The sequence below is a fragment of the Tasmannia lanceolata genome, unplaced genomic scaffold (genome assembly GCF_043159265.1).
Source record: "Tasmannia lanceolata isolate RefF3 unplaced genomic scaffold, GAP_Taslan_0.1 ptg000012l, whole genome shotgun sequence".
Lineage (NCBI taxonomy): Eukaryota > Viridiplantae > Streptophyta > Magnoliopsida > Canellales > Winteraceae > Tasmannia > Tasmannia lanceolata.
This window is the reverse complement of record NW_027518689.1, coordinates 58,545-346,265: the sequence shown is the minus strand read 5'-3', so window position 1 is coordinate 346,265 and position 287,721 is coordinate 58,545. Positions and strand designations below refer to the sequence as shown.

Sequence of the window (287,721 nt, the reverse complement as noted above, 5' to 3'; positions counted from 1 at the left end):
GGAATCTTCCGGGAGCTTGTTGAAGGTTTTAAGACATCACGAGAGGAATCCTGCTTATGGCTGCTATGAATATAACAACGAATTCAACCTGTTCCAGAACGACCTTTTAGGACAGTGGGGTTCGATGTTTTTGAATTGGAAGACACAAGAAAGTGGATCAAGACTGAAAGCATATGGGATCAAATATTGTTCTTGGGTTGTAATAGCTCATTGTCTCTCTCAGCTTTCCCCAGTGCAAGGGAAACTGCATCTACTTCACAGACAGCTATGAGGATAGACCAGAATGGAGTTATGATAATGGCGTCTTCAACTTGGAGGATAAGATTTTAACACCTATAAACTCTTCGCATTGGGTTACGGAGCCCATTTGGGTCGCTCCATACTTAAGTTAGTGAATTCCATTTAATTCCATATTTTAGTAAGTGATTCCATATTTTAGTGAATTCCATATTTTAGTAAATTGCATGGAATATTTGTTAGAGAAACTTGGGAGCAAACTTGAGAGGTGGGAGTGATTTGTCTAATTAACTTGGTTTTGCACAGTTCCGTTGTTGCCATTCTCTGTTTCTAACTTTGTAGAATCCGATGGATGAGATTTTATTTTTTAATTTTTGTGATTTAATCTACGAGGGTGATGAATACAATTGGTTTGGTTTGGTTTTTGATCGCTGGGGAGTATTTAAGGAGTCTCTAAATCTCCTTTGTAAATTTACATATAGGGATTTCCTAGTGAATTTTGCAGCTGACTTCTGCATGAGAGAACACAGGGTCACTTTTCAGCAGATCCATCTGAGGTTGCTGTTCCTCATGCATAAGTCTTTTTCGAAATTCCATAGCAAAATCCCTTGAATTTCGCGGCTGACTTTTGCATGAGAGAACAGCCACAGCCCATAGGCTCAGTTACTGCAGTCATATAAACTACTTATTTGTTCTAATCTTCTATCATAATTATTTACTTATTGCCTTGATTGTTTATCATAATTATATTACTTATAATTAGATTATAAGGGAAATTTTTTCTTAGTGAGTATCTAAAGTGGCTCTAAATCTACTCTTGCATATTTTCATATATTACTGTAGTTATTACCTATTTGCTCTGATAGTTTATCATAATTATAGGGAGATGATATTTTCACTCCCCCCGCACTACCCATGCGCCCCCCTTATTACTTATTTGCTCTGATTATACCTTTATTGTAATTATCTGTCTTTTTTTCTCAGCTTCCAATCCGATCAATAGCAAGAAGATACGCATGAACAGTGAAATGGGTAAGCAGTCTTAGATTGTCAATGCTAATCATTGATCATATCCCTTTTCAAAATCGCATCGGTTGGACTTTCAAGACCAACTTCCACCTTATGATGCCCCCTGATAAAGAGCGTATTGAACCTCGTAACTTCTATAGTATCACTAAAAATAAGCTTTATGATATTCAATTTCCAGAATTTCATAGAAAATGGTGTTGTGGGTCTTCCGAGGGATGGGTGGTCACTGTAGATTGTGGGCACTACTCACTCACTCTCTTTTACACTTTTCTAAGGGAAGTGACATAAATTTAATACGGGGCATAATTTTAGCCTTCACTTTGATTCCCATCTAGATGACAACATCTCATCACAACATCTACGGTGGATATTGAAGGGGCCCACAATTTCAGTTCATCCAAATAGTTAGTCCTCACTATACTTCTTTCGAAGCAATCTGCTATCAATCCAATAATCACATCTACGGAGGAGATTGAAGGAGGCCACCGATTCAGTTGTTCTATCTAGATAAACCAAATATTTTAATTAAACGAAGGGATTGTAGGTTTGTTTTACATTCTATTCCGCACTCATTAAGATTCTAATTTTACGTACACATGTAAATTCCTTTTCCTCCTAAACTATCTCACCTATTACTTACTATAAATATGCCTCACTCACCTCTCCTCTCTATGCTTTGAAGAAATCCCGAGGGCATATGGTTTCTTTATTTCGTAAGATCACTTCTTCTTAATCTCTTTGCTTTTTTCTTTAGAACATTAGTTCTCATCTTTCTATTACCTTGTTTCTAGCATTATATCTCTAGTTCGATGTTTTGTCTGTTTGTCTTATTAAAGTTAGGGGATGATGCTTTGATTTTGTTTTTAATAGCTTGGGAGTGATATTTGTTTTTTTCCCTTCTGATTTTAAGCTGTTGAAGAAGTGGTTTATAGGATTTTTTTTTTTTTCAGAGAATCATCTTTGGTTTTTCATCTGGTTTGTTATTGTCTCTTTCCAGCTTTTTAGATGCAACGGATTGATGGGATTTTTTTTTTTTTTTTTTTTTTGTGATTTAAGTTAGGAGGTGATGAATGCAGTTTGTTTAAATTTGGCTTTTGATTCCTGGGGACTATAAGGGAAGAATTCTTAGAGAGTATCTAAAGAGACTTTAAATTTCTACTTGCAGATTTTCATATATTAATCTAGTTATGACCTAATTGCTCTGATTGTTTATCATAATTATATTACTTATTTGCTCTGATTGTACATTTATCGTAATTCTCTTGTCTTCTTTTCTTAGCTTCCAATCCGATTAGGAAGAAGATACACATGAACAGTGACATAGGTAAGTGGTCCGAACTTCTAAATGAACTCTTAGGGATGGTTTTGGATCGTTTACCTCTCTTCATCGATCAAATCCGGTTTGGTGTTGTGTGCTCATCCTGGTATCAGGTCACCGAAGAAAATCGCCATTGGTTGGACTTTCAAGACCAACTTCCACTTATGATGCTCCTTGATAAAGACCGTACTGAAACTCGTAAATTCTATAGTATCACTGAAAATAAGATTTATGATATTCAATTTCTGGAATTTCATGGAAAATGGTGTTGTGGGTCTTCCAAGGGATGGGTGGTCACGGTAGATGATAGTTCTAAGTTCTAACATCTATCTCTTAAATCCCTTCAGTAGGGCCAAATTCAGCTTCTGTCGCTTGATAAATTTCCTGATGACCAAAATAGTACCGATCCTGAAGAAACAAGGAACTACATGTACATCATCAAGACTCTTTTATTAGCAAATTCTATTTCAATACTCTACTATTGTTATCATCGTCACTAATTAGCTGAAATTGTCCTGACAGGTATACGGACAAGACTCTTTTATCTGCAAATCCCATTTCAACACCAGACTATGTCTTCGTTACCATTGTCACTAATTTAGAGAATCATTGGGGTCCTTATGAAGATGTCATATATTACAAGGACAAATTCTATGCAATCACTAATCACAATGCTGTTGTAACTTTTGACTTAGCTTCCAATGATTTTCCTAAGTTTACGGTAATTACACGTCCATTTAGAGAAAGAGCGTGTAAGAGGTATCTAGTGGAATCTTCCGGGAGGTTGTTGAAGGTTTTAAGACATCAAGAGTGGGATCCCGCTTTTGGCTACGATGAAGATGGAAACTGATTTCAACCTGTTCCATAACGGCCTGTTTGGACAGTGGGGTTCGATGTTTTTGAATTGGAAGAAGACACAAGAAAGTGGATCAAGACTGAAAGCATAGGTGATCAAATATTGTTCTTGGGATATAGTAGCTCATTCTCTCCCTCAGCTCTTGACTTTTCCCAGTGCAAGTGCAAGGGAAACTGCATCTACTTCACTGACGACTATGAGGATGCACCAGAATGGAATTATGATAATGGCGTCTTCAACTTGGAGGATAAGAGTTTGACACCTATAAACTTTTCGGATTGGGTTACGGAGCCCATTTGGGTCGCTCCATATTTTAGTAAGTGAATTCCATATTTTAGTAAATTGCATGAAATATTTGTTAGAGAAAGGTGGGAGCAAACTTGAGAGGTGGGAGTGAGAGAAATACCTTCCAATTATTCATTATTCACTATTCACCATTCACACACTTGATAACCTGGAATCTGATTCCTATTCCTAATCATGTGAGACTGTGGTAGAGCTGAAGACTAATTCCGAAGTTGTGATATATATGATTCCTCTGTTTTGGTAAATCTGATAGTATCGTGCTACCTTTGAATTGTTAGAGGAATTAGGTCAAGCAAGAAGTTGCTTGAAGCATTACACCCAAAGTTTGGAATACCAAGTTTGTTGCCTCCAGCCCCTATATATAGAGATACACTAGGGTTAATGACTGATGAATGGACTCTAGCCCATGTAGGCCTACTACACCGGTCCATTATCTTATTGGGCTTATATTAGAACATACATGGGTTATATTATATACCCAACATGAATGTCCTCAACCAAACTTGAAGCAGAATACAAATAGTCTGACTAAGAATATTATGAATTGACTGCAACAACTAAAGATGCTCTTGTTATCTTTGATTGATTGTAAATACATAATTGATGACTGAATTCTATCCCATTGAGACTAATTGAATTGAGTTTCTTCTTTGAATCCTTATTATATCATCTCTAGGGAAGCAGTTTAATAACATAATTCATTTTGAGGTGAAATTGAGTAATGTCTCCTTGAAAATCTATTTTCTTAGAATCCTTTAGCATTAGTTTTATGTTAAAGAACTACTGACCTTTAAGGGTTCAACACTAAAGCTACACTTATACTATAGTGCTGAAACCGTACCATTCTCCACCATTGCTGGGCTAAACACTCATTAAGGCAAGAGATCAGAGCGCCTGTGATTTTTCCATGCTATGAACATGACCTTAATTTTGAGTCCAATAATCAGTTTTGGACTCAAAATTGATTCTCAAAATCCAAAACACCCATGCACTATGCACTGAGCTTAACATTGTTTTAGAACGACCACTATTTGTTAAGCACACCACCATGTCGCAAAAATGAATGGACTATTTTTGTGGGCACCAAGGTTAGATGTCCATTTAACATTCTACTATCAGTTTATTGGCTCCTGTGAAAAAATTTGCTGGATCCAAACACCCAAAATACTCCTAACTCACTAGGAAATGACCAATATATCCTATCTTATGAAAAATGATCATGATCATGAAAATTACAATAATCTTCAAGAAAATTACCAAAATAGCCTTGCATCTTATGAAATTACCCAAATACTCCTATCTCATCAAACAATAATAAAAATAGGGAAATGATTTTAACACTCCAATGTTTTTATATGTAGCGAAAGTAGCATGTCGTTTTGCTTTTAATTGGCATTGTTAGATCATTATGGGAACTCTACATATAAAAAACATTGTAGTGTTAAAATCATTTACCTAAAAATATCCATCTGATGAGAAATTATCAAAGTGTACTCCATTTCATAAAAATACTACTATATTCTGTAATGAAAAATGACTTAAGTACCCTAAATTGTAGAAAATGATGGAAAACACCCAAATTGCATGGAAAATTACCAAAGTACCCCTACCTAATAGAGCACGACTTAAGTACCCTATCTTATAGAAAATGACCAAAATAGTCTTAACGAATAGAAAATGACCATAGTACCTCTATGTCATAGAAAATTATGGGTATTTTGGTCATTTTGAACTAGAAAGAGGGCATTTTGGTCATTTTATGTGATGAGGGTATTTTGTTTATTTTCATGATCTAGGGTTGGATTGGTAATTTTCTTGAGATGGGAGTGAAATTTTGAATGTGATTGAGATGGTAGTATTTTGGTCATATTCTATGAAATATGGGTGCTCTAGTCATTTTTCATACAAGGGCACTGTGGTCACTTCTCTTAGTTGGGGCTATTTTGATAATTTTTATTAGATAGTGTTATTTCAGTCTTTTTAACAAGATAAGGGTACTTGGGTTTTTTTCATGAGACAATGATATTTTGATCATTTTTACTACATGTTTGTATTTGGGGAGTGATAAATCGACTCCCATATATCTTAAATCTACCCCCCATGTGTCTATAGCTCTCTAACCCAGAGGAGAGAGAATGACACATAGGGAGTCGATTTAAGATATTTGGGAGTCGATTTATCACTGCCCTTGTATTTTTGTCATTCTTATTTGGATATAGGTATTTTAATTATTTTTTAATGAGATAGGGGCACTTTGATCATTTTTCATGAGATACGAAGTATTTTTATAATTTTCCATGAGAAGTATTTTATCATTTTCACAAGATCGGAGTATTTTTATCATTCTTAATTGGATATAGGAATAACTTGACCTAATTTTCGAACAAATTGTTCCAAAATACCAATCTTTTGAATACTCAATCAAGTTGATTGGTTCTGAAAATTCAAAACAAATAGAGCCTACGTCTCTCTCTGTTTAATTATTTTTCTCTCACTCTTAGGCCCTTATTCATTGTAATAAAAAATAAAAGAGTGAGAGTATCTTGGTTTCATATATTCAAATTGAAGGACTTGGATTTTGAGAACCAATTGTGAGTTCCCAAACTGATTTGAGTCTTAGACACACAATCAGTTCTCAAAATCCAAAACGAACAGGGCCTAAGTGTATCTTTGTTTCAATATCTTTCCCTCTCAATCTCATTCTCAGGCCTTTCTTTATTGTAATCAAAGCAAAAGAGTGAGAGTATCTTGGTTGTCATTTGTACAAAAGCCTTAGGCAACCCTGCATCAGCATACATACAGTAAGCAAGCAATAAGGTTATCTTTCATTTAGTAGTTAATTCTGGTTAGATATTGTCAATGATCGACTCAAGCTAGAAGTTTGTCTCACACTTCCTACATCATCTCTTATTTTCTGCATCATTGGGTAGTTATTATTTTTTGTAAAAATAAATTCTCTGCCCCTGGAGCAACTTCCTAACTCTGTCCCTATGGGTATTACATTTTATGTAAAAAATGGGTATTTATTTGACTTCTATTTCAACTGTTTGATGTAGGCTGGAATTTGCACTCCAATGCAACAACCAAACTAAAAACTGTTAAATGAAGTGAAGATTGCCTTTTAAAGTAGGAAAAGCGCCTTACTAATAGTAGTCAGGCGCCTTATGTTTAGGTTTCAGCCTAGCTTCAAAAGTACTATCTTAATAAGGGCGGCATAGGAGCTAGCGTGCTACGGCTTCTTTTGAAGCCCCCTCTCACGCCTTTCTGAGTATAGTATGCTTCAAAACCTTTACGTGAGAGGGCTGTGAACAAGATAAGGGTACTTGGGTTTCATATATTCAAATTGAAGGATTTGGATTTTGAGAACCAATTGTGAGTTCCCAAACTGATTTCAGTCTTACACACACAATCACTTCTCAAAATCCAAAACGAACAGGGCCCAAGTGTATCTTTGTTTCAATATCTTTCCCTCTCAATCTCATTCTCAGACCTTTCTTTATTGTAATCAAAGCAAAAGAGTGAGAGTACCTTGGTTGTCATTTGTACAAAAGCCTAAGGCAACCCTGCATCAGCATACATACAGTAAGCAAGCGATAAGGTTATCTTTCATTTAGTAGTTAATTCTGGTTAGATATTGTCAATGATCGACTCAAGCTAGAAGTTTGTCTCACACTTTCTGCATCATCTCTTATTTTCTGCATCATTGGGTAGTTATTATTTTTTGTAAAAATAAATTCTCTGCCCCTGGAGCAACTTCCTAACTCTGTCCCTATGGGTATTACATTTTATGTAAAAAATGGGTATTTATTTGAATTCTATTTCAACTGTTTGATGTAGGCTGGAATTTGCGCTCCAATGCAACAACCAAACTAAAAACTGTTAAATGAAGTGAAGATTGCCTTTTAAAGTAGGAATTTGAGTTGGGATTTGCTAAAGTCTATGGCAAAAGGCTTTTCATGGCTAGTCTGTCGCATTTCAGACTAGCCACCTCATGAATGAAGACAAAAGCTGTTGTCTTCATTCAAGAGGTACATGGTTGGTCTGACATGAGGCAGACCAGCCGCGAAATGCCTTTTGGGTTGGATGCTTGCAATTACCATTTGAGCCCTTCTTTCATGTTTCAAAAAAGTACCATAAGGCCCATCCATAAGTTGATCCAAACCGTTCATTTGTTTGACCACAATGTAAACTGATTTGGATCTTCCTATGAAATGGGTAATACGGTACTTTCTGAACAATAGTCGAGCACGGCAATGTGTAGTATAAAATTTCAATTTGACGATTAGTTTAATTCGCTATTCCCCCAAAACTCAGTAAAACCCTTTTTCTCGGAAAGCCATTTCATACCTAACTTTTGCAAGAGAGATCAACCACATGGGCTTACTTTTTAACAAATTTTGTCTTATTCATTTAATTCAATTGTGGTGAGCCGTGAAATGGCTTCCAACGAAATTGCCTAGCAAATCCCATGTTTTCTGGTTACTAATACTCTTTGTTAAGTAGTCTAAACGAGGGATTCTTGGTTGCTTTTTTTATTTTCTTCCGGACTCATAAAGATTCTAATTTGATCAACACATGTAAAGTCCTTTCCTACCTAAACTAAACTATCTCACCTATATTACTTATTATAAATATATGCTTTACTATATTCTACCTTTTAAAACGACTCTACCTCTTCTCTCTCCTTTGAAGTTCTCATTCCTAAGAGCATAGGTTTTCTTTCTTTCGTAAGATCTCTTATTCTTCGTCTCTCTACTTTTTTTTTTGAGTTCTTTACTTTCTATTACTCTGTTATTTATCATAATTATATTACTTATAATTAGATGATATGTAAATTAGATTATGAGTGAAGAATTTTCTAGAGAGTATCTAAAGAGGCTGTAAATCTCCTCTTGCATATTTTCATATATTGCTGAAGTTACTACCTATCAAGGTTTAAATTTCGGTTTCGGTACTTGAAATTTCGACCCGAAATTTCGGTCGAAATTTCGTACAAAACACGAAATGAATATTTTATTTAATATTGAATTTCGGCCGCCGAAATTTCAGTAAAATATTAAATTATTATTAAAAAAACAGTTTTTTTGGGTCAAATTTCGGAAAAACCAAAATTTTGACCGAAATTCCGAAATTTCAGCCGAAATAAATGAGCGTTTCGGTTTTGGTCAATTTCAGTGTCGATCAATTTTGGATTTCGGTCGAAATTTTAAACCATGCTACCTATTTGGTCTGATTGTTTATCATATTTATATTACTTATTTGACCTATTTGCTCTGATTGTTTATCATACTTATATTACTTATTTGTTATGATTGTACATTTATGGTAATTCTTTGTCTTCTTTTCTTAGTTTCCAATCCGATCAATAGCAAGAAGATACACATGAACAGTGACATGGGTAAATGGTCCGAACTTCTAAATGAGCTCTTACTGATGGTCTTGGATCGCCTACCTCTCTTCATCGATCATATCCGGTGTGGTGCTGTGTGCTCATCATGGTATCAGGTCACCAAGAAAAATCGTCACCGGTTGGACTTCCAAGACCAACTTCCACTTATGATGCTCCCTGATAAAGAGCGTACTGAAACCCGTAACTTCTATAGTATAACTAAAAATAAGCTTTATGATATTCAATTTCCAGAATTTCATGGAAAATCGTGTCGTGGGTCTTCTAAGGGATGGGTGGTCACAGTAGATGAGAGCTCTGACATACATCTATTAAATCCCTTCACAAGTACCCAAATTCAACTTCCCTCGCTTGATAAATTTCCCGATAACCAAAATAGTACTGATCCTGAAGTACTAAGAAACTACAGGTATATCGTCAAGACTTTTATATTGGAAAATTCTATATCGACACTTGACTACGTTATTGTTATTGTCACCGTTGTCACTAATTAGCTGAAATTGTCCTTACAGGTATATGGTGAAGATTCTTTTATCTGCAAATCCGATTTCAACGCCAGATTATGTTGTTGTTACCATTGTCACTAATTTGATGAAATTGTCCTTTTATAAACCGGGGGACGAAAAATGGACTACTTTAGAGAATCAATGGGGTCCTTATGAAGATGTTATATATTACAAGGACAAATTCTATGCAATCACTAATTACAGTGCTATTGTAACTTGTGACTTTGCTTCCAATGATTTTCCCAAGTTTACGATAATTACACCTCCAGGATTTACATTTACACGTTCATGTCCTCCTGTAATTACAGTTTCATCTCAAGAGGGAGTATTTGCTGATAAAAGGTATCTAGTGGAATCTTCTGGGAGGTTGTTGAAGGTTTTAAGACATCAAGAGTGGGATCCTGCTTTTGGCTACAATGAAGATGGAAACCGATTTCAACCTGTTCCAGAACGACCTGTTTGGACAGTGGGGTTCGATGTTTTTGAATTGGAAGAAGACTCAAGAAAGTGGATCAAGACTGAAAGCATAGGTGATCAAATATTGTTCTTGGGATATAGTAGCTCATTCTCTCTCTCAGCTCTTGACTTTCCCCAGTGCAAGGGAAACTGCATCTACTTCACAGACGACTATGATGATGGACCAGAATGGAATTATGATAATGGCGTCTTCAACTTGGAGGATAGGAGTTTAACACCTATAAACTCTTCGCATTGGGTTACGGAGCCCATTTGGGTTGCTCCATATTGTAGTAAGTGAATTCCATTAGTAAATTGCATGGACTATTTGTTAGAGAGGTGGGAGTGAGAGAAATACCTAGTATCTATCCTAAATCGTGCAAACTTGAAAGGCTGGAGATGAATTACGAAGATTTGGTATACATGATTCCACTTTTTTTGGTAAACCTGTTAATATCCTTCTACCTTTGAATGTCCTCAACCAAACTCAATTGACCGTCATAACTAATGATGCTTCTTATTATCTATGATTGATTGTAAATAAGTAATTGCTGACTGAATTCTAAGCAAGTCCCAATGAGAGTAATTGAATTGAGTTGCTGCTTTGAATCCTTTTTATATCATCTCCAGGGCAGCAGTTTAATAACAGAATTCATTTTGAGGAGAAATTGAGTTATGTCTCCTTGAGATTCTATTTTCTTTGAATCCTTTAGCATTAGTTTTGTGTTAAGATCTTTAAGGGTTTAACAAGCTGGGAACACTAAAGCTACACTTGTATTATAGTGCTGAAACCATGCCATTCTCCACCATTGCTGGACTAAATTCTCATTAAGGCCAGAGATCAGAGGGCCCACGATTATTCCATGGTATGAACATGACCTTAATTTTGAGTCCAATAATCAGTTTTGTACTCAAATTGATTCTCAAAATCCAAAACACCCATGGTATGCAATGCACTGAGGTTAACATTGTTTTGGAACGACCACGTTTTTTTAAATGGCAAATTTACCCCCAACCCATTTAATCAGTTTTAGGGCGTGTTCGGTAACTCTCTGAATAATGCATTCTTCCTTTTTATTAGGAGCGTAGAATGAAAATTTCCTAAAATCTTGTTGTGCATCGCAACCCAGAAAGGCCCGTTTCTGAGTTTTCTCAGCTTTAGGTGGCTAAAAAATTGGATTTTACGCCTTATATCCATTTCTGCCTGATTATTTTTGGCTAAAATGTAGTGGTTTTTTTATTTCCCTTCCAATATTTTTGGAAAAAAAAAACTAGGAAATAAGCAACAATATTATCTCTTCCAATATTCTCGTCAAAAAACCTTTAAAAAAATCATTTTAGGAATTAAATAAATTGAAAATCCCTCTAAAATAAATTAAATAGGATCGGTTTGAGTTATCTTTTCTTCATAGATAAATAAAGTAAAAAAATTTAGGAATATTTTTCGTTTCTAACTTTTCTAAGAAATTCCTATCTTGATTGGATCGCAAGAAAATATCTCTAATGGAAAATTATTTCTATGGAATTTTTTTTTTCATTGAGGAATTATGTCTGATTAATTTAGAGGGATATCACTGCACAAAAGATATTCTCCACAATCCCACAATTGGGATGTTGATCAATCAAGGCTAAATATCGAGCAAACACTTTTGAAGCGAAAAACACCCTTAATGATTCTTTGCAAAATCAAAACAACACAAAGGGTCTACAACATGAAGATCAACCCACGAAGGAAGAAAACACTCGCCTCGATCGACAAATCTCAAACAGTTGGAGGTCTCGGTGTTCTTGATCACGGCCACCGGTTGCAATATGGTAGGGTTTTAGTTTTGTTTATGGGAATAAGAACTAGGGTTTGGCTTCTAATCTTAGGAGAAGAAAGAAGAATGTCAAAGGGAAAGTCAATATTGGAAGATATAATATTGTTGCTTATTTCCTAGTTTTTTTGCCGAAAATATTGGAAGGGAAATCATAAAACGCTAAAACGGATTAAATAGGTTGCGGGGTAAATTTGCCATTTTAAAATTTTTAACGGAGAAAAATGAAGTTCGTGATGGCACAAATGTACAAATAAAATAAGATATTACCCGAAACAAAACAAGAAAGAACCAAGACTTAGAGGTGCGTAAACGCTTCTTGAAGATAGTTGAAGTCTCTCCCACGTGCAAAACGGAAGACAACTATGACATCACTATCTCCAGGATTCAACCAAGCCCAGATTCCCTGTACATCCAAGAGAGTTGCACTTCTCTACAATGGATCGTGTATCCACCTCTGATCGATCAAACAAGTGAAACATGTGTTTGTTCAAAATGATTTTTCTCTTTGAAAATCAACTCTATGAAAAATGATTGTATTTTTCATACTCTCTTCTTTCTTATTTTCACAAACAAGAAAAGCTGTACTATTTCTCTCTTAATAGAAGCTATCTAAGAGACTTTTCTGGAATCACCCTTAATGAGAGCACTCAAGGCATTCAACTCGAATGAGAAAACCAAAGAGTCACCATTAATGGAATACAAAGAGTCATAGAAAAAAGCTAACTCTTTTGTCCTTTTGTGAATGACTCTTGGAGTACCAAGGAATATGAAAAGTCACAAATTTAATTTTCAAAATACAATTTGAAATACACTTTTAACAAAATTAATTTTCCAAAATTATAATTTGAAACACTTTTCTAACAAACCCCCACTTGTTTCAAATTTAGTTTTGATCGGCACAGTCATGTACATCAACAATGGTGTCTTTTGGACTTGAACCACTACCTAGTGAATATGTTTCTTGATTCATCTAGGATCTTAGTGGACAAAGCCTTGAACTAAGAACCGTGTTAACAAATCAGAAATATATCACATACACTTCTATTTCGGAGATGAAGTACTAAAGCCCGACACATTACGGCCATGTGTCTAGAATCCAACATTCTGAGTGCTCTAAGGATTAAAGCCTTTAAATCCTATAGGAAGCGGCCAAACTTCCACACCCAGATCGGTGACTCCATCAAGGGTTAACTTGCAAACTCCGCCATACAGCTATTGATATTCATTAAAAGAACTATATTCTCAACCTCTCACATGCAAGTTTCATTCGGTGAATCTATCAAGAGTTGTCCTGTCAACCCTAACCAAACCATTGGTCTATAGATTCATTAAGAGAATTGAATTCTCAACCTCCATCTCATACACGATCATGCACATACTCATACACATAACAGGGAGGGAAATAAGAAATCTTATCTTATTAATGTGTACCAATAGTTGTAACATTATTTTGTTCTTCCCATTGAAAACCCAAGAGAATATCAACTGGGTTGGGTGTCCACAATGTACAACTTACATATCAATAGGCTTTAAACACATCCCCTTCGATGTATTAGACACAAGGTCTCTACCCAAACCTTTTGACGAAGGATCCGCCAAATTTAATCTTGATTTAACATACTGAATGGCTATAATTCCATCAGTCGGGGTCATTCTCACGTGATTGTGCTTTAGACGAACTTATCTAGATTTGCCATTATAGCACTCGCTACTTAACCGAAACAAAGCAACCTTATTATCACAATACACTGTCAAAGGTGGCAATGCCTTACTCCAAATTGGTATATCAACCAATATGCTTCTTAGCTAATCAGCTTCCTCTCCAGCAGAGGACAATGCAATGAATTCTAATTCCATAGTGGAGTGAGTAATACATGCCTGCCTCGTTGATTTTCAAGAAATCGCAGTTCCTCCCAAGGAGAATATCTAGGCAGTCACAGATACAGTATCCTCTTTATCAGAATTCCATATAACATCACTATAGCCTTCAATAACTGCTGGGAAGCTACCATAATGCAGTCCATAACGCAAAGTACCCTTCAAGTACCTCAATAACCGTATAAGAGCATTCCAGTGATCTCTCCCTGGATTACTTGTACACTTGTCTGTGGACCCTGATCCGAGAGAGAGGTGAGGGAACGAGTCCCTAACATCCTAAGGATCATCCACGTGTGTGGAGAGCTCTGCCAAGGAACTCTCGAAACGGATGCCACCCTCATAGCATAGCACGAGTGGCGATATAAAAAGAAAGAGATATGCCTTGATCCAGAGCCAACGCTCGAAACCAAGATATACCTAAAAATAACTCAGAGTCGCCATCTATGAATAAGCCATGGAACCCCAAAATCAAATCCTCTGTGCAATGGATAACCAGAGATATATATGGGTTCGTGCCTGATTACGAATGGAGAAGGTCTTAAGAGCACCCCCAATTCGTCCGAGTGCAAGCACTTGGTCTCTTATGCCATTTATTATTAACCTCGAAGAGTTTCGGGCGAAAATCATATGAAATGGGAATAATCCTCAGGAGTCGTCTACCTAAGCATGCATTTCCTGAGGATGAAGTAATAAACATGCACAAAATAAAATGAGAGGAGTGTCATCTAAGCATAGCTAGATTATGAGTGACATGCCTAATGGGTGTCTAAGTTTTGGTGGACATACACATGCAAGCTACAGCTAAAGGTATATGATCAGTACAAGAAAGTAAGAAAACACATCAAAACACACAATAACAACACAACAAATCCTAAGACTCTAAACGATTAGCCCGAGTCCTTGGATGGTCTAATGTTCATCCGAAGAAGCCTACGTATCCCCGCCTCCACGAGAATCAAGGCAACGTAGTTCTTCACGCCTATTCTAAGTTATGATGCCTAAGACACCTAGCCCTCTATCCTAGACTCGATCTAAAAGACCGGACCAATTATTAAAGTTTATTGTACGATTATTTAAATTCTAGTGAATTGTGAATTTTAGGACATCCTATATGCCCTAACTAAATGCAGATTAGCCCTAAGCTAATGCAGGTGGTTCCTACAACCTATGTGTAACTAGGCTGTATTTCCTAAGGAAAACAAAGGGTGGAGCGTATCCTACTCTAGTCATCACTCGGCGATGTGAATCGCCGACTGACCAAACGGAGGCGCTCCTATAACTCTAGGACAGACCCCTAACTCTAAAACAAGCACACAAAAAAACAAACAATCAAACACTTATCAAAAGAAACTCCTAACTCTAAAACTCTCTATCTAGGAGAAAATCCTAACTCTAGAGGAAGATCTTTTGAAAACAAGGTTTTAAAGGTTGCTTATTCAAAAAAAGATTTAAAATGCTATTTACAAAAGTTTGGCTGGACTTGGGATATAAATCCCAAGCTGCACTACGTACCCCGTGGAAGAGGATCAAGCCAACGTAGTTTGAAATGAACTTCCTAACTACGCTCACGAAAACTTAACTTCTCTAAATGATTTAAGGGTTTTAATATTTTTCAAATGTTTTTGATATTTTTAAAGCTTTCAAATGTTTTTGAGTTTCAAATTTCTAATGTTTTTGGATTTTAAAATATTCCAATGCTTTTGGATCTTTAGATGTCTTTACTCTTAAAGAAAACACGCAAGTACAACCACAAACTAGGGCAAAGCCCTAAAGCTAAAGGGGAAATCCCGAACAAGCAACTAGCGTCTCAAAGAGACGATCCACAACAAATAACTGGTGTCCCAAGAACAATGAAAATGATTTAAGACCCCTAGCAGGTAAAAACATCTTAAAGGATAAAGTCTTATCTAATAGACGAACCAGAAGGCTACGGGGCAAACTCCTAACAATAGGATAAACAACTCTAAATGGGAAGCCAATGAGTCCAAGACTCTCTATTGCTCTATAAGGAAGGGCAAATGAGTCAAAGACTTGCTCTAGAAAGGAGGGCTCTAGCATGAGGCTAGGTAAACCTTCTAAAGGAGAAACTCTCTAAATGAGACAAGACTTGTCTCCAAAAAAAGGAATTCTATAGTATGCCTCCTACGAGAAAACTCCCTACCAAACTAAGGTAACCCCCCTAAGGGTAGGTCCTAAACGAGGCTTGTCTCCAAAAGAGAACTACCTCAATGAGACAGAATGTGTCTCCAGCCGGGGGCTCTAGATAACTCTTTCATTGCCCTTGCAATGATAAGGGTTATAAAACTTAAGGATGTCTAAAAGGACTAAGTCCTCTACTAGAGGGGGGTTCTACTTAAGGCTAGGTAAGCCTCCTATGGGTGCTCTTCTAATGAGACCAAGGTGATCTCCAAAAGGGGAGACTATCTAATGATACACAACGCGCCTCTTAAAAGAGAGGCCCCGGCTAGCGCCGCCATAGCTCTTGCAATGAAGAAGAGCTACAAATGAACAACCTCCTAGGCCAATAATTCTAAAAGATAAAAAGAATAACCTCTAAAGAAAGAGAAACCCCTATAGAATCCCTAGACAAGAAGGAAAACGGTCGCAAACGATTCCATTTCTACAATAGGGAGATTCATTTGCTAAAGAAAGAACAGATCCTAAAAAGGAACAGACAAAGCATGTAAATATATATATATATATATATATATATATATATATATATATATATATATATAATTTCAAAAGGTATCAGCATTTGTAACACTATAATGATTATTCCCAACCCAACTTGCCCTTTTATCCTAAGCGAGCTTATGAGAATACCCCACTTCTCGGATCAGTACAACTTTTAAAACGGTTTGCTCTCCCCCCATGCTATTCCTTAAGCTCCTAATCAAATGCAAAAATCAGCCTCCAGGTCCCTTCCTCTAGCTATAAATCTATAACTAGTAAACTTACAATCAAATAGCAGCTCCGGCATTCACTTTCTGGGTTAAGCCCATGATAGGGTGATAGATATAGGCTGCTGGCCTAGGGAAAGAGGCTCAACTACTTTTGCTGATTTCCAATTGCAGAGTTTGAAACGCCTCACCCAAAATATAATCTTTCAAACATGACTTCCCTAGTTAAGCAGCAGCATGATGTCTGCTTTGAGAAGTCATCACTGCAGAGCATCCACCAACAGAAGTTAGAAATTTTCCAGATTCCATCCCACGCCAATTTCTAACACTTAAAAATGCTATCCATAGAGTTCACACACTCTTACGCACACACGCTCATGCCGCTACCTTGTAATCAATTGCACACAGACACAAACATAATTCATAACCCATGAAATCCATTTACAAAATTCAAATCTAAATCTGAGCTAAAAAGAAATATGAGCGGAATACCGAGCTAACGAGGGCTGATTCATGGACTGCACTGTGGAAGAACTGGGCCAGATTCAGGGGCTGAATTTAAGTGCTAAACAGGGCAGCGACACGGACAGAACCTATGCTAAAACAGGGGCAGGATTGGGTGCAAACCTGGGGCAGCAACATGAACAGCATCTATGCTAAAACAGGGGCAGGATTGGGTGCAAACCTGGGGCAGCAACATGGACAGAATCTATGCTAAACAGGGCTAAACATATGGACAGAATTTGTGCAGAAAATGAGCTAAACCTGTGCCGAAAACAAGGGGTATATCCATGGGCTGAAATGCTATCAGGGAGCAAGATGCAACTGAAGTACTAAACAGCATGTACCAAGTGCAGAACAGCAACTGTTGTGCTAGTGCCTTCGATTAGATACAAGACATGGATCTCACAATTCAAAATCTCAAAATCTTTTATCAGAAAAAAGAATTACAAATCTCAAATTCTTAGAGACATTCTTTGCACTACTGTATCCAAGGTGAATGGTTTAAATAGGAAGGATGTTGAATATAATACCAACATCATGACTGCTGTTCTATTTGGGTACAAATTCCCACCCAAAGTTTCCACACCTGAAATATGCTCTTGGTCCAAGCCCGATCTTGAAGAATTTAAGATCAATTCTGACGCCTCCCTGGACAATAATGGTGATGGAGTTGGGAATAAAGGTAGAAATGATGGTGGCACTAATGTGGGTTTTGAGATGGAAATGGTGAAGTTTATGCCTATTTTTATTGATCGGACTTAAGAAAACTGTTTGGATTTTCCAAGAATAAACTGAGATATCCTTCAGATATACAACCCTTTCAAAAGCTCACAGGACTATGAAATTAAATGACCATGCACTTAATACCTATGACATGGAGCTAATTAATCAATTAATAAAATTAGAAGATTCTTATGCCCACGACATCAAGCCAAGTATTCATCTAATTTACATTTTTATTTAACACACATAGCTACATAATTATTATTCTATCAAAATACCTAGAAGAGAAATACCATTATCTACAAAGCATCATCACAATTCCCATAAATCAGACAATAGAGGGGAACAACTTACCCTTCTCATTATAAATGATAACAATTATCCCGAGATAATATCACAACAATAACCAAGAGCACTAAGAAGCACAATTTAACACAAAATAGAAACCAGGACCCGAAGAATTTGGGCATTTGAAATTTAGAAATTAGATTGCCGAAAAGAAACCAATTCAAAGGAGTATCAACCAGAGTTGGTTTTTTTTTTATATGATGAAAGGATTTAAATCATAGCATGCCTGACGATGAATTAACAAATCATATTCTCATGATTTCAGATAGGATCTAGGATATACACATCATGAATTGGAGCATTACAAGTAAGATTTTAGAAATCCTCAAGTCATTCATCTAGATCTATATTAAATCCATCATCTCATTCGCACAAACATTCTAAATGATATGAAGAAAATCCTTTGATCTTTCCAAAAACAAAAAATCATCACCAAACCAAACAGTTGCATCTACATATACTTCACCTTAAACATGTAATGGAAGAGTAGATATAAACAGTGAATGAAAATTATTACCCAAAAATTGTTGAAGGAATTCACCTGGATGTAGAGCAATTGCCGGAATCCGATAGGCTTTGCCGGAGAAGATGGAGAATGAGAAACCCTAACTTTTCTTCCTTTTGATTTTCTACTCTTCCAAATCAGATATTACTAGCGGCTAAATCTCACTATTCGAGCGCAAATGATGATCGGAACTCCAATGACATGATTGAATTTTAATGGAAATTTGACAGATCTTTGAAGTGAATGGCCAGATCTATGGGGGAGATTACCCGATCTAAAGATTAGAGGTAACAAATGATCGGCCGGAGCTCATCCGGAGAAGAAAATTAGAAATTACCTGCAACTTTCTCTTAAGCTTCAAGATGAGAAATCCTCAGATCTGAGATCTATAATACGATCGGAGCACGGCCGGAGGATGACCGGAGAAAGGATTGCCGGAGAAGATGAAAAGAACATATCAATAGAATGAGATCTATGTAAAATTGGGAGAAGACCACAACAGAAATAGGGTCGGAATCTAGTCGGAAATGGTCGAATTCTGATCAGAAAAGATGAAATAAAAGGAAAAAGAAAAAAAAAGTTTGAGATCTGGGTTTTCTCTCCTCTCCCTCTCAAATTTTCAGCGAAAGTGACGATCTCCTCCTGCTTGACACTTTCTTCTAATTTTAAGCCTCAATATGAGATTTGGACCTCAGATCTGAGATTTGGAAGGGAGCCGAGAGAGATCTAAGAAATTACAAAGAGATGGCATTATAGAATTGATGATGAAGATAGGGGATGGATCTTGATTGAAATCAGGCAAAGCTTACCAGATCTCCGACAAATCTACCGGAAATAGAGAATCAGAGAAGAAATAGAGAGAAGAACTAGGGTTTCTAACTTGGATCTAAGGCTTTGAGGATAGAAATAAGGATTAGATGATGGAGAAAGAGGAGATAATGAAACTGATTTAATGGGGAACACCGACTGGCCGGAGCTTCGATCAAGCCGCCGGAGAAGAAAAACACTCTCTCCAACTCTCTCTCTCTCTCTCTCTCCCTCTCTCTCTCTCTTTCTCTTTTTTCGACGAGAATGAACAATCCCTCCTCCTTTTGATTTTCTTTTTTATATATCAAAATAAAAACTGATATCCGCACCCTCACTTGATGAGGCGCGCGGAAAAGGATGAGGCGCGCCCGCCAGATTTGTCCTATTAGGTCCGGGCGCGCCCATCGCAGGATAATTCGCCCCCCTTCTCAACTGGATATTCCCTGCTGCGGATAAATCACCCCCTTTCAGGTTCGCACTACACTCCTTACATCGCTCGTCTTATTTGGCAAATCGGGTCGGATTTTGATGAAATTTGGCGGGGGCCCTGGTGAGACCCTAACCTAACTTGCGATGCAATTTGGGATCTTAGCTTGGTGATTAGATGGGATTTCACACAAACACAGCGAACTTGGGTCCGGTCAAAATAGGGTGTCTACATTGTCTAACAGTTCGTGGGTTTTAGAGACCTTTTAGCAAATATTTTTTAAAAGTAGTATTCATCCAATCTTCTTATACTAAGACCAAATAAAGATAGGGAAAATCTCTACAAGTACATAGCAATATAAACTTACATTCAATTGTAAGAGAAGCATAAATGTAGGGATACTTTGTGGTATATAAGATATTTCTTCCATTAGTAAGAGAAGTATGAACTTACTTTTGGGACCGAGGTTTAACGTTTGATATTGAAAACTTGTCAATGTCACTGAAAACTAACTCTCCTATTAGAAAAAGTAGTGTTCCACCGAATACGTTGACAGGAATAAGAACCAAGACTGCTAGGATTGTCATTGGCACAAAATCGTCAAACTGTCACATGAAATGAATAATCTTTAGATCAATAAACAATAATTATAATTGAAAGAATATTGACATGAACAACTAGACATTAACTTTAACAAACAAAGCTAACTCTGAACTATAAAAATTTTAAAAACCCATTTGTTCAAAACAACAAAAACCCACAACCAAATTTAAAAAAAGAAAAAAACAAAGATGAAGAGGATAAAATTTTACAATACCCAAGAATATAAATTCGGAGATAGACAGCAGAGTCTAGGCCAGCATGATCAATAAGCTCGCTCTCACTCATCCTCAAAGCCTCAGGTATCCAATTTAGAAAAGTAAGGTAAGTCCAAAAATTGAGATTTACAAACCTGCCAACAAAATTCTCAGACCTTGGGGGACGTGTTCGGGACCCAATAATGTACCATTTTGGGAAGTAGATCCTGTCATTAATAGGTTGAATTCTCAACACAGCAAATGCCAACAAAAAGGCAAATGCACATGCAATGTTTACGAAGGCAGAAACTCCAATATCTCCAAGAGTAGCCATTAAAATTCCAGAAGAAACTAAAGGGGTTTTTGTTTCTTAGGTAGGATGATCACCTGCTGTAGACACCCCATTTTGACCGAACCCTAATAGCGTCGTTAGGATAGAAACCTTATCAAACTGGTGTTTTAGAGTTCCCAATTGGTTCCTAGAATAGGTTAGGGTCTCATTTAGGTCCCCATAAAATTTTATCTGAATCAGTCGTGATTTGCCTGGGAAACTAGCGAAGTTTGTAGTGTAGTGTAGGATTAAGGGTGACGATTTAGCCAGAAAAGGGGGAGCGCTTGAACCTGGAAAGCCAGTTCAAATTTACTGCGGTGGGCTATCCAGGAAGATATATGTGTGTGCAGATTAATGTGCAGCATAATTGAGGGGTGCATTATTCGGAAGCAGGGCAGTTTGGTAAATAGGGGATTCTTTTCTTCATTTTCAAGTCACAATTATGCCTAATCATGAGCAAATGATGTTTAAGGCTAGGGTTAGTTGGGGAAAAGAATATTAGGAAGCTTCCAGGAGGTTTAAAGGGTTTTGATCTCAGCCATTTATTAATAAAGGCAATTTAAAGGGTTGGGATCAAAAGGGTAGGAAGATATTTTGGCAAAGATTTTTCCCCCCTGTTTTCTAATTGGGCACCCCTACCAGTATAAAAAGTTTTAAAAATGCATAAGGTGGGTTGTCCAAGATAACTAATGGGGGTCAAAAATTAATCAAAATTCCTATAAATAGAAGTGATAAGCCTCATTTTAGAAAAAAATTAGGGTTTTCTTTGCAAATACTAGAGTGAGAAATCTTATAAGAGAAAATAGATCTAGAAACCCTAACCCTCTTCATCTTCTCCGGCGAGATCTCGCCGTAATTTGGCCAAACTCCGGCCGTCCAACCTCCTTCATATCCTTTTCACCCCTATGGTCTTCAAAGCTTTAGATCTTCACCCTAGATTTCTTCATCCTTCAACACAAGTTGCTAAAATAGGTTGGTTGCTACATTATTTTAGATTTCTATATATTGTTGATCATGTAAAATTGCTCACATATGCTGTTGATCGAAAAAATTAACTTTTTCGAGCTTCTATGTTGTGAATCAGCAAAAACTTTCAACATAAGAGTTGTAAATCATCTTGAGTAGATAAATTTCGGTATATAATTCGTTAAAAGTTGTAGGAAGAATTGAGCAAGTTACATTGATTTTAAACTTTCAGCTCAAAAAGGGGTTAAAATGAAGATTTTTATGATTTCTGCTCTTATCCAATAGGAATTAGTAAAATCTTTGAACATAAAAGTTGTTAAACATGATGTTTAGAACTATTTTTATGTTCATGATATTTTCCGATTTGAAGTGTGAGAAGAGCCATAGTCAAAACAAGTTTCAGTTTCTTGAAATCAGATCGGAACTGTCCATTATTCGGCCATCTCTGGCCGGATTTAGCCGGAGTGATGAACTAAGAAAGTGTTCTAAGATCTATTCTATAAAACGTTGATGTTGAGTACTTTGCTTGAATCTGATAGTTTAATAGTTAAAATTGTGATTCAAACTTTCAGCTTTCTTGAAAACTGAGATTCAAAAATCAGATCGGAAATGTCAATTTTCCGGCTATCTCTGGCTAGATTTAGCTGGAGTGATGAACTAAGAAAGTGTTCTACGATCTATTATCTAAACCTTTTCTGTTGAGTACTTTTCTTGAATGTGATAGTTTAATTGTTAAAAGGGTGATTCAAACGTTCAGCTTTCTTGGAAACTGAGATTCTGAAATTAGATCGGAAATGTCAATTTTCCGGCTATCTCTGGCCGGATTTAGCCAGAGTGATGAACTAGAAAAGTGTTATTTTATCTATTCTCTAAACCTTTTATGTTGAGTACTTTTCTTGAATCTGATATATTAATGTTAAAATTGTGATTCAAACTTTCAGCTTTCCTGAAAAACTGAGATTCTGAAATCAGATCAGAAATGTCAATTTTCTGGCCATCTCTGGCCAGATTTGACCGGAGTGGTGAACTAGAAAAATGTTCTTTCATCTATTTTCTAAAACTTTTATGTTGAGTACTTTTCTTGAATGTGGCATTTGAAATCAGCACAGAGATGTCCATTTTCCGATCATCTCTGGCAAGATTTGGCTGGGGCAATGAACTAGAGACATGTTATTTAATGAGTGCTCTAAAACTTTTTTGGTTTCAGTGTTTGATGCAATTGAGGTTTAGTGTGTGAAAAAATCAAATCAAAATCTCAATTTCTGTTGTATTGTTTTTAATGGCAATCAGACCCGAGATGATCATTTGCAGGCTACTTCCGACCAGAACCAGCCGGAGATGTAAACTAAGAAAATGTCATGCAAGTCTAGATCTACAACTTTGATGTCTATGGGTTTTGATGAATTTGATGTTTGAGTGGTCAAATTTTCCATTAAAAATCACATTTTTCACATCTAATGTCATTATTATGTTTTTTCATGCAAGTCACGGATAATTTGAGCTTTAGGCTATACAAATGACTTTTTTTTTTTGGATGTTGTGAACTTAGTAACATGTCATAAATCATATATTAGACAATTTTCATAATTTACTTTGTACTTTTTGGCATATTTTGTGAAAATCTCATGTTGTTTGAAATTTTAGCCTTGCTACTCTTCTCAAATGATTTAACCTGTTGCATGAGTAGATTTGTGGGATAGTCTTTTAAGTGCTTTTAGATATAATTTTTCCTTCATTGCAAAGGCAATGAAGGCGTTAGCTCAAGCCCATCTTTAGGGGACTTGCTCAGTCCAAGTAGACTTACTTAGTCTTGTAAGGGTTAGTGAGTTACATTAGGAGACATGATTTGTCTCATTAAGGCGATTCACCCTTAGAGACAAGCCTTGTTGTTTAGAGCCTACCCCTTAGGGAGTCTGTTTTAGTTTGATAGAGAGTTTACTCTAGGAGGCATGCCTTGCCTCATTTGTAGAACCCCTATGTGGAGACAAACTTTGTCTCATTTAGAGAGTTTTCCCTTTAGGAGGCTTACCTGGCCTGGTATTAGAGCAACCCCTTCTTCTAGTGAGTCCTTGACTCATTTTTGCCCTCACATTTTGGTAGCATTATTAGAGAGTCATTGACTCATTTGCACCCATTCTTTAGTGTGGTTAGCTAGGAATTTCTCCGTTAGAGTTGTTGTCATTCTTCTTTATTAGAGACCAGCACAGTCTTATTAGAGCTTTCCTTACTTGGGATTTTTAGATCATTTTCTCTATTCTTGGGACACTTGTTTTCTTGTTGTGGATCGTCTCTTTGAGGCGCTAGTGGCTTTTTCGGGATTTTTTCTTTAAATTTAGGGCTTTGCCCTAGTTTGTGGTTGTGTTAATAGTGAAAACTTTTTTTAAGATCCAAAAGCATTGTAATCGTTTTAAAATCCAAAAACATTGAAAAAGCTTTAAAATACAAAAACATTAGAAATTTAAAATATCAAAAGCATTTGAAAGCATAAAAAACCTTAAAAATCTAAAGTGTTGAGTTTTAATAGCGTATTAGGAGAGTTCTTTTCAAACTACGTTGATTTGATCCTCTTCTACGATGTATGTAGTGCAGCTTGGGATCTTTGTCCGAAGTCCAGCCAAACTTTGTAAATAAAAACTTTTCAACCCCTTTGAAAATCTTTTAAAAACCTTGTTTTCAAAAAGATCTTCCTCTAGAGTTAGGACTTTGTCCTAGGTAGAGAGTTTTTTTTTTAGAGTCAGGGGTTTGTCCTTGATGTATTGTTTGTTTGTTGTGTGCTTGTTTTAGAGTTAGGGGTTTGTCCAGAGTTATAGGAACGCCTCCGTCCAGTCAATTGGCGATTTACATCGCCGACTGATGACTATGTCTAGGATGCGTTATTAATCCTATTGTTTTACTTAGAACACACAGCCTAGTTACACATAGGTTGTAGGAACCACCTGCATTAGCTTAGGGCTAACCTACATTTAGTTAGGGCATATAGGATGTCTTAAAAATTCACAATCTACTAAAATTTAAATAATCGCATAAGAAGCTTTAATAACTAGTTCGGTCTTTTAGGTCGAGTCTAAGATAGAGGTCTAGATGTCTTAGGCATCATAGCTTAGAATAGGTGCGAAGAACTACGTTGTCTTGATTCTTGGGGAGGCGGGGATATGTAGGCTTCTTTGGATGAACATCAGACCATCCAAGGACTCGGGCTAAATCGTTTAGAGTCTTAGGATTTGTTGTGTTGTCATTGTTGTGTATTTTGTTGTGTTTTCTTACTTTCATGCGCGTACCTTATACCTTTAGCGGTAGCATGCATGTGTTTGTCCACCAGAACTTAGACATCAGTTAGGCATGTCACTCATAACCTAGCTGTGCTTAGGTGACACATCCTTTATTTTATTTTTTGTGTGCTTATTATTTCATCCCCGGACATGCATGATTAGGTAGACGTCCACTCGGGGATATTTGTTCCCATTTCACATGATTTGCCCAAAATTCTTTGGAGTTAATGAAAATTACATAAGAGACCAAGTGCTTGCACTCGGACAAATTGGGGGTGCTCTTCGAACCTTCTCCATTCGTAACCAGGCACGAGCCCATATATATTTCTGGTTATCCATTGCACAGAGAATTTGTTTTTGGGGTTCCATGGCCTATCCATGGATGGCGACTCTGAGTTATTGGGGTTCCATGGCCTATCCAGGAGGATTGATCCTTCCCTCAAAGCGGATCAAGAGGCCGATCTTCCCTCCAAGAAGATCAATCACGTTACGAACCGATTCGGGTTTGTAACAATTTTGCAGTTTTAGAAACCCTTAAATCTGTTTTAGAAACCATAAAAATAAAAAATCAGATTTTTGATGTTAGGGTTTTAGTTTTAGAAACCCTAAAATCAGATTTCTGATTTTGGAGATTTCAGATTTTTCCAGAGGTATTGCTTACACCCATACTCTTTCAAAAAATTCGAAACCCTACAAAATCTGAAACCAAAACCCAAAAAATGAAACCCTCAAAATATGTACATAAGAAGAAGGGAAGTGTTGAAAAGAGAAGAAGAAGAAGATATCTCGATCAAATCGACCAAATCAGAGAGAGATAGAGAGATAGAGCAAGAAAGAGGGAGATAGAGAACCAAACGAGAGAGAAAGATAACCAGACGAGAGAGAGAGAGAGAGAGAGACAGAGAGACAGTGAGAGAGAGAGAGTGAGTGAGAGACAGAGTCTTACCGGAGAGGAAGGCCGGAGGCGACGAGGTGCAGCGGTGGTGATAAGCTACAATTAGCTAAATTTGGTTTTTCTACAAAAATCAAGAAACTTGCAGAAAACAGAGACAGAGAAATGAGGGAAGAAGAAGAAGAAAAAGAGGCAGGAATTGAAAATTTTGATATCTTGTCTACCTTCTTCTAGCTGTCCCAATCAGTTGGTTATGCTGACAGATATATTACTGACAGCATATTCCCTTTTCTGTTACAACTAGTGTGGAACCCGTGCGATGCACGGGACGGTGAACAAAAAGTAAAAGATATGTACATGAACAAAAAAACATTGGTCAACTATACCAATGAACCATCTCAAGTCTCTCTTCAAAGTAGATGCCTGGCATAATGCAGAAGGTGCCCCATGTTAGAAATCACGTGGCACAGAAAATTACCGGGTTCTTTGTAATATTCTGACATAACTCGCATCACCAACTATTCTTAAAATCACATTAAAAAAACTATTTTTAAAAGTAGCTTATAAAAGAATCCAGAAGAGGATTCTTTTGCACTTGTAATACATATTTTGTATTTGTGCAATACAGTAACCATAATAATAAAAAATATTTCCTGGTTACTGTCAGAGATAAAAGCATCACGTAAAACATCCGTTGAAATAGACAAATTTTCACACATCCAACAATACCAAAAACCACACGTTCTGTAATTTTTCCAACCTAGCTTCTCATGACTCTAAGAGATAAACAAACTTTCCCTATAAAATAGCTTTCCTACCCTATCTCTAAACCATATAAATTCTCTATATAAAGATGGCAAATAAGACTTCTAGAAGATTTACAGAAACACAATTGTCTAACTACTTTCACTTGTATTCCAAATGGATACGGTTCTTTGAAATACCAGCTTGACGTGCATCTTATGACATCCATTAGATTAAGGGTCAAACGCTAACTAAGAGTTCTATCATGGTTATAACTCTGTTTTTTAAAAGGTGCTTGTATTTAGGGTTGAATACTATTTTGTAAAATATATAAAAAAAAGCCCATCATATGATACAAAAAACGGGGTATAGAAGGGTTGCCATCCATAGAATAATCCTAGCCATCCAATTATAATTTATAGTTCAATGGGACCGTGAGCTATATTTTCTTAAACGATGCTAATAACCGAATGGTGAACATGAAGTCATCAACTGATGAGGATGCCTTTTGGGGCATGACATCCATCCTCAATGAGGCCACTGTATCAGAGCTCTATATTTGTGAGTGATGGATCAAACTTATATGGTTTACTGGCCAAAACATTGTGGTATAATAAATGAGAATGTCTAACAAAAATAAAATGAATTAATGACTCGGTTAAAGTTTCTTCATGAACAATTTAATTTATAAAAAATTATATAAATCAATCAAATAACATGCAGATTTTCTAAACCTAAAATTACGAAAGCATTTTTACAGTATAATAAATAAAAGGAGCATATCATCATTTGCAGAAAATTAATCAGGCAGAGATTTTCTGAATTGAACGAAGAAACCAAACTAACATAACAAACCAATAGTGACTCTAAAATTGTTACAAAAAAAAGATTGAAAATAACATAAATGGCATAAAAATAAGAAAATAAATAAAAAGAACAACATATGCCATACTACAAACAGATATTGCCTAGTCTGGTAGACTCTCTTCTTCTCCTCTTGTTCAAAGTAAGCTAATTTTCTCTAGCTGACACTTGGAAAGGAGTCCCAATTTAGTTAGTTTTTTAGAGATAAAGATTGGAAAGGAGTCCTAATTTAGTTAGTTTTTTAGAGATAAAGATGGGAAAAGAGTCCTTGTTCCAATAGTCTATCAGAGATATATATAGAGAGAGTGAGAATACCGTTACAATACGACTTGAGTACGATAGAAAAAACGGGGGTATAGAAGGGTTGCCACGTGGTGCAACCACGTTGTCCAGGATTCCGGGACTTGGAAAGGAGTCACAATTTAGTTAGTTTTTTAGAGATAAAGATTGGAAATGAATGCTAATTTAGTTAGTTTTTTAGAGATAAAGATGGAAAAAGAGTCGTTGGTCCAATAGTCTATTACTAGCATTCCACGCCCATGTTATGCATGGGTCTAAAATTGTGAACCCATCCCATCAAAACATGAGGTGAAAACTGGTGGCCCACACCCTAATACATAGGGTTGCATAAGATGATGTGTCCCACTGTATATGTTAGAGCTAGAGATGGGGGGCAAGCATGTTAAGTCTTCAAAGCATACCACATCAAGGCAATGCTGTAAAAGAGATTGCAAGCCTCCTCATCCTTGGATAATCCTTTCCCAACCTTTAATAGAAGACCAGAAAGGATTATATTATAGGAATAAATAAATATACGATAAAGCCCATTTTAAAGTCTTTCGTATACAAAGAGTACCTTGGCCAACTCCGCTTTACCTATATGTCAAAAAATAGCACAGAACAGTGACTGAAAAAGAGCGTGGTGTAAATTAATGAACAATACCTTTAAAAGGGCATTAAAATTAGGGATTTGCTAGCATCCATAGGAACTCTTTTCAGCAGCCATGAAGGCATCTAAACCGTATAGTGGGCAGATCCCATTTTATACGGTTTAGATGGGATATACCCACTATTTGGCCTAGTAATGTGGGTGCTTAAGAGGGAAGAAGAAGAAAAATAGAAATCAAGAACACAACAAGAGAAGAAGAAGAAAATGGGAGCAATGCTCAACCCAATTGATATTCCATCAATTACATAAGTTTATCAACATAAAAAATCCCCTCTCAAGATAGTTTCTAACTCTTTAAATAAAACCAAAGTTGAAGAAAAATCCCCTCTCAAGATAGTCTTTGACATTGAAAGTTGGATGAGTATTGATATTTGGAGGGAGCTCAATCTTGTATGCGTTGTCGTTGATTTTCTTGAGAATTTGACATGGACCAATCTTCTTCTCCTTGAGCTTGTTATAGGATCCGGCTGAAAATCGTTCCTTCTTCAAATAAACCCACACAAGATCACCTTCATTGAAGATTTTGGTTTGGCGATCTTGCTTGTACTTCTCGGTATTTTCTTCAAGATTCTTCTTCACTTCTTCATGAATCTTTGTCATGGTAGTAGTAAAATCTTCCGCCTTCTTGTTGGACAACGATGGATCGGGAATGGGTGCAAGATCAAGATAGTGTTTTGGAGTTTTTTCATAAATCACTTCAAATGGGCTCTCACCGGTAGAACGATTCACAACATAATTATAAGAAAACTCTGCTTGAGGGAGCACCATATCTCATTGCTTAGGCCTCTTTACCGCCAAACTCCTAAGCAAGTTTATCAAAGTTCGATTCACTACCTCGGTTTGTCCATCGGTTTGAGGGTGATAGGCGCTACTATAGAGCAAAAGAGTACCAATTCTTTTCCATAAGTATCTCCAAAAATGACTAAGGAATTTAGTATCCCTATCCAAAACAATGGACTTCAGAACACCATGATGCTTAACTACCTCATTGAAATAAATATTAGCAACATAAGAAGCATCCATAGTCTTCTTGTAAGGAATGAAATGGACTATTTTAGATAAGCGATCAACAACTACGAAGATGGAATCATTACCTCTTTGAGTTCTCGGCAAGCCAACTACAAAATCCATACTAACATCTTCTCATAGAGTATTAGGAAGTGGAAGTGGAGTGTAGGTACCAGAGTTTTGAGTTTGTCCCTTGCATGTTTGGCATATTCGGCACCTCTTCACATAACGCATCACATCTCGGTAAATGGTCGGCCAAAAATACTTTTCTTTCACTAGCAAAATAGTTTTGTCTCTTCTAAAATGTCCTCCCAAACCTCCTGAATGTAGTTCTTTTATAACATACTCTCTAAGGGAGTATTTTGGAATACATAAGCGACTCCCCTTAAAGAGAAAATCATCTTGAAAAAGATAATCTTCATGCTTCCTTCTTTGCAAAGCTTCCAAATTTCACCAAAGTCTTCATCATTTGCATACATGTCTCTAATGGTATCAAACCCTTCAAGTTGCACACTCACGGAATTAAGAAGAGTCACTCTTCTACTAAGAGCATCTGCCGCTTGATTGCACTTTCCGCTCTTATGCTTTAACACAAAAGTATATTCTTGTAAGAAAGAAACCCAATTTGCATGTCTTCGATTTAGGCTTCCTTGATTGTTGATGTGCTTGAGAGCTTCATGATCAGAATTCAAAACAAACTCCCTTTGAACAAGATACGATTGCTAATGCCGAAGTGCTTGAACAATAACATAAAATTCCACATCATAGGTAGAGTACTTCTTCTTTGCTTCATTGAGTTTTTCACTAAAGAAGGCAATGGGATGACCTTCTTGGCTAAGTACTTCGTCAATGCCCACATGAGAGGCATCACAATCAACCTCCAACATCTTCTCAAAGTCCGGCAAAGCAAGCACAGGAGCACTAGACAACTTGCCCTTTATAAGTTGAAAACTCTTTTCGGCCTCCATAGTCCACGTGAACCCATCTTTCTTCATGCAATCCGTCAAGGGGGCTGATATAGTGCTGAAATTTCTTATGAATCGACGATAAAATGAGGCCAATCCCCGAAAACTCCTCACTTCTTGGAAGCTCTTTGGAGTAGACCATTCTTGGACAACTTTGATCTTCTCATCATCCACTCTAATCTCTGTTGAAGTCAAAACAAAGCCTAGGAAAGCTAGGCTAGTTGTCATGAAAGAACACTTTTTGAGGTTTACAAAGAGTTTTTCACCTCTCAAAGTGGTTAGAATAACCTTCAAATGTTCTACATGCTCACTTTTATCATGACTATAAATAAGAATGTCATCAAAATAAACAACAACAAACTTTCCAATGAAAGGGCGAAGGACTTGATTCATTACCCGCATGAAGGTACTTGGAGCATTGGAGAGACCAAATGGCATAACAAGCCACTCATATAAGCCTTCACATGTTTTGAAAGCGGTTTTCCATTCATCACCCGACTTGATTCGAATTTGATGGTAGCCGCTTCTAAGATCAATCTTGGAAAATATCTTTGCAGCGGCAAGCATGTCAAACATATCATCAATTCTTAGAATGGGAAACCGGTATTTGATAGTGATCCGGTTTATGGCACGACTATCCACAAACATACGCCATGTTCCATCTTTCTTTGGAGTAAGTAATGCCGGCACCGCACAAGGGCTCATGCTTTCTTTGATGTAATATTTCTTCAACAACTTCATGACTTGCTTATTCAACTCTCCATGCTCTTTAGGACTCATACGGTAGTGAGCCTTGTTGGGAAGATTAGAACCGGAAATCAAATCAATTTGATGTTGAATGTCTCTTAAAGGAGGGAGTCCATTGGGCAACTCATCGGATGTGACATCCTTAAATTCCTCCAAGAGAGGTTCTAACTCACTAGGCACATTAAAGGACATTCCCAAATCTTTCGCCACTAGCATGTAAATGACACCACTACTCTCACTTTCTCTTACAAACATTGATGAAGTGAGAAAATTACTACCCTCCTATTGTAAAGATTTGGGTGTCTTTTCCTCCTTACTAGGCAAAAGAACAATCTCCACTTTTCCCATTTGAAAGGTATATGTATTTTTACGACCATCATGGGTAACATTTCTATCATATTGACATGGCCTTCCTAAGAGTATGTGACACACATCCATAGGGACAACATCACACCAAACTTGATCATGGTAATTCTTACCCATAGAAAATGAAACTAAACATCGTTTAGTAACTTTTACCTCATTACCCTTCTTAAACCATGCAATCTGATAGGACTTTGGATGTGGTTCAGTTTTGAGCTTGAGCTTGAGCTTGTTCACCATGTCATGAGATACGATGTTCTCACAACTCCCACCATCGATCACAATGGTGCAAACCTTGTCATGACATTTGCATCGAGTCTTGAAAATATTGGAACGGAGCCAATCATCGTCGGATTCAACCTTTGGTGTAGCAAGTGTTCTTTGGATCACCAAGCTTTCTCCTTCGGGTTCGATTTCTTCATGTTATATGTCATCTTCCTCATCATATATGGGCTGATTTGAATCATCAACAAAATTATTATCATTTTCTTCATCACCGAAGGCCACTACTTGCCTCTTTGGACAATCTTTGAAACGATGGCCAACTTGATCACACTTGAAACAAGCATTTGAATTGTTGGGGCGATTGGGCTGATTTCCAACTTGATGTGTAGGGGCTGATTTTATAGAATTTTTGTTGAAATATTCGGACCTTGGCTTTGTACCTCCACCATGTGAAGATTCACCTTTAGAAGAAGGATATAGACTACGAACATCCACATACTATTTAGCACCACGACGAGAAAGCTTAGCCTCCACCTTCAAGGCTAGTTGATAAGCATCATTGACGCTCAATGATTGGTGCATTTTCACCTCATCACGAATGGAAAACTTCAAACCATCAACATACCTTGCCACAAGTTGATCTTCACCCTCTTGAATATCATTACGAGCCATGAGTTTATAGAATTCTTCAGTGTAGTCCAACACACTCTTGGATTATTGGCGTAGGTTGTTGAATTGAGAAAAGATAATTTGGGAAAAATCCAACGGAAGAAATTTCTCCTTAAGCCTTGACTTCATTTTCTCCCAAGAAGAGATCTTATGCTTTCCTTTGCGAATTCTCATCTCTTGAACCTTATCCCACCATGTTGAAGCGTAGCCACGAAGCCTTATAGCCACAAGCTTCACACGTTGGCTTTCGGATGTTTCCTTGTAATCAAAGAACTTCTCAATGGCACTAAGCCATTCAAGAAACTCTTTGGGTTGTAGACGACCATGGAACTCCGGCAATTCAATCTTGACGGTGTCGAAATCACGATAGAACCTTCCCAACCTAGCCTCTTCACGAGTATTGGCGAAGGGATTCACATCGGATTCATCACTAGAACTCCACGGCTTGATCTACCACGCTCACTATGAGCCTCTTGGCGTTCAAGTCGCATGGTAAGTTGCTCAACATGTCTTCGAAGTGCTTGAAGTTCATAATCTCTTTCATCTCTCAAATCTTCCATCATTTGGTTACCACGTCTTCCTCTACATCTTCGTGCCGCCATGAAAATCAAATTGAAGATAGCCCAAGAGAGTAACATTGGCTCTGATACCAGATAATGTGGGTGCTTAAGAGGAAATAAGAAGAAAATAGAAATCAAGAATACAACAAGAGAAGAAGAAGAAAATGGGAGCAATGCTCAACCCAATTGATATTCCATCAATTACATAAGTTTATCAACATCAAAAATCCCCTCTCAAGATAGTTTCTAACTCTTTAAATAAAAGAAAACCAAAGCAAATTCGTTCAAGCTCCTCCACTAGCTAGCTTAGGGACTAACATAACATTAATTGCATAGGAACTCACTAACTATGACTGTTTTGGGAACCCACAGACACAGTCCACAAAAACTGTCATAACTTCTACCCTATTGTCCAATTTTCAAGCACAAATACTCGTTGAAAAGATCTCAAAGAGACCTACAACTTTGTACTCTACCACTTTTCATAATTCTAGCATTTAGAGACCCAAAAAAGAGATTAAAAAACGGGCCAGCAACATTACTGCAGAATAGCACCTTGGAACTCTACCAAAAACACCTAAGCTTGACATGGCTGCCATGTTGGCACTACATCACCTAGGAACTCTTTTCAGCAGCCACTATTTGGCCGGGCCCACCACTTTACACCCATGAAGGCATTTGGCGGATGGCTTGTTGCATGCGACAGCAGCCACATACGAACTCTTTTCAGCAGATTTTTTCTTCATTCACTACGTGGTTGCTTTCATTATGTAACAGGCCATAGGCGAAAAGTCTTCTGTGATGGACCCCTTAAAATTATAGTATGTAGAAAGTTGAAAAACAAAAGATGCTATAAAACTATAAACAATAGATGCAGAGAAGCATACCAGCACTCTGAGAGAGAGAGAGAGAGAGTAGCATTAAACTGTTGAGGGGTTCTGTATTTATTACAAAACGTCAAGGAGAGAGAGAGAGTAAAAAGTAGGATGTGGGGAGTGATTCTGGCAGAACGAATTGAGAAAGGCTGAAAATCGTGGGAGGTTAGGGGTGTTTATCGCAAAACGGGGAGAGAGAGAGAGAGAGAGAGAGAGAGAGAGAGAGAGAGGAAGGGGGTATTTTAAATCGTGGGGAAGTGGGGAGTGTTTATGGCAAAACTGAATTAGGGTAAGAAGATTTCCAAAAAAAAGAAATAGAATAAATTTTATTGGCAAAACCAAATTAGGAGGAGGAAAAATTGAATTTTATCGAAATTTTTTGCTTAGAAAGGAAATTTCAAGGGGCAAAGCCAAATTTCAAGGGGAGAGAATTTCTCACCCCGATTTCGTGAGACTTTTTCTTATTTCAACTCAAAAAAAAAAAAAAGCAACCCACACTACGTGGAGTCGTGGAGATGTGGAGGGAGAGAATCGGTAAAACAAACTCAAAATTAGTTGGCGCTAAGTCTGTGTTTTTTCCTCTCAAACCAAATTTTAAGGAGGAAAACCGAATTAGTAGGATATGTTGGTTAATCTGAAACTGATTTAACAGGTAAATCTAAAATTATAAGTACGTTTTAAATTTCAAATGTAAAACCGGATTTTGGGGGACGTGGGCTACGGAATTTATTAATGAAAATTCAGTTTTGTACGGGTGCAAACCAAAACTAATCGTGGCAAATGATTTTGAAGGGGAAAAACTTATCCCGGAAAAAAGACGAATGACAACAGAAAGTTAGTTGCTTAGTATATATTACTAGCATTACTGAACCATGCTATGCATGGATTCAAAATCGTGGGTCTACATAGTTAATGCTTGAGGTGCAAAATGATGGCCCCGCCCTATGCATTGGTTTGTGGAGATGATAGGTCCCACTCGTTAAAAAATGAGCTGTGTACTGATGGGCCCCCATAAAAATTAGGTGAAAACTGTAGAGCTCAACGACTAACCTATGCTATGCACGATCGAAAGACGGTACACCCCACAACCATCAAGATGGCTTGGGTTTTAGGTGGGACTCACCCTATCATGAGGTGTGAAACGATGGCACGGTTGCAGACCTGGGACTGCCATCTGACTTTATAAACCATCACGATGACATGGTTATTAAAAAAAATTTCATTATTGTTTTTATTGTTATTTAATAATTAATTTTAAATAACTATTTGTTGGTGGTAATATTAAACTTCTAGCTATTTTGTACCACTACCTAATGAATTTTGACTTATTGGGGAATTTCTTTCCGCAGCCAAAACGACCAGGGAGTAAGATTTGTATGGAGATATCAACAATGATTTCAACCTATCTATTCCACACTTTGGAATCGACCGGCAACATAAACCAGACTTTGTCAATTAGAATTTCAACCAAAATTAAGTAAGAGCCCGTTTGAATACCCCTGATTTGGATTTGGAGGTGAATTTGGATTTTTAAATCCAGATTCGGCGTTTGGGCCTTTATGACATCTGGATTTGGATTTGAGTGAAATCCACAAGATTTACAAATTCCTCATGTTAGTGTAATTTTTTAGATTTATAAATCCTTTATGTGAGAGGTTATTTATAAATCTAAATCTGACCTGTAAAGGGTTAAAATGACCAAAATATACCAAAAAAGTGTTAAATGACTTAAGTACCCACATGACATTAAAAACTGATCAAAATACATCGTATTAAGTAAAATGACTAGAAAAACCCCGAGTCAGGAAAAATGACTGAAATATCACTATACTAGGAAAAAATGACAAAATACCCCCGAGTAGTGCAAAATTACTAAAATACCCTAATGACATAAAAATGATCAAAATAACCTCATATAGGGTAAAATGACTAGAATACCCCAATATCATGAAAAATTACTAAAATACCGCTAAATCAAGTAAAAATGACCCATGGCTCATAAAAATGACTAAAATGACTAAAAATATCATCATGAGATAAAAATGATAAAAATACGCCATAGGTAAAATGACTAGAAATACCCCTATACCAGGTAAAAATCACAAAATACTCCCGAGTCATGCAAAATGACTAAAATACCTTATGACGTAAAATGGTCAAAATAACTTCATATAGGGTTAAATGACTAAAATACCCCAAGATCATAGAAAATTATCGAAATACCCCTATATCAAGTAAAAATGACCTACTGCTCGTCAAAAATGACTAAAAATACCTTCGTGAGATAAAAATGATAAAAATATGCCATATTAGGTAAAATGACTAGAATACCCCCGGGTAATGCAAAATGACTGGAATACACCTATACCGGGTTGAAAATGACCAAATACCCTGAGTCATGGAAAATGACTAAAACACCCTTATGACATAAAAAATGATCAAAATACCCCCATATAGGGTAAAATGACTAGAATACCCCTGGATCATGGAAAATGGCTGAAATGCCCCTATATCAAGTATTTTAGGGCTTTTTGGTTTTGTTAGATTTCAAATTCAAATCCAAAGAGCATCCAAATAAAAAATAATAATTTAGATTTGAAATCCAAATCTATACGTGGTCATCCAAACGGCATTATTTATAAATTTGTGAATTTTAAAATTCTTGATTTCAAATCCATGGATTTTGGAAATCCAAATTCACCTCCAAATCCAAATCCAAGGGGTATCCAAACAGGCCCTAAGTTATTTTAGAGGATAAAGACGAAAAGTGATAGTTACCTTCATGGAGAGCAAACCAAAGAATCAATAGAGTAGTTGTTGGTTTTGCTATTCGCCGTTCTCCTTTGGGCTTATGCTCTTGTGGGATTACCTAGGACTGGTAGAAGAGTAGAGACTAAGAACGGGAGTAGAAGACCCAAACCTAATGATTCTATATTATTCTCTCTCTCATTCTTCAAAAACCACCCTTTCTAGTAACCGTAGCCATATTCCCATTTTATCCATAACTTCCCACAATACCTCTCTCTCAAACTGATTTTTAGAAAGCATGAACACGATAAAAATTGAAAGTGAGCGGTAAACTAAAATTAGGTAGTGGGAAATTAGTGGCCAATTTTTTCGGGAGAAAAAGTTGGGGCATATCTCCATTTGCGTGCGTGATCTGATGCCCTATGAATTCAGTGAGAGCTAAAAGTTAGTGGCAAAATTTAGGATTTTAAAAGTTAAACGCATATCTTTGTATGTGATTTCAGGGTGCCCTAGAAATTCGGATTTGTAGTTTTATCTTTACCAAAATTATCGGTGGCAAAACCGATTTTCAATGGGAAAACCTTTTCTGATAAAAATATTTCCGGGAAAAAAGACGAATGACGCAGGAAAAAAACATTCTTAGTATATATTATAGATAGATAGATAGAGAGAGAGTGATAATACCGGTAAAAATTTACTTCATTTTCAGGAATTGACAAACAAAAAGGGTGCACATGTAGTCATTTCTAAGAATAGACATTGTATATACTAGTAAAAGTGCACGTGCAAAGCACGTGTGGCTAAGGTATTTTAACAACACAATTTAGAATTTATCATTCAATTAATTAAAGGGGAGTGATAAATCGACCCCCATATATCTTAAATCGACTCCCCATGTCTTTCTCTCGCCTCTGGGTTAGAGAGAGAGAGAGACCCATGAGGGGTCGGTTTAAGATATTTGGGAGTCAATTTATCACTGCCTGTAATGAAATTGTCATTCAAATACTAATCAACCCAAAAGAATTTGAATGGAGAACATCTAATTCTGACCATTAAGTCAGAAATCTCTTTCTAACAAACTTGGGTAACTACAACATCGTTTTTCATGGAAAACATCCCAACTTAAAAAACAACCTAGAAAAGATCATAGCATCATCCAAATTCCAACCAACCAATCCAGACGAAATATAAAGCTATGTTGAAGAACGTAACAACACACCATCTTAATTGATTTCTTTCTGTCTTGCGTGAATAAAAATCTTAAACCGACTTCGATCTACCTGGAATCCAATGCTCATTGTGGCCTTTCTTTCTCAAGCATATAATGCTTGAGGAACCTCAAAAGGCTGCCCGTAGTGGTTGACAGAAGCAAATACTATAACAGTAGAACCCGCAATTTCAACCACTCAGATCATGGTGATATCATGTGATTAACACAAACATATGATTCCTTACAAGTCTCTTAGAAACGTCTCATTTCATTAAAAATAAAATTCTGCATAGCCCTTTATTTTACACAACATCCTCTCTCCCCCCTGTAACAAGATTTCTATGTTGAAGCTTGACTATCAATAAAACCGAGTTTCTAAAGTCTCATCATTGCACCGATATAAATAATGACAGATCTGTATCCCAAAGCAAGTAGCAGCTCCAGCCCCACAAGAATCATCAACATCTTGCACGAGGCTGCCAAAAAGGGAAAAGGGAAAGTATTATTGGAACCGAAAGTACCGTGAGGAAATATGCCAGACTAACATTTAGATGGTTACCTGTATGCACTGCTAGTGTAATATTCAGTTATAAACCCAATAACCAGCCCATAAACCAATGGCAACACTGAAAAACAGCTCCCTAACAAATCCAACTCATAGATTAGATGTAACAATAGACATCAATGCCCCACATTTGCAAAAACAGAATTAACTATAAGTTATACCAGTTCTTCACATCCTCCTCTACTCCAAAATTGAAAATTTTGAAGGCCGATGGGAGGCCAATCCAACTAACAACTGCAGTCCCAAGAGTCATCAGAATAATGGAGATGACAAGCTACTTCTTCAACCCAGCATGATGAAAAAATGAAAAAAAAGACAGAAAAAACGAAAACCACTAAAATCAATATTGAAGAGGAAATGTAAATACATAAACTATACAATTCCTCGTCATAAAAAAAACAGCAATCATACAACCCAGCATGATTTATGATAATATCCATCTAAATTAATCATATTCATACCATTTCCATCAGAAATGTTTTTTCTTGTAATCGAAACAAGCCCTCATAATCCCTTGATAAGTACATTTTTCTCTAAGGTGAAGATCAGATGATAACTGTGTGATGAAATTAAAAAAGAAGAGAACTTATTGAACTTCAAAGTAGCAATGAACTCACAAATCGAATCAGTCCTTGTATAATGCTGCAACTCACTGGATTTATGTACTATGACTGTATAACAAAAACTCAGGGTCAGTGCGAAATACAAAATTGGAGGCATCACTTACAAACAATTCATGAAACACCCAAACTACAACTAATGCAAAGAAGAGGCAAAATAAAAGACTTGAAAAAAGTCCTAAAACTTGTACCTACAGTCTTAAATCTCTTACCAATCACCGTAAACCCTTTCCTAACAAATTCACCACCCTAATCCCTCCTACTCAATCGGCCATCATATCGAGTCCCTTCATGATAGTTCCATAACCCCATCTCAACAGTTATACCTCCAAGATCCCACCAATCCCTCCACAGTCACAATAGCCCCTACTATCCATCCCAACAATCTACTAAATCAATTCTCAAACCATTAAGACACACGCCCCTTATTCCTTTGAACCATCACTTGTCAATAATTAAACTTTTAACCATTTCCTTTAATCCTTGAACCCTGCTGATGTGATTAAGATCAACAATCCTAAGTCAATTTTCCTAACCAATCCTACATCAAAATGTTTTTGTTGTTTCAGTTTCTAGCTGTAGTTTAAAAAGTCCAAATGCTTACAAAATAGTTTATTAGTTGTGTTTAAGAATATCATGTGCAGCCATCATATACATCCCGTTTTTCATATTTTAATAGATTTTGTAGATAAAGTTCGCACATTTTAAGTAAAAAATGTCCCTATCCACCGGATGTAGGCATTAACAGATAACAAAAATAGGAAAAAAACCCTGAAGCATTTTCTCCACACATACCAAAAATTTCAGAATACACTAATTGAAATAGAAGAAATACTTAAAGGTAAGAATTCACTTCAACTGATTCCCTCTTAATCAAGGTCAAAATGATGTGACTTTGGACTAATTCTGAGCTCCTCACTTCCCAAAGCTATCCTTCAATTAGAGCCTTTGGCCTCCACTTTTATTGTTCCAACTTCCAACAAGTCAGTTTGTAAACAGGATTGCTTAGAAACTATACTGATCACCTTTGAAACAGGTTACTTCTATATGCATCTCACCGCAGCTATGAAGCCTCCCAATGAACCTAATTGTATGGATCACCATTTTTCGATCAATCAAACAGTTAATATCTTGTAAGTGTCGAAGCTCACTGCTCCTTCTTGCTGCCAGCACCCAAAAACTGGTTGCCTATTTTTTTTTAAAAAGACAATTAGTAAAAGTTATATAAGCACTTAGTTCACCGAAGACAATAAAAATCTGATAACTTCTATACTTACGAAATTTTATAACTTCCATAAAAAATTGTTACATTTTAGGTGGAGATATATACAATATGAAAGGCATGTGTTGTTTTTTACGATAAAAAATAAAGCCTGTTCTCACTATTTTATCACCAACCATGGCATCAACACATATTTCACGACACATAAGATGTCGTTTTAAGAGGAAAAAGAAATAAAGAGAAACAAATTTAAATTTGTGATTATGAATATCAATTATACCATCAACTTTAGGTCCACATTCTTGTTCCCATTCAATAACTGCCCATTGTGCCTCCAAGTCCAAACCCGGTCTTAATTCGTGATAACTGCAAAATTCAAGCAATGATAAAAATAAAAAGGAAGGAACATAGCTTTGGGATGCTGAGCTTTGGGGAAATTAAGGCCTTCTAATAACTCACAATGCAGCCAGGTACATTCAGCCCATGGATATTTCCAACACCTGGCATATTGCTGAGAAAGCACGTGCAATGTTCTTAATGGAGATTTAAGGAGAGATAGAGACTTATTTAAAAAGAGAGATTTACATTTTAGGAAAGAAATTCGGGAGAGAGAATTACATTTATGAAAGAAGATACAAATGAGAGAGGAGACATTTCTAGTGAAAGTCCACAGGTAGTTAAGAGGATTCCCGTGGAGAATCCTTATCCTGCCTACAATAGCAACACAACATGAATATTGAAAGTTATAAGCACATCATGAATCAATCTAGGATACACCCAAAATCAATCAAAGTTATGCATAATGCATGAATGAAACAAACGAAAAAGTGAAATATAATAAGATTAATGATAAGAAAAATCAATTCAACTCACGCAATTCTTTGGGATGTTGGGCTTTGGGGAAACTGAGGCCTTCCAACAACTTACGATACAGGCGACGTCGATGACCTCCTCTGTATGTAGAAAATATTATAAACTGGAAACAAATTCAGGGCAAAAAACATATCTGGATACTAAAAATAAGAGAGAAGCAAAATGAACTTAAGGAACAGAAAAAAATCAAAGTATGGGAGAATCACTAAATCCCAGGAGCAATAGAGGAAGCCAAAACCCCTGATGCTGACGATGATGACATCATCTCTATGCGGAAAAGATTCTAAGCAGACAATAAATTGAAGGAAAAAATGCCCAGAAAGAGAGACACTTTAATCGCAAAAAAATAAAATAAAATACATGGATACCTAGTAATAATCGTCATAGTAGCTTTTTCAAAATCCAAATGCCAATTGAAAAAGGATCTTCTGATCAATCCAGAGACCATTTCGATTCCATTAGTAATGGGGATTCGTAATATCACACATTGATCAATCGTAAAAGAAAGATTGATTCTTTGGGATCCTTCCTTTCGAGCTACAGACCTGGGCAGAGAGCAATAAGAGGCAGACCAAACCCATCCATGAGTGCAAGCTGTAGAAATTGGCCACAATCCCTTTCTTTCCATGGAATTTTATCCACACTTCAAAAACCCCATATGCAAGTGCCATTCCTTGCAGAGACAGATGCACAGATTTCTTGAAACTCCTCGACCCTGGTACACATCTATGTACTAAAATAGCTGCCACAGAAAATTAGAATTATCAGCAGAGCAACAAAGAGAAGAGGGTCTTTCTTTTCAGCTCAAAATTACCCCTTTTTTCACTCCCTACAGAACAAAAAATGAGAAAAGGGGACATGGTTTTTTCTCCTTTTATCGTTTGCAGAGGTTGTAAGTATTCACATCAAATTTTAACAGAATTTAAAAATGGGTTGTGGGTTTGTATCTACCTTCTCCACTGACAAGTATGTAACCGTTTACCATAAAAAGAGGATGCAAGACCTGTACATAGGGAAGAAGATTTATGGATGCTGTTGGATCCTTCTGACGTGAAGTACATCAGCTCCTCTGAAGTCATTGATACACTGCTGTTGGGTGTCCCTAGTGATGAAAAGGGGCGCACTTATCATTTCCCAATAAATACTAAAATACATCTCAGCCATGAAATTGTCTACCTAAGAAGAAAAACACAAATGCATACACTGCTGTTGAGTGGCCCTAGTGATGAAAAGGGGCGCATTTATCATTTCCCAATAAATATTAAAATACATCTCAGCCATGAAATTGTCTACCTAAGAAAACAAAAATACAAATGCCTACTGATCTTCAGCAAAGACACCACAAAAAACAAGTGTATTTTTTTTCAAAATTCAGATAAAGAACTCGGGAAGCTAACAAGTGCCCAAGCTCTTGGAATATGTACCTCTTTTGATCCTATCAGTAACCAAGGGAAATCAAATTTCCAATAAAATTGCTAATATAATCCAAAGGACAAATAAAATCTTAAGCTATGAATATCAAAACATCAAAATACTAACTGTACATCAAAATACATCCCATACCCAAATTTATGATCCTTCAATGATGCAGCATAGAAGTGAAAAGGAAGGAAGAAAGAAACCAAAAGGTCAAGTTTTCAAATCAACAAAGTAAAGTGATTTACAGGTACCTCAATTCTACAACTAATGCATTTCAAACACATTATAGCATATGATACACAACAAAGCAGACTATAACCACCATTTTCATTTTTTTCAGGCAAGACACAGAGAGCTTCATTAAGGTAAACACATGCACAAAATGATAAAATTCCATTATCGCATAACCAACATGACATACATTAAATACAAATGAGGGAGAACAAAAAGCTTAACAACAATGCACAAACAAGAAGAATATTTAACAGGAAATTTTTTTTTAACATGAATGCACATACAAGAAGAATACACCTTATTTTACCAAAGAAACATTGTACTAACGATTTAGGGCCTAATCAAGATAATTAACAAGTGCCAGTTTCTCCTAATCACCAAACACAACAACAGATACAGAACCACGCCCAGTCTGTATTAAATGTTCCTCAAGAAAAAATTACACGAAGATTGAATTAATAAAAAGAGACAAAAAAGAGGAGAGAAGAACCAAATTGAATCCAAATCTAGGAGGGATGCTACGTCAAAGCTCTGAAGGCTATGCTTTTAGAAGACTAAAAAAGCTAGAAATACCAATCATTCAAATAAACAAAGAAAAATTGAGAAAAGCAGACAATACAGAGGATAACTTTTCAATTAAAATGAAAACAGTTGAGTGACCTAAACAACCATTGCAAACAAAGGGTAAAATTGCAATTCAACCTCCAATTGAAAAGGAAAACTGAGTCGTTAGCTATCAACCAGATAGTGGAGAAGGAAAAAGCTAGTTTTGAGACAAAAATCTCTCACCTTGCTACTACAATCATTCCAGAGATAAGCGCAATTACCCAAACCCACAGCCAACACATTATACGACTGCCGAAGACCAATAAACAAGATTCAGATAAAAATAATCTTGCAACGCAAGAGCATTCTTGTAGCAACACCCAGACATGAAAAATCGAAGTAGCTGAACAAAATAAAATAAAAAAGATAAAATTCCAATCGAAATTATAGCCTGTTAAAAAACCCAAAAAAAAAAAAAAAAAAACTTACCTTGTAAGGGATTTCATGGAACCTTCCTGAATATGATTCTACTGGAGTGGTGCTGGACAAGGAAGGCGAACTCATCCCATCATATCCTGGCCAAAACCCAGAAGATTTATTGGCGAAACAACCCCAGAATCAGGCACGAAAAGCAGAGTCCTCTGATCTGCTAGGAGATGGTTCTGGAGGAGGGTGAAGGATAAGAAGTTGTTTCCAGAGAAAGCTTACTTCTGGACATCATAGGAGACAGATTGAGTAGGGAATACGAAGGTCTTCAAGAACCCATTTGATTCTCCATTGAAGAGATTGGAGAATCACCCATCCAGAGATTGAACCACAGAAGCTCACCTGCATTGATTCACAGAAACAATCAAAACCTAGTAAACGAATCAAGAAACCGCTCATGCATCATCAAATCACAGATACATTATCTAGATCGTAAATAATAAATAGAGGAGAACGGAGAAAATGGCAAAAATTTCTTGCATTTCTGTCCATCTGTTTATGCAAACAAGAGCCATAAGCAAGAGATAGTTCAGACGACAGGTGTTGGCCTTTGGACGACAGGTGTTGGCCTTAGGACGACAGGTGGAGAAGAGCAGCTATCATAGGTGGAGAGAGAGAGAGGTGATGAAAGTCTCGAAGGGAGGGGAAAAATAGTAGCGTGCAGAGAAGAAGGGCATGCATTCGAAGCGGATGCGGTGACTTGTTGGCGTTTCCAGAAGGGTAATTGTGTGGAGGAAAAGACCAATATAGATTCAGTAACGGACGTATAGGATTAAGCCTTACAAAATATCCTAGGAATCAAAAGTTAAAGGGACAGACACATAGGGGGACAGAGGAGGAATTCTGATAGAAGTTGGTTGACGAAAATACAGGGTTTAGGCTTTTAGAATAGTAAGGATTTTTAGCGATTTGCTAGGGACCGTTGCAGAAAGACAATTCCCGGCTAGCTATTGCTTGAGAGAGCAACCACACATGCTCACTTTTCAGTAGCGATTTGCCTTTCTCCATGGTCCCTAGCAATTCCCATATTTTATGGGATTTGCTAGGGACCATCGCAGAACGGCTGTTGCATAAGTGTGCAGCCACATCAGATGAAATAAATGAGTAAGACAAAATCTGTTGAAAAGTGAGCCTATGTGGCTGAACTCTCTATGCAACAGCTATTCGACGAAATGCCTTCTGCAATGGCCCCTAGCAAATCCCTATTTTTATATATAAATACACAAGGGGCTGATATTTGAACTACGCAATTTAATTAGATTTTCACGCTACTACAATACTCAAGTTGCTATCAGGATTCAATCAGAAAAGTGTAAAGCAAAGTACTAAAATATGAGAGAGAGAGATTACCCAACACCTTCATGTCCGAGAACTCTCGGAAAAAGTGGCTGTGGATCACTAGAGAGGATCAAGTCAGACATTATGAGGTTGCTTAGCCTTAAAACCAAAGTATGTCATATAGGCTTTTATCCACAACCTTCAACTTTTCAATGAATTAAGAAACAAGAAAGGGCTAATTACCACCATATGTATGAAAATATTTAGAAAATGTATTGTAGTTAAGTCATTTGTGTGACTAAGAAAGCAAACAAATTTTACGTTTTCTCGAATATGAGAAGGCTCTCAAACTCAACAGGCATTGAAAATACAGTAATTACTTGGTCCGACCCATTTTTATTAAAAAAATAAGGATGGGTTTTAAATGTAGGAGGAAAAACATGCTCAATGATCCAAAACATTCATTTGTAGGTACACACCATGGATAGGTCATTTCTCCAAAATCTCCCACATTGGACGATCCCCCGCATTCAAATAATCACCAAAATAAACTGGAGGTTTTGAAAGTATATAGGGAATTGCACAAAACACTTAAATTTTGGGTCTAGTATTGTTTGATGCAAGAGATTTTTGGGATATAGCCAATCCATTGTAGGGCTGAATGGTTCGAACACCATATAATTCCTTGTTGAAATTAGGAAAAAAATAAATGAAAATATGTAAGGCTAAGAAGACCAAGTTATGTACATAAATCAGGGGCGATGGCACTTGAAAGGGAAGAGGGACAATTGCCCCCCTTAATTTTTTGGGAAAAAAAAATATACCTTTATTTTTTACTATCTTTTTATACTTACCTCCTTTTTAAAAAAATATGCCCCCCTTTCCAATCATCCCTCATATAGAAAATAAGTTTAAAATTTTAATTTTACCATATTTATATCCCTTCCTTCTCAAAAATATCTCTTTCCCTTCCCAAGTAAATCCATCTCCATCCCAAAATCAATTAAAATAAATACCACCAAAATTACTATAATTTTTGCCCCCCTAGTGCAAAATTTCTGGCATCGCCCCTGCATACAATGGGGTATGATTTCTGACAGAGGAGGTCAGTGTGGCATAGGCTTGCATAGAGCATCTTTCCTCGAATCTCCGGTGACCATTAGTTTAATTGGCCATTCCCCAAAACTCAGTAAAATCCTTTTTTACCCCTAACCCAATTTTAGACTCATTAAAACCCTAACCCAATTTCCCTAAAATACACAAAAGATACCAAATAAAAAACATAAAATCCTAGAAGTCCCTCGTAAGTTCTCTTCTTCTTCATTTTTTTTTTTTGAGCTCTTTTATGTCTGTTACTCTGTAGCATTGTATCTCTATATGGATGATTTGTATAATTAACATTGATTTTACACAGTTCTGTTCTTGCTATTCTCTATTTCTAGCTTTGTTGATGCTGATGGATTAGATTTTATTTTTCACTTTTTGTGATTTAAGCTATGAGGGTGATGAATACAGTTGGTTTGATGTGGTTTTTTTTTATCGCTGGGGGGAGTATTTAAGGAGTCTCTAAATCTCCTCTGATATTTACATAAATAGGGATTTGCTAGGGAGTTTCGCGGCTGACTTTTGCATGTGAGAAACGTGCAAAAGTACAAAAAAATTTGGGTGTCTTTTCCTCCTTACTAGGCAAAAGAACCATCTCCACTTTTCCCATTTGAAAGGTATATGTATTTTTACGACCATCATGGGTAACATTTCTATCATATTGACATGGCCTTCCTAAGAGTATGTGACACACATCCATAGGGACAACATCACACCAAACTTGATCATGGTAATTCTTACCCATAGAAAATGAAACTAAACATCGTTTAGTAACTTTTACCTCATTACCCTTCTTAAACCATGCAATCCGATAGGACTTTGGATGTGGTTCGGTTTTGAGCTTGAGCTTGTTCACCATGTCATGAGATACGATGTTCTCACAACTCCCACCATCGATCACAATGGTGCAAAATTTGTCATGAGATTTGCATCGAGTCTTGAAAATATTGGAACAGAGCCAATCATCGTCGGATTCAACCTTTGGTGTAGCAAGTGTTCTTTGGATCACCAAGCTTTCTCCTTCGGGTTCGCTTTCTTCATGTTGTATGTCATCTTCCTCATCATATATGGGCTGATTTGAATCATCAACAAAATTATTATCAATTTCTTCATCACCAAAGGCCACTACTTGCCTCTTTGGACAATCTTTGAAACGATGGCCAACTTGATCACACTTGAAACAAGCATTTGAATTGTTTGGGTGATTGGGCTGATTTCCAACTTGATGTGTAGGGGCTGATTTTATAGAATTTTTGTTGAAATATTCAGACCTTGACTTTGTACCTCCACCATGTGAAGATTCACCTTTAGAAGAAGGATATAGACTACGAACATCCACATACTATTTAGCACCACGACGATAAAGCTTAGCCTCCACCTTCAAGGCTAGTTGATAAGCATCATTGACGTTCAATGATCGGTGCATTTCCACCTCATCACGAATGAAAAACTTCAAACCATCAACATACATTGCCACAAGTTGATCTTCACCCTCTTGAATATCATTACGGGCCATGAGTTTGTAGAATTCTTCGGTGTAGTCCAACACACTCTTGGATTCTTGGCATAGGTTGTTGAATTGAGAAAATATAATTTGGGAAAAATCCAACGGAAGAAATTTCTCCTTAAGCCTTGACTTCATTTTCTCCCAAGAAGAGATCTTACGCTTTCCTTCACGGATTCTCATCTCTTGAACCTTATCCCACCATGTTGAAGCGTAGCCACGAAGCCTTGTAGCCACAAGCTTCACACGTTGACTTTCGGATGTTTCCTTGTAATCAAAGAACTTCTCAATGGCACTAAGCCATTCAAGAAACTCTTCGGGTTGTAGACGACCATGGAACTCCGGCAATTCAATCTTGACGGTGTCGAAATCACGATAGAACCTTTCCAACCTAGCCTCTTCACGAGTATTGGCGAAGGGATTCACATCGGATTCATCACTAGAACTCCACGGCTTGATCTACCACGCTCACTATGAGTCTCTTGGCGTTCAAGTCGCATGGTAAGTTGCTCAACTTGTCTTCGAAGCGCTTGAAGTTCATCATCTCTTTCATCTTTCAAATCTTCCATCATTTGGTTACCACGTCTTCCTCTACCTCTTCGTGCCGCCATGAAAATCAAATTGAAGGTAGCCCAAGAGAGTAACGTTGGCTCTGATACCAGATAATGCGGGTGCTTGAGAGGAAAGAAGAAGAAAAATAGAAATCAAGAACACAACAAGAGAAGAAGAAGAAAATGGGAGCAATGCTCAACCCAATTGATATTCCATCAATTACATAAGTTTATCAACATCAAAAATCCCCTCTCAAGATCGTTTCTAACTCTTTAAATAAAAGAAAACCAAAGCAAATTCGTTCAAGCTCCTCGACTAGCTAGCTTAGGGACTAACATAACATTAATTGCATAGGAACTCACTAACTTTGACTATTTTGGGAACCCACAGACACAGTCCACAAAACTACCACAACTTCTACCCTATTGTCTAATTTTCAAGCACAAATACTCGTTGGAAATATCTCAAAGAGACCTACAACTTTGTAGTCTACCATTTTCCATAATTCTAGCATTTAGAGATCCAATAAAGAGATTCAAAAATGGGCCAGCAATATTACTGCAGGATAGCACCTTGGAACTCCACCAAAAATACCTAGGCTTGACATGGCTGTCATGTTGGCACTACATCACCTAGGAACTCTTTTCAGTAGCCACTATTTGGCCGGGCCCACCACTTTACACCCATGAAGGCATTTGGCGGATGGCTTGTTGCATGCGACAGCAGCCACATACAAACTCTTTTCAGCAGATTTTTTTCTTCATTCACTACGTGGTTGCTTTCATTATGTAACAGGCCATAGGCGAAAAGTCTTCTGTGATGGACCACTTAAAATTATAGTATGTATAAAGTTGAAAAACAAAAGATGCTATAAAACTATAAACAATAGATGCAGAGAAGCATACCAGCATTCTGAGAGAGAGAGAGAGAGAGTAAAAAGTAGGATGTGGGGAGTGATTCTGGCAGAACGAATTGAGAAAGAGGTTGAAAATCGTGGGACGTTAGGGGTGTTTATCGCAAATCGGAGAGAGAGAGAGAGAGAGAGAGAGAGAGAGGAGGGGGGTATTTTAAATCGTGGGGAAGTGGGGAGTGTTTATGGCAAAACTGAATTAGGGTAAGAAGATTTCCAAAAAAAAAGAAATAGAATAAATTTTATTTGCAAAACCAAATTAGGAGGAGGAAAAATTGAATTTTATCGTAATTTTTTGCTTAGAAAGGAAATTTCAAGGGGCAAAGCTAAATTTCAAGGGGAGAGAATTTCTCACCCCAAATTTCGTGATACTTTTTCTTATTTCAACTCAAAAAAAAAAAAAAAAGCAACCCACACTACGTGGAGTCGTGGAGACGTGGAGGGAGAGAATCGGTAAAACAAACTCAAAATTAGTTGGCGCTAAGTCTGTGTTTTTTCCTCTCAAACCAAATTTTAAGGAGGAAAACCGAATTAGTAGGATATCTTGGTTAATCTGAAACTGATTTAACAGGTAAATCCAAAATTATAAGTACGTCTTAAATTTCAAATGTAAAACTGGATTTTGGGGGACGTGGGCTACGGAATTTATTGATGAAAATTCAGTTTTGTACGGGTGCAAACCAAAACTAATCGTCGCAAACGATTTTGAAGGGGAAAAACTTATCCCGGAAAAAAGACGAATGACAACAGAAAGTTAGTTGCTTAGTATATATTACTAGCATTATTGAACCATGCTATGCATGGATTCAAAATGGTGGGTCTACATAGTTAATGCTTGAGGTGCAAAATGATGGCCCCCGCCCTATGCATTAGTTTGTGGAGATGATAGGACCCACTCGTTAAAAAATGAGCTGTGTACTGATGGGCCCCCATAAAAATTAGGTGAAAACTGTAGAGCTCAACGGCTCACCTATGCTATACACGATTGAAAGATGGTACACCCCACAACCATCAAGATGGCTTGGGTTTTAGGTGGGACTCACCCTATCATGAGGTGTGAAACGATGGCACGGTTACAGACCTTGGACTACCATCTGACTTTATAAACCATCAAGATGACATGGTTATTAAAAAAAATTTCATTATTGTTTTTATTGTTATTTAATAATTAATTTTAAATAACTATTTTTTTGTGGTAATATTAAACTTCTAGCTATTTTGTACCACTACCCAATGAATTTTGACTTATTGGGGAATTTCTTTCCGCATCCAAAATGACCAGGGAGTAAGATTTGTATGGAGATATCAACAATGATTTCAACCTATCTATTCCACACTTTGGAATCGACCGGCAAGATAAACCAGACTTTGTCAATTAGAATTTCAACCAAAATTAAGTAAGGGCCCGTTTGAATACCCCTTGGATTTGGATTTGGAGGTGAATTTGGATTTTTAAATCCAGATTCGGCGTTTGGCAAGCCTTTATGACATCTGGATTTGGATTTGAGTGAAATCCACAAGATTTACAAATTCCTCATGTTAGTGTAATTTTTTAGATTTATAAATCCTTTATGTGAGAGGTTATTTATAAATCTAAATCTGACCTGTAAGGGGTTAAAATGACCAAAATATACCAAAAAAGTGTTAAATGACTTATGTACCCACATGACATTAAAAACTGATCAAAATACATCGTATTAGGTAAAATGACTAGAAAACCCTCGAATCAGGAAAAATGACCGAAATACTCCTATACTAGGAAAAAATGACAAAATACCCCCGAGTAGTGCAAAATTACTAAAATACCCTTATGACATAAAAATTATCAAAATAACCTCATACAGGGTAAAATGACTAGAATACCCCAATATCATGGAAAATTACTAAAATACCGCTAGATCAAGTAAAAATGACCCATGGCTCATAAAAATGACTAAAAATACCATCATGAGATAAAAATGATAAAAATACGTCATATTAGGTAAAATGACTAGAAATACCCCTATACCAGGTAAAAATCACAAAATACTCCCGAGTCATTCAAAATGACTAAAATACCTTATGACGTAAAATGATCAAAATAACTCCATATAGGGTAAAATGACTAAAATACCCCAAGATCATAGAAAATTATCGAAATACCCCTATATCAAGTAAAAATGACCTACTGCTCGTGAACAATGACTAAAAATACCTTCGTAAGATAAAAATGATAAAAATATGTCATATTAGGTAAAATGACTAGAATACCCCCGGGTCATGCAAAATGACTGGAATACACCTATACCGGGTTGAAAATGACCAAATACCCTGAGTCATGGAAAATGACTAAAACACCCTTATGACATAAAAAATGATCAAAATACTCCCATATAGGGTAAAATGACTAGAATACCCCTGGATCATGGAAAATGGCTGAAATGCCCCTATATCAAGTATTTTAGGGCTTTTTGGTTTTGTTAGATTTCAAATTCAAATCCAAAGAGCATCCAAATAAAAAATAATAATTTAGATTTGAAATCCAAATCTATACGTGGTCATCCAAACGGCATTATTTATAAATTTGTGAATTTTAAAATTCTTGATTTCAAATCCATGGATTTTGGAAATCCAAATTCACCTCCAAATCCAAATCCAAATCCAAGGGGTATCCAAACAGGCCCTAAGTTATTTTAGAAGATAAAGACGAAAAGTGATAGTTACCTTCATGGAGAGCAAACCAAAGAATCAATAGAGTAGTTGTTGGTTTTGCTATTCGCCGTTCTCCTTTGGGCTTATGCTCTTGTGGGATTACCTAGGACTGGTAGAAGAGTAGAGACTAAGAACGGGAGTAGAAGACCCAAACCTAATGATTCTATATTATTCTCTCTCTCATTCTTCAAAAACCACCCTTTCTAGTAACCGTAGCCATATTCCCATTTTATCCATAACTTCCCACAATACCTCTCTCTCAAACTGATTTTTAGAAAGCATTAACACGATAAAAATTGAAAGTGAGCGGTAAACTAAAATTAGGTAGTGGCAAAATTAGTGGCCAATTTTTTCGGGAGAAAAAGTTAAGGCATATCTCCATTTGCGTGCGTGATCATGCCCTATGAATTCAGTGAGAGCTAAAAGTTAGTGGCAAAATTTAGGATTTTAAAAGTTAAACGCATATCTTTGTATGTGATTTTAGGGTGCCCTAGAAATTCGGATTTGTAGTTTTATCTTTACCAAAATTATCGGTGGCAAAACCGATTTTCAATGGGAAAACCTTTTCTGATAAAAATATTTCCGGGAAAAAAGACGAATGACACTGGAAAAAAACATTCGTAGTATATATTATAGATAGATGGATAGAGAGAGAGAGAGTGATAATACCGGTAAAAATTTACTTCATTTTCCGGAATTGACAAACAAAAAGGGTGCACATGTAGTCATTTCTAAGAATAGACATTGTATATATTTTTAGCGATTTGCTAGGGACCATCGCAGAAAGACAATTCCCGGCTGGCTATTGCTTGAGAAAGCAGCCACACATGCTCACTTTTCAATAGCGATTTGCCTTTCTCCATGGTCCCTAGCAATTCCCATATTTTATGGGATTTGCTAGGGACCATCGCAGAACAACTGTTGCATAAGTGTGCAGCCACATCAGATGAAATAAATGAGTAAGACAAAATCTGTTAAAAAGTGAGCCTATGTGGCTGAACTCTCTGTGCAACAGCTATTCGACGAAATGCCTTCTGCTATGGTCCCTAGCAAATCCCACTATATATAAATACACAAGGGGTTGATATTTGAACTACGCAATTTAATTAGATTTTGACGATACTACAATACTCAAGTTGCTATCAGGATTCAATCAGAAAAGTGTAAGGCAAAGTACTAAAATATGAGAGAGAGAGAGAGAGAGAGAGAGAGAGAGAGATCGATCACCCAACACCTTCATGTCCGAGAACTCTCGGAAAAAGTGGGTGTGGATCACAAGAGAGGATCAAGTCAGACATTATGAGGTTGCTTAGCATTAAAACCAAAGTATGCCATATAGGCTTTTATCCACAACCTTCAACTTTTCAATGAATTAAGAAACAAGAAAGGGCTAATTACCACCATATGTATGAAAATATTTAGAAAATGTATTGTAGTTAAGTCATTTGCGTGACTAAGAAAGCAAACAAATTTTACGTTTTCTCGAATATGAGAAGGCTCTCAAACTCAACAGGCATTGAAAATACAGTAATTACTTGGTCCGACCCATTTTTATTAAAAAAATAAGGATAGGTTTTAAATGTCGGAGGAAAAACATGCTCAATGATCCAAAACATTCATTTGTAGGTACACGCCATGGATAGGCCATTTCTCCAAAATCTCCCACATTGGACGATCCCCCGCATTCAAATAATCACCAAAATAAACTGGAGGTTTTGAAAGTATATAGGGAATTGCACAAAACACTTAAATTTTGGGTCTAGTATTGTTTGATGCAAGAGATTTTTAGGATATAGCCAATCCATTGTATGGCTGAATGGTTCGAACAACATATAATTCCTTGTTGAAATTAGGAAAAAAATAAATGAAAATAAGTAAGGCTAAGAAGACCAAGTTATGTACATACAATCAGGGGCGATGGCACTTGAAAAGGAAGAGGGACAATTGCCCCCCTTAATTTTTTGGGAAAAAAAATATACCTTTATTTTTTAATATCTTTTTTTATACTTACCTCCTTTTTAAAAAAATATGCCCCCCTTTCCAATCATCCCTCAGATAGAAAATAAGTTTAAAATTTTAATTTTACCATTTTTATATCCCTTCCTTCTGAAAAATATCTCTTTCCCTTCCCAAGTAAATCCTTCTCCATCCCAAAACCAATTAAAATAAATACCACCAAAATTACTATAATTTTTGCCCCCCTAGTGCAAAATTTCTGGCATCGCCCCTGCATACAATGGGGTATGATTTCTGACAGAGGAGGTCAGTGTGGCATAGGCTTGCACAGAGCATCTTTCCTCGAATCTTCGGTGACCATTAGTTTAATTGGCCATTCCCCAAAACTCAGTAAAATCCTTTTTTACCCCTAACCCAATTTTAGACTCATTAAAACCCTAATCCAATTTCCCTAAAATACACAAAAGATACAAATTAAAAAACATAAAATCCTAGAAGTCCCTCGTAAGTTCTCTTCTTCTTCATTTTTTTTTTTTTTTTTTTGAGCTCTTTTATGTCTGTTACTCTGTAGCATTGTATCTCTATATGGATGATTTGTATAATTAACATTGATTTTGCACAGTTCTGTTCTTGCTATTCTCTATTTCTAGCTTTGTTGATGCTGATGGATTAGATTTTATTTTTCACTTTTTGTGATTTAAAGCTATGAGGGTGATGAATACAGTTGGTTTGATTTGGTTTTTTATCGCTGGGGGCAGTATTTAAGGAGTCTCTAAATCTCCTCTGATATTTACATAAATAGGGATTTGCTAGGGAGTTTCGCGGCTGACTTTTGCAATGTGAGAAACGTGCAAGAGTACAAAAAAAAAAAATCGTTTTGTGGGAGGGGTGTCCTGACAAAAAATAAAACGTGGGATTAAAATTTGTTTTCCTGGATTTGCTAGGAAATTTAGCTAAAAGCCATTTCATGCCTAACTTTTGCAAGAGAAAACCACATGGGCTTACTTTTTTAACAAATTTTGTTTTATTCATTTAATTCAGCTGAGGTGGCTTTTCTCAGGGCGGAGCCAGGAATTTGTTTCCAGGGGGGGGGGGGGGGCGCAGAAAATGGTTGTTATACCATGTCGAGCTCACCATTTTATCCTCTATGTTTTGATAGGTGAGCAGACAATTTACATCTCATATTTTGATGTGGTGGGGCTTTGCAACTCACTTTTGATGGTTGAGGCCTAATATTTTACACCCATGCATAGCATGGCCTAAGAATGTTAGGGATTTAACCGAGATTTTATACGTTGTGTGATTGTGAAGTCTACTATTTTTCAATAAATACCATGCGGCCCACTTCATTGGATTGTTAAATTTTGAAGAGAAGATTTTCTGTTATACTTGGATTTCGAAATTTGGATTGATATAGAAGTTGAAAGGTAAAGAGAATGAAAATGAAGAGAAGATGAAGAGAAGCGACAACTAGCGGCTTTTGATAGCAAATAGCAATTGTAGAACAAAAATGACATTGACAATTATTCCGATGGAAGGAAAATGATGAGGCGGATATCAAATATTGGGGGTGATTTCACTTTGAAGAAGAGGAAGGGGTGTGCAAATATCACATTGGGGATACACCATTTTTTTTTGCATAAGATGAGTTGGGCAGCATCAAAAGATAAACCTTCTTCAACTTTTGATCTTCTTGTTGTTTCTGCGTGAGTGGAGGAAGCAAAAACAAAATGGCAGAGAATAGGGAAAGAGGGATACGTTGGAGGAAGGGAAGATGAGGAAAAAAAAGAAGAGGAGCAAGATCTAGGCTAAGAGGATCAATGTTGGTCTGGACGGACGGCCAACCGGCCGTCCGCCTGAGAACAGAAGTGCTTGTGGAGAGGTCAAGCCAAGGTCGTTGGCTCTGATACCATGTTAAATTTAGAGAAGATTTCACTAAACTTGAATGATTTACAATAGAGCTCAAGGTGTGCTTATATTGAGCACATACATGATAAACATAGAAAGAGATCAAGCAGACTATGGAAAGACATAATGATGGAATATTCTAATCTAATCTGCTTACTAATTAAATCTAGCTGCCTATTCTAGTGGGTTGCCTCATTAACCAGCTTGCCTAATCTCCCACAAGAAGATCTAACGGTGAGATCTACACCTAATCCAACGGTGAATCTCACATATTCTAACAGGCCATGGCTGAGTTGGTGATGGCTGCCGTCACCAAATTTTTTTGTTTTGTTTATGGCATTAAATGCCTCTTTGAGGTGGCACCCTAGATTCTCTCATATGACTCTCCCCATTATCTTCTCACCTTTTCCACGATGAAAGACAATCGTGGAGGAAAGAGAGCTCAACGACAGTAACATTTTGGAAACCGTACAGAGAAACAAAAAAAGAAAAAGACTAGGGAGTATGCAACAAAGAGGAGGAAATATCCCCAAGCGTGGCGATGGTGTGGTGCGCCGTTTTGACGGAGAATGAAGACGGGCAGGCGGACGGCCGGACGGCTAGATCGGCCGTCCGCCGGAGAACTTCTCGTTACAAGAGAAGTGGTCAGGCCAAATGAGGACCGTGACGCTCTGATACCATGTTAAATTTGGAGAAGATTTCACTAAACTTGAATGATTTACAAATAGAGCTCAAGGTGTGCTTATATTGAGCACATACATGATAAACATAGAAAGAGATCAAGCAGACTATAGAAAGAGATAATGATGGAATATTCTAATCTAATCTACTTACTAATTAAATCTAGCTGCCTATTCTAGTGTGTTGCCTCATTAACCAACTTGCCTAATCTCCCACAAGAAGATCTAACGGTGAGATCTACACCTAATCCAACGGTGGATCTCACATATTCTAACAGATCAATACCATTCATTTGTTGGGCAAATAATATTTTTGCTACTTGCTTGCTCTTTTGTTCTTTGGCCAGAGGTAATATTAAGTTTTTTTTTTTCAAAGAAACCGCCTTATTATGAGTCTTCAAGTCCAAGGAAATGAATCTCCCTGTTGGTTGTCCTATATAATGTAGTTTTTAAGATGGGCTTTAAGTGTCCTTTCTTCTTTTAAATGACCTTATAGTTGATCCAAGTTTCCAATCTTGACGAAGCATGAGTAAATTTTAAAATGACTTTTAAGCTAACCAAGTTTCCAATTTTGTCTTTCAGCTAAAATTTCGGTTTTGGTGAGGCCCAAAATTACCCCGAAACCGAAATTTAAAACCTTGGTGGACACATTCTCCAGAAAACACATCTCAAACTCAGGTTTAATGGATCTTGGATGGCCCTTAATAGTGATATTTACATTCCCGTCAGTGGATCCACATATGTCTGGTTCACAATTCGTTCAGATCCTTATCATTCGGATCATATTCAGAGTATTCTTTGGATCCTAGTTTCAGTGTCTTGGTCACGATCCATTTCTAATCGGACCGTCCATTTGAGTGCCCGAGGTCTTGCACTCCCTGTACACAGTTAGAATTTTGGCAAAAAGTTAAAATGTTTTGTCTATTATTAGTATGTTTTTATATGTGCTTTATTCATACAGATTATATTATTATCTGTGGCAAATCTAAAGTTCTAAATAAGTAAGATAATACATGTAAACAAATGGATTAATCTAAACTCCATGTATACAAGCATATAGCCTATAGGGAAGGTATTACGTTAATGAAGAATTTATTAGAGTTTAAGAATAGGGGAAGAGCGAGAAGAGAAGAAAGAACAGAGAAAGAGTCGATTGAAAACTTCATCGTTTCCCATGGAAACTAATTTTGATTAGGAATTTTATATATTGAAAAAATATCCTTGGAGAAATGGTAGATGCAAGGGCCCTCGTTATGGTGCAACTGAATTCGGTTTCTCAACTGACTTTAAAATCTATGTGGATCTATTCAAGGGCCCTTCTCATACCCTTGCATCTATCATTCCTTCCTTCTCACAAATACTGTCATTTACAATATGAATAATATTTTTGTACATTAGCATCCTCAAGGAATTTGTGGTTATGTCTAGGTCCAATCTGGCACGATTTTGAACCTTAGTATATGTAATCAAATTAGGACCAACTGATCCAACTGCTGTGCCCAATCCTGATCAATTAAGCTCTGGCCCTTTGGGTTCATGACACTGTCTAGGTCCATCGACACCCCTAAATCTCACTTAGATTTTAGATTAACTTTTCCAAGACTTACTGACCACAATGATTGGGTTGAAGCACTAGTGATTGTCTTGCTTGACTTTATCTTGCTAGTCTCGAATTCTGTCTTCCACTTCTTCTTTAGCGATGTAAGATCCTTCTGCCTAGGCGACCTCAGGGGTTCGCTTTCATTACGCTTTCATTACATCGATGTAGATTACCTCGAGAAATAGCAATAGAACTTTTCCAGACAATTGTAATTCCTTGTCTAATTGGACAACATATTGCTCCCAACATATATAAGTCCCTTTTAAGAGAAATAGCAAAATAGAATATATGAGTCCCTTTTAAGAGATATTTCATATGGTATTCTCTAAACTATGTGGCCCCAACTACTGGGGACCACAATGTCCCAGGTCTACTCCCCGTTAAACTGTTGAGTTCTATTTTCTAACACTATGCAAAATATAGTGACAAGGCTTTTCTTGGTTGGTAAGTTTGGATTCAACCTCAAACCCAAGAACAAATGCGTGACAAATGGATTGGTCAATTAAATGAATAAGACAACATTTGCTGAAAAGTCAGGCTGTGTAGTTGTTCTCTCATGCAAAATCAGATGCGAAATGCCTTTCCAAAAAACTCCCTAGCAAATCCCTGTTACCGGATGTTTTTTCTGTTGTAGAGTGTTGTGTATGTATTTTTCAGAAAGTACTGTGAGGCCCACTTTTTTATGATGATCCAAACCGTTCATCTGATGGGTCACTGCGTAAATAGGCCGTACATCTCCATATGATGATCCTAACACTCCAATCTTAAAACGAACAGCACATTATAGAAACCTCCACAGATTTGAGAGTTAGAATCATCCAATGGAGATGATTTGCAGCCATTTAAATTGTGGCCCATCAAATGAACGGTTTGGATCATCCTAGGAAGTGGGCCATATTATATAAAAATACTGCATTTCACAAGAGCACATCATGTAAAATCTCTATATAACCAATTCTAAGTAAAATTATATTTACTGATATTTACATATTGACGATGTTTATTATTAACAACTAGTGTATTACTGAGAATTTACCATGACATAGCTAATAAATTAAATTAGTGCGACATGAAAATTTATTTTATAGATCGTACAATATAACATGTCGCCAATAAATTATGGGAAATGATAACCCCCCGCGGTAACGTTATTAGTTAGGTTTTAAAGGCAAAAGAAAAACGTTAAAGAGGTGAATTTATCCTAAAGCTGTGAACCACCCTCACAGAAACCGTTAAAGGGGGGATTTTATCCGTTTAGGGAGGTGGGGGGAATATCAGCGCCCAAACGAACTTTTTTTTGTAACTATGGATAGAAAAATGAAGAAATGGACCATTGTAGTTGTTGTTTAAGCAAGCAAACGACTAAGTACCTTTGTTAAGTTGTTTGTTAGTTTTTTTTTTCCCAATTTTGCACTGAAAAAGTGATAATTCCACCCCCTCTCCTAGCATATTTCACCCCAGTGTAATTGTTCTTTACTGGAAATGACTTCATTTTGGGACGAACAAAATATGGGGGAATGCAATCTTTTCATGGAAAAATACAAACAAAAGGTGTTGGAAATGATAGTAAAGGGGGTTGAAATATTTTATCCAATTTAAAATTAAAAAAATAAAGAAATAAAAATAATGGGCCATCCGAGAGACGCGTTAGGTTAAAAAAATGAACGGAATAAGGGGCAGAACTAACAATGCAGGATTAAAGAGGAAACAAAAGCTGGAATCTGTTTCTTGTCCCAAGTGGTGGTATTCTGATTATGCCTTAGTTGGAATTAAATTTTTTATTGTAATTTTTTTAATTAAAATTTTTTTTTTTTATTTCCTACATTCTGTTTACCGGGAAATCGGAATATGATACCAATTTTGATTCCTGATACCGATGGCAATCCAAACGCTGCCTAATCATAAACTACAATGTATATAACTTTTCTTAAATTAAGATCACCAGCATGTGTGTTCAACTTGTCAAATTAGATGGGGAACACGTTTTATTTATTTATTTATATGAGTTTCTTCAACATGGTTCATTGACTTGGGCTCTTGTCCAAAAAAAAAAACTATGTTTTTTATTTTGAATAAGATGTCTAATTGCATGATAGATTGTCTTGGATAAGATTTTGTTGAGAAAATCCGCCGGGCAATCCGATCCGATCGTGCACAAATATAACGGAAAAGTAAAATAAACAAACAAGCCACAAGATGAACACCAAGATTTTATGTGGTTCGGCAAAGCCTACTCCACAGGCGAAAAACACGTTCTTCCACTTTGAGAAAAAACAATATACAAGGATTACAATGGATTAATCTCAAACCCAAAAACCCGCAACACTTTCCTTGCTTCTCAAACCTAAGATCGTACCCAAGAAAAAACCCGAGAGAAAACCCTGAGAGAAACCCAAGAGAATACCCCAAGAAGGAAACCCAAATAGAAAACCCTCTATTTTTCTTCTTCTCACTTTGTCTCTCTCTCTCTCTCTTCACTTCTCTTTTTCTTTTTCTCTCTTTCCCTCTTGATTTTTCCACACTCCAAAAAAGAAAGCCACTTCCTCTTTTTAGTTGTTTCCAAGAAACCCAAAGAGGGTTTCTATCTTTGCCTCTTGCCTTCTCACCCAAGCCACCTATGGTGGGTGGGAAATAAGGCAACTTTCCAACAATCTCCACCTTGGCTTATTTCCCAGCCACCTGAAGATTTTTCGTTGATGTCTCCACCGGTTCTCTATTACCGCAAACCACCTTTGGCCTTCTAAAGTACTAGCTACACACCCTCGAATCACCTTGGTTCTGACTCCTCCTGATTCGATCAATACGGCCAATGCACATGTGTAGCTGCCAATTGTAGACACCCCATTTTGACCGAACCCTAATAAGCGTCGATAGGATGAAAACCCTATCAAACTAGTGTTTTAGTGTCCCAAATTTGTTCCCAAGCTAGGTTAGGGTCACACTAGAGTCCCCATAAAATTTCATCAAAATCCGTCGTGGTCTGCCTATCAAACGGACGGCATTTGTAGAGTAGTGTAGTGTAGGAATAAGGGTGGCGATTCAGCCAGAAAAGGAGGTGCGCAGGAATCTAGAAAACCAGTTCAAATTTTCCGTAATGGGTTATCCAGGGAGAAACAGGGGGTATGCGGATTAGTGTGCAACGGAATTAGTTATGGGAGAATCTTAGGAAGCTTCCTAGGTGGTTAGAGGGCTCCAAATCCTCACCATTGAATAAAAAGGTGATTTGGATGGTTGAGATGATTTTGCAAGAGAAGATATTTTGCCAAGATTTTTGTCCCCTTTGTTTTCTAATTGGCCCCCCCAGTAGGTTAGGAAATGTACAAAATGCATAAATAGGGGTTGTCCAAAAGAGAGGAAGGAGGCAGAATATATCATTTGTTTTTAAGACCATTTCTTTCCTCCCCCCCCCCCTGTTGAGTAAAGAGTAGTCATAAATATGCATAGAGGGGGGCTGTCCCAGGAGAAAAGAGGTCGAATTTATCAATGCCCTATATAGGCGCCTAGCGAATTAGGGTTTAGGAGGATTTTCTTTTTTTCTTCTTCTCTCGTTCGAAGCAGAGAAGGGAGAAACGAGAAGGGAGAAACACAGAGAAAGAGAAAGAGAGAGAGGAAGAAGAAGAAGAGGGAGGAATCCGGCCACTCTTACTCAAACCCACATTTAGCCACCACCACCCCATTTCCATTTCTCTGCAATACCCAAACCCATTACCATCTTCCACCTCCATTAAACCCATTTCCGCTGGCCAACCCCGTTAAATCTGGCAATCCCATCCACCTTGAAACCCATTCCCATCGGCTCCTTTTCTGGCCACCTCTGTCACCTCCGACCACCATTACCACCACAGCCATCGTCCTCATCTTTATTTTTATTTTTATTTTTAAAAACCCATTTGGATCCTCCATCCCCACCCTCTCCTCCGGTCGATACCCATCATCTCCGACCATCTCCTTCCCATCAAAACCCACCTCCATTTTTCCCACTTCAACCTCCTCTGTAAACCCTCACCATCTCCTCCAACCAACTTCCGGCCGGAACCCGGCCAAGTCGCCACCACCACTACCTCGAGCCACCCACCTACATCTCCTTCTTTCCCACAAACCCACTTCAGTCGATCTCCAACCCCTTCTCTGCAACCCAGCTCTGAACATCTCCACTATTTTCTCCTCTCCTCTGCCTCAGCCGCCGTCCCCAATACCATTCCCAACTCCGGTCGGAATCCGGCCATCCACCACGGAATCCGGTCATCCCCCATCCACCGACAGCATCACAGCCACCAACCTCCACCTCCCAAAACCCAAACCCTCTTCCATTTCTCTGCAAACCCATCTCAACCTCCATTTCTACCGTTTCTAACACAAACCCAAATCCACTTCATCTTCTTCGTACTCTTCTTCTTCCAATTTCTGTTTCGACTGACCCCCAACTCCGGCCAATCGTCTCCCCTTATCTACACCTCCATCAATCCTCACTACCACCATTACTCTTCCCCTGTTTTCTTCATCCCATCATTTTCCAAACCTTAAACCATTTCTACTAGCTCCAGCAAGACCAAAACCCATTTGGTTCCCTGTTCATTGAATTTCACCCTTCAATTACCCAATCCGATCCTCATTCCTCTAATCAGCCATCTTCATTTTTCCTTTCCCTTGCTCTAATAAACCCCAATGCCATTACCATCACTATTAATCTTCACCTCCATCTTAAATCCACCTCCATCATAGGCCCTTGTTACCCTTACCAGTAGCTCGCAAGGAAGAAAAGAGAGAACTAAGTCCTCTCATCTTTTGGTCTTCATCTCCGGCCATCCCATTGGAATCCGGGCGCTATCACGCGAATCCGGTTGTCTCGCCATCGGCTGCCAAACCCATAAGCCTCATCAGCCCTTGATTTCTTCAATCAGGTAATTCATCTCCCTTCTGTCCATGCTCTGTGATTGTCAGTTGTCCTCCTTGGTTGTGTTTCTTCTTATGTCAGTCACTGAATTTGTCAAGTTCTGAAATTTTGCCCAATTATTTCTATTTTGTTTTCTTCCTTGACTTTGTGATTATGGCCATGCAAAATAGTTGTATACACACCCATTCATTCGGATTTGGAGCTGTATACACTGCTTTCTGTATTTCTGTGCTTGCAAGTTGGTATCGAGTTACTAAGGTTTGAAGTTGTGATAAGTCCCCACATAGCAGCTCATTGATTACTCTTTAACTGTTTTCAAATCACTTTGGTTCATTAGTGGTCAAATTGTAATGTCTAAGTGTAATTTTGGGTGGATATAGCTCCTCTTTATGGAAGCTTTACATCCTTTTTGTACATCAAACGGTTTTGAATCTTTGGGTACATGTGTTAAAAGCATTTATAATGTCTGTTAGGTACCTGTTCTTCATGATGATGGTGTCATAATCAGATATAAAATGACCCTGTGTCCTCTATTTCACATCTTCACTTATGCAGTAGTTCTTGTAATGCTTAAGGTTGGAGTTCCTCCTGAATTGGGTAGCATGGTATTTTGATTATATTGTCATTTTCATAATGCTTGATCTACGTGGGTTGGTATTAAGCTCTTATATGTTAAAAGCCTAAGGTGTTTAAGATCAGGAAAATGGAATGATCTGTAGTTTTTCTTCTTCGGTTGAGGTAAATGAATGAGCTGCAGATTTTTACGATTATTCTGTTATAGTAATCTGTTTGCTTGACCAAATCTTTCTCCCCAGGCTAGGGATAACTTAATCAATATGTTTAACAGTGAAGTGAATGTCCCCCATTTTCTCATTATTTGACTGTCTTTCACAATCCATTACAATTTTAAATGATCTTTCAATAATGGAGTAAGGAAGAAAAGATTCGATGGGTTCATGACCTTATAGGAATGAAGCTGTACAAATGGGTTGGGGCTGTCTAAGCAAGATACTCAACTTGATGACCCCAATGCATCGTCCATTCCTCTCGTTTGTCATGAAAAATGATACCTGCACAGCTGTAATTAATTGTTCTGCGAGCTCTATAATGGCGTTCATTGCTTTTTGAAAAGATGTTAAAACTTCAAGGTTTAGTAGCTATAACAGACTTCAATCACTCTCGACACTTGTTGAGTACATAGTTCCTTGGCTTTAAGTTGTGTCTCATGGTCTTTTGATAATTTCCTTGTTTGAGACAAAAAGGAATGAGGGTTATTCTTAACTGATGTTTTGGAAGCAAGCTATTTGCTTTCACTTCTTTTCTCTCAGCTTACTTCATTGGAATCAGATGCTATCTTTTGACATTTCTTTTTTTAGGGGGCAAGGATCAGTGGATTGCACTATCAGGCTAACTCACCTGGGCCTAGGATTTCCTTACGCCTGCTGCATCCCTTTAAGAAATTGCAATTGTGCATATGCTGCAAAAAGTGTCAAAGAGCTGGAGATGCCCATATCATTTTTAGGTTCCCATCCTTAATAGGTATAGGGAATTAGTTCACTTTTCTGGGAGCTCTCTCTTGTTTAGGAGACTTGCCCAGTCTCATCAGAACCCTTGTTTACGTCATTTGTGTCTCAGAGACAAACCTTGTCTCATATGGAGAGTTTCCCCTTTTGGAGGCTTACCTAGCCTCATGTTAGAGTGGCCTCCTCTTTTAGAGCGAGTCTTTGACTTGGTAGTGTTATTAGAGAGTCTCTAACTCATTTGTACTCCCTCCCTAGTGTTATTAGTTATGAGTTTTTCCATTAGAGACTAACTCAGTCATATAGAGCCTTCCCTACTTGGGATCTTAGATTGTTTTCTCTGTTCTTGGGGTAGTAACTTTCTTGTTGTGGATCATCTCTTTGAGATGCTAGTTGCTTGTTCGGGGGTTTTCCCTTTGGCTTTAGGGCTTTGCCCTAGTTTGTGGTTGTACTTGCGTGTTCCCTTTAAGAGTGAAAGCATTTAAAGGTCCGAAACATTGGAAAAGCTTTAAAATCCAAAAAACATTAGAAATTTGAAACTCAAAAATATTTGAAAAACATCAAAAAACTTTAAATCATCTAAAGTGTTGAGTGTTTTAGAAGTAGTAATTAAGAGAGTTCGTTTCGAACTACGTTGGCTTGATCCTCTTCTAAGAGGTACGTAGTGCAGCTTGAGATACTTATCTCAGGTCCAACCAAACTTTGTAAATAAATCATTTAACCCTTTTAAAAATACCAAAATCTTCCTCTAGAGTTAGGACTTTGTCCTAGATAGAGAGTTTTAGAGTTGAGGTTTTGTTTCAATTTGTTGTCTGTTTCTTGTGTGCTTGTTTTAGAGTTAGGGGTTTATCCTAGAGTTATAGGAGCGCCTCCGTCCGATCAGTTGGCGTCCGGTCAGTTGGCGATCCACATCGCCGACTGATGGCTAGAATAGGATGTGTTAGTCAACCCTTTGTTTTTCTTAGGAAATACAGCCTAGTTACACATAGGTTGTAGGAACCACCTGCATTAGCTTAGGGCTAATCTGCATTTAGTTAGGGCATATAGGGTGTCCTAAAATCTACAATTCACTGGAATTTAAATAATCGTTCAAGAAATTTTAATAACTAGTCCGGTCTTTTAGATTGAGTCTAAGATAGAGGTCTAGGTGTCTTAGGCATCATAGCTTAGAATAGGCGCGAAGAACTACGTTGCCTTGATTCTCGTGGAGGCGGGGATACGTAGGCTTCTTTGGATGAATATCAGACCATCCGATGACTCGGGCTTAAGCATTAGAGTCTTAGGGTCTGTTATTAGCGCTTGGGATTTATGTTTGTATATCGATTTTTACATAGGATCATGATAGTGTGTGTTCATTTCTTGGCTTTTTCACATGTTTCTTCTTTTATCTTTCTGCATTTCTGTTTATTCTTTACTTTGTTTATTGTATCTTAATTCATTTCATGATTAACTGCTAGTTCTAGATTTTTTATCCTGTGCAGACTTTATACCTTTAGCTGTAGCATGCATGTGTTTGCCCACAAGAACTTAGACACCTATTAGCATGTCACTCATAACCTAGTTATCATTAGGTGACATTTATTTCGGTTCTTTTGTGTGTGCTTATTTTCATCTCCGAGACATGCATGATTAGATAGACGTTTTCTCGGAGATGCGTATTCCCATTTCATATGATTTTCGCTTGAAACTCTTCAAGGTTAATAATAAATGGCATAAGAGACCAAGTGTTCACACTCGGGCGAATTGAGAGCGCTCTTCGGACCTTCTCCATTCGTCATCAGGCACGGACCTTTTGTATCTCTGGTTATCCATTGCAAACAGAGCATTTGTTTTGGTTCCATGGCGTGTCTATGGATGGCGACTCTGAGTTATTTTTAGATATATCTTGGTTTCGAGCCCTGGCCCAGGATCAGGATGTATCTCTTTCTTTTTATATCGCCACTCATGCTATGATGTGAGGGTGGCAACAGTTTCGAGAGTTCCTTGGTAGAGCTCTCCTTCACGTTGTGGAGATCTTAGAGGATGGAGGGATCCGTTCTCTCACCGTCCTCGGATCGGGGTCCACAGGCTGGCGACTCTGCTGGAGAGTTCTTGAAACATTGCCTAACTCTATAAAAATGCCATTTTTACTAGCTTTGGAAAAATTTGAGCTAAAATCATTTTAAATGGGAATTCTATCGTTAGAATCTAGGGGCACCAGATAAGTGTATAAGTAAAACAAGGGATTCACACACTGCACATCATATGTTATTATATTGTTTATTTTTTATTTTTTTATTTCATTGTTTTTCCTTATTATAGGCTCCACGGGATAGATTCAATGCGTGCCCGACTGGGATGTCATTACACCCTGATGGTACTGTTGAATCTATTTCCAAGCTATGTGCCAGCGCTGCACCCGTAAACACTCGATGCACTTGTGTTTACAGCAGCCGATGAGCAATGAAGCATACTATGTATAACACTCGGTGCACTTGAGTTATACATATTAAGTATGGTTCATACGCATAGTACCCGATAGATTGACTCCGGAGCCCTACTTTGTTTTATATATTATGTATATACTTACTGACTTAGTAAAATCCAACTAGGAAGTACACGTGTTTATATAAGTATATTGCATTCATATAAGGGTCGAACATGTGTTGCTTACACATGTAAAGCTTAGAGTTAGGAGCTTTGTCCCATTTGTAGACTAGGGTAGCTCATTTTACATGACTACAGCGGTCCTAGTACACTCATCAGTCTGTCTTGAGTTGAGACTTCCTTGACTCCGGTAGATTAGGATTAGGGCTGGTGCCCCTGGTTAGGATATTTATATATGTGTATATACCTATATATACTGATTATGTATATTAGGGTTCTCCTCTTAGTTAGAGTTCCTCATTTATTTCAATCGGTTATACCCATTTCTTACTCAGATCTAGATCTAGTCAGTGGCTTTTGATCGCCATTACCTTGGCCATGATTTTTCCTTTGATCTGTTGATTATAGGAGTTGATCCGTCATCAGACATTCTCATCTGTAGTCAGTCATTCATTAGATTATCTTTCTCTTGTGACCACATTTCGTTTACCGATTGTGAGCTTATCTTATTACTGTCAGTTGAGTAGAAGTATTCTTACTGAGAGTCTTGTACTACTATTCTTCCCATTTTACATCCCCTTTGGTTGAGCTGTGGGAATCCTTCGTATAGCCGTTATGCTGTTGGATTTTATCTAGAACATTTTGAGCATGACCTCTATTTCTTAGAGTTAGGAAAACCCTGAGTCCACCTTACTTTCTTGTCTAGCGTCGTTATGCTGCCGGATTCTGTCCAGAACATTTTAAGCATGACCGCTATTTCTTAGAGCTAGGAAAATCGTGAGTTTACCTTACTTTGACTTTCTTGTCTAGCGTCGTTATGCTGCCGGATTTTATCCATAACATTTTGAGCATGACCGCTATTTCTTAAAGTTAGTTGAACCATGAGTTTACTTTATCTTGACTCTCTTGTCTAGCTGTTATGCTGCTTAATTTTTCGCAAAAATATTTTTAAGCATGGCTGCTATTCTTTAGAGTCAGTTTACCTTGTTTCGATTCCCATGTATAGCCTCGATTAGCTTAAAACTCATTTCTAGTGAAAACTTTTGGTTTGATCAGTTGTATTTGCATCCCCTTCAGTTTCACTGGGTTAGTGGCCTGTACAGGTCGTTCTCGTGGTCACAATTTATTAGCTACCCTTTGGTTATGTATCCATTCTTTGGTTGTATCGTAAATTCATCTTATGTATATATTACTCAGTAAGATTAGATCCTTACTTGTCTACTCGTGGTGTCTTAGATCTGGTTGATGGCTTGTCTGCTGTCTTTATGACCATGGTCTATCATTTTTCATCATATTGATCGAATAGTTGTTGGTATCCATCATCATATTTAGATCTGGTCTATGACCTACTTCTGTCATTTTGTGGCCATGGTCTACCTTTCTGATTTGCTGATCATCCTTGATCAGTGATGAAAAATTATGTGTCATCAAGTGTATCATTCCCATGTGATTAATCTTTAAATTTGTCCTTGTCATTTATTTATACCAGGTTATCTTCATTTTCTAATAATCTTATCATATCTCTATGTTAGGTTTAACCATGTCAAATAACTTATTGAAGGATTGGATTAGTGAGGTTACCAGAGCTCTCCCGTGTGAGTGTGAAAGGAGCATGATCGATCGATTTATAAGCACATTCAATCATTTGAGCGTATCCGATGTGAATTGCAAATTTCTCCAAGCAGCTGCAAAATTCTGGGATCCCACCCTTCTATTTTTCTTCTTCTCCCTTTGTCTCTCTCTCTCTCTCTCTTCACTTCTCTTTTTCTTTTTCTCTCTTTCCCTCTCTTGATTTTTTCACACTCCAAAGAAGAAAGCCACTTCTTCTTTTTAGTTGTTTCCAAGAAACCCAAATAAGAATGTTTCTATCTTTGCCTCTTGCCTTCCCACCCAAGCCACCTGCGGTGGGTGGGAAATAAGGTAACTTTCCAACAAATTTATTCTTAGATATGATTATCTACCCTGTCTCTTGACTTTTGAGGAATGGTGGCCATTCTTGGTAGGTCTTATTCACGAAAAGTTATCCACTGATAAACAGACTTAGGATAGAGTACAAAAGCACTCGGTAGAATGGTCCCGAAACGCAATCAAATTTGCACTTAAACCTAACTTCAGTTTAAACAAATGTGTTTTCAATGATAATAAGAAATATACATGATGGTGATGTGCATTAACAACGGCTGAAAGTCAAACATGATGGTGATGTACAGCCAATTGGGGGAGCCCTTTCACCTCTTTCTTGCAAGGGCTCGCTTCAGTTTAGACTTCCTTTCACCTCTTTTTTAAAAGGGCTCGCTTCAGTTTAGACTTCCTCTAGGAATATAAGATGAAACATATTCGAAACAAGAGTTCTTACCGTGCACGACAATTCAAGATAAGGTCTTATCCACGAAAAGCTATCCACTAATCAAATAGACGCTTAGGATAAAGTAGATGTCTTGATCAAGTAGGAGTTAATAGATAAATGAGAAGAACATTGTTGTCACATCAAGGTGGCAAATGGGCCGTGCCAGCGTGGCATGAAGTTGTGGGCCTTGCAGGGCTTGGTTTGGCGGCCTGTCGAGCCGGCACGGCACGGCCCGCGAGCCCAGTTCCCCTTTTAAAAAATGTGATTTTTTTTTAAAGACACAATAATAGCCCCCAAAAGTTGTTTCAGACGGCTAGTTTGGAGGTATTCTTGTAAAAAATATAATTTTTTATTTCCCATGAAAAATAAGATTTTCAAATACGTACCTTCGACAATTTTTCTTGGAAAAAATTTCCATGCATCCGAAGAGTCCCTAACTTTTTTCCAAACGACGCAACCAGCATTATTAAAGGAAAGGGAAGAAAATTAAGAGAAAAACAAAAACAAAACTATTAACTACAACAGATAACGTGAAACTTTGATAACTTTGAATTTCAAACATTGAAAATAAAAAAATACACGGGCCGTGCCGTGCTGTGCCTAGGCTCGGTGGAAATCGGCCCGGCACAGCACGGCCCGTGAACTCTGCCGTGCCGTGCCCGGCCCGCGGGCCTATCCGGGCCTGATATGGTCATGCCGTGCCCGCTAGGCACGGCCTGTTTGCCACCTTGATTGTCATATATCCCCAAAAGTCAATGGCATCGGATATCATCAAAATCTATAGCTAAAATCCAATGACATGCAATCAACGGCTAAAATATATCTCATACTTGATCAAAGGCATCCTTGCTTTATGATTGGGAAAACATCAATCTAAAATATCAATGTGGGTCCCACATGAGGACTTCTGTGTGTGATCGGGACCGTTGATTTGGTGGACCGTCATGAAGCGATTCCCATGGTCCCTAGTTCAATGCTGGATGGATGTGCCCCCTACAAAAAAATCAATGGTTTAGCTTCTCTTAAGGGGAACCCTAAATGAGGCCTCATAGATCAAGGGTCTAGGATCATCCAATCAAGGTGGGCCAAGCAATAATAGACCAGATTTGTATTCAACAGTCAGATCCACGTGCCACATGTGACCCTCAATTAGAACTCACTTTATTACTTGCGCTATTTAAGCGTTTTATCTTTATATTTACGCTTTTCTAATGGACTTTTAAATGTTGAGATACAGGAGGCCCCCCACGGTTTGATGATCCAAACCATTCATCTGATGATCCAAACCTATCAGCATTGGAAACCAATAAATGAATGGTCTAGATCATCCATTAATGTGGTCCCACTATATCTGTTCATAGTTTCTTTTATCTCGGATACGACAAAAAAATGGGGAAGAAAAGGGGGCAAATATATCTTCTCTTCCAAAAAGAACATTGATTAAATGTGGTCCCCGAATTGCACTCAAATAGCCTAGTTGTGGGTGTAGCAACCGAAACGTTAAGTGGTATTTTTTATATGAGAAAACCGTTTCTACACACAAGTGTAGATAAGTTATCTACACACTTACTTAAATACAGTGGGGGCCCACATTGTTTGGGTGATCCATACCATTCATTTGATTGGGCCTCACATAGATAGGGTGTCCACAAATAAACAGCTCCATAGGATCATCATAACCCTTTTAAGGCAAAAAATGAACAGATTTGTGAAGGTTTATACACGTCCATTTTGTCTCCCACAAATCGTAGGGTTAGAATGATCCTCCATAAAATAACCTAAAATGCCGTGCATATATTTCAAAGGCTACTAGGGTGGGCCTGTAGCTCAATGGTTGAGACTTTGTACAACAACCTAGAGGTTGCAGGTTCGATCCCAGCTTGTTTACCTAAAAATGTTTTGATAATTGTACTAACTCATCGTGTCTTTTATTATTTAAACAGCTATCAAAAGTTATTACAGTTCCCACAAAGTTTGCATAAGCCAATATCTAATATCTATTATAATATAGCAGGATGGGGGTTTCATCGTTCACGTCAACGTGGACAGCCTCCCCATCCCGCTTGAGATCTACTTGGCATCAATTTCTCTTTTATTCCTATCTATTATAATATAGTAGGAAGGGGGACCCTCCGATCTGAATGTTAGTGGGTTGATCCTAACCCTCCGATCTATGGAGGGTTAGGATCAACCCACTAACATTCAGATCGGAGGGTTACGATCAACCTATGGAAATGATTTTTGAGGCACAACCTATTTAGGTTGTGGTAATCTTGCTTTCTTTAATTATTACAATAAGCCCTAATGAGTGTTAATATAGACCACTAAAATGGATACACAGCAAGAGATTTACATAATCATGCATAATCATGGAAGTGATAATAATAGAAATCCTAATTACTAAATCTAGCTTAGTTGTTAATCTACCCAAATTGCCTAGCCTACCACACACCAATCCAATGGTTGTTTTCCTTACAATCAATGGTTAAGATATGAATTACTCTAAGAGATTATATCCATCAATTTAGTCTTAACATCATTTTCCATCATTTCCTCATGTAAAATGTTTGTCCAAGGTATAGATGATGCACTGAGGCTCTTTTATTTTCTCCAATTATGTAAATTGTGAACCATGCTTCTGATTCTATCTATCACTCAAGTTGCTGGGTTATAAGTAGTTCATGTTACATACCTTGAAAATGGCACCAAATCCTTGAATTTCATAATTTTTTTATAGTGCATTGTTGACATTTTTTTTTAATTTCACTTTGGAAGATTGGAATATGGCCTCGCCTTGATTGAATAATTCAAGCCCCTTCAATTGGGGTCTAATTGCATATACGAATTTTGGTGAATTATCTCCGGATTTTCTTTTATTTGTGATTGGATTTTCATTACTTTTTTTTCTTCTTTTCCATCATTCCTTTGGTATTTTAGGGGTCATTTTTTCCTCATATGTTTTTGTATGCATGCACCCCCCTTTTTAAATATTTTAACCTAGCTGTTTTTATGAACTACTTATTTTTTCGCCCCGTGTGCATTATGCACGGGTTTCCCCACTAGTAAACAGAAAAGACAAACAGAGATGCAATTATTAAAACATGGTAGTGTCAATATCAGTAGTCATTTCAAATACCTCATGACTTTTATTTGGGACTTGACATTGGCACTACCATTTTTTGATAATTGCACTAACTCATCTTTTGTTTTATGATTTAAACAGCTTTGAAATGTTATTAAAATTCCCAAAAACCTTGAGAAGCCAATTAAAAAAGAAAAGACAAGTTGAATTTATGCAATAATTAAAACATGGTAGCTAGATTTGTATGTCTTTCTGTAACTCCGCCTATTTGTGCTCATATTTTTAGCATATTTAAGCATTGCAAGAAGCAAAAATAGAAGAAACGGGCAACTGTTGACCCCAACTATATCCGCTTAAGCTTTTGGAGTAATTGGTTGTTTCATAGTCGGATTCAATTGTGTTTCTTCCGGATTTTTTTCCTTCTTGAAGAAAAATCTGCAGAATCCCTTGTGTGAAAAGTTGCAGAATGTGACCTTATTTGCATCGAGAGATTGGTTAGAATCTGACCTTATTTGAACTCTTCTCATTTTATGAATTACCGACTTTCTGTTAATCAAATCAACCGTCTTACGACATGGAGCCATTACCACGCTTACGCTAATCAAATCCATTGTTACTAGTGACCATAACAAGTATTAAACCTGCACAACTTTCCAAATTTACCGTCACTATATTTTGTAAATGACATTTTAGATACCTTTTAACTACGTTCTTTTGAACCAATACCATATCAAACTCGATTTTTTTCCCGTCCCTATTTTTAAGTGTACCGCGTTTTGCTAACTACGATCTAGATCCACTATGTGGCCTTGTGACAACCCATCATATCACGGTCCCGATCACCTAATGCATATGCCGCATGTGTAATGAGTCATGGTCGTTTTCCTTCTTCGAGACAGAATCATCTTACTAGGAAAGTGATATATTCGCCGCCTCTCTTTCATGGGCCAGCCCGGCCCCTCTAGTGTATTTGTGACTATTCTTTTTTTTCTAGAAGGGTGCCGCCCAAGTAAGAAAAATGGGCTTATATATCATTTCCCTTTCTCTAATTTTATAATTTTATTAGTAATTGATTAAGAGTGAGGTTATTTATTATTATTTTTCTTCTAAAATAATATAATTAAACAAATATGCTCTCTATTACAGCCATGGTTTTAAATTTCGACCGAAATCTGAAATTTCAGATTTCGGTGGAGACCGACACCGAAACCCATAAAAACCGAAACGGTCATTTAGTTCGACCGAAATTTTGGAATTTCGGTCGAAATTTCAGTTTTCCCGAAATTTGACCAAAAAAATCTTTTTTTTTTTTAATATTATTTTAATATTTCACCGAAATTTCGGTCGAAATTTCAAAGTCCGAAACCGGTACCAAAACCGAAATTTTAAACCTTGATTACAACCACCGCTAGGGTTGATTCCAATGGTCAAATTTTGACCATTTCTTTATTATTCTGACCTATCTTGCTTGGAAAATGACACCGAGGACCTAGCTAGCAAAATGGGAATTCTTTTTATAAGAAAACAGAAGAAGAAGATCCTCTATCATGACATGTGGCAAGATAACATGACGAAGAAATAAAGAGAAAAGCACGGAACGGGGGCATTTATTGCAACATAGTAAGGAATGCGGACACCTTTCATCTTATCGACAAAACACGGACAATTCTTCAAAAACGGGTGGAAAAAGACCCCAATGCCCTTTCTGACATAATCAGAGTGCAGATAGCCTCATCGTATTTGGTGCAAGGCGGTACACCTCAATCATTCTTTTTGCAGGGAAAATAAGGCCGCATTTAATGCATTTCTCATTCCCCATTAATGCATGGGACGCTGACGGAATTGGACAAGTAATACTCACTTCCTCTTCACGCTTATCTCTGTACACGTGAAATAAAGAAAGACGCCACAATTCCATCAGAATCTGTCCACATGTCAAGGATCCATCCGTCTCTGCTTATTGCTAACGGCCATAATTAAAACGAACCTAAGGTTTTTTGGTTTCAAACGAATCAAAGGATGACAGCCAAGGTGACTTTTGTGCAGCACGCCAATTCCCCGTGCATTAATGGGGGAAGTGAAATGCATTAAATACAGCCCCAGTTTCTCTTGAAGATAAGACTAAAATAGAAAAAAAAAAAAGTGGCCACAAAGAGAATCATAATAAGTACTGATTCTGTTAGGAAGGGCATTAGGGTCTTTTGTGGACCACTTTTTAAAGAGTTGTACGTGTTTCGTAGATAAGATGAAAGGTATCCCCGATTCGTACTATGTTGCAATCATCATCCACATTCTGTACTTTTTTCATCGAATTGCACCAAATACGAAACCAAATACCAAAAACAACATGAAAAAGAGCAAATCATGAGTCATTCTCACTATCATCTTTAGCAAATCTTGGGTCATTTTCACTTTTGTCTTTATTCTCACCACCAACTCACTTAGTTCCATTTTGAAACTGTTTTCCTCTGTATTTTGACCTTTTTATTATACTTTAATGGCCTACTTTTTTTTATCAATGACAAAACCACGGATAGCGGGCGTCCCATGAAAATAACGGAGTGGATTTGTCATTACCCTTATTTAGACAGATCTTAATTGGGAAAATTTAAAGGGAAATGATAAATCCACCATTTTCATTACCTGGGACACCCAGGTGCATTTTATCTATGACTGCAAGGAGGCAGGTGTAAATCACATGGGAAGGATTGAAGGAACCTGATTGCCACGTGGGTGTGTCCCAAGTAAAGAAACTGGGCGCATTTATCATTTCCCAAATTTAAAAGGGAGGAGAAATGTTTAGCTATATCAGCCAATGAAAAATGATGGAAATGAAGAGGGGGTGCCAGTATTAAGAGGTTATGCCGATATAGGATGACACAGACTAGAGTGTGGGTCCCAATCACGACTCGGTGTATCATAACAGGTAAGTATGTGTGCATCAGTAGCCGTTATTTTAGGGGTATTTTCAAATATCACGGCACCGTGTGCCTCATTACAAGATGCCATGACCTGAAATGGCCATAATCAGATGATCCTGACCCTTCAAAATGGTGGCCTGCATGCAAGCCGACGGTCAGAAATGGAAACTCTGCAACCGTCTACATTCAGGTCCTCAGTTTAATAAGTCCAACAAAATTGTGCATGATCCAGCTCATGTGGGCCCCTTGTGATCAATACAAACAGATCAAATTTTGTATAAATAGTCTCCAGTTTGACTTTGACAATTTACAAATAGAATCATCACATTTGAGTGAATTTTGCAAATAGGTCATGATGGAAATTACATTGTAAAAAGACCAAAAATACCTGTGACAGTTAGTGACGTGTTTTGATAAGGGTAGGTCCCACCAACTCAACTCAAACCTATACATCAGGTGGAGCCTACTAACTTACCTCATGTTTTGATGGAATTGGCCCCACCCGATGCAGGAGTCTGAGTCGAGTTGGTGCGACCCCTATCAAAACATATAGCTAAGTGTCATGGGTATTTTGGTCATTTTATGATGTAATTTTGTCTTTTCATCTATACGGACTTTTGGCCTTTTTGTGAGTCAAATAATTTACCGTGTGTGTATTGGACACAAAATGATGGCATGGAAGTGATGTATTCGCCCTTTTTGTACTTGGGACAGCCTCCTCTAGTGTATTTATAACTTCTCTTTTACATTAGAAGGGGCTGTCCCAAGTAAAAAATGGGGTGAATATACCATTTCCCTTGATGGAATGACTATATTTGCAAATTCACTCGGGCTCTATTTGGTTGCTAGAATTTTAGTGGAAGAAGTAGTCAAAGGGGAGGTGATAAGCATGGAAGTTCTGTAGGCTTGTCTAGGAGAGAAGAGTGGTTGTTAAAAGGTAAAAAGCGGTAGGGCGTTAGGTTGCTAGAAGAGGTGTGGAAATATTTGAGTGTCATTATCAAAATGGGTAGCTAAAGAGAGACAGAAAGGAAAAAGACAATGATTATATAAGACAAACAAATTTCACTCTTCTTCTCCCAAAAAAACTCCAAAATGGAGGTTTTGCATTTGAATTTTAGTAGAGGGAACAACCGCCACCTAGGAAAAAGCTAATGATGGTGTCTCCTCAATGTCTAGAAGTCAAATGGAATTTGAGCTTAAATTTTGCAACCAAACAACGTTTGCCATTCCATATCCCCTTAAATGCCCAGCCGTCTTCCACCTTTTTTTGCAACCAAACAGGGCCTCAATGGTTATCACTATGCGCGTAAGTTGTCAAAACATCTGTTGATAGTTTAGATATCAGTCTATATGTATACATATGGCAACAAAAGACTGTTGATAGTTTGGATATCATCAGTCCATATGTATACATATGGCTACGGATATTGGCACTACCATATTTTAATAATTGCACTATCTCACCCTTTTTTATATTTTTAACCAGCTGTCAAATGTCATTGAGATGCCAATTAGTAAAATTATTAAAACATGGTAGTGCCAATATCAGTAGCCTGTATATTATATACGCATGGAGAGAGAGAGAGAGAGAGAGAGAGAGAGAGAGAGAGAGAGAGAGAGAGAGAGAGAGAGAGAGAGAGAGAGAGAGAGAGAGAGAGAGAGAGAGAGGGATTGTTTATCTAGAGTCGTCACCCCCATGTAGAAGGAGATAAAGAGTTTTTATTGGTATCCGACCATGTATGGGCAAAAAGTTTTTAAAGAAAACATGAGGCCCACATGGTTCAATGATCCAAATAATTCTTTGTCTTCTCGCTCTTAAGATTGTTAATATAAAAATCTCAACAATGATATGTCATATCCCAATAAATGAATGTTTTGGATAATCGAATCACATGGCTCATTCTATATTATTTTCTTGAGAGATCTTGAAATTGTTATAAAAAAAATCTCAACCATAATTTATCAGATACCAAGAAATGAATGTTTTGGATAATCGAACCACATGGGTCACTGTATATTATGTTTTTTCTGAGGGATTTTGCTAGGCAATTTCGCGGAAAGCCATTTCACTGCTGACTTTTGCAGGAGAGAAAAGCCACCTCAGACGAATTAAGTGCATAAGACAAAATGTGCTGAATAGTGAGCCTGTTTGGCACACCATATATGAGTGTAACTGAGAGCGTTGATCTTGTACAACATTGCAAGAATTTGGTCCCACACTAAAAAGGACACGACACCGATGTATTAAACATGGAAACATGAAATGAGTGTAAATGTATTAAAGGGCTAGGACCATCTGATCAAGGTGGTCTAATCAACATGTTCTATTACTTCCACCATTGGATTTGGATCGTAAAAATGTCTATTAGACCCGCCCCCGACTTACCTGATACAAGTGGTGAGTGGGTCGTTGCGTGTATCTGTAGGGTACTAGTCCTGCTCCCGAAGGGGGTGGGGACATCCTACGTCATCAAAAAAAAAAAAAAAAAACCATGCATTTGTTTTCTGTGATAAATTTGTCAGGGCACGAATGAGCATTTGGTGAGAATTGGGTAAAAAATAAGCAAAAAAACAATCATATTTTTTAGTAAAGTTTTTTTGTTTCCTTGTTGCTTTTCTTATCCTCACCTCACTCAGTCTTTCTCGTGTCTATCCCTCTCCCATCCTCCCTCATCACTGGGAAAGCTACCTCCCTTGTCATTGGGTAAGCTAATATTCTAGGGGAAAAAAATTCATAGTAGTCAAACATGCCCTTAGCAATAAAAAAATTCCTTGAAAAATTATTTCTCGATCTTTGTTAATATTTTTAATTAAAAACTACTTCAGCTAAAAGTTTTTCCTAAAATAATTTTTACCTAAAACTGTTTACAATTATCTTGGAAAATAATTTTCAAATGAAAGGAATTCATGAAGAATTTTTCATGGTTGCCAAACTTGACTAGTAGAAGCCTAGATATTAATGAAATTAATCTTGTAAAAATGCTTGACTGTTAATTTGACCAAAAAAAAAAAAAACAGAACACTTGAAAAACACATATTAAAAAAGTATCACTGCCCTTCTTTTAGGGAAAATTACAGATAGACCCCTGTGGTTTGGCCATTTTCCGCTTTAAACCCTATGGTTTGAAAGTTACCAAAGACACCCCCTCAACTTCCTGACATTTTTAAGTAGACCCCCTTCATTGACGGTTCGTTAGTTTAACCTGACGGAATGACTAAAACTAACCAAGGTTAATATTTTGAGGACAAAAATACCCTTTTATCACTTATTTTAAGCCATTTGCAAAGGGATTAGGGTTACACTATTTCCCACCACACTACCGCCACGGTCGGCCATCGCCGCTCTCGCCATCTTTGGCCATCGCCGCCATCGCCATCTCCTGCCACCGCCGTCACCTCCACCATAGATAATAAAACCCCACCCCATGGCTATATCAAACCCACATTTTAAGAAAAAAAAATATTAATAAAAACATAAAAAAATCCCTAAAATATTAGGGTTTATGTGCAATCATGATAATGGTGTGAATGACGACAAATAAAAATCCAAAATAGAGGGTTTATGTTGATAAATAAACAAGGGTTTGAATCAAACTCTAATTTTCAGTTTTAAAGTATGAAAACCCTAATTTCAGTTGGAGAAGACGAGGGCATAACAATCATTTCTCCATTTCCGTCAACTCCGTCACATTAAAAAAACCCACAGAAAGTTGAGAGGGTGTAATTGGTAACTTCCAAATCACAAGGCTTAAAGTGGAAAATGGCCAAACCACAGGGGGTGGAGATTAAAGGGCAAATACTTCATCTCACAAAAATCCACCTCCTAAAAGTAAGAAGTACCACCGTCATCATTTGATCAATCCACCGATCCAAATCGTCCGCTCAATGCACTTATCCAAATCATCCTATTTGTTAGAAGCACATCAACGGTGGAGATTGAAGGGGCTACCAAAAAACAAAAAGGTTAGCCCTATGCGACAAAAAAATGACTTAGATCATCCAAATAGGTGGCCCCACTATACTTTTTTCCTAGCATTCTATTTTCATTCCACTTATCAACATCTATGGTGGAGATTGAAGGGGGCCCACCATTTCAGTTGTATTATCTAACAAATGAATGGCTTAGATCATCCAAATAGGTAGGCCCTCATCTACAGTGGAGATTGAAGTGGGCCCACTATACTTTTTTTTAATGAGGATTCTGTTTTTCAATACACATCTAAAGTGGAGATTGAAGGGGTCCACCAATTCGGTTGATTCCGTGTTCCGTTCATCTAAATTTGGCAACATTGGATAAGAAGTTATGGTACTAGTCAAAAATGTAAATATCTGTTTGGAAAGAGGGGTGTCCGGCGTAAAACTCAGGGGTGAAGATCCCTATATTAACCGTGCGATGAAAAAGAGGTTTCTTTTCTAGAATTCTAGTGAATATTTGTTTTGGAGAGGGGGTGTCCGGCGAGTAAATCGGGGGTCACGATTCTCTAATTACACCATCCTTATCACGATTCTAACCTCTTTTACTCTATCCAAAAACTATCTCGTACCTTTTTTTATCTATAAGTACATGTCTCTCTCTGTTTCCCGGTTAAAACCACTCTTCCTCTTCTCTTCAGCTCCAAAATCCTAAAGAGATTAGGGTTTCTTTCTTTCGTAAGATCTCTTCTTCTTATCTTTACTCTTTTTTTTTTTGGAGTTCTTTGTTTCTATTAATCTGTTTCTACTAGCATTGTAACTCTAGATCGATATTTGTCTGTTTGATTATAGCTGTGAGATGATGAATGTAGATGCTTTGATTTGTTTTTTGATGAATTTAGTTTCTCTGATTTAATTTTTGATTTCTTAGGAGACTTATTCGGTTTTTTTTTTCTGATTTCAAGCCGTTTAAGAAGCGATTTATCAGATTTTTTTTGCTTTTTTTTTCTATTTTTTGACTCTTTGTTTTTATTTTTAGTTCTTTTTTTTGTTCTATTACTCTGTTTCTAGCAGTGTATCTCTAGATTGTTGATTTTTCTGATTAAAGCTAGTAGATGATGAATGTAGATGCTTTGATTTGGTTTTTGATCGCTTGGGAGTGGTATTCGTATTTTTTCTGATTTTAACTTGTTTAAGAAGCGATTTATCAGATTTGTTTGCTTTTTTTTTCTATCTTTGTTTTCTTATTTTGAATTCTTTTTTTTTTTCTTCTATTACTCTGTTTCTAGCATTGTATCTCTAGATTGATGATTTTTCTGATTAAAACTAGAGGATAATGAATGTAGATGCTTGGATTTGGTTTTTGTTTTATCATATTCGTGTTTTTTTTTTCTGATTTTAAGCTTTGAAGAAGTGATTTATCGGATTTTATTGCTTTTTTTCTCTATTTTTAAAGTGAATCTTCTTTGTGTTTTTCCTATGTTTGCCTTTTTTTTTTTTTTTTTTTTTAGCTTCGTGCAATATATACTTAGAACCAGAACAAATGACTCTGTTTTGACACGTTATTAATGGCCTGTTTGTTTTAGATTATGACAACCGATTGTGGAGTCCCCAACTGATTATTGGACTCAAATTTAGTGCAATTTTCAGTCCAATAATCGGTCGGGGACTCCACAATCGGTTGTCATACTCTAAAACGAACAGGTCCTTATTCTATTTGGTTTTGTACAGTTCTGTTCTTGTTATTCCTTTTTTTCTAGCTTTATAGATGCCAATTGATGAGGGTTTTTTTCTTCTTCTTTTTTGTTGTGATTTAAGATAGGAGGCGATGAATGCAGTTGGTTTGATTTTATTTTTATTATTATTATCATCACTTCAGAGTAGTCTCTACGTTTTTTTGTTGTTGTTGATTTAAGCTGTTTAAGAAGCGTTTTTTTTTTTTTTTTTTGGGGGGGGGGGGGGGTGGGGGGGGCGGGATATTTTGGTTTTTCAAGAGCCATCATCTGTCAGCTCTCATATATGAAGCTTTTAACTGGTAGTGACATGTTTAGATTCATCTAACAAATTTAATATGTAAAAGGAGAAAATAAAACAGGCATTTGAACTTTTGTTTATCTTTTTTGCATTATATTGTCTTGCTCCATGGATCCGTGGGTGATAATCTATTTATTTATTTCTTTTTTTGGCACCTTTTGCTATCCCTTGTAACTTGGTCTTGGTGTGCTCTTATTTTATCATGGTCTATAATTATTTTTGTGTTTCTTGGTCTTCCCTTGTCAAGTTTTTCGGTGCCTTTTGACTGCAACCGTCCCTAGCCATTGTCTTACAGATAGGTTTAACTAATGTTTAGGTCTCTGTTTGTGCTCTCTGTATGATTAGTCAATCTTTTTTAGAACTCTTCTGCTTTTTTCTTATCGGGCTCTGTAGATTGATTCCATATATTTCATTTCTTGGGCTCAGAGACAAATTTGGGGAAGGTTGTGAGTTGGATTGAAGATGGCAAGACTTCGAGTCCCTTTATTGGGTCTTCTATTCCTGTGTTGCTGGGCAGCACTTGTACAAGCCAATTATTTGAAGTACAAAGATCCTCAACAGCCATTGCAAGCTCGAATTCATGATCTTCTTAGCCGGATGACTCTTGCAGAAAAGATTGGTCAAATGACACAAATAGACCGAACAGTTGGATCTTCTGAGATAATGAACAAGTACTTCATTGGTAAACACGTCCCCTTCTCTTGAATTTTGCTTCTTTCTTATCAATGTAATTCCCCTACTTAATTGTATAGGATAATTTGTAGGGAGCATTTTGAGTGGTGGAGGGAGTGTGCCTGCTCCAAAGGCTTCCGCAGAGACTTGGATCAATATGGTGAATGACTTTCAAAATGGTTCTCTGTCTACCCGTCTGGGGATTCCAATGATTTATGGAATCGATGCTGTTCATGGCCATAACAATGTCTACAAAGCAACAATATTCCCTCACAATGTGGGGCTTGGAGCTACCAGGCAAGTCCTATTTGAGTTCAGAATTTAAATATAATTGCCCGATCTTTTGTGCTACTATGAAATTTTCCTGGTGAATCTGCTTTTTTATTGAATTTAATGAATTGTATTGGCTGTTACCGAGCTATTGCTGCTCTGCTATTAATGTGGTTTAGACAAAAGATATGAGCAACTGATCAAAAAATTGGCCGTAAAAGTGGTCTGTGAAGTATATTCTACCATTTTTAAAATATGGAATGTGGACATAATTGCCCAAAATGTGTTAACCTTGTTCTTTAATCTTTTGGGTCTGTGTACAAGTTTAATGATGGATGCCCCATTGAGAACTGGTCATGTTAATACAGGCCCAGCATGTGCCCTATTAGGTCTGGTCTGGGTCTTAACAGTAGGTTAATTAATCCAAAACCCAGATGGTCCAAATATATATGCCTTAATCAAACCATTTGTACTTTTTATGTGTATTTCTTTCCTGTATTTGTAATTAACTTGTTATTGTTCTACTAGGGATCCTGAACTAGTGAAGAGGATTGGTGCTGCTACTGCTCTTGAAGTTAGAGCAACGGGTATTCCTTACGTTTTTGCTCCATGTATTGCGGTAAAGACCTAAACCACCAAACCTTCCAGCTGATTGTTGTATTTTTCTGGCACTTTGACAATATACTATGTAGTGTTGGTCCAATTTAAAGACTCACAGCTTTTCTATGCCTGATTTTTCTGTTTCCATTCTTATCATATTACAGGTATGCAGAGATCCTAGATGGGGACGATGCTACGAAAGCTACAGTGAAGATCACAAGATTGTTCAAGCAATGACAGAGATCATCCCCGGTTTGCAGGGAGAGATTCCCGCGAATTCTCGATTGGGCGTTCCTTATGTTGCTGGAAAGTAAGAAGAGCATCTGCAAACTATGATTACTCCAATTTAAAATTCAATATATTTAGATTGAGAGTTTTAATTGGCAGCATAGTTTTAAATTTCGGCGGAAATACCAAGATTTCCGCCAAAATTATAAGATTTTCACTGAAATTTCCGCAGAAACTGAAATTGCCACCGAAATTTCCACTGAAATTTCATTTTCGGCTGAGGCCAGACCAAAATCGAAACCGAATTTCGATCCTTGATTTGCAGTACAAATTTTTGGTACAGTTTTAACTATTTGTCCCTGTAAGCCCCTCTTGTTTGAAAAAATTTCAGTGTAATTGTTTTCTGTATTTGGCAAATGTTCCTCTGCTGGGGTAACTGTGATACATACAAATCAATTATTCTATTTCTTGACAGCCCTCAAATTTCAAAACATAATCCCATGAACATGGTTCCCTTATATAATATCTATTCGTTTTTTTTATTACATTACCTTCCATAATATCGAAACACCTTTACTTTCAATATTTTGGCTCGACCAGTTAACAAGCAGGGAATGGAATAAAGTCTTTCACTTAGATGCTTTTAGCGTTTAGGGTTTTATTTTGACTTTTTTGTTTTGTTAAAGAGGCTGTATGAGGGAGATAGATTTACACTATGACTTTTGAATACCAACTTATTAACAGTGCTTGGATGGAATCCATCTCTGAAATGACCCAAATTGCTTTATTTTTGTGTAGTAACAAAGTCGCTGCCTGTGCCAAGCACTTTGTCGGTGATGGTGGCACACAAAAGGGCATCAATGAGAACAACACCATCATCGATTACCACGGATTGTTGAGCATCCACATGCCTGGATACTACCATTCAATCATTAAAGGTGTCTCAACCGTCATGGTCTCGTATTCAAGTTGGAATGGGAAGAAGATGCATGCTAACCGCAATCTTGTCACTGATTTTCTCAAGAACACACTCCGTTTCAGGGTATGATTTTTTATGAACATTTTCCTCTGGCTCCTTACGGGACTAAGGTACCTCCGGGTTTTGCCCAAAAATGATAGCAAGTGCCTCTAACCGATCTCTTCTCAATGAATCTTTTCAGGGTTTTGTCATCTCAGACTGGCAGGGTATTGACAGAATCACATCTCCACCTGATGCAAATTACTCATATTCTATTCATGCTGGGGTTCATGCTGGCATTGACATGGTAAGTGTAAACTTGTGGGTTTTAATATTCTGTATCAATGGTGAATCCATCGAGGATGTTTTAAAATTTCATTGAATGTTAGGTTAGAATATTTTTAAAATCTCAGTGCATGTAAAGGTGGGAAATAATTTTAATTTTTGGAATCATCTAAATTGCATAAAGAACCAATCCAGTTCTTGTAAAAATGGCTAAGTTGACTCTTGATTCAATCAAGGTTAAGTTCAAGTAAAACTTGTTTGGTCAATAATATCCAAGAAAGCTGATCTTAAATGTTCTTTCTTGAAAGGAAATTTTTCAATACTTGATTGAGTTCCAGTAGAATTTCATCTTTGTTGAGACAGGACAAAATTGAAATCAAAGCAAAATCTTTATATATGATTAATATTAACAAAAATTCATTTCGCCATCTCTTCTTTCGGGTGTATTGCAGGTTATGGTTCCTTTAGACTATAAAGAATTCATTGATGATCTGACCTACCAAGTCAAAACCAAGGCCATCCCTATGAGCCGAATTGATGACGCAGTAACAAGGATTTTGCGAGTCAAATTCAGCATGGGTCTGTTCGAGAAACCCATGGCCGATCATAGCTTGGTACACCATCTTGGAAGCCAGGTCAGTAAGTCAGTCCTCTATATGTTTCAAAAATTCTGCCTTGCTCTAAATCAGCTCTTCTTTTGGTATTCAAGTTCACTCTATCAGAGAGTTTGGATTTTGGTGCCCTGAGATTCCCCTATTCCCCTAATTATCATTTCTGCTCACCTAATACTTTTGAAACTGAAATTTATCTTTTAAGACTTGAAAAAGGAAGCCTGATTAGTAATTTTGATAATGTACAAGGGTGTATGAGATACCATGCTATCCTGTAACCAATGTTTTAAAATATGATTATGGGCCAAAATTTCGGCCAAAGCAAATCCTAGTCCTACTCTGATGCGGCATGGGTGAGTACTCAGTTGATGCTGTCAAAAAGTCAGGAGAGTCAAAAGGAGTTTTGATTGACTTCGTGGGGCAAAATGCAGGCTCTGACAAGAACTCAGCAGGTGAAAGGGAGCCGACTCGGGCTAAGTCAATGATTGATGCCAGTTTCAAAACTCTCCCGCATTAATGTCGACTTGCCCTAGTCATCTCCCTTTTACCTTGACCAAGTTTGTCTCGGTCCTTTTTTTTTATAAGCTGGGGTTTGGCTGGACCCTACCAGAGATTAAATTGAAAAAAAAAAAATGCAGTTACAAACGATAATACAGAACTCCATACGAATCCCTGTTTACAATTTCGAACAAGGGAGGAGGGATAAAGGAAGGATGAATATCATCCCCTTTGCATGGGCAATCTTCTTTGGAGAGATAATCCGCTGCAGAGTTGGCCTCTCTCCATGTGTGTGATGTTCCAGAACTAGTCCATGTTTCGCCATATAAAGTCGAACAAAACTCTATTCACTCTCCCGAGTTATGATCACTCCAACCGAATACTTGGCTGTGTGAACTAAGTACTCAATTGCATCGCGTCGAGTTGACTAGGATTTGCTTTGGCCTCATTTTGGCCCTCATCACTCACAGGGAGTCTTGAAACAGTGCATTTAACTCATTTGTTCTTCCTAATCCCACCTGAAGAAGCTGATTTCTGCCTCCCCCAGCTTCCATTTCCACATATATTTTCTATCATCTCCATGGTTATACTCTCAAACAGCCTCTAGATGCAAAATCTGTTTCTTCATTTGTTTTTAGTTGGAATTCATGATCTTTAAAATTATGAGTTTGGCTTTAAACAGGAGCATAGAGAATTGGCAAGGGAAGCTGTAAGGAAATCACTTGTGCTGTTGAAAAATAGAAAATCTGCTGATACTCCATTGCTGCCCCTGCCTAAGAAGGCACCAAAGATCCTCGTCGCTGGAAGCCATGCTGACAACTTGGGCTACCAATGTGGTGGGTGGACGATCGAGTGGCAAGGACTCAGTGGGAACAACCACACGAGCGGTATGTTTCCCTTAGGCCCTGTTTCGATTGCAAGAATTTTTTTGGGAAAGAATAATATTTATAAAACTTCTTGACACACTAAAAATGACAACCTGAATCAATCATATACAACTTTTAATTGTGGGATGTTTTATTTATTATAATATTCCTCCAAATTAGCCATAATCATATCCTTTCGCTCTAAATTGTGGAAAGAAAAAAACAATCTTGATAAAAAAAATTCCTTCAGAAGTGTTTTTCTTGGAATCCAAACAGGGCCTTAATACCCCTTTATTATTTTTATCTTATTCGATTATGCCTGTTTTTATATTAAACATGTTCAATGAATATAATGGGTGTAATATGTTTTGCTTTATAAAAAGGGCAAATTTATCTATCTATCTATCTATCTATGTATGTATGTATAATGTGACTATGGTTTTTACAACGGCACTATGCATTTTTGTTTTACAGTTTTCTGATTAGATGTTGATCATCTTGGTTACTATAACAGCCATGAAAGCTAATTAAAAACCGAAAAACAAATTGAGTAGTGTCATTATGAAAATATGGCAGTGCGGATATTAATCCCCTACATAAATCACACACACATATATATGCAACCATCTACTACTATATGCCAGACTATAATGTTCCAACTTCCAACACAATCCACCATATGAAATTTAACTCTACTGCTAGATTTTTCCTGTATATTCAGATGTTATTCCAAAATGCACCAAACAAAATCCAAATCTCTGATATTAAAAAAGAGAATTTTTTTTTTATTAACTGATTTAAATCTCATCTTGTCCCAAACAGGAACTACAATCCTCAAAGCCATCAAATCCACAGTGGACTCAGCGACCGAAGTCGTCTACAGCGAGAACCCCAACGCCGAATTTGTCAAAACCAATGACTTCTCCTACGCCATTGTTGTCGTCGGAGAGCACGCATATGCCGAAACCGCCGGGGACAACCTGAATCTGACCCTCCCAGACCCAGGCCCGAAAATAATCGAGACTGTATGTGGGTCCCTCAAGTGTGCTGTCGTTGTAATTTCAGGCCGCCCTTTAGTCTTAGAACCCTATGTTTCTAAAATGGACGCTCTAGTGGCCGCTTGGCTTCCGGGCACCGAAGGCCAAGGGGTGGCCGACGTCCTATTTGGTGATTATGGGTTCTCCGGCAAGCTCTCCCGGACTTGGTTTAAGTCTGTTGATCAACTTCCGATGAACGTGGGGGACCCACATTATGATCCCCTCTTCCCATTCGGTTTCGGCCTTACGACAGAGCCCGCGTCGGCGAGTTAGAAATCTTGATCTCACTTGATGAGCAGTTTCTGATCATATTCTTTTCTATAGTTATATGGACTAATATTACCTTCTTTTCAATGCAGAATTCGCCAAATGATTAGTTAGTTGATTATTGTTTTATAATAATGATACAAATTGTCTTTGATTTATCGATTATCTTTACCTTTCAAAAAAAAAAAACTTTATTAGTTATTTCTGCACTCAAAGTCATTGTTTTTAGGTTAGCAAATCCCAAAGCAAGTGATATCTCCCACCATCCTCTAAGCTCGTTGTCATGTCTGTATGTATCACTGCTTTCAACTTCAGCAGTCAAAAAGCAGAGTGGTCACGTTGCAAGTTGTAGATAATTTTGTCTGTTTGTGGGTGGCTGGCTGGCTTAAGGTCAGAACTTTCAAAAGAATCTCCATTTGAAACAAGTATTGGATTTACCTGAAACTTACCTCGTAGACGGTGGTAATTAGTGTTTGGCTGTAACCACATAGAGTAGTGGTAGGGAGTGTTATTAGTGCTTACCAACATAGATGGAGGACAGAGAGGGAGGGAGCGAAGACTAGTGGAAAGGGAGAAAAGGCATCATTCCCAACATATCCAACCAAAAAACCACCCTTTTTTTTGTGTGGTTTTTGGCTTGGATTTCTTTGGTAGGAGGCAAGGGTACAAGCAATGATTAACTTGGATATATCCCTGATAGTTTCCAAGGATTTCAATGCTATATTGGCAACCAATCAAGTGGTTTTGCTGATGTGGCACCCAAATGCCAAGCAAAACCCCTAGGTCATCTCAAATCACCGAAAAATGATGTGGCAAAAAAGAAAAAGAAAAGTGCATGCAATTACATAGATTTCAGATCCGATTCCATATTCTGGTCTGATTCTTTGATTCAAGAGATAGAGTCGTAAGGAGTAATGCGATATCCTAGTGCTGCAGTTTCACCTCCTCTTCTGTTATGAATCTAGATCAGTTCGTAATGGATTTGATCTTCTCAGAGGGAAGATCAGCCTCTTGACCCACTTCGAGGGAAGGGTCGTCCTCCTTTGTGCACAAGACACACTTTCTCAAGTAAGTTTCTTCATTGATTCAAGAACTGAAACGTACAGATTATTTATAGAAAACCCCTAATATAGATAACCCTTATTTCAAAAGAGTCCTACCCAAACCAAACAACGAAGAAAGCAATCTTTGAAACAATAAAATGAAAACTAATTTATTCCAATCCACGTGGGACCCAAAAAGCAAATAACATTCCTACCCCTTGAAATCAACCTTGTCCTCAAGGTTGGAGATTAATCGTTGGTTAATCGGTGAGAAATCAGATCTTGCACACCTTCCGAAAGTCTTTTTCCTTCTCCCTCTTTTTCTTCTTCTCTTCGTCCTGCGATTAATCAGAATTTTGTATGACGTCATCATGGGTTGAGGCAACCCTCTTTTCAAATCGATCTCATCGTGCCGTTCATTGAAATTCTTTCTTTGAGTTTTTTTGGAATGATGGGGATGTTGACGTATATATGGCCGTGGATGAGGATCTTTTCAATTGTGTTGGATGGATTGAGAGGAAGAAGAACGGTAAACTCCTCGGCGATGACATTTCTTTTGTGCCTTCTTCTCCTTTTCTTCTATCTGTTTTCTTGCTCTCTTCCATTCTCCCATTTTTCTGTTTCTTCTTTTCTTTTTCATCACACAAACCTTCTCGACGATCCTCTCATTGAACTCTTCATTCAACTTCTTCAAACATGGGGGTTCTTCTATCTCCACGCCAAGCGAGAGTGCCATCTTGTTGAACTTGGCATTCATGGAAGCTAGGTGCATTTTGATTTCTCTTATCGTCTCATTCCACGGATTCATTGCTCCTTCGATTTTCTTCTCCACTGCCCAGATCGTGTTGCTCTGATACCAATTGTTACGAACCTAGATCGGTTCGTAACGGATTGATCTTCTCAGAGGGAATATCAGCATCTTGACCCACTTCGAGGGAAGGGTCGTCCTCCTTTGTGCACAAGACACACTTTCTCAAATAAGTTTCTTCATTGATTCAAGAAATGAAACGTACAGATTATTTATGGAAAACCCCTAATCTAGATAACCCTTATTTCAAAAGAGTCCTATCCAAACCAAACAACTAAGACAGCAGTCTTTGAAACAGTAAAATCAAAACTAATTTATTCCAATCCACGTGGGACCCAGAGAGCAAGTAACATCTTCTGCCATTAATGCTCGAAAAGAGTACATCCCACAAAGAAACATTATGGATTCCAGCTCAATTTCCGTCGGACCAAAAGAAACTAACTGAACATGCAGTCAACCCCCTTTGAAGGAAAAAAGGGATGTTTCCTCCGCTTTTCCGCAGGAAAAACAAAAGAGGAGCAACTGACCACACCTCCTGTGACTCAGCGACATCCCACCAAATTGCTTCTTACTTATAAATAAGATTACTTTAATTCAATCCTATTTTCAGATGTGGGGTTAAGGTCTCTTCGAAAGTCATTTACTATATCCTTTCTAAGACCATTAACCATCATATGCAAATAAACGACATTTATTTCAAGGGAAATGACATATTTGCCCCTTTTTCTTCCCCAGGCCACCCCTTCTTGTATAAAATGAGTAGTCATAAATACAGGCCACCCCTTGTAGTATAAAATGAGTAGTCATAACTGATAAATACAAGAGGGGGTGACCCGGGGACGAAAAGGGAGCGAATATATCACTTTTTTGCCCTTTTAATGAAATCTACAAGAATAAAGGGTTGAGGTGCAACTTGGGTCGGGCTCAACCTTTGTGTTGGCATTGCCTTGGGTGGGGTTAGGGTTGTTGGGTTCAACCAGATTTTGGCTCAGATTCTGTTGGCATTTCCTCAGATTCGATTGGGTCAGTATCAGGAAAAGCCAACACGATTTAATTTCAAGTTGGATATTAGGGTTGAGGCCTTGGGCAACCCAAACCCAACATCTGTCCTCTAATTTTAAAGTGATTGCTTAAGGTTGTGTGCGTGTTCTCTTTTTGAATTTCTCGGTTTGGCCCTAGGTTAACCCGAACCCAACCCTATCCGATTTGGAAAAAAGCATGTTAAGACTGGTTGGGTTAGGGTTGAGAGATTTAGAGGTAGGTCCGGTTAGGGTTGACCATCCTCGATTAGAGGCTCAGGTTGGGTCGGGCTAGGGTTGAGAGAATACTCTCTCAGGTTAGGATAGGGTTGCCGTCAACCCGGTCCAACCCCACTTGAGTTCCACCGCTAATAAATCACAAACTGGTCCACATTTAATTCCTCTTCATCTTAAATCAACCATTTCAAACTCACATGCGGAAAAAAAAGGGAATTCAGCATATCAGTATCAGTTTTATGGATAGATTAGTCTTGAATGGGGATGTTAAGATGGAGTTCATCTTTCCACTACAAAACCAAGAAAGAACTTAAGAAAAGAACTTGCAGCTCAAAATTATTCATCCAAAATCAAAATCTACAACATTTATATTATTCTACACAGAGGGCAGTGCGCCATGCCGAAGGCGGTCCCACCTCATTTTTGTGGGGTCCAATAACTTTCACCAATGTGAGCAGGATGAATTTAATCCCCCCGAATCTCTTGCTCGGTTCCACATGGCGAGACGTGGATCCCTGCGTCAAGATCGCCTACCCCACTAGTTTTCTCAGCCACAATCCCCTCTTCAGCCGCTTTGATTAACTTCAAGATTTCTGCTTTCTTGGAGAGCAGGCCCTCCATCTTTGCATCAATGTTCTCTAGCTTCTCTTTCAGCTTTCCAACATCCTTGTTCTTCTCCTTCCCATCAAGCTTCCTCTTCTTCTCACCCTTCTTCTCTTTCTCTTTCTTCTTCCCCTCTCCTTCACCATCTTTTGATTCATCGCATTTGTCTTTCTTTTTCTTTTCTGAATCTTGTTTCCCCTTCTTATTTTCTTTCCCCTCTTTGCCTTCTTCTTTATCCTCTGTATACTTCTCTTCACCCTTTGAATGATCTCCTTCAACTATGATTTCTCTAGTAGTCACTTCTTTATCTTTCTTGTTATAGGCCTCGGGTTCTTGGTCTATCTCTTTGCTACTCTCAATGTGGGTCTCTTTCTCTCCATCATTTCCACCTTTGTCCTTCTTCTCTTTATCCTTTTCTTTTGATTCTCCGTCTTTGGTCTTCTTCTCTTTATCCTTTTCCTTAGGTTCTCCACCTTTGTGCTTCTTCTCCTTCTTTTCCTTTGGTTCTCCATCTTTTTCCTTCTCCTTCTCCTCCCTTTCCTTTGATTCTCCATCTTTGTCCTTCTTTTTCTTCTTCTTTTCACTGTCTTTGCTTTCTTCTCCTAAATCACCCTCCTTTCTCTCTAACTCTTCACCATGTTTGCCCTTCTTCTTCTCTTTCTCCTCTGATTCTTCACCTTTCTCCTTCTTTTTCTCCTCCTTTCCCTTCGCTTCTCCATCTTTCTCCTTCTTTCCCTTTGGTTCTCCGTCTTTCTCCATCTTTTTCTCTTTCTTTTCCCTCGATTCTCCATCTTTGTCCTCCTTCACTTCTCCATCTTTGTCCTCCTTTTTCCCTTTCTTGTCCTTCGGTTCTTCATCTTTCTCCTTCTTTTTCTCCTTTTTCTCTTTCTTTTCCTTCGGTTCTCCATCTTTCTCCTTCTTTTTCTCTTTCTTTTCCTTCAGTTCTCCATCTTTGTCCTCCTTCACTTCTCCATCTTTCTCCTTTTTATCCTTTTCCTTTGGTTCTCCGTCTTTCTTTTTCTTTTTCTCCTCCTTTTCCTTTGGTTTCCCATCTTTGTCCTCCTCAGATTCACCACCCTCATCCTTCTCCTTTTGTTTTTTCTTTGACTCTATATCTTTATCTTTCTCATTTTTCTTCTTCTCTTTTTCTTTCTCCTTCGACTTATCACCCTTACCCTTCTTCTCGCCTTTCTCTTTCTTCATTTCACCTTTCTCACTGTGCTCCTCATCCTTGTCTTCCTTATGTTTTACCTTATCTTTCTCCACAGATTTAGTTTTCAATTCTATTTCAATCTCTGTCTTGTCATCCTTCTCTGACATGCGCTCTTTCTCCTTGCTCTTAATTTTTAGATAAACTTCCTTTTTATCCACCTTTTCTCCTCCCTCAACAAAGGATTCAGATTTCTCCGCCATTTCTGGATGTCTTGATGAGATCAGCAATTTAATCTTGTTTCTTCGCTTGTTCTCAGATAGCCCTGACAGCAACAACAGAACAAACTAAGATATTTTATGAAGTGAACCCCAAGTACATAAAATAGCTACTAAGAAACAAATCAATCACATTTTAGGCTAATATAAAAAATGATTTGATTGAGATATGAACTGCCCAAATTTAAATGATCATGAAGATAGCTTGAGTTTCAAAACACTTGGAAACAAAACCTATATATGTCAGAATTTTGAAAAAACTTGGACTGAGGATTACAGATGAAACTACCTTCAAATCATAAAGGAAATTTTTTTATATCAAACCAACACTGCCCTAATGAATCAAATTCGCCCTTATAAACTCATTTCTAAAACTCGACAGTCATATAGGGAATTATGAAGCCAAACTGCACCATATCATGGAAGAAAACAATAGGAAACAAGAAAAGTAGGAAATATAAGTGTGTAGAACTGTGTAATCAAATCCCATTTACTAGACAATCAGAGAATTACAATGCTGAAAACAATTTAGTCTGCCAAATCATCAATCAAGAAACCTTACAAAAAAAGGTAATCCTCCAGACTGAAACGGAAACCTAACCTCTAGCATCTAAGCATAGGGCTGAAGATTATAAGATGGCACATCTCAACATAATTCTAATCGTAAAAATGTAACAGCAATGGGATAATCTAACAATTTAACTTTGAAATGTTGCATTTGATGTCTCACGGGCAGTTCATCACACTCTTGAGGATAGAAATTTCATTCGAACAACAAAAGTTCAAAATCTGGAAATATCAACTGTTCTCACTTCTCAGTTGAGGGAATAAAATTCAATAAAAACTGAAAAAAACAGAAGACAGAGCTTCCATTAAAAAAAAAACAAGATAGAGCTGAGATTGATTGATTATGAATTTTTATTTACAGATTTATTTTTTCCATTTTCCAATGGTTAACAAAAAAAATCATTCAAGCAATTCAGCTTCAAAACATGGAAATACCAGCCATTCTCATAAGCTGAATATTTAACTTCAGTTAGAAAAACGACTGCAAATTTTTTTATTCCCATGCTATTTATGACTCTACTAAATGAAACTAAGGATCAGAGAAGCAACAGCATATCATCAATCAATAACACCACTAAAGTTCCTAATCTGAACAATCAAAATACTTACTAAGCTACCTGTAATTAAATTACCACCATTACTTTAACTGAACATGTCATGAAGCTATTAGTTCTGTTAAACAACCAACTTCTCCAAAAGTTTAAGCTGTTGGAGAAAGGCGTTATTTATCTTTTATACTTTAACACTCCCCCGCATCACTGCATGTGTGGCCCACTTGGCAAACACGTGGCGCATGTGGTCCCACTTTGGGTCGACCATCGCATGTGGAAATGTATGACATGCCTTGTGAAGAGGGTCACGTTCATTTGAAAAAGAACAAAAACCCCATTTGCCCCCTTTGTTTCTATTGCTAAGAAATGGCCGTGAGAAATGAGAGAAAGAAGACGTTACTATGTGTGGCTCTGGTATTTGACAGAGGCAGATAGAAAGAAAGGAGAAGTCGGGCTAACAGTGGTAGAAGATCCAGGATTTTGAAAAGAGATTTTCTATGTGTGGAAGGGAGACAAATGAAGGAAGGGAGTTTATATTCAACACAGTGAGCGTAATGTATCAGGGCCCTGCGGACGGCCAATCTAGCCGTCCGCCGGAGGATGGATTTGCCGAGGTTGTGGTCAGGTCCGATCGACCCGCTCTGATACCATGTTAAACAACCAACTTCTCCAAAAGATTAAGCTGTTGGAGAAAGGCGTTATTTATCTTTTATACTTTAACAAGTTCCTTGATTCCTCCAATTTATTTCGGAAAGGTAATCTAACCATATTCATGGACCACAAAATACATGGGACATTTCCATGTTTAGAATAATCATGACACAAAATCAGGAGATAATATTTCCCTTTAGAAGTCACAGTAAGCCCATCATGCAACAAAATGGAAGTAAGGGGCAAGTACGCAAGTGGCATAGATCATCAACAACATTTCTCAATAATCAATGATTGAACATAATGGAAAATCAATCATTCCAAGCGAAAACTATGCCAATTTGAATCACTTCAAAGGACAAACATATTAATTCGCCATGCTCATGCATCTCAGTGGACACAAGCTGCACCAAAAAATAAGAGACATCCTTTTATTGAATGATGTCATATATTTCACATTAAGATGATTTTCAGCTACATGTAATAGTGAACCAAAATACAAAGGATTTTAAATTATTAAATAGAAGCTCCATACCCTACAATGTTGTGCCCAATAAACTTGCAAATTTGTTCCTGTATTCAATTTCCTGATTTTGGAATTTTATATTTGATTCTCATTCATCTCATCATGGCTAGGAATCTGATGAAGTGGACAAGAAATTAAACAGAAAATAAAATTGCCAAAGGAACTTTGTTATTGTGAGAACCATTATGCCGCACAGTACACCGATTATGTAGTTTAAGAGTAGTGTTTAAAAACGCGGATGTGAAGCGGAATGCAGCCAATAAAAATCCTTGTTGGCTAGGCACGGGCGCAGCCAAGAATGCGGTTGATGCGGTCATAACTCAGGAGAGTCAAAGGAGTTTTTACTGACTCCGTAGGGCAAAACGCGGAATGCGGATGTGGTGCAACACGGAACGTGGCCAAGAAAGATTCTTGTCGAGTCGGGTGAGTTCCATGTCGTGTCAACAAGTTTTTAAACACTGTTTAAGAACATTTACATTGTGAAGACCTTCAAGAAGCTTTCTTCAAATGGGAAAAAATCGTTAAGGAACTTTTCCAAATATTATCATACTCAGCGTTTCTGTATTTGTCACACACAAAGATTAATCATCATCTCAAAATAGAGGCATGCATTGAAAAATATTCAATGATGGGAGATTCAATATGGGTTTTGTAGCACCAGGAACCCTCCCCGCTATATCCTATTAGAAGGGTACTGATTTGTTACAGCTATCAACCACTTTATAGGATACCTACAGAAGTATCTCTCTCTGCCAACTTTATTCTATCAAAAGGTACTAGGTCACTAAACTACTAATCTGTTGTCTTGTAGGCTCTTGTAGGGATATCACCTGCAGTATCTCTATACCATTAGCATCTAAAAGATAGAAATCAAAGACAGCAAGCCTGCTTATTTATAAGACAAAATCTTCAGTATCCTTACAGTATTGGCTTACATAGTGTGCCCACTTTATTAATACGGGATACCATATGGCGGCTTTCTACTCCTTTATAGAGTTTCAGTCACAGCACCCTTGTGATAGTTGAATCCTTAAATGAAGGATATCAGAAATTAATTTGCAACTATCCTCTCACGTGGCACTCCATGTGCCTTCAGAAATAGTTTCTTAATTGCTTAATCCGTGGCAGCATCTGGGCCTTTTGTTTTAATGCAGTTTCCAAAATATGGCTTGCTTGGCCATTAAAAAAAAAAGTGGCTTGCTTGGCAACTTTGAAAAGTGCCACGCTAACTGTCTCAAGCTACTTTTCCCTGGGAACCATCAATGAAGAAATCTTTCATAAAGGTAATCCTCCAGACTCTCCTATCTCAATGGAAACCTATCCTCTAGCATTTTAGTTAGCTACAAAGGGCAGAACGTCCAACCAGAGAAAATAAGATTCATGTTTTCTGCTTTTCGTGTTTTACTTCCCAATAACAGGAAGCGTTATTAAAATACAAAGAGAAAATACAAACAAAAAATTAAAAAAATGAAAATAAAACAGTGGCAGAGCTCGCATATCAGCTAATCCATCCCTTGGCATTCCTTTCCTAGCTAACCAATCTGCCATCTCATTGGCTTCTATTTCTATATGAATATGAAAAAATAAATGTCCAACAACTGACTCGTATCCAGCAGCTAATCAATAACGGTCACAACCACAAAAGAATTACTTCCCGCTGAAAGATGACCCTAAAACTTCTTTTGAAGATGCAGAGATTGGTGAGTGTTGCTCTCAAATCCACTTCGTTAGAGTCTTTACCCCAATTAGGATAGATATAACTCTAACAACTTGACCTCTAGTACTCTGCAAAACACTCTCAATTCCTGCATAGCCCGGATTACCAAGGGAGCTCGCATTGTGGTTTAGCTTGATAGCAATTGGCAAAGGAGTGCACTTAGAATCCCCTCTTTTTCAATCTTCCAGCTAAAACTAGCTCCTTCCAATTCCTAAAGAGTTATTGAACTGACAAGTAACAAATCCCTTTTGCATGAGTGCCCAATTGATGGAAGAAGTCTTAATATCAACAAGGAGCTTCTTAATCAAAGATCTCGTGTTGTATTTCAACCAAATACTAGTTTAAAAACTAGTATGATGAATCCATAGTTTGGAAGAAGAGGGGAGTTAAAGTAATCAACTTCACAATTCCCCCTCGTAACAAATGAAAAAAGAAAAGAAAAGACAAGATAAAGCATAAAACACTCGTCAAATTGGTGCAAAGATATCACTCACGCCCGACTTGCCTACTATTTTAGGTAGTTGATCTTTAGCAAAAACTTTAATAAGAGTGTCAGAGAGCTGAGAGTCTGAGACTGAGTAGAGATATATGGAGTACAAATCAACAAATCATAGACTTATTCATGTATGAAGTGCTGATCAACCTCAATAACCTCAATATGTTTCGTGCGATCATGTTGAACAGAATATTTCCCAATACTAATTCAAGCCTTTTTGTTAGAACACAAGCTCATAGAACCTAGTGTAGAAAGTTCTGACTCATATAACAATAGCTTAAGCCATATTGGCTCTTTTGCTTAAAAAAAGCCATACTGGCTCGTAAGCTATTGGCTCATAAACTACACGATCCATATATTTTATTTGGCTTTTCTACTTGATCTGGCAATCACTAACTGTTTTTTACTACACCAGGTAACAAGACTACGTCACACAAAAGTATAGTAATCATATGTAGAATGTCTGTCCATAATGGAACCAGCCCAATCTGCATCTATATATGCCTCAACTCTCAAATGACCACAAACATGATTTGGATATCATTTACATTGTTTACTGTGTAAAAAATCCTGTTTGTGTGTTTTTTGGGTTGTTAGAGTTTTTATCGAGATCTCGTATCGTTGCTACTCCGTTTTTTTGTTGATTATTGGACAAGATACGTCGACCAATAGTAAAAATGAAGTTAGTTCAGTTTAGTCAACACTGGGGTTCCTACACGATGGTAAATCAGATGGCTCCTCTGAAGAGTATGATATGGTTCTAGTTAAACCTCATGGACAGAGTTATTTTCATTGTTCATGGGCTATCAAATGTTTGTTGGAGGCGAGGCCAACTAGGGTGTCTCACAAGCGAGACAAAGGAATTGGAATAAGATGATCTACATCATGGCAGATAGGAGACAAGACATAATTTCTCTATCATTTCATTCTCCAGTATGGAGCTAGATATTTGCAGTTGTTTCATGTTTCTATAGACAACTAAGGATATTTGGGATGACTACTCAAGTGCATTTCCAAGTGAAGAATTTTCCAAGGATATATCAGCTGCAAATGGACATTTCCCACCTCTGATAGGGGGAGAAGCCCCTATCTAATTACTATGAAACCCTCAAGTGTACTCAGGAGTTGGATTTCTATTAGCCATTAGAACCATCATGACCTTCAGATGCAGTTGCGTATCAAAAATGGGTTGAGAGGGAAAATATTATCAATTTTCTTGCCGGCCTCAATCCCGAGTATGAGTTGATTTAGGTTCAACTCCTTAGTCAGGAATTCAGGATAGCTCTCCGAACCGTCAACAGTTTATACCTATGTTCTGAGTGAGGAGAGTCGTTTGGCTAATGCACAACATTATTATACTCCTCGTGTTGAGAAATCAACTCTAGTTTTTGGTACCGGTACCCAAAATGGTGATAAGATGTTCTTCAGGGATCAGGATAAGCTAAAATACAATTATTGTGGCGAGAAAATACACGATAGAGAACATTGTTGGGATCTTATTGGTGAGTCAATGCAATTTACGTGCAAGATGGGACCTCCTGCTGTTCATAATGTTTTGACTACAGAGTCTCCACCTTCTAGTATATTGACTAGATCCCATGAGACATCTCCAGTAGATTCTGCTTTCTCTAAGATAGTGAATCCCAAGCACATAAAAATGCTAGTAAGAAATAAATAAATCACATTTTAGTTTAATATGAAAAATGATTTGATTAAGCTTGAGTTTCAAAGCACTTCGAAACAATACCCCTATATGTCAGATTTTTGAAAAACTTGGTCTGAGGGTTACAGATGTAAATACTAACTGCAGTAGTCATTTGTTGTCTCCTACGCTCTCGTGGAGATATCACCTGCAGTGTCTCTATACCATCAGTATCTAAAAGATACAAATCCAAGACAGAAAGCCAGCTTATCTATAAGATAGTATCTGCAGTAGCTTTAAGGTAGTGTCTTAAATATATATTAATACAGGATACCATGCGGCAGGCTGGCAGCTTTCTACTTCTTTGTAGAGCTTCAGCCACAGCACCCTTGTCATTGTTGTATCCCAAAATGGAGGATATCATAAATTAATTTGCAACCATCGTCCTATGTGGCACTCCATGTGCCTTCAGAAGTAGTTTTTTTAATTACTTAATCCGTGGCAGCACCTGGGCCCTTTGTTTTGTTCATAAAGTATCTCATACAAGACTCATTCTAAAGCCCTCAGATGTGTCTTCATGAGCTATTCAGCATCACAGAAAGGGTATCAGTGTTATCATCATTTCTCCCATTGTAGAATTATGTATATGGATGTCACCTTTCATGAATCTATTCCTCTCTTTTCTTCCTGAGGGTCATCTCTTAAGGGGGGAGAGTTGTGTTAGTACTACGAACTTTGTATGCTTTTCATGCACTACGAACTTCACTTGACACAAGGGATAACACTAATTTACAAGACAATGAGCCCAAGGCATTGAAGGTCTATACGGAGAAAGCCCAAATAAGACCAACTACCTCCAGAGAACGTGGCTCTAATACCAAGTTGAAAAACTACTAGAATGAATTCAGCGTTTCGAAGAAGAGAAGTGGGTAGAGAGAGGAGTTAAGTTATCAATTTCTCTATTCTCTCCAAAAAAAAGTTGTAAAATCATACCAATGTCCCTAATAAGTAAGAAACAGAATAAAAAACGCATAGATACTCCTATATCTCAACAATACTTGATGTGATCGAGAATGGAATAATCCTTCAAAAATACTACCTCCATCGGTCACTAGATATAGTCACTAGCTCATCCGTCAAGAGGATGCCATGAAGAACCAAATATGTATAACCTTTGTAAAGACAAGACTACGTGCACTTCATTACCTCCTACATTTCTCAACACACCATATATCTCTTGGCAAATCGAAACTATTTCCTCTTAAGTATCTCCCAAGTATTGGTTTTACTTGCAATAGCTGTTCATGTGGATATTATTGGATGCTGCCAACTCAGAGTGCATGCACTATTGATTGGGTGTGTCAACCAAACACATAAATCCACTTGAAGAGGATTTAACAATTCTCTAGAGTTTGATAAAATCACGTTACTTAACAATTATCTAGAGTTTGATAAAATCATGTTTGGGAGCCTCAGGAGCCTACTTGTATACGAATATTTATGGAGAAATAAATGACAACATGTGATTAGTTGAAGCTAAAACTAACAATTAATGGTTTCCTAAATGCACATAAAGGTTGACAATTATTTAGCTGGTTGTTAAATGGAGGTTTTCCATTGTAAATAATATACAACTAACCTAAAGTTGTGTTCTTCAATGCTTCCCATTTTCTGATTTCCAGAGCGGGGAAAAACGCATAACAGAATTGTGCGGAGCAACTCCGCTTCATTCTCAACTCAACTCAACTCAACTCAACAAAGCCTTTGTCCCAAACTAGTTGGGGTTGGCTAAATGAATCCTTTAGAAAAAATTTTATGACGAATGTGAAAGGAATCTATCCGGCTCTAATCCTGACTCTAGTTCGGTTCCTCTACGTGGATCATTTTCTTCCATTCTATCCTATCCAAGGTCATGTTCTCTGTTATGTTCCTAGCTATCAAGTCGTTCCTCCCATTTCTACCCAAGTTGTTTTCGGTCTACCCCTACCTCTTTTTACTCCATCAATTTGGCACGAGTCGCCTCTTCTCACCGGAGCATCCAAAGGCCTACCTTGGATATGTCCAAACCATCTAGCCGTGTTTGGAATTAAAGATTTGGAGAAATGGGAAGAACAGTCCATGTTCGGTAAATTGCATTCTCCAATATTTTCCGATTTTTTTTCATTATCCACAATGAAAAAGGCACAGAAGTGCTGTCAAAAAAGGGGTTAAAGAGCGTAACCTAAGAGACCATGAATGCACAAAAACTCTTGCAGAAGAGAAAACCTAAAAGATTCATGTACAATATTCCCTCTCCATTCTCTTCTTCCCATTTTCTGTCACTTTTTAGTTCACATATTCCTATATTTTAGAAGATTGCAAGGCTTCTTCCAACAGTATGGAAGATTGCAAGGGAGCTCCCTGCATTTTAGAAAATCGCAAATTGGAGTTCTAACATTTTTGAAAATTGAAAAGGGGTTTCACTACTGACTACATTTTAGAAAATCGCAAGGAGTTTGGGACAAAGGCTTAGTTGAGTCGAGTTGCAAGGAGTTCCCTATTTTGTTTCGTGTTTTGCAAAGTTGTGATCCAATTCAAAGCCATAAACAGTGAGAGCCCCTCAATCTGTTCTTTGTTATTACTACGGACCTGTTTGTTTTGGACTTGGAGAACGTAAATTTGAGTCCAGAAATCAGTTTTGGACTCACAATCGGTTCTCGAAATCCAAAACAAACAGACCCAATGGTTCGCGGGTTTTCTTCATGATTTTTATTTTGTTGAAGAACGTGGCTGAGGAGAAAAAACCACCCCATCTGGTTGATTAGAGAAAGAAAACTCTGTAAATCTAGCACCTTTTTTTTTTTTGGTAGGTAAGCTGGGATCGAACCTAAGACCTCAAGGTTGAGAAACAAAGCCTCAACCATTGAGCTACAGGCCTAACCCCCGTGACGGGAGTTGGGATTCATGAATTTTCTAATTCAGGATTGTAAAATCCTGAATTTCACAGTCTAAAATCTGGGTTTTATAAATTAATATAAAACCCAGATTTTATAAGCTAAAACCTGGATTGTAAAATCCTAACTATGTACAATCCATGTTTTAGCTCATAAAATCCAGGTTTTAGCTTACAAAATCCAAGGTTTAGCTTGTAATCCTTGATTATAAAATCCTTGTATCCAAACAATCCCTGAGTTTTCATATTTCTTTTACTTTTTGCTATTTAATTCTCTTATCATTTATCCAAACAATCCCTCCTACTTTTCAAAATCCAAAAGAGACTAAACAGACAAATCTTCCCATCTAGTAATTTATCTCAGCTTACAAAAAAAATATTTCATAACCCACAAGCTGAATTATTAAAATTCAGCCAAAACAAAATTCTTTATAAATTCAAACAAAAGCAATTTCTATCCACAGATTACAACCCAAAAACACAATATTTCTCAAAAAAAAAAAAAAAAAAATCAAATAAATTAAAGTAACAGCACAAATTACAGAAATAAAACCCACAAACCAAATCAGATGAAAATCCAAAACTAACCTTTGTGTGATCTTTGAAGAGAAGTGTTCTAAAAACAAAGCCCTAAAATTTTCACAACAAGGTTTTTCTTCTTCTACAATTCTTCGCCTTTCATGGTTTCATATGTGTAGAAAGTCTCCGATTTGGAATATTGGGTCCCCCAGTTGTAAAGACCCTGCATTTCTAGTGGTCCACGTGGCTGACACCTGTACGATTCGATGTGCTGGAATAGAAAAGGTCTTTGATCTGGGAGGGCTTTGATTGAATGTCGTGTGGGGCCTACATTTATTGATCTAGGTCGTTGATCTAATATCTGCATTTCCATCTTTTGATAATTGCACTACTGACTTTGTTTTATACTTTTTAGAGGAAAGATAGATGCAAGCTTGGTTTCAAATTTCGATTTCGGAATGCGTTTCGGCCGAATACCATGAAACAATAAAAGGACTTATCTTATTTCATACTAAATTTCGGCGGAAATTACCAAAAATTTCGACTAAAATTTCGGGATAATATTAAATAATTAAAAAAAAGAGGAAACTGTTCCTACGCTCGAGCATAGATACTGTTTGTCCACAAATCTGCCCATTTTTCACCCACAAATGGACACCCTAAGATGATCCAATGTAGTTGAGTTTTGATACACACCACATCTATGATGGGGCCTTTCAAATGAATGCTTAGGATCACCCAAGCTTTGTTTCCTGCACTCGAGCGCATATAAGCTATCTGAGCTCGAGAGCAGGAATTGTTGACTCATAAAAATTGAGATTTTTGGGTAGAAATCCTTTCTAAAAAGTGAAATTTTGAAATTTTGGCCGGAAAAAGTAATGTTTCGGCCTTTCTGGAATCTCGATTTCAGTTTCGGGGTTGACTGAAATCCGAAATTTCGATCGAAATTTAAAACCATGGATGCAAGGGCCCTCTTTATGCAAGGGCTAAAGAGTAAAGAAGGGCCCTTGAATAGATCCATGTCATTAAGTATAACCGAATTCAATTTCTCAACGGACTTTAAAAATGTCGTGGATCTATTCAATGGCTCATCTTCGGCCCTTGCATCTATCATTCTTCTACTTTTTAATTAAATTTTGGGAAATGATATCAGCAAACCATGTTTTGATAATATGCAATAACTTACCTGGTCCTATATGCTTTAATAATTAGTTAAAATTCCGAAAAAAGCTGTCACCAGGCTATGATAGGTGGTTAAAGCATATATTACAAGTTGATTTCGTGCCTATTATAAAAAAAAATGGCTATGTCTTTGCCTAATTTTTTTACCACTGCTACCGTGCTCAAGATGCCATCATCCAAGGCTATTGATTAAGGGTGCAAGTTTGTCCTTGTCAGCCCTGACCTACCCTGACTCGCCCTGAGCCCGAACAGGGTTAGGGCTGGATTTTCTAACCCTGAGGGCGGGTTTTGAGTTAATGCCTCGGGTACCTTGACCCGGCCCGACCCTGAATTTTCTATTATAGAATTGAACCATCTGTGCATGTTTCTTTTGCTAATGTTTTCTATTATCTTGGATTGATGTTTCTTTAGATTATTATTATTAATTGTCTCGGTTGCCCGCATGTTGTTGAATTCATATTGTCTTATTTTGTTCCCTTTCTCTGTTTATTGATCATTTTGTTCCATATGATAAGTGGTTGCTTTATTTTTGGCACTCTTAACAAGTATTTGCACTAGGGTCAATTAGGGCCGGCCCTGCCCAATCAGGGCCAATCAGGGCGAGCCAGGGCCAGCACAATACCCTATAGGGCGGGTAATGGGTTGAGGTTTTTCGGCCCTGACTTAGGATCAGGGCCGAGATAATGGGATCCAGGGTTGGGCTAGGGTTTTGAAAAACCCTAGCCCAGCCCAACCCTAGCCCAGCCCAACCCTGTTGCAGCCCTACTATTGATATTCCCAATCCCATGTTTTGATCACTGCTCTAACTCATTTTGTCTTTTCATTTTTAACTGGTATAGGGAATCGTAATAACCTTTGCTGGTTAAATAAAGTTGTGTAATAACCCTTAGGGCACCCGTTAAGGTGCATTGGGAATGATATTTTCCAATCATTTTACACACCGTTTGATGAAAATACTCATTTTCTGTGAATTTATCATCAAAAGTTGTGTAAAATATCATTCCCAATGCACCTTAACAAGTGGCCCAAGGGCACTCGTTAGCAAAACCCATTAAAAAAAAAAAAAGGTGATTTACTACAATTATCAAAACATGATACATGATAGTGCCAATATGAGTATTGAAAACCAATCAGAAATGTGGAAACAAAATGGGTAGTGCCATTATAAAACTAGGGTAGTGTGGATATTAAGGAAAGGGCCATGTACGGTATGGTACCGTACATGAATATAGCCCCTGGTCCTACTCTCATCAGATGATTTTAGAAGGCTACCGATATTGGAATTACCATGTTTTGATAATGGCACGAACTTAGCTTTTATATTGTTTGGTGTTAGGCTTCTGGGAGCTTTGTGGTCCTGCAATAACCTTTGACAGCAGTTAAAACAATAAAAGACAAAATGACTTTGTGCAATTATTACAATATAGCAGTGTCAATATCAGTACTCAGTAGCCTTTTAGAACCTTAAATCAAGAATGATCAAAAAAATGTTCTGAAGATGTCTTTTAAGCTGTTGATTTTGGCATGCTTGTACAAAAAGTGAGATCTCCATTCATTTTTCATCAGCCCTAAATCGACTAAGTAAAACCTTTCATGAATCCTGCCATGGATCATCATATCAACAGTCCCGATCACTAGGCATAGCCAAGGTTTAAAATTTCGGTTTCGGTACCGGTTTCGGACCCTGAAATTTCGAAATTTCGGTCGAAATCTGGTACAAAAATCGAAACCAATATTTTATTCTTCGGTGCAATATTAAATTAATTTTTAAAAAAATCAGATTTTTTGGGTCAAATTTCAAAAAACCCGAAATTTCGACCAAATTCCAAAATTTCGGCCAAAATAAATGACCGTTTCGGTTTTTGGTGGTTTCGGTGTCGGTCTCCACCGAAATCCAAAATTTCAGATTTCAGTCGAAATTTAAAACCATGGGCATAGCCGCATAGGTCAGTATCCGCCTTACTGTAGTTTGATAATGGCACTACCCAATTTGTTTTAGGAAAATGATATGGTAACCAACATGGTTTAAAATTTCGGATTTCGGTGGGGACCGAAACCGGAATTTACCGAAATTTCATTTTTCGCCATTTGACCGAAAATTCGGTCCGGAATTTCGAACCAAATTGCCAAATTTCGGTTTTCGGTGGGGTCCGAAACGTGGTAACCAAGAGTAAGACCTATGGGAGAAATCAACAATCAAAATGCGCCATGTATGGCATGGTCCCACTGGTATGAATATTGCCATTGGTTCTTTACTAAAAATGATGAGAAAATATGTTCTAAAGATGTCTTTTAAGCCATTGATTTTTTGCATCCTTCTGTCTAATGAGGGAGATCATTGTGGGCATCAGACCAAGATGAACCCTCACATGGATTCCAATCAATGGTCCCGATCTCTAAGCACATCATGCTCTTTTACATTCATCAGGACAATATCTCTAAGCACATCGTCCCGATCCCTTCATTCATTGCTAAGCCAAGGTCCCAGGTCTCCGAGTCAGCCCACACTTTTTCGAAGAATCCTGCACCCATGGGCATACGGCCTGGCAAGCCTTCCCTTTCCGCCGGAGCTTCATGGGCGTTGCCCGGTTCACCAATCAGATGTTTGGATGTGAGCTATACTCCGCGAGGAGCCACACGGGTGTATGTCCTTGCCTTGCCATTTGACCTCTCTTCCCATGTGACTAGGAATGCACAGTGACAACCTCTCAATTGTCACTGCCTGGACTCTCTTGCTACCACGGTAGCACCTAGTGTGATCAGCACCAATCGTGTTCGGGCAACGAAGCTTACACTCATTCACATTGGTTCATCCTGTTATGCCCCGGGCCTTTTGCTCTTCTAACGTCAAAGGTGGCCGACCATTCGTCAAGGCCCAGGAATCTGCTGGACATCTCAGCGGCGGGATTGGATACCCGCATCCGATCGAAGTTCAATTTGAGTGCCCCCCCCCCCCCCCCCCCCCAAACATAAAGGAGAGCTGTTTCTAGGTGGGTTGCTTCGCGAAAGACATTGCTTAGGACCAACGGGTCACACGACAGGTGCACGATCGACTTTGCACGCTCCATCCTTCGGCCCTTCGCCTATCGGCTTGGCAGGCAAGCTACCGAAGTGACGAGCTTCTACTGGAAGCAAAGCTTTGTAGAAGCTTCTGGAGGCATTCTGGTAGGAAGGCCGACCACTACATAAAGCGTAAGCAAGCACTTGGCTTGGGAGCAAGCTACCTTGATCCGCCTTCGGCTTCAATTCATTATGCTCAGCAGCTCCAACAAGCCCTAAAGTTTCTTGCCGCCTAAAACTCTGCCAAGAAAGCGTTGCTTTACGTTTGATCCTATGTGCCCAGAGAACGCAATGCGTTCTCCACTTTCGGACCTTGCAAAAAGAGAACGTGTTTTTTCCTCTGAGTTTATCTCTCATTCGCGGAGCGAAGAAAGCGGGAGGGCATATTTAGCTACCATTAATTTATTTTTTTCCAAGAAAATTACCTCACCAAATGGTGAGGGGGATGGGAGAGGAATGGATAGGACGAGGATTGAGTAAGAAAAGCCTAAAAAATAAGGGAGTTTGTATACAATGCCGAGCCATCAAATACCTTGCCAGCGGTACCACCCAGGGGCGATGGCACGTTTAAGGGAAGAGGGACAATTGCCCCCCTTAATTTTTTGGGAAAAAAATATACCTTTAACTTTTTAGAGGAAAATGATTATGCGCTCAACCGCACAATCCCTATATGCGCTCGAGTTTAAAATCACTTTCTATTAGCTCGTAAGATGGGTCCCACACGCGTTATTGAAATAGAGAAAAACCCAAAACCTGCATAGAAAGTTCTTCCCCAAACGAAAAGGGTTTCAAACCCTAATGAAGCGGCTTCTTTGACCTTTCGACTCCTTGCAAAAAATTTCTTCTTCAGTTCTTCTACCTCCCGACTCCTCTGGAAAAACCCTAACGAAGCTTCCCTTCTTCAACAGGGTTCGCGGCGAAGGTCTTCTTCTTCCCCAGCAATCCACCGCCATCCAAAGCCTCCCAAGTTAGTATTTTTTTTCTGCTGAAAACTCAATTCCAGCTTAGTACTTTTTTAGATTTGGGGTTGTTGAGAAGACATCTCAAATCAAGAAGAGTTTTGACGCTCAATCGATTAGGGTTGGTGAAGAAGTTTAAATGGATTTATGGTTTTGATTTGGGGTCTCGTTTTGATTTTTTTTGTTTCTCATTTAGGAAATCTGTTAGGGTAATTTATCTTAAATCGATTAGGGTTTCTGTTGCTTGCATGTATTTTTTGACTGATCTAAATCATTCATCTCAGATACCTTGTTTTCTTTAGGCCCTGTTTGTTATTTTATTTTGAGAACTATCACAGACCCTTGCTTTTTTTAGGCCGTGTTCTCTACTTACAAAGAGATGTGTAGAAACTAGAACCTACAAACTCTAACCAACTTTTTCTATGAACCCTGCTTATTTGTAGTTTTTTCTTCCACTAAAGCAAAATTAACTCGTTCTAAGATACATAGAGAACTTCATTTTGAAGGATTTCTTATTTGTTGTGTTCTAAGGGATGAAAGAAGGATTTCTATAATTTGTTTGGAGAAAAAAAATTACTATAATTTTTGCCCCCCTTGTGCAAAATTTATGGCATCGCCCCTGGTACCACCCTTGATATTTGATCCAACAACATGTTAGTGTTTGATACAATATGAACACCGGCAACGGATCTTGGCGATTCAACATTGAGAAAATCACAGAGAACAATATGGAATGAATTGAAATGAGAAAAAGACATACCAGAAACCATGAATCTTGTTTTTCTTTCTCTCATGGTTTCTCCTTGCTACACAATAGTCGGTGATGGGGACCGGCTTCCTTTCTCTTCAAGCGTGGATTCTCAAAGATTGGAAACAAATTCGTTGTGTGCAAGCAAGGCCCATGAGTTCTTTTTTATAAGCGTTTGTGGAACGAGATGCGACTCCTCATCGCGCTGATCCCTCTCCCCAAAAGCCTCTTTTAAACGTTTATACCTTTTACATAAAGTCTTTTCATTTAATGACTTTTCACAAAAGTACTTAACTAACCAAATGATATCGGCCGTCGATCTTGCAAAAGCCACATCCACCGTTAGGATTATTTCCTAACACAACAGACCCCTTTTTCGGTGTATGCTGTTGGATCAAATATCAAGGGCAGTACTTCAAGCCCACATGGGACTTCACGGTCGGGCATCATATAATTTCTCGTAGAAAACAAAATACTCCACCCAAAATATGATCGACATGTTTCTTGTTTTTTTAGCCACTTCTAACCCTCTACTCAGTCGTGCCTTCCCAAGTCTCTCTTTCTCTCAGCTTTACTCCTCTCTCACTTCTTGAGACTAATTTATCATAAAAAGAAAAATTCATGGTTGCCAAACATGGCCAAACTCACAATGAGTGTAAAAAGACCCTAACATAGGGGAGTCGCATGTAAGAACCCGAAACCGAAACCATTGTGATAATGTTAGTTTCATCCTTGCTTTTATAACACAGAACGCTTTTCAAGGACACGATTGACTGAACAACGCCCTTGCTAAAACCAGTTAGAAGGGCACCCTCATCGGTCCATCTCAAGAAAGTTGGCACAGAAAACACGGAAGTGGCATTGACAAATGCAGAATTAAATGAACAGTAAACACACTTGATTGACAATGAAGCCCGTGTAAGTGGCTTTTTACAAGGGCGCCATTCAGTCTATCATTCCTCTTTCTGAGGATCTTATTGTGATACTCCTAGGTAGTTTTCTGATAGAGGTTGTTTCTAATTATCCAGATTTTAAATATGGTTAGTACTTAGCAGGCGGAATAAAATCTTTAAGAATTTGGAATTGTTATCAAATGTTGATAAATTCTATAGATTTCACTAAACTTGGATGCATTTACAAGAGGATCAATGTGTGCTTATATAGAACACTTACATGATAAACATAGAATGGAATCAAGATAATTCTAGAAGAAAATAATCCTAATCAAATCTACTTTCCTAATGTCTATTGCTTGTCTCTTCTAATCCACTTGCGTAATTTATCTAGTTGCCTCGTTTACCCTACTTACCTAATCTACCTCCAAGATGATCCAACGGTGAAATCTCAACCCAATCTAACCGTTGGATCCCACATATTCTAACAAATGTATAGTCTAATCAAGAGGATGTTATCCTGGAATAAGACCAAGCAAGAACTATTACTATTGAGGAATTTTTCTTGTATCAGGAACTCTTTCTTCATGTTTACTGATTTTCTAGTTATCTCGAACAAACCAAAGTTCTCTCTCTCATCCTTGTTTTCTTCTATTCCATCTCTCTCTCCATATCCCAACACATTGATGAGCTTCTGCAAATTTCCTTGGCCACCTAGCCACAAAACACTAATTGTTTAAAAAATGATCGAAGATCAAAGATGGGGTGATACCACAATATCATTGGTGGGCCATGACTCTTGTGTGAGAGTCAGTGAGCCACGGTCAATTGAAATTCCCTACTTACCATGGTCCTCAAGATACCACTATAATTGTGAACTGATACTCCTCGAGTCTCACGTTGGCAGATACCACCTGCACCCGAGAGAGAAGCAACCTTTTCAGAGTATTTCTGATTGGAATTAGTAGGTTCAGATTTCTTCTAAATTTGTTCCTTATATTCCCACTAAATAAATGTCATTTTTTCTTTGTTTAGATAAATTATGAGTTAAAAGAAGTTGTTCTAGACTACCTCGAGACTAAGACCATATCTAGACCACATTTGCTTTAGGTCGTATAGTCTGACACTTTGATTTTTGGTTATCCTAGAATGCTTTAGGGGGGAGTGATAGTTTAATGCTAATCAGTACAAGTAATTAGGAAGAGTGTTAAGATTAATCATATTGTAATCTTTTTTGGATATTTTATGGGGCTAATTAGCATATGGTTTTAGCTAATCAAAGCGGAACACTATCTGTGAAGGGTGAGGGACTATTTACAACATTTATAATATTAGGGGTGCAACTCTGGTCGGGTTGAGGCCAACCCAAACCCGGCTCGAGCAACCATTTGGTCAACCCGAACCCGAACCCGAACCCGAACCCGAACCCGAGCCGACTCGACCCGAGGAACCCTTTTTGCCAACCCGAACCTGACCCTACCCGAGATTTTTAGCTTAAAAAATTAAAAAAATTATTAAAAAAGTCGGGTTCACTCAGGTCGGGTTGCCCAAGCCCTCAACCCCCGAACCCAACCCGACTTTTTCCCGGGTTGAACCCGTCGGGTTCAGGTTGAGCCCGCCCAAGTTGCACCCCTAATTTATATGGAAGGAGTTAGCTTAGGATATAAATGAGATTGCACACCCCCATTGGCCAAGTACATGGGTATTTTAGTCTTTTGGGAGGATGTATCCGATCCTCTAGATCATATTCAGATGAGTGGCTAGGATTTACACTCCTACTTTTCTTTGCCCTAACGAATTGGAAGTAAAGATGATAATGAGAGAAAAACTTAACAATCACCTTCCTCGTCATTTTGGTAGAATAGAGTGATTTGAGAAGATATAGGGATGTGATGGGGTATGAAAAGCAACGACCAATTAGCTATCGTCACGTGGCCCTTAAAGGGCCCGCCACCAATCCAACACTTGCCCAGGGGTAATTCGGTAATTGGCTAAGAGTAGGTGAACCTAAGCCCACAAAAGGGCCCACACCTGTCCTGGGGTAGGAAGTAATCCAACCACCCCAGGTCTCCTTCTATTAAAGGCCTCTAAAGGCTCAAAGTAGAGGATAATAACTTCTGAACCACCACTCTTAAAGTTTCGGCTCTGCACTTCTGCTCATACTGACTTGAGTGTCGAAGGGCCCGTCCGGAGTACGACTCCGGGTTGGTCTTCTGACATCGTGCGTTATTGTGCAGGGCTTCATTCATTCAGCTCAGCCCCTTGGGCCCGCTAGATTAGCTCTTTCGTCACTGCCGTCTCTGTTATCGATTTTAGGCCTAACTAGATGATTAAAGAGATGGGGCTTTATGGGTTTTTTAATCAATGTGAGGGGTGTATTTTTTTTTAAGAACTTCGCTTTTGTTTGGAGGTCTATCATTATCGTTACTCCTATTATTATTGATTATTTAAATGCGAGTTTGTAATTTTGTATTGTCTCTCCTTCAAACATCTTAGATTTTTTAATAACTTGTAAGTGGCATTGTCTAACATAATCCCACCCCACCTTGCCCTCAATGAATAATAAGAAAAGAACATTTTTTTTCCCTTGGGTTGATGAGCTGCACTTAGTTGGGTATGAGTAGAGGATGGGACCCACACACTAAAAACCTATTATATAGAGAGGGGAAATGATAGGAAGAAAATTCAAAATGCACATGCACTCAACTAGTTTTTGCTTCCCTTTATCCAATCATACTCATTACACTCACACCTTCTCTCTCAAAATTAAAAACCTCCATAAGATCTTTTGCCCATTTCTAAGACATGTCTCATATGTGTACTTGATCTGGACCGTCCATCTTGTTTGCCTCGTTCACAGTTTCTTTGGGCTAACCTAGCCATTTCCATCCTTCAAGAACAACAAAGGGTGACATTCTTATAATGTTTCCCTTTCCCACAGAGCTACCAACATGCCATTAGAAAAGTGTTTAATAAAGTGAGGATTTCTATTCTCGAAATATGGGAGTGGGAATATCATTTTTCTAATAAATTCTTATAATATCTGGTATATGATGGGTTTGCATTAGCTTATTTTATTCTGTACGTTTCAAAGAATATGGACCTGAAAAAGTACAAGTGGGAGTCACATGTTCCATGATCCAAACCATTTATCTGCTACCCTCGCTTTTGATAGGTCCACCCCACACCAAAACTCTCAACCATCAGCTCATCCATATATAGTAAGGCCCAATTAGATGACATAATCTCCGAACTAGGGGTGCAATTTGGGTGGGTTCAGTTGACTGATTCGATTTGAGGTGCACCCAATTCAATTATACTGTGAACTCTAGTCCTGCGGGGGTGACAATAAAAGAAAGTTATTGTCACCCCTAGGGCAATAACTTTTAGGGATAATTACATTTACACCCCCTCTAGTTTCTGACACATCCCCTTAGTTGAAGGTTCGTGTGTTTGGATTCGGGTATGAGCCCACATTATTTGGATGATCCAAAGCGTTCATTTGATGGGTCCTGACATAGATAGGGCATGCACAAAAAATCAGCTCCATCGGATCATCCTAACCCTTCAATCTATGGATGAACCTTCAGCTGAGGGGGCAAACCTTAAACAAATCGAAACTACAGGGGTGTATTATATTTGTCACTTTTTAAACTATAGCGGTCGAAGTGGATGTGTCAGAAACTAGAGGGGGGTGTAAATGTAATTATCCCTTTTTTATTGTCACCCCTAGGGCAAGATGAAGAGGGTGACAATGAAAGAAAGTTAAATTGTGCCGTGAACTCTAATCCTGAGAAATTATATGATGCTTGGTTATGCAAACACGTGATTTTTAAAATGTAAGGTACGGCCCACTCCGTATGATGATCCAAACCGTCCATTTGTTGGGCCACAACATAAATAGGCTTTGCCTCAAAAATCATTTCTATAGGATGATCCTAACCATCCGATCTACAGAAGTTAAATTGGCACTTATTTGCGCCTACTATTTTGATAATACCACCCTATTTCACACCACCTTATGTTTTGACAAGCAAACATTCTAACAAAGTTCATTTCAAATCTGCTTTAATGTTTCTTGACTACAAATTCACTATCACAACACTTCACTTTTCTTGTCTCTTCTTATCAAATAAAACAGCCAAAAGTACTTTAGAAAAGGGTAATGATATTTGCCCCATTTTCTTCCCGAGCCACCTTTTCTTAGTGTAAAAATAGTAGTCATAAACACACTAGAAGAGGGTGGCCCGGGGAAGAAAATGGGGTGAATATATCACTAACCAAACTGTGTGCATCCACTGCATGACCTCCTCTAAAATATAATATCTTACTTTCGAAGTGATTAGCAAAAGTCATGCCAGGTTGTGCGCCAGAGGGAGTGGGGTGGCAGTATCAGAATGAAGGAGTGCGGAATTATTTCCAGCTCATACTTCCATACACGCCATGGGAAATTCTCTAGTTAAGCATTTTACACGCGGAATTATTCGAATTTCCAGTTATACCCCTGAGCAAGTCTGTTAAGATCATCAACCTATTTTAGTCGAGACCCAACAAATAAACGGTTTAGATCATCTAATAATGTGGGCCCCCTTACAACAGTACAGTTAACAAATGAAGGAAACATTTTAAAATAAAGAAAGGTGCCACTATCAAAATTAAGGGATGCTATAAAGAGTCTCTCTCTTTCACAAAGATCCCATGTTCAAACCAACACACGTCATTCTTCTAATCTTCTCTGTTTCAACTTTTAAATGGGAGATGATTTTTTCACCCCCTGTAGGATTATACGCCCCATAAAAAAGCGTTAAAGTCTGCCCAGTGCCCACCATTCCGTCCAGGGGGCGCATAATCCTACAGGGGGTGAAAAAACATCCACTTCCAAAAATAGGAGAGATAAAGCAGGGACAGATTGGTCAATAATAGAATAAGTAGACCTATTTTTGTCATTAAATTTATAAAACAAAAATCTTAACATGAATTCCTCTATAAAAAAATAAAATAAAATCCTCACAGGGATTCATTTGCTCTCCTTTCTCTTTCACTTTTCAAAACCCTCTTTTTTCATTTTCCTTCCAAACCCTAGACCTTTGTTTTCTTCCTTCAAAACCAGGTCCAAAACTACTAAGATCTTTTTTTTTTTTTTTTAGTTTGCTGAATTTTCATCCGTTCTTAAGCTCTCTTGGCTTGATTTTCGTTCGAAGATCTTTAATCTCAATCTCTTCCTGGTGTTAGATCGATCGGTGAAAAATGAACGACCTTTTAACGGTAATTTTTCACCATAGAATTTTTCTAATTTCTTTTAACTTGATTAATATGTCTGTTTGAATTTCATCTCGATCGTATTTTGTTAGAATTAGAATAGATCCGTGCAGATCTCGTTCAATTTCGCTGAAAAAATCGAGCTAGATCTTTTTTTTTTCTTTTGGATTATAATATGATGTTCTTAATTTGATATTTTTGTTTGATGTAGTAGAATACTAGATAGATCGTGAATAAATGAATCAGTAGTCTATCTTTCATTGTTTTGTAGGTTTTATTTTTTTTACTGAATTTCGATGTTTCAGCTTAGAAGTGTTGTTGATATTTTTCGTATGTTTTTGTACTGAATTTGGATTTAGGGCTTTCGAAAGCAGTTGATGTTTCCAGATTTGATATTTGGATGTTTAAATGAAATTCTATAACTGTGGGAATCATTTATCAGGGATGTGAAAAATTGGAGAACAGCCATAAGCTGATTCTGTAGAAATCGAATGTTGTGAGAAAATAGGGACAACTCTTTGATGTAATTTAGAAAATTATGAGCTGAAGAAAGGTGAATTGAAGTATTTCAGGAAGAGTAGGAATGGTTAGGCAATAATGTGGGATGGCTAATCAATGTCCTGGCAGTAGAAATTTTTTCTAATTCCTTTATATAGGCCCTGTTTAGATTGCGGGCTGTTCAATTTTTCTTTAGAGGCACCTTCAATTTATGATAATTTCCCTCTAAATTAATTGTAGTCACATCATTATCCTCTAAATCATTGAAATAGAAAATTTTGGGAAATTTTTTTTTTCATCAGAAATGTTTTTCTTGCAATCCAAACAGGCCCGTAGGGAATACCTTTTTTTTCCCCTTAAAAGGTATTTGCATTTATGTTGGTCCCATGACAAGTTGCTTTTGCAGTATCTAGTTTGGAGTTCTGGGAGCAAGTAAGGTGTGGTTTTCTATTTTTTCTCCATTTTCGCTGTATTGTTTGATGGATTCATGTGTTCGCTTGTGCGAATGGTCCTTGGTCAAACTTCTGGTAGGAATATATGTTTCTCATGGAGCTTAATTAGATGGTGAGAAGATACATAAGAAAAGAAGAGTGCTAAGAAGATGAATGCTGTTTTGGCTGATAGCAGGCATAAACCCCCACTATATGCTCATCTGATGATCATACTATCTGGTGTCCACATGAATCCATTAAAGAATGTGATTAAAGGGAGGAAACGACAATGCCTTGTTTTCTCTCAGAGATCTGGAACACGCTGATAACAGGAATACAAACCCACCAGATATTCATCCGATGATCGTACAATGAAGTGTCCTCATGAATCTAAAGAATGTGATTAGAGGTAGGAAACGGCAATGCCTTGTTCCCTCTCAGATCTCCAGAACCAGCTCTAGCTACATGTTCATTCGCTCCCATTTCCATGCCTAGCTGTTAGAAGGAATCTGCTTCCTAAGATAGGAAGATGGAAGCCTGGAAGTGCTGCTTCTTCCTTTGTGAATTTTCAGAGCCATGCCTAGCTGTTAGAAGGAATCTGCTTCTTAAGATAGGAAGATGGAAGCCTGGAAGTGCTGCTGCTTCTTCCTTCGTGAATTTTCAGAGCCATGCCCTAGCAGTTTTTATAGTCTTCAAGAATTTTGGATGGGTACATGGTCAAATGTTGACTAGTAATACTTTAAAAAAAATAAAAAAGCGATGACTATTAATTTTCACTTATAATCCATAGATACATGATTCTTCCTGTAGGAGGCTATTTTTACTTGGCCCAATCAATTTTCAGTTTGTTTCTTTTGTCTTATTTGTTAGTTGTGTCTGGTGAAGCTAGGGTTGAATGCTATCAAATTTGTATTTTTGTGGAAATTCTTGTTCTTGAAAATTGAGCGAGATTGTACATTTCAAGTGCCTAAGCATTTCCAAGTTCTTAGTTGATGCTCTGGATACTTTTTTTTGGTCAAATGACTCTTGATTTGAGAAAGGAAAGAAGAAAATGAGAGAAAAAGATGAAGAAGCCTCAAGAATCCTGCGAATTGGTTGAAAGAGGAGAAGTTCAAGTCAGAGCCCACTGGTTGTCTCCTTTTCTTTATATGAGTAACATAATCCACACGAAGTGACCATGCATTGTACTCAAAACTTAAGGGCATAATGTAAACTACTTACACTCATACACATGTGATGTAAGTCATGTACGATGCATTAGACAATATCGCTGCTGAGGCGGCTCCCCATAGACCCAAATCCACAATTGAAGCGGGAACCGCCTTAGCGGATTCGATTGATGAGTGGGAAAAAAAGTCTTCGAGAATAGAAGATTCTTTTTGATTTGAACGTGGAATGGACGCCTGCGGAGGAGAGAAGGTGATGCTGCTCATACCGATAGCTTATACACACCGCACATTGGTGTATATAACTGATGCATAAAGCTGATTTCCACATTTTTATGGTAATATCTGCAGTTGGGGCTTTCATAATGTGTATTGAAGACCCAAACAAATGCTGTTCCCCTGTTAGTTTGTTCTGATGGGAAATAATGGCTGCTTTCCTTTCGATTTTACAATTATGTAGGGAATTCTTTTATATGTCTTTGTGGTGTTTTACAGGATTCCTTTGAGATCCCACGAGGTCAAGCTTCAAGGGATGGGGATATTGAAATGGGATCAGATAGGCAAGCTGCAATTCTCGCGGCAGAACAGGGGTTGGAAAGTTTCCAGAAACAGGTAACCATGACTAATATAAATTATCAATTCCATCTTTCCGAGTTCTTTTTCTTTTGTATTTTTTTGTGAATGCATACTTTTTGCAAAGTTTCATACTTACCTCATATTGAAATGTGATTGCTGTGGTCCTTGTCTGCATTAGGCTCGTGAGATTGATAAACAAATTGAAAAGCTTTCTAAACTACTGATAAAGCTCCAGGTATGATCTTTTACTTTCTTCCATTCTTTTTTTTTTGCCCTGGGTGTGTATGTCTGTGGGTTGGGGGGAAGGGTGGGAATGTTAATGTGAATAGTGAGATGTTATTTCATCAGATCACCTATTTTTTCACTCTTTAGAGTAGCTTGAGCCACTGTTGCCATTCTTTTGGGTATGAAACTAACTGCTGAACCTTTCTTTAATTATTTGCTGGGAATGTTAATGTGAATGGTGAGATGTTATTTTATTTCATCAGATCACCTATTTTTTCACCCTTGAGGGTAGAGTGAGCCACTGTTGTCATGCTTTTAGGTATGAAACTAACTGCTTCACTTATGTTCAGCCCGTAGGCTTGCCTCAAGATCAGTTTCTTCTGTTTTCCAATTGCCAAGCTCAAATGGAACTCCTAGGCCACAACAGTTGAAATATATATGCTTTGGAATCATATTTCGGACACTACTTATATTTTATCTTGTGATTTATATGATGATTTAAGTTGAGAATGATAGGGAAAGAGGAATTCTAGTGAGGGAAACTGTGAATAGGGGAGAAGTCACTTAAAGCTTCATTCATGTTTTCCTATAACATACAGTTTAATCAAACTAATAAACTCTCTAAACCTTTATTACATATACACTCTTATAGACTAATAAACTCTCTACAATTTAATACATATAGACTAATAAACTCTCTAAACCTCCCCCTCCAAGTTGGAGCATAGATGTCCAACTTGTTCAAGTTGGAGAAATTCTCATGAAGTATTGTACCTTGCCGAGGATGTTAGCATATTAATCTTCATATTCTACTATGGAGGATTACTATTTTCATTGGCTGTCACCTTCCTTTAAAAGTGACATTCCTCTTTGGCAAAAGGGGTTGGGAAGGTTGAGTTAGTGTGAACATGCACTTTCTCATTGATGTTTAATTTTTCTTTTTCTTTTTACTTTTGAGTTTGTTCTTTTTTCTTTCATTGACCAACTCACTCTGCCTTGTACAACTTCCTTTCTTTCTATATATGTTTGTCATAATTGTTTTTTTTTTTTTTGAAATGATAATATATAGAAAAAGGGATCCGAGATGGACCACCAGAGGTACAAAGATAACACTAGCATAATAATACAAGAAAAAAAGGAAAAGAAATAACAAAGTAACAGCCCCCTCTTCTCACGGAGGAAGGAAGTCGAACCACTCCAGCCCTTCTCTTGCAACTCCAGATTTGGCGAGGGAATCCGCCTCTCCATTTGCTTCACGCCTAACATGCTCACAAACCAGATCGGATTCTGAAATAAGATCATGAATTTCTTCAAAATAGCTTAAAAAGTGCCACGGAGGAACCACTCGGCCTGATAACCAACCGATAACATTAGAAGAGTCTCCTTCCACAATTGTCCTATCATAGGAATCAACACTTAGACGCTTAATCCCCTGATATGCCGCCCTTACTTCCGCTTCAGACGAATCAGTTATTCCAATGGGACCTGCGAAAGCCCACACAACTCCCCCTCGGGAGTCCCTAAGAAGGCCTCCAATCCCAGCTGGACCCGGATTTCCAAAACATGACCCATCAAAATTTAATTTAGTAAAACCTTCAGGGGGAGCTTCCCATTTCAGACTTCTCTTTGGACGACTCATACCTTCAGAGCACACCGAGCGCCATCCCTCCCAAAGATTGAAAGCTGATACGAACTTAAACAAAGGAATGCTTTTTACCCAAAAAATGACCAGCGCTATGATTTTATTATATAACCAATATGCGGACTTTGCGGATCCTTCGAAAACTCTCGAGTTTCGTTCCTTCCAAATGACCCACCATAATGCAACCAAGCATAACCTCCAAAGCATCTTACCTTTTTTCTTCCAAGGGACATAATTCCAGCTCGAGAAGAGATCTGCTAAGGACTTGGGGAAGACCCAACAGATCCCAAACCTGCCCAGAATTAAAGCCCAGATCACCCTTGATATCTTACAATGGATAAACAGATGGTCAATCGATTCCCCATCCTCCAGACAAAGCGGGCAATGATCTACCAAACACATACCTCGCTTTCGTAAAAAATCGATGGTCTGAATCCTCCCATTACACACCGCCCAACTAAAGAAAGATACCGAAGGAGGGCTCAGAAACTTCCAGACCGTAGCAAAACTAGGGGATTTAGGAACATGTAATAACCGATAGTAAAAGGATTTCACGGAAAAAGCTCCAGAAGGATTCCAAATCCAGACCCGTTTATCCACCCCACTTTTTTTAATATAGCACCCCTCAATGAGATGGAGCAACTGAGAGATATCCGCCAATTCTCGCTCAAAAAAATTCCTTCTGAAACAAGGGAACCAAATTACCCGATTGTGAATTCTTTCAAAGCAAGCAGCAACCGTCACGTCTTTGATCGAGGCCACTGAGAACAAGCCAGGGAACAAGACTGCCAAAGGATCGGATGAACACCAAGGGTCCGACCAAAATCTAATTCGATCACCCGAGTATACTTTAAACCTGATTCCGGCCTCAAAATTTTGCTTGAGCCTCAGAATATTACGCCAAATGGTCCTTCCTTTCTTACCATACTTATCATCCGAACACCAGCTGCCTTGTAACAAGCCATACTTGCTCCCGACAAGTTTCACCCATAGCGACGATTATTCCAAACCAAATTGCCAGAGCCATTTGCCCAAAAGGGCACGATTGAATTCTTGTAAACGCCGGATTCCCAACGCTCCATTCTTTATAGGAATACAAACCTTTTCCCATTTTACTAACAGGATTCCTCCTTTCGAGGAAGACCCACCCCACAAAAATCTTATTTGAAGCATTTCAATTTTCAAGATAACACTCACCGGGCAGCTGAATAGTGACAGATAGTATATAGGAATGTTAGCCAAAATTGCTTTGACTAAAACTAATCTGCCACCTTTCGACATAAGGTTTCTTTTCCAGGTTTCCAACCTTCTTTCAATTCTCTCTACAATAGGATTCCATATCTCTTTTCCCGGCCTTCCCACCCCCAAAGGGAGACCAAGATATGATGAAGGAAAAGTCTCCAACCTGCATCCCATCACAGCTGCAAAATCAATAGCTACTGATGAAGGGATATTTATAGCAAACAAGCTGGATTTCTGGAAATTTGATCTTTGCCCAGTAATCATCTCATAGCATCTTAGCAAAGCCTTCAAATTTAAAATCTTCTCTTTGACAGGAGCACAAAACAATAAGGTATCATCAGCGAATTGCAGGAGCGACACTTCAACTCTGTCACGACCAATGATGAAGCCCTCCAGCAGACCCCTACTACTTCCTTTTACCATCAACCTATTGAGATGAAAGACAAGATTTTAGGAATCCCTGATTTTTATACCATCGCATAACGGAGGTCTTAACCACGAAATCCATCTCAGACAAGAGAATTCTCAGCCAAATCATTTCGTTTGTAGCATGTTTCATGGGCCATAGCCATGTATTTAGATTTTTCCTTGGACCTTGCAACCAGAAATTTAGATTTTTCCGAACATGTAAATATGATTTACAAAGGAAAATACTAACTCCAAGAAAACAGAAAAGGGGAGACGTGACACACGTCATACAACCCCACAAAAAACAAAATTGGCTACAAAGAATGCATTTCATACCCAACTCTTAAATCTTTACTAACTTATAAGCTAACCCATTCCCTTCTCGATGTATGTGAGAGCATGGACACTCAATCAAACTAGAAATGAAATCATGCATCTTTATAAAGAGTCCCCTAAACTTCCATGGTGGAGGGTTCCTCTTTTTGAGCCATTCAATAATGTTAAGAGCATCACATTCGATCCAAGGCTTTTGGATGCTGGTTTGCTTCAACAACTTCAGGCAAGACCAGGCTGTCATACCTCTGCCTCAATAGCTTGAGCCTCATGGCAGGGACCTGCAAAAGCCAGGATGATATTACCATTAGGGTCCGAGAGGGTACTCCCAAACCCAGTCCTCCTAACTTCGACATAAATTCACTTTACAACCTCCATCAAAGTTAAGCTTGAACCGACCCAATGAGGGGGGATCCAAGAATGCATAGGGAGATAACCTAGTACAAATCTCAATCCATTAAAAAATTATATCTTGAAGGTGAGTACCAAAAATATTAGTTTTTGATGTGCATTTTGAGACATCAACAATAATAGTATTAATTATCTGCCTAAGGTTTTTTAACTTTTGGGATTAAGCCCCTAGGATGATGGTTGAGTCTCTGTTCTTCAACAGAGGTTAGAGGTTCAATCCCAACTTACCTATAAAAAAGGTCTTAACTTTTACCATTAAAAAATGGTTTTTTAACTTTACTATTAAAAGTGCAATCATATGCACGAAAGAAAAAGGATATTCCGAAGGTATTGGAGACCCTTGTTACGGCCACCAGTGGCCAAACTCCTTGAGAGACTCAAACAGACTAGTCACAACTCACAAGGTTGATTTGAAACAGACGAAAGAAGATCTAGATATGCAGAGACCAGGAGTAACGAGTGAAGATGCGAATTAAAGCTTCATAGAGGACATCATTGTTTTGAAAATCTTACGATTTACGGTTCAATTTACGATTCGATTTACGATTCTTAGGCAAAACGATTTGAATCCCATGATGAATCTTAATTTGTATGAATCTTACGATTTTTTATTGAATCTTACGATTCGATCATAAATCGTACGATTCATACGATTTATGCGATTTATCCAAATTAAGTTTTGTATAAAAGAAAATATGTCTTTCTTTCAAAAGACCTCATTTCCTTTCTACATTACAAGAAGCCTTTTAAATCCCTCTCATTAGAAGGAAGAAGACAGAGGAGGATTAGGACATCGAACCAATCGAGCACAAAGCATTTGTTGAGGGCATTACTCACATCGAGGTGGGAGTCGACGTGGGAGACTACCATAATAAGGACAACATCGATTCCCGTCTTTTATGATTGATATTTCTCATTTGATGTTTGAGACTTTGAGAATTGATATGATCATGTGCCTTTTTTTAAAGATTATTAACCAAGATTCATGGTTTTGGATGAGAATTAGATGATTAGTATGTGTCAAGTTTGTCAGCAAACAATTTGTATTACGATATTGAATGCTTATCATGGTAGCTTCTGTTTGAATTAATGAATTTGGATGAAAAATGAATAATTGGCTATTTTTATTCTTTAATTTATTTATAATTTTTTATTATACATATTTTTTTATATTTTTGAATGAATCTTACGATTTACGATACGATTTACAATCCGATACGATTTGTTCCCAATTACGATTTACGATTCGATTCCGATTTTCAAAACATTGGAGGACATTCCTTGTTTGGGCTTATATGACTCTTAAGCTGGTGGCCCATGGCCCCCCAAGAAGATCTTCCTATTCATAGTTCACCATAAGAATGTGGTAGCCCTGGGAAGAATTGTAGAGTTCCAAATGTTAGGAGAGCGCAAGGGGTAGGGGGTGGGTGAACAAGCGAGTAATAGGATTTAACAGAGAAGATGCTAGCCTGGTTGAAACTTGAAACACCAGACACTCATCTTGGGAGTTGTGAGCAGGAAACTAGAAAGTGCATAGTTGGCATTTAGGAGTAACATTGACTACTTGTTTATATGACTCTACTGTTATCTGTTAGTATATGTTGATGACAACATTTTAACGAAAGATGATCATATTTCCATTCAAAAGGTGAAGCAATATCTGAGTAATGTCTTTGAGATAAGGGATCTTTGTTCCCTTTGCTACAATTTGGAATAGAAGTTGTTAGATTCCATAAAGGAATATTCATTTCGCAACCCTGCTTCTGTGCCCAACTGGAGACATTTATATTCGGTAGAAACCTACTAATACGGTATTGAATTGTCATCTTAATTCAAAAAATGGAGAACTCCTAAGGACCAAAGGAGACATCATAAGTTAGTTGGCAAATTAATTTGATTTCTCAGTGAGTGCAGTAAGTCATGCATTCTCCTTGGACTTTCTCATTTAGAGGCTGGTTTTAGTATTTTAAGATATTTCAAGGCATCTCCTGGTCTTGGCATTTATATGCTCCATGGCCATGTGCAGTTTCAGCTTCCTCTAATGTGGATTGGGCCGGGTCTCCATACGGTTGGCATTCTAGGGTAAGTTACTATGACTTGTTCAAGGTAATCTTGTAACTCGGAGAAGTAAGAAAGCAAAATGTAGTCAGCAAGATCAAGTGTGGAGGCACTCCAGGGAAAATGATTGGGTTAAAGAATTCATTGTCTAAGATTGGTGTTACTACTTACTATGCACATGCCCATGTGGAATTTTTGTCATAATCAAGCTTCTGTATGCATAGCCTCCAATTCTACATGAAAGAATGAAGCATGCATAAGTGGATGGATGTTTTGCCTCGAGAAGGTTACAAATAAATAAGGAAATCCCAAGTCATACTTCCTGGTACAGACATTATTACCAAGGTTGTCGGTTGGAAGAAGTTATGTGCTCTTGTTGGCTAGGTGGGAATGATTGACATCCATGCTCTAGCTTTAGGGTTTTGTTGAGCCACTGGACAATCAATTTGATAGTTTCTTTTTTTCTTCTTCTCTTTGTTCCCTTTATGTTAAAATTGAACATTTCCCATTCTTGCCAACTAGCCATTATTTATAAAATGTTGTGATGTGAGAGGAGTGATTGCACTCTTACAAAATTTTTAACGACTTTGCTTGTTAACAAAAAGTTAATATTTTAAGGAAAAGACTTAAGGTGTCTTAGAATTCTGATGTATTTTGGTCGAATAGTGTGGGGACAAGTCATTGGCCGTATTAAATATCATGCTTCAAATATATGGAATTTTCGGTGAATTGACTATCATGCTTTTTGTTTGTTGGTGTTGAATATTTGCAACTTAAAATTTGAGTACGTGATCATGTAGATGCTATCATTAATATAGTGGTAAAATTCTTCCATTGAAGTTAAATCTAGTTAAAGTTTCTAAATTTTTACTCATACAGGACTTCTGTCTTACCTTAGTATATGAGATACCTGCATCTGTAATCACTGTTCCGGATTTCTGAAAATGAGGAGCTTTGTCTCCTTGCGCATATCCTCTTTCAATATCTAGTTATCATAGATAATGATATTGTTGTGTCATCTCCTCTTTTCACAAATATTGTGTGATTTGCATTGCTCATTTGAAAACCAATCTTCAATTGTGTGTTGATAAACACCTAAACCTATCAAACCAAGCTCAGGATAAGGATGACTGTTTTAGGTCAGCCTTGTTTTGCCTACGCAATTCCTCTTGCTTCCCCTTGGGGTTGAAACCCCAAAGGAGTTATGTAAACCTCCTCTTAGAAGTTCTTTTGAAGAAATGCATTCTCCATGTATAGTCGATGAAGTTGCCAATAGAGGTTGATAGCTTGAATAGATTTAATCTAACTGAGATCAACTTGGCTACTAGAGCAAATCTCTTAAATAGCCCATTACATAAGTCTGCATAAATCTCTTCGCTACTAGCTTGGCATTATGTTGCTTTTTAGCACCATCTTCCTTGTGATGCAAGGCTTGAAAACAGGAAATAATCTTCGTACAAGTTGTTTGAGACTTGTAATGATGCTCTTGCAAATAATTTTGGTTATCATGACAATGTAGTCTCTCATTTTTAGAAAGAAGAGCTCTGATATTTGACCCAATTTGGTTATTGACCATCTTATGGAAGATCTTAAAGATGTTGGTCTCTTCACTTTTGAATTTCATAAGATTGATCCCAACTATTTAATTTTAATGGGTTTTTGTTTGGAGGCTGAGGGTATCGAGTATTGGATTCGGCAAACTTCAAATAGAAAGACTCATGGATTCACTAAAATATTTTAATCAATTCTAAAATTTTAATTATAGTAAGGAATATATTGCAAACTTTAATTGGTTAAATAAATATAATAATTTTGACCTTAAGGTTGGAGTTGGAGGTTCATATCGCAGCTTACCTATAAAATAGGTAATTATAATATTTTATTTTCATATAAAAACTTACTATTAGGATGTATAAAACTCAGAACATGCGGTAATTGTATAGTTGTAGTAGTATTCAGAAAAAAACAAATAAAAGAGACCTAGAAGTGTCCTCGTGAATACCACTGAACAAAAAAAGTGTCCTTGTGAATCCTGAAGTATTGGAATCTGCGACGTGTTTTGTTCACCAGCTTTGAAGATTTTTTTTTCAAATTATTGAGAGAAATTATCCAAATTAAATGTGGATTATTTGTAAAATTTGTATTTAATTTCAATTTTTTTGTGTTTTTTTTTGAAAAATTCAAATAACTGAATTGATTGTGAATTTGTCATGAAGAGAACTTATTAAAACACAATTATTTTTATATTTCGAATTTGGTGACTATTATTTCCAATCTGATTCAGAATGATTACACCTTCCATGGCAATTTGTTTCGTTTTTGATGATTCGCATCACTAGTTGAGAATCAGTTTTCATCAAATCTTTTTGGTGCCTTCATGTCCTGCCATTTCACTCACTTTCCTGATGCGTGGAATTCTATCACAAACATTGGATCATTAGAAAGTTTGGATTTGAGAGCAAAACACATTCCCTGTGAAGTTTTTGAGTGTTCCACTGTAGCATGCAATACCACTGGTGAGAGGTCCATTAGGATTTATTTCCCTTGTGCAAAATTTGACTTTCTGAATTTGGATTAAGCAAGCAATAGATGTTGTAAAAAACCCCATTGACTTTGAATGCTCTCATCTTCTATAGCTTTGATGTAGAAGAGCTTGATGCTATTATGTTGGATAAATTTCATGAGGGTTATCCTTCTATGCTTGTGAATCTAATCCTGCTGGAAAATGTGGAATTGTCTTTCATTATGTGCTTGATATCTAGGAGAGGCAATCTGACCTGCCGTCTCAATCTGTCTCTTTTAGCTGAATTTTTTTCTCACTCACTCGTCCTGGTCTAGTACTTTTTAGGCTATCTTTTTATAACAGTTCTTGCTAAATTTCATCTCCGTAACCAAGGTTTAAAATTTCGGTTTTGGTCGACACGAAACCAGAAACATTTTGGTTTTGGTGGAAATTTCAGTGGACATCTTGTAAAATCACGGAAACGTATGGAAACATATGCAAATGATAAAATTTTTAAGAAGAAACTTTGGAAAATGCTAGAAAAAGCACAAGTACATACTTAGAAACAGTGTTTAAAAATGCGGATTTGACGCGGAACGCGGCCAGGAAAAATCCTTGTCGACTCGGCGCGGACGCGGCCAACAACGCGGTTGATGCGGTCATAACTTGGGAGAGTCGAAGGAGTTTAATGACTATGTAGGGCAAAACACGGAATGCGGATGTGGTGCAATGCGGAACGCGGCCAAGGCAAAAAGGAGTCGACTCGGGGGAGTTCCTTGTCGAGTCAAGGAGTTTTTAAACACTGTTAGAAACCATCATACAACCAAGAAAGCTATCTATAATGGCTTAATCACATCGATCACCTCGTGACATGCACTGTCTCACATATATGGAACAATAAAGTCAATAAACAAGTCCGATGTAATTCTCAACTCAACTCAACTCAACAAAGCCTTTGTCCCAAACTAGTTGGGGTCGGCTAAATGAATCCTTTAGAAAAATTTCATGAAGAATGTGAAAGGAATCTATTCGGCTCTAATCTTGGCTCTAGTTGGGTTCTTCTACATGGATCATTTTCTTCAATTCTATCCTATCCAAGGTCATGTTCTCTGTTATGTTCCTAGCTATCAAGTCTTTCCTCACTGTTTCTACCCAAGTTGTTTTCAGTCTACCCCTACCTCTTTTTACTCCATCAATTTGGCACGAGTCGCCTCTTCTCCCCGAAGCATCCAAAGGCCTACGTTGGATAGTGTTATAGTATAAAAGATAAATAACGCCTTTCTCCAACAGCTTAAGCTTTTTGGAGAAGTTGGGAAGTTAACAGATATGTCCAAACAAGTCCGATGTAATGAAGTATAAAAAGTACAATGACCAGTCTCCCTTGTGAATACGCCAACTCTATGTCAATACCATATAAAGTTACGAGGTATTATTGGTCACGTGCCGATTTGACATCCCATGCATAAGATAAAGTTACTTTGCTATACGTTTCAATGATGTTTCCTACCAAATATCATTCTCTACATTAATGAAATGAAATGAAAGTGAAATGCAAATCATAACATTTTTCCATTGTTTTGTCGTGGTCAAATTTCGGGAATTTTGGAGAAATAATGAGACGTGGACAGAATTCATCTAGGTTTCGTTTCGGTGGGGATAGAAATGAAAATATTTCGGTCGTTTCTGGAAAATTTTTCTTTCTCATTTAATCCGGGTATCACCAGCCTGCATTCTGCCATGAAACACGTTGCCAAAAGCTGTAGCTATGCCCTGGCATATGGAGGGCAAAGCAAATTGTTATGGTCCACTCTTATCCTTACTGGATTCTATTATGCTTTGAAATAATATTATCCATTTGGTTCAAGTGTCTAAGAGACTACTTGGATTACCTGTGTAAGATAGCTGGAGATTTGATGCAATCCCACAAGAAGGAATGTTGAGGAGATATTGCTGTTGGAAGATGTGAATGATTGTTATGTATAATATTTTTGGCACAACTTTGTTGCCCATCCTAGGTAGAAAAAATCTCGACCATTATAAACTTTGTTAGTTGTTTTTTTTTTTTTTTGAAAGATTTGTTAGTTGGCCTTCTGTGAGCCATGGATCTAAGTTTTAAGCATTTTAGCTGAAATTTAGTATTATTTTCATCACTTATGACATGGACAATGTAGGGATTTGCTTTGTCTCTTTGTTGGAGGCCACCTTGCCATGCCTGTGAGTTATTAACTTGGTTTTAACTTGGGTTGTGCTTTGTCTTCTGCCTGGAGGATGACTCATCTTGCTCATGAGTTTTAGATTGGGCCACATAAATATTGGTTCTTCTCAAGTGCTTACCCTTCTCCCTATTTGCCCAGAGAGAGTTCTGATTAGGTGCATGTTCCAGAATTTTCCTATTGGAGTGGCTCATTCATCTTAACAGTGACCCTTTTTTTTTAAAGTTATCTTAACAGAGACCTGTTTCCCAACCACTTGCCGTACATCCAACTATTTTTGTTGCATGACCATGTTTATTCGGATGAGGCCTGCCCAAAAACCATGATATATTCTCTAGCTTCTGCTCAATCCTCCTCGAATTAAAAAAGCGGTAAAACAAAGCATCTGGTAACTGCTTAAAACAGTTTTGATGGATTCTAGTCTTCCACCCACTGATTTATTCTGAATCGAAGGACGTAATGAACATTTAGTCTTCCACACACTAGGTTATTCTGAATTTTATGAATTGAAAGATGCAATGAACTTAGTCTTCCACCCTCATAATTTTCTGAATTGAAGGATGCGATGAATATCTTCATGCTAGATAACACTGTCAGATGACCATCCTTGTGTATGATACTGGTCTTTGTCCTTTTTTAAGATACATAAAGCCACGACTTAACACTGTGATACTTGTGATTAATATACGGAAGGAAAATCAATTATTCATGAAATATACTTCTTACATGAAGTTGTTGCGATATAGGATCCACAACCAAATAAACCCAATGGACACTGCTTAGCCACATTATTTAGCATAAAAAAGCTTTGTTATTGCTATTTTATGAATCTTATGTTGTGATGATTTTCTTCAATAACCTGGGAAATTGGTATATATGCTTTACTAACTTGCTATGATATTTGTAGGATGCAAATGAGGAGTCGAAGTCTGTAACAAAGGCCGCTGCAATAAAAGGTAATTGCTTTCTACTGCGTATTCAACATTTAGTCCATGCATTTTTTTTCCTGTTGGCGCGTTTGTTCCATTGCCTTTTCTTAATCTTGCCCATAGTCAAATAAAATAGTGATAAAGCATTTTTTTATTGCCATTTAAAAAAAAACATTTTTTATTCTCTGTACAGAGCATTTTTTTTTATCATATTTCTAAATATTGGTAAGATACTTTTCTGCATAACTCCAACAATTTTAAACTTGTTTAAGCTTGCTTATTCTTATATATGTGCTGAGATGCTATGTGAAATAATGTTTTTATTGTCCATAGCATCTTTTATCATATTTCTAAATATTGGTGAAATTCTGTATGACTCCAACAATTTTAAATTTGTTTAAGCTCATTTTATTCTTAAGTATGTTCTGAGATTCTATGGTCATGGGTCTTACAAGCTCCAACTTTTTTTTTTCCTAGACATATTGCACATGTTTGTGCATGTGACATTGATGGGCCCATCCACCGAAGAGAAAGTCTAAAGGAAAGGGGCCACGCCCATTAGGGTTATAAATCCCATTGACCCACTTAGCCACAGGCCCCTAAGTGGTCCCATTCATGTCATTTAAGTTAATTAGGATATCCATGTCATAGCCCATGTCTTTAATTGCTTTTCTATTATGATTTGATGTGATCCGGCCTAGTCTTCCTTCCGTTTTCAGAGAATTTTCTTTTATTTAGTTTTTTCTATTTATCTTGGACTTTATTTTTCATTATATTGTCATTTTAGAGCCTAGATGTGGGGGCTGTCTACATCATCTAGGGCCCACTACACATCACATTTCATGCTTCTTTCCATGATTTAACCATATTGCCCTCGACTGATTAGTATTTCCCTTTTTCAAGATGGGGCATTTATGTCATTAAGTAATGACTTGAGTGAAGTGCTTTCATGGGCCATTATTAAATTAAGTGAAAAGATCCTATTGGCAAGGAAAGGGGCCCACCTCTAACTCACTTAAGAATGTATAAAAAGAGGTGAGGAGGGAGAGCACGCGGGGGGGGGAGGGGGAGGGGGGTTTGGGTGTGTTGATGCAAGGTAGAGAAAAACCTAGGGTTTTCTCCTTGACCTTTTTCTCTATTTCTTTCCCCTTTCTTCCACTTGTGTCATTCCTTTTTTTCTTCCCTCCTATTCCATGTCTCTCTCTTCTTCTCTTTCGCATATTTCTTCTTCCTCTCCTCCTCTTCCCCTTTTTCTTTCCTCTGCATTCCCTATTTCTCCTTTTCGTATTTTTATCATTCTTTTCTCTATTTTCCCTCTCCTCCACCTCTCGGTTCCCAGTAAGCAATCGCATGACTGTCAAAACTGTCCGCGATTGTCCAGTGTGCGTCTCTACCTCTTTTCCCCTTTACCCTTCTCTGTTTCCCTCTTCCTTTCTCCTTCCCTTCCCTTATCTTCTTTCTATTTTCTTCCACTTTTAGTTCTTGTCTTTTTCTCTCCTTCCCCCCCTCCTTAGGCCTTCCTGCCTAATCTCCCCCTTCATTCCTTTCGTTCTCCTTTGACACTCCCTATCCCTTCAAGTCTTGGCCCCTGCTGTCCATGCAGCCTAGGGAACTGTTGGACTGCAGTTTGGGGTTGTTCAATACATAATACTCCCTCCTTTCAGCCCTCGTTCATTGTCTTTTGATTTCCCTCTTTACATTGCTGTCCGAGATTTGCACGAGTGTCTCTCCATCATATTTGCCTTCTTTGGCCTGCACAAGTGGTAGCGGTTGCGGCTCCTTTGGATTGTTCGTGCTTTTGAGATTCTCCATCTCCCTGGCGTGCGAGATTTGAGGTGGATGCACAGACTTTCCCGGTGAGATCTGATCATTTATTATTTCCTGCCCTATTAGCCCTTATTGATTTACAAATACCCTTTTAGCCCTATACCCTTGCTTTTACATGATTCTTGAGATTGTTTATCCCATGTTTGTGGTTAGTTTGGGCCCTAGTTCTATTGTCTGCTTTATTTTCAAGCTCTTTTCAGAGTCCTACTCCTTGCTGCCATATTTATATTTATTGTCATCTTTTGGTGTGGTTTATTAGTACGAAGCAATTCCGGAGAACAATAATTCTTAGACTTATTGTTGAATTTTCTCAAAGGTTAAACTAAAGCAAACTTTCTAATATGAATTTACTAACTCCCGAATGCTAATCCGGAATTGGGACTGGTCTTGCTATTTTAACCTTGAAGATTGATGCATTTAGCTCATAAAGTTCTCCGGAAATACCCATGACCCCTCGGCTCTGGTTGGATGCTTAAACATTCATTGGGCAAGTCCATGGAGGGGGCAGGATTTTGGATGCAAATAAGCCCCTGGTAAAGCCATGTAAAGCTATGTGCTTTACTCTGTTTGGATGCAAGTTAACTGGGAGACGGATTACCCAATAGATTTCTTCTTTTTGAGTTATTTCATATGGAAATCCTAGTGATGCCACGTCACCAGACAAGCAATTATTATTGCCATTTCTTGTCTGGTAGTTGTTAGGGATTTTGATGCTACATTGGCAACCAAGCACCATAAAGTATCCAGAAAAGTGATTTTTTTGCTTGAGGATTACTTGAAGTCTTCTTGCAATTGGCATCCAAACAGAGCCTTGGGTTTGCACCAGGATTGACCTTTTATTTTAGTAGCAATGGATGTAGTAGGATCAGTTTTGTTTAAAGGTGAAACTGTGAAAGAGTTATTTAATCTCAATAGGATGAGGAGGGTTCTTTTAGGAGTAAAGCTGCTTTTCTTTTATAAAGGGGAATGAGAGAGGGGGTGGGGGTGGGGGTGGGGGGGCTTGTACACATATGAAACAAGAAGAAAAATCTTTTATGAGCGTGAACTTTGAGAGCTTGCCCAAATAGTCAAGTGGATTCTTGGCGTGCTTCACCGAGGTGGATTCTTAGGAAATACAAGGTGGATTCCTTGGTTATCCCTTCGATTTGTTTTCACTTTCATCACTTGGTTCATCTAAAAGCTACCAGCGTTTGAAGAAGGCGATAAAATCCCGCTTACTTTCATCGAATGATAAGCGTTTGAAGAATCAATGGTATCAAATCTATTTGATAGAAAATCGAAAAGCTCATAATGGCATATTTTTCAAAAATTGTAATGAAATGAACATCATTGGTGACCTAAAGTGGTGGCCTTACCGTTTGCGACACTATCATCAAGTAAGGCTTTATGGTTGGAAAGAGTCTGGAGCAGAAGAAATTAGATATGCTGTGTTTGAAATGAAGAGACAAAGTGCCTGATATAGATGGTTTCCCAGTTGCCTTCTATGAAAACTTTTGGGAAGAGATTAAAAAGTATTTATTTGCTGTATTCAAGGAATTCCATGAAAAAGATAGATTAACAAAGCTTCAGAGCTTCATCATGTTAATACCAAAGAAAGGAGCATTGAAAGCAAAATATTACCAACTTATCAGCTTTAATTAGTCTATGCAAAACTATTTTAAAGATGATGCCCAATTGAGTAAAGGAAGTTATGGGAATCATAATATCTCCCCACCAAGTTGCATTTGTTAAAAAAGGCAAATTCTTGATGGAGTGCTGGTCGCTGATGAATTGTTGGATTCTAGAGAATGGGAAGAACCGCATGACATTATATGCCAAATAGATATGGAAAGGCATACAATCATGTTGTGGAGGGCTTTGTGGACCACTTCCAAGAGAGAATGGGTTTTTGAGCACGATGGCCCAACTGGATTAAGGCAAGTCTAGCTATTGCACAATTTTCTATTACTGTAAATTTATCACTGATTGGTTATTTTGGCAGTTCTTGAGGATTACGACAATGAGATCCAATGTCGCCCTACTTATTTATCCTTGTGGTCGAAGTCACTACTCTGCTCATAAAGAGAGGTAAGGGTTGGGGAAGGTGAATGATTTAAAGTCTTGAGGAGCGCACAACCCATCCCATATCTATAATTTGGTATGACATATGTTTTTTTGAAAGTCTAAGTTGCGCATGACATTATTATATTCTTAGATGAAAAGGAGGCATGAGAATCATCAAAATGATATTTAGGTGTTTTGAAGTAATATTTGGACTAAAATCAACTTCCAAAAAAGTTTCGTGGCGTGAAACAATGTAGACGGGGAGGGTATTTCCTCATTAGGAGGCATACAAGAAAATCTCCGAATTAAATACCTTGGATTGTTGCTGGTCATCGGTATTGTAGCCCTACTTTTATGGGATCGTGTAATTGAAAAAAATGGAGAGAAGATGCTTGCCTCTTGGACAAAAAGCTACTCATTATTTAGAGGAAGAATTCTCAACTCAACTCAACTCAACAAAGCCTTTGTCCCAAACTAGTTGGGGTCGGCTAAATGAATCCTTTAGAGAAATTTCATGAAGAAGGAAGGATTTAGAGGAAAAATTAAACCTGTAAAAACAATCCTCAAAATTTTAGTGTGCTATATGTCCCTATTTCATCTGCCTTCTATTATTGAGTTCTTTCATTTCTTTTTGGTCTTTTAGCTAAGTAATGATAGAATGCTCATTGATTGTAATTGGGCTGCCTTTATAAGGCCCATTTCCCACCATTTGTAACTATTTTATCATGTTTGAATTTGAATTTGAAGGAATTTTAGATCTAATTGGAGAATTTGGGAGGCAAGTTCTTTTGGAGAAATCCTCGTGAAAATTTCATCCATTGCAAGGAGAAATTCAAGCTTTAGTTGCAAATTTTTTCCTCATTGATTCAAGCTAGTTGATCCTTGTTTATTAAGGAATTTGGAATTGAAGCAACAGCTAGGCATCTCCTTGCCTAGTTCAGCAAATCACCCTCAAGGTGTCAAGCAAAGAAGCATGAAAATTTCAATTCTGGCCTGCAGTTTCCTCGTGCAGAAACTGCTGGAATTCTGATTATTCGTGGGAGTTTCATGGCGAAAATTCTCTTCGATTAACCTCTGATGCAAGCTGCTAGAAATCCTCGAGAGTCGTGAGTTGTTGTGTTCAAATTCTGCTTCCAATTCAGTTCTTCAAGTGATCATCTCATCTGCTATTTGATATCTGATTGTCTCTGAAGATCAATGGAATTATTGGCTGGAGTTTCTCTTCTCCTAAATCGATCAATGGGTTTAATTGAATTTAGTTGTGCTTAACCTCGGTTGAATTCTTGAAGGAAGATGAAATCTTAGATTCAGATCTTGAATTTGACTTCTGAAACGTCCAGATCTGAACCATTATACAAACATTGCTCCCTTGTAGCTAAGTTGACTGTGATTTGAACTAAATTTGAGGAAAAATCCAATCAAATACATTAGCTAATGATCATAAGGAAAGGCCATCAGTGACCTGGCATGTTGTTTGTACATTCTCCAAATGGCAAGTTAGGGAAACAAAAATCCATGGATGAATCAGTTTTATAAACTCAGAATTATCACCTGATAATTTATTTTCCCTAGATCTAACAGGTCTTGCAACGCTGACCCAGTTCTGAGGTCTTTGAATCAGCAAAAAGGGCATTTAATTCATGGGAATGATCAAACATGACAGCAAGTTCACTGCAGCTGAACTTGCTGCCATATTGATTGGGAAACTGCCTTCGTCTTACTCCTTTGCCTAAATTCCCTTAGGTATCATTTGAATATTTCTACCGGAATGTTTTCTGCTAAGGTTTTCAAAGGCCTAGCTCCAATCTGCTCTACAACGACAAAAACTTTTCAGTTTGATTTTTGTAGTTTGTTTCAGAAACTTGTTACAAATATTAGTTATTAGTTCACTTTTGGAGTTTGTTTCTTTCCATAAGCTTCTCCACTTGGTTGACTGATCATATTTTCGGAGTGTTGAATTGTCCAACTACAATGTCCTTCCTATAATCACAGTTATTTGCTGGAAATTGTTTCTTTGGAGCATTTCGATTCTTAAATCGCTGCAGAGAACTGACACTCCATAAACTGTTAAGAATTCTCTGGAGCATTTCAGTACGTCATCTCAAATAGCTGTCTTCTGTTAAGAATTCCATATGTAGATGAATGTCGATGTTGAGCATGAATTTGTAGACATTTTCCTTGACCTGAGAGTTTGGCCAGAACTTGGATATTGACCTTTTACAATAACAGGGAGTGTTATGATTTTGACATTTGACCATGGTCTTGGACTGAAGAGTGTTCCTTCATTAGTGTCTTTGGAATTCCAAGCTCCTCCAATTTGAAATATGCAGAGACATCTAGGCTCAAATAGCACATGAATTCTGATTTTTGAGAGAGTTTCCGTACCTGCTTTGAAGAATTCCTAGCTGCCATTTCTTCTGTATAGATTACCCTGCATCAGGTGGGGATTGTTTGGAATATTAGGTTTTGGAGAGACCCCAGAAACTGTGAAATTAATAACCTAACTGCCTTGTTTGGTCTCTTTGAAAAGGTGTAGTACCTCATCAAGAGATCGACAGTAGAATTAGGACTCTCGACCCTGAAGGTTTTTTTCTTCTTTCCGCTAATGTGCCCTCTCTCCTACATTTTGGTCCCCTGTCCAAAACAGTTAAGGTGACACAAAATTTGGCCTTCACCGGCACCACCTATGGTGGCGGCTTCATTTGCGTGGCCGTAAAGAAAAAAATCAACACTTGCGATGGGCTAAGAGGTGCTTCCTCGTAGCAAGTAGATGCACTCTTTGCTTCATGGCTGAAGAGACTTGCGGGCATCTATTCAGCCATTACCCCTTTGCATTTAAACTGTGAGGGGAAATCCTTTCTTTTTCTGAAATGATTTGGTCATTTCAAAACTCCATAGTGGACATTATCATTGGGTGGGAGCACGGGCCTTTTGCTAACAACGGAAACATCTTGAGGCACCTTATCCCTTTTGCGGTGGTTTTGGCATTATTTGGATAGGGCGGAATAATCGAATCTTGCAAGGGAAAAGAAAATCTATGGGAAAGATCATCACTGAGATGTAAAGATGACCTATTTTCACGGGCCAAAGATAATATGGAAATATGGACGATTCCTACTAGTATTGCTATGAAAAATTGGAATACTATTATATGAGCAAAGAAACCAATTGGCAGCGCTGTCCCTGGCTGCAGCCCACCCCTAGGCTGTGTAATAATGATGGGAGCTCCAAAGGAAACCTCGAGCCACCACAGAGATATAAAGATGACCTATTTTCATAGGCGAAAGATAGTATGGCAATAGCAACGATTCCTACTAGTATTTGCATGAAAAACTGGAAGACTATTATATGGGAAAAGAAACCAATTGGCAGCTCTGTCCCTGGATGTAACCCACCCCTAAGTGGTGTAATAATGATGGGATCTCTAAAGGAAACCTCGAGCCAGCCAGACCCTTAATTTTTCTCAGGACCATGTGGAACTTCGGATTCAAATGAGGCAGAAGCTAGAGCACTACTCATCGGACTTCGCATTTTTAGATTATAAGGTGGTTATCTCTTGGGCTAAAAGGTCATTGGTGAGGCCGTGGAAATTGGCATTCATCATATTGGAAATTTTAGACTTGTGCAAAATCATCAAACCGCAACTACAACAGATCATAGTGATTTAGTCATTAGTGATGTGTTCCCTATTGTATAGTTTTGCTTCTCTAGTTGGGGATAGAGTATATTTGGTTTTGTAAGTACATCTACATTATGCTTTCTTGGAAGCGGACACCTTAGCCAAGCTAGGAGTAGATCGTAGCTATTTAGTCATTAGTGATGTGTTGCTTCTCTAGTTGGGGATAGAGTTTATTTAGTTTTTGTAAGTATAACTTTTCCTGCTACATTTTGCTTTCTTTGAGGAAAATGTAACTGTCTATTTAAAAAAAGAGCTTATTTTTCTAAAAGATGCTTTTACCACAATACATTTTTACCTTGTTCATGAGATTTGCTGTTATATTTACATAACCATTCCAAACAACATTTCAAATGTGCAATGCACGTGGCTTTAGCTAGTATCCGTGTGCGTAATAAAGAATAAACGACTACTAAATTGAATTCTAGTGTTATAAGCTTTTCACATGCGGAAGTTCTTTTTACCTTGTTTGTCTGGATATTGAAACCAATTTTCTATATCAACAGTCCGCACTCAATTTCTTAGTTGTCAACTCAGTAGCTGTAACTGATTGTATCATTGCTTGCAGCAATCAAGCAGCGAATGGAGAAAGACGTAGATGAAGTGGGGAAAATTGGACGTCTAGCAAAATCAAAAATTGAAGAACTTGACAGAGATGTAAGGCCATTTGTCCCTCTTCTCAAGCTAGTTGTTGTGCCTGTGAGAGCTCTCTTATGCTGAAACTTTTTTTCCTATCCAGAATTTAGCTAATAGGCAGAGGCCCGGATGTGGAAAGGGAACAAGCATAGACCGATCTAGAATGACCCAGACTGTGTAAGTTATATGTGGAACTCTTTGATTTTCTATTTTCATAGTAGAAGATTGTCTACATATTTAACTTAGACATGAAAATGCATATTTTCTAGGCACGAAATGAGGTGCCAGGCATGGCAACCTCAGAAAATTCAACTCACTAACACATCTGTCCAGTTAGGCAATGATATTTGACGATATGCTACTATATAACTGTTAGTTCTTGTAGTTGAAAAATGTTCCTGTCGTCATAAATAATATATAGAGCCACTGCAAGGACACAGCCGAGTCAGGGAGGTTCTAACAGTCCTCCCTATTGCGCCATGTCTCCAGCAAAATAAATGACCGTCTTTTCATCAACGGCTTTCTTGTAAGTGGGAAAAATGCCCTTATTGGTATATCTGGGACTATTACCGCTAACTGGGGAGTTTGACAGTTCCTCTTTGTATAGTGTGCTGTACTTTCTTTTTTGGCGCACTGCACTAGATAATTCTTCTGTAAATATTACCAAAATCAAGGAAACAGATGGAGTAAGGTTTGTCCAATATGTGCTTCATCATGTGTGTCCTGCATGGTGATTTATCTAAAAGAAATGTAGTTCCTTTGTTTTGTTTATAGATTTCATAAAATCTCATTTACTGACCCTTTTTGGGATTGCAGTGCCTTGAAAAAGAAGTTGAAAGAGAAGATCTCGCAGTTTCAGGTAGCGTATATACCCGTTTTTTCCTTTCCTGAGGTTTTTTTTTCTTGCTTTGTTACAGTTTCCTGTTTTTTTATAATCCTTAAATTTGTCCTGCAGACTCTAAGGGAAGCTATCCAAGAAGAATACCGGGATGTTATTGAGAGAAGGGTTTTCACAGGTCCTTACAGCCCTGATTATTTAAAACAAGCACAATTTGTGTAACTTGTGATGATGGATGCATTTGATTCGGGCAGTGATAAATCGACCCCCATATAGGGAGGGAGTCGACCACCATATATCGTAAATCGACCCCCATAAAGGGAGGTGGAGGGAGGGGTGAGATTTAAGATATTAGGGGGTTGATTTATCACTGCCCCCAATTCTTTATTTTAGCGCTGATGGTTTCAACTTGTTCTCTTGATTTCTTGATGAGCAGTGACGGGTACCAGAGCTGATGAAGAGGTGAGATAATTGCTTTCTATTAACTTTCCAATAATCTTAATATTTATCTATATATTTCACATCTTACGTTGTGGTATTCTGTACAGACTATTGACCGCTTGATAGAGACTGGGAATGGTGAGCAAATATTCCAGAAAGCAATCCAGGAACAAGGCAGAGGCCAGGTCTGTCCACACCCCCCCCCCCTCTCTCTCTCTCTCTCATTTTTAGCAACGTTCTTAAAATGCAAGATTCATCTCAAAACTCGAGCTGGTATTGAGTTGAATTATCTCTGTTAAGCTGCTAGTTACTCACGCCGATTTCCTAGTTTGCTAGATAGTTTTGGAAAAGTACTCAGCCTAAGTTTTTTTAACTGGAATTTATCTACATGTACTCTTTTAAGTTTGTTGAGTTCTCAACTGAATGTTCTGGACTGAGAATTTAGCAAAGTTAAAACCGAGTTGTAGGGGATTTTGACGTGGGCTCTGATTGACTTAACTAAACTGAGCTTCTAACCTACTCTTTTTGAGTTTTAGAATGGTTCTAGCTTAATTAGATGGGTACTTACTGTCCTGTAGTCAGAGCCAAATGAATGTTGTTTGGTAGAAGACAACTAAGCTACCCAAGAAATTGTCTACATTCTAACTTGTGTTAGTTCTTTTCTTTTGTTGTTTACCTAATCATTTCATACCACTAGATTCTTCATTCGCTCCCCGTGCTTCCACTTCACTGCTCAACTTTGAAGATTATTTTACATTAGAAAAATTATGTCTGATTATATTGCAGATAATGGACACAGTGGCAGAAATCCAGGAGCGCCATGATACAGTGAGAGAAATAGAGAAGAAACTTCTCGAGTTGCAGCAGGTATTTTAATTCCTTGCATCAATGTTTAAAAACTAGATTGAATACTTAGAAATTTCACTAACCCAGTCTGATCCAATCAAGACTGAGTCTTCTAAACACCTGAGGCATCTTGATTCCTTTTTCCTATCTACCATTACCAATTCAAAAAATATAAATATGGGAAAATCTTTTTTTTTTTAATCAAGAACTTTGAACGTAGACTCGGTTAGACTCATATCCAAAAAGTTTATTTCAGATTCTAAATACTACATCTGTGTCCATTATTGTAGATTTTCCTAGACATGGCAGTGTTGGTTGAGGCGCAAGGCGACATGCTGGATAACATTGAATCCCAGGTATTGCTCTATTTTTTTTTCTTTTTCAACACATAAATTGCCAAAATAAAAATAAAAATCATTACTTGAAAGGAGAAAACATCTATTTCCATCCTTCTCTGGAGCCCCCTTACCCGTGAGTCACTTGGATTGATGAACTTAAGACTGAATGTGCATGCTGCATTCGTGGTACTACGATTATGTGATCAGAGAGTTGTCATAATTTATGGTACTTATCATAGTCATAAGTATAACTCATAAATGTTTGGCTTGGGAGTTTCTCGGGAAGGGTGTGTCTTGGGATAATTTTATTTTTTATTATTTTTCAGAATAGACTGGAAAAATAAACTATTTAAAATACTATAAAATTTAAGAACAAAATTAGAACAACGAACAATATCATAAATTTATCCTTATATTTCCCAAATCTTTTTGCGGTAAAAATTAAATATGAAGACATCTTGACTATTTTCCATCTCAGGATAAATTGGGATTTTATCGCTTCATTAAAAAAAAAAAAAGGAACTCAAAATATTGTGATATTTTCAAAAAGGGAAATGTTATCAGCACAACCATGTTTTAATATTTGCACTAACCTAAGTTGTCTTTTAGTATTTATAGTTTAAAGACCTGTCAAAAGGTTATTACAGTTTCCAAAAATCTCTCACAAACCACTTAAAGAGAGAAGACAAGCTAGAACTGAGGAAATAACAGAACGTGGCTGTGTTGATATCATTTCCCTTTCAAAAATTACACTGATATTTGTAACTAGCTGATCCTTGGTGGATTTCTGACTGCCCATTTGTGATTAATAAATTCTTACCCATTGTCAAACATATATCCTCAACACCTATAACACCCCCCCCCCCTCCTCAGCAATTGTGTTAATCCTTGTTGATGGGTAGTTTCTCTTAGAATTTTTCTTTTCTTTTTCTTAATTGTCCATTAAAATACCATTTTTTTCTTTTCTTTTTCAAATTTAGCTAACTTCTATTATTTTCTGTATTTCATTGATTCACAAATGATAAGAAATAGAAACATATAAGAATGTATCGGGAGGTTGTTGTTACATTACATATACACAGTATCTTTTAACTGTAGTTAACGAAACTATGTTGAAGGAGAGTTTTTTTTTTTGAAAAAAATCTCTTTTTATTGGCATGGAGTTAGTACTTTGTTTAAAACTTCTATAGTAAAAACCCCCGTTTTCTGTGGAAAATGTTTTAAGCACGTTTAAGATGTATTAAATACATTTTTTGGCCAACTTTCCAACTTTACACCGACTATATTTTTGTAAATGACAAAATTTTTAATGCATTTTTTTTGTGTTTTCATTTTTTACCACATTTTTTGAACCAATATTGTATTAAACTTGAATTTTTCCCATCCCCATCCTTTTTGTGGTGCCGAATCACGTTTTGCTAAGTATGCTTTTAACTTAGGTTTCGAGCGCGGTGGATCACGTTTCATCTGGGACGGTTGCTCTCCAAAAGGCTAAGAAATTGCAGAGGAACAAACGGAAATGGACGTGCTTTGCTATTATACTCCTTCTCATAATCGTGGTTATCATTGTCGTTGTTGTCATCAAGCCTTGGAGTAAGAGTGGTGCGTGATTTGGGTAGTGTTTGTGTAATATACATCAACAAAAGCCCAACTAAAATCTTTCATTTTTTTTTCTTTTTTCTTCTTTCCCCTTTTTAGTGTGGTTTTTCCCCCTGCATTATTGTTATATATTCTTTTCTGATCTATGTTTTGTGTACTTTATTCTGAGAAAAATAGATCTTTTATTTTGAAATATGAATTTGCAATTGTCTTTATATTGTTCAATAAAATTGAAGGGTGCAAAAATTGAACTTCCATCTTAGGTATTGTATTAGTGTATATTCTAGGCTACTAATGTTGACTCTCCCATGTTTTGATAATTGCACTAACTCATCTTGTCTTCTATCATTTAAATAGCTGTCAAAGGTTATTAAGTTCCCCCAAAGCACTCAAAGCAATTAAGGAAGAAAAGACGAGCTGAGTTTCTGCAATTACTAAAAGAGTAGTGCCAATATCAGTAGCCAAATTCTATTGTCACAAGATTTGTTGGGAGATTATTTTAGGGGGACTGATATCTGCACTACCGTACTTTGATAATGACACTACAATATTCAAGACGGTATAAACATCCACTCATAAAAGGTGCAAAACAAAGTGAGTAATGGCATTATCTAAATATGGTCTGCCAGTCTGCCTTAGTTGTACTATATCACATGTCACTGTACTTGGTTAAAGAAGCGAAAACGAAAACACCGCCCGCATGTTACAAACTTATAAGCTATCCACATCATCTTTTAAAGCATGTTTGGATGTGCAGAAATTTTTTTCCTTAAAAATATTTTTTTCCTGAAAAAGTTATTGTAAGGATATTTTTCTTGGAGATTTATTTTAGGGAAAATTATTAAAAAATTGCAAAGTTTTGTCTAAATTGTGAATAAATGGTAGTGATTTGAAATTTATAAAAAATGTGCTGTCAGGTGAGAGAAGATGACTTTTAGGATAGATATACCCCTCTTACCTCTTTTTTCCTTCCACCTTATTGCACCTATCCGTATGCACTTATTACCTTCTCATCAAAGCCATATATACCCCTCTTACCTCTTTTTTTCCTTCACCTTTTTGCACCTATCCCTATGCACTTATTACTTTCTCATCTACCACCTTCTTCTTCCTCAGCCCACTAACCCATGATTGCAACAACTACTAACATATCACTAACCCATGACTGGAGCAACTACTAACAGATAAACCCACTAACTCTTTCACCACTCCGAAACAGTTGCATCATAAGTCCTTCAGCCCATATGTGTCTGCAAAATTAGAAACCATGATAAAGTAAAATATAAGCCATAGAAAAGTCACTAAGCCCTAGAGAAATCATCTTAAATATAAGGCATTCAAGAAAGAAACGTCTCTGTATAGTAATATCAAATGTAGAATACATGCGAGCATGAGCCATCTTATCCCTTAGACCCTTATGCACCAACAAACCATAACTTCAGATGACAAAGATTTCACTGTCCAAAAGCATTAAAATCCTCCTATTCAACCTAAAACCCAAAGATGATTGGGCAATCTATCAGGATTGCAAACCGAGAAGGGTTTTGGGTACCTATTTGAAACTCAACGTAGAACAAGATAGGAAGAGACATGGCTCTCTGGTTCTACACTCTTGATAGCCCAGGGAAAAACCCCTTCGCTTTGTTAATACCACCAGCGGAAAAGTTTAAAATAGTAATATTTCATTGGTTAATATGGACCAAGGTAGAAAATGTGGTTCCCTAGTGGTTCCGGTGTAGAAAATATAGGTTTAATTTACCGGAACTGAACTTTTTCATTCATCATGTTCATTAATACAAACAGAGGACTGCACGTAACGGAAAAGAAACTTGGTGCATAACTGAGTCCACATGGTAAACTCCTACATAACTGGCTATACACAGAAACACACAGAAACTGTAACTCCTATGACCCATGAGTCCAACAACTAGTAACAGATCAGCCCACTAACTCATGATTGCAACAACTACTAACATATCACTAACCCATGACTGCAACAACTACTAACAGATAAACCCACTAACTCTTTCGCCACTCCGAAACAGTTGCATGATAAGTCCTTCAACTCGTATGTGTCTGCAAAATTAGAAACCAAGGTAAAAGAAAATATAAGCAGTAGAAAAGTCACTAAGACCTAGAGAAATCATCCCAAATGCATTCAAGAAAGAAACATCTCTGTATAGTAATATCAAATGTAGAATACATGCAAGCATGGGCCATCTTATCCCTTAAACCCTTATGCATCAACAAACTATAACTTAGATGAAAAAGATTTCACTGTCCAAAAGCATTAAAATCCTCCTATTCATCCTAAAACCCAAAAATGATTGGGCAATCTATCAGGACTGAATCCTTTTCAAAAAAAAAATCTATCAGGACTGAAAACCCCTATTTGAAACTCAACGTAGAACAAGATAGGAAGAGACATGGCTCTCTGGCTCTACACTCTTGATAGCCCAGGAAAAAACCCCTTGGCTTTGTTAATACCACCCGCGGAAAAGTTTAAAATAGTAATATTTCATAGGTTAATATGGACCAAATACATGGGGTGACATAAAAGGTGCATATTTTATTAAATATTTTCAAATTGAAAAAGGGTGGGGTCTACCGTTTTACACTGTTTGGATAGGGTGGGTCCCACCTACACAACTAAAACACGTACATCGGATGGGACCCACACATGCATTTGTGTGGGGGCCCACCCTTTTATATCTCATGTTATTTTTTGGGTGGGGCCATTATTCAACAACCGTATGGGCCAAAAATGCTACTTGTATAGAAGTGTGGAAAGACAAGGTGCGTTCGGCCATTATCAAATCATTGCAGTGCCAATATCAGTGCCCACTCGGAACCTATTAGATGCTACTGATGTTGGCATTACCATGTTTTGATAGTTGCACCAGCTAGTCTTTTATTATTCATACAGCTGTCAAAAGTTATTAGTGTTCCCATAAACTTTTGACAGAAAGAAAGCGGGCGGTAGCGAGACAACTTGCGAGTAGTCTAGAGGTTTTTCAAGGAAAGAAAACCCACAAAACATGTTGTTTTTGGACGTTTCATAGAAAGAAAACCATTAGCAGCTAAAAAAATCAACATACAAAAAAAGAAGAAGAAAAATGAAACTCACCAAGGATTCCTTCTTTACCTGTGATTCCCAAGATCGTTTGGGTATCGGAAATGGTTGTTGCAAATTGGGCATATTTCGGTATCATGCTTGTGATGAGTTTTAAATTGTTTTGGAGTGGTAAATTCTCTGTTACAGGATTCACAATAATAAGCAGGAGGTTGAGGAGGTGGAGGAGGTTCCATATCCATTGAAAGATAGAAACAGGTAAGAGAAGAAGAATGAAAGCCTACTACACTACAATGTTCAACAAAAGCCTACTACAGTGGATTGGTTTAAGAAGAAAAAGCCTACTACACTGTTTAAATAAAAACTAAAAGGAATCTCAACAGTACTGATACGAACCCTAAAAATAAGAGACAGAGAAACAATGTAAGCCTGTTCGAAATGGCCAAATCTTCATAGCTTACATACTTATAGAATTAGCATTTCTACTATTTAGGAAACAATCCAAACTTCCCAAACCCTAAAGGATACTAAGGAAACAAGATAAAAATAAAAGGAAACTAATATTAAGGAGAATATCCTGACTATAATAAGAAATAAGGAAATCTACTACTAAGGAAATCAAGAAGATCTTCCAGCAAATCTTGGGTACGTAACATTCCCTTCCTCTTAAGAGTCCTTGTCCTCAAGGACTAAGATCCTTCTACTTGTATTATTTCGTCTTCCTCGTTCTCAAATCCAAATCCTTCTAATATCCCCAACTGTCCTCGACATTGATGGAAGGGGCTATACTTCTCATCACAATTACAACACAACACTTTCTTGTGCCGCTCGATCAATTTGGTAGGTGTTAATTTTTTTGCAGGTAATGGTCCTTCCTTTATGAGGGCAACTGCCGTAGGAGTAGACATCGATAGATTTAGTAGAGGAGGGCGCGAGTCTCGTCCACTGGCTAGAGATAATTCCTCATGTAACAACAAGGCTAGTTGGGAAGCATGCTGGAGAGTAATCGGTTGAAACATTTTAACACCGGTCCGGATATCGTTACGAAGGCCTGAAATAAAACATTCGATTAAGAATGATTCAATCGTATGGTTCGGTTGACCAATCGCTCAAACTGTGATTGATATTCCCGAACAGATTCCGTTTGTTCTAATTTTGATAGTGCTCCTCCTGAATCATCGCTTCCGGGCAGCCCAAACCGAGCACATAGAGCATGCCTGAATTGTGACCTTGTTATTACACCCATGGTCTTCTCCATTCAACAAAACCATGGTCTTGCATCCCCAGTAAGGTGGATCGATGCCAAATCTACCATACGCTCATTGAGTATTTTATTGAACCTTTGAAATTGTTCAGCACTAAAAACCCATCCGGCTGGATCGGATCCGTCAAATCTAGGAAATTCTAAACGGAGGGTACAGAGATGTGTTTGCACATCCTCAAGATTTCCTTGATTTACTTGTGGTGCTATGAGGGCATTATCCACTTCGTCTTGAACCTTTGATGCGACTAAACTTTGTATGTTGCATCTATGGCCATCAATTTCTTTAGAATATCTTCAAGAATACGTCCGTGCTCTTCGTAGCCTTCCTTAAGTGATCAAATCTCTGCCTCCATCCGTTGGTTTCGGGTAGCATGACTGTCTTTAGCCATAGCTCTGATACAAGATGATACGAACCATTGGATAAAAGTAAAAATAAGAGAGAAAGAAACAATGTAGCCCTATTCGAGATGGCCAAATCTCCTAAAACAGTCCTTGCTTTCTATTCATACGTTACAAAGAAAGAGATTACATACTTATAGAATTAACATTTCTACTATTTAGGAAACAATCCAAACTTCCCAAATCCTAAGGGATACTAAGAAAACAAGATCAAAATAAAAGAAAACTTCCTTTTCAAAAAAAATAAAAGAAAACTAATATTAAAGAGAACATCCTATAGTACGAAATAAGGAAATCTACTGCTAAGATAACCAAGAAGATCTTCCAGTAAATCAACAAGTACAAATGAAATTCTCTTTGTCGCAGTTATTTCTCATTTCAAGAGAGAGAAGGAAGAGGTTAATCACGTGATTCACGAGAGGCAGAGAGAGTAGCACGATTTATTCCCTTAAAACTGCCTTGATTGTACGGATAAAATCCCCCTAACGTTTACTGTGAGAATGGTTCGTTACTTGAGAATAAATTCACCCCTTTAACGTTTTTCTCACCTTTGAAAGTTAACAGACATTTTTATAGGGGATTTTTTCCGTCAAAGTGAAGATATCATGTTCCTTTTGGTTCATCGTAGGTGGCTATTCTCTCGTCCAAAAGTCACCTGCTAAATGGCTTTCCGTGAAAATAGCCCAGCAAATTCCTTCTTAAGATAATTTTTTTCTCTTAATAGCTTTTCATTAAAGGGAAAATTATTAAAAAAATGTAAAGATTTAGTTTTATTGTAAATCAAGGGCAGACATTTCAAATTCATAAAGTAGGGGCTGTCAGGTAGACCTGGCAAAAGCGACCCGTGCCTGCGGGTCGACCCGACCCACCCGCAAATTTGCGGGCACGGGTCTAAGTTTTAGTGACCCGTCAAAATCTAACCCACGGGTGACCCAACCCGCAAAAACACGGGTCGGGTCGGGTCAACCCGCGGGCACCCGCATTTTTACCGTATTTTTTAATTTTTTTTGAAAATGTTATCAGCACTACTGTTTTTTATGAGGGAACTCCTCACTTTATAAAAAGTAAGGTATGGCCCGCACCATAGGATTATCCAAACCGTCCATTAGATGGGCCATAGCCTAAATAGGTTATGGCCCAAAATTATTTCCATCGGTTGATTCTAACCCTCCGATCTATAGAGGGTTAGGATCAACCCTCTAACATTCAGATTGGAGGGTTAGGATCATCCTATGGTGTGGGCCATACCATACTTTTAATAAAGTGAGAGTGCGCTCATAAGAAACAGTAGTGTTGATAACATTTCCTTCTGTTTTTTATTTTATAAGAATTTGCTACCAAACTTCTCCTTTGGCAACTTCTCTGCATGTGGCCATCGTGGTGCAAAGATGTGCTAGCAAACCAAAAAAAGTAATCATTACACAGAAAAAGTAAAATGGCTAAAGTTATAAAGTTTTAAATGGAAAATTACCTGGAAATGGTTATAAAGTTGTAAAATTACGAAAAAAATACCAACAAAATATAGAAAGTTATGACAGTTACGGAAAAAACAGATGCTGTCAAATCAAGAGAATTATTACAATCGCCATATTTGCTGGTGACCCGCAGGTTGACCCGTCCCACCCGCGGGCCGCGCGGGTCACCTAAATTCTGACCCGCAAAAATGCGGGTCATTTCCTCACCCGACCCGTGGACCCGCACCCGCATCACCCGCGGGTTGACCCGGCCCGACCCACCCGTTTGCCAGGTCTATTGTTAGGTACGAAAATTTTGGTTTTGGGACAACTATACCCCCTTGCTTTTCCCACCCTTTTTAGAGGCTCTAATCCCTATGTTTCTCACCTACCCATATCACCTTTTTGTTTTCTTCTTCCCTAAGCCTTTCACAAGCCTTCTAACGGGAAACTCCATTGGCAACGTTTCCAAGCTCCATTGCCATTGTAGTTTTGAAAAAAAAAACTCCATTGCCAGCATTTTCAAGCTCCATTGCCACTGTGGTGTTGAAAAAAACTCATTTGCAACATGATAAAGCTCAATTGCCATTGTAGTTTTGAAAAAAAACTCCATTGCTAACGTGATAAAGCTCCATTTCTACTGGTTTTCGTCGGATTTCCGACGTTTGTTTTGGACTTCCGACTCGAAAGTCCGAACCAACATTCGGATTTCCGACGGAAACCAGTAGATTTGCCATTTCTACTGGCTTCCATTCGAAAGTCCGACAATTGGTTCGGACTTCCGACTCAGAGTTTAAGGCAGGGTTCCCTAGTGGTTCCGGGGTATAAAATGTGGTTCCCTAGTGGTTCCGAGGTAGAAAATGTGGTTCCCTAGTGGTTCCGAGGTAGAAAATGTGGTTCCCTAGTGGTTCCGAGGTAGAAAATGTGGTTCCCTAGTGGTTCTGTGGTATAAGATGTGGTTCCCTAGTGGTTATGGGGTATAAAATGTGGTTCCCTAGTGGTTTCTGAGGTATAAAATGTGGTTCCTTAGTGGTTCAGGGGTATAAAATGTGGTTCCCTAGTGGTTCCGAGGTATAAAATGTGGTTCCATAGTAGTTCCGGGGTATAAAATGTGGTTCCTTAGTGGTTCCGGGGCATAAAATGTGGTTCCCTAGTGGTTCCGGGGTAGAAAATGTGCTTCCCTAGTGGTTACGGGGTATAAGATGTGGTTCCCTAGTGGTTCCGGGGTATAAGATGAGATCTTTTGGAACAAACTTAGATGAACCACTTGTTTGATCAAGGGTCTAGGATAATCTAATCAAACTTATGGATCCCATATTTCTTAGGTGGGACACAGGTGGGGCCTAGTGAACATAAACCATTTATTTGTTTGGGCCATGGTGTAGATAGATAGGACTTGCTTCCAAATTGGTCTTTATAGGATGATCTGAACCATTAGGATTATAGAGGGTTAGAATGAATGGATCCCATAAAAGCAGCCTTAACAAATCAGAGGGTTATGATCATCCTGTAGAGAAGATTTTATGGCACTACATGAAAGGGCCCAGCAAGTAAATGGTTTAGATCACTGAAATAAGCAGGCCCCAGTATATTTTTTCCCTCAGGTCCTCCATCGTCTGTCTAACTATAGTATGAGATTTGATAGGGACTTTCGCATGAAGGCATTTCGTGGGTGGAGTTGCATGAGAGAGCAGCTAGTATGGCAATGGAGCTTTTTCACTATGGCAATGGAGTTTTCACGTTGGAAGGAGGAAGGCTTAGGGAAGAAGAAAGAAAAAGGTCAAATGGGTAGGTGAATAACATAGGGATTAGAACCACAAAAAGTGGTGGGAAAAAGCAAGGGGGGTATATTTGTCCTAAAAGCCATATTCTCTCACTCACAGCCCCTTTTTTATAAAATTTAATGTCTACCCTTTGCATGTTCACAATATAACCAAAACTTTGCATTTTTTTAATAATTTTTCCTTCATTTAAAAATAGAATAGGTGTCTAATTTTCGCTTCTTTCATTTAATATGGTGGGCCACCACCTTGCCATGTAAAACTGATCTTAGCCGTCCAATCACGAGACAATTCAGGACTCTTTTCTACGGTCCATCTATGGATGGCTAGTTGGATGAGTGTACTAGAAAAAAGGACAAAATTACAAGTAAATAAATCCTCAAAAGGAGAAAAAAAATCTAAACTACGGGCTGGGGTGCAACTCGGGTCGGGTTGGAACAGGTTGGGGCCCAACTCGAGATAGCATTCCGTCAACCCTAAGGCGACCCAACCCGAGCCTCAAGTTGAGGATGGTCAACCCTATTCCAACCCGCCACTAAATCTCTAAACCCTAACCAAACCCATTTAACTCAAATCAGGCCGAGTTGAGTAAGGTTGGGTTCTGGTTCACCTGGGACCAAATAAAAATATACCAGAAAAAAAAACATAACCCAGTAAAATCATGATAAAATTAGACGACGGAGGTTGGTTTCGGGTCAGGTTGCCAAGGCCTCAACCCTAACCCAACTCGAAATTAAATCGGGGTGGCTTTTCCCAACTTAACCTGAGGAAATGCCAACCCAACCTGAGCCAAAATCGGGTTGAACCTGTCGGGTTAGGATTGCGCCACACCCAAGTTGCACTCCTACCCAGAAATATAATATCATAAAAATTTATCAAAATACCCTTACCTCATGGAAAATGCGAAAAAATAGAAATAGAAAAAGTTATAAAATTCTAAAAACAAAAAAATAGTAAAATACCATAATGTCATGAAAAATGATAACAATGCCCCTATCTTATGAAAATGACCTAAATACCCATATCTAATAGCAAATAAGAAAAATATAAGAGATTAGCTAAAATGAAAAAAATCCTAAAATACCCCTATATTATGAAAAATGCCCAAAATGAACCTATCTTATGAAAATTACCCAAAATACCCTTATATAGTGAAAATGAGAAAATGGAAAAAAAAAATCTAAAGATGTCCCTATCTCTAAGATGCTCACGTGGAAAATAGGAAAATTGAAAAAATAGAAAAATCTTTAGAAATTATACAAGGACCCATATCCGGCTAGCTAACACTGGTATACACAAAACACTGTTAGGTGAGAGGGTCCACACTTATATTTTTGCAAGGTCAACCGCCACAATTGAGATGGGCCTAAGCTTAAAATTGACAGATGATAAATACGAGGAAGTGATATATTGGGCCCCTTTTCTTCCCCGAGCCACCCTTATAAAAAGAGTAGTCATAAATGCACTAGAGGGGTGGCCCTAGGATAAAAAAAGGGAAGATATCTCAGTTCCCTAACTGTAGCCTCTTTTTAAAGGGAAATGATTTTAGCACTCCATTGTTTTGATATGTCGAGAAAGTAGCTCTTCTTTTTGTTTTTAATTGGGTTGTAGCTTTTTGGGAACTCTTTTAGGAATTGTAAATAATCTTTTGACAGCCCTTTAAGCACTAAAAGAGAAGAAACCTAGGCGACATATCAAAACAATGGAGTGCTAAAATCATTTCCCTTTTTAAATCATGAACACCGAACCTTTTTCCTTTAGTTGTAAAACCATGAAAGGTGGGATTTCCAGTAAGAGGAATTCCAATGCACCGGACACCCTTGCAAAAAAATGAAAGGAACAAACCAATGTGGGACAAACATTAGGCGAAATTATCAACAGGACCCATGCTTTTCAAAAATTATCAACGAGGGACAAAAGAGGTCTTGTCAGTAAAAGTTGGACGAAAATGCCCTTTGGCATTTACAACACGTTTTGACCTTGTTTTTTCCTTCTTCCCTCTTCTTTTACTTTTCCATTATCACTTTTTTGATTTTATACCCTACTTCTCATCTTCCTCCTTGTTCAGCCACCATTGTTGTTGGCAAATCTTGAAAACTTGAATGTTGAGTTCTTACCATCTATATCTAGGTTTTGTTTTTCTTTTCTTTTTTTAGGTTTTTGCACTATTTTTCATTCCATTGTTTCTGATTTATCTTGTTTAGGGTTTAAGTAGTTGTATTTTAGGGTGTGTTCTAGAGATAATGCATGATAGCTTCACTCACTTTTTGTGTGTTCTAGAGATAATGCATGATGGCTTCACTCACTTTTTTGGAAGACAAGTGGCTGTATAAGAAAAAGTTGATGTAATACATGAATGGATGGGTACACATTTTTTGATTTACTTAATTTTTTTTTGGTAATACCCAAATTAGGATGTAATACATGAAGCACATTTAATGAAAACAATATCCATTTCTTTTGTTTTTTCTATCATAAGCAGAATTGTAATGCCATTAGAAGAGTTGCTATAGGCATGGGGTTTTGTAGCAGAAGGGGTTTATCAACCCTTTGGAAGGGAATTAGTAACTCTCAAAAGTAGGGTTACCAATTTTCGAATGGGCATATCAAGTGCTTAAAAATTGGCCAAGTGTACTGGAGTTTTGGAAGGGGGTTTTCAAGTCTCTAGGATTGAGGTTATCTAGTATAAAAAATGGGGTTACCAATTTCTGAATGGGGTGATCAAGTCCCTGAAAATTGGCCAAGGTTACTGGAGTTTTGGAAGGGGGTTTTTAAGTCTCTGGGAAAGGGGTTACCAAGTATTAAAATGGGGTTACCAATTTCCGAATGGGCTTATCAAGTACCTGAAAATTGGCCGAGGGTACTAGAGTTTTGGAAGGAGGTTTTCAAGTATTTGGGATTGGGGTTATCTAGTATCAAAATGGGGTTACCAATTTACGAATGGGTTTATCAAGTCCCTTAAAATTGCCCAATGGTACTGGAGTTTTGGAAGGGGGTTTGCAAGTCTCTAGGGTGGGGTTATCCAGTATCAAAATAGGGCTACCAAATTCCGAATGGGCTTATCAAGTCCCTTATGAACATGTTCTTACTTCCTGTTTTTTTTTCACTCGTTCAGTTTCACTGTTTTTTTTCTTTCTACCCTACGATTCATCTTCGTCATCCTCCATTGAAAAGGAGAAGGAGAAATGCAAAATCCTAAAAGAAATGCAAAACAAAACCTAGATATAGAGAGATAGATGGGAATGAACTCACATTTCAAGTTTTCGAGCTTTCCCACCTCCAATGGTGGCTAAATGATGAAGAAGATGACTGATAAGGTAAAAAAAACAAAGTTGAAAATGAAAAAGTAAAAAAAAGAGGGAAAGAAGAGAGGAGGGAAAAGTGGAAAAGCAAAACGTGTTGCTTAAGAAAAGGGCATTTTCGTCAAACTTTTAATGACAAGACCTCTTTTGTCCCTTGTTGATAATTTCTGAAAAGCATGGGTCCTGTTGATAATTCTGCCTAATTTTTGTCTCCCATTGGTAATTGTTCAATAATAAAAAAAACGTAGCCACAAGAGCACCCCAATAAAATCCACACCAGTAATCAGATTCACCATTCCTTTACTTTGTATTTTTTTAGTACCATTATAAAATGTGATTGGGTGATGTTGATCCAATGGGGCATCCTTAAGGCTAGGTGTTTGCAAGGGCACCTATCTTTCATTAAATAAAATCGGCACATTTATTCTAGGAAAGACATAATGTGTTTTCAGAAAAAAGTGGAACGTTAAATGTGTGAAGCAAAAGTCATTGTGCTGAATTAGCATCTATAACTAAAATGTCTCAAATACCCTAATCAAGGGGTAAATTTTCAAATGAAATATCTAAGATACCTTGTTTAAATGGTAAATTTTCAAATGAATAAATAAAATTCGAAGGAGGGACAAGACCCACACCAACCAGAGTGTCTCTACTCAACCAATGTAGTTGTGGAGGAGAGTCTTGCTGATGGGCCACCTCTTGCAGACTGAATTCTCCTCTAATGCTGGAGAAACTGTTGTGGATTTAGGTAATATATGGCTTACCAAACTTCTGTTAAGGAACAGAAAAAACAAACAAACAACGTTAATAAAACCTTTTCCGATGCGGCGAGATGAGGCACGAACTATGTCACTCTCTTTAAGGTGAATTTACGCCCTTGCGGAAACTAATTCTGATGCAGCAGATTACTGACCGCAATCACCCCGAGAATACAACAGCCCGACGCACCGTCGATCTCCAAGAACTACATGATCAAAGATATTCGAACCACTCGAACACTCTAATTGCCCAACAAAATACATAAAATAGAAAGAGGAAGGAAGAAAGCTTTGTTTACAAAAAGATAATGAAAAACAAGAAGAAACAGTAAACTTCTGTAGGGTTTTTTGTTATGTTATGTTAGAAAACATTGAGAACTTCAGCCAAGACATGTCCGTTCAACACATCCTTTAATGGAGTAAAGATGCCCTTTAAGAAAAGAGCCGTTCAAGAGACGTTACAGAAGTGAACGGTCACATTCCAACAGCCACAACGTTCAGGAATGGGGCAATTATTCGTAAAATAATGGCAGCAATTTACCCAGTTAATCGACGTTTAAGTAAGCCGCCTTACCCAGGTACGCCGGCTTACCTAATAAATAATAGCATAGGGGAAGGAAAACCATGACTCACAACCGTGGCCGGCCGAGCCGGGCCAGGCGGTCCACTTGGTGGCTTATGCGCATAGGCCCCTTTCTCTTCTTCTCATTCACAAAACTAAAGAAGTGAAAAGCTATATAAACACATGAAGCTTTTCTCCACTTTCCAATACGGGACTATTCGCTTTTGTGAAGGAAGTGAGCAAACTCATTTTCCAAACCAAAATGGCTACTTTTTGTAAACAAAAAAACTTTGTAAAATATCAACAAGGGCTATTTTGTATTAAAATACCAACAGAAACTATAGGACCAAGGTCGAAATGCCTTCCAGAGGGCCTCCTCGTAGTAGTTATATATTCGTTCACTTCATAGTCTCCAGATTTGTCGCAAAAAGGAAGCAAAAGACAGGAAGAAGAATGATTGTTCCCCTTGTATTGTACAATGTTTACTTTTGCTCCAATAAGAAAACATAGGGGATATTTAATTTTTAATGCTCCAATATATTGTGCATGTAAAAGACATACATTTTCACCCTTAGTATGTGCCCCATGCTCAATTGACAAACTTTATATGTGCCACATGCTAAATTGGCAAAACCGAAGGTGACCCACTAGATCAATGGAGTCGATCACCTAAAGCGTACCACATGAACAATGCATGAATAACATTTTAGCTAGCAAACCAATGTGGCATGATCATCTAAAGTGTGTCACATGAACGATGCATAATCGCACTTCTGTGGATTCATGTGGCATCAAGCGCACCTTAGTATTAGATATATGCTACATGTTAAACAGAGAGAGAGAGAGAGGTGATGGGTAACCTAGTTAGGCGGACCCAAAAAAGAAAGATGATACAATAGCAGGAACAAGACCATTGCCCAATCCTTAGAACAATGTCTACGGAAAAGGGCCGAACAACAAGAGTCATGATACCATTGAAGGCAAACTCAAAACAAGCAAGGGAAAAGAAAATACACGAGAGCTGGATTTGAGCAATTGTGGGGTTTGGGAGGTACGTGATCCATAGAGCCGGTCCCCATACTCACTTGAAGTCATGTTTATTGTGATCCAAGAGTTCTATCATCTTTTCTCCTTATTCTTTGGCTCTTCATCAACTTCTAAAACTTTGGAGATTCTTCTGAGGTATTCTGAGGTAAGAATATTTTCACCGACACTCATGAGGTACGGGTATTTTGTTCATATTCAACTATATCAGTTATTTTGATAATTTCTCACAAGATATGGACATGTTGCCATTTTCTACGAGATAGCAATACTTTGGTCATCGTTTATGAGTTTAGAGTATTTCAATCATTTTCCTTGTGATAAGTGTACTTCATCTTTTTTCTATAAGATAAGGGTATTTTGATTTTTTTCAAAGAGAAATGTGTAATTTAGTCATTTATCATGAGATAAGGATATATTGATCATTTTTCAATGAGATAGAAGTATTTAGGTTGGATCTAACAATTGTTTTTGCAAAAAAAAAGAAATTCCATAGAAAATGAAGAATTCAATGTTTGGTTATGCTTTGCTCGTGTTGCTTGGGAGGGAAGGCAAGAGGAAAAAAGGAAAGCTACTTTTTTAGGTTTTGAGGAAAACTTAAATACTAAAAGAGAGTGGGTTTTCTCTCTTGGATGAAAAGCAAGAGACGACGAGCGAGAGGCTTGGGGTATGACAGCTACCCTAAGGGAGAAAGAAGAGGAGAGAGAAATAAAGAGACGGAGAGAAGGAGAAGAAAAAAAGTGGGTTTTTTCTTGGATTCCTTTGGAGCTTTCTCTTGGGGTTCTTTTTCTTTTGAGTTTTCTCTTGTGGGTTTCTCTCGGGTTACTCTAGGGTATGGTCGTGGGTTTGAGAAGCAAGGAAAGGGTTGCGGGTTTTGGGTTTTGGTTTAAATCCATTGTAATCCTTGTATATTGCATTTCTCATAGTGGAAGATAGTGTTTCTCGCCCGTGGAGTAGGCTTTGCCGAACAACGTAAAATCTTGTGGCTTGCTTGATTTATTACTTTTCTTTTCCGTTTAATTTGTGTGCAATCGGATTGTTTTACCCAGCGGATTTCTCCACAAGTGGTATCAGAGCTCAGGTGGAGTGATCGTCGAGGTCGGATGGAGTGATTGTGTGTGTTGTGGTTGGATCGCGGTTTGAGTGATCTTTGGGAGTAGAAAGATTATCCAAGAAAGATTCTTGTTCGAGGTGGCGTGCTACACCGTGAAGTGCGGAGTAATCTAAGATGGCAGTAAAATCAAGTTCTACTAAGTTCAACATCGACAGATTTGACAGAATTGGGAGTTTCACCATATGGCAGATGAGGGTGAAGGACATCCTGGTTCAACAGGGCTTGGCTAAGGCGTTGAAGGAAAAGGATGGGAAGCCGGAGAAAATGATGGGTGCAGAGTGGGAAGACATCGAGTCGAAGGCGGTCAGCACGATTCGACTATGTCTGGCATATAACGTTATGTTTAACGTTATAGAAGAGGAAGATGCGCCTAAATTATGAGAGAAGTTGGAAAAGCTTTATATGCCAAAAAGCTTGGCCAATCGGTTGTATCTGAAGCGGCAATTGTACAGGTTGAAGATGCAGGAAGGCGGAGATCTTCTACAACACATCACGGTGTTCAACGGGCTTGTGGATCAACTCCACAAGGTTGATGAAAAGTTGAAGGAAGAAGACAAGGCCCTTTTGCTTCTTACTTCTCTTCCTGATTCGTATGACAACCTGTTGACAACTTTATTGTATGGTAAAGATATTATTAAGTTAGAGGAAGTCACGGTGTCGCTCTTATCGAATGATGCAGAAGAAACCTGTTCTTGGTGTAAGTGAAGAACAAGGGTTGGTTGTTCATGGTGGGAATTAAAGAGGAAGGTCATCTAACAGGGGATCAGGAAAATGTAAGTCAAGATCCAGGGTCGGCGAGGTTACTGTTGCAAAGAATATGGACACATCAAGCGGGATTGTCCAAAGCGAGCTGACCAGGTGGACAATGGTGCTACGAATACTGTGGTGGCGGTAACGGATGAACAGAGCGAAGAGTTTGAAGACGTTCTCATAGTCTCCACAGGTAATCACACTTCTCCTCATGATGAGTGAATTTTAGATTCAGGGTGCTATGTTCATGTATGCTCCAGGAGGGAATATTTTGATACGTTCCAGGAGACAAGGGCTGGTGTAGTGTCCTTGGGTGACGGGTATACTTGTGACGTCACGGGAGTTGGGACGGTAAAGATCAAGATGTTCGATGGAGTGGTTCGTACTTTGGGTGGTGTGGCGTATGTCCCAAAGATACGGAAAAATCTAATATCTCTTGGCCGGTTGGACTCAAGGGGTTGCAGTTTTTCAGCTGCAGGTGGAGCCATGAAAATCACACGCGGTTGTATGGTTCTGATGAAAGGCGAGAAGTGTGGCGGATAGTATCGTCTGGTTAAGGACACGGTGACTAGTGTTCCTAAGATCTCGATGGCTAGATGGAAACAGGGTAATAGTGTGCATACACGTAAGGTCTCTTTCGCAGTTGGTGCAAAGACAGATTTCCAAGTTGCAGAGGATGGTGGAAAGATGATAGTACCTGGGTGAGTCAGCGGGTTGGCAACTACACATGTGCATTGGCTGTGTTAATCGAATCGGGAGGAGTCAAAACCAAGGTGATTCGAGAGTGTGTAGCTAGTACTTCAAAAGGCCAGTGGTGGTTTGCGGTGATAGCGAACCGGTAACGACATCAATGGAAAATCTTTAGGTGGCTGGAAAATAAGCCAAGGTGGAAGTTTTTAGGAAAGTTGCCTTATTTCCCACCCACCAAGTGTTGCTTGGGTGGGAAGGCAAAGGCATTAAATTAGAAACTTCTATTTTGAGGTGTTTTGGGAGAAACACTAGGATGAAAAGAGGGTTGTTTCTCTTAGAGTGAGAACGTGCAAAGAGGAGAGAGAAAGAAAGAGACGGAGAGAAGGAGAAGAAAAAAAGTGGGTTTTTTCTTGGATTCCTTTGGAACTTTCTCTTGAGGTTACTTTTATTTTTCTGTTTAATTTGTGCACGATCAGATCGGATTGCCCGGCGGATTTTCTCAACAAGAGAGAGAGAGAGAGAGAGAGAGAGAGAGAGACGGAGAGAAGGAGAAGAAAAAAAGTAGGTTTTTTCTTGGATTCCTTCGGAGCTTTCTCTTGGGGTTCCTTTTCTTTTGGGTTTTCTCTTATGGGTTTCTTTCGGGTTACTCTTGGGTACGGTCATGGGTTTGAGAAGTAAGAAAAGGGTTGCAGGTTTTGGGTTTTGGTTTAAATCCATTGTAATCCTTGTGTATTGCGTTTCTCATAGTGGAAGATAGTGTTTCTCGCCCGTGGAGTAGGCTTTGCCGAACCACGTAAAATCTTGGTGTTCATCTTGTGGCTTGCTTGATTTATCACTTTTCTTTTCCGTTTAATTTGTGTGCGATCGGATTGTTCTACCCGGCGGATTTTCTCAACACATAGAAAATGAAGAATTCAATATTTGGTTATGCATTTGTCGAGGTTCACGTAAAAAAGGGACCGGTTTTCCTAAAGACGAGATGACAAAGGAAATCCCCAACAAGCTCCTCCGGTAATACAAGAATGAGATTTTATGGGTTTTGGTAAATCTTCTATTTTTTTCTCTTTTTGGGTTTTTGGCGAAGAAGGTGTTCAATACGTCTTAGACGTGTTTCACTGATTATTAGTTACATAAGGTTACATAAGGTTTAATGGAGTTGGTGCAATTATCAAAAACAATTATAGATTTTGGAGTGACAATCGGCTGTCATAATAACGACTTGGGCCTTTGGATTTTGAGAATCGATTTTGAGTCCAAAACTGATTATTGAACTCAAAATTAAGGCAACAAATAAACAATTAATGACAATTTTCCATTGCTTCACTAAATTGAATCCAAACCTAGTAAGTTTGGTTACATTATGATCAAACCACTAATGAGGAAAATTAAGAATAAAGAGGAAGCTAATAAATAATTAAATGGGATTCACTTACCTAAATATCGAGGGACCCAAAGAGGCTTCGTAATCCGGTGGAAAAAGTTTATACGTTTAAAACTCTTATCCTCCAAGTTATAAATGCCATTATCATAATTACAATCTGGTGCATCGCCATTGCTGTCTGTGAAGTAGATGCAATTACCCTTGCAATGGGGAAAGTCACGAACTGAGAGAGAGAAGGAGCTATTATATCCCAAGAACAACGTTTGATCGCCTAAGTTTTCAGTCTTGATCCACTTTCTTGTGTCTTCATCCAATTCAAAAATATTGAACCACACAGTCCTATAAGCCCACTCTGGAATAGGTTGGATTAAATTTCTATTCTCATCGTAGTCATAACCAGGATTCCATTCGTGACGACTTGAAACCTTCAACAGCTTCCCGCAAGATTCCACTAGATGCCTTTTAGAACATAATTCTCTAGATGGTGGGGTAACTACTGTAAACTTGGGAAAATAATTAGAAGCAAATTCACAAGTTACAACAGCATCGTTGGAAGTAATTGCATAGAATTTGTCCTTGTAATATATGACATCTTCATAAGGACCCCATTGATTCTCTAAAGTAGTCCATTTTTCATCTCCAGGTTTATAGAAGGACAACTTCAGCATACTAGAGACAATGGTAACAACAACGTAATCAGGTGTTGAAAGAGGATTAGCTGATAGGAGAGCCTTGCGAATATACCTGAAAGGACAATTTCAGCTAACTAGCGACAATTGTAACAATAAAGTAGTCCAGTGTTGAAATAGAATTCGCCAATACAAGAGTCTCGACGATATACGTGTAGTCCCATGGTAGTTCAGGCCAAGAAATGAATTGCGGGTCAGGAAATTTATCGAGTGAGGGAAGCTGAATTTGAGTACTTGTGAAGGGATCTAATAGATGGATGTTTGTGCTCTCATCTACTGTGACCACCCATCCCTTGGAAGACCCACAACACCATTTTCCATGAAATTCTGGTAACTGAATATCATAAAACTTATTTTCAGTGATATTGTAGAAGTTACGAGTTTCCGTACGCTCTTTATCATAGACCAACATAAATGGAAGTTGGTAGTGAAAGTCCAACCAGTGGCAATTTTCCATGGTGAATTGATACCAGGATGAGCACACAGCACCAAACCGGATACGAACGATGGAGAGAAGGAGATGATCGAAGACCACTGCTAAGAGGTCATTTGGAAGTTCGGGCCACTTATCCATGTCACTGTTCATGTGTATCTTCTTGCTACTGATCATATGGGAGGCTGAGAAAAAAGGAAAAAGAATTATGATAAAAGACAGTAATATATATGTACATGGAGCTGATTATTTGGGCACAAATCGAAGGCCTAGGATAATCCTATGGAGCTGATTTTTTGGGTCATCCAAACAACATGGGCCCACTGTGTTTTTGGTCGGCGGACTAGAGAAGGTTCTCTAGCCGACCGACAAGAAACACTTTCCTCATATCTATCATGAAATTATATGATTAATTTCTTCGAGGAGGATATAATGTCCCACTGGTATCCAACTTTGATCATGGTCTCTTAATGTAACTATAATTGTAATCCTATAATACAAAATAATGGTTAGCCCTTGACAATAGGTCAAAACAATGATTTGTATTATATGGTCTCTTAATGTAACTATAATTGTAATCCTATAATACAAAATAATGGTTAGCCCTTGACAATAGGTCAAAACAATGATTTGTATTATAGGATTGCAATTATAATTGGATACCAGCAGAATGAGAATTGAGAAAAAAACAGAGCAACATGGTACGTATATGTTTGTATTTTAATACACATACAGAGACACACACGTGTGTGTGTGTGGCAATGGGGGATGGAATTTTCTAGCCATTTTTTTCTTTTGCAGGAGACAACAACCTAGACACATACACGTGTGAGTAGGTTGAAAGTTAATTCGATTGAAAAGAAATTGGGTGGAATTAAAACACAATAAAAGAAAGCTAAAACCTAGTTCATGAACGGAAACACAAGTTTTTTAAGATTGTTGACAAAAATCCCACTAATTCCTTCAAAGGGCACCAAAAATAGATAAACTTTCTCCTTCTTACCACAGAAAAGTGGGCCAAAAACTCAAAAAGGATATCATTGAATGATGAAAATGATTGTGAGCTTGAAGCTCATATAGCTTATATGAGCTTGAGGGCCCAAACACATGTGGGCCCACATTGTTAGGATGATCCAAAGCATTCATTTGAAAGGCCCTTACATAGATAGGGTGTGTACAAAAAATCGGCTCTATAGGATCATCCTAACCCATCCAAAAGTGGAGGGCAGAATGGACAGACACCGTTTGCCACAAATCTGCCCATTTTTGCCCTCCACCTTTGGATGGGATAGGATGATCCAATGGAGCTGATTTTTGGTACACACCCTATCTATGATGGGGCCTTGCAAATGAATGGTTTGGATCACCACAAAAAATGTGGGACCCATGTGTTTGGGCCCTCAAGCTCATATAAGCTATATGAGCTTCAAGCTCACAATCATTTTCTTCATCCTTGAATATGAATTTTGATATGAGCCTAAATCAGCAAAATTGTATAGCTAAAACCTACCCCTCCGATCTGTAGAAGATTCCATAAATGAATTTTGGAAGTCTCCATTTTCAGATCAGTTCAGATCGGAGGGTTAGGATCATCCTATAAAAATGATTTTTGGGGCACAACCTATTTACGTGGTGCCCAAACAGATGAACGGTTTGGATAATAAAAAAAAGTGGGCCGTACCTACCTTTTTAGACTTCACGGGTTTTCACGGCCACCCATCATATAAATTCTCTTACATACAAATCGTTTGGAGATTGAGGACCCATCCATGGACACCTTTTTTTTAAAATCGTTTGGAGATCTAAGCATTATGTTTAGTGTCTCATGGATATCATCATTGTAAGATAATTTGACATGAGCATGAATCATCCCTCGAAGCAAAATTGTCATTTAGATATCTAATAGAACAAAGATTGCTAGAAGCCTAGAACAACATCAACCTAATAATGATTTAAAATACCCAAAAAGAGAAAAATACCCAAAAAATAATAAAGAATAACTAAAGATTAGAATGAAAAAAAAAAGATGTTGCAGATGATTACCACGGTCCATCATGCAGGCGACCTTTTTTTTTTTTTTTTCCTGATCGGTAGGTGACTTCTTTTTATCTAGTGTTCAAGGGTCTAATTCGTGTGATTTACCCACCTCTATCACAGATTTGTGGAGGATTTATTTTAGTAGGTTTTTTATTAGGAAACTTCTAATAAGTTCTTACCTAGAAGGGAATTTAGTTTTTATTAGGAAACTGCTAAGGTTTTAAAATTTGATGATATGATTTTTAGGGTTTTTTTTTATGTATTTCAAAGGTGGATGATAATATTAGGATTCTATTAGGAGTAGGTTTTCTAACGATACACTCATCGAATTGTAGGAGCATATGGAATGAATATCTACCGATCAAATGGTGAGAGTACTCTCTCTCTCTCTCTCTCTCTCTCTCTCTCTCTCTCTTCAAGATAGAATAATGCAAAGAATCAACGGCTTTGAGACATCATCGATGAATGACTTTTTCATTACCTTGATCAAGTGGCTATGATCACGTCGGTTCCCTTTTAGGTCCTACTCTCGGTTTCCCTAGCATTACTCTTCTAATTATGGTTTTTCTTACTTAAGAAAAGTACAAAAGCCCTCTAGAAGCCAAAGTCACTTTTATGCACCTTAAAAGGAGATTTTATATGGTGTGTGGTCCTATAATCCATTGTTTTTTTAAAAGTACTGTGCGGCCCACTTCATAGGATGATCCGTACCATTCCATTTGGGGCGATAAATAGAGTTAAGATCATACTGTGGAAATGATTTTTGAGGCACAACCTATTTACATTGTGGCCCGACAAATGAACGGTTTGGATCATCCTATGAAGTGGGTCGTAGACTACTTTTGAAGAAATACTATATTATACGACCACGGAACATATAAAATAGGAAATGATAAATGCCCCCCTTTTCATCACATGGGACACCCTAGTGCAATGTACGTGAAAATCAAATCACTACAACAAACGTGACATTTAGGGGCGGACATTTAGGAGCGGTCATAAAATCCGCCACTAATTGTGGATTCGCCACCGCTGTTGAATGTCCCTCGAAGGACTAAACTCTGCAGCGGTCATGACCGCTACTAAACATGAAATATGACCGCTCATATATACGAGCAAGTCACCCGCGAAAATTTTATTCTTCCCGCGCGAGTATTTTCTCCGTCCCGCGTTACTGTTTTTCCTCATTTCTTTCGAGGACGTTTCATCTCTTCTCCCTTCCCACCATCAGCCGAACCACCCAAACCCATTTCCCCTGTTAAATCCCTACTCAAACCCTTTCTTCATTTTCTCCTTCCTCTAAAATTCCATCAGCCACCTCTACGCCCCTCAAACCCACCTCAGCCAATACTCCTTCCCCACCGACCACCTCATTCTTACCACCACCAAACCCTCTTCTATCTCCTAAACTCATTTTCCCCATCATCTCTCCACCATCTTCTTCTTCTTCTTCTTCATCTTCTACCTCAAACCCATCTCAGCCAACTCCCATCACCATCCCAGCCACCCAACCCTAACCTCCTTAAACCCTTCTTCCTCATTTTCTCCGGCAAGGCATTGCCGGATTCCTACCAATTTTCCCTCCCCACGTCAGATCTACTATTTCTGCCCATCTCCTTCAACCACCATCCATCCCCCATCTTGTCTTATCTGCTCCACCTCATCTCCACTTCCATAGAACCCATTTCCATTCCCATTTTCGCCCAAATCAACCACCATCAAACCTTCCTCCATTTCTCTGAACCTTAAACCCGCTTTTCATCTCTCCCGTTTAACCTCCATCGGCCACCACCTCTGCAAATCACCGTCACAGCCCTTCTACCATCTCCTCTGAAATTTGGGTTTATCATCTCTATTAATCTCTTTCTCAACTTTTAGGGTTTGGCAAAAAGGGGAAAAAGCTTTTGAGGAGAGGGTTTTTGCAGAGAAAGAAAGGAGGATGCGCCTTTCCCTCTCAATTGACAACTATTTCGCCTTTCCCTCTCTTTCGATATTGCCCTAAAAATCTCGCTCTGTTTTGGAATTTCGTAGAAGAAATCTGTGGATTTCGGATAAAGGTAATCATCTCTAGTGTTTCCATCTTTATTTTATAGGATTTCTTCTGTTATTTCTTTTTTTTTTTGGTCTCATTTCTTCTCTGATTTTTCGTTTTTCTCTTTTCAGGGTCTTCAGGGTTTAGGGTTAGAAGAAGAAGAAGAAGAAGAAGAAGAGGAAGAAGAAGAATGTATGTTTCCTATTCAATTAAAGAGGTTGACATATTTTTTCATTAAAAATGGCCATTAATATATTTTTAGAGTTTTTGCACATGGTCCTTCTGAATTTTTAAAATAAATTGAACATTAAAAAAATTATATGAAGAGAGAACTACTCGCCAGACAGTTACGATCCGAATCCGTGGTAATAGAAAATTTTTGGATCCCACACGAAGATATGTGTGTGCAATCGAGGCCGTTAATCTGATCTTGGTCTTATGCGAAATAAACATTCCAATCCGTAGATAGCCAACTACATAAAGCAACAGTTTAACTTTTCTTGGAGGAACTCTAAATTAGGCTTGATGAATGAAGGCCCTAGATCATTTGACCATATTTCCTCCATTGACAGCCATCAATCATCTGGATCAAGTAATTTAATTATCACTTTATTTTGCTTATTTTGTTGTAATAATATCATTCTTATTGAGCCTTAATTGATCTTACAGTGGGAGCTTGGCATCTTGCTCTGACTGATACCCTCGCCTTTCGATTAGCACTAAGGGGAGTTGTATGCCTTGTAACTCCCACAAATTCAATCTTTTGCTATTTATCATTGACCATCTCATCTTTTTTCTCTCCTCTCTCATCTGGGTCTGTTTAGGATTGTGTTATGTGCCTGGAAGCCTGATCGTGTAATCCGAATGGTAGAGTCCAAGTTTCCTTGGTTGTTATCTCGAGCTACGTATGACAGCTCCCCTTTGTTCTTACTCTTACCTATTTTGATAGGATTCTGATGAGCAGATCAAGAGAAGAGAGAAGTTGCAGATACAGACACATTTTCTTATTAACCTCAAAAAACAGAGTATTCATTCCATAAAGCTGCACACACATACCACAATGACTAATAACACTGACATAGACTTCACATCCACTACACCCCACGTTTGACATCACTTACCCAATTTTCACTCTCCACAACCACTCACTAACATGGGTTATTCAACAGTTACAAGGACTCCTATACTAACCCACTTTCCCAAACTACATGCAGAGTGGAATCTAAGGAAAAAAACAGACATATAACATCCCTCCCCTCTTAAAATTCACCCTTGTCCTCAAGGGTAAACTTCGGACATCTGATCTTCATATGTTGCGCATCCTCCCATGTCGCATCAGCTGGAGAGAGCCCCTTCCAATGTTGGGATGTATTGGAGAGGGAGCTGATGGTGGATTGTTGAAGGAGGTGATGTTGAGATGGAGGAGAGGAGGCTGATGGTGGATTGTTGAAGGAGGTGATGTTGAGATGGAGGAGAGGAGATGTGTTGGCAGGGAACTACGAGTTCCATCATGACATGTAACAGATGACTTTTAGAGCATGGAACTTTGATGAATTTAACTTGATTTCCCTATACATACTTTAGTTGTTCTCTTCATTGTGTGATGGTTTTGCTAAACAGACACTGTTAATTCAGCCTATGATGTCATACTTGAAAGAGATGGTTTAGTCAATGTGAACTGTGAAGTGTTCACTTCATTTATGATATAAATTGATGCCATAATTTCTGCTTTGATATCTTTTCCATCTGCAGGGATGTCATTGACGCTAGGGACTTGGAATATAAAGCATGGGCCCACGTTCAAAGTCTTAAGTCTTCTCTTGATGAGCACAACTTGGAGTTGCGTGTTAAAGCAGCAAATGAAGATGAAGGGTTAGGATGATCCTATGGACCCTTCCATTTGTGGAGGTTAAAATGGATGGGTATAAACCTCCACAAATGGAAGGGTTAGGATGATCCTATGGACCTGATTTTTTGTGGTCACGCTATCTATGTGAGGGCCTATCAAATGAATGCTTTGGATTATCCAAACAAAGTGGCCCCCCTATGTTTTGTGAGCGCCACCTCATATAAGGTAGCGCTAGCACCACCTCAGGAACTGGTTAGTCATTTTAAATTTATTATTAATTTCATCTTCCTCATGAAATCTAGTTAAGTTTTATGATATTTTATTTATAGATGTCTTGTGTCTTCTCTCATGTCCCTGTCCTACATTTTAAAAGATTCCGAGTTGTCATTTAACAGGACATTGGGCAATTTGCTTCAAGAGTCACTTATCTTACCATTTAAAAAATTCCACATCTCAATTTTTTCTCTTATTCAGGGATATATCTAAACTCTCTGAGGTCTTGAAATCTAAACACGAGGAAGGCAAAACCTACTTATCAGAGATTGAGGTTCATAATTTCTCCTTTCTTTTCCATTTGTTAGGTGGATTCTATAACTTTTGAAAACATGAATAGGGCTGTAAGTCTTACTTGTGTTCCCTGTAGTCAATTGGGCAAGCATATAATGATATGCAAACTCAAAACCAACACCTATTGCAACAAATTACAGAGAGAGATGACTGCAATATCAAGGTACTTCCTCTAAATATGTTTTATATTATCGCCTCACAGGAAAAAAACAATAATAAGGTTGTTTGATGTTTGTTTCATCTTGATCGTGCCTTTCCTGTTAATGTATGCATGTAACTTGTAATCTTATTTTGGTTCTAGCAGTTTGAAGTCCGTTATTTTCATTTAGTGCATATAATGATTTTTTCCATGTATGAAATTTAGTGCAAGTTAGCGTTGGCTGAGAACTGTATTTCATGATGATAACACTGGCATGGACAAATTGGTTCCACAGATTTCTTAGATGGATACAACTTTTGAGACTTATTTATTTAGTTTATCGGTTAAAAGATCCAAAAGAAAATCCTAGTGTGGATTTATATGTTATATTCGACTTTTTTGGTAGGTAAGCTGGGATCACCATCTACCTCAAGGTTGAGATACAAAGCCTCAACCATTGAGCTACAAGACCAACCCTGTTACATTGGACTTCTTTCAAATACAGAACTGTATTTCGTGATGATAACACTGAGATGGACAATCTGGTTCCACAACTTTCTTAGATGGATACCACTTTTGAGACTTATTTACTTAGTTTATTGGTCAAACGATCCAAAAGAAAATCCGAGTGTGGATTTATATGTTATCTTCGAGTTCTTTGAAGTGGTTGGTGGCTCAGAAACTACTACAAGTTGGCTTCACATATATAAAATATTCTTTGTTTCTCAAAACTTGGTTCTTGGGTGATGTCGCGTGGCTTCTTTGTTTCTGTGTATATGTTCATAGCATTTTAGGTGAAGGCTTATGGAGGTGCGTAGGATTGGTATCTTCTATTTCCATTTATTTGAGACCTCAGGTGAAAGGATGTTTCAAGAATACCCATAAGATGTTATTTACTTTAATGATTTGAGGCAATACATTGTATCACATTTGTCAAAACTGTTGAATCAAAGCACTTCATTTTGGGCGTTCCCAAGTGGATTCTTTGTTTGTATGTTCTTGCATGTTTCCAAGTTATTTAGGTGATGGCTTATGGAACTGCATAGGATTTGTATCTTTTAGTGCCATCTGTTTGAGGCCTAAGATTGACTTCCAGCTGATACTATGTTACTAAATGAATTATGAAGAAAACCCATAAGATACTATTTATTTTACTGATTGAAGGAAATACGCTGGATGAAAGTAACTCTTCCTATGAGTTAGTTCATGTTATTGACGAGGCCATATTTTTTAACTGTATACTTTGTTATTAATCTCTATTTGTTGTGCTAAAATGATAATTTCTGCTAATATAGTGATGACACTGTTACCATCATGTAGTACAAAATGATTGTTCTAAACTTATTCCTTCGTACAAGAATGGGTTGACCAACTACACTTTGAAGAAGGCCCTCTACATGTAGCAGGCTGTAGAAGCTATGACACTATGACCTGGGTGCCTGCTCTCATGTATAGCTTTTTCCTAAGATATGTTATCAGGATACACACGCAGTCACACAGGTCGATCCTCCAAATTTGGTTGTTCCATGCGATGTTTTGAATGATCCGATATAAAAGTATCTTAATGAGTATCCTTATTTAGAACAAGGAGGGTCCAATTATTGCAGTTTCAAATTGCAAATGCATAGGACAATCACGATCTTTGTCACAAGGATTTTTTTTTTTCATATGCGCTCTTCCCTGAGCTTTCTATGAGAGAAGCATTTTTTTTCATCTGTTCATTCAACCAACCATTACAGGTATCCAATCATAGTGCTATCTTGATATTGGCTATTTTTTGGCTGTAATAAATGTCTGCATCATAGTTGACACTATCAGCTAACCAGTCTCTTCCACCCATGTCTGGGAATTAGTTCACTGTGATAGTTTTTATAAAATCTTCATCTCTGAAATTTATTTCCGACTGCTTCCATATTCTCGTTTCACTTTAGATTCTGTATTTTCCTTAGAGAAGATCTAATGTGGGCCAAATCTTTAACGTAATTTCAATGGACAATCAGGCAACATGTATTTAACATGGCCGATGAACGGCAGAATTTCATGACTTGGGGCTTTTGGTGTATGCTTTTAGAGGTGCTTGTGCAATATTTTTTTTTGATAGTTGAATGACTGCAAATTCAGGGTGTCTTACAAATAACTGTTCTACGCTCATTAACCTACAATTAATGAGAAAATCCGCAATAAAGTTATCTCCAACAACTACTGAGCTCCAATCAAAGTTCATATGTACAGAACCCAAGTAGGAATGACCTGCAGGATATTGGGACAAAATCTCTTCATTCCCTGTGGACTGCAACTTTTGTATGGATTGAGTCCCAATTTGGGTTGTATTCATTCATTAGTTCGAATTGGGTTAGGCAGTTACCAAATTCATTTCTCTACTCAAACTTCTATTTACTATATTCACTTTATCACCTTTATGCACTTCAATTTTTAAGCTGAGCTCTACTTTCGTTTGCTTGACTGTGTGGGGTAGACCAACTTAGAGGGAAACCAGTTGAATTTGTTGCCACAGTTCATAACTCATCTGGATTTCGCTATATGCCTTCAATTGGCATTTACTTTGAGTCATCCATCTATTCACAATTTTAGTGGCTTGCAATCGAATGAAATGAGCCAAAAGGATCAATAGAGGTGGCAACAATCCCAGTTAGTTCAGCCTAGCATGTGACTGAAGTTGTGCCCACTTGACCTTTCCTGTATCCATTCCCCTTGCCAGGGTCACTGAACTTCTAATTTATTTGATCATTCACTACAGCTTTAGATATCCAGATATCTTTCAACACATGAATCAGCCCCTGTTTCATGCACATTTTGAACCCACAAATCAGCCCTGCTACTAGCATTTCAGCCCATGAATATGCTCCCTGCTAGCACATTTCAGCTCATAGATATACTCACTGTTTTAGCACAATTCTGTCCTTGGATTCAGCCTTAGTTTTTAGCACAATTCTGTCCATAGTTCACCCCCTGAATCAGTCCCAGTTCTTTCACAATTCAGTCCTTTGATTCAGCCCATGTTTTGCACTGATTCAGCCCTTGTGACGCACAGTACAAGTCTATTTTTTTTAAATCCCAATTTTAGCACAATTCAGTCTATGTTTCAGTCCCCATTACATGCTAAGTATGAGATAGTTGCGACTGTGTCACTTTTGGATTTTGTACCCATGAGATCATTTGAGGTAGGTATCAAATGTTAATGAGGAGTTGTTTGATTAGGATTAGAGTAGCGCACATGAGAAGTAACTCATGTCATCCTTTTTATAGGTGAATATCAACATAAGTGAATGGTCATGTCAATGCTATTTTAGGCCCTTATGATTACTTGATGGTATGGACTGAGTAGGTGTAAGGTAACCATAAAATCGTGACATATGTATATTGTTTTTGGTTTCCTTCAATAGGACATGGTTTGTTTTTCTTAATATTTACGCATTTTGGGTTCAATCGTTTGGTCTGCTATGTTATCATTTGGGGAATTTTGATATTTTGGCACTATTTTGTCTGCATCCTAGAATAAAAGGAGAGGGAAGTGATGGGCTGTTATTGGAGGATCTGTTTGCATGCAACAAGCAAGGCCAGTACAGGTTCAGATGGGGTTTGAGATCAAGGATTGGGGTCAGAAATTTAAAGATCAAGTCACTTTTAAGAGGGCTGTTTGTTTGATTTTGGGTTGGGTTGGATCAATCAAAACAGGGGTAATCCTAAGGCTAAAGCAAGGGCTGTTTTGGGAAGAATTTGAAAGTGTTAAGCTCAGTCACAGTGGGCTGATATGGTTGGTGCAAGAGAGGCTTTCAGATAACATTGGGGAAGGGTTTCTAGAGCTAGCAAAAGCAGCCATTTAATTTCAGGGACGTATGCCCCTTGTTAAGTGTGTAAGCAGCTTAAAGTTTCCTAGTTCCGGTAGACTTTCGTATGAATGTTATGATTCTGAGGCACCTCCATCTGCGGCTTAGTCCTTTTCTTGCTTTCCAGTCATGTTTCAGTTCGCGACCTGTTTGTCCATCTACTAGAATAAATTTGATGAGAGCTTTCTGATCTCAGTTTGTCAGCAAGCCCGTTGGTACCCGCTGTTGAAGAATGAGGTCGCGCCTGAAGACAGTAGATACAAGCAATTCAAAAATAGTGGAGTCTAGAATTGTAAAATCTGAGCCAGTTGGGAGGGGTAATATTACCCAATTCCATCTTCCAAAGAATGATCATGGAGGGAAATATGCTGTCAGGACAAATCCCATCTTCCATCTGTAATATTACCCAATTAAACCTGCTCACGTTAGATGAAAACAACCTGACAGGAAGCATACCTTCAGCCCTAGGAAACTGTAAGAAACTGGAAACATTGAATCTTTCTAAAAATAACCTTCGTGGTGCCATACCGAGACAAGTCATCGTCCTTTCTTCCCTATCAATAGCACTTGACTTGTCTCACAATTCATTGACTGGCTCCCTCGCACTAGATGTCGGTAACTTGATACATCTAGCAATGTTGGATGTTTCGAGTAATAAATTGTCTGGTGAAATTCCATATACAAGACAGCTAGTTTTAGAAGAGATGCTGCCTTAGTGTTTGTACTTGATCGAGAAATCAAGAATGTCTTGGGCAAAAGCTCATGTATCAATTTTGACATTTCCGCAAATTAATGATATATAATTTCATCTAATGCAACAATTTTATGACATGGTTGAATCACACTTTAGCTCTTATCAGTTTTCTGGTTTTGGTAAACCTTTTCCTTTTGCCTTTTTCCTGAAATTGGAACACTGTGGTTGTAGAGGGAGCTTCTCTTAGGAGGTGGAGAGCAGTCCACAATTCGTAGACGCAATTTACAGTATGTGCTACCTATTCTTTTTCGCCTTAGTGAGAGATTTCCTTTTTTAATCCACGAAATGCTGATGCATTTACAATTAGCAGATGTTTGCCTAGAATAGAGTCTTTCACTTGTAGTTATTCTTGGAACATAAGCTTATGTATTAAAAAAATTCTCAAATCACAAACCTATAAATCTTGTGAGACTTGATAAGATCAATTTCCTGTAGCTGTGGTCTTTCTTTTAATTCAGGTGTCTGCATAAGTGTAGGCATTTCGTGTCCCAAGGTCTAGTTCATTTGTCATGAAAGGACCATGTTTGGAACATAAAGGGGTGGGCTAGTTCTGTTAAAGTTGTTTTGTCTATCTTTCTTGTTTGAACTTTGTAATTGTAGTATTAGAGGCAACATTCCTTACCTTTATCTGGCCACATCTTGTCTAAATATTAGTAAGGAGTTTTATATAAGGTTCTTATGCTCTGTAATTGTCTTTCAGGACAAAGGCTGGAATGACATCTGCTGCAGAAAGCATTACGGAGAGCCTTCGTCGCACTCGTCAGTTGATGGTTCAGGTTATGATTCATGATAGAACTCACCCATACTTTATCATTTTGTACTTTGGTTCTTTAATGGTATAAGATATGTGATGTGTATATAACAGGTTCTAATTGCAAAACAGGTTATGTATCAAACAAATTTGTTATTCCCGTTGTAGACACCCCATTTTCAGCAGGCCCTAAACCCTCAATGTTTGTGCAAAACCCCATCTGAATCAGTCAATTAGGGTCCTAAATTCTACCCTAGAATAGCTTAGGGTCCTAGCTATGACTCCATGAAATTTAACCCGTGCTGCACCCCAATCCTTATTTTTATCCCAAAACCATCAAAAGGGGTGTGAAATATCAAGGCAAGGTGTGCCCATATCAATCCCATGAGGGAGAGGAAAAATGATTTTATCCCACCCTTTTTCTTGACCGAGCCACCCCGTTAGTATAAAAGAGTAGTGATAAATGTAATGGAGGGGGGGCTGTCCGAGTAAAAAGTGGGGTCGGAATATCACTTCCCTTTGTTTTTTTGTTTTTCCGATCGAACAGGGCATAAAAGGAGAGAAAAATTCATTTAAAAAAAAAAGGGAGGAGAGAACCAGAGAGAGAGAAACCAGATCTTGCAAAATCCAAACCCCTTTTTCCGATCGATCACCGGCTAGCCTCCGGCAAAGCTACGATCAGGGATATAAGCTTCAGAGAGAAGAAGAAAAATCCGAGAGAGAGAGAGAGAGTGAGATCTGTGCGAAACCCTAACTTTCCCATCTTCATCTTCTCCGATTGAGCTCCGGTGAAATCCCAAATTCCGGCCAACCTTTTCCGATCTACATCTCCTCCTTATTCTCTTCTTTAACTTGTCTGCAAGCTTTAGCTCCTTCGAAAATCTCAGATCCAAAATGAGATCCCTAATTTTTCAAACCCTAATCCTCTTGCTTATCTTCTCCGGCTACACATCCTCGATTAATTTCCATTCCATCTGCCATTAGATCTGATGATTTTCTTCACAGATTTTCCTCTTCCTCATTTTTCTCCGGTGGATCTCGTCGGAATCCGGCAGATCTCCATGAACTCTGGCCGGTGCTTCACATCTTCAGCTACCTCAAGCAAATCTCATCATTCAATAGCTGTGAATTCAATCATCTTATTCTAAACCAGGATTCTAACACAAGAAAAGGTACTTTAAAGAGCTGAGGTAATTTTTATTCTTAAAAATGTCTTGTTAACTAATTTTTTTTAATGCTAGTTCTAATCTGAGAATTATGGTTTCATCTCATCACTAATTTTGATTTTTAGATTTTGATTGTTGTGATAGAATTTGAGATCTGAATGTTTTATTCATTTTTAGTTCAATTTTAGTTTGAAATGTATGCATTAGGACCTAAAATTTCATTTTTCTTAATTCTGTTCTATAAAGAAAAAATGAATAAATTGGGAGACTCTATAGGCTAGCTGAAGTTCTTCTCTTTTAAGCTGAAACACTATTAAGTTGTTTTGGTTGTGGTTGAATGATTTTTTGGACACATGAAATTGAGCATGATGGATTCTATGATATTTGAGTTTGGAGTAGTTAATCTGCTTTGATTAGTGTGCCTCTTATACTTTGTAATTTTTTGTGATCCTACCATACATTTTTTTTAGTTGTGTCACTATCACCATATGCACATCTAATCTCAATTCAGCTTTGTCTTTATATACAATTTCAACCCAGCTATGTCTGTATCATTATATGTGTAAATGATTTTAGTTCAGCTGAATATCGGTTATCATGTACATGTTGTGTTTGATCTAATTTCAGCTCAATTATGTCTATAACAGCATAAGTATGTTCAGTTTTGTCTCCCTGTCCATGAATATGTTCAGTTTTGTATCTATGATTGTATGTGTGTTCAGTTCACGTCAATTTTATTTCAGTCATCCTCTTGGATGTTTACATCAACATGTAGATAATCAGCCGCCCCTGTTTTGCAATTCAGCTCATGTTCTATGCGATGAAATCAGTCCCTGTTTTGCAATTCAGCCCATGTTCTATGCGATGAAATCAGCATTTACCGTCTTGATATATCAGCCCTCATTTCATTAATGGCAGCCCTCTTTTCACTATTATCTCTAAGCAGCCCCATTACATATTCAATTGTTCTCTCTCAAAATAGCAGCCCATATTTGGAGGGACTTACCCGGTCGTGGTAGTACCCTCTCCCCTCTCTCTCTCTTTGTATATAGGCTTTCTTAGTCTTTTAGATATAATTGAACCTTTGTCCCTTTCTCATTGTGAAAGGGCAATGAAGGCGCTAGCCCAAGCCCATCATTGGAGGGACTTACCCGGTTGTGGTAGTACCCTCTTTCTTTTTATTCTCTTTTTCTTTAGATAGAAGTTTCTTAGCTTTTTAGACACCCTTTGAACCTTTCCCCTTTCTCATCATTGAAAGGGCGATGAAGGCGTTAGCCCAAGCCCATTATTAGGGGACTTGCTCAGTCCAAGTAGCACTCATCTCTCTCATTTAAAAGACTTGCCCAAGTCTTTTAGATGTATATCCCTTAAGACCTTAGGTTCCCCTATTCATTGCAAGGGCAATGAAGGATGCTATCTAGAGCCTTCTTAGGAGACAGACCGTGTCTCATTTATTTGAGTGGTTATCATCCTTTTAGAGAGACAAGTTATGTCTGAATAGAAAAATCAAACCCTTTTAGGGAGACAAGCCATGTCTCGTGAAGAAATGTCTTATCTTGTTAGGAGACATGCTTTGTCTCATAGAAAGTCACACCCTTTTAGAGAGACAGGCTTTGTCTCATTGGCCCTTTTTATCTTTTTTTTAGGAGACATGTCATGTCTTATTAGAGCCATTCTCAGAGTCATTAGCATAGGAATCTGTCCTTAGCTAGAGAGTCTTTTTTCAGGAGTCTGTCCTATCATCATAGGGGTTAGGATTTTTTCCAACCTCTCTTTCAAATCATGTGATTTTTATCAACTCTTGCAAGGTATAGGATGCTGTCCAACCCTTGTAGAGTTGTTATTCTGTTCATTCCCCTGCAAAGCATAGGAAGCTGTCCAACCTTTGCGGGATATCAGGAGTCTGTCCTCCCCTTATGATAATAGGATTCTGTCCTCTTGAGTCAAAAACATCTGGAAAACCAAAAACCTCAAAAATTCTTAGTCATTAGGAGAGTAGTTAGAAATCTATTCCGAATTACGTTGGCTTGATCCTCTTCCACGAGGTACGTAGTGCAGCTTGGGATCCACATCCCAAGTCCAGCCAAACATTTCAAAATAAGCATTTTAAAACCTCCAAAAATACAAAAAATATTCAAAACCTTTTTCAAAAAGATCTTACCCTAGAGTTAGGATTTTGTCCTAGATATATGGGATGTTTAGAGTTAGGAGGCTGTCCTGATTTGTATTGATATGGTGTGTCCTGTCGTGTGAGTGTCCCTAGAGTTATGAGGCCTTGAGTCGATCGGTTAGACATTTAGTCGAACTGATGGCTAGACTAGGAAGCATATAGTCAGCCCATGTTTTTCTTTAGGATGCACAGCCTAGTTACACATAGGATGTAGGGCCCACCTGCATTAGCTTAAGGCTAACCAACTTGCATTAGTTATGGCATATAGAGAGTCCTAAAAATTACAATTCATTTGAATTTAAGCAATCGTACAAAGAAGCTTTAAAAAAATAGTCAAGTCTAATGGATCGAGTCTAGGATAGCGGTTCTAGATGGTTAGGCATCGTAGTTTAGAATAGGTCATCGAACTATGTTGACTCCAATTCTTCCCGAGGCCGGGATACGTAGAGCAGCTGGGATGGACGGTCATCTTGGTCCGAGTCAAGTCGCATTAGAGTTTTATGATTCATTTTTTCCAGTCATGTATAGAATTGAATTGTGTTGTGTGTTTTGCTGTGTTTTCTTACTTTCATGTACAGATCCTATACCTTTAGCTGTAGTATGCATGTGTTTGCACACCAGAACTCAGACACCAATTAGGTATGACACTCATAACCTAGCTATTATTGGACACTTCTTTCATTTTTTTTTGTGTGCTTATTATTCATCTCCGAGACATGCATGATTAGATAGACGTCTTCTCGGAGATATTCGTTCCCATTTCATATGACTTTCGCCCAAAACTCTTCAAAATTATTAAGTAAATGGCATAAGAGACCAGGTGTTTGCACTTGGGCGGATGAGGTGCTCTTTAGACCTTCCGAATTCGTAACCAGGCACGAACCTTCTTTTATATCTCTGGGTATCCGTTGCAACAGAGCATAGTATGGGATCCTTGGCCCACTTCCTTGGATGTCGACTCTTCTTTGTTTAAGGTACGCCTCGAATCTGGGCTAGTCCCCGAATCGAGAGGTATCTCACCTTTTATCGCCACTCATGCTGTGAGGGGCACTTCTTTCGAGAGTTCCCCGGTAGAGCTCTCCATTCACATGGATGATCCTGAGATCTAGCGTGGGGGCTCGTTCCCCCGCCTCTTTCGGATCGGGGTCCACACCCGTGTTTTGGGATCTGTTGAAAATTAAATTTTTCAAAAAAAAAACTGTAACTTTTAGCGGCGGTCATGACCGTTGCTGTATGGTGCAAAACCCAGTCCATTGTTAGATCTTTAGTTGCGGTGACAACAACTTCAGCAGCGGTCGTAAGCGCTGCTAGATTCAGATACTTAACAGCGGTCTTAACCGCTGCTATATTTAGATATTTAGCAGCGGTTAAGACTGCTGCGATATTTAGATATTTAGCAGCGGTGAAGCCCGCAGCTATATTGGCGAACCTAGACTCCTAAGAGTTGAAAACAGTAGCTGTCATAACCGCTGCTAAATAGTTCCATACACAAGCAGTCCATTTAGCAGCGGTGAGAACCGTCGCTATAACATATAGCGACGAGAGATTTAGTAGCGGTTAAATAACCGCAACTAAAGATAATGGTAGCGGTTTAGCCTGCTTTGAGCAGCGGTCTTGCCCGCTGGTAAAAACCATTTTTGTTGTAGTGAATCTTTTTGACGTGAAGTACATCAGCCGCTCTACAGTCATTGATACATTGTTGCAGGGTGTCCCAAGTGATGAAAAAGGGCGCAATTATCATTTCCCTATAAAATCTCCCTTAAAAGATACTTTTGGGCCCCATTTGACTTGTTTGTATCATCAAATCCGTTTAGTTTTCCACCAAAAAACCTATCTGGGGAGCATAAGCATAAGCATTTTTTAAGGGAAGTGATATATTCATCATTTTGTGTATTTGGTACAACCCCTCTATGCGCTTTCATGACTACTCTTTTACACTATAGGGGGCTGTACCACGTTAGAAAAAAGAGGGGGGAACTGATAATAGGAGAAATTATATGATGCCGAGCCGTCAAGACACGTGAAGACTTCAAAAGTACCACCCTTGATATTTGATCCAACAGCAGCCTCTTAAAATGTGTGCTGCTGTTGGATCAAATATCAAGGGTGGTACCGTTTTGATGGTACTTGACGGTCGGGCACCGTATAAAAACTCTTGATAATAGAATATCAGTTACATGACGTTGAATGAAGTTGGTGTGCAATTTTCAAAACATTGTGAGGTGAATATCAGCAGTCTTCTATCAATGTCACTGACTCCTCTCAAGTTTGGGAATCGATTTTGAGCCCAAAACTTATTATTGGACTTAAATTACGGCCAGCAGTGGAGAGAGCATCAGTAAAATAGTGAAAAAATAATACCTACTTAAAATGACATTTTTTCCTCTTGTTTTACAGGAGCGAGTCAAGGCTCAAAATCAATTCTCAAAACTCAAAACAAAAAGGCCTAAAAGGATAATATTTATAGGTTTTAGGCAAAAAGCAAAGACATGGAATGAACTTACAAAAACCTAATCACAACTCACCAATTTAAACGGTCATTGAAAATTTCATACATGCTACAAAGAATACATGCCATGAATTAACTCAAAGTAGGAGAACCCTAGGCACCTCTTATTAAATGATATCTACAAAAATTAAATAAGTAAACAACTAATGACAATTTCCTATTGCTTCAATAATTATTCATGAATCCAAATGTAGTACATCCCAAGGTTGCCAAGGTGGGAATCGAAAGCGGGATTCGATTCGGGATTTGAAAGCGGGAATCGAAGGCTCCTGGGATGGTGGGAAGCGGGAATCGTGGGTTTGCCAGAGAGTCGACGGGGATTCGCAGGGGAATCGTCGGGGATTCGCTGAGAGTTGTGGGGAGTTGGGATTCGTTGGGGATTTGCAGGGAATCGCCTGGGAATCGGGGTTCCTATAAATTGTGAATCGGGGTTTTCATAAATTGGGAATCGGGGTTCCCCAGAATCGGGGATTCGAATCGAATCACGGTTCGGATTCGCGATTCGGGGATTCGCGAATCCCCAACTCCAGGTACGAATCTTGCTTCTCTGGTACATCCACCATGATCAAACCATTAATTAGGAAACCTAAGAATAAAAAGGAAGCTAATGTTTTGATAAACATGCACTCCACTTGTTTGTCGTGTAGCATTTAATTAAAGGGCTGTAAGAGCTTTTTGAGAGCCGTAATATCCTTTAAATACTACACGACAAACAAATGGAGCTCATGTTTATCAAAACATTCTGGCACTAAAATCATTTCCCTAATTAAATGGGATTCACTTACTAAAATATGGAGAGACCCAAAGAGGCTTTGTAAAAGTGTTTATACTTCTCATCATGTTCTCCAAGCCAAAGACGCCATTATCATTTTTCCAATCTAGTGCAACATCATTGCTGTCTGTGAAGTAGATGCAATTTCCCTTCCACTGGGGAAAGTCAAGACCCGAGAGAGAGAAGGAGCTATTACATCCCAAGAACAATATTTGATCACCTATGCTTTCAGTCTGAATCCACTTTCCCGTGTCCTCTTCCAATTCAAAAACATCGAACCACACTGTCCTATAAGCCAATTCTGGAAAAGGATGGATTTCATTACCATTCTCATCGTAGTCATAATCAGGATACCATTGGCAACATCTTAAAATCTTCAACAGCTTCCCGCAAGATTCCACTAGATTCATCTTAGCACATGTTTTTCGAACTCGAGATGGAGGTATAACTACTGTAAACTTGGGAAAATCATTGGAAGCAAATTCACAACTTACAACAGTATTGTTAGTAGTGATTCCATAAAATTTGTCCTTGTAATATATGACATCTTCATAAGGACCCCATTGATTGTTTAAAGTAGTCCATTTTTCATCTCCAGGTTTATAGAAAGACAATTTCAGCAAATTAGTGACAATGGCAACAACGACGTAATCTGGTGTTGAAATAGGATCTGCGGATAAAATAGCCTTGCATATATACCTAAAGGACAATTTCAGCTGATTAGTGACAATTGTAACAATAACGTAGTCAAGTGATAAAATAGAATTTGCCAATAGATGAGTCTTGACAATATACCTGTGGTCCCTTGGTTTTTTTGGGCAGGTTAGTTGGGATCTAACCTGCGTCCTGTGGTACCTTGATTCTTCTGGACCATAACTATTTTGGTCGTCAGGAAATTTATCAAGCGATGGAAGCGGAATTTGGGTACTTGTCAAGGGATTTAATAGATGAACATTAGAGCTGTCATCCACTGTAACCACCCATCCCTTGGAAGACCCACAACACCATTTTCCATGAAATGCTGGTAATTGAATGGCGAAAAACTTATTTTTAGAGATACTATAGAAGTTATGAGTTTCCGTACGCTCTTTATCAAGGAGCATCATAAATGGAAGTTGGTCATGCAAGTCCAACAAGTGACAATTTTCCATGGTGAATTGATTCCAGGATAAGCACACAGCACCAAACCGGATATGATCGATGATGGGTAGATGATCCAAGGCCATTGCTAAGAGGTCATTAGGAAGTTCAGACCACTTACCCATGTCACTGTTCATTTGTATCTTCTTGCTATTGATCGGATTGGAAGCTGAGAAAAGAAGAAAAGAATTATGATAAAACATAAGAGCAAATACGTAATATAAGTAATATGCAAGGGTGAATTGGAGCCTCTTTAGATACTCCCTACAAATCACTTCCTTATAATCTAAATCTAAGTAATATAATTATTATAAACAATATAACTGCATGATAAACAATCGGAGCAAATAAGTGATTTTGTAACTGTAGTATATGGCAATATGCAAAGAGATTTAAAGCCTCTTTAGCTTTGATTTGGCCGACACTTTGAATTTATTGCCGACACATGTGTCGAACCCGTGTCGACACTCCTTTAGACACTTTTACATGTACGGCTAGAAGTGTCAGTAACTTTATATAAAAGTGTAAGATTATGACACTATTTCTAGATTTTTAGGGGCTTCCATGTCAGATACCTCATATCCGTATCGAAACTCGGCACACAAATCCATGTCTACAAATCATGATTATATGTACTTTCTATTTTAGCCGTATCCCCATTTCTAACCTTTTGGAGTTTGCTGTGTTGGACACTCCGTGTCCGTGTCCACAAATCATAGCTCTTTAGATACTGCCTAAATATATAATATATATGTAAAACGGAATCCTGGACGACGTGGGTGCGCCACGTGGTACCCCTCCTCAAAAAACATGAGACTCTCTCTATAATATATTTTGATTGTAGAAAAAATCTCACCATATCCCATGTTTTTAGCAAAATCGTTTCAATTACTCACTATCCCACGTATATTAGCAAAATTATTTCTATTTATTGGAGAAAAAATCTCCACTATGTCCCATGATTTTATCAAAATTGTTTCTATCTCTCAATATCCTACGTATATGGGCAAAATTTTAAATTTTGGCGAATTATTTATTTTTTGCCCCGTGCATCGCACGGGTTGTCCACTAGTTTATTTCCTTAAAATTATATATGTATATAATCTAACTTGCATATAATAATATAATTCAAATAATTGATACAAAAGTTGTATATCTATTATCAAATTATTTGATTAATGTCTTCCAAGAGGATTTAATGTCCCATTTGCAAATAAGATTAACTTCTGCTAGTATCCAACTATGCTCATAGTCTCCTAATGTAACTATAATTGTAATCCTATAATACAAATTACTGGTGAGCCCTTGATTAAGGCTAAACAATGATTTGTATTATACGGTTGCAATTATAGTTATATTAGGAGGCTAAGAACGTATCCCAAAGTAATCATATTTGCAATTCAATGAGAAATTAAAGTCTCTTTTAGAGGTTTCCAAAGAAGAAGAGAAATTAAAACAGAGCTACATAGTACATATATGTTTATTCTTGAATACAAACAAACACATCATATTAATTATATAAGGTTCCTGAAAAAATAATGACTTGAAAGAGTCATAGATGAGCAATAGCTTTACAATATTAAACATTATTTCCATTATATAAGCCAACAAAGGAAAGAATCAAACTGGAGCTAAATAGTCCAAGCTAATCAAAACTCAAAGACAATAATACATAAGATATTTGTCGACACGAAAAGGACAAATAACGGCAAAATTAATATTTAAAATAAAAAGGAAACTAAATCGTTCTGAGCTATGATTTGGTCAACACTTTGAATTTATTGCAGACACACGTGTCGTGTCGTGTCACCCATGTCCACACGTGTCGACACTCCCTTAGACACTTTTAAGTGTACTCCTAGAAGTATCAATAACTTTACATGTATGTACGTGCATGATGTGCCAATATTTCTAGATTTTGAGGGATTTCCATGTCAGATACCTCATATGTCGAAACTCAGCACAAGAATTTGCGTCCACAAATCATGATCATATGTACTTTCCTATTTTAGCCGTGTCCCCGTTCTAAATTTTGGGACCTTGCCACATCTGACACTAGTGGGACTACCCATCCAATGCATGGGCCAGAAGTTATTTTAGATTATAATTATACTCCTAGAAATTAAAAGTTATTGACAGCTTGTTCGGAGACATAAACACTCAAGGGATGAATGACAATAAGTTTTTAGACAATTGTAATAGCCAATGAGGGAGTAGGAATAAACCAAGGAGTGATAATACTAACTAAAAGAATATTTTCTTTTAATTTTTATAAATCTAATTAATTCTCATTATAGTCACAAAAAGAAGTTTTGTAAGTGTAGTAATTAAACTTAAAAATTATCAACAGTGAACCTTGGAGAGCAGGTGTTATTAGTAGGCATGGTTTAAAATTTCGGTTTCGGTACCGGTTTCGGACCTTGGACCTTGAAATTTCGACCGAAATTTCGAAATTTTGGTCGAAATCCGGTACCACAAAGAAAATGGTATTTTATTCAATATTAAATTTTGGCCGAAATTACCGAAATTTCTGTAAAATATTAAAATAATAATAAAAAAAAGGTTTTTTGGTTTAAATTTCGGGCAAAATCGAAATTCCGAAATTTCGGCCTAAATAAATGACCTTTCGGTTTTTGGTGATTTCAGTGCCTAAATTTAAAACCATGTTAGTAGGAACCAAAATAAAGTATATATAAATAAACATTGACACCGAGATTCACATATGCTCATATTGGCACGATACAACTATTCATCAACATCCACTCTAGGATACAAAAACAAAAGATATAAGCATTTAGTTATGCAGCTAAGAAGGAAAACTCTATAAATATAAGATATGTTACCTAAGATGGTCCACTAATTACTACAATAAGAACCATATGCAAGAAAATAAAATTGAAATTAAAAATAAGAGATTTGCTAGGCAATTTTACAGAAAGACAATTTGCGGCTAGCTTCTGCAGGAAAGAATAGCCACAAACGTGAGCCGCAAAATGGCTTTCAGTAAAATAGCCTATTAAATTGAGTAAGAAAACGAAGTTATCTTAGATTTAATTTTCTCCTCTTGTTAGGCTCCGTTTCTTTCGACGTAAAAATGGATGCAAAACAAATTTTACGCTCATTTTCAAGTGTAAAAATGGGTGTAAATTTTGTTCTTACGCCAATTTTTACGTCAAGTTTTTCTTTTCAGGGATTTAACTATATGAATAAAGATATCAAAACCCAATAGAAAAAATGCAACCTTGAATCAGCTTGATCTCAACAACAACCAAAAACCAAAAAAATTAAAAAATCCAAGCTTCCAGTGCATTGAAACCAGTGATAAAAATGATTCAAATTCAAATCAACAAATCATACACTAAAACAATTTATACATTTGGGTTCTAAAATATGAAACATAGCAAAGAGGATTTCAACTGACCAATATCTCAACAGCCAAGGCTCAAGGAAATTAAGGGCTGTAAATAGTTGAATAAGGTAAATCCATAAGAAATTAAAACCACCAAAACGGAGCATAACCTCCCATATCACTCTCAAATAAGACCAGAAATTATTGTAAACAGAGAGAGAGAGAGAGAGAGAGAGAGAGAGAGAGAGAGAGAGAGAGAGAGAGAGAGAGAGAGAGAGAGAGAGAGAGATTCATTAGTAAATTTGAAAAAACGTTAGAGATTTTACCTTTCGAAGAATAAACACTAAAAAGCTTGGAGGAAATAAAGGGGTTGTGTGAGAGAAATCGAATAGGGAGTTTATGGCAAAATAAGTCCTCTACTTTGCTCTATTTGCAAAAACAGTCTCCCTAGTTTGACAATTTACAAAAAGGCTAAAAATACAGAAAGAAAAAACTCTACTATCCGGTTTTTTAGCAGCAACTCATCACTGATTCTGAGATTTCGTTTACTGATTTTTAGGGATTTCGGTGGACTTTGGAGACATCGAATTATCTTAAAAACAAATTCCCACTAGCCAATATGATTTTTAGGGATTTCGGTTGGACTTTGGGGTCCCCTACCCCTTCCCCCCTACGGGAATTCCCCCCCTCGGAATCCCCCTCCCCTCCCTGCAGGGAATATCTAATCCCCATCCCTGCCCCGCATCCTTCGCTAGTCCCTACTATATCCCTAATTCTCAATCCCACTTGCCAAAAAGTATTGTACATGACACACCATAGGAAGATCCAAACCGTCCATTTGATGGGCACACCCTACTACCTTAGGCATAGGATGATCCAAACCTTCCACTTGATGGGCACACTGTAGGATGATCCAAACTGTCCATTTGAAAAAAAACGTAAATAGGTTGTGGCCCAAAAATCATTTCCATAGGAAAACCGGAGCTGGAAAAAAATATATCCAAGGAACCAAAATAATCCCGCACGAAATCCGAGGAACCAAAATAATCCCACACGAAATCCGAGGAACGAAAATAACCAAAAGAAGAACTTTTTTCTTCCCAACAGTTCAAGCAACCAAACTCACGGATTTTTATTTTACCGGGATTTTTTTTCCCAACATAGTCTGGTCATCCAAACATGGGATTTTTATTTTACCAGGATACATCAAGGGAGTTTTTTTTCCCACCAATCTTCCAAGAAGTTTTTTGTTCCACAAAAGTCCCAAGAACCAAAAAAATTTTGGCATCCAAACAGAGCTCTACAACTTCTGGCAATAGCAAAGGGGTGACATTTTAAATAGAGCACTGCCACGAAAATGTGATTCCGCATTTGGGGAAAAAAAACGGGCATCAAAGATTTGAGCCACATCCACTAAGAGACAAATAGAGGATCTCAAATCCCCATAAAAGCAATAAATACACATTGAATATAGTTAAATCAACGGTCATTTCAGTTCCCTTTTTATTTTCCAAACGGAATCCCGTTTTCAAAGTGTTTTCCTTTTAATTGAAGGTGCCACTATCAATATAAAGGGCTTCCATAAAAAGATTCCCTTTCACTAAAATCCCATGTTGAAACTTGAAACCCACAAATGGAACCTCTTTTAAATTGGGAGAGGGTGAAAGAAAAACGTTAAAGAGGGTGAATTTGAATTTGGAAAATGGTAACATCAATGATCTGCCACGTGTCAAATAGTTGATGCATTGGAATTTGGAAAATGAGAAACCTAGTGCTGTAGGGTTCAAAAGTTTTTGTGAATAATCGTAAGTGTGACAACTGAATACAAAAATTGGAGATTTTTTTAAGCGGAAAACATTTATTTGTTGAGATATTATAAGGTGTGTTGCCGTAAAATCTAGTATTTTTTCAAAAATTACAGTGGGGCCCACTTCATAGGATGATCCAAAACGCTCATTTGTTTGGCCACAACGTAAATAGGTTGTACCTCGTAAATCATTTCCATAAGATGACCCTAGCCCTCCACTTGTAAAAGGATAGAAACCTCTAAGGATAGAAACCTCTATAGATTAGACAGTTAGGTTCATCTTATAGGAAAATCTTCATGTGGCTGGAAAATAAGCCAACGTGGAGATTGTTGTGAAAGTTGCCTTATTGCTTGGGTGGGAAGGCAAAGGCATTAAATTAGAAACTTCTATTTTGAGGTGTTTTGGGAGAAACACTAGGATGAAAAGAGGGTTGTTTCTCTTAGAGTGAGAATGCGCAAAGTGGAGAGAGAAAGAAAGAGATGGAGAGAAGGAGAAGAAGAAAAAAGAGGGTTTTTTCTTGGATTCCTTTGGAGCTTTCTCTTGGGGTCACTTCTATTTTTCCGTTTAATTTGTGCACGATCAGATCGGATTGCTCGGCAGATTTTCTCGGTAAGAGTGAGAGAGAGGAGAGAGAAAAAAGAGAGGAGAGAGAAAGAAAGAGACGGAGAAGGAGAAGAAAAAAAGTGGGTTTTTTCTTGGATTCCTTTGGAGCTTTCTCTTGGGGTTCTTTTTCTTTTGGGTTTTCTCTTTTGGGTTTCTCTCGGGTTACTCTTGGGTACGGTCTTGGGTTTGAGAAGCAAGGAAAGGGTTGCAAGTGTTGGGTTTTGGTTTAAATCTATTGTAATCCTTGTGTATTGCGTTTCTCATAGTGGAAGATCGTGTTTCTCGCCGGTGGAGTAGGCTTTGCCGAACCACATAAAATCTTGGTGTTCATCTTGTGGGTTGCTTGATTTATTACTTTTCTTTTCCATTTAATTTGTACACGATCGGATTGTTTTACCTGGCGGATTTTCTCAACACATAGAAAATGAAGAATTCAATGTTTGGTTATGCATTTGTCGAGAGGGACCGGTTTTCCTAAAGACGAGATGACAAAGGAAATTCTCAACAAGCTCCTCCGGTAATACAAGAATGAGATTTTATGGGTTTTGGTAAATCTTCTATTTTTTCTCTTTTTGGGTTTTTGTCGATGTGTTGTACGGCCCACCTCATAGGATGATCCAAACCATTCATTTGTGGGCCACAACGTAAATGATGGAAATGATTTTGGGGCACAAGCTATTAACATTGTGCCTGGACCATAGCTAGAAAAACATGGTACGGGACGGGAAAAATTTGAGTTTGATACGGTGTTGGTAAAAAAACGTAGCCTAAAAAAGGGAAACTGAAAAGAAATGCATTTGAAATTTTGTCTCTTACAAAATATAGCAGGGGAAAGTTGGCGAAGAAGGTGTTCAATACGTCTTAAAAGTGTTTCACTTTAAGAGTAATAGACGGCAAACCAATAAAAACAACCCTCAAGGGCTAGCTCTACCGACTTTAAAATGCCACAATAAAATATCAGTTACATAAGGTTTAATGGAGTTGGTGCAATCATAAAAAACAATTATAGATTTTGGAGTGACAATCGGCTGTCATAATAACGACTTGGGCCTTTGGATTTTGAGAATCGATTTTGAGTCCAATACTGATTATTGAACTCAAAATTAAGGCCAATATCAATTCTCAAAAATCAAAACAAACCGGGCCTAAGAGGATAATATTCCCAAATGAAACTTACAAAAACCTCATTCACAACTACTATATTTAAATGGTCATTGAAAATTTCTTACAAAAGGAATGCATGCCATGACTTAGGAGAACCCATGGCACGTCTTATTAAATGGTGTCTATAAAAATTCAACAAATAAACAATTAATGACAATTTTCCATTGCTTCACTAGTAACTTTGGTTACATTATGATCAAACCACTAATGAGGAAAATTAAGAACAGAGAGGAAGTTAATAAATAATTAAATGGGATTCACTTACCCAAATATCGAGGGACCCAAAGAGGCTTCGTAATCCGGTGGAAAAAGTTTATACGTTTAAAACTCTTATCCTCCAAGTTATAAATGCCATTATCATAATTACAATCTGGTGCATCGTCATTGCTGTCTGTGAAGTAGATGGAATTACCCTTGCAATAGGGAAAGTCACGAGCCGAGAGAGAGAAGGAACTATTATATCCCAAGAACAATGTTTGATCGCCTAAGTTTTCAGTCTTGATCCACTTTCCTGTGTCTTCGTCCAATTCAAAAATATCGAACCACACAGTCTTATAAGGCCACTCTGGAATAGGTTGGATTAAATTTCTATTCTCATCGTAGTCATAACCAGGATTCCATTCGAGACGACTCGAAACCTTCAACAGCTTCCCACAAGATTCCACTAGATACCTCTTATCACATAATTCTCCAGATGGAGGTGTAAAAACAGTAAACTTGGGGAAATCATTGGAAGCAAATTCACAAGTTACAACAGCATCGTTGGAAGTGATTGCATAGAATTTGTCCTTGTAATATATGACATCTTCATAAGGACCCCATTGATTCTCTAAAGTAGTCCATTTTTCATCTCCAGGTTTATAGAAGGACAACTTCAGCATACTAGAGACAATGGTAACAACAACGTAATCAGGTGTCGAAAGAGGATTAGCTGATAGGAGAGCCTTGCGAATATACCTGAAAGGACAATTTCAGCTAATTAGCAACAATTGTAACAATAAAGTAGTTCAGTGTTGAAATAGAATTTGCCAATACAAGAGTCTCGACGATATACGTGTAGTCCCATGGTAGTTCAGGCCAAGAAATGAATTGCGGGTCAGGAAATTTATCGAGTGAGGGAAGCTGAATTTGAGTACTTGTGAAGGGATCTAATAGATGGATGTTTGTGCTCTCATCTACTGTGACCACCCATCCCTCGGAAGACCCACAACACCATTTTCCACGAAATTCTGGTAACTGAATATCGTAAAACTTATTTTCAGTGATGTTGTAGAAGTTACGAGTTTCCGTACGCTCTTTATCATAGACCAACATAAATGGAAGTTGGTAGTGAAAGTCCAACCAGTGGCAATTTTCCATGGTGAATTGATACCAGGATGAGCACACAGCACCAAACCGGATACGATGGATGGAGAGAGGGAGATGATCGAAGACCACTGCTAAGAGGTCATTTGGAAGTTCGGGCCAATTATCCATGTCACTGTTCATGTGTATCTTCTTGCTACTGATCAGATTGGAGGCTGTGAAAAGAAGGAAAAAGAATTATGATAAACAAATTGTGCAAAATGGTTATATAATTATGAAAGACAATTAGAGCAGTAATATATATGTATATGGAGCTGATTTTTTGGGCACAAATCGAAGGCCTAGATGATCCTATGGAGCTGATTTTTTGGGCACACCCTATTTATACCAGGGCCCATCAAATGAATGCTTTGGATCATCCAAACAACATGGGCCCACTGTATTTTTGGTCGGCGGACTAGAGAAGGTTCTCTAGCCGGCCGACTAGAAACACTTTCCTCATATCTATCATGAAATTATATGATTAATTTCTTCCAGGAGGATATAATGTCCCATTTATAAATATGATTGACTGCCACTGGTATCCAACTTTGATCATGGTCTCTTAATGTAACTATAATTGTAATCCTATAATACAAAATAATGGTTAGCCCTTGAAAATAGGTCAAAACAATGATTTGTATTATAGGATTGTAATTATTTTTTTGGCACAAAGCGGAATGAGAAGAGAAAAAAAAACACAGAGCAACATGGTACATATATGTTTGTATTTTAATACACATACAGTGACACACACGTGTGTGTGAGGCAATGGGGGGGATGGAATTTTCTAGGCATTTTTTGCTTTTGCAGGAGACAACAACCTAGACACACACACACGTGTGACTAGGTTGAAAGTTAATTCGATTGAAAAGAAATTGGGTGGAATTAAAACACAATAAAAGAAAGCTAAAACCTAGTTCACGAACGGAAACACAAGTTTTTTAAGATTGTTGACAAAAATCCACTAAGATAAGATGATAGCTTTTGTTTGAGCATACATTGTGGCAGTTTGTAAAGCTTTGTACTGTGATGTAGTCTACAATATGTACTGTGATCTAATAGAACAAAGATTGCTAGAAGGCTAGAACAACATCAACCTAATAATGACTTAAAATACCCAAAAAATAATAAAGAATAACTAAAGATTAGAATGAAAAAAAAATAAAAAAAATGTTGCAGATGATTACCACGGTTCAGCATGCAGGCGACTTTTTTTTTTTTTTGATCGGTAGGTGACTTCTTTTATCTAGTGTTCAAGGGTCTAATTCGTGTGATTTACCCACCTCTACCACGGATTTGTGGAGGATTTATTTTAGTAAGTTTTTTGTTAGGAAACTTCTAATAAGTTCTTACCTAGATAGGAATTTAGTTTTTATTAGGAAACTGCTATATAAGATTTTAAAATTTGATGATATGGTTTTTAGGGTTTTTTTTAATGTATTTCAAAGGAGGATGATAATATTAGGATTCTATTAGGAGAAGGTTTTTTAACGATACACTCATCAAATTGTAGGAGCATATGGAATGAATATCTACCGATCAACTCGTGAGAGTACTCTCTCTCTCTCTCTCTCTCTCTCTCTCTCTCTCTTCAAGATAGAATAATGCAAAGAATCAACGGCTTTGAGACATCATCGATGAATGACTTTTTCATCACCTTGATCATGTGGCTATGATCACGTCACTAGTGATATTGTGGCGTGAAACAATTTGTTCGGTCCCCTTTTAGGTCCTACTCTCGGTTTCCCGAGCATTACTCTTCTAATTATGGTTTTTCTTACTTAAGCAAAGTACAAAAGCCCTCTAGAAGCCAAAGTCACTTTTATGCACCTTAAAAGGAGATTTTATATGGTGTGTGGTCCTATAATCCATTGTTTTTGTTAAAAGTACTGTGCGGCCCACTTCATAGGATGATCCATGCCATTCCATTTGGGGCGATAAATAGAGTTAAGATCATCCTGTGGAAATGATTTTTGAGGCACAACCTATTTACATTGTGGCCCGACAAATGAACGGTTTGGATCATCCTATGAAGTGGGTCGTAGACTACTTTTGAAAAAATACTATATTATACGACCACGGAACATATAAAATGGGAAATGATAAATGCGCCTCTTTTCATCACATGGAACACCCAAGTGCAATGTACGTCAAAATCAAATCCTTTAAATCCTTCTGACGTGAAGTACATCAGCCCCTCTGCAGCCATTGATACAATGTTGCTGGGTGTCTCAAGTGATGAAAAGGAGCGCAATTATCATTTCCCTATAAAATCTCCCTTAAAAGATACTTTTGGGCCCCATTTGACTTGTTTGTATCATCAAATCCGTTTAGTTTTCCACCAAAAAACCAATCTGGGGAGCATAAGCATAAGCATAAACATTTTTTTAGGGAAGTGATATATTCATCATTTTGTGTATTTGGTACAGACCCTCTATGTGCTTTTATGGCTACTCTTTTACACCAGAGGGGGCTGTACCATGCTAGAAAAAAGAGCGGGGGGGGGGGGGGGGGGGGGGGGGGGGGGGGACTGATAATAGGAGAAATTATATGATGCCGCCCGACCGTCAAGAAACGTGAAGACTTCAAAAGTACCACCCTTGATATTTGATCCAACAGAAGCCTCTTAAAATGTGTGCTGCTGTTGGATCAAATATCAAGGGTGGTACCGTTTTGACAGTACTTGATGATGGTCGGGCACCATATAAAAACTCCTGATAATAGAATATCAGTTACATGACGTTCAATGAAGTTAGTGCAATTATCAAAACATTGTGATCTGAATATCAGCAGCCTTCTATTAATGTCACTGGCACCTCTCAAGTTTGTGAATCGATTTTGAGCCCAAAACTTATTATTGGACTTAAATTAAGGCCAACAGTGGAGAGAGCATCAGTAAAATAGTGAAAAAATAATACCTACTTAAAATGACATTTTTTCGTCTTGTTTTGCAGGAGCGAGTCAAGGCTCAAAATCAAATCTCAAAACTCAAAACAAAAAGGTCTAAAAGGATAATATTTATAGGTTTTAGGCAAAAAGCAAACACATGGAATGAACTTACAAAACCCTAAATCACAACTCACCAATTTAAACGTCATTGAAAATTTCATACATGCTACAAAGAATACATGCCATGAATTAACTCAAAGTAGGAGAACCCTAGGGACCTCTTATTAAATGATATCTACAAAAATTAAATAAGTAAACAGCTAATGACAATTTCCTATTGCTTCAATAATTATTCATGAATCCAAATGTAGTACATCCATCATGATCAAACCATTAATTAGGAAACCTAAGAATAAAAAGGAAGCTAATGTTTTGATAAACATGCACTCCACTTGTTTGTCGTGTAGCATTTAATTAAAGGGCTTTAAGAGTTTTTTGAGAACCGTAATATCCTTTAAATACTACACGACAAACAAATGGAGCGCATGTTTATCAAAACATTCTGGCACTGAGATCATTTCCCTAATTAAATGGGATTCACTTACTGTGGACCCCGATCCCGAGAGGACGGTGAGCGAGGGACGCGAGATCCCCCGTCAATCCTCTGAGACCTCCACAATGTGAAGGAGAGCTCTACCAAGGAACTCTCGAAACATGATGCCACTCACAGCATGGGTGGCGAATGTATATGTATGAGATACCTCTTGATCAGGAGACAGGAGCCTCGAAACCAAGACTCACCCGAAGATAACTCAGAGTCGCCATCCAAGGAAATGAGCCCTGGATCCCATGAAATACTTTGTTGCAACGGATAACCAGAGATGCAAAGGTCCGTGCCTGGTGACGAATGAGGAAGATCTGAAAAGCACCCCCAATTCGCCCAAGTACAAGCACTTGGTCTCTTATGCCATTTTTAATTAACTTTGAAGAGTCTTGGGCAAAAATCATGTGAAATGGGAACAATCATCCCCGAGAAAACGTCTATCTAAGCATGCATAGCCCGGGAATGGGCAAAGAAAATGAACATCCAAATCCTAACTCATCACATCTAAGAAAGCAATAAACAATCGCATGCATAACTATAGCTAAGCAGATAACGATAGATATAATGAGATAAGGAAAGCAGTAACGATCTATATCTAGACAAATAATCAAGATAAGACAAATGAATAAGTGCTATAGCTAAGCAACCAAAGCAGTAAAGTAATCACACTAACATGCGAACCGATGCGAGAGATGAGGTTAAGAAAATAAGAATCAATCACATGCTTGAGAAGCAAACAAACTAGAAACGACGCATGAGAAATCTGAAGCAAGCACATGACAAGCTAAAAGATGCAAGAAAAGAAAAGAATCAGAAAAATCATCGGTATGCGAGAACCAAAAACTGCCAGGAAAAAGAAAATGGAACACACGATAGGCTCAGAGGGCGATTCAAAAGGAATCAAGCCCAGCGATCCTAATCTGCTGAAGATCGGACAAGTCTCGCGATCGTCATGACCTATCGTTGGGCTCAGCGAGGACAATCCCTGTAAAGGGGCCACACTACGTCATCGCCTGTCCCAAAACCCGATAAAACGTCGGAAAACCGATGAAAACCGGAAAACCGCGATCGAAATCGGGAATGGAATGAAAAGGGGACTCCGAGTGACCTGACGATCATCATCCTTGCCCCTTTTTGTTTTTGAAAGGTTTTGAAAATGTTTGAAAATATTTATTAAAAAGGTTTGATTGAACTTGGGTGGACCCAAGCTACCTACGTACCCTGTGAAAAGGGATCAAGCCAACGTAGTTCGAAACAGCTTTTTCGAAAAATGCTTTTGATGTTTTTTGATTTTTGCTATTTGATTTTTATGTGTTTTTTATCCCCTTTGATTGAAAAAAATGGGTTTTGCTCAAGAGGTTGCCGTCCGTCATAGCCTTAACTCGACGATGTGTTCCCAAAATCGATGGGATCCTAAAATGCGAAGCGAATACTGAGGAATAAAACCAATGGAAATTTTGAAAGAAAACTCAAACCAAAAGGAAACTCTGAAAAATGAAAGAAAACCCCGAACCCCAAAATGGTCTAAGATAAATGACATCACCACTACCATGTTTCCTTAATTGCACCAATTCACTCTGCTCTCCAATTTCTGTTAAATTTACGAGGATTACAGTGACCTCAAATAAAAGACAAGATGATATGCGCAATTATTAAAACGTGGTGGAATCTCCTGCTTGCAGCCCTTTTTGTTAATGGTATTAAGAATGCAATGTAACTGTAAATGACACAAGGCTAAGTATCTTAGACAAACATCATCTATATTATTTCTATATTCAACATGAATAGAATAAGCTGTGATAGAAATACCTGACTTTCCTCCTTGGACTCCTCTACTTTGACTCTATGATGCCGATTATCTTCAGTGCCGTGATACTCCGGGGCTTGGTTCTTTGCGGATTTCGGAATTTGAAACTTGGCTTCAGGGAGATTCTGGTGTTGGCTTTAAGACTCGAGTTTCGAGATATTTGGGAATCGGAATTTTATTCGATCTCGGGAATTTATTCGATTTGGGGAATTGGGGGTCAGGTCAAAATAGGGTGTCTACAGATGCCCCTCTTTGGCAGAGGGTGGTTGTCGCACGAATGCCAAAGCCAAAAGGACGATGCATTTTGACCTGCCCCGAAAATTGGTTAAAGAAGAAAAGGATAAAGAACATGATTTCGCGCAGATTGAACTGTTGGAAGGATCAGATGCCTCAGGGGGACTTTGGAAAGGATGTCGCAGGGGACTTTGGAAATGATGCCTCAGGGGAACTTTGAAAGGATGTCGCAAGGGACTTTGGAAATGATGCCTCAGGGGGACTTTGGAAAGGCTGTCGCAGGGGACTTTGGTAAGAATGCCGCGAGGGACTTTGAAAAGGATGCCGCAGGGGACTTTGGAAAGAATGCCACAGGGGACTTCGGAAATGATGCCGCAGGGGACTTTGGTAAGAATGCCGCGAGGGACTTTGAAAAGGATGCCGCAGGGAACTTTGGAAAGAATGCCACAGGGGACTTTGGAAATGATGCCTCAGGAAGGCAGATGAAAATAGCTTGTCTGCGAAATTGACCTGTCTGGAAACTGACTTGTCCGAGACATGGCCAGCGGGACTGGAGGTCAGCGAAACGGGAGCTAAGGAGACTTTGATTCGCCTGCGAAATTGACCTGTCTGCGAAATTGACTTGTCTGCGAATGAGACATGGCTAGCGGGACTGGAGGTCAGCGAGATGGAAAACAATAAGGATCGGCCTTAATGGCCTGATAAAAATAGCTTGTCTGCGAAACTGACCCATCTGCGAAATCGACCTGTCTACGAACGAGACACGGTCAGCGGGACTGGAGGTCAGTGAAATGGGAGCTAAGGAAACTTTGATTCGCCTGCGAAATTGACCTGTCCGGGAAATTGACTTGTCTGCGAATGAGACACGGCCAGCGGGACTAAGGTCAGCGAGAAGGGAACTAAGAAAAAATTGATTTGTCTGCGAGATTGATCTGTCCGCGAAGTTGACCTGTCTGCGAATGAGACACGGCCAGCGGGACTGGAAGTCAGCGAGACGGGAATCAAAGAAGAAATTGATTTGTCTGCGAGATTGACTTGTCCGCGAAGTTGACCTGTCTGCGAATGAGACACGGCCAGCGAGACTGAGGGTCAGCAAAATAGAAATCAATAAGCATCGGCCTTGATGGCCTGATGAAAAGAGCTTGTCTGCGAAATTGACTTGTCTGCGAAATTGACCTGTCTGCGAATGAGACAAGGCCAGCGGGATTGGAGGTCAGCGAGACGGGAGCTAAAGAAAATTTGATTTATCTGCGAAATTGACCGGTCTGCGAAAGTGACTGGTCTGCAAATGAGACGCGGCCAGCGGGACTGAGGGTCAGCGAGACGGGAATTAAAAGGGATCCATTGGGGATTGTTTGATCATCTCTTGCCAAGAGAAATTAGGAGTGCGTGCTCTCTGCTGAGAACAAGACTTGGATGACTTGCTGGAGTTTGAGTATCGACTGTTTTTGTTGAGAGAATTGTATTCTGCAGGGAGTTGACTCCTGTGAGGAGTTGACAGTAGACTCAGAAGTGAGTAGACTTTAGACTCAGCCGGGGAATTGATTTTTATGGGGAGTTAACTCTGTTGGAGAGTGGACTCAGCTGGAGATACTGATTTTGCTGGGGAGTAAATTTTGTTAGAGAGCGGACTCAGCTGGGAGTTGACTCGGTTGGGGATTTGGAGGCTTGACTCGAGATGTGCACATGCCTCTCTCGTCTCAACTTGCTGGAGATATTGACACTGATTATCTTTGTGTGTCTGATATCATAAAAGATGCCCCTATTGTATTGTACTTCCATGACAAGGGTCTTAAGGAGGCGGAACAATGATGGTCGAAAAATAGATGCTTTGCTTCATGAAGGCTTGAGGTTGCAAAGTGAAATTCCAAGGGTGGTCCCGAGTACGGCAACTTATGAGGAGTGAGAAATTAGGTTGCTACCGAGTTTTAAGCTTTTGAAAAACTTCAACCCAAATTTAGAAGATTAAGAGATCAAGATAAAATTCACGCACACGAGTTAAATCTTAAGTGCAAATGCAAAATAAAGAGCAAGAGTAAGAGAGATTGCACCCGAGATTTAAAGTGGTTCGGTCCTCCAAACGCGAGGCCTGCTCCACTCCACCAACCAAACACGTTGATGGCTTCACTATGTGATCTTCTTAACTTCGGCGAAGATCGATGCCGATTACAAATTACGATTACCTTTAACCTTGGTGGCAATCTTCACCACGGAGAGTGGGCTACGCTTCTCCGAACACTCGCCCAATACAAAGTTCTTGATAAGAAAGAAAGAACAAAAAATCCCTCACAAGGGTTTACAAGAATTGCAGAAGATGTACAAATTTGGCCTATGATCCAAATCCTAAGCTTTAGAGGATGAGAGGCATAATCAAGTTTGATTCACTCTTTGGATGTTCAAATGAAGTTTTAGAGTGTTAGGATTCATGTTTTGGAAGTTTAGAATGCCCATATATATAGGAAAAACCAAATATGACCGTTCAATGGCATTGTTGTAATTCCAGGAAAAATCGCAACGGCTAAAAATCCGACCGTTGTAGTGTTCTCGGAGTTCCGAGAAAAAATCTCGGAGTTCCGGGAATACAAACAGAAGTTGGAAAAAAGTCTACTGGACCATTTCTCGGAGTTCCGAGAAAAACTCTCGGAGTTCCGAGAAGCCTATGTTGAGCAGATTTTCATTTCTGTTTTTAGGCTTCCAACTTAACACCAAGATGGGATTGCTATGAGGGTTCCAAGGTGTTGGAACTCCACAAATACAATCACTTATATATTTAGTGTGTGTGTTTATTTGCTTAATTATGCCTCTAAAATCTAAAACTAAGATTGGATCGTTTACAATCTAAATAAGACTTTGGTCTTCAATGGATTCTTCAAGTCTTCATTTGTCTTGGACTTCGTTGTCTTTGGCCTTCATGATTTGGTCCAATGAGTGCTTCTTGGCCTCAATCGAAGCAATGTTGTCTTAGCACCAATGTGATCTACAACTTAGACAATCAAACACATTAGTAATCATAAATCACTTGTATATTGGAATCATCAAAATAAGATGGGAATGCCAAGGTGGAAACCATTGGGCTTACACAAAGGTTTTTTTTTTTTTGTGTGTGGAGAGAGTAGGACAATCACCATGATGGCTGAGTCTGAGAAAAACTCTTTCTGGCATTGCTCGCTTCTGGAGGCTTAAGGTCTCTGGTAGGTTTGACTAGAATGTCTCTCGCCCCTTCTGATACCTAAACCAGGAGTTACTCTGAATTTTCTTCATCGTTTGGAGAGCATGCTATCGTTCTTTCAACGCCAGTGACTTTGACTTCAAAGGGAAGGAAAAACGAACAAAAGGAGGAATAGATTTCAAAGGACTCAACTAAAGAAAACTCCTATTGCTCTAGGGACTCGACTCATTTTTTTTGACTCACTCTTGGATCTTATGTGTTATTTATTAAGGGTATGGCCTAGCCACTCTTAGAGTATTTCGAATACCGTGTCAAGAGGCATTAATTTCCTCATTCGGTATTTCCATCAAGGTTATTATCCCTTTCGGATTGCTCGGTTTCAATGCCCCTAGTTTAGAGGAGTGTCAAAGTAAGCTTCCGGCGCTACTTGAACTCTGAGATTTTGCTGTGACTGAAGATTTTTCCTCCGCCTCATCGATTCGCGCCTTGCAGGAAGTCATTGCCATTGACCAGATTGCCTTTTCTAGTTTTCAATCCGGCAGACCGCGTGCCCTATCTTTTGCCTGGATCGCCCTTTCGGGTTTTCGGTCCAGCGGGCTCTTTACCCTAACTTTTGCCTAAGTCGGCTTTTGGTTGCCAACTTAACGGGTGAATGATCCTGAATTTTGCCTAGGCCGCCCTTTCGGGTTTTCAGCCTAACGGGTCTTCAGACTCCATCGTTTTTTTTTTTTAAACTTTGAACCTCTGCTTGTTGCACCAGAAGGACTTTCTAGGTGGGTTAGGGTTCAAAAGGACAAGATTTGATTTTGGTTTTCAAGGTTTCGACCGAACTTGGATTGACCAGGCTACCTACGTACCCCCATGTGGTGAGGATCAGGCCGAGCGTAGTTCAAGAAAAAAATGCCCCTGGTTTGTTGGGTGGGCGGTTGAAAGAATATTTGATTTTGTTAGGGCTCAAAGAAGTTTGCAAAAGGATTTTTCGAACTTGGGATTTTTGATTTTGAAGGGTCAAATGGCCAAGGATGGCCTTCTGGTGTTCTGGTATGAAATTTTCTCAAATAATTGAGGTTCAACAACTTTTGAATTTTTCTTTCTCTCTTTTTTTTCGAGGAGTCTGGCGACATTTCCTGGCAAGACTTCATCTGCACTGCGCAAGCTTGACTGATTGAATTCCCACTTTGTCTTTGGGATCTTGAACTGGTACTCGAGATTCCGTGACTCGGGGTCCTCTCGGTATGCTGAAAACGATTTTGAAATCTCTTTTCATTTTATTAACTCCAATTTTTGGGATTCTGACATTCCTAAGGATTTGACGTAGGGGCGGGTTCCCTTCACTTTTTTTATTCTGGATTCTCCTTTTTTTTTTGGACGTAGGGGAGGCCCCTACTCCTTGAATGCTCTAACTTGAAATTCCATCGGAATGCACGGCCAAAGTATTCTTTTGGGATTCATGCTCTTATGATTATGACTTTGTTATCCGAAAGTCTTCTCTCATTCTTTTGATCATCTTCACTTGATGTCTTGTATTCGTCCTTGAAAATTTTGCTTTTTCGATCTGATGTCTAAAGCTGAGGGAGTCTTTCATTGACTAGCACTAAGGGCATGCTCCCGGTTTATCCCCGTAAGGCCAAGCAGAACTACTTTGAACCCTCTTAGTAGGCTTATCGATTCTTCGCGCTCTTTGGGAGATAAAGTTTTGCCAATCCGTATTTTTCGAGTTTCAGATTTTGATACCACCATCGACAGTTTCGATTTCGTCTTCAAGTGGCTTTGCTCGACTCTCTTCCTCTCGTTTGACCATCTTTCAGATCTCGAGGGGAATTTTGTCTGCATCCTCTTCCGAGGAGGGTGTCTTAGTTTGTTCAACATTAGATCCAAGAGGAAACACAGAGGAAAATTGGACATTGAAAACACATGTTCATTTCATTGAGAAGTTTATGTACATGGATGATACTCGACACGCAACATTGGGCTTTTTCATCAGACATAACAATGGGTTGAATGCTGACTCACCATAAGAAAGGCGAGCAGACACAAAATACTTGGACTTGACACTAACATGATTATTTGACCTACCAACTTGGACAAGAGAGTTGTTACACACACGACAAGGGCGAATTTCAAAGAAATGACACTTTTTGGAGGCAATGGACTAGCGCTGAAAGTTCATGACATCGCCTTCTGTTGACCCAGCTCAAATTGTTCTTTAGCACCAGACAATGGCAAGGCTTTCTCTGGTATGATGTTTTCAAGAGGTTCAATCTATGACATCTTTCCTTTTCCTTCCCATTCATTTTCCAGCCGAGAGGCGGTACATGTAAAGGTGGTGAGATCTATGAAGGGTTGAAAGGGTATAGTGGTACCCATGGTGGGTGAAAGAGGTGCAACATGGTTAGGTGCAGAGTTCTCGGAAGCATTTGAGTTCGAGAAGAATGAGGGGATCCCCGTCTATCAGGTCTTGGATTTCATCATCATCTATCTCGTTTCTGCCAGGACGAGACTCTCAGTATAGTCAACCATCTGGGTAAGGTGAGATGGAGGTTGTAGAGATGGAATAGGTACAACGGACTGGTGAGACTGAGGAGTTTAGAGATGGGAGCTTGTTTAGGAGGTATGCTGAGTAACTGGGTGAGACTCCTATCATGGAATTGACGAACACTTGGCTCAATGAGAAGTAATCACATGACAATGTAATGTGCAAGTTGAAACAAAAGGTGGCACCAACACATCCTTCCCTCGGATAAAATCCAACAGCATAACGGCTGTACAATGGAGATGAGGTAAGGTAAGCACATGATTTGTTAACAAGCCTATGATGATAATGATTACAGTCAAGATTTTTAGAGAAAATTCGACAGCATGACGGCCATACTAGGAGATGTGGTACGGTAAGCACATGGTTCGTCAGCAAACCTAAAAGAATAATGATCACTCCAAGGTTTTTAACGAAAATCCGGCAGCATAACGACTGTACTAGGAGGGTCTCAGCAACTAAACATGAAGAGTACGCCGTCATGGTCAAGATAAAGCAGGGCTCTCAACAAGAACACACACTCCGGTAGCAATAATGGCAAGATAGACTCACAATCGACATGTGGAATGGGATTTGATGAGGATCGAACAAAGGATCAGGCTCATAGAAGATAGATCGGGCTATAAAAATGATGAAGTGAAACCAATGATCTGATCATAATCTGAAAGACGGATAGATAGAGATAGCAGATTAGGTTAGGAAGGAAAATCTAACGTAAAAAACATACCCTAATCTAAAAATAAATACAGATATACATATACATATATATACATCCTAACCAGGGGCACCAGTCTAGTCTGCTCTAACGGAGTCAAGGAGGTCTCAACTGATGACAGACTGATGAGTGTACTAGGACCGTGTTGTAGCCACGCAAGGTGAGCTACCCTAGTCTACAAATGGGACAAGGTTCCGAACTCTAGGCTTCACATGTGTAAGCAACATATGTTCGTCCCTATATGAATGCAATATATATAAACACGGGTACTTCCTAGTGGGCTTTCACTAAGTCAGTAAGTATATACATAATATATAAAACAAAGTAGGGCACCGGACTCAATCTATCGGGTACTATGCGTATGAAACATACTTAACATGTATAACTCAAGTGCACCGAGTGTTATACATATTATGCTTCATTGCTCATCGGCTGCTGTAAACACAAGTGCACCGAGTGTTTACGGGTGCAGCGCCGGCGCACAGCTTGGAAATAGATTCAACAGCGCCATCAGGGTAATGATATCACAGTCGGGCGCGCATTGTATCTATCCCGTGGAGCCAATAATAATGAAAAACAATGAAAGAAATAAAGAATAAACAATATGATAACATATGATGTGCAGTGTGTGAATCCCTCGTTTTATTTACCCACCTATCTGGTGCCCCTGGATTCTAACGATAGAGTTCTCATTTAAAATAATTTTAGCCCAAATTTCTCCAAAATTAGTAAAAATGGCATTTTAACAGAGTTAGGCAATGTTTTAAGAACTCCTCAGCAGAGTCGCCAGCCTGTGGACCCCGTTCCCGAGAGGACGGTGAGCGAGGGACGTGAGATCCCCCGTCAATCCTCTGAGACCTCCACAATGTGAAGGAGAGCTCTACCAAGGAACTCTCGAAACATGTTGCCACTCACAGCATGGGTGGCGAATGTATATGTATGAGATACCTCTTGATCAGGAGACAGGAGCCTCGAAACCAAGACGCACCCGAAAATAACTCAGAGTCGCCATCCAAGGAAATGAGCCCTGGATCCCATGAAATACTTTGTTGCAACGGATAACCAAAGATGCAAAGGTCCGTGCCTGGTGACGAATGAGGAAGATCTGAAGAGCACCCCCAATTCGCCCAAGTACAAGCACTTGGTCTCTTATGCCATTTTTAATTAACTTTGAAGAGTCTTGGGCAAAAATCATGTGAAATGGGAACAATCATCCCCGAAAAAATGTCTATCTAAGCATGCATAGCCCGGGGGGAATGAGCAAAGAAAATGAACATCCAAATCCTAACTCATCACATCTAAGAAAGCAATAAACAATCGCATGCATAGCTACAGCTAAGCAGATAACGATAGATATAATGAGATAAGGAAAGCAGTAACGACCTATATCTAGACAAATAATCAAGATAAGACAAATGAATAAGTGCTATAGCTAAGCAACCAAAGCAGTAAAGTAATCACACTAACATGCGAACCTATGCGAGAGATAAGGTTAAGAAAATAACAATCAATCACATGCTTGAGAAGCAAACAAACTAGAAACGACGCATGAGAAATCTGAAGCAAGCACATGACAAGCTAAAAGATGCAAGAAAAGAAAAGAATCATAAAATCATCGGTATGTGAGAACCAAAAACTGACAGGAAAAAGAAAATGGAACACACGATAGGCTCAGAGGGCGATTCAAAAGGAATCAAGCCCAGCGATCCTAATCTGCTGAAGATCGGACAAGTCTCGTGATCGTCATGACCTATCGTTGGGCTCAGCGAGGACAATCCCTGTAAAGGGGCCACGCTACGTCATCGCCCGTCCCAAAACCCGATAAAACGTCGGAAAACCGATGAAAACTGGAAAACCGCGATCGAAATCGGAAATGGAATGAAAAGAGGACTCCGAGTGACCTGGCGATCATCATCCTTGCCCCTTTTTGTTTTTGAAAGGTTTTGAAAATGTTTGAAAATATTTATTAAAAAGGTTTGACTGAACTTGGGTGGACCCAAGCTACCTACGTACCATGTGAAAAGGGATCAAGCCAACGTAGTTCGAAACAGCTTTTTCAAAAAATGCTTTTGATGTTTTTAGATTTTTGCTATTTGATTTTTATGTGTTTTTTATCCCCTTTGATTGAAAAAAGGGGTTTTGCTCAAGAGGTTGCCGTCCGTCATAGCCTTAACCCGACGATGTGTTCCCAAAATCGATGGGATCCTGAAATGCGAAGCGAATCCTGAGGAATAAAACCAATGGAAATTTCGAAAGAAAACTCAAACCAAAGGGAAACCCTGAAAAATGAAAGAAAACCCCGAACCCCAAAATGGTCTAAGATAAATGACATCACGACTACCATGTTTCCTTAATTGCACCAATTCACTCTGCTATCCAATTTCTGTCAAATTTACGAGGATTACAGTGACCTCAAATAAAAGACAAGATGATATGGCGCAGTTATTAAAACGTGGTAGAATCTCCTGCTTGCAGCCCTTTTTGTTAATGGTATTAAGAATGCAATGTAACTGAAAATGACACAAGACTAAGTATCTTAGACAAACATCATCTATATTATTTCTATATTCAACATGAATAGAATAAGCTGTGATAGAAATACCTGACTTTCCTCCTTGGACTCCTCTACTTTGACTCTATGATGCCGATTATCTTCAGTGCCGTGATACTCCGGGGCTTGGTTCTTTGCGGATTTCGGAATTTGAAACTTGGCTTCAGGGAGATTCTGGTGTTGGCTTTAAGACTCGAGTTTCGAGATATTTGGGAATCGGAATTTTATTCGATCTCGGGAATTTATTCGATTTGGGAAATTGGGGGTCATGTCAAAATGGGGTGTCTACACTTAATAAAATATGGAGAGACCCAAAGAGGCTTTGCAAAAGTGTTTGCACTTCTCATCATGTTCTCCAAGCCGACGACGCCATTATCATTTTTCCAATCTAGTGCATCATCATTGCTGTCTGTGAAGTAGATGCAATTTCCCTTGCACTGGGGAAAGTCAAGAGCCGAGAGAGAGAAGGAACTGTTACATCTAGGGGTGGACATGGTTCTGGTTCGAACCGAGGAACCGAACCGAACAGGCACATATGGTTCGGTTCGGCTCGGTTCCATATTTATATGGTTCGGTTCCGGTTCTGATATCCTGGAACCGATGGAAATTATGTTCGGTTCTGGGTTTGGGATCCTGGAACCGAAAACCGAACCGAGAACCGACCCTCGCCTTAAAACCCAATGCCTCATCGCTTGATAAAATCATCCTACCCCCTTTTAATTCACCCCTCTTTAACGTGTTGCTTTGCCTTTAAAATTTTAATTCACCCCCCAAATTTGTGCTTGATTATTCCAAATTTGTGCATGTTTGTAGGTCATATATAATTTTTGCATTGCCCAAATTTGTGCAAATTTGTGCCTGATTATTCCAAATTCATGCATGTTAGTCTTTGTAGTTCATATATAAACAGGACCGAACCAATTATAAATACGTTTAGGCAAAATATCTACATTTGGTGAAGGTTGGGTAAACCTAGAACCGAACCGAACCGAACCGATTATATATGGTTCTGGTTCGGTTCGGTTCGGTTCCAGACATATATGGTTCGGTTCTGGTTCCAATTTCAGGGAACCGATTATATATGGTTTGGTTCTGGGTATACCCCAAAACCGAACTGAACCGAACCATGTCCACCCCTAATTACATCCCAAGAACAATATTTGATCACCTACGCTTTCATTATAAGCTCAGTATAGATGTAGATGTGTAGCCAATTACATAAGTATGAGAAGAATCACATAAGTAAAAAGATTTAATGAAAGAAGCATCCTGATTGAGGAAATTAATGGGGCTGTGTTCTCCCCAATCTGACTGTAGCTCCTCAACCTAATAGGAAATATTTATGGAAGAGGCACACCAGAAATACAAACAAAAGTTTCCCACTTCCATGGGGAATCCCTCTGCAAGGATTCGATTCAGGAAGATGATATTAGTAGTTCAAACAAATAAAAAAAAAAAGGTGAAATTAATAACGACAAAATTAATATTAAAACTAAAAAGGGAACTAAATCGTTCTGAGCTATGATTTAGCTGACACTTTGAATTTATTGCAGACACACGTGTCGTGTCGTGTCGTGTCGTGTCATCCATGTCGACACGTGTCGACACTCCCTTAGACACTTTTAAGTGTACTCCTAGAAGTGTTAGTAACTTTACATGTATGTACGTGCATGATGTGCCAATATTTCTAGATTTTGAGGGATTTCCATGTCAGATACCTCATATGTCGAAACTCAGCACACGAATTTGTGTCCACAAATCATGCTCATATGTACTTTCCTATTTTAGCAGTGTCCCCGTTCTAAATTTTGGGAGTTTGCCGCATCTGACACTAGTGGGACTACCCATCCAATGAATGGGCCAGAAGTTATTTTAGATTGTAATTATACTCCTAGAAATTAAAAGTTATTGACAGCTTGTTCGGAGACATAAACACTCAAGGGATGAATGACAATAAGTTTTTAAAGAATTGTAATAGCAAATGAGGGAGTAGGAATAAACCAAGGAGTGATAATACTAACTAAAAGAATATTTTCTTTTAATTATTATAAATCTTATTAATTCTCATTATAGTCACAAAAAGAAGTTTCGCAAGTGTAGTAATTAAACTTAAAAATTATCAACAGTGAACCTTGGAGAGCAGGTGTTATTAGTAGGCATGGTTTAAAATTTCGGTTTCGGTACCGGTTTCGGACCTTGAAATTTCGACCGAAATTTCGAAATTTTGGTCGAAATCCGGTACCACAAAGAAAATGGTATTTTATTCAATATTAAATTTTGGCCGAAATTACCGAAATTTCTGTAAAATATTAAAATAATAATAAGAAAAAGGTTTTTTGGTTTAAATTTCGGGCAAAATCGAAATTCCGAAATTTTGGCCTAAATAAATGACCGTTTCGGTTTTTGGTGATTTCAGTGTCGATCTCCACCGAAATCCTAAATTTAAAGCCATGTTAGTAGGAACCAAAATAAAGTATAAATAAACATTGACACCGAGATTCACATATGCTCATAGTGGCACGATACAACTATTCATCAACATCCACTCTAGGATACAAAAACAAAAGATATAAGCATTTAGTTATGCAGCTAAGAAGGAAAACTCTATAAATATAAGATACGTTACCTAAGATGGTCCACTAATTACTACAATAAGAACCATATGCAAGAAAATAAAATTGAAATTAAAAATAAGAGATTTGCTAGGCAATTTTACAGAAAGACAATTCGCCGGTAGCTTCTGCAGGAAAGAATAGCCACAAACGTGAGCCGCAAAATGGCTTTCAGTAAAATAGCCTATTAAATTGAGTAAGAAAACGAAGTTATCTTAGATTTAATTTTCTCCTCTTGTTGTTAGGCTCCGTTTCTTTGGACGTAAAAATGGATGCAAAACAAATTTTACGCTCATTTTCAAGTGTAAAAATGGGTGTAAAATTTTTTTTTACGCCAATTTTTACGTCAAGTTTTTCTTTTCAGGGATTTAACTATATGCTTTTATAAAGATATCAAAACCCAATAGAAAAAATGCAACCTTGAATCAGCTTGATCTCAACAACAACCAAAAACCAAAAAAATTAAAAAATTCAAGCTTCCAGTGCATTGAAACCAGTGATAAAAATGATTCAAATTCAAATCAACCAATCATACACTAAAACAAATTATACATTTGGGTTCTAAAATATGAAACATAGCAAAGAGGATTTCAACTGACCAATATCTCAACAGCCAAGGCTCAAGTAAATTAAGGGCTGTAAATAGTTGAATAAGGTAAATCCATAAGAAATTAAAACCACCAAAACGGAGAATAACCTCCCATATCTCTCTCAAATAAGACCAGAAATTATTGTAAAGAGAGAGAGAGAGAGAGAGAGAGAGAGAGAGAGAGAGAGAGATTCATCAGTAAATTTGAAAAAACGTTAGAGATTTTACCTTTCGAAGAATAAGCACTAAAAAGCTTGGAGGAAATAAAGGGGTTGTGTGAGAGAAATCGAATAGGGAGTTTATCGCAAAATAAGTCCTCTACTTTGCTCTATTTGCAAAAACAGTCACCCTAGTTTGACAATTTACAAAAAGGCTAAAAATTTGACAATTTACAAAAAGGCTAAAAATACAGAAACGAAAAACTCTACTATCCGGTTTTTTAGCAGCAACTCATCACTGATTCTGAGATTTCGTTTACTGATTTTTAGGGATTTCGGTGGACTTTGGAGACACCGAATTATCTTAAAAACAAATTCCCAGTAGCCAATATGATTTTTAGGGATTTCGGTTGGACTTTGGGGTCCCCTACCCCTTCCCCCCTGCGGGAATTTTCCCCCTCGGAATCCCCCTCCCCGCGGGGAATATCTAATCCCCATCCCCTCCCCTTCCCTGCCCCGCATCCTTTGCTAGTCCCTAGCAGATCCCTAATTCCCAATGCCACTTGCCAAAAAGTTTTGTACGTGACACACCATAGGAAGATCCAAACCGTCCATTTGATGGGCACACCAACATAATCCCGCACGAAATCCGAGGAACCAAAATAACAAAAAGAAGAACTTTTTCCTTCCCAACAGTTCAAGCAACACGGATTTTTATTTTGCCGGGATTTTTTTTCCCACCATAGTCCGGTCATCCAAACATGGGATTTTTGTTTTACCGGGATACCTCCAGGGAGTTTTTTTTCCCGCCAATCTTCCAGGCACGTCTTATTAAATGGTGTCTATAAAAATTCAAAAAATAAACAATTAATGACAATTTTCCATTGCTTCACTAGTAACTTTGGTTACATTATGATCAAACCACTAATGAGGAAAATTAAGAATAGAGAGGAACCTAATACATAATTAAATGGGATTCACTTACCTAAATATCGAGGGACCCAAAGAGGCTTCGTAATCCGGTGGAAAAAGTTTATACGTTTAAAACTCTTATCCTCCAAGTTATAAATGCCATTATCATAATTACAATCTGGTGCATCGTCATTGCTGTCTGTGAAGTACATGCAATTACCCTTGCAATAGGGAAAGTCACGAGCCGACAGAGAGAAGGAACTATTATATCCCAAGAACAATGTTTGATCGCCTAAGTTTTCAGTCTCGATCCACTTTCCTGTGTCTTCGTCCAATTCAAAAATATCGAACCACAGTGTCTTATAAGCCCACTCTGGAATAGGTTGGATTAAATTTCTATTCTCATCGTAGTCATAACCAGGATTCCATTCGAGACGACTCGAAACCTTCAACAGCTTCCCACAACATTCCACTAGATACCTCTTATCACATAATTTTTATTTCTCCCGATGGAGGTGTAATTACAGTAAACTTGGGGAAATCATTGGAAGCAAATTCACAAGTTACAACAGCATCGTTGGAAGTGATTGCATAGAATTTGTCCTTGTAATATATGACATCTTCATAAGGACCCCATTGATTCTCTAAAGTAGTCCATTTTTCATCTCCAGGTTTATAGAAGGACAACTTCAGCATACTAGAGACAATGGTAACAACAACGTAATCAGGTGTTGAAAGAGGATTAGCTGATAGGAGAGCCTTGAGAATATACCTGAAAGGATAATTTCAGCTAATTAGCGACAATTGTAACAATAAAATAGTCAAGTGTTGAAATAGAATTTGCCAATACAAGAGTCTCGACGATATACGTGTAGTCCCATGGTAGTTCAGGCCAAGAAATGAATTGCGGGTCAGGAAATTTATCAAGTGATGGAAGCTGAATTTGAGTACTTGTGAAGGGATCTAATAGATGGATGTTTGTGCTCTCATCTACTGTGACCACCCATCCCTCAGAAGACCCACAACACCATTTTCCATTTCTGGTAACTGAATATCATAAAACTTATTTTCAGTGATATTGTAGAAGTTACGAGTTTCCGTACGCTCTTTATCATAGACCAACATAAATGGAAGTTGGTAGTGAAAGTCCAACCAGTGGCAATTTTCCATGATGAATTGATACCAGGATGAGCACACAGCACCAAACCGGATACGATGGATGGAGAGAGGGAGATGATCGAAGACCACTGCTAAGAGGTCATTTGGAAGTTCGGGCCACTTATCCATGTCACTGTTCATGTGTATCTTCTTGCTACTGATCGGATTGGAAGCTGAGAAAAGAAGGAAAAAGAATTATGATAAACAATAAGAGCAAAAATGTAATATAATTATGAAAGACAATTAGAGCAGTAATATATGCAAATGAGATTTAAAGCCTTTTTAAATTCTCCCAAAAAATTATTTCCTTATAATCGTATATGCATATAATATTATAATTCATTTAATTTGTCCTATTTATTTAATTGATCTGAGGTGGCCGTTCTCTCCCACGAAAGCAAGCTGTGAAATTGCCTAGCAAATCCCTAGACACATGTGTGACTAACTGTGACAGGTTGAAATTTAATTCGATTGAAAAGAAATTGGGTGGAATTAAAACACTAAAACCTAGTTCATGAACGGAAACCAAGTTTTTTTAAGATTGTTGACAAAAATCCATTAATTCATTCAAAGGGCACCAAAAATAGATAAAATTTCTCCTTACGACAGAAAAGAGCGCCCAAAACTCAAAAAGGATATCCTTGAATATGAATAATTTAATCATACCCCTCAATTCCAATTTGATATGAGCCCAAATCAGCAAAATTCTACAATTGTTTCATTGTTTTTTTGTATATCTAACAGTAAAACATGAAAAAAATATATAAATGATTAGTTTCTGTGAAGATGATAGCTTTTGTTTCTGAGCATACATTGTGGCAGTTTGTAAAGCTTTGTACTGTGATGTAGTCTACAATATTTGATTTCCTTCAATTATTTCATTGTTAAAGATCTAAAGTGAGGACCCATACCAGGATTTTTTATTTTTAATAAATCGTTTGGAGATCTAATAAAGATTGCTAGAAGCCTAGAACAACATGAACCTAATAATGACTAAAATACCAAAAAATAATAATAAAGAATAACTAAAGATTAGAATGAAAAAGAAGATATTGAAGATGATTACCACGGTCCATCATGCAGTCGACTTCTTCTTCTTTTTATCGGTAGGAGACTTGTTTTATCTAGTGCTGGGTCCAATTTGTGTGATTTACCCACCTCTATTTTGGAGATTGAAAGAGGGATATATTCTAAAGTGAGGAAATTGGGTTGGAGTATCCTACTTAATAGGTAACTTCTATTTTCTTTTGTAGGTCGCGCTTTTTTTATTAGGAAACTTCTAATAAGTTACTACTTCGAAGGGAACTTAGTTTTTAATTAGGAAACTGGAATGGTTTTAGAATTTGATGGTTGCCTCGTAGGATATGGTTTTTAGGGGTTTCTTTTGTACTTATTTCAAAGGAGAATGATAATATTAGGAGGAGGTCTTTCAACATTACACTCTTCCAACGGATTTTAGAAGGTTTTCAGGTCATTAAAACGTTTGTTGTGGCAGAGAGATTTTAGGCACGGGTTAAATTGAGAGAGGGTGAAAGAAAAACGTTACTGGGGTGAATTTAGTCTAAAGCAGTGAACCATTCTCACATAAAACTTTAGGGGGTGATTTTATCCGTTCAAGGGGGGAATATCATTTCCCATCATTTAATGTTTAGTTTTGTATGAAAAATGGCAACATCAATGATCTGCCACGTGTCAAATAGTTGATGCATTGGAATTTGGAAAATGAGAAACATGCATTGCAAATGTCCCAAAACGGAGTTTTAGTGGTAAAACTACCAAAAAGAGCATTATTTGGCTGGCCTCAATGTAACTCAACTACTCTCTCATTAGGCCCAATATTAAAAGGTCAATAGGATCTCATTCCAACACTATTAAAATTAAACATCATTGCCACAAAAAAAATGGCTATACCTTTGGGGTTCTTCTCCTTCTTCTTAACGGCCAGATTTGCCGGATTTGACGGACGAGTGGAGGCACTGAGGCAGTGAGGCGTGAGGATTTGCAACTTTACAAAGTAGATGAAGAAAGTAAGAAACTAGGGTTTCTTTTAATTCTTTTGTCTTTAAAAAATCAAAATTAAGAGATCATTTAATGATATCAGCAACCCCTTGTTTTGAATTAAATATTAACAATTTAACAAATTTGTGTCCTCAAGAATGATATTTACACTCCCGCTTTTTTGGTATTTGACGTAACGCATAAAATCGCACGCATATACGTAAAAATAGGTTTTTGTGAGGGCAAACAGGTAAAAACCCACAGCCCAAAAACTCTGTTCAAAACGGCGTTTTGCAAACGGACCTCCCCCCCCTCCGTTTGCAAAACACCGTTTTGAGGGTTCAAAACGGTGTTTCAAACGGTGGCTGCGCACACAAACACTCCCAAACGGCCATTTGGCCCCAAAACGGTGTTTCAAACGCCAGACGGTGCATAGGGTGCTATATATATTGGATGTTGTACACACATGCACGTAGGGTGAAATATGTACTCCTTTGTTTTAATAATGACACTCCATAATTAGCTATGCATAGGGTGCTATATATATTGGATGCTGTACACACATGCACGTAGCACGTTCAAAAAACACTAAATGGGCCTTATTTTTATATATGGTCCAATCTGTTCGTTTGTTGGGCCCCAGCTTCAATAAGATAGTAGCCCTAAATTTGCCACGATCTTAAACTGTTGATAGGAAGAGATTAAACAACATGTCATAATATAAAAACCACTATCAATTAGAAGGTTAGGATCTTCTTATGGAGATGACTTTTGGGGCAAGTTCTATTTAAATTGGGTCTGAAAAATTGAATTGTTTGGATCATTCACAGTGGGTTTCACAACATACGATTTTGAGACCTTATTTATTGAGATATTATATGGTGTGTGGCCGTAAGCTCTAGTATTTTTCAAAAGTTACAGTGGGGCCCACTTCATAGGATGATCCAAAACGCTCATTTGTTTGGCCACAACGTAAATAGGTTGTACCTCGTAAATCATTTCCATAAGATGACCCTAGCCCTCCATTTGTAGAAGGATAGAAACCTCTATAGATTAGACAGTTAGGTTCATCTTATAGAGATGATTCTCGGGTCACAACCTATTTACGCTGTGGCCCAACAAATGAACTTTTTGGATAGATCATCTTATGAAGTGGACCCTGCTGTGCTTTTTAAGAAATCTTAGTTGGTAAATGCATTTACTTTTAAAAAATGGGATTTCCTAGAGTCCATCGCAAAAGGCATTTCACAGATGGTTTGTTACACGTCAGACCAGCCACCTCCTGAATGAAGACAAAAGCTGCTGAAAAGTGAGTCTGTGTGGTTGGTCTGACGATCTGCGAAATGCCTTCTGCGATGGACAATAGCAAATCCCTTAAAAAATTGGGTTGAAATGCACTTTTGTGCCGCTTTCAAGTACTGCTTTCCATCTTTCTATGCTCGGTATAGTGTCCGGAATCAGGAATCAGAATTGATAGCATTTTTTTATTCCTTTGCCGATCCCGCCTTAAACTGAATGAGAAAAACTAAAATAGAGATTTTAAATATAAAAAATTCTAATAAAAATTCCATTATGACTTGGGCGGAATCAGAATACCACCTCTTGGGGCTGGAAAAAGATTCCAGCATTTTCTCCCCTCTAATTCCGCCCCCCAGTGTCAATTCATCCCCTTTGACTCTGTTAACTTTTTGAACCAAACGTCGGAATCATGGAGAATTGGAATCATATCCTGATTCTGATTTAGGCAATCCATACGCACCCTCCACAATATATCTACATTTCTCTAAAAAATACAGCAATAAAAAAACACCGATCTGAACCGTCCAACTAAAAAAATCAAGATGTGTAATCTGCCGTCTATATCCATGTGGCTAATCTCACGTGGATGAAAATTTAGACATTTTTTAGTATTTCCAACCAAGAGACTTTTCCAAGAAATTTTTTTCCACGAGAAATATTTTTCTTGCAGTTCATTTTGGGAAATGTTATCAGCACTACTGTATTTTTATGAGGGCACTCCTCAGTTTATTAAAAGTAGGTACGGTATGGCCCACACCATAGGATGATCCAAGCCGTCCATTAGGTGGGCCACAGCCTAAATAGGATGTGTCCCAAAAATTATTTCCATAGGCTGATCGTAACCCTCCAATCTGTAGAGGCTTCGGATCCACCTTCTAACATTCAGATTGGATTTTGGTTGAAATTTAAAGCTACGGTTATAAGTCCATTAGAGGGGGTGACCCAGGGAAGAAAAGTGGGTAAATATATCACTTCCCTAAAAGGTGGCATTTCTAGTAAGAGGAATGCGAAAGTGAATGATACCCTTGCAAAAAAAAATTTAAAAATAAATAAAAAATAGCTGCAAGAGCGCCCCCATAAAATCACACCAGCCTACCACATTCATCATTCCTTTACTTTGTAGTTTTTAGTAGGATTGCAACTCGGGTCGAGCGGGTCGGGTTTTGGAGAACCCAACCCTACCCGAGAAATATCTCGGGTCGGGTTTTTTTTCGGAATGTACATACTATAACTTATGTAACTCGGGACGGGTCGGATCGGGCCCCTTCAAACCTGGCTCGACCCGATATTCATGCGGGCTTTTGAATGCTCAACCCGGCTCGACCCGAAACCCATGAAACTTGAACCCAACCCAGGCTATTTTCGGGTCGGGTCGATGCGGGTCGGGTAAAACCCGGCTCGAGTTGCAGCCCTAGTTTTTAGTACCATTATAAATGTGATTGAATGACTTTCATCTTAGTTTTTTCAAGGGCACCCTTCATTTTAGCATTTCTCTTTCAATAAATAAAAGCGGCACATTTATGCTAGGAAAAATAAAAAACGGGACATTAATAAATGTGTGAAGCAAAAATCATTGGGCTAAATTAGCTTAATTCTAACTAAAATGTCTCAAAAACCAAATTTAAAGGGAACATTTTGAAACGAAATGTCTAAAATACCCTGTCTAAAGGGTAAATTTTCAAGGGCAATGATAAATTCGCACCACCTGTCGGATAATTCACACCCCTTTAAACGTTAAAAAGCATTATAGTCTGCTACATATATCCTCCTTTAAAGTGGAATGAATCATCCTATAGGTGGTGCGAATTTATCATGGCCGGCCCTGTAGACACCCTCATTTTGCTCCGCTTTAATCAACAAAGAAGTCAGTGTTTTTCTATCGGTTTTCTATAGTCTCTCCTTTCCGCGTCCGTCTCTTACATTTTTAAATCTTTTCGGTCATTTCCTTCATGTTTTGCGTTTTCTTGCTAAGTGTTGAGAGGGATTATTCACAAGAATCTAAACTAGAAAGAATTTGGACCCATTTGGTGGGCCCGCATTGAACCTTTTGATTAGATTTGGATCAAGCAAATGTGCCCCGCATTATTTTTAATGAAAAGAATGAGTTTTGAATTTATTTGGATTTAATAAGCAAAACCGACTTCCATGGCGGGGATAATGTCTTTCGGCCAATTTAGCATGGGCCCATAATTTTCGTAATTCAAGCTTAAGGTGGCGCCCCATCAATTAGACGGTTCGGATCGCCCTATTGAAATGATTTAGGTGAGCAACTAATTTACGCTACGAGCCATCAATTGAACGGTGTGGATTATCCCATGATACACGTCCAGCCCTCCCATTTATAAACGTCCAGCATTTTTTTGGGGTGTTGCTATTAATGCAAACAAATCACAACGTGTGTTGCTCTATGCATGGATCGAGACATTGCATATGCATGGTAAGAAAGAGATAATGAAATATATTATTTAATAATAAGGTTTGTGTTGTTGCTTTATCTGGAAGGTATGGTGAAAAGGGAATGTACCCATGAGTGTATACATGCGTGCATGGAAGAATGAGAGAGGTATACATTAATAAATTAGAAAGTGGTGTTTTTTGTGGGAACTTCTCATATTCCTTTTTATTAGAAAGCAGCCCATGTTAAAAATATACTCGTTCTCACATTTTGGAAAGGATCCAACGTTTGGAAAAGCCTCCCTCTCTTGATATTATTGAAAAAGGTAAGCCAACACTCTCTTTCTTTTTATTAAAGAAAAAAAATAATGCAAGTAACTCTCTATTCCTGGCAAGGAAGAGGGCAAGCAGCTCTAGGGATGATTGGACAACACCTTAGATCTTTGGGCTGGGGGGCTTTACAATTTCGGAGCTCAACTCTTTCCCAAGCCGAAAAGAAAAGGAACCGACGATCATTTTTTTTAAGAACGAAAAAGATTCATATGTATAAATGAAAGCGACTGATGGGAGACTAGAAGGGACTGAGGTATTAAACAGAAGCATCTCACGTTAAGGAGGGGAGATTCCTAAAAATATATTCTTGAAACAGCCTCTCTCTCACTCCTTGTCGAATTATCCTTGCTGAAAATTCCTTGGCCTGATCTCTATATACTTTCAATCCTTGAAGCGTATCTTGGGCCTAAAAACCCTTAGTAGTCTAATCCCTTTTCCTCCTTCAATTCTTGGGGTTTTTATGTTGTTTGGAGTTGGGATCCTCTTGTGGTCGAATCTCCAATTCTTGTGATGGAACCCCTTTGAAACCCAGAATCTTTGAGAATGAATTATAGTATGGTCAAATTCATTTTCTTTCATCATTGGTTGAATCCTCTATAAGTCCAGCCCTCTCATCACTCTCATTACTCGGTTCTTGGATTCGACGAGATTTTCAAAGCATCATCAAAAGGGATTTTCTAGAGCGTATAAAAGGGTGCGACAAAGAGTATATCTCGGATTTACGCACCTTAGAGACAAGGAGCGCGATCAGCAGTAAGTTCCTCTATTTTTATAATATCAAAGGTAGAATAGCATGCTTAGGGCCGTTTCTTCTTTGTTTTCTTCATCATTTTCGTAAAAGCTACCATGCATGATCTAATATGATTTTGGTGGGTTAGTTTATTTGATTATCAATTTTGGTAAAAAAATGAATCGTTATATGAAAAAATTGGGTATTTAACCGACTGGGATATCTAGCGGCTTTTGAATCGTTTTACAAAGTGAGTGTTTTAAAACAAAGGGTTTTTCGCGAAGCTATCTTTTCTGGGTCTTAATGAGGTTAAAAGAACACCAAAGATTTAAAAATTCTGGTAGATTTCATTTGTTTTGATGGCTCAAAAATTTGTTCAAAAAAATACCCGGAAATAGGATTTTGATGGTTCTAAAAATCGTTCGTATAACAAAACAATTCGAAACTGATTGAAATTTGGTCATCAGTAGATTTTTTATGTTTAAATATCATACAATTTTTTTTTAAAGATTTGGAGTTGATTTATTATTTCTACTGGAATTGTTTTAATAAAATCACTGATTTTCATGTATATGAAGGACATATCATTAAACGATCTCCTTAAAAGCTGAAATTTGGTAAGAAGATGAACTGACTAATCAGAATCATATTGTGAATTTCTCAGAAATTTTAGGCATATTTTAATATTTTTTATTGATGTTTAATTGCTCTGACAAGAATATGAATATATCTGTTAAAAATATTTTTTATTCATTAAACGATCTCTTTAAAAGCTGAAATTTGGTAAGAAGATGAACTGACCAATCAGTATCATATTGTGAATTTCTCGGAAATTTTGGGCATATTTTAATATTTTTTATTGATGTTTAATTGTTTTGACCAGAATATGAATATATCTGTTAAAAATAGATAATTATCGAAATAATGTCTGAATGTTTTCTCATAATTTTCTATTTTTCCGAGAATGTTCTAGTAAAAGTTTGGTTGGATTTTGGAATTAATTTGCTATATTTGTTAGTGTAATGACATCAATCTGACCCGTAAGTGGAAAATCAATTAAAAATCGTATTTCAATCTTTAAAATCATGAAAAATTCAAGCAGAATATATTTTTCAAGAACACATCATATCCTAAAGGTTCTGGAACAGATAACGTAATTAGCTATAGGCTTCTTTGTAAAATCATTAATCTGATCCAATTGTGATAAATTCATTTAAAAATTTAAATTAATTCAAAGCACCTTGAAAATTTTCAGAGAACTCTAACTTTTCATAGTGTATTTAATCACTAAGCTATCTAAAACAGAAATCTTAGGAGTAATAGATTTCCTTTGTAAAATAACATGCTAGGATAATTTAGATGCCAAGATCGTAACCATAATCGTAAACTAATTGCGATTGATCTAGCATAATCGGAGTGCGTAAATTATAGTATGTTATTGGCTCCGAGGTCCACTGTCCACGAAAATCCTGAGAAACATGCCAGGCAATAAGATACTATAACTTACGTGCTAAATTATACAAGGGTTGAGAGCACGATTCCCTTCCATGGTTGCGATTCGAGGCAAATTCCGAATCACGTAAAAGAAAGACAGAAACTTGAGAACCATAGAGCCTTTGATATTCCTTAAATGTTTAGGAATCGAAAATCCTCAAAAATTGAAAATTATTAAGTTTAACAAATCGAATTAACTCGATCCGCGTCTTAGGAGCCGTTAGATTACGGTCTCCTATCGTAGGAACCTTTAGGGCCCCTTAGGAACACTTACGTCTCATTGTGTCCTAGGTTTTAGGGAGTCCTAGAGTTAGGAGTCCAGCGTCATCACGGTCGTTTGTTATGAATAGCAACCGTGCCAATAGATCTAGTTACACTAGTCACCATTTTTCCCATAGGACAAGCCTAGTTACCTAGGATGTAGGTTCACCTGCATTAGTCAAAGGGATGTCTTGCACTTAGATAGGACCATATAGCATCTTAGATGGAGTCCTACGATAATAAAATCTACTCAACTTGAACTAAATAATTTCTCTTAAACTGTAAAACAGTCAATCCAGTCTAGATCGGTGTCTTAGAGGAGTTAGGCATAAGTACCTTAGTTCAGGTGCACCGAACTACGATCGACTCTGATTCCAGTGAGACTGGGATACATAGGCAACTTGGATACTTGAGTGGCATACCATGTAATAACCGGTAAAATATATATATATATATATATATATATATATATATCTACAAATATAAAAAAAATGGCCTCATAGGTAGGTAATCATCGGCCATTACTCATTTTTCCCCGAGTTAATCGGGCATGAGGACATCTGGCATAATGGGGCGTACGCGATTCGAACCCAACGCTGAGCGAGGATTGAACGGCTTCCTACCACTAAACCACCATCCCAGATGTCAACTAAAAATGAGTAGATACTTACACATATTAAAAATTACCAACAGTCATTATTCACAATAGTCACTATGCAAGATTACTATGCAGAAATACTACGTAAGATTACTATGCAAGTTCACTATTGAGATAAACTATTCAAAATTACTATTCACAGTAGGACCCACCGAGTACTATTCACAAGCGGGTCCCACCAACAGTGGGTCCCACATCAGCAGGCCCCACACAAGCGGGTCCCACCAACAGTGGGTCCCACATCAGCGGGCCCCACACAAGCGGGTCCCACCAACAGTGGGTCCTACATCAGCGGACCCCACACAAGCGGGTCCTACCACCAGTGGGACCCATAACAAGCAGGACCCACAAATAGCGGGACCCAACGCCAGTGGGACCCATCACTAGTGGGAATCACTACCAGAAGGACACACCGCAACCACTTTCATTAACTCATTGGTTAAGCGAGTCACTCCACAACCACTATCATTAATGAGTAGTTGCGCTTCACCGACGAAAATAATATTTAAATAATATTAATCATCCTGTTACTATTCAAGCAGCCTTTACTATTCATTTATTTATACCTTTACTATTCCTATATTTTTAAAAGCATTTAAGAGAAGCATTTAAGAGGATAGTTGTGAATTTAATAATGTAGTATCGATAAATAGCGGCTCTCATTTTGTTATTTCGACAAACCCTAGTAGAGTTAAAAATTCAGAGAAGAAAGACTAAGAGAGAGAGGGAAAAAGAGAGAGAAGAGAAGGAAAAGGAAATCCACTTCATCACTACCAAGGTAAGTCTTTCATACAGATAGTTAAAGTATTTACTATAGGTAATATGGTTGGTTCTACCACCTATGTAAATATTAGGATAAAGCATGCATAAGAGGCGATAACTCGCATAGATTATGCAAGTTTTATCATCTTATTTGAACGGTGAAATGCTAGCATAGTAACCGTAAAGTAAACTTTAACCAAAGAAAGGCGAACTGCTGAGCATAGTAGCCTATCATATTTGAACGGTGAAATGCTAGCATAGTAACCGTAAATTAAACTTTAATCAAAGAAAGGCGAACTGCTGAGCATAGTAGCCAAGAAATAAACTAAACCAAAGAATGGTGAACTGCTGAGCATAGTAACCTGTGGGATCCACATGAATAGTAACATGTGGGGTCCACATGAATAGTAACATATGGGGTCCTGTAGACACCCCATTTTGACCGGACCCAGGTTCGCGAGTGGTTGTGCGCAACCTTATCAAACCAGTGAGTTAGGATCTCAAATTGCACCCTGAGCTAGGTTAGGGTCTTCCATAGGTCCCCGTAAAATTTCATCGAAATCCGAGCACGTTTGATCAGTGAACGGATCGAGGCAGTGGTCGTAGTTCAAGTCTGGAAAGGGGGCAAATTATCCGCACAGGGGGGTGTCCTTTTGTAAAATAGCCGAGGTTTTGCCTTTTGTCTAATAAGACAAAGTGGGAAGAGTGCAACTAGTAGTTCGCGCGCCTCATCAAAAGGGGGTGCGAATATCAACACAGATTTTTTTAATATATATATAAAAAAAAAATCAGAAATCAAGGGGAACTGTTCACTTTCGTTTTCGAATAGAAAGAGAGAGAGAGCGAGAGCGAGAGCAGAGGGAAATTGGGTTTTTTTTTTTTTTCTCCTCCTTCCCCGATCGTCTTCCTCCGATCGCTTGTCGGAGATCCGTCCTCCGATCCAAAGCAGAGAGAAAAGGGAGAGAGAGAAGAGCATTTTTGTAACCCTAACTTTTTTTTTCTTATTTTCTTCTCCGGCAGATTCTTCTTTTCCAACAATTTTTTGCCGGAATATGGCCGGAAATCTTTCTCCGATCTAACTCCGGCCAAGCTCAGATTTCTTTCTTCTTCTTCTTCTTCCAATTTCCTTCACCCTCACCGTTATCTCTCCCATTTTCAAATCTGTCTGTAAAAAAAAAAAAAGAGATCTCAGATCTGAGAAGGGGAAGGAGTTTTTCCATTTTAATCTGAGCAAAGAGAAAGAGAGAAAGAGAGAGAGAAGGATTTGGGAGAAATCCGCTGCTTGTTTTTTCCAGCAATTATTCGATCGGCGAGCTCATCTTCTCCGATCACCTCTGTTCTCCGATCATTTCTCCGGCTCAGGCTCCAGCCAGTGTATTCTTCTAATTTTCCTCTTTGATTTTCCTTCACTCGTCATCGTCTTCATAGAAAATTTTAGATCTAAGATCATTAACCAAGATTCAGCTTCTCCTAATCTAGATCTGAAACCCTAGATCTGGTCTTCTACACCTTTGTTTTGTGTTTTCTTTTCATAGAATTGGTTAATTTTGGCTCGGAATTGATTTTGTATGGTGGAGATCTGAGTAATTACTTTAGATCTGAGTTCAGAAATCTCAGAGTTACTCATTTCAAGCTCGGATCTGTACCTTTTCAGCTATAAATTGGAGCATAAATACCAGAGGTAAGATTTAGCTGACTTTAATTAGAATTATGTAATTTGTCCTGTTAATTCTGTGTTGTCTGAAATCTGTTTGTGATTTTAACGAAAATCTGTGATAATATCCCTTACATTGGTTAAATTCCTTTATGAAAATTTTGATTTATTTGGTAATATGTCTGTGTAATAAGTCGTTGAGAATTTCTTATCCTACCAGATCTGTTAGTTGTTGGTTCAGTAAATTGAGTTTTCATGTTGTTCTCCATGTAGTCTCGGTTTTTAAGCATTTATTTCTCAGAAGGGAATTCATGTATAGCTAGGTTTATGGGTACAATATCTCTCGAGCGTGGAAATACATGATATATATTCTTATGTGAATAAACTGTATAGGTCAAATATGTGAGACAATAGAGTAATTCTTGTTCTGTATTAATTTCAGGGGTATATGAATTCATTTTCAAGATTTTTTTTTTTACTTGAAAATCCTTATTGTTCACATTTTAGTCTACATTATATTCTTCTATTATCGTGACTTTTAGTCCGCATTCATTTCATTGGATTATGGCTCGCTGTCGTTTGGAAATTATGATTATAATATTTTGTTTGGTTTTAAAGTTATAAGAGAACAGAGACTGCGTTATTGAAAATATAATGCCTATTTCAATGAAATTTGAGGTCAAAGGCAGCACCAATGATGATGATCATGATGGAGAATCTTTGTTCCACTATTTTAGGTTTTTTTTTAAAAAATTGATGAGAATAGCATAATGTTTATAATTTCTTATGAGGGGGATTAACTCATGTTAAGGGATCTATAATCAATAGAAGTTTAGAGGGCAGGTTGTATCTGTAGTTCATTATTCCTTCATCTTAGCTATAAATAGTTCGGGGTGTTTGTATTAGATTGGATATATGAATTGGTGTTAGAGTTTTTTATTTATTTATTTTATTTTTATGAATGGTATAATCTTGGATTGTTTTGCTACAAGAGTTGGAATTGATTGCAGAATTTTATAGAAAGGAGAAATCAGGGAGAAATCTCACTGAGGCTAGGCATAAAGAGATCAAAGGGATTCTTTTAAGTTGCAGATAGAGATAACTGTCTTAGTGATTAATAAAATACCGGCCATGTGAAACAACTTGATGACCAGCGGATGCCAATGGAGGAATTTGCTTCCAAATCTTTTCTCCATAAGCGCAGGGCTCTCAGATACATGGTTGATATTTGCGTTGAGAAGGCTGGAAAGGGGCAATGAAGGCGATAGCCCAAGCCCATCCTTAGGGGACTTGCTCAGTCCAAGTAGCGTTCCCCTCATTTGTATAGTAGACTTGCTTAGTCTTTTAGATGCCTCTTAGATATTAGTAGCTCCATTCAGTGATAGGGCGATGAAGGCGCTAGCCCAAGCCCATCTTTAGGGGACTCGCTCAATCTAAGTAGCGCTCCCCTCTCTTGTTTAGTAGGCCTACTCAACCTTTCAGATATGCCCCCTGTTACGCACTATAATTTGTATAAATTAGAATTATCATAATCTTTTGATTTCTTTTTTATATATATTCTTCTCTTGTACTAATCTTTGAGTTAGGTTTTGAAGATGATAATAAATGGACTGCTCAGGTGAGACTCTCTTAAGGTTCATACACTTGTCTTTTATTTAAATAAATTGTTTTAGGGAAGAAGGAGATCAGATGACTACTCTATTCGATATTATCGACATGAGTACTGTCTGATCTCAAGGCGGACATAGAAATATTATCCTGTGTATTTGTGATATCAGATGATTACTTTAGCATCATCTGATTTCACCCCCATATTGGGGCAGTGGTACTTGTGGTTGGGCATAGAAGTGTTTAATGTTGTTTCTTGCTTTGTTAGGCTATCCAGCGGCTGGTCTGGACTAATTAATATTGTTTATCATTGTATGATTGCTATTATTACAGATTGTGCACTCTTTAGTTGTAGATCATATTTTGCTGATATTTGATTTGTTTTTATAATAATTGATTGAAATTTGTGATTATCTGGTAGCATTTTCCTCTCTCTTTGGTTAGACTAGCACAGTCTTTTAGATTTCTGTTAGATTTCTTTAGATACTATAACCTGTACTAGGAGACATACTCTGTCTCGTTAGGCAATCCTCCTTTGGAGGCAAGCCTCATTTGTAGAATCCTCTCTGAGATTACACCTCAGTTTGTTCATTTGTTAATTAGAGACCAATTTGGTCAATTTGTTGTCTTAGCCTTGCTTCCCCCTTTGCAAGGGCAATGATAAGGTTGCTTAGAGCCCATCTTTGTGTGTTTGGGAGACCCGTCCGGTCTCATTCTCTCGTTAATCCTCTTTGTGTGCTTTTTAATTTTGGGAGAACACACTACTCGGCTTGGCTTCATACCCCTACCCTTATGGGTATTGGGTTGCACATTTGTTGCACCCTGAGGGCTAGGTAGCTGTCCGGCCCGGCTGGATGTTTTTACCTTTGCCAAATATGCACAAAGTCTCTTATTTCCTTTTAGACCCGTCCGGTCTCATTCTCTTGCTAAACCTCCTCTTTGTGCGCCGTTTGGTTTTGGAAGAACACCCTACTCGGCTTGGCTTCATACCCCTACCCTTATGGGTATTGGGTTGCACATTTGTTGCACCCTGAGGGCTAGGTAGCTGTCCGGCCCGGCTGGATGTTTTTACCTTTGCCAAATATGCACAATGTCTCTTATTCCTTTTGCTTGTAAGCTTCTCCTTAGTCGATAGTCCATTCGCATAGGAGTCAGCCTTGATTAGAGAGTCTTTGACTCATTTATCCTTTAGATAGTGTTATTAGAGAGTCTTTGACTCATTCGCCTTTTAGGTGGCGTTATTAGAGAGTCTTTGATTCATTTGTCTTTTCAGTAGTGTTGTAGGAGAATCTTGGATTCATTTGTCTTTCAGGTGTTGTTATTAAAGAGTTCTGACTCAATCTTTCTCTTTTAGAGAGTCTTTGACTCATTTATCCTTTAGTCGGTGTTTTTGGAGTCTTTGACTCGTGATTCTATCTCTTAGAGAGTCTTTGACTCGTATATCCTTTAGTCGGTGTTTTTGGAGTCTTTGGCTCGTGTTTCCATCTTTTAGAGAGTCTTTGACTCGTATATCCTTTAGTTGTTGTCAGTGGAGTCTTTCACTCGTGTTTTCTCTCTTAGAGCGTCTTTGAATCGTGTTTCCGTTTCTTTCAGAGAGTCTTTGACTCATTCGTCCTTTGGTTAATTTTGCTGGAGAGTCTTTGACTCGCTCGTCCTTTAGATAGTGTTATTAGAGTCTTTGACCTAGTTGTCTTTATTGATCTTGTCGGGGAGTCTTTGACTCATTCATCCTTTGGGTGATTTTATTAGAGAGTCTTTGACTCATTCGTCCTTTTAGTAGTTTTATTAGAAAGTCTTCGACTCTTGTCTTCCTTAGCGGTGTTATTAGAGAGTCTTTGACTCATTTGTCCTTTTAGGAGTGTTATTAGAGAATCTTTGATTCGTTTACCTTTGCTTTTGATAGTGTTATTTGTTTAGGGGTTTCCCCTATTTGCCCTAAGGTTTAGCCCTAGGGTTTTGCTTTGTGTATTTCCCTTAAGTCTTTGACTAAAAGGGTGAAAACAATTAAAATCCAAAAACATATTAAAGCATTTAAAAATCCCAAAACATTAAATATTTTAAAACTCAAAAACATTCGAAAAATCTTAAAAAAGCCTAAAGTGTTGAGTGTTTTAGAAGTATTAGTTAGGAGGGTTCGTTTCGAACTACGTTGGCTTGATCCTCTCTCACGAGGTACGTAGTGCAGCTTGGGATTTACATCCCAAGTCCAGCCAAACTTTTTTGTAAATAAATATTTTAAATATTCTTCAAAAACCTTTAAAATCTTGTTTTTCAAAATATCTTCCTCTAGAGTTAGGAGTTTCTCCTAGATAGAGAGTTTTAGAGTTAGGTTGTGTCTTTTGATAGGTTGTTTGTTTGTTTGTTTGTTGTGTGCTTGTTTTAGAGTTAGGAGTTTGTCTTGGATTTGTTGTGTGCTTGTTTGTGTTTGTTTTAGAGTTAGGGGTTTGTCCTAGAGTTATAGGAGCGCCTCCGTCCGGTCAATTGGCGATTCACATCGCCGACTGATGACTAGAGTAGGATACGCTAGTCCACCCTTAGTTTTCCTTAGGAAATACAGCCTAGTTACATATAGGTTGTAGGAACCACCTGCATTAGCCTAGGGCTAATCTGCATTTAGTTAGGGCATATAGGGTGTCTTAAAATCCGCAATTCACTGGAATTTAAATAATCGTACAATAAACTTTAATAATTGGTCCGGTCTTTTAGATCGAGTATAGGATAGAGGTCTAGGTGTCTTAGGCATCCTAGCTTAGAATAGGCGCGAAGAACTACGTTGCCTTGATTCTCGTGGAGGCGGGGATACGTAGGCTTCTTTGGATGAATACCAGACCATCCGAGGACTCGGGCTAATAATTTAGAGTCTTAGGATTTGTTGTGTAGTCATTGTATGTTTTGATGTTTTTTTTTCTTACTTTCTTGTACTGATCCTATACCTTTTGCTGTAGCTTGCATGTGTTTGCACATCAGAACTTAGACACCCATTAGGTTTGTCACTCATAACCTAGCTATGCTTAGGTGGCACATCTTTCATTTTATTTTATATGTGTTTATTATCTTTATCCTCAGGAAATGCATGCTTAGGTAGACGATTCTTGAGGATTGTTCCCATTTCAGATGATTTTTAACCAAACTTCTTTGGAGTTAATAATAAATGGCATAAGAGACCAAGTGCTTGCACTCGGACGAATCGGGGGTGCTCTCAGACCTTCCCCATTCGTAACCAGGCACGAACCCGTATATATTTCTGGTTATCCATTGCACAGAGGATTTGATTTTAGGGTTCCATGGCATATCCATGGATGACGACTCTGAGTTTATTTCAGGTATGTCTTGGTTTCGAGCCTTGGCTCCGGATCCAGACATATCTCTTTCTTTTATATCGCCACTCGTGCTATGCTATGAGGGTGGCATCCGTTTTGAGAGTTCCTTGGTAGAGCTCTCCATTCACGTGGATGATCCAGAGAGGGTGCTAGGGACCAGTTCTCTCGCCGCCTATCTCAGGATCGGGGTCCACAGGTCCACATGAGTAGTAACATGTGGGGTCCACATGAATAGTAACATGTGGGGTCCATATGAATAGTGCATGCTGGGCCCCATGATTTTAAAATTTTAATAGAAAGAACACTGAACACAGGGAACATTATTTTGGACATAGATGGACATTACCTGGACAGAAAGGACACTGCCTTAAAACATGAATTTGATAAAATTAGAATATATTTACAGGTTATCCACTCCAAGGTGTAAGCTCAAACAAACCTGTGATCAGAAAGCTATATGTAAGGGTTTCTTATCGTCTAATTCTCTTTTGCTATATTTGATGTAAGGGTTTTCGTCCATTGATTTTCTTTTGATATATGTAAGAGTTTTCTCCATTGATTCTCTTTTGATATACTGGATGTGAATATTTCATATTCTTTGATTCTTTTTATACGCAATTGCTATAAGAGTTTATATCCTTCTAAGATCCACAACTGATGAGAATCCAAGGGGGATCCTTTCTTTTAGACCCCATTCCTTTCAGATAAATGATTTTACTGATAAAGCTATAATTCTATTTTGTATCCTCGAAACTTGTTTCCGTGAGATGTGTTTATGTTTAGGGTTTATCTTGTGATACCCTAATTCTGAATATGGACTGAGTTATGATATGATGACGGGTGGACGCGTTATAGTCCTCCATGTGCACGTGGGTAAAGACGACTCTAGAGAGTGTAAATCTAGAGGATTATGAGCCGAGGTATGGCTATGAATGGGCCGAGATATGGCTATGAATGAAAGCATCTATGCTTAATGAAGTCTATATATATAATTCTATATATAATTCTTGATATCAAGTTCTGCAAGTTTTCTCTATACGTTTGGAAAGTATGTTGTGCTTATTCTTTCTTTCCATGTTTATAATGTGAGATGTCTTATCTGCAAAATATCATGTTCTTATAAGCTTGACAATTCTACATCAGTTGTTGTTTATACCCTACTGGGCTATTTGAGCTCACCCATTTTTCCTTGTTTTATTGTTCCAACCCCCAGGTGAAGTATAGATGAAAGATGATGAATGCTAGAGTTGAATGCAGAACTGTTCTTAAGGACAAATATGTTTTAAATATGTATCAACTATGTCTTGAATTAAGATGTAATAAGTTAGACCTAATTTCTGTAAACCCTCTAAACGTAGTTGTTGTATTTGAGATCTTGGGAATAATGAAAGTTTTTGAAAAAGATGATGTAATATTCTTCTACGCACCGAGTTGGTATTTCCAAAAAAAATCCGGGGCGTTACATTTGGTATCAAAGCGAAGTTTAGTCGGTTTTGGAAATTAAGATTCAAAAAGATAGGATTAGAATTTACCCTATCTAAATGTTAAGTTAGAATATGTTAACTATACCGCTAGTCGTTGGTTAATATAGAACTTATGTGCTATTTATGACTTTTGTGATACTTCTGTATATAAATGCTTTTAAATATGAGTTATAATTTAGATTACTAATGTGATACTATGATATGAAGATGGCGGAGAATCAGGAACAGATTTTAAAATTTTTAAGATCATGGATTTTGTTACGGGACTACCGAGGACTACGAGGACTACGAAAGGAAATGACGCAATATGGGTCGTCATTGATCGACTGACGAAGGTAGCTCATTTTATCCCAATACGAGAAAAATTTTCCTTAGATCAATTGGCGAAGCTCTACATCAAAGAAGTAGTCCGTTTACACGGCATACCAGCATCCATTGTGTGTGATCGTGACCCGCGCTTCACATCTAATTTTTGGAGGAGTATACAAAAGCATTGGGGGACAAAGTTGAACTTCAGCACTGCCTTTCATCCTCAAACAGATGGTCAATCCGAACGGACAATTCAGACACTGGAGGATATGCTTAGAGCTTGCATAATAAACTTCCAAGGTAATTGGGACCAACACTTACCATTGGTTGAATTTTCTTATAATAACAGTTATCACTCTAGTATAGAGAGTGCACCCTATGAAGCTCTCTATGGTAAGAGGTGTAGAACACCGACGTGTTGGGATGAGGTCGGAGAAAGAAAATTTCTAGGCCCAGAGTTAGTACAAGAAACTACTGACAGAGTACGTATGATCCAACAACATATGAGGACGGCTCAAAGCAGACAGAAGAGCTACGCCGATCATCGACGTCGAGACCTGGAGTTTGCAGTGGGTGACCGTGTATTCTTAAAAGTATCACCTTGGAAGGGTATGATAAGGTTCAGAAAGAAAGGGAAGCTCAGTCCCAGATATATTGGACCATACGAAATACTTGAACGAATTGGACCAGTAGCATACCGTGTAGCTTTGCCACCAGCCTTGTCACATGTTCACAATGTGTTTCACGTCTCACTTTTAAGGAAATACTTGGCGGACCCATCACATGTACTGCAAACAGAACCAATGCAGTTGGAACAAGATTTGTCTTATGAAGAGCAACCAGTACAAATTCTTGATCGAAAGGAACAAATTCTTCGGACAAAAAGAATATCACTGGTGAAGATTCTGTGGAGGAGCCAAGCCACCGAGGAAGCAACATGGGAACCAGAGGAGGAGATGAAACAAAAGTATCCTCATCTATTTACTTCTTAAGGTATGTAAAATTTCGAGGATGAAAATTTTTTTTAAGGGGAGTAGAATGTAATAACCGGTAAAAAAAATATATATATATATATATATATATATATACAAATAAAAAAAAATGGCCTCATAGGTGGGTAATCATCGGCCATTACTCATTTTTTCCCGAGTTAATCGGGCATGAGGACATCTGGCATAATGGGGCGTACGCGATTGAACCCAAAGCTGAGCGAGGATTGAACGACTTCCTACCACTAAACCACCATCCTAGATGTCAACTAAAAATGAGTAGATACTTACACATATTAAAAATTACCAACAGTCACTATTCACAATAGTCACTATGCAAGATTACTATGCAGAAATACTACGTAAGATTACTATGCAAGTTCACTATTGAGATAAACTATTCAAAATTACTATTCACAGTAGGACCCACCGAGTACTATTCACAAGCGGGTCCCACCAACAGTGGGTCCCACATCAGCAGGCCCCACACAAGCGGGTCCCACCAACAGTGGGTCCCACATCAGCGGGCCCCACACAAGCGGGTCCCACCAACAGTGGGTCCTATATCAGCGGGCCCCACACAAGCGGGTCCTACCACCAGTGGGACCCATAACAAGCAGGACCCACAAATAGCGGGACCCAACGCCAGCGGGACCCAACGCCAGCGGGACCCATCACTAGTGGGAATCACTACCAGAAGGACACACCGCAACCACTTTCATTAACTCATTGGTTAAGCGAGTCACTCCACAACCACTATCATTAATGAGTAGTTGCGCTTCACCGACGAAAATAATATTTAAATAATATTAATCATCCTGTTACTATTCAAGCAGCCTTTACTATTCATTTATTTATACCTTTACTATTCCTATATTTTTAAAAGCATTTAAGAGAAGCATTTAAGAGGATAGTTGTGAATTTAATAATGTAGTATCTATAAATAGCGGCTCTCATTTTGTTATTTCGACAAACCTTAGTAGAGTTAAAAATTCAGAGAAGAAAGACTAAGAGAGAGAGGGAAAAAGAGAGAGAAGAGAAGGAAAAGGAAATCCACTTCATCACTACCAAGGTAAGTCTTTCATACAGATAGTTAAAGTATTTACTATGGGTAATATGGTTGGTTCTACCACCTATGTAAATATTAGGATAAAGCATGCATAAGAGGCGATAACTCGCTATAGATTATGCAAGTTTTATCATCTTATTTGAACGGTGAAATGCTAGCATAGTAACCGTAAAGTAAACTTTAACCAAAGAAAGGCGAACTGCTGAGCATAGTAGCCTATCATATTTGAACGGTGAAATGCTAGCATAGTAACCGTAAATTAAACTTTAATCAAAGAAAGGCGAACTGCTGAGCATAGTAGTCAAGAAATAAACTAAACCAAAGAATGGTGAACTGCTGAGCATAGTAACCTGTGGGATCCACATGAATAGTAACATGTGGGGTCCACATGAATAGTAACATATGGGGTCCACATGAGTAGTAACATGTGGGGTCCACATGAATAGTAACATGTGGGGTCCATATGAATAGTGCATGCTGGGCCCCATGATTTTAAAATTTTAATAGAAAGAACACTGAACACAGGGAACATTATTTTGGACATAGATGGACATTACCTGGACAGAAAGGACACTGCCTTAAAACATGAATTTGATAAAATTAGAATATATTTACAGGTTATCCACTCCAAGGTGTAAGCTCAAACAAACCTGTGATCAGAAAGCTATATGTAAGGGTTTCTTATCGTCTAATTCTCTTTTGCTATATTTGATGTAAGGGTTTTCGTCCATTGATTTTCTTTTGATATATGTAAGAGTTTTCTCCATTGATTCTCTTTTGATATACTGGATGTGAATATTTCATATTCTTTGATTCTTTTTATACGCAATTGCTATAAGAGTTTATATCCTTCTAAGATCCACAACTGATGAGAATCCAAGGGGGATCCTTTCTTTTAGACCCCATTCCTTCCAGATAAATGATTTTACTGATAAAGCTATAATTCTATTTTGTATCCTCGAAACTTGTTTCCGTGAGATGTGTTTATGTTTAGGGTTTATCTTGTGATACCCTAATTCTGAATATGGACTGAGTTATGATATGATGACGGGTGGACGCGTTATAGTCCTCCATGTGCACGTGGGTAAAGACGACTCTAGAGAGTGTAAATCTAGAGGATTATGAGCCGAGGTATGGCTATGAATGGGCCGAGATATGGCTATGAATGAAAGCATCTATGCTTAATGAAGTCTATATATATAATTCTATATATAATTCTTGATATCAAGTTCTGCAAGTTTTCTCTATACGTTTGGAAAGTATGTTGTGCTTATTCTTTCTTTCCATGTTTATAATGTGAGATGTCCTATCTGCAAAATATCATGTTCTTATAAGCTTGACAATTCTACATCACTTGTTGTTTATACCCTACTGGGCTATTTGAGCTCACCCCTTTTTCCTTGTTTTATTGTTCCAACCCCCAGGTGAAGTATAGATGAAAGATGAGGAATGCTAGAGTTGAATGCAGAACTGTTCTTAAGGACAAATATGTTTTAAATATGTATCAACTATGTCTTGAATTAAGATGTAATAAGTTAGACCTAATTTCTGTAAACCCTCTAAACGTAGTTGTTGTATTTGAGATCTTGGGAATAATGAAAGTTTTGGAAAAGATGATGTAATATTCTTCTACGCACCGAGTTGGTATTTCCAAAAAAAATCTGGGGCGTTACATACGAAGCCCGAGTCGGCTCCACACATAAGTGGTGGGGTTTTGTACATTAATCCTTAAATTAAAAGTAATTAAATCACTTATGACTTTCCATGAAATTAGAATTTTAGGAGAACTTTCACTTAGATTGAATTCAAACAAATTAAGAAAATCAAGACACACATTAGGAAATACATTGAAATTAGATCTTAGGATGCATGTCACATAGTTCGCACATTAATATAAAGTTAACTGAGCCATTTAAAAGAAATTCAAAAGAATTAACTTTTGGAATTGAAGACCGATTATCGGGCAGGAATGGTGCATGTGGTGGTAACTCCCCATACCTTCCATTCTCGTAACCAGGTAACGAGTCTAGATTTCTGGTCAATTATGGGTCCTAGATCCCTCATCTAGGTGGCGACTCTGTCACTATCTTTTGTGTGGAATTCGGATCTCAAGTTCACGGAAAAGATGAATTAAATCACACATCGCTAGGCTCGGCGGCTTACCCCTGCCCTTATGGGTACTGGGTTGTACATTTGTTTGCACCCTATGGCTTGGTTGCTGCCTGCTTGGTTGGGTAATTAAAATCAATAATAAAAAGCACATGTCATTCGCGTAGGTACGAGAGACCAAGAGAGAGCGTGGCGGCTCGCGCCCCACCCCTCTCGCGGGATCGGGTCCCACAGGCCCATTTTCAAATTAATAAATAAATTTCAAAGATGGGAGGGGACAAGACCAACACCGACGAGAGTGTCTTTGCTCAGCTAATATAGCTGTGGAGGAGAGTCTTGCCAGCGATTAGGTAGTCTATAAGGACTTCAAACGGAGAAGGGTTTAGGGTACCCATTTGAAAATGTAGAAAAAGATAGGAAGAAAAACTTCACCGATAGGGGTCTCTCGAAACCCCAGCTTACCCACCAAAACAGGAAGGGGTGGGTAAATGGTGCATATTTTATTAAATATTTCCAAATAAAAAAAGGGTGGGTCCACCGTTTTACACTTTTTTGATAAGGTGGGTCCCACCAATTCATCTCAAACCCATGCATTTGGGAGGGGTCCACACTTTTATATCTCATGTTATTTTTTGGGTGGGGCCCATTATTTTACACCCATGCATAGGATGGGCCAAAACTGCTAGTGGGAACATCAAAACGTTCAGCCGTAATAATATAAATAATAACACATTTTTTAACGTGAATAAGCAAAAGATATCTTTATATAATTAAACCATCATTGTTATATTATAAGATATTTTTAATATAACTGTAATAAGAGGAATGATAGATGCAAGGGCTAAAGAAGGGCTCTTGAATGGATCCACATCATTAAGTGCAACCGAATTCAATTTCTCAACCGACTTTAATAACGACGTGGATCTATTGAAGGGCCCTTCTCCAGCCCTTGCATAAAGAGGGCCCTTGCATCTATCATTCCTCCTGTAATGATATCAATAATAACCTCATCATGATCCGTATCCTCAGTCTCAGGGTTGGTGCCGAAATCTTGCTCTTATGTTCCCTACCACGCCTTTGCTTGTTTTTGGGGGATTGTGGGAGTTTCAAATGCATGAGATCTCCCAGAGATCTCCCCAAAGCATGTTTGGTTGTCATTTACACCTTTGATCACTAGACAATTTCTAGACATCATTCTTGGTTTTTATCCTAGGTGGCGCCTACGTGGCAGAGATGTCCCCCCTCCATAATCTTCTCTCATTTTTTCACTAAAATGGAGAAATTTGTTGCGGGAATTAGGAGAAATTCTTGTCTTATTCTTTTTCTCTCTTTCTCTCTCTTCCACCTATATTTTGATAATGACACCCTACATCTTCAGCTAATTTCCTCGCGCAACCAAACACTACTTGCAAATCTCCCTCCTAATATTCTTCCCATCTTCCATTCTCTTCCATTCTTGTCTAATTCTCTTTGACTTATTTTTCTCCTATTCTCCCAGCCCTACAAGCAACCAAACAGAGCATATGTGAGCTATTTTGGACTGATATGGCATGTTTGGGTCTTTTTTTTCTTTTCTGAAATGGCAATAATTATATATCATAGCAAATTAAGGAGGTCGAGATGGACCACCCATATCTACAAAAGGAAGCAAGAAAGAAACATGAACGAAGAAAAAACAAAATACAGAGAAAACCCCTTCTCAGGGAGGAAGGTGGTCGAACCACATAATAGAACCACCGGAAACACCACGCTTAGCTAGCGCATCCGCCTTATCATTTGCCGATCTTCTAACATGTTGAAAGCCGATAGCGGACCCCTCAGTTAAGTCCTCAATCTCATCAAAAATGGAAAGAAATCTCCACGGAGGAGCCACCCCACCTTTCAGCCAACGAATCACATTTAACAAATCTCCCTCAACAATTGTCTGATCCATCAACCTTCTATCAATATTCAAAATGCCAAAATGTGGGTCTAGACTTTTTAAAATCCAGGATTTAAGAAAGTTGGTTATTAAATCCTTGATTTTAAAATGTGCTGTTTGGATAAGATTTTGTAATTTTCAAGGATTCAGTATTATGTAGTTTGGATGCTACCTTGGATTTCAAAAACACTGATTTTAGTTTTTTGTATTTAATTTTATAAATATTACCAGTTAATAAGATTGGTTGGAAATTCAATTGACTACTAATACTTTTCAGTAGAGGATTTTCATCTCCAATAATTGAACACTCCCATTATCAAAACCTCACTTTCATCTTTTAAGGTGGATATGTGAAGACAGCCGAGATATGGCACAGTGATCGAGCACACTTAACAAGGCCAAAAGAAGAAAAATCAAGTAATTGTTTTGGCAGATTCTAAGTGGAATTTGAGATGGCACTGAGTTGCGTTGGGCAGTTCAGTTTTAGAATAAGCTCTAGGTTGTGAAACTAAACACAAGAGGTTGCCTTAAATTTGAGTTGTGAATAGAAGATTTAATTTAGCATAAAACGGATCTGATCTTAGCGCAATTGGAGTGCCTGACCTTAGAAGATTTAATTTACCTGAACTGATCTTTTTTATTCATCATGTCCATTAATACAAACAGAAGACTGCACGTAACGGAAAAGAAACATGGTGCATAACTCACTCCACATAAGAAACTCCTACATAACTGACTATACACAGAAACACACAGAAACAGTAACTCTTATGAACCATGACTCCAACAACTACTAACATATCAGCCCACTAACCCATGATTGCAACAACTACTAACATATCACTAACCCATGACTGGAGCAACTACTAACAGATAAACCCACTAACTCTTTCACCACTACGAAACAGTTGCATCATAAGTCCTTCAGCCCATATGTGTCTGCAAAATTAGAAACCATGATAAAGTAAAATATAAGCCATAGAAAAGTCACTAAGCCCTAGAGAAATCATCTTAAATATAATGCATTCAAGAAAGAAACATCTCTGTATAGTAATATCAAATGTAGAATACATGCGAGCATGGGCCATCTTATCCCTTAGACCCTTATGCACCAACAAACCATAACTTTAGATCTCCCTAAGGATGTTCTGAAAATGATTTCACTGTCTAAAAGCATTAAAATCCCCTTATTCAACCCAAAAATGATTGGGTAATCTATCAGGACTGAAAACCGAGAAGGGTTTTGGGTACCCATTTGAAACTCAACGTATAGAACAAGATAGGAAGAGACATGGCTCTCTGGCTTTACAATCTTGATAGCCCAGGAAAAAACCCCTTCGCTTTGTTAATACCACCCTCGGAAAAAATTAAAATATGAGGGAAATGATATCAACGCTCCATTGCTTTGATATTGAAGCTCAAGTCTCTTTGTCTATTAGTAATGAAAAGGCATGTGAGAGCTTTTTGGGAACTAAAATAAAATTTTGACAGCCCTTTAAATACTAAAAGACAAGAGACTTGAGCTTGAATATAAAAACATTGGAGTGCTGGTATCATTTCCCTTTAATAAATATTTGCAAATTGAAAAAGGGTGGGGTCTACCATTTTGGATAGGGTGGGTCCCACCTGCACAACTCAAAACTCATACATCGAATGGTAATATGGAAAGACAAGGTGTGTTCGGCCATTATCAAATCATTGGAGGAGCAATATCAGTGCCCACTTGGAACATATTTGATGCTACTGATGTGGGCACAACTCAGCTAGTCTTTTGTTATTCATACAGCTATCAAAAGTTATTAGTGCTCCCGTAGCCTTTAAAATTTGAGAAAACTTTACAATAAGTACAAATCGCTCGTGAAAGACAGAAAGAAAGTGGGTGGTAGCGAGAGAAGTTGCGAGTGGTTGAGAGGTTTTTCAAAGAAAGACAACCCCCAAAACTTGTTTTTGGGCGTTTCAAAGAAGAAAACCATTAGCATTTGGCAACTAAAAAAAATCAACGTACAAAAAAGAAAAAGAAAAAATGAAACTCACTAATCTAATGATTCCTTCTTTCCCTGTGATTCCCAAGATCAATTGGGTATCGGAAATGGCTGTTGCAAATTGGGCAGATTTCGGTATGATGCTTGTGATTAGATTCATTATGACTTTTCAATTTTTTTGGAGTGGTAAATTCTTTGTTACAGGATTCACAATAATAATAGACAGGAGGTTGAGGAGGTGGTGGAGGAGGTTCCATATCCATTGCAAGAGAGAAAAAGGCAAGAGGAGAAGAAGAAGTGGATTGGTAAGAGGAGAGGAAGAAGTGGTAGAAAGGAGGAACTTGGAAGGGAAGAAAGAAAAAGTTTGTTTAAATAAACATAGAAGAACATGCAAATCGTTTGGGTACTGTACTTAGAGGGAATGTTTTTTTTGGAGCGTGAATCACGTGGTAGGCGTGGGGAGAGTACATATTTCTCGTGTTGTTTGTAGACGGATTTCAATTCCGAAGAAGCTAACAATAAACAATAGTAGTAGATGGTTAAAATAAATGGACGGTTTAGATCATGCGATAATGTGGACCCCTTACACCTACAACTTCTGGCAATAGCAAAGGGGAAATGACATTTTAAATAGAGCACTGCCAGGAAAACGTGATTCCGCGTTTGGGGAAAAAAACGGGCATCAAAGATTTGAGCCACGTCCACTAAAAGACCAATAGAGGAGCTCAAATCCCCATAAAGCAATAAATACACATTGAATATAGTCAAATCAACGGTCATTTCAGTTCCCTGTTTATTTTCCAAACGGAATCCCGTTTTCAAAGTGTTTTCCTTTTAATTGAAGGTGCCACTATCAATATAAAGGGCTTCCATAAAAAGCTTCCCTTTCACTAATTAAAATCCCATGTTGAAACTTGAAACCCACAAATGGAACCTCTTTTGAACCTTGTACCCTCTTTTGAACGTGAACAGCGAATCTTTTTGCCTTTAGTTGTTAAACCATGAAATAGTAAGAGGAATGCTAAAGTAAAGGACGTGCAAAAAAAAATTAACTAGCTGCAAGGGCATCCCCATTAAATCCTCGGCAGCCAACCACATGCACCATTCCTTTATATTTTTTTATTGCTGTTATAAATGTGATTGGGTGGCATGGATTCAATGCGGTGCCATTGCAGCTAGGTTTTTGTCGGGCACCCTTCATTTTAGCATTTCTCTTTCAGTAAATAAAACTGGCACATTTATGCTAGGAAACCTATTTTTGTGGATTGCAACCCTAGCCATGTAAAGTTGTGAATGAAGATGCTAGAGACACTCGCGATTGTGCTACCATCATATTTTATTCTGTTCATCTCGTGGGCCCCATTTGGGAGATTTTATAGTTTAATTTAGTCATTGGATGCTCAACCCTAATCCAACCCGCCACTAATCTCTAAACCCTAACCAAACCCATTTAACTCAAATCAGGCCGAGTTGAGTTAGGTTGGGTTTTGGTTCACTTGGGATCAAACAAAAAAATACAAGAAAAAAACATAACCCAGTAAAAATCATGATAAAATTAGAGGACGGAGGTAGGGTTCGAGTCGTGTCAGGTTGCCAAGGACACAACCCTAACCCAACCTGAAATTAAACCGGGTTGGCTTTTGCCAACTCAACCCGAGGAAATGCCAACCTAGCCTGAGCCAAAATCAGGTTGAACCTGTTGGGTTAGGGTTGCGCCTGACCCAAGTTGCTCCCCTACCAGGACTATAATATCACAAAAATGATCAAAATACCCTTGTCACATGGAAAATGCGAAAAAATTGAAATAGGGCTATAAATTCTAAAAACAAAAAAATAGTAACATACCATAATGTCATAAAAATGATAACAATGCCCTTATCTTATGAAAAGTGCCTAAATACCCTTATCTAAATAGAAAATAAGAAAAATATAAGAGATTGGGTAAAATGAAAAAATCCTAAAATACCCCTATATTATGAAAAATGACCAAAATGAACCTGTCTTATGAAAATTACCCAAAATAACCTTATATAGTGAAAATGAGAAAATGGAAAAAATATAAAAAAAGAATTGTTTTTCCTAAAATTTGAAAAAATAAAAATCTAAAAATGTCCCTATCTCTAACTAAGATGTTTGCGTGGGTCCTTAGAAATTATACAAGGACCCATATCCGGCTAGCTAACACAGGCATACACAAAACACTGTTAGGTGAGAGGGTCCACACTTATATTTTTGCAAGGTGAACCGCCGCAATTGAGATTGGCCTAAGTTTAAAATTGACAGATGATAAATACGAGGAAGTGATATATTGGGCATTTTTCTTCCCCGAGCCACCCCTGTAGAAAGAGTAGTCATAAATGCACTAGAGGGATGGCCCTAGGATGGAACTGGGGAGGATATATCACTTCCCTAATTGTAGGCTGATTTGTCGAGAAAGTAGCACATCTTTTTGTTTTTAATTGTGTTGTAGCTTTTTTGGAACTCTTTGGGAACTATAAATAACCTTTTGAAAGCCCTTTAAGCACTAACAGACAAGAAACTTGGGCGATGTTGATCCAATGGGGCACCCTTACGCCTAGGTGTTTGCAAGGGCACTAACAGACATTAAATCCACACCAGCTAATCACATGCACCATTCCTTTACTTTGTATTTTTTAGTACCATGAAAAAAAGTGATTGGGTGATGTTGATCCAATGGGGCACCCTTGCACATAGGTGTTTGCAAGGGCACCCTTCAGTTTATAATTTTTTTTTTTAAAGATGACATAAATTTCATTGATACCGTGAATGATACATTGGGGACCAGAGGTCCTGTCAAGTATTACATAGCATCAGTAAAATGGCCAAAAGTATACTTCTGACCAAATAGGTAAAACGGTAGCATATAAACAGAGAACAGACAGCATTATATTGAGTATCCCATCGCCCACTTCCACTCCCCTATTTCACTTATCTTCGCGATTGAGAACTTCTAACATCCACTCGCCTCCACGGCTCCACCACTGATCAAGCTTTCTAATTCCGTCCTGTGCCACAGCCATCGGGCGATAAACTGAGGGTGATGAACTCTTCTTCCTCTGAGAGCACCATCGACACCTAGTCCTCCATTTGAAATTGTAATAAGCACAAGATGGGCAAAACCAATCCCCTTGCCTCTAATTTTTTGATTTCCACCTCTTTTGATTCATAATCCCCTTCTGCGGAATCTTCTATACACAGTTAAACCTAGGATTCGTTTTGCTCCAATCTTTCCTCCTCACCCTTCAGTTTAGAATTTATCTTTCAGTAAATAAAATCGGCACATTTCTTCTAGGAAAGACATAATGTGTTTTCAATAAAAAGTGGAACATTATATGTGTGAAGCAAAAGTCATTGTGTTGAATTAGCATCTATAACTAAAATGTCTCAAATACCCTAATCAAGGGGTAAATATTCAAATGAAATATCTAAAATACCTTGTTTAAATGGTAAATTTTCAAATGAATAAATAAAATTCGAAGGTGGGACAAGACCAACACCAACCAGAGTGTCTCTACTCAACCAATGTAGTTGTGGAGGAGAGTCTTGCTGATGGGCCACCTTTTGCCGACTGAATTCTCCTCCAATTATGGATTAACTAAGTAGAGAAACTATAGGACCAAGGTCGGAATGCCTTCCCGAGGGCCTCCTCGTAGTGGTTATACACATGGTTTCAAATTTCGGTTTCGGAATGCGTTTCAGTTCTCACTGAAACCGAAATTTAGGCCGAAATTCGAGGAAACAATTAAAATTAATATCTTATTGCATACAAATTTCGGTGGAAATTTCAGGTAAATACTAAAGAATTAAAGAAAATCGAGATTTTTCCTTCAATTTCCTTAAATTCCGGACGAAATTCCTAAATTTCGCTCGAAATAACGTAACATTTCGGGTATCTCCAATTTCGGTTTCGAGGTTGATGACCGAAACCCGTCCGAAATTTCGTATGTCGGTTGAAATTTAAAACCATGGTTATATATTCGTTCACTTCATAGTCTCCAGAATTGTCACAAAAAGGAAGCAAAAGATAGGAAGAAGAATGATTGTTCCCCTTGTATTGTACAATGTTTATTTTTGCTCCAATAAGAAAACATAGGGGATATTTGATTTTTAGTAATCCAATATATTGTGCAAGTAAAAGACATAAATTTTCACCCTTAATGTGTGCTCCATGCTCAATTGACAAACTTTATACATGCCACATGCTAAATTGGCAAAACTGAAGGTGACCCACTAGATCAATGGACTCGATCACCTAAAGCGTACCACATGGACAATGCATGAATAACATTTTAGCTAGCAAACCAATGTGACATGATCAACCAAAGTGTGTCACATGAACGATGCATCAATCGCACTTCCGTCGATTCATGTGGCATCAAGCGCACCTTAGTATTAGATATATGCTACATGTTAAACACGGAGAGAGAGAGAGAGAGAGAGAGAGAGAGAGAGAGAGAGAGAGAGAGAGAGAGAGAGAGAGAGAGAGAGAGAGAGAGAGAGAGAGATGGATAACCTGGGTTAGGCGGACCCCTACGAGTATGTTAGATAAAGAAAGATGATACAATAGCATGAACACATTGCTCAATCCTTAGAACAATGTATAAGGAAAAGGGCCGAACAACAAGAGTCATGATATCGTTGAAGGCAAACTCAAAACAAGCAAGGGAACATAAAATACAGGAGAGATGGATTTGAGCAATTGTGGGGTTTGGGAGGCACGTGACCCCTAGAGCCGGTCCCCATACTCAGGTGAAGCCATGTTTATTGTGATCCAAGAGTTCTATCATCTTCTGGCTAAACTTCCTTATTCTTTGGCTCTTCCCCAACTTTTAAAACTTTGGGGATTCTTCTGAGGTGTTATGAGGTAAGAATATTTTCACCGACACTCATGAGGTAGGGGTATTTTGTTCATATTCAACTATATCCAATTATTTTGATAATTTCTCACAAGATATGGACATGTTGCCATTTTCTACGAGATATCAATACTTTGGTCATCGTTTATGAGTTTAGAGTATTTCAATCATTTTCCTTGTTATTGGTGCACTTCGTCATTTTTCTATAAGATAAGGGTATTTTGATTATTTTTAATGAGAAATGTCTAATTTAGTCATTTTTTCATGAGATAAGGATATATTGATCATTTTTCAATAAGATAGAAGAATTTAGGTTGGATCTAACAAATTTTTTTGCAAAAAAATATCCATAGAAAATGAAGAATTCAATGTTTGGTTATGCATTGCTCTAGGTTCATGTAAAAAAGGAACCGGTTTTCCTAGAGACGGGATGACAAAGGAAATCCCCAACAAGCTCCTCCGGGAATACAAGATATGAGATTTTATGGGTTTTGGTCAATCTTCTGTTTTTTCTCTTTTTGGATTTTTGTCGATGTGTTGTACGGCCCACTTCATAGGATGATCCAAACCATTCATTTGTGGGGCCACAATGTTAATATGGTTAAGATCATCCTATGGAAATGATTTTGGGGCACAAGTTATTAACGGTGTGCCCCGACCATAGTTAGAAAAACAAGATACGGGACGGGAAAAATTCGAGTTTAATACGGTGTTGGTTAAAAAACAAACGTAGTCATTTAAAAGGGAAACTCTAAAGAAATGCATTTAAAAATTTGTCATTTACAAAATATAGAGGGGGTAAAGTTGGAAAGTTGGTGAAGAAGGCGTATAATACGTCTTAAACGTGTTTAAAATGTTTTCCTCAAAAAGACGATTTATTCACTTTAAAAGTATTAGACGGCAAACCAATAAAAACAACCGTCAAAGGCTAGCTCTACCGAGTTTAAAAGGCGACAATAAAATATCAGTTACATAAGGTTTAATGGAGTTGGTGCAATTATTAAACCCAGTTATAGATTTTGGAGTGACAATCGGCTGTCATAATCTAAAACGACCTGGGCCTGTGGATTTTGAGAATCGATTTTGAGTCCAAAACTGATTATTGAACTCAAAATTAAGGCAACAAATCAACAATTAATGACAATTTTCCATTGCTTCACTAAATTATGCAAGAATCCAAACCTAGTAACTTTGGTTACATTATGATCAAACCACTAATGAGGAAAATTAAGAATAAAGAGGAAGCTAATAAATAATTAAATGGGATTCACTTACCTAAATATCGAGGGACCCAAAGAGGCTTCGTAATCCGGTGGAAAAAGTTTATACGTTTAAAACACTTATCCTCCAAGTTAAAAATGCCATTATCATAATTACAATCTGATGCATTGCCATTGCTGTCTGTGAAGTAGATGCAATTACCCTTGCAATGGGGAAAGTCACGAACTAAGAGAGAGAAGGAGCTATTATATCCCAAGAACAACGTTTGATCGCCTAAGTTTTCAGTCTTGATCCACTTTCTTGTGTCTTCGTCCAATTCAAAAATATTGAACCACACTGTCCTATAAGCCCACTCTGGAATAGGTTGGATTAAATTTCTATTCTCATCGTAGTCATAACCAGGATTCCATTCGTGACGACTTGAAACCTTCAACAGATTCCCGCAAGATTCCACTAGATGCCTTTTAGAACATAATTCTCCAGATGGAGGGGTAACTACTGTAAACTTGGGAAAATAATTAGAAGCAAATTCACAAGTTAAAACAGCATCGTTGGAAGTGATTGCATAGAATTTGTCCTTGTAATATATGACATCTTCACAAGGACCTCATTGATTCTCTAAAGTAGTCCATTTTTCATCTCCAGGTTTATAGAAGGACAACTTCAGCATACTAGAGACAATGGTAACAACAACGTAATCAGGTGTTGAAAGAGGATTAGCTGATAGAAGAGCCTTGCGAATATACCTGAAAGGACAATTTCAGCTAATTAGCGACAATTGTAACGATAAAGTAGTCAAGTGTTGAAATAGAATTTGCCAATACAAGAGTCCCAACGATATACGTGTAGTCCCATGGTAGTTCAGGCCAAGAAATGAGTTGCGGGTCAGGAAGTTTATCCAGTGAGGGAAGCTGAATTTGAGTACTTGTGAAGGGATCTAATAGATGGATGTTTGTGCTCTCATCTACTGTGATCACCCATCCCTTGGAAGACCCACAACACCATTTTCCACGAAATTCTGGTAACTGAATATCATAAAACTTATTTTTAGTGATATTGTAGAAGTTACGAGTTTCCGTACGCTCTTTATCATAGACCAACATAAATGGAAGTTGGTAGTGAAAGTCCAACCAGTGGCAATTTTCCATGGTGAATTGATACCAGGATGAGCACACAGCACCAAACCGGATACGATCGATGGAGAGAAGGAGATGATCGAAGACCACTGCTAAGAGGTCATTTGGAAGTTCGGGCCACTTATCCATGTCACTATTCATGTGTATCTTCTTGCTACTGATCCGATTGGAGGCTGAGAAAAGAAGGAAAAAGAATTATGATAAACAATAAGTGCAAAAAGGTTATATAATTATGAAAGACAATTAGAGCAGTAATATATATGTATATGGAGCTGATTTTTTGGGCACAAATCGAAGGCCTAGGATGATCGTATAGAGCTGATTTTTTGGGCACACCCTATTTATACCAGGGCCCATCAAATGAATGCTTTGGATCATCTAAACAACATGGGCCCACTGTGTTTTTGGTCGGCGGACTAGAGAAGGTTCTCTCGCCGACCGACTAGAAACACTTTCCTCATATCTATCATGAAATTATATGATTAATTTCTTCCAGGAGGATATAATGTCCCATTTATAAATATGATTGACTCCCACTGGTATCCAACTTTGATCATGGTCTCTTAATGTAACTATAATTGTAATCCTATAATACAAAATAATGGTTAGCCCTTGAAAATAGGTCAAAACAATGATTTGTATTATAGGATTGCAATTATTTTTTTGGCACAAAGCGGAATGAGAAGAGAAAAAAAAACACAGAGCAACATGGTACATATATGTTTGTATTTTAATACACATACAGTGACACACACGTGTGTGTGTGTGTGGCAATGGGGGGGGGGGGATGGAATTTTGTAGGCAATTTTTGCTTTTGCAGGAGACAACAACCTAGACACACACACACACACACACACACACACACACACACACACACGTGTGACTAGGTTGAAAGTTAATGCGATTGAAAATAAATTGGGTGGAATTAAAACACAATAAAAGAAAGCTAAAACCTAGTTCAAGAACGGAAACATAAGTTTTTTAAGATTGTTGACAAAAATCCACTAAGATAAGATGATAGCTTTTATTTGAGCATACATTGTGGCAGTTTGAGCATACATACTGCCTAAATATATAATATATATGTAAAACAGAATCCTGGTCGACGTGGGTGCGCCATGTGGCACCCCTCCTCAAAAAAACGTAAAACTCTCTCTATAATATATTTGGATTGTAGAAAAAATCTTACCATATCCCATGTTTTTAGCAAAATCGTTTCTATTACTCACTATCCCACGTATATTAGCAAAATTGTTTCTATTTATTGGAGAAAAAATCTCCACTATGTCCCATGATTTTATCAAAATTGTTTCTATCTCTCAATATCCTACTTAAATGGGCAAAATTTTAAATTTTGGAGAATTATTTATTTTTTGCCCCGTGCATCGCATAGGTTGTCCACTAGTTTATTTCCTTAAAATTATATATGTATATAATCTAACTTGCATATAATAATATAATTCAAATAATTGATATAAAAGTTGTATATCTATTATCAAATTATATGATTAATGTCTTCCAAGAGGATTTAATGTCCCATTTGCAAATAAGATTAACTTCTGCTAGTATCCAACTATGCTCATAGTCAACTAATGTAACTGTAATTGTAATCCTATAATACAAATTAATGGTGAGCCCTTGATTAAGGCTAAACAATGATTTGTATTATAGGATTGCAATTATAGTTATATTAGGAGGCTAAGAACGTATCCCAAAGTAATCATATTTGCAATTCAATGAGAAATTAAAGTCTCTTTTAGAGGTTTCCAAAGAAGAAGAGAAATTAAAACAGAGCTACATAGTACATATATGTTTATTCTTGAATACACACAAACACATCATATTAATTATATAAGGTTCCTGAAAAAATAATGACTTGAAAGAGTCATAGATGAGCAATAGCTTTACAATATTAAACATTATTTCCATTATATAAGCCAACAAAGGAAAGAATCAAACTGGAGCTAAATAGTCCAAGCTAATCAAAACTCAAAGACAATAATACATATGAAATTTGTCGACACGAAAAGGACAAATAACGGCAAAATTAATATTTAAAATAAAAAGGAAACTAAATCGTTTTGAGCTATGATTTGGCCGACATGACACCCATGTCCACACGTGTCGACACTACCTTAGACACTTTTAAGTGTACTCCTAGAAGTATCAGTAACTTTACATGTATGTACGTGCATGATGTGCCAATATTTCTAGATTTTGAGGGATTTCCATGTCAGATACCTCATATGTCGAAACTCAGCACACGAATTTGTGTCCACAAATCATGATCATATTTACTTTCCTATTTTAGCCGTGTCCCTGTTCTAAATTTTGGGAGTTTGCCGCATCTGACACTAGTGGGACTACCCATCCAATGCATGGGCCAGAAGTTATTTTAGATTGTAATTATACTCCTTGAAATTAAAAGTTATTGACAGCTTGTTCGGAGACATAAACACTCAAGAGATGAATGACAATAAGTTTTAAGAGAATTGTAATAGCCAATGAGGGAGTAGGAATAAACCAAGGAGTGATAATACTAACTAAAAGAATATTTTCTTTTAATTATTATAAATCTAATTAATTCTCATTATAGTCACAAAAAGAAGTTTTGCAAGTGTAGTAATTAAACTTAAAAATTATCAACAGTGAACCTTGGAGAGCAGGTGTTATTAGTAGGCATGGCTTAAAATTTCGGTTTCGGTACCGGTTTCAAAATTTTGGTCGAAATCCGGTACCACAAAGAAAATGGTATTTTATTCAATATTAAATTTTGGCCGAAATTACCGAGATTTCTGTAAAATATTAAAATAATAATAAAAAAGGTTTTTTGGTTTAAATTTTGGGCAAAATCGAAATTTCGAAATTTCGGCCTAAATAAATGACCGTTTCAGTTTTTGGTGATTTCAGTGTCGATTTCCACCGAAATCCAAAATTTCGGATTTCGGTCTAAATTTAAAACCATGTTAGTAGGAACCAAAATAAAGTATATATAAATAAACATTGACACCGAGATTCACATATGCTCATATTGGCACGATACAACTATTCATCAACATCCACTCTAGGATACAAAAACAAATGATACAAGCATTTAATTATGCAACTAAGAAGGAAAACTCTATAAATATAAGATACGTTACCTAAGATGGTCCACTAATTACTACAATAAGAACCATATGCAAGAAAATAAAATTGAAATTAAAAATAAGAGATTTGCTAGGCAATTTTACAGAAAGACAATTCGCCGGTAGCTTCTGCAGGAAAGAATAGCCACAAACGTGAGCCGCAAAATGGCTTTCAGTAAAATAGCCTATTAAATTGAGTAAGAAAACGAAGTTATCTTAGATTTAATTTTCTCCTCTTGTTGTTAGGCTCCGTTTCTTTCGACTTAAAAATGGATGCAAAACAAATTTTACGCTCATTTTCAAGTGTAAAAATGGGTGTAAAATTTGTTTTTACGCCAATTTTTACGTCAAGTTTTTCTTTTCAGAGATTTAACTATATGCTTTTATAAAGATATCAAAACCCAATAGAAAAAATGCGCTTGATCTCAACAACAACCAAAAACCAAAAAAATTAAAAAATCCAAGCTTCCAGTGCATTCAAACCAGTGATAAAAATGATTCAAATTCAAATCAACCAATCATACACAAAAACAAATTATACATTTGGGTTCTAAAATATGAAACATAGCAAAGAGGATTTCAACTGACCAATATCTCAACAGCCAAGGCTCAAGGAAATTAAGGGCTGTAAATAGTTGAATAAGGTAAATCCATAAGAAATTAAAACCACCAAAACGGAGCATAACCTCCCATATCTCTCTCAAATAAGACCAGAAATTATTGTAGAGAGAGAGAGAGAGAGAGAGAGAGAGATTCATCAGTAAATTTGAAAAAACGTTAGAGATTTTACCTTTCGAAGAATAAACACTAAAAAGCTTGGAGGAAATAAAGGGGTTGCGTGAGAGAAATCGCATAGGGAGTTTGTGGCAAAACAATTCCTCTACTTTGCTCTATTTGCAAAAACAGTCTCCCTAGTTTGACAATTTACAAAAAGGCTAAAAATACAGAAACAAAAAACTCTACTATCCGGTTTTTTAGCAGCAACTCATCACTGATTCTGAGAATTCGTTTACTGATTTTTAGGGATTTCGGTGGACTTTGGAGACGCCGAATTATCTTAAAAACAAATTCCCAGTAGCCAATATGATTTTTAGGGATTTCGGTTGGACTTTGGGGTCCCCTACCCCTTCCCCCCTACGGGAATTCCCCCCCACGGAATCCCCCTCCCCTCCCCGCGGGGAATATCTAATCCCCATCTCCTCCCCTTCCCTGCCCCGCATCCTTCGCTAGTCCCTAGCAGATCCCTAATTCCCAATCCCACTTGCCAAAAAGTATTGTACGTGACACACCATAGGAAGATCCAAACCGTCCATTTGATGGGCACACCCTACTACCTTAGGCATAGGATGATCCAAACCTTCCACTTGATGGGCACACTGTAGGATGATCCAAACTGTCCATTTGAAAAAAAACGTAAATAGGTTGTGGCCCAAAAATCATTTCCATAGGAAAACCGGAGCTGGAAAAAAATATATCCAAGGAACCAAAATAATCCCGCACGAAATCCGAGGAACCAAAATAATCCCGCACAAAATCCGAGGAACCAAAATAACCAAAAGAAGAACTTCTTTCTTCCCAACAGTTCAAGCAACCAAACTCACGGATTTTTATTTTACCGGGATTTTTTTTTCCCACCATAGTCTGGTCATCCAAACATGGGATTTTTATTTTACCAGGATGCATCCAGGGAGTTTTTTTTCCCACCAATCTTCCAGGAAGTTTTTTGTTCCACAAAAGTCCCAAGAACCAAAAAAAATTTGGCATCCAAACGGAGCATTTCTACAACTTCTGGCAATAGCAAAGGGGAAATGACATTTTAAATAGAGCACTGCCACGAAAACTTGATTCCGCGTTTGGGGAAAAAAAAGGGGCATCAAAGATTTGAGCCACATCCACTAAGAGACAAATAAAGGAGCTCAATTCCCCATAAAAGCAATAAATACACATTGAATATAGTCAAATCAACGGTCATTTCAGTTCCCTTTTTATTTTCCAAACGGAATCCCGTTTTCAAAGTGTTTTCCTTTTAATTGAAGGTGCCGGGCTTCCATAAAAAGCTTCCCTTTCACTAAAATCCCATGTTGAAACTTGAAACCCACAAATGGAACCTCTTTTAAATTGGGAGAGGGTGAAAGAAAAACGTTAAAGAGGGTGAATTTGAATTTGGAAAATGGTAACATCAATGATCTGCCACGTGTCAAATAGTTGATGCATTGGAATTTGGAAAATGAGAAACCTAGTGCTGTAGGGTTCAAAAGTTTTTGTGAATAATCGTAAGTGTGACAACTGAATACAAAAATTGGAGATTTTTTTAAGCGGAAAACATTTATTTGTTGAGATATTATAAGGTGTGTTGCCGTAAAATCTAGTATTTTTTCAAAAGTTACAGTGGGGCCCACTTCATAGGATGATCCAAAACGCTCATTTGTTTGGCCACAACGTAAATAGGTTGTACCTCGTAAATCATTTCCATAAGATGACCCTAGCCCTCCACTTGTAAAAGGATAGAAACCTCTAAGGATAGAAACCTCTATAGATTAGACAGTTAGGTTCATCTTATAGGAAAATCTTCATGTGGCTGGAAAATAAGCCAACGTGGAGATTGTTGTGAAAGTTGCCTTATTGCTTGGGTGGGAAGGCAAAGGCATTAAATTAGAAACTTCTATTTTGAGGTGTTTTGGGAGAAACACTAGGATGAAAAGAGGGTTGTTTCTCTTAGAGTGAGAATGCGCAAAGTGGAGAGAGAAAGAAAGAGATGGAGAGAAGGAGAAGAAGAAAAAAGAGGGTTTTTTCTTGGATTCCTTTGGAGCTTTCTCTTGGGGTCACTTCTATTTTTCCGTTTAATTTGTGCACGATCAGATCGGATTGCTCGGCAGATTTTCTCGGTAAGAGTGAGAGAGAGGAGAGAGAAAAAAGAGAGGAGAGAGAAAGAAAGAGACGGAGAAGGAGAAGAAAAAAAGTGGGTTTTTTCTTGGATTCCTTTGGAGCTTTCTCTTGGGGTTCTTTTTCTTTTGGGTTTTCTCTTTTGGGTTTCTCTCGGGTTACTCTTGGGTACGGTCTTGGGTTTGAGAAGCAAGGAAAGGGTTGCAAGTGTTGGGTTTTGGTTTAAATCTATTGTAATCCTTGTGTATTGCGTTTCTCATAGTGGAAGATCGTGTTTCTCGCCGGTGGAGTAGGCTTTGCCGAACCACATAAAATCTTGGTGTTCATCTTGTGGGTTGCTTGATTTATTACTTTTCTTTTCCATTTAATTTGTACACGATCGGATTGTTTTACCTGGCGGATTTTCTCAACACATAGAAAATGAAGAATTCAATGTTTGGTTATGCATTTGTCGAGAGGGACCGGTTTTCCTAAAGACGAGATGACAAAGGAAATTCTCAACAAGCTCCTCCGGTAATACAAGAATGAGATTTTATGGGTTTTGGTAAATCTTCTATTTTTTCTCTTTTTGGGTTTTTGTCGATGTGTTGTACGGCCCACCTCATAGGATGATCCAAACCATTCATTTGTGGGCCACAACGTAAATGATGGAAATGATTTTGGGGCACAAGCTATTAACATTGTGCCTGGACCATAGCTAGAAAAACATGGTACGGGACGGGAAAAATTTGAGTTTGATACGGTGTTGGTAAAAAAACGTAGCCTAAAAAAGGGAAACTGAAAAGAAATGCATTTGAAATTTTGTCTCTTACAAAATATAGCAGGGGAAAGTTGGCGAAGAAGGTGTTCAATACGTCTTAAAAGTGTTTCACTTTAAGAGTAATAGACGGCAAACCAATAAAAACAACCCTCAAGGGCTAGCTCTACCGACTTTAAAATGCCACAATAAAATATCAGTTACATAAGGTTTAATGGAGTTGGTGCAATCATAAAAAACAATTATAGATTTTGGAGTGACAATCGGCTGTCATAATAACGACTTGGGCCTTTGGATTTTGAGAATCGATTTTGAGTCCAATACTGATTATTGAACTCAAAATTAAGGCCAATATCAATTCTCAAAAATCAAAACAAACCGGGCCTAAGAGGATAATATTCCCAAATGAAACTTACAAAAACCTCATTCACAACTAATATATTTAAATGGTCATCGAAAATTTCTTACAAAAGGAATGCATGCCATGACTTAACACAAATTAGGAGAACCCATGGCACGTCTTATTAAATGGTGTCTATAAAAATTCAATAAATAAACAATTAATGACAATTTTCCATTGCTTCACTAGTAACTTTGGTTACATTATAATCAAACCACTAATGAGGAAAATTAAGAATAAAGAGGAAGCTAATAAATTAAATGGGATTCACTTACCTAAATATCGAGGGACCCAAAGAGGCTTCGTAATCCGGTGGAAAAAGTTTATACGTTTAAAACTCTTATCCTCCAAGTTATAAATGCCATTATCATAATTACAATCTGGTGCATCGTCATTGCTGTCTGTGAAGTAGATGGAATTACCCTTGCAATAGGGAAAGTCACGAGCCGAGAGAGAAAAGGAACTATTATATCCCAAGAACAATGTTTGATCGCCTAAGTTTTCAGTCTTGATCCACTTTCCTGTGTCTTCTTCCAATTCAAAAATCTCGAACCACACTGTCTTATAAGGCCACTCTGGAATAGGTTGGATTAAATTTCTATTCTCATCGTAGTCATAACCAGGATTCCATTCGAGAAGACTCGAAACCTTCAACAGCTTCCCACAAGATTCCACTAGATACCTCTTATCACATAATTCTCCAGACGGAGGTGTAATAACAGTAAACTTGGGGAAATCATTGGAAGCAAATACACAAGTTACAACAGCATCGTTGGAAGTGATTGCATAGAATTTGTCCTTGTAATATATGACATCTTCATAAGGACCCCATTGATTCTCTAAAGTAGTCCATTTTTCATCTCCAGGTTTATAGAAGGACAACTTCAGCATACTAGAGACAATGGTAACAACGACGTAATCAGGTGTCGAAAGAGGATTAGCTGATAGGAGAGCCTTGCGAATATACCTGAAAGGACAATTTCAGCTAATTAGCAACAATTGTAACCATAAAGTAGTCCAGTGTTGAAATAGAATTTGCCAATACAAGAGTCTCGACGATATACGTGTAGTCCCATGGTAGTTCAGGCCAAGAAATGAATTGCGGGTCAGGAAATTTATCGAGTGAGGGAAGCTGAATTTGAGTACTTGTGAAGGGATCTAATAGATGGATGTTTGTGCTCTCATCTACTGTGACCACCCATCCCTCGGAAGACCCACAACACCATTTTCCACGAAATTCTGGTAACTGAATATCGTAAAACTTATTTTCAGTGATATTGTAGAAGTTACGAGTTTCCGTACGCTCTTTATCATAGACCAACATAAATGGAAGTTGGTAGTGAAAGTCCAACCAGTGGCAATTTTCCATGGTGAATTGATACCAGGATGAGCACACAGCACCAAACCGGATACGATGGATGGAGAGAGGGAGATGATCGAAGACCACTGCTAAGAGGTCATTTGGAAGTTCGGGCCACTTATCCATGTCACTGTTCATGTGTATCTTCTTGCTACTGATCAGATTGGAGGCTGAGAAAAGAAGGAAAAAGAATTATGAAAAACAATAAGTGCAAAAAGGTTATATAATTATGAAAGACAATTAGAGCAGTAATATATATGTATATGGAGCTGATTTTTTGGGCACAAATCGAAGGCCTAGATGATCCTATGGAGCTGATTTTTTGGGCACACCCTATTTATACCAGGGCCCATCAAATGAATGCTTTGGATCATCCAAACAACATGGGCCCACTGTGATTTTGGTCGGCGGACTAGAGAAGGTTCTCTAGCCGACCGACTAGAAACACTTTCCTCATATCTATCATGAAATTATATGATTAATTTCTTCCAGGAGGATATAATGTCCCATTTATAAATATGATTGACTCCCACTGGTATCCAACTTTGATCATGGTCTCTTAATGTAACTATAATTGTAATCCTATAATACAAAATAATGGTTAGCCCTTGAAAATAGGTCAAAACAATGATTTGTATTATAGGATTGTAATTATTTTTTTGGCACAAAGCGGAATGAGAAGAGAAAAAAAAACACAGAGCAACATGGTACATATATGTTTGTATTTTAATACACATACAGTGACACGCACGTGTGTGTGGGGCAATGGGGGGGATGGAATTTTCTAGGCATTTTTTGCTTTTGCAGGAGACAACAACCTAGACACACACACACGTGTGACTAGGTTGAAAGTTAATTCGATTGAAAAGAAATTGGGTGGAATTAAAACACAATAAAAGAAAGCTAAAACCTAGTTCACGAACGGAAACACAAGTTTTTTAAGATTGTTGACAAAAATCCACTAAGATAAGATGATAGCTTTTGTTTGAGCATACAATATTGTGGCAGTTTGTAAAGCTTTGTACTGTGATGTAGTCTACAATATGTACTGTGATCTAATAGAACAAAGATTGCTAGAAGGCTAGAACAACATCAACCTAATAATGACTTAAAATACCCAAAAAATAATAAAGAATAACTAAAGATTAGAATGAAAAAAAAATAAAAAAAATGTTGCAGATGATTACCACGGTTCAGCATGCAGGCGACTTTTTTTTTTTTTGATCGGTAGGTGACTTCTTTTATCTAGTGTTCAAGGGTCTAATTCGTGTGATTTACCCACCTCTACCACGGATTTGTGGAGGATTTATTTTAGTAGGTTTTTTATTAGGAAACTTCTAATAAGTTCTTACCTAGATAGGAATTTAGTTTTTATTAGGAAACTGCTATATAAGATTTTAAAATTTGATGATATGGTTTTTAGGGTTTTTTTTTATGTATTTCAAAGGAGGATGATAATATTAGGATTCTATTAGGAGTAGGTTTTTTAACGATACACTCATCAAATTGTAGGAGCATATGGAATGAATATCTACCGATCAAATGGTGAGAGTACTCTCTCTCTCTCTCTCTCTTCAAGATAGAATAATGCAAAGAATCAACGGCTTTGAGACATCATCGATGAATGACTTTTTCATCACCTTGATCATGTGGCTATGATCACGTCACTAGTGATATTGTGGCGTGAAACAATTTGTTCGGTCCCCTTTTAGGTCCTACTCTCGGTTTCCCGAGCATTACTCTTCTAATTATGGTTTTTCTTACTTAAGAAAAGTACAAAAGCCCTCTAGAAGCCAAAGTCACTTTTATGCACCTTAAAAGGAGATTTTATATGGTGTGTGGTCCTACAATCCATTGTTTTTGTTAAAAGTACTGTGCGGCCCACTTCATAGGATGATCCATGCCATTCCATTTGGGGCGATAAATAGAGTTAAGATCATCCTGTGGAAATGATTTTTGAGGCACAACCTATTTACATTGTGGCCCGACAAATGAACGGTTTGGATCATCCTATGAAGTGGGTCGTAGACTACTTTTGAAAAAATACTATATTATACGACCACGGAACATATAAAATGGGAAATGATAAATGCGCCTCTTTTCATCACATGGAACACCCAAGTGCAATGTACGTGAAAATCAAATCCTTTAAATCCTTCTGACGTGAAGTACATCAGCCCCTCTGCAGCCATTGATACAATGTTGCTGGGTGTCTCAAGTGATGAAAAGGAGCGCAATTATCATTTCCCTATAAAATCTCCCTTAAAAGATACTTTTGGGCCCCATTTGACTTGTTTGTATCATCAAATCCGTTTAGTTTTCCACCAAAAAACCAATCTGGGGAGCATAAGCATAAGCATAAACATTTTTTTAGGGAAGTGATATATTCATCATTTTGTGTATTTGGTACAGACCCTCTATGTGCTTTTATGGCTACTCTTTTACACCAGAGGGGGCTGTACCATGCTGGAAAAAAGAGAGGGGGGGGGACTGATAATAGGAGAAATTATATGATGCTGACCGTCAAGACACGTGAAGACTTCAAAAGTACCACCCTTGATATTTGATCCAACAGAAGCCTCTTAAAATGTGTGCTGCTGTTGGATCAAATATCAAGGGTGGTACCGTTTTGACGGTAGGGGGGGGGGGGGGGACTGATAATAGGAGAAATTATATGATGCTGACCGTCAAGACACGTGAAGACTTCAAAAGTACCACCCTTGATATTTGATCCAACAGAAGCCTCTTAAAATGTGTGCTGCTGTTGGATCAAATATCAAGGGTGGTACCGTTTTGACGGTACTTGATGATGGTCGGGCACCATATAAAAACTCCTGATAATAGAATATCAGTTACATGACGTTCAATGAAGTTGGTGCAATTATCAAAACATTGTGATCTGAATATCAGCAGCCTTCTATTAATGTCACTGGCACCTCTCAAGTATGAGAATCGATTTTGAGCCCAAAACTTATTATTGGACTTAAATTAAGGCCAACAGTGGAGAGAGCATCAGTAAAATAGTTAAAAAATAATACCTACTTAAAATGACATTTTTTCGTCTTGTTTTGCAGGAGCGAGTCAAGGCTCAAAATCAATTCTCAAAACTCAAAACAAAAAGGTCTAAAAGGATAATATTTATAGGTTTTAGGCAAAAAGCAAACACATGGAATGAACTTACAAAAACCTAAATCACAACTCACCAATTTAAACGTCATTGAAAATTTCATACATGCTACAAAGAATACATGCCATGAATTAACTCAAAGTAGGAGAACCCTAGGGACCTCTTATTAAATGATATCTACAAAAATTAAATAAGTAAACAGCTAATGACAATTTCCTATTGCTTCAATAATTATTCATGAATCCAAATGTAGTACATCCATCATGATCAAACCATTAATTAGGAAACCTAAGAATAAAAAGGAAGCTAATGTTTTGATAAACATGCACTCCACTTGTTTGTCGTGTAGCATTTAATTAAAGGGCTTTAAGAGCTTTTTGAGAACCATAATATCCTTTAAATACTACACGACAAACAAATGGAGCGCATGTTTATCAAAACATTCTGGCGCTGAGATCATTTCCCTAATTAAATGGGATTCACTTACTAAAATATGGAGAGACCCAAAGAGGCTTTACAAAAGTGTTTACACTTCTCATCATGTTCTCCAAGCCGAAGACGCCATTATCATTTTTCCAATCTAGTGCATCATCATTGCTGTCTGTGAAGTAGATGCAATTTCCCTTGCACTGGGGAAAGTCAAGAACCGAGAGAGAGAAGGAGCTATTACATCTAGGGGTGGACATAGTTCTGGTTCGAACCGAGGAACTGAACCGAACCGGCACATATGGTTCGGTTCGGTTGGTTCGGTTCCGGTTCTGATATCCTGGAACCGATGGAAATTCGGTTCGGTTCTGGGTTTGGGATCCCGGAACCGAAAACCGAACCGAGAACCGACCCTCACCTTAAAACCCAATGCCTCATCGCTTGATAAAATCACCCTACCCCCTTTTAATTCACCCCTCTTTAACGTGTTGCTTTGCCTTTAAAATTTTAATTCACCCCCCAAATTTGTCTTGATTATTCCAAATTTGTGCATGTTTGTAGGTCATATATAATTTTTGCATTGCCCAAATTTGTGCAAATTTGTGCCTGATTATTCCAAATTCATGCATGTTAGTCTTTGTAGTTCATATATAAACAGGACCGAACCGATTATAAATACGTTTAGGCAAAATATCTACATTTGGTAAAGGTTTGGTAAACCCAGAACCGAACCGAACCGAATCGATTATATATGGTTCTGGTTCGGTTCGGTTCCAGACATATATGGTTCGGTTCTGGTTCCAATTTCAGGGAACCGATTATATATGGTTCGGTTCTGGGTATACCCCAAAACCGAACTGAACCAAACCATGTCCACCCCTAATTACATCCCAAGAACAATATTTGATCACCTATGCTTTCATTATAAGCTCAGTATAGATGTAGATGTGTAGCCAATTACATAAGTATGAGAAGAATCACATAAGTAAAAAGATTTAATGAAAGAAGCATCCTGATTGAGGAAATTAATGGGGCTGTGTTCTCCCCAATCTGACTGTAGCTCCTCAACCTAATAGGAAATATTTATGGAAGAGGCACACCAGAAATACAAACAAAAGTTTCCCACTTCCATGGGGAATCCCTCTACAAGGATTCGATTCAGGAAGATGATATTAGTACTTCAAACAAATACAAAAAAAAGGTGAAATTAATAACGGCAAAATTAATATTAAAAATAAAAAGGGAACTAAATCGTTCTGAGCTATGATTTAGCCGACACTTTGAATTTATTCCAGACACACGTGTCGTGTCGTGTCGTGTCATCCATGTCGACACGTGTCGACACTCCCTTAGACACTTTTAAGTGTACTCCTAGAAGTGTCAGTAACTTTACATGTATGTACGTGCATGATGTGCCAATATTTCTAGATTTTGAGGGATTTCCATGTCAGATACCTCATATGTCGAAACTCAGCACATGAATTTGTGTCCACAAATCATGATCATATGTACTTTCCTATTTTAGCAGTGTCCCCGTTCTAAATTTTGGGAGTTTGCCGCATCTGACACTAGTGGGACTACCCATCCAATGCATGGGCCAGAAGTTATTTTAGATTGTAATTATACTCCTAGAAATTAAAAGTTATTGACAGCTTGTTCGGAGACATAAACACTCAAGGGATGAATGACAATAAGTTTTTAGAGAATTGTAATAGCCAATGAGGGAGTAGGAATAAACCAAGGAGTGATAATACTAACTAAAAGAATATTTTCTTTTAATTATTATAAATCTTATTAATTCTCATTATAGTCACAAAAAGAAGTTTTGCAAGTGTAGTAATTAAACTTAAAAATTATCAACAGTGAACCTTGGAGAGCAGGTGTTATTAGTAGGCATGGTTTAAAATTTTGGTTTCGGTACCGGTTTTAGACCTTGAAATTTCGACCGAAATTTCGAAATTTTGGTCGAAATCTGGTACCACAAAGAAAATGCTATTTTATTCAATATTAAATTTTGGCCGAAATTACCGAAATTTCTGTAAAATATTAAAATAATAATAAGAAAAAGGTTTTTTGGTTTAAATTTCGGGAAAAATCGAAATTCTGAAATTTTGGCCTAAATAAATGACAGTTTCGGTTTTTGGTGATTTCAGTGTCGATCTCCACCGAAATCCTAAATTTAAAGCCATGTTAGTAGGAACCAAAATAAAGTATAAATAAACATTGACACCGAGATTCACATATGCTCATAGTGGCACGATGCAACTATTCATCAACATCCACTCTAGGATACAAAAACAAAAGATATAAGCATTTAGTTATGCAGCTAAGAAGGAAAACTCTATAAATATAAGATACGTTACCTAAGATGGTCCACTAATTACTACAATAAGAACCATATGCAAGAAAATAAAATTGAAATTAAAAATAAGAGATTTGCTAGGCAATTTTACAGAAAGACAATTCACGGCTAGCTTCTGCAGGAAAGAATAGCCACAAACGTGAGCCGCAAAATGGCTTTCAGTAAAATAGCCTATTAAATTGAGTAAGAAAACGAAGTTATCTTAGATTTAATTTTCTCCTCTTGTTGTTAGGCTCCGTTTCTTTCGACATAAAAATGGATGCAAAATCCTTTTCAAAAAAAAAAAAAAAATGGATGCAAAACAAATTTTACGCTCATTTTCAAGTGTAAAAATGGGTGTAAAATTTGTTTTTACGCCAATTTTTTACGTCAAGTTTTTCTTTTCAGGGATTTAACTATATGCTTTTATAAAGATATCAAAACCCAATAGAAAAAATGCAACCTTGAATCAGCTTGATCTCAACAACAACCAAAAACCAAAAAAAATAAAAAATTCAAGCTTCCAGTGCATTCAAACCAGTGATAAAAATGATTCAAATTCAAATCAACCAATCATCCACTAAAACAAATTATACATTTGGGTTCTAAAATATGAAACATAGCAAAGAGGATTTCAACTGACCAATATCTCAACAGCCAAGGCTCAAGGAAATTAAGGGCTGTAAATAGTTGAATAAGGTAAATCCATAAGAAATTAAAACCACCAAAATGGAGCATAACCTCCCATATCTCTCTCAAATAAGACCAGAAATTATTGTAAAGAGAGAGAGAGAGAGAGAGATTCATCAGTAAATTTGAAAAAACATTAGAGATTTTACCTTTCGAAGAATAAACACTAAAAAGCTTGGAGGAAATAAAGGGGTGTTGTGAGAGAAATCGAATAGGGAGTTTATGGCAAAATAAGTCCTCTACTTTGCTCTATTTGCAAAAACAGTCACCCTAGTTTGACAATTTACAAAAAGGCTAAAAATACAGAAACGAAAACCTCTACTATCCGGTTTTTTAGCAGCAACTCATCCCTGATTCTGAGATTTCGTTTACTGATTTTTAGGGATTTCGGTGGACTTTGGAGACACCGAATTATCTTAAAAACAAATTCCCAGTAGCCAATATGATTTTTAGGGATTTCGGTTGGACTTTGGGGTCCCCTACCCCTTCCCCTCTGCGGGAATTTTCCCCCTTGGAATCCGCCTCCCCGCGGGGAATATCTAATCCCCATCCCTTCCCCTTCCCTGCCCCGCATCCTTCGCTAGTCCCTAGCAGATCCCTAATTCCCAATCCCAATTGCCAAAAAGTATTGTACGTGACACACCATAGGAAGATCCAAACCGTCCATTTGATGGGCACACCATACTACCATAGGCATAGGATGATCCAAACCTTCCACTTGATGGGCACACTGTAGGATGATCCAAACTGTCCATTTGAAAAAAACGTAAATAGGTTGTGGCCCAAAAATCATTTCCACAGGATAAGCCCAACCCTCTGATCTATAGAAGAATTGCATATTATGGTACCTTCTATAGGTCGGAGGGTTGCAATCATCCTATGGAAATGGTTTTTGGGCCACAATCTACTTATGTTGGCGGTTTGGATGATCTATGGTGTGGCCTGTAAAGTACTTTTAAATTGTGGCCTATCAAATGGACGGTTTGGATCATCTATGGTGTGGCCTGTAAAGTACTTTTAAATTGTGGCCTATCAAATGGACGGTTTGGATCATCCTATGGCGTAGCCCATACATTACTTTTTGAAAAATAATGGACTATACGAGCATCGTTTGGGTACTGTACTTAGGGAATGTTTTTTTGGAGCGTGAGTCACGTGGTAGGAGGGGGGAGAGTACATATTTCTTGTGTAGTTTGTAGACGGATTTCAATTCCAAAGAAGCTACAACAAACAATAGTAGTAGATGGTTAAAATAAATAGGATGAATCTTTCCCTTTTGGTCTCTAAAAAGCTAACAACAACCGTATTAGCCAGTGCTCTAAAAAGCTTCTCAATAGGATGAATCTTTCCCTTTTGGTCTCTAAAAAGCTAACAACAACCGTATTAGCCTGCTTCGTTTGGATGCCCGAATTTTTTTGGTTCTTGGGACTTTTGTGGAATTTCTGTAGGAAACCCACGTTTGGTTGCTGGTTAAATAATAGGCCCAAAAAAATCCCACGAACTAAAATAACCCCACACGAAACCCAAAGCTGGAAAAAATATATCCAAGGAACCAACATAATCCCGCACGAAATCCGAGGAACCAAAATAATCCCGCACGAAATCCGAGGAACCAAAATAACTAAAAGAAGAACTTTTTTCTTCCCAACAGTTCAAGCAACACGGATTTTTATTTTACCGGGATTTTTTTTCCTACCATAGTCCGGTCATCCAAACATGGGATTTTTATTTTACCGGGATACTTCCAGGGAGTTTTTTTCCCACCAATCTTCCAGGCACGTCTTATTAAATGGTGTCTATAAAAATTCAAAAAATAAACAATTAATGACAATTTTCCATTGCTTCACTAGTAACTTTGGTTACATTATGATCAAACGACTAATGAGGAAAATTAAGAATAGAGAGGAAGCTAATAAATAATTAAATGGGATTCACTTACCTAAATATCGAGGGACCCAAAGAGGCTTCGTAATCCGGTGGAAAAAGTTTATACGTTTAAAACTTTTATCCTCCAAGTTATAAATGCCATTATCATAATTACAATCTGGTGCATCGCCATTGCTGTCTGTGAAGTAGATGCAATTACCCTTGCAATGGGGAAAGTCACGAGCCGAGAGAGAGAAGGAACTATTATATCCCAAGAACAATGTTTGATCGCCTAAGTTTTCAGTCTTGATCCACTTTCTTGTGTCTTCGTCCAATTCAAAAATATTGAACCACACTGTCCTATAAGCCCACTCTGGAATAGGTTGGATTAAATTTCTATTCTCATCGTAGTCATAACCAGGATTCCATTCGTGACGACTCGAAACCTTCAACAGCTTCCCACAACATCCCACTAGATACCTCTTATCACATAATTCTCCAGATGGAGGGGTAACTACTGTAAACTTGGGAAAATAATTAGAAGCAAATTCACAAGTTACAACAGCATCGTTGGAAGTGATTGCATAGAATTTGTCCTTGTATTATATGACATCTTCATAAGGACCCCATTGATTCTCTAAAGTAGTCCATTTTTCATCTCCAGGTTTATAGAAGGACAACTTCAGCATACTAGAGACAATGGTAACAACAACGTAATCAGGTGTTGAAAGAGGATTAGCTGATAGGAGAGCCTTACGAATATACCTGAAAGGACAATTTCATCTAATTAGCAACAATTGTAACAATAAAGTAGTCCAGTGTTGAAATAGAATTCGCCAATACAAGAGTCTCGACGATATACGTGTAGTCCCATGGTAGTTCAGGCCAAGAAATGAATTGCGGGTCAGGAAATTTATCGAGTGAGGGAAGCTGAATTTGAGTACTTGTGAAGGGATCTAATAGATGGATGTTTGTGCTCTCATCTACTGTGACCACCCATCCCTCGGAAGACCCACAACACCATTTTCCACGAAATTCTGGTAACTGAATATCGTAAAACTTATTTTCAGTGATATTGTAGAAGTTACGAGTTTCCGTACGCTCTTTATCATAGACCAACATAAATGGAAGTTGGTAGTGAAAGTCCAACCACTGGCAATTTTCCATGGTGAATTGATACCAGGATGAGCACACAGCACCAAACCGGATACGATGGATGGAGAGAGGGAGATGATCGAAGACCACTGCTAAGAGGTCATTTGGAAGTTCGGGCCACTTATCCATATCACTGTTCATGTGTATCTTCTTGCTACTGATCGGATTGGAAGCTGAGAAAAGAAGGAAAAAGAATTATGATAAACAATAAGAGCAAAAATGTAATATAGTTATGAAAGACAATTAGAGCAGTAGAGATTTAAAGCCTCTTTAAATTCTCCCAAAAAATTATTTCCTTATAATCGTATATGCATATAATATTATAATTCATTTAATCTGTCGTATTCATTTAATTGATCTGAGGTGGCTGTTCTCTCCCACGAAAGCAAGCTGTGAAATTGCCTAGCAAATCCCTAGACACATGTGTGACTAACTGTGCAATGCACAGGTTGAAAGTTAATTCGATTGAAAAGAAATTGGGTGGAATTAAAACACTAAAACCTAGTTCATGAACGGAAACACAAGTTTTTTTAAGATTGTTGACAAAAATTCATTAATTCATTCAAAGAGCACCAAAAATAGATAAAATTTCTCCTTACGACAGAAAAGAGCGCCCAAAACTCAAAAAGGATATCCTTGAATATGAATAATTTAATCATACCCCTCAATTCCAATTTGATATGAGCCCAAATCAGCAAAATTCTACAATTGTTTCATTGTTTTTTTCTATATCTAACAGTAAAACATGAAAAAAATATATAAATGATTAGTTTCTGTGAAGATGATAGCTTTTGTTTCTGAGCATACATTGTGGCAGTTTGTAAAGCTTTGTACTGTGATGTAGTCTACAATATTTGATTTCCTTCAATTATTTCATTGTTAAAGATCTAAAGTGAGGACCCATACATGGATTTTTTTTTTTTTAATAAATCGTTTGGAGATCTAATAAAGATTGCTAGAAGCCTAGAACAACATGAACCTAATAATGACTAAAATACCAAAAAATAATAATAAAGAATAACTAAAGATTAGAATGAAAAAGAAGATGTTGAAGATGATTACCACGGTCCATCATGCAGTCGACTTCTTCTTCTTTTCTTTATCGGTAGGAGACTTGTTTTTGTTAAAGATTTTTCAAAATCAAGTGTTTTTGGTCAAAACAATTTTTGGAAAATATTTTCTTTAAGTGTGTTTTGGAAAAAGAAAAACTTTTTTTTGGAAATAGTTGCTTTTTGCAAGAGAAAGAGAATAGTGTAATGTAGTTGAAAAGATAGTCCCAAATCGGATGAGAGAAAAGAAAGAGAAGGGCTTATAAAGCACTACACTTTTCTATTACTTGTTTGATTGCACATTGGGTTGAACCCATGGTTGGACCCGCGGGACGGTGCAACGCACCGTTCGCGCACGCGTACGCGTACACGCACGCGCGGCGTGGGCAATGGGCAATGGGCTATAGGGCGCATAGTGGCGCTTTATTGGCGCTTTTTTAGGCGCACTTTGCACTTTGCACTTTGATCTGGACCGTTGGATCTAGACGATTGTGGATCGGTCTAGTGGGTGGGCCAAATAGTTCAAAGGCCCATCAAGCCCAAGCCCAGTGTCGAATAGTTCGATTGGGTTGGGCTTTGATTCGAGCACAACGGTCGGCCCAGCGGGCCCAGTGCTCCAACGGTCAGTGGGTGCAATCCATTGGGTTGTGTCCCTTCCCAACGGTCAAGGATCTAAGGGGTGCGATCTGTACCATAGATGGATCATCTAACGGTTAGATGGGAGGACGGGAATTTAAATATCCCAACAGACTCTCTAGGATTGATCTGGTTCGTTGAATCGCGTATGGGCGCGATCTAACGGCCAGAATTCAAACCGATCTGGAAAGACTCTATACAGGGGTGCTTTTCACACTGAAAAGACACCAGAGGCTCTATAAAAGTTGCAGAACCCAACCATTTCAAAGTACAATCGAATTTACCCATTTCTGGATAAATTCTTAAGACTTCTAGTGCATTATACTCTCTTTCTTGCTCCCACCAAAATTCGTTTTACTAAACTATTTTCTTATTGTTTATCTAATTACTGTTATACTGCAGTAACAGAAATTAGACTGATTCTCTCAGGCTTGTAAGATTCTAAGGGCATTTCGGATTTGACTCCGCTTGTGCATAGCGTCGTCAAACTAGTAGGACATTCCTACTGGCTTCATTGTATCTTGGAGGCAGTTCGCGGATCCCCTTTGCACACTTCTAGTGGGGCCGAAATCTGTCTTAAGGAAAGCGATTTCGCGCCTTGAAGCAAACTGGTTACTGTTTTTTCTTTCCAACAGATACAGAATTATTTCTCTAACAGTTTTATCTAGTGCTGGGTCCAATTTGTGTGATTTACCCACCTCTATTTTGGAGATTGAAAGAGGGATATACTCTAAAGTGAGGAAATTGGGTTGGAGTATCCTACTTAATAGGTAACTTCTATTTTCTTTAGTAGGTCGCACGTTTTTTATTAGGAAACTTCTAATAAGTTACTACTTCGAAGGGAACTTAGTTTTTAATTAGGAAACTGGTATGGTTTTAGAATTTGATGGTTGCCTCGTAGGATATGGTTTTTAGGGGTTTTTTTTGTACTTATTTCAAAGGAGAATGATAATATTAGGATTTTATTAGGAGGAGGTCTTTCAACATTACACTCTTCCAACGGATTTTAGAAGGTTTTCGGGTCATTAAAACGTTTGTTGTGGCAGAGAGATTTTAGGTACTCGTTAAATTGGGAGAGGGTGAAAGAAAAACTTTAAAGGGGGTGAATTTGAATTTGGAAAATGGTAACATCAATGATCTGCCACGTGTCAAATAGTTGATGCATTGGAATTTGGAAAATGAGAAACATAGTGCTGTAGGGTTCAAAAGTTTTTGTGAATAATCCTAAGTGTGACAACTGAATACAAAAAATGGAGATTTTTATAAGTGGAAAACATTTATTTGTTGAGATATTATAAGGTGTGTGGCCGTAAAATCTAGTATTTTTCAAAAGTTACAGTGGGGCCTATTTCATTGGATGATTCAAAACGCTCATTTGTTTGGCCACAACGTAAATAGGTTGTACCTCATAAATCATTTCCATAAGATGACCCTAGCCCTCCACTTAGAAGGATAGAAACCTCTATAGATTAGACAGTTAGGTTCATCTTATAGGAAAATCTTCAGGTGGCTGAAAAATAAGCCATGATGGAGATTGTTGGGAAAGTTGCCATACTGCTTGAGTGGCAAGGCAAAGGCATTAAATTAGAAATTTTGTTTTGCTTTCCATCTTTCTATGCTCAGTATAGTGGCCGGAATCAGGAATCAGAATTGATAGCATTTTTTTATTCCTTTGCCAATTCCCCCTTAAACTGAATGAGAAAAAATAAAATAGAGATTTTATATAAAAAAAATTCTAATAAAAATTCCATTATGACTTGGGCGGAATCAGAATACCACCTCTTGGGGCTGGAAAAAGATTCCAGCATTTTCTCCCCTCTAATTCTGCCCCCAGTGTCAATTCATCCCCTTTGACTCTGTTAATTTTTTGAACCAAACGTCGGAATCACGAAGAATTGGAATCATATCCTGATTCTGATTTAGGCAATCCATACGCACCCTCCACAATATATCTACATTTCTCTAAAAAATACAGCAATAAAAAAACACCGATCTGGACCGTCCAACTAAAAATATCAGGATGGCTAATCTCACGTGGATGACAATTTAGACATTTTTTAGTATTTCCATCCAAGAGACTTTTCCAAGAAAATTTTCTCCACAAGAAATATTTTTCTTGCAGTTCATTTTGGGAAATGTTATCAGCACTACTGTATTTTTGTGAGGGCACTCCTCAGTTTATTAAAAGTACGTACGGTATGGCCCACACCATAGGATGATCCAAGCCGTCCATTAGGTGGTTCACAGCCTAAATAGGATGGGCCCACACTTTTATTTCTCATGTTATTATTTGGGTGGGGCCCATTATTTTACACCCATGAATAGGAGGGGCCAAAACTGCTAGTGGGAACGTCAAAACGTTCAGCCGTAATAATATAAATAATAACGCCTTTTTTAATGTGAATAAGCAAAAGATATCTTTATATAATTAAACCATGATTGTTATATTATAAGATATTTTTAATATAACTGTAATAAGAGGAATGATAGATGCAAGGGCTAAAGAAGGGCTCTTGAATGGATCCACATCATTGAGTGCAACCGAATTCAGTTTCTCAACTGACTTTACTAACGACGTGGATCTATTGAAGGCCCCGTCTCCAACCCTTGCATAAAGAAGGCCCTTGCATTTATCATTCCTCCTGTAATAATATCAATAACAACCTCATCATGATCCGTATCCTCAGTCTCAGGGTTGGTGCCGAAATCTTGCTCTTATGTTCCCTACCATGCATTTGCTTGTTTTGGGGGGATTGTAGGAGTTTCAAGTGCATGAGATCTCCCAGAGATCTCCCCAAAGCATGTTTAATTGGTTGTCATTTACACCTTTGATCACTAGACAATTTCTAGACATCATTATTGGTTTTTATCCTAGGTGGTGCCTACGTGGCGGAGATGTTTCCCCCCCATAATCTTCTCCTATTTTTTTCACTAAAATGGAGAAATTTGTTGGGGGAATTAGGAGAAATTCTTGTCTTATTCTTTTTCTCTTACTTTTCTCTCTCTTCCACCTATATTTTGATAATGACACCCTACATCATCAGCTAATTTCCTCCATCTTCAGCTAATATCCTCGCGCAACCAAACACTACTCGCAAATCTCCCTCCTAATATTCTCCCCATCTTCCATTCTCTTCCATTCTTCTCTAATTCTCTTTCACTTATTTTTCTCCTATTCTCCCAGCCCTACAAGCAACCAAACAGAGCATATGTGAGCTATTTTGGAATGATATGGCATGTTTGGGTCTTTTTTTTTTTTTTTTTGAAATGGCAATAATTATATATCATAGCAAATTAAGGAGGTCGAGATGGACCACCCATATCTACAAAAGGAAGCAAGAAAGAAACAGGAATGAAGAAAAAACAAAATACAGAGAAAACCCCTTCTCAGGGAGGAAGGCGGTCGAACCACATAATAGAACCACTGGAAACACCACGCTTAGCTAGCGCATCTGCCTTATCATTTGCCGATCTTCTAACATGTTGAAAGCCGATAGCGGACCCCTCAGTTAAGTCCTCAATCTCATCAAAAATGGAAAGAAATCTCCATGGAGGAGCCACCCCACCTTTCAGCCAATGAATCACATTTAACAAATCTCCCTCAACAATTGTCTGATCCATCAACCTTCTATCAATATTTAAAATGCCAAAATGTGGGTCTAGTCATTTTAAAATCCAGGATTTAAGAAAGTTGGTTATTAAATCCTTGATTTTAAAATGTGCTGTTTGGATAAGATTTTGTAATTTTCAAGGCTTCAGTATTATGTAGTTTGATGCTACCTTGGATTTCAAAAACACTGATTTTAGTTTTTTGTATTTAATTTTATAAATATTACCAGTTAATAAGATTAGTTGGAAATTCAATTGACTACTAATACTTTTCAGTAGAGGATTTTCATCTCCAATAATTGAACACTCCCATTATCAAAACCTCCCTTTCATCTTTTAAGGTGGATATGTGAAGACAGCCGAGATATGGCACAGTAATCGAGCACACTTAACCAGCCCAAAAGAAGAAAAATCAAGTAATTGTTTTGGCTCAAGTAATTGTTTTGGCAGATTCTAAGTGGAATTTGAGATGGCACTGAGTTGCGTTGGGCAGTTCAGTTTTAGAATAAGCTCTAGGTTGTGAAACTAAACACAAGAGGTTGCCTTAAATTTGAGTTGTGAATAGAAGATTTAATTTACCATAAAACGGATCTGATCTTAGCGCAATTGGAGTGCCTGACCTTAGAAGTATAATTTACCTGAACTGATATTTTTTATTCATCATGTCCATTAATACAAACAGAAGACTGCACATAACGGAAAAGAATCATGGTGCATAACTCACTCCACATAAGAAACTCCTACATAACTGACTATACACAGAAACACACAGAAACAGTAACTCTTATGAACCATGACTCCAACAACTACTAACATATCAGCCCACTAACCATGATTGCAACAACTACTAACATATCACTAACCCATGACTGGAGCAACTACTAACAGATAAACCCACTAACTCTTTCACCACTCCGAAACAGTTGCATCATAAGTCCTTCAGCCCATATGTGTCTGCAAAATTAGAAACCATGATAAAGTAAAATATAAGCCATAGAAAAGTCACTAAGCCCTAGAGAAATCATCTTAAATATAATGCATTCAGGAAAGAAACATCTCTGTATAGTAATATCAAATGTAGAATACATGCGAGCATGGGCCATCTTATCCCTTAGACCCATATGCACCAACAAACCATAACTTTAGATCTCCCTAAGGATGTTCTGAAAAAGATTTCACTGTCTAAAAGCATTAAAATCCCCTTATTCATCCCAAAAATGATTGGGTAATCTATCAGGACTGAAAACCGAGAAGGGTTTTGGGTACCCATTTGAAACTCAACGTATAGAACAAGATAGGAAGAGACATGGCTCTCTGAATTTACAATCTTGATAGCCCAGGAAAAAACCGCTTCGCTTTGTTAATACCACCCTCGGAAAAAATTAAAATATGAGGGAAATGATATCAACGCTCCATTGCTTTGATATTGAAGCTCAAGTCTCTTTGTCTTTTAGTATTGAAAAGGCATGTGAGAGCTTTTTGGGAACTATAATAAAATTTTGACAGCCCTTTAAATACTAAAAGACAAGAAGCTTGAGCGTGAATATAAAAACATTGGAGTGCTGGTATCATTTCCCTTTGATAAATATTTGCAAATTGAAAAAGGGTGGGGTCTACCATTTTGGATAGGGTGGGTCCCACATACACAACTCAAAACTCATACATCGAATGGGACCCACACATGCATTTTTGTGGGGCCTGCCCTTTTATATCCCATGTTACTATTTAACAACCGTATGGGCCAAAAATGCTACTTGTATATAATATGGAAAGACAAGGTGTGTTCGGCCATTATCAAATCATTGGAGGAGCAATATCAGTGCCCACTTGGAACATATTTGATGCTACTGATGTGGGCACAACTCAGCTAGTCTTTTGTTATTCATACAGCTATCAAAAGTTATTAGTGCTCCCGTAGCCTTTAAAATTTGAGAAAACTTTACAATAAGTACAAATCGCTCGTGAAAGACAGAAAGAAAGTGGGTGGTAGCGAGAGAAGTTGCGAGTGGTTGAGAGGTTTTTCAAAGAAAGACAACCCCCAAAACTTGTTTTTGGGCGTTTCAAAGAAGAAAACCATTAGCATTTGGCAACTAAAAAAAATCAACGTACAAAAAAGAAAAAGAAAAAATGAAACTCACTAATCTAATGATTCCTTCTTTCCCTGTGATTCCCAAGATCAATTGGGTATCGGAAATGGCTGTTGCAAATTGGGCAGATTTCGGTATGATGCTTGTGATTAGATTCATTATGACTTTTCAATTTTTTTGGAGTGGTAAATTCTTTGTTACAGGATTCACAATAATAATAGACAGGAGGTTGAGGAGGTGGTGGAGGAGGTTCCATATCCATTGCAAGAGAGAAAAAGGCAAGAGGAGAAGAAGAAGTGGATTGGTAAGAGGAGAGGAAGAAGTGGTAGAAAGGAGGAACTTGGAAGGGAAGAAAGAAAAAGTTTGTTTAAATAAACATAGAAGAACATGCAAATCGTTTGGGTACTGTACTTAGAGGGAATGTTTTTTTGGAGCGTGAATCACGTGGTAGGCGTGGGGAGAGTACATATTTCTCGTGTTGTTTGTAGACGGATTTCAATTCCGAAGAAGCTAACAATAAACAATAGTAGTAGATGGTTAAAATAAATGGACGGTTTAGATCATGCGATAATGTGGACCCCTTACACCTACAACTTCTGGCAATAGCAAAGGGGAAATGACATTTTAAATAGAGCACTGCCAGGAAAACGTGATTCCGCGTTTGGGGAAAAAAACGGGCATCAAAGATTTGAGCCACGTCCACTAAAAGACCAATAGAGGAGCTCAAATCCCCATATTTGGAGTTGATTTATTATTTCTACTGGAATTGTTTTAATAAAATCACTGATTTTCATGTATATGAAGGACATATCATTAAACGAACTCCTTAAAAGCTAAAATTTGGTAAGAAGATGAACTGACTAATCAGAATCATATTGTGAATTTCTCAGAAATTTTGGGCATATTTTAATATTTTTTATTGATGTTTAATTGCTCTGACAAGAATATGAATATATCTGTTAAAAATATTTTTTATTCATTAAACGAACTCTTTAAAAGCTGAAATTTGGTAAGAAGATGAACTGACCAATAAGTATCATATTGTGAATTTCTAGGAAATTTTGGGCATATTTTAATATTTTTTATTGATGTTTAATTGCTTTGACCAGTATATGAATATATCTGTTAAAAATAGATAATTATCGAAATAATGTCTGAATGTTTTCTCATAATTTTCTATTTGTCCGAGAATGTTCTAGTAAAAGTTTGGTTGGATTTTGGAATTAATTTACTATATTTGTTAGTGTAATGACATCAATCTGACCCGTAAGTGGAAAATCATTTAAAAATCGTATTTCAATCTTTAAAATCATGAAAAATTCAAGCAGAATATATTTTTCAAGAACACATCATATCCTAAAGGTTCTGGAACAGATAACGTAATTAGCTATAGGCTTCTTTGTAAAATCATTAATCTGATCCAATTGTGATAAATTCATTTAAAAATCCAAATTAATTCAAAGCACCTTCAAAATTTTCAGAGAACTCTAACTTTTCATAGTGTATTTAATCACTAAGCTATCTGAAACAGAAATCTTAGGAGTAATAGATTTCCTTTGTAAAATAACATGCTAGGATAATTTAGATGCCGAGATCGTAACCATAATCGTAAACTAATTGCGATTGATCTAGCATAATCGGAGTGCGTAAATTATAGTATGTTATTGGCTCCGAGGTCCACTGTCCACGGAAATCCTGAGAAACATGCCAGGCAATAAGATACTATAACTTACGTGCTAAATTATACAAGGGTTGAGAGCACGATTCCCTTCCATGGTTGCGATTCGAGGCCAAAACTTGAGAACAATAGAGCCTTTGATATTCCTTAAATGTTTAGGAATCGAAAATCCTCAAAAATAAAAAATTATTAAGTTTAACAAATCGAATTAACTCGATCCGCGTCTTAGGAGCCGTTAGATTACGGTCTCCTATCGTAGGAACCTTTAGGGCCCCTTAGGAACACTTACGTCTCGTTGTGTCCTAGGTTTTAGGGAGTCCTAGAGTTAGGAGTCCAGCCTCATCACGGTTGTTTGTTATGGATAGCAACCGTGCCAATAGATCTAGTTACACTAGTCACAATTTTTCCCATAGGACAAGCCTAGTTACCTAGGATGTAGGTTCACCTGCATTAGTCAAAGGGATGTCTTGCACTTAGATAGGACCATATAGCATCTTAGATGGAGTCCTAGGATAATAAAATCTACTCAACTTGAACTAAATAATTTCTCTTAAACTGTAAAACAGTCAATCCAGTCTAGATCGGTGTCTTAGATGAGTTAGGCATAAGTAGCTTAGTTCAGGTGCACCGAACTACGATCGACTCTGATTCCAGTGAGACTGGGATACGTAGGCAACTTGGATACTTGAGTGGCATACCAAGCCCGAGTCGGCTCCACACATAAGTGGTGGGATTTTGTACATTAATCCTTAAATTAAAAGTAATTAAATCACTTAGGACTTTCCATGAAATTAGAATTTTAGGAGAACTTTCACTTAGATTGAATTCAAATAAATTAAGAAAATCAAGACACACATTAGGAAATACATTGAAATTAGATCTTAGGATGCATGTCACATAGTTCGCACATTAATATAAAGTTAAATGAGCCATTTAAAAGAAATTCAAAAGAATTAACTTTTGGAATTGAAGACCGATTATCAGGCAGGAATGGTGCATGTGGTGGTAACTCCCCATACCTTCCATTCTCGTAACCAGGTAACGAGTCTAGATTTCTTGTAAATTATGGGTCCTAGATCCCTCATCTAGGTGGCGACTCTGTCACTCTCTTTTGCGTGGAATTCGGATTGCCTTAGTGATCTCAAGTTCACGGAAAAGATGAATTAAATCACACATCGCTAGGCTCGGCGGCTTACCCCTGCCCTTATGGGTACTGGGTTGTACATATGTTTGCACCCTATGGCTTGGTTGCTGCCTGCTTGGTTGGGTAATTAAAATCAATAATAAAAAGCACATGTCATTCGCGTAGGTACGAGAGACCAAGAGAGAGCGTGGCGGCTCGCGCCCCACCCCTCTCGCGGGATCGGATCCCACAGGCCCATTTTCAAATTAATAAATAAATTTCAAAGATGGGAGGGGACAAGACCAACACCGACGAGAGTGTCTTTGCTCAGCTAATATAGCTGTGGAGGAGAGTCTTGCCAGCGATTAGGTAGTCTATAAGGACTTCAAACGGAGAAGGGTTTAGGGTACCCATTTGAAAATGTAGAAAAAGATAGGAAGAAAAACTTCACAGGTAGGGGTCTCTCGAAACCCCAGCTTACCCACCAAAACAGGAAGGGGTGGGTAAATGGTGCATATTTTATTAAATATTTCCAAATAAAAAAAGGGTGGGTCCACCGTTTTACATTTTTTTGATAAGGTGGGTCCCACCAATTCATCTCAAACCCATGCATTTGGGAGGGGTCCACACTTTTATATCTCATGTTATTTTTTGGGTGGGGCCCATTATTTTACACCCATGCATAGGATGGGCCAAAACTGCTAGTGGGAACATCAAAACGTTCAGCCGTAATAATATAAATAATAACACATTTTTTAACGTGAATAAGCAAAAGATATCTTTATATAATTAAACCATCATTGTTATATTATAAGATATTTTTAATATAACTGTAATAAGAGGAATGATAGATGCAAGGGCTAAAGAACGGCTCTTGAATGGATCCACATCATTAAGTGCAACCGAATTCAATTTCTCAACCGACTTTAATAACGACGTGGATCTATTGAAGGGCCCTTCTCCAGCCCTTGCATAAAGAGGGCCCTTGCATCTATCATTCCTCCTGTAATGATATCAATAATAACCTCATCATGATCCGTATCCTCAGTCTCAGGGTTGGTGCCGAAATCTTGCTCTTATGTTCCCTACCACGCCTTTGCTTGTTTTTGGGGGATTGTGGGAGTTTCAAATGCATGAGATCTCCCAGAGATCTCCCCAAAGCATGTTTGGTTGTCATTTACACCTTTGATCACTAGACAATTTCTAGACATCATTATTGGTTTTTATCCTAGGTGGCGCCTACGTGGCAGAGATGTCCCCCCTCCATAATCTTCTCCCATTTTTTCACTAAAATGGAGAAATTTGTTGCGGGAATTAAAAGAAATTCTTGTCTTATTCTTTTTCTCTCTTTCTCTCTCTTCCACCTATATTTTGATAATGACACCCTACATCTTCAGCTAATTTCCTCGCGCAACCAAACACTACTCGCAAATCTCCCTCATAATATTCTTCTCATCTTCCATTCTCTTCCATTCTTGTCTAATTCTCTTTGACTTATTTTTCTCCTATTCTCCCAGCCCTACAAGCAACCAAACAGAGCATATGTGAGCTATTTTGGACTGATATGGCATGTTTGGGTCTTCTTTTTTTTCTGAAATGGCAATAATTATATATCATAGCAAATTAAGGAGGTCGAGATGGACCACCCATATCTACAAAAGGAAGCAAGAAAGAAACATGAACGAAGAAAAAACAAAATACAGAGAAAACCCCTTCTCAAGGAGGAAGGTGGTCGAACCACATAATAGAACCACCGGAAACACCACGCTTAGCTAGCGCATCCGCCTTATCATTTGCCGATCTTCTAACATGTTGAAAGCCGATAGCGGACCCCTCAGTTAAGTCCTCAATCTCATCAAAAATGGAAAGAAATCTCCACGGAGGAGCCACCCCACCTTTCAGCCAACGAATCACATTTAACGAATCTCCCTCAACAATTGTCTGATCCATCAACCTTCTATCAATATTCAAAATGCCAAAATGTGGGTCTAGACTTTTTAAAATCCAGGATTTAAGAAAGTTGGTTATTAAATCCTTGATTTTAAAATGTGCTGTTTGGATAAGATTTTGTAATTTTCAAGGATTCAGTATTATGTAGTTTGGATGCTACCTTGGATTTCAAAAACACTGATTTTAGTTTTTTGTATTTAATTTTATAAATATTACCAGTTAATAAGATTAGTTGGAAATTCAATTGACTACTAATACTTTTCAGTAGAGGATTTTCATCTCCAATAATTGAACACTCCCATTATCAAAACCTCACTTTCATCTTTTAAGGTAGATATGTGAAGACAGCCGAGATATGGCACAGTGATCGAGCACACTTAACAAGGCCAAAAGAAGAAAAATCAAGTAATTGTTTTGGCAGATTCTAAGTGGAATTTGAGATGGCACTGAGTTGCGTTGGGCAGTTCAGTTTTAGAATAAGCTCTAGGTTGTGAAACTAAACACAAGAGGTTGCCTTAAATTTGAGTTGTGAATAGAAGATTTAATTTACCATAAAACGGATCTGATCTTAGCGCAATTGGAGTGCCTGACCTTAGAAGATTTAATTTACCTGAACTGATCGTTTTTATTCATCATGTCCATTAATACAAACAGAAGACTGCACATAACGGAAAAGAAACAGGTGCATAACTCACTCCACATAAGAAACTCCTCCATAACTGACTATACACAGAAACAGTAACTCTTATGAACCATGACTCCAACAACTACTAACATATCAGCCCACTAACCCATGATTGCACCAACTACTAACATATCACTAACCCATGACTGGAGCAACTACTAACAGATAAACCCACTAAGTCTTTCACCACTCCGAAACAGTTGCATCATAAGTCCTTCAGCCCATATGTGTCTGCAAAATTAGAAACCATGATAAAGTAAAATATAAGCCATAGAAAAGTCACTAAGCCCTAGAGAAATCATCTTAAATATAATGCATTCAAGAAAGAAACATCTTTGTATAGTATATCAAATGTAGAATACATGCGAGCATGGGCCATCTTATCCCTTAGACCCTTATGCACCAACAAACCATAACTTTAGATCTCCCTAAGGATGTTCTGAAAATGATTTCACTGTCTAAAAGCATTAAAATCCCCTTATTCAACCCAAAAATGATTGGGTAATCTATCAGGACTGAAAACCGAGAAGGGTTTTGGGTACCCATTTGAAACTCAACGTATAGAACAAGATAGGAAGAGACATGGCTCTCCAGGAAAAAACCCCTTCGCTTTGTTAATACCACCCTCGGAAAAAATTAAAATATGAGGGAAATGATATTAAATTTTTGACAGCCCTTTAAATACTAAATTTTTGACAGCCCTTTAAATACTAAAAGACAAGAGACTTGAGCTTGAATATAAAAACATTGGAGTGCTGGTATCATTTCCCTTTAATAAATATTTGCAAATTGAAAAAGGGTGGGGTCTACCATTTTGGATAGGGTGGGTCCCACCTGCACAACTCAAAACTCATACATCGAATGGTAATATGGAAAGACAAGGTGTGTTCGGCCATTATCAAATCATTGGAGGAGCAATATCAGTGCCCACTCGGAACATATTTGATGCTACTGATGTGGGCACAACCATGTTCTTTTGATAGTTGCCCCAACTCAGCTAACAATAAACAATAGTAGTAGGGGGGAGAGTACATATTTCTCGTGTAGTTTGTAGACGGATTTCAATTCCGAAGAAGCTAACAATAAACAATAGTAGTAGATGGTTAAAATAAATGGACGGTTTAGATCATGCAATAATGTGGACCCCTTACACCTACAACTTGCAAATGTAAAGTTGTGAATGAAGATGCTAGAGACACTCGCGATTGTGCTACCATCATATTTTATAGTTTAATTTAGTCATTGGATTATTTAATCATAGGCCAGTTCTTCTTGATAGATAGTTCAGAACAAAATTGAGCAATCAACTGTGAAAGAGTACAATTTTGTACTTAGAATGTCCAATGACTGCAATTTTAAGCCTACGAGATGAATGGTCAAAACCAGGGAAAGATGCTTCCGCCCCCTTTTGTGTGTCTTTTCCTAAGAATGAATTAATTTTGAGAACAGACCGAAGGTGGAAATTATGTGTGCAACTTGGGTCGGCCTCAACTTGAACCCGATGGATTCAACCCGATTTAGGCTTGTGTTGGGTTTGCATTTCTTCAGGTTGGGTTCGGTTAGGATTGAGAATAGCCAACCTGATTTAATTTCAGGTTGAGTTACAGTTGAGGCTTTTATTGAGTTATTGATGTAAGGGAAAAATTAAGAAAGAAGAGAAGACAAAAAATCCTTCTTTATTTTTCTTTGAACTTCCCCAATAAAAAATCCTTCAATTCTCAAATGAGAATAGAAGGAATCATACTTTCAGATAATATCTTAATTGAATTATATGGAATGATCAATGAATTCATTTTGATTCTACATTTACACTTATAGAATAACGAATAACAATATTAGTGTTTATTAGTGTCGAATTGAAATCTAAATGGGGCATGGCCAAGTGGTAAGGCAGCAGCGGGCCCTTCTGCAACGGTATCTGAACACCAACCACACATTTCGGAGCGGGACGAAATGGGGGAACAAGACGAAGACCACGCACTAATCTCTCTCCGGCGGGAGATATTCAAAGAACTCACCATTCTTGGAACTAATTCATAGGGGGTTCATAAACACCTGCAGAGAGTCAACCATAAAACCAAGTATGAGAAGCTCGGGGTGCATAGCGAGAGCCGTGTTTCCCTTTTCATGAAAATGATAGATAAGATAATTGATATGCAGGGTGAACTATGGAGCTGCAATGGGCGGTTCGACGAAAAGACCGGATCCAATTCATTACACTAAAAGCTCCAGAGCTACAGAACGTGTTAGGCATGGCCCTTTAAAAATTTCACATACCAGGCTGGGTCCCACCATTCCCATACTTAGGCAGGCCCCCACACAGGACGGTAACATTCCACCATGCTTCCACATCCGTCATCCTCGGCGGCGTAGTCTGTGCCAGCTTTCACTCATTCAATATAGCCAAAGAGGAGTCTTGCCAGCGGGCCACATTTTACCAACTGAATTCTCCTCCAATATCATATTAACTAAGCAGAGAGACTAGAGAACCAATGTCGAAGTGCCTCTTGGAGAGCATTCCCTCAACCCTAAGCCGACCCAACCCGAGCCTGGGGTTGAGGATGCTCAACCCTAATCCAACCCGCCACTAATCTCTAAACCCTAACCAAACCCATTTAACTCAAATCAGGCCGAGTTGAGTTAGGTTGGGTTTTGGTTCACTTGGGATCAAACAAAAAAATACAAGTAAAAAACATAACCCAGTAAAAATCATGATAAAATTAGAGGACGGAGGTAGGGTTCGGGTCGTGTCAGGTTGCCAAGGACACAACCCTAACCCAACCTGAAATTAAACGGGGTTGGCTTTTGCCAACTCAACCCGAGGAAATGCCAACCCAACCTGAGCCAAAATCGGGTTGAACCTGTTGGGTTAGGATTGCGCCTGACCCAAGTTGCACCCCTACCAGGACTATAATATCACAAAAATGATCAAAATACCCTTGCCACATGGAAAATGCGAAAAAATTGAAATAGGGCTATAAAATTCTAAAAACAAAACAATAGTAACATACCATAATGTCATAAAAATGATAACAATGCCCTTATCTTAAGAAAAGTGCCTAAATACCCTTATCCAATAGAAAATAAGAAAAATATAAGAGATAGGGTAAAATGAAAAAATCGTAAAATACCCCTATATTATGAAAAATGACCAAAATGAACCTGTCTTATGAAAATTACCCAAAATAACCTTATATAGTGAAAATGAGAAAATGGAAAAATATAAAAAAAGAATTGTTTTTCCTAAAATTTGAAAAAATAAAAATATCAAAATGTCCCTATCTCTAACTAAGATGTTCACGTGGGTCCTTAGAAATTATACAAGGACCCATATCCGGCTACCTAACACAGGCATACACAAAACACTGTTAGGTGAGACGGTCCACACTTATATTTTTGCAAGGTGAACCGCCACAATTGAGATGGGCCTAAGTTTAAAATTGACTGATGATAAATACGAGGAAGTGATGTATTGGGCATTCTTCTTCGCCGAGCCATCCCTGTAGAAAGAGTAGTCATAAATGCACTAGAAGGGTGGCCCAAGGATGGAACTGGGGAGGATAAATCACTTCCCTAATTGTAGCCTGATTTGTCGAGAAAGTAGCACATCGTTTTGTTTTTAATTGTGTTGAACCTTTTTTGGAACTCTTTAGGAACTATAAATAACCTTTTGAAAGCCCTTTAAGCACTAACAGACAAGAAACTTGGGCGACATATCAAAACAATGGAGTGCTAAAATTATTTCCCTTTTCAAATCTTGAACACCGAACTTTTTTCCTTTAGTTGTAAAACCATGAAAGGTGGCATTTCCAGTAAGAGGAATGCTAAAGCGCAGGACGCCCTAGCAAAAAAAAAAAAAACGTAGCCGCAAGAGCACCTCCATTAAATCCACACCACAGCTAATCACATGTACCATTCCTTTACTTTGTATTTTTTAGTACCATGAAAAAATGTGATTGGGTGATTTTGATCCAATGGGGCACCCTTGCGCCTAGGTGTTTGCAAGGGCACCCTTCAGTTTATAATTTTTTTTTTTAAAGATGACAGAAATTTCATTGATACTGTGAATGATACATTGGGGACCAGAGGTCCTGTCAAGTATTACATAGCATCAGTAAAATGGCCAAAAGTATACTTCTGACCAAGGAGGTAAAAGGGTAACATATAAACAGAGAACATACAGCATTATATTGAGCGTCCCATTCCCCACTTCCACTCCCCTATTTCACTTATCTTCGCTATTAAGAACTTCTAACGTCCACTCGCCTCCACCACTGATCAAGCTTTCTAATTCGGTCTTGAGCCACAGCCACCGGGTGATAAATTGAGGGTGATGAACTCTTCTTCCTCTGAGAGCACCATCGACACCTAGTCCTCCATTTGAAATTGTAATAAGCACAAGATGGGCAAAACCAATCCCCTTGCCTCTAATTTTTTGATTTCCACCTCTTTTGATTCATAATCCCCTTCCGCGGAATCTTCTATACACAATTAAACCTAGGATTCGTTTTGCTCCAACCTTTTCTCCTCACCCTTCAGTTTAGAATTTATCTTTCAGTAAATAAAATCGGCACATTTATTCTAGGAAAGACATAATATGTTTTCAATAAAAAGTGGAACATTATATGTGTGAAGCAAAAGTCATTGTGCTGAATTAGCATCTGTAACTAAAATGTCTCAAATACCCTAATCAAGGGGTAAATTTTCAAATGAAATATCTAAAATACCTTGTTTAAATGGTAAATTTTCAAATGAATAAATAAAATTCGAAGGTGGGACAAGACCCACACCAACCAGAGTGTCTCTACTTAACCAATGTAGTTGTGGAGGAGAGTCTTGCTGATGGGCCAACTTTTGCCGACTGAATTCTCCTCCAATGCTGGATTAACTAACTAGAGAAACTATAGGACCAAGGTCGGAATGCCTTCCCGAGGGCCTCCTCGTAGTGGTTATATACGGTTTTGGAATGCGTTTCAGTCCTTACTGAAACCGAAATTTCGGCCGAAATTCGAGGAAACCAATAAAATTAATATCTTATTACATACAAATTTCGGTGGAAATTTCAGGGAAATATTAAAGAATTAAAGAAAATCGAGATTTTTCCTTCAATTTCCTTAAATTCCGGACGAAATTCCTAAATTTCGCTCGAAATAATGTAACATTTCGGGTATCTCCAATTTCGGTTTCGAGGTTGACCGAAACCCGTCCGAAATTTCGTATTTCGGTTGAAATTTAAAACCATGGTTATATATTCGTTCACTTCATAGTCTCCAGAATTGTCACAAAAAGGAAGCAAAAGAGAGGAAGAAGATTGATTGTTCCCCTTGTATTGTACAATGTTTACTTTTGCTCCAATAAGAAAACATAGGGGTTATTTGATTTTTAGTAATCCAATATATTGTGCAAGTAAAAGACATAAATTTTCACCCTTAATGTGTGCTCCATGCTCAATTGACAAACTTTATACATGCCGCATGCTAAATTGGCAAAACCGAAGGTGACCCACTAGATCAATGGACTCGATCACCTAAAGCGTACCACATGGACAATGCATGAATAACATTTTAGCTAGCAAACCAATGTGGCATGATCAACTAAAGTGTGTCACATGAACGATGCATCAATCGCACTTCCGTGGATTCATGTGGCATCAAGCGCACCTTAGTATTAGATATATGCTACATGTTAAACACGGAGAGAGAGAGAGAGAGAGAGAGAGAGAGAGAGAGAGAGAGAGAGAGAGAGAGAGAGAGAGATAACCTGGGTTGGGTGGACCCCTACGAGTATGTTAGATAAAGAAAGATGATACAATAGCATGAACCCATTGCTCAATCCTTAGAACAATGTATAAGGAAAAGGGCCGAACAACAAGAGTCATGATACCGTTGAAGGCAAACTCAAAACAAGCAAGGGAACAGAAAAAACACGAGAGCTGGATTTGAGCAATTGTGGGGTTTGAGAGGCACGTGACCCATAGAGCCGGTCCCCATACTCAGGTGAAGTCATGTTTATTGTGATCCAAGAGTTCTATCATCTTCTGGCTAAACTTCCTTATTCTTTGGCTCTTCCTCAACTTTTAAAACTTTGGGGATTCTTCTGAGGTGTTCTGAGGTAAGAATATTTTCACCGACACTCATGAGGTAGGGGTATTTTGTTCATATTCAACTATATCAGTTATTTTGATAATATCTCACAAGATATGGACATGTTGCCATTTTCTACGAGATAGCAATACTTTGGTCATCGTTTATGAGTTTAGAGTATTTCAATCATTTTTCTTGTTATAGGTGCACTTCGTCATTTTTCTATAAGATAGGGGTATTTTGATTATTTTTAATGAGAAATGTGTAATTTAGTCATTTTTCATGAGATAAGGATATATTGATCATTTTTCAATAAGATAGAAGAATTTAGGTTGGATCTAACAAATTTTTTTGCAAAAAAAAATCCATAGAAAATGAAGAATTCAATGTTTGGTTATGCATTGCTCGAGGTTCATGTAAAAAAGGGACCGGTTTTCCTAGAGACGGGATGACAAAGGAAATCCCCAACAAGCTCCTCCGGGAATACAAGATATGAGATTTTATGTGTTTTGGTCAATCTATTGTTTTTATTCTTTTTGGATTTTTGTCGATGTGTTGTACGGCCCACTTCATAGGATGATCCAAACCATTCATTTGTGGGGCCACAATGTTAATATGGTTAAGATCATCCTATGGAAATGATTTTGGGGCACAAACTATTAACGGTGTGCCCACGGGACGGGAAAAATTCTAGTTTAATGTTGTGTTGGTAAAAAAACGTAGTCTAAAAAATGGAAAGTCGAAAGAAATGCACTTAAAATTTTAGGGATTTTTGCTGATTAGTCCCTACATGGCAAAATAATTGCTTATTAGTCCCTAAGAAAAGCATATTTGTTTAACAGTCCTACTTTTAGAAAATATTTGCTAAAAGGTCCCTAAAACTCACGAACTTGAATTTTCTCTGTTAAAATTTTTAAAATGACAAATTTACCCTCAACCCATTTAATCATTTTTAGCGTTTTTTGGATTTCCCTTCCAATTTTTTAGGAAAAAAACTAGGAAATAAGCAATATTATCTCTTCCAATATTTACTTTCCAAGGAATTTGCACCACTTGTGTGAGAACTTCAAGTCTGAAATAAAGGGGGTTTTTTCATCAGAATTTAAAAAAAAGATGGTTTTTTCACCAAGGAAAATGGAATCCCGTGCTGAAGAAAAAGATGGGATCATCTATTGTTACACGTGTGCATACACCAAAAATAGAGAGGCATGTACCTTGAGAAATACAAAAAAACATCCAAAACATCCATTTGAGATGATTTGGATCATTCCATGGAATCAATTTAAGGGGTAAAATTAATTTGAGCAATAAGACAACAAAATAAATGGTTTGGATCACCACAAATTGCCTAACCGATCCTCTCTTCCCTCTTCCCAATGATTGAGCTTTCTTTCTTTATCTGGGTTGTTTCAAAAAAAATAAAAAAAATAAAAAATCAAGGTACATAAAATGGATGGTTCGGATTACCCCACCATACCCATGCTCTTTGAAAAATTGTAATTTTTATTTAAAGTGGGACCCACGCTTTTCTTTGTAAACAATTAAGCTTCTAATAAAATGGGATGACCGGTTTACACCCTTTATCTAGTGGAAACAATGTTCTGATGCAACCTTGGTGGACTTATCAAAATAGATGCAACATAGATGGGCCCCACATGGTGACCGAACATCTAAGGCAGGAAAGAGAATATTGAAGCTTGAATTCTAAATTGTAGAAAGTGGGCCCCATGTCAAAGGAAAATCCAACGTCCATAAATGATTCGGCTGATATTGGGGACACGTTATTTTTTACACATGTGTGGGGTCACACATTAGAAAACGCCCACCTAAAGAAGTTTTTCTTTTTAACAGTAACTTGCTTTATATGAATCTTGTTTTATATGGCAAGTTTACTTTGTCGGTTGGAGAGGGGCATGTATGCATGCATTTGTATGGCAAGTGATGTCCATCAATTTTGGCATCTTGCCTATGAACGTACAACCTTCATGCAATTGTGGGACCCACTTGGAATTGCACAATTCCATTTGATATAATAGCACCACTCCCACGTTTTTTTTTATTATTTGAAAATAGTAACTTTTATTTAAGTGTATTGCTAATACATGCAAAACCGTGGGACCCACTTATATCTATTCACAGCACTGTTTTTACGTGAGGGTGAAGATGCCCATTTGAGATGAAAAGCCATAATACATGCAAGTGGGACCCACCAAAGTAGAGAAAGAAAGTTGCAAACGTTTTCACACATCAAAGTCAAGAAAGGGAGAGTAAAAGTTGCCCAAATTACTTAGACAAGGTACAAAGTTGCTGAAATTAAAGAAGAGAGATATCCAAGTGGAGAGAGGAAAGTTAACAAGAAAAAAAAAATTAAAAGGGAAAAGATATGAACGAATTGGAAAAATTTAATTTTTTTTTTGGGCACTTAAACTATATATATTTTAGACTCTCTCACTCTCTCTCCATATACCCTCTTTTCTCTAAAAGTTCTTTTCTCTCCCATGCTCTCCTCTCTCTACACACTCTCTTTCTCTCTACTTCTCCACCATTCTCAAGCTCTCTCTCTCTTAGGTTTTCTTGTTCTTTTTCATGCTCTTTTTCTTTTCTACTCTCAACCAAGGATCAATCATCCACCGTTCATTCCAAGGTGACACTAAAGCTTGAAGAGGAGGATTTGGCCAAAGTTGGAGGAGAAAAAGACTAAGTTCTATTTAATTTTTGTTATTTATTTTAAGTTCAATTTGATGTAATTTTGTTTCAATTCAAGTTAGTGAATAAGTAATTTGCTCTTGTTTCATTTCCTTTCAAGTTCTATATGGCAATTCTTCTCTCATCTATCTCTTTTATTTTTATTTTTTCACTTCTTCATGAGTAACTAAATCCTAATTACTTAGGGTTTAGTTGAAGCCATGGGGAAGGAGAAATATTTATAATTAAATCAATCTACTCAATTGAAAAATTGTGTAGGATTTTGTGTTTGGAAAATCCCAATCATTCATGCCATTGGCTTTCCCCTTTCGTATGGATGATTGTTGATTAACAAATATAAAGTTCTATATAATCAATGTAAATTGGAGAGTGGATTTGATTAATTACTTATAAGGAATGACTTCCCTTTGATCTTATTCCTTATGTAGACACCCACATTTTGCTTTACTTTAACCAACAATAACCTAATATATGTTTTAGGTCATTAATATCTTGATCTGACTTTACGGATCATCAATCGGGACAAAATAAGATAGGGTCACTTCATAGCCCGAACCCTGATTCCATTCCGAGACCCGATTTCCGTAAATCGTTAGATCAATGGCAGATCTTGGCCTGGGTCTAACCATCCAAAACCACCTAACCTCTCCTCTCATCCTAACCATCCAAACCTCACCTAACCTCACCTAACCTCTCCTCTCATCCTAACCATCCAAACCTCACCTAACCTCACCTAACCTCACCTAACCTTACCTAACCTCACCTAACCTTACCTAACCTCACCTAACCTCACCTAACCTCCTATCCCATTCTCCTATAAATACCCTCTCATCCCACCATCCAAGAAAAAGAAGAAAAAGAATCCCTCTCTTAGAAAATTCATCCCTCTCCCTCATCTCTTCAAGGGTTCGGCCATCCTTGCCGGATCGGGTGATACGTTGGGTGATATATATCAAAAGCAGTCATTATCAAGCAAGGAATCATCTTCAAGGAATTAAGATCAAAGAAAAATCAAACACAAAGTGGGTTTTCAAAGAGGTAGGCATTTATTTCAATTCTATGTAGGGTCTGTTTTCATGCATATCTTTTACTTTAAAAGAAAAACCATGTTAGGAAGCATCTAGGATCAATCTTTACTCATTCTTCTTGATGGTAGACTTTGAAGTTATACATGTTTCCCTCTTCTCTTAACCCATCTTATCTTCATTTTTATTTTTCCCTAATGGTTCACACCCTGGTTCCCCCTGGTTAGCCTCTGGTTAGACCCTGGTTGCACCCAGGTTCGTTGCTGGTTGCACCCAGGTTCGATACTGGTTCGCACCCTGGTTCCCTGCTGGTTCGCACTCTGGTTAGACCCTGGTTGCACCCAGGTTCGTTGCTGTTTGCACCCAGGTTCGATACTGGTTCACACCCTGGTTCCCTGCTGGTTCGCACTCTGGTTAGACCCTGGTTGCACCCAGGTTCGCTGCTGGTTGCACCCAGGTTCCCTGCTGGTTGCACCATGGTTCCCCTGCGGGTTGCACCCTGGTTCCCTGCTGGTTCGCACCCTGGTGCACCCTGGTGCACCCTGGTCCGCACCCTGGTTTGTACCCTGCTGGTTGCACCCTGGTTCCCCTGCTGGTTCGCACCCTGGTTCCCTGCTGGTTCGCACTCTGGTTAGACCCTGGTTGCACCCAGGTTCGCTGCTGGTTGCACCCAGGTTCCCTGCTGGTTGCACCCTGGTTCCCCTGCTGGTTCGCACCCTGGTTCCCTGCTGGTTCGCACCCTGGTGCACCCTGGTCCGCACCCTGGTTTGTACCCTGCTTCCTCCTAGTTAGACCATGGCTAGTCTCGGGTTTGCTCCTAACTTAGACCCGACTCACTTGACCCTAACCATTAACCCAATCCAACCTAACCATTAACCACACCTAAACCCATACCCATAAGCCTTAAACCCTATAACCATAGCCACACATCATACACCACATGCCTTTCATTCATCCACCCAACAGTACCCTCATACACCCCTACAATAGACCCGGCCAACCCAGTTAACCCGGCCATCGGGCCCATTCGGCCCAATTAATTCATTCCCCTTAAGAGCCGCTTTGCCCTATTGGTTCCTAAGATACTCCAACCACCCAAACCTCAAGCCGCACCCCAATCCACGCTCAACCAGTTCCAATCCAGTCTAAGCCAAGTCAACCCGCACTTGACCTTGACCATTAACCCAATCCAATCCAACTCAACCATTAACCCCACCTAACCTGACCCTAGCACAACTCAACCGAGTCACATCAACCCAAGCCATACCTTTGTCCACTCACTGAGGCACACCATTTATCCATAAATCTGGTTACATTAAATCTAACCCAGCCAGGCCACCTGCAGCTTAAGTCAAATCGCCCCAATACAATCCATCCAAGTGGGATCCCAACCCAGCTCAACTGAGTCAACTCTAGCCAACCTCCCTAGTCGAGTTGACCCAACTCTCTAGTCGAGTATGCTCAACCTCTTTAACCGATTGGACTCTCCCCTTAGTTGACTCAATCCAATTCCTTAATCAACCCATCCCAATGCAACCGAGTCGCATTCGACCAAGTTGCGGCCTTCCATGTCACAACCGAGTCATTCCCCTATTCTACTAATGCCCTTTTACACCTAATAGAACTTCCTCCCTTTTGCCTAACCAAGTCATATCCCAACACAATCTGAGTCGCATGTCTGAATCCATTTGACCGAATCTCATAAGCCCGCCCATTTTGAATTCCCAAAATTCAAACCCTTGATGATTCCTATATGCTCAATTCTTTGATGCAAATTCCCAATTCCAAAATCCCATTGCTAAATCAATGTTTCTGAATCTCAAGTCCAATGCTCAAATACAAACCCGATTCCTGATCCAAATACCAATTCTGTTTTCCAAAATCCAAGTAACCTCCCCAGCGGAACTACGTGTGGCTTGATCCCCATCGCGGGGTACGTAGGCAATTTGGCACTCCCAAGTTCAGTCGCACCTTTCTCTATCTTTCTCATTCCCTCACACTATTTCATCATCTCTTCCATCCCTTTTTTCACTAACCTCAAGAACTGAAATCGATTCACCTCGTGTCTCTCGGAACCGTTGGATTACGGTTTCCGTCGTAAGGACCCTTAGAGCCCAATTTAGGAACACCGGTGTCGTGTCGTGTCCTAAGTTTTAGGGAGTCTTAGGTTTTAGGGAGTCCTAGAGTTAGGAGTCCAGCCTCATCACGGACGTTTGCTATGTATAGCAACCGTGCCATAGGTCTAGTTACACTAGTCACCCAATCTTTCCCTAGGACAAGCTAGTAAACTAGGATGTAGGCAAACCTGCATTAGTCTAAGGGACCATTTGCATTTAGATGAGAATCATATAGCATCTTAGATGAAATCTTAAGATAATAAAATCCTCAACTTGAATTAAATAACTTCTCCTAAAACTGTTGAAACAGTCAATCCCGTCTAGGTCGGTGTCCTAGTTGAGTTAGGCATAAGTAGCTTAGCTTAGGTGCACCGAACTACGTCGACTCTGATCCCAGTGAGGCTTGGGTACGTAGGCAGCTTGGATGTCTGACGGCATACCACCCGCGAGTCGGCACCACAACAAATTGTGGTGTTTTGTATATTAATTTTCTTGTAAATACTTAATCAAATCACTTAGGACTTTCCATGAAATTAGAATTCTAGGAGAACTTTCACTTAGATTGAATCCAGACAAATTAATAAATCAAGATACACATTTAGGATTCTCATTGAAATTAGATCATAGGATGCATGTCACTTAGTTCGCACATTAACATAGAGTTGAATGAGCCATTTAAAATAAATTTAAAAGAGTTAGCTTTTGGAATCGAAGACCGATTATCGGGCAAGAATGGTGCATGTGGCGGATAACTCCCCATACCTTCCATTCTCGTAACCAGGTAGCGAGTCTAGATTTCTGGTTAATTTCGGGTCCTAGATCCCACATCTAGGTGGCGACTCTGTCAGTCTCTTTCGTGTGGAATTCGGATTGCCTTAGTGATCCCAAGTTCACATAAAAGACGAATTACAATCAACAATTAAAAACACACGCCAATCGCGTGGATACGAGAGACCAAGAGAGAGCGCGTGGCGGCTCGCGCCCCACACTCCCTCACGGGCTAGGTACCACAGTTTGGCGACTCTGCTGGGGACCACCTAACTTCATTAAAATTTCAAAAGATAATTCATTTGAATTTAATTTAATTGGCTCATAAAAACTCTATACTTGTTAGATTAGTTTGTCTTGTTTTATTTTCTCATCACACTTTACTCAAACTTAATCTAACAAAACCTGAAGGCATCATAGATTGCGCAAACATATTGCACACACTTACATCACTTGCATCTAAACTCTGCATCTCACGTGCACACACGTCCTATTTTAGGAACCCGGAGTGTTATCTAGCATGGTTGACTGGGATTTCATCACCTGGTGCCTCTGTGCTAGAGAAGCATTCCACCCTTAGCCTAGTACCATTATGGTACGTAAACGGATCTCTTGTTCACGTACTGATACGCCGGACACTGGTACAGTATATCGAACAGGGATTCGCGCTAAGGGAACTCTTGGCCTTACCCCTAGATTAACCCACACATGCATGTAGTATACGAACACATGTGCATCACGTGTGTGAGCCTAGTTTAGGATATCCTGCCTATTTGTGTCTAGATTAGGCCGTAGACCATCTTCCAATGGCTACGATCGGTCCTAGGTACACGAACAAAGTCATGAGTCGAGATCCTCTCTCCACTCCGCTTGATTAGGATTAGGGTTGATGCCTTCAGGTCACACTGTTAAAATGTGCGAGATTAAAAAAAAAATTTCCTTTAGGGGTTAGGATATAAATCCTATCATTTCCAAAGATCTCATAGGATTAGTCATTCTTGATCTATCCGTTGAAAGCAATCTTATGCTATCTCATCTAATCTTTCGATCGTATGCCTTTCATTCTTCTATCGTGTGATTCGATCATGTATTCATACTTTCCTTGTACTGGCAGGAACTTATCCCAATCTCGTGTTCATGTAATCCTGATCATTCTTATATCCCTTCTCTTGGCTTACGGGCACTATGTCTACTCGTACAATTCTTGATTGGATCCGTGGTACATTAAGAGAATCCCATATCTACGCCATAAGTGAACAAGAGAAAAATCTCTTCGGCTACGTGGCAACCATCAAGCTCGATTGGGGATTACTCTATGCCGCATCAGAGTGTTGGGATCCCGATCATCATGTCTTCCGTTTTGGCAACCAAGAAATGTGTCCCACCTTTGAAGAATGGTGTGCCTTATTGGAATATCCTGTGGATGGCCCTCTAGTGAAGCCATCCTGTGTTCCAGATTATCGTCCTTTGTTCCTTTGCTTGATGGATAATCCAGATGAATCCATGAACTCTTTCATGAAAGGCCAAGAAGTGTCCATGCAGCGACTGATTGACATTTACCCTCCTGTTGGATACATTGGTGCTGTTGATATTCAAAAAGCTCGACGGCGCGCTTTGAGATTCTGCTCCTTTGCTAGGTTCCTCACTGTCCAGCCTTCTCGCTTTGCGTCAGCTGTTCTTCTGGACCTCGTTGATCAAATGGATCGTGGCGCCAATCCAATTCCTACTATGCTTGCAGAAACTTTCAATGGATTGGATGATATGGCTCACCTTCGTGCCAGTTCAGGTCCAAGCTCTTATATTCGCTCTTTCGTTGGGTCTTTCTCAGGATGTCCTGCATTACTTCAAGTGTGGTTATGCCACAAGCTAAAAATTGCAGCTCCTGTCCATTTTGATCATACGTTATACACCTTCAGTGAATGGCGTCATGATGTTTCTTTCGATCATAAAAGCGATTGGGTTGAATGGTTAAATTCTCGCCAAGAAGATCAGATTTATTGGCAAATTCCCGGAATCCAAGAAGCTGTCTTCAACACCGGAGAAGCTAACTACGTTCGCCTTCTTGGTCTCAAAAAGACTTCCTTTTATGTTCCTGCCAGGATTCAGCGTCAGTATGGAAGGGAGCAATCCATTGTGCCTCCCCTTCATCATTTCTATCCGCCTGAGG

The 287,721-nt window shown here is 38.0% G+C and overlaps 8 protein-coding genes and 2 long non-coding RNA genes across 11 annotated transcripts in view; 4 read left to right on the top strand and 6 right to left on the bottom strand.

Moving 5' to 3' along the window:
* Positions 1-38,389: 38,389 nt before the first annotated feature.
* LOC143886996 (uncharacterized) lies at positions 38,390-39,180 on the bottom strand. The gene is made up of 2 exons (XR_013253972.1): positions 38,939-39,180; positions 38,390-38,853 (listed from the first exon to the last, which is right to left on the bottom strand). It is a non-coding gene; the product is annotated as an uncharacterized LOC143886996 (long non-coding RNA).
* Positions 39,181-39,405: 225 nt separating this feature from the next.
* Positions 39,406-44,794, bottom strand: LOC143886995 (uncharacterized). Of its 2 annotated transcripts, XR_013253971.1 has the most exons (11): positions 44,400-44,794; positions 44,181-44,266; positions 43,935-44,094; positions 42,444-42,594; positions 42,038-42,234; positions 41,861-41,920; positions 41,493-41,572; positions 41,238-41,330; positions 41,079-41,130; positions 40,900-40,985; positions 39,406-39,448 (listed from the first exon to the last, which is right to left on the bottom strand). XR_013253971.1 is itself a non-coding variant. In XM_077391128.1 (10 exons), exons 4-8 carry the CDS (start codon positions 42,118-42,120, stop codon positions 41,096-41,098), a joined length of 351 nt encoding a protein of 116 aa, XP_077247243.1. In that variant the 5' UTR covers positions 42,121-42,234; positions 42,444-42,594; positions 43,935-44,094; positions 44,181-44,786; the 3' UTR covers positions 39,406-39,448; positions 40,900-40,985; positions 41,079-41,095. The 2 variants fall into 2 exon arrangements, 1 of the variants encoding a protein (XP_077247243.1); XM_077391128.1 differs by having other exon boundaries at positions 44,181-44,786.
* A 35,432-nt stretch (positions 44,795-80,226) lies between these two features.
* Positions 80,227-88,106, top strand: LOC143887499 (uncharacterized). The gene is made up of 10 exons (XM_077391570.1): positions 80,227-80,360; positions 82,083-82,338; positions 82,421-82,625; positions 83,127-83,217; positions 83,363-83,508; positions 84,225-84,468; positions 84,587-84,691; positions 85,122-85,304; positions 86,461-86,665; positions 87,467-88,106. The coding sequence occupies exons 2-10, from the start codon at positions 82,119-82,121 to the stop codon at positions 87,952-87,954; spliced, it is 1,887 nt and encodes a 628-aa protein (XP_077247685.1). The 5' UTR covers positions 80,227-80,360; positions 82,083-82,118; the 3' UTR covers positions 87,955-88,106.
* A 3,174-nt stretch (positions 88,107-91,280) lies between these two features.
* On the bottom strand, positions 91,281-102,909 carry LOC143887498 (uncharacterized). Its single transcript, XM_077391569.1, has 2 exons — positions 102,757-102,909; positions 91,281-93,133 (listed from the first exon to the last, which is right to left on the bottom strand). The coding sequence occupies exon 2, from the start codon at positions 93,069-93,071 to the stop codon at positions 91,521-91,523; it is 1,551 nt and encodes a 516-aa protein (XP_077247684.1). The 5' UTR covers positions 93,072-93,133; positions 102,757-102,909; the 3' UTR covers positions 91,281-91,520.
* Positions 102,910-114,532: 11,623 nt separating this feature from the next.
* On the top strand, positions 114,533-141,880 carry LOC143887497 (syntaxin-132-like). The gene is made up of 13 exons (XM_077391568.1): positions 114,533-114,794; positions 117,379-117,495; positions 117,638-117,694; positions 129,402-129,450; positions 137,538-137,626; positions 137,709-137,782; positions 138,422-138,464; positions 138,561-138,621; positions 138,880-138,905; positions 138,992-139,069; positions 139,671-139,751; positions 140,021-140,086; positions 141,508-141,880. Exons 1-13 carry the CDS (start codon positions 114,777-114,779, stop codon positions 141,676-141,678), a joined length of 930 nt encoding a protein of 309 aa, XP_077247683.1. The 5' UTR covers positions 114,533-114,776; the 3' UTR covers positions 141,679-141,880.
* Positions 141,881-142,844: 964 nt separating this feature from the next.
* Positions 142,845-160,514, bottom strand: LOC143887931 (F-box protein SKIP23-like). Its single transcript, XM_077392175.1, has 5 exons — positions 160,081-160,514; positions 159,292-159,983; positions 143,653-143,743; positions 143,427-143,540; positions 142,845-142,917 (listed from the first exon to the last, which is right to left on the bottom strand). The coding sequence occupies exons 1-5, from the start codon at positions 160,512-160,514 to the stop codon at positions 142,845-142,847; spliced, it is 1,404 nt and encodes a 467-aa protein (XP_077248290.1).
* Positions 160,515-171,090: 10,576 nt separating this feature from the next.
* On the top strand, positions 171,091-172,487 carry LOC143886994 (uncharacterized). The gene is made up of 2 exons (XR_013253970.1): positions 171,091-171,814; positions 172,288-172,487. It is a non-coding gene; the product is annotated as an uncharacterized LOC143886994 (long non-coding RNA).
* A 6,473-nt stretch (positions 172,488-178,960) lies between these two features.
* LOC143887930 (uncharacterized) lies at positions 178,961-188,507 on the bottom strand. Its single transcript, XM_077392174.1, has 3 exons — positions 188,074-188,507; positions 187,285-187,976; positions 178,961-180,264 (listed from the first exon to the last, which is right to left on the bottom strand). Exons 1-3 carry the CDS (start codon positions 188,505-188,507, stop codon positions 178,961-178,963), a joined length of 2,430 nt encoding a protein of 809 aa, XP_077248289.1.
* Positions 188,508-207,204: 18,697 nt separating this feature from the next.
* On the bottom strand, positions 207,205-208,426 carry LOC143887921 (putative F-box protein At5g55150). The gene is made up of 3 exons (XM_077392168.1): positions 208,134-208,426; positions 207,665-207,911; positions 207,205-207,594 (listed from the first exon to the last, which is right to left on the bottom strand). Exons 1-3 carry the CDS (start codon positions 208,424-208,426, stop codon positions 207,205-207,207), a joined length of 930 nt encoding a protein of 309 aa, XP_077248283.1.
* A 74,052-nt stretch (positions 208,427-282,478) lies between these two features.
* The window catches only part of LOC143887496 (uncharacterized), a 5,387-nt gene continuing 144 nt past the window's right edge, over positions 282,479-287,721 (top strand). The window contains exons 1-2 of the mRNA XM_077391567.1: positions 282,479-282,682; positions 286,669-287,721. The exon at positions 286,669-287,721 is cut by the window's right edge and continues 144 nt beyond it. Of these exons, the coding sequence (XP_077247682.1) occupies positions 286,740-287,721 (982 nt within the window). The 5' untranslated portion in view covers positions 282,479-282,682; positions 286,669-286,739. The remainder of the gene's footprint in view (positions 282,683-286,668) is intronic.

What these genes read in the sequence shown, in the direction of transcription:
- LOC143886995 (XM_077391128.1), bottom strand. Translation starts at nt 42,120, where the DNA reads ATGGAAAGAAAGGGATTGTGGCCAATTTCTACAGCTTGCACTCATGGA. An exon ending in CCAACATCCCAAAGAATTGC is followed by an intron (nt 41,331 to 41,492) that starts GTGAGTTGAATT and finishes TTGCTATTGTAG; the next exon opens with GCAGGATAAGGATTCTCCAC. An exon ending in TTGTATCTTCTTTCATAAAT is followed by an intron (nt 41,131 to 41,237) that starts GTAATTCTCTCT and finishes GTGCTTTCTCAG; the next exon opens with CAATATGCCAGGTGTTGGAA.
- LOC143887499 (XM_077391570.1), top strand. Translation starts at nt 82,119, where the DNA reads ATGGCAAGACTTCGAGTCCCTTTATTGGGTCTTCTATTCCTGTGTTGC. An exon ending in GTGGGGCTTGGAGCTACCAG is followed by an intron (nt 82,626 to 83,126) that starts GCAAGTCCTATT and finishes TTGTTCTACTAG; the next exon opens with GGATCCTGAACTAGTGAAGA. An exon ending in AGAACACACTCCGTTTCAGG is followed by an intron (nt 84,469 to 84,586) that starts GTATGATTTTTT and finishes GAATCTTTTCAG; the next exon opens with GGTTTTGTCATCTCAGACTG.
- LOC143887498 (XM_077391569.1), bottom strand. Translation starts at nt 93,071, where the DNA reads ATGGCGGAGAAATCTGAATCCTTTGTTGAGGGAGGAGAAAAGGTGGAT.
- LOC143887497 (XM_077391568.1), top strand. An exon ending in TGGAAAGTTTCCAGAAACAG is followed by an intron (nt 117,496 to 117,637) that starts GTAACCATGACT and finishes TGTCTGCATTAG; the next exon opens with GCTCGTGAGATTGATAAACA. An exon ending in GTACCAGAGCTGATGAAGAG is followed by an intron (nt 138,906 to 138,991) that starts GTGAGATAATTG and finishes TATTCTGTACAG; the next exon opens with ACTATTGACCGCTTGATAGA.
- LOC143887931 (XM_077392175.1), bottom strand. Translation starts at nt 160,514, where the DNA reads ATGAACAGTGACATGGATAAGTGGCCCGAACTTCCAAATGACCTCTTA. An exon ending in TTGGGTCCCTCGATATTTAG is followed by an intron (nt 143,744 to 159,291) that starts GTAAGTGAATCC and finishes CTAATTTTGCAG; the next exon opens with ACACATACGAGTTGAAGGAC. An exon ending in AATGAAAAAGTTCAGTTCCG is followed by an intron (nt 142,918 to 143,426) that starts GTAAATTAAACC and finishes CTAATTTTGCAG; the next exon opens with ACACATATGGGCTGAAGGAC.
- LOC143887930 (XM_077392174.1), bottom strand. Translation starts at nt 188,507, where the DNA reads ATGAACAGTGACATGGATAATTGGCCCGAACTTCCAAATGACCTCTTA. An exon ending in GAACTACCATGGGACTACAC is followed by an intron (nt 187,977 to 188,073) that starts GTATATCGTCGA and finishes TTGTCCTTTCAG; the next exon opens with GTATATTCGCAAGGCTCTCC. An exon ending in TTGGGTCCCTCGATATTTGG is followed by an intron (nt 180,265 to 187,284) that starts GTAAGTGAATCC and finishes TTCTTTTCTCAG; the next exon opens with CTTCCAATCCGATCAATAGC.
- LOC143887921 (XM_077392168.1), bottom strand. Translation starts at nt 208,426, where the DNA reads ATGGATAAGTGGCCCGAACTTCCAAATGACCTCTTAGCAGTGGTCTTC. An exon ending in CTGAGGGATGGGTGGTCACA is followed by an intron (nt 207,912 to 208,133) that starts GTAGATGAGAGC and finishes TTATCCTTTCAG; the next exon opens with GTATATTCTCAAGGCTCTCC. An exon ending in ATGATTTCCCCAAGTTTACT is followed by an intron (nt 207,595 to 207,664) that starts GTAATTACACCT and finishes TGTTGTGGGAAG; the next exon opens with CTGTTGAAGGTTTCGAGTCG.